Below are 212,899 nucleotides of genomic sequence, written 5' to 3' on the forward strand. Positions count from 1 at the left end.
CATGATTTCATATCACTATTTTCATATATGCCAATCTTTGCAGTATTTTATCATTATTCATTTCAATAATAAGATTCATTTTAAAAACAAGAATACCATAGCATAGCTGCTTAACAAGACTTCGACTTCAAAAAAACTGATCAACATTTTTATTAAAACTATCACTAAAAGGAATCCAATACAGTGAACTTACTTTTCTGACAGATGCTCTAGTTTTCATGTGACTGTTTCTGAAAGTCTGGAAGGTCGCCATAACTATACTGCTGTTGTAGGTAATCAGTGAAGAGTTAGTCCACAAAAGACCTAAAGAAAAAATATTAAAAGAAAATAACTATTTTATTGATCTTAGTGATTCAAGCAAGCATTTTGTGCTAAGATAACTTCTTTAAATTCAGTCATTTACAAAAAAAAAAACATAAGAATTCTGAGACGTAAAAATTTATTAAGCAATCCAACATGAATATTTGAAAAATACAAATATTGGCACCTTAACGAGATACCAAATTATTACAAAAATCTTTTTAGGTTCAAAATGATTATAAACTAGTTTATCCTTATGTAGTCAATCTCACTGCCCTTTTTTATTACAAATAAGAAAATATTTGAAAGCCTCGATAAGAAATATTTCAAAAGCCTTTTAAAAATCTAAAGCAGAGAACGTCACAAAAAGAATCTCAGCCTTCTTGCCTCCTAAAAGTCACTCTATCCCTACAGCAACTGTGAATGCTCTAAACATTCTTATTTCTCGGGCAGAAAGGTTTAATAATAAACAAATGAGAATACGAAATCTGTACATATCAAATAAAATCAGATAAAAGCAAAGCCCTTATATAGGAATCTCAACAGCATACCAATGACGAGAGTTCAAAAACATCCAAGTTAAATGATTAATACTGTAGTATTTAAAACACATGCACAGACATGTGTTTATACACACACACATACACATCCTCCTTGGGAGAAACTCTGAAACTAAGTCTCAGCTTTTTATCAATGCTTTAATGAAATATCTTTTAGAGCTTAAATCAACCTGGGCATTAACCACTCAATATCCACATTTGACCACAGTAACTTGTCCCTTCATTCAAAATCTACTTGCATTACATGCTATAGATACGGAGGAGAACAAGGCAAATATAGCCCATTTGGATCAGAGTCTTACAAGGAAAATGTTTTATTACAGTAAAGGGCAGGAGTGAGAACTGAATACTAAATCACTAAACACTAAAAAAATTGAATCAATAAAGATTTGAGAAATGGCTAATTAGTTTCAATCAAACTGGTCTTCTCAAGAATTACCTAGTTGAGGTTTTCAAGACATTTACTTAATATCAATTTATACTATGAAGACATTTATAGGCAAAACCACAACCTAGTCCCCTGCAGAACTGGGGAAAAAAAACCCTAAATTTTAGTGGAGTTCTAATTTTATATTCTTCCACAACAGAGATAAAACTAAGTGTGTGTGCAGACAGGCACACACATGCACCTCCCTTTAGAGATTTCTATATTCTGATTTTTCACAAAGAATTCTTTTTTAGACAAAAAATTCCTATTCTATTCTGAACTAAGAAAAATCCTAGTGGTCTCTTTAACAATAAAATTTGATTAATGACTGGAATTGCAGCAAAATTGTCAGAAAGGCAAGGGAGGTCCCGATAGCACAAGATAAAGAACCATACACCAGGATGCAGAAAAGTAGCATTTGTGTCCCTGTTGTACCTCTCATTAGCTTTGTTTCCTCTAGGTAAATTGCAATATCTCTGCATCTGTTTCCTCCATGTATATTACATAGGTGTGTATGATGTATATTACCTCGATGCATATTATCCTACTTACTGGACAAGTTTATTGTAAGAATCAAATGGAAAATTTAGGGGAGGCACTTGGGAAACCATAAAACATAGGTAAGAGAAAAATTAAATATTTACTTACGGACCAAAATGATCAAAAGGACCAAAATTCTCAAAACAAGGTGGAAATACACAGGTCTATGTAACCAAGGCAAGAAAATAATTCTTTTCTTTGTCCCAGGCCAAGTCACTCTCCTTTTTTTTCAGCTGCCAAAAACCCTCATGGGCAAGTGGACTTGCCTCAAACTTCACATAAAACATATAAAATATAGAGGCCAACACAAGGGTGCCAGCAAAGTGAAGTACTCAAATTCATCTCCGGAGTAGACCGGCACCACCTTTCTGGAGGGCAATTTTGTACTGCATGTCAGAACCCTGAAAATATTCCTATCCTATGACACAACCGTTCTATTTCTGGGAATTCATCAAAGGAACTGATGCTCCTGGAGCAGCGAGGGTTCTAAGGAGAGTTTATAATGCACCAATTGCTCTGCTAAGAGATTTCCTTGCACATCTCATTTAATCCTTAGGACTGGCAGAGCAGTACTCCAGTTCTACCATGAGAAAAACCGAGGCAAGAGGAAGGGGTTAACAATTCACCAGGCCCACACAGTAAGCAGTAGAGGGCTGAGATGCAAATCCAAATCTTCAAATTCTAGCACCCAGGCTCTTACCCTCTTCTCTACAGTGTATATAGGCTTGAAAAGCTGTTCACCACACTTCGTAATAGAGGGAAATAAAGAAGCACTCTAGATGCCAGAAACAGGAGAGAGACTGAATTACCTAGAGTGCATTCCCACAATGCCAGGAGGGCAGCCATTACACACAACTTGGAAGGACAGAGGACCAGCACACAGAGCATCTTTACTTTCTCAGACCCCTAACCTTGCAGAGAGGGCGGTGTTGGGAAAAGAGATGAGAGACAGCAATGACCTTTGCAGCTGCTGACTAAAGTCAACAAGAGCAAAGATTAAACTCGAACTCACTGGAGGCTTCACCAGGCAAGAAACTACTGACCCATTACCTCACCTGAAGGTGGAGGTGCAACAGGCCAAGCCCCTGAGGGAAGAAACAGTCACACGGAAGTAGGGGAAGATCAGGGGGCTCTGATACAACATCCCGGATCTGACACCTCAAGCTACCCCAGTTCATTACCTGCAATATTCCTCAACAGCCGACCTAAATAGAACACCCTTTTCAAAGCTGAGTACTAAAGAATCCAGTATGGACCTACGAAGAATCATTTAAAAACAAAACAAAACAAAAAACCACATAAGAGATATACTAAAGAAAGAAAAACACTCTGGACAAATATACTCATGCCACCCGAAACTCACATTATCTGTTTTTAGAATAGTACCTCAGAATTTATATTAATAAAAAAGAAACTAAATTTAATTCCACGTTTACACTCGCTTCACTCATTGAAGAAAAATACACTTACTGAATCCTACTCCATAGCTTTGTGTTCAACTTAAAACATAAGTAAAATATTAACCTCACAAAGAAAAAAAACCTATGAGAGAATATCTACGCAACAGTCCATAAAAGTGAATCCAGCATGAGATGACATGACTCATACTTCTGATAAAGCAAAGAAACAAAAATCATCTTTGAAAAGATACAAAGGCAGATGGGGGGAGAAAGTAACACAGTAGGGTTCCCTCACCATCTTTTATAATTAGAGAGAATGTAGTTTTAGACAGATTTCACAAATGGAGCAAAAATACAGTATTTTCCCTTGGAACACCTTTATGTTACAATAATAAACTTTTCACTTAATGCTTTTTTGTTTTGTGTCCCATTCTTGGTGAGTAAACAAGAGTCCTAAATAGGGAATAACTAAGGGTGTTTCCCTAGAGTCAAATAAATTAAAGTGAACCTGGATAATTTTTTAAAAAGCAGATCAGAGCCAAAGTACAGATGGGCAACGCAGACAACTGAAAAGTAAGCTGCTGGAGCTCAGGAAAGCCACAGGATATAAAAACACCACCATAAAATAAATGAAATCCTCTGAGAAGCAGCAAAAAAGCAGAATAGATATTACAACCAAGGAAGTTTTAAGAAATATCACAGAACGTAAAAGAAAACAAATGAAAGATAGAGAAACAATTATAAACAGTAAACAGGTATTGGACACTTTGAATATATTACACCTACCCCTTTGATCCTGCGATTTCACTTCTGAAAATTTATCCTACATGTGTACTTGCACAAAATTCACAAAGATATATGTGAAAGAATATTCACGAAAACAAAAAAGGATGAAAAGCTAAAGATAACCTAGAAGCCCATCAATTCAAATAAATTATAATACTTTCATATGACTATTACCCAGCTGTTGGAAAGAGAGCAACACATACTGATGTGACAGCATGTCCACAATATATTAAGGGAAAAAGCAAGTTACAGGACAATGTAAATAGTGTGCTCTCTACTTGAGATTTTTATTTTTAAAATTATATACACACACAACTGACACTCATGTGTGTGTTTGTACAGGCCTAGGAAATACTATGATAGATATAGACTAAACTCATGATAGTGGCCACTTGTGACAACTAGGATTTTTTTTAACATCATAAAATGTCAAATACCTATAATATGGAAAGATGATAGATTATTAAATAAAATAAGGCAGGTTCCAGCATGTTCACATTATCCCATTTTGTGTAAAACCTCTATGACTACATGTGTGCATTTATATAATACATGCAATATAAAAGAGAACATACACTAGATGGGTATAAACATTGGCTTTATCTGGGTAGATGCAATTATGTGTTTCTAGATGTGCATAAATTCTTTTATAATAAGAAAAATATTTCCAAAGTCTTTCCTCTCCTCTCCTCTGGCCTAAGTATTCAGGTCAGCATCATATATTTCTTGATCTTTTTTTTACCATGAGCTAACAGAGCCAAGGACTCTCTGAAATTCCTTCCTAGCCCTCTATCGACAATACTGTCCTATTTTGACCCTCCTCCTCCTGCACTAGTTCTCTGACTTCAGTACCTGTACGGATCAGCTTAAATCTACTACCTCCCTCCAACAAGATCTGAATTCAGGAAGTCTACATGGAACCCAGAAATCTGTATCTTTTACAAGTACCCTATGTTGTCTATCTATCTCTTTAGCCATTACATTAGTCTCCTTCCAAAATTATTTCATAACTCGTTACTCAATGACTAATAATTCTAACCTCCTCTTTGGTACTCATTTTATTTAGTCTTCCAAGGATATTTTATTTCTACCTCTGGTTTAACTATGCAAATAACTCCCCAACATATATCTCCAGTTCAGTTCTTGCACCTGAGTTTCAGTTCCTTATACCCAATTTTTATTAGATACTTCCAAGTAAATATCCCAGTTACTCCAAAATCAGCATGTTCAAAAACTGAATAAAACTTTCCTCTCTAAACAATCTCCTCCTGTTTTCTCTGTATCAGTAACACCCAGTAAACCAGTCAAGCCAGTAGGTCTTTCCCTCAGTCACTACTGACTATCACATCTAGTCAATAACCAAACCCTAACCCATCATCCTCCTAAACTTCCCTCAGATGTACCCTCTCCTCCATCAGCTGAACTGCTACTTACTCTTCACACATCAGTTCAAGGACCTCCCTTCTTGAGAACGCTTGGCTCATCTCCTGTATCCCTCCTTGCCGGAACAAGTAGCCACCTCCTTTATGTCCCCACAGTGGTTTGTCCTTTATTCCTTTGATGCCATTGTTTGCATGCTTCCCTCCTTTTGTGAGTTTTGAAGACAAGTGTTTTTTATTGTATTTGTATTCTAGCACAGTAAGCATTCAAACGTCCACTGAATAAATAAAAAGCAATTATTTTTAAAGAGCAAAGCTGACCTTTAAATGTTGGAATGGACACTTTTACATTTAATGAATTATTTGTGAAAATATATTAAAAGTTTCCAATAATTTCTACTTTTATAATATTTATAATAAATGCTCCAAGTACATATTTTGGCCAAATCCCAAATGTCCAAGTGTTAAAAATATTCTGTTGAATATAACTAAATAGGGCAAAATATATGAAACATTGCTTTTCAAACATCAGACGAGAGACAACGCAAGACTATGATCCCTGAGAGAAGAGAAACACTTCCAGGTCACAACACAAGGAGAGGAAAGCTAAGCAGTCTGCAGTCTCACCGAGCTGCAGAAACAGAGGTCGTAGTTTGGGAAGGCCAAGGTGGTTAGAACTTGCAGGGCAGATATACTGGAGGGAGAGCTCAGAAAGAGTGAGAGCTTTAGAGATCTGCAGGTGGGCTTCCCTAGGGTCCCTGACCGAATGCTGATCTGTGCTGAGTAGCTGAGGTTGGGGAAATAACGACTAGAGAGCAGTAGGCCAAACAACACCTGGAGCCAGACAGGGCTTGGGAACAGTCCGCATTCCCACCAACCAGAGTGGGAAAACTTTGTAATGTATCAGGTAATGGATGGACTCCTCAGAAGGGAATTGCTTTAGTTGAGGAACTAAGTCAGCACTACGCGGAAGGCTGTTCTGGACTCACCCTAACAAAGCTTAAAGGCGAGCCTCAAAACAACCCAACAGATTCCAAATGACCGACCTATTAACCCCAACTAAACCCAACACTCCTAAGGATTACAACAAAACTGAGCGAGCAACAGCATAAAATTCAGTGACTGGTACACAGTCGAAAATTATCAGGTATACAACAGAGGAGAAAAATATGACCCATAAGCAGGAGGAAATAAGTCACTAAGTGCAGCTCCACAAATGAAAGAGATGATGGAATGAACAGAAAAGATGTTAAAACTATATTATTGGAACAAATGTGTTCCATACACTTAAGAAGGGAGAGGAAAAGATGATCATGATAAGGAAAGAAACAGAAGAGGGAAGACACTCAAATTGAACTTCTAGAGATGAAAATAAAATACATACCAGATGCAATTAATAACAGATTCGATACTGCAAGAGAAAAGTTCAGTGAATTTAAAGACCTAGCAATAGAAACTATCCAAAATGCTGCACAGAGAAACTTAAAAACAAACAAGCAAAGCAGCATCGATGGCCCACTGTAAAAGGTGAATAACTGGAATCCTAAAAATTGTGTGTGGGGGGGGCAAGGGGGCAATATATGAAAACACAATGGCTCAGAACTTCCCAAAGTTGATGAAAACCAAAAACTGATAGATGCAAGGAAGATTAACAAACCCTAAGAAAAATAAACACGAGGAAGACCACACCCATATACATCATAACCAAGTTTCTGAAAACCAGTGATAAAGAGAAAAATCTTAAAAGCAACCAGACAGAAAAGTACACATTACATACAGAAGAACAAAGACAGACAACAAATTTCTTATCAGAAACTATGCCAAACCACAAAATAAGACAATGGAGCAACATCTAAAAAGAGTGTCAACCCAGATATCCATACCCAAACATCTTTCAAAAATTAAGGCAAAATAATGTGAACTAAAAGAAGCTGTGAGAATTCATCACCAGCCAACCATCACTAGAATCACTGTTTAAAACAAGAAGGAAAAAATTCCACAGGCAAAAGAAAAACAATACCTGATGGAAATTTGGGTCTAAACTAAGGGTAATACCTCAAAGGGTCAATATGAGGGTAATATAAAAAAATATTTTCTCCTTTTTTAATTCCTTAAAGAACAACTTTAAACTGACAATAACAGTGTAATATGGGGTTTAGAAGTAAAGTGTATGATAAAATAACACATAGCATGTGGTGTGCTGGAATTGAAAAAATACTGTCCCTACACTACACAAGAAGTGATATTGCTAAGTTACCTTGTAAACCCCAGAGCAACCATCACAAACAAACCAGAACAATACCTAATAGCAAACAGTGGTGTGAAGGGGATGCTATCCCTTTTTTGCAGATAAGGAAGCTGAGGCTCATCTTCAGCCATCACAGGATGGCTATGAGAATGCAATTAAATAATACATTTAAAAACAGTACCTCATATAGAAGGAACTGAAATGTTAGCTTCTTCCTTGGGTACAGACCTGCTGTTTAACTTATAAAATCTAAAAATACCACAGCTATCAGTTACTACTTTGTCTTTCAAAACAATAGTCAATCATGTAAAAAAGATGTGACTGTAACCTAATTGATTATCTATTAAGATATTTGCTTCTCTATAGTTTCCTGTATACCAACAATAAACACAACTTTAAAAAAAAACCCCTAAAATATTGAGGCTGTGCTTTCAATGTGAATATGCTTCCTAGAAGGTAGAGTAATAATGTTCTTAACCTTATGCATAACTCCCACCTACAAGATTATTTTTAACAAAAAATATGTTCAGAATTTTAACTCAGGAACACAGTTTTCCTTATCAGTAACATCTGTGATGCCACGACTCTTAAGAGTATATGGCTGAAAAAGCATTTAAGCACCTCTTGCAAATAGTAATAAGGCTCTATCCTAAGCTGCCAGCAGCAGGAATGAGTGAACGGATCTGCCTTGTAGATGGTCCAGTGCTTGGCACAGAGGAGACATTCTAAAAGCCTGTGCAGAACTTATTAACCGACAGAATACATGAGGCATAAAAACAGGAAGAGTGTGGAGGATAATTTCTAGGTTTCACGCTTGGGGAGCTAGAAGAAATAACTGGCAGACAGCATTATTTTATGTCAAGGTACTATCCAAAGGGCACCTAAAAAATACATTCAGTTGGCGCGGTGAGAGCTAGAGATGTTACTCTAGGAATCATCCGCATATCCAGAGCTTGAAAGCTGATCCTAGAGACAGGGAAAAAACAGAGGATCAAGAGAGAATCTAAGAGGACAAGCATGATTGATAAAGGGTTCCCGGCAGGTAAACGAAGAACCACAAATAAGTGGCAGTCAAAGCAGGTGAGGCAGAGATTCAGAATTTAGGTGTCACTGAAGTCAAGAAACAGTTTTAAGTATGGCGTGGTCAGCAGTAGACTTGTAAACTCCTGAGGGCAGGAATGATATCCTTCCTTCTCCAAACGCTGCAGGAGTCCGCGCCACAGTGCCCGCCACACAGCTTGCCCTCAGTCACAGTCACGCCATGTTTTTCACAACAGAAGGTGCTGTTATTGCACCCATTTTACACATAAGAAAACTGAGGCACAAAACATTTACATAATTTGCCCTCACACACCTAGGAGAATCTGTCCTGAAGGAGATCACTGCTGAGAGCAAATTTAGCACAGTACTAGGGAAAAACTCAAAACTGCAGGATGTTAGAAGTACACCAGAAGTACCCACCTTTTCTCCCCTTGTTCACACCCCCTGCACTAGAGAACTTGCAGTACCCAGTCTGAAAAAGTACAAACTGTGAGACACACCTACATCTCCTCCCCCACCCATTTTCCCATTTCCATCTTCCCCCACCCTCAGCCAACTGGACTACAAGTAGGTACCTGACCAACTGAAGTATCTCTCCAGAAATTTCAGAATTAAGATATGGAGATATTTGTTGAGAACCGTGCTACAAAATCAAAATATCTTGTGTTGTCACCACAGCAAACCAAAGTTTCATGCAAACCAAAGGTATGGGGAAGCAGAAACCAAGAGCTTTAAAGAGAGTCAATCTGAAAGAAACTGTAACAGACATTACAGAGTCATAGGGACACAAGACTATGTCATGTGTTTCCAGAGAAAAACTGGCAGAGTAACTGCCTCAAGATGTTCTGGTTTCCAGGACGCTGAGCTGGGCTTCAGAGGCAGTCCTGCAACTGCAGGACAAACGCCCTTTTTAAGTAAGTTAATTCAAATGGTTTCTGTTCCTTGCAGCCAAATAATCTCAAGACATCAGAAGAGGTCAAAGAAAAAACACTGGGTAAGCAGTCACTATGTGCTTCACAGTAACTTTGAGGGTTTTAGCTCTCCTATCAGGGATGAAGAAAAAGAGCTCCACTAACATCAATGAACAGATCTGCTGGACTCCCAAACACAAACTCTTTTACACGGTACCTCATTTTCATTCACATAACATCCAATCCATTCCAAGCCTCTATGCCATTTATCTTATTTTTTTCCCCATGAAACATTCTCAGATTAATCCAAAAATGTTAACTTTTCTTCTGTCCAGTCTCTAACCTATACATTTCAAATGGCTTCATGCTAGTATTTTATAATAAAATAAACTTGTGTATATATAAAGATGAGTGGCAGATCTGTTTGGTTTGTTCTTAAATTGATAAAGTGTTTTTGTCTCCTTGCTTTACCAGTTTATACACCCTTAACTCAAGCCCAGGCCAGCTTAGATCTTTTCCTGACCTGTCCCACCCCTCATTTCCTCCGAATGGCTGATTTTACTACTAAAATTCAGGCCACTTAACAGAAAAAGGATAATTCAGCTTACCTAAATATTTATCCTTCCCAAAGTGACTTCAATTACTTTTCAAAGGCACTAAGAAACAAGTATCTACATCCTAAGCTTGAAACCCTTGCCAAACGGTGATAAAGACCAGCAAAAAATTCCGGTTTTCTGTCCCTGAGAATCAGTTTGCCAAGATGAAATGGCAGAGAACTTCTTAACTCTATAACAGGTCTCTTTCGCCCATTCTCAAAAAGACACTGCTAAAGTTTTTCACATTTTCTCCAAGTATAGACAGCTCCACTGCCTATTTATAACTAGAAATTTTCCTAAGAATAACTTAAAATGTATCATCTGATTTGGTTTGATTTACTTTCCCAGACATTAAGTTCCTGGAATTTTTTTTAATTAAAAAAAGAAAGACAATTTAAACGTACTATCCTTTTACCAGCCTCAAAAGGCAAAGGAAGACTTCTTCAGCTTCTAGACTTATCCCAGGAGTTCAGGAGCCAGAGAATTTCTCACTGTGGTTCAGGGACTTCAGCAAGTCCCATATCCTCAACAGCTGGGAAATATCATTAGCCTGGAGGTAAACCACTAGGCCCTTATTAGTAGTGCAGCTATGTGGGTACAGACACTCGTCACTACCAGTCCAGCCTGGGAATCCATTTGTTCTGACTGCCTTACATTCTCTGATCACTTATAAACTGTTAGTCACAGCTACAACTAACAGTGAAATTCACTGTCAACCTTTGGGTCAGTTCTGCCAGAAGGACCATAAAAAAGTATGCATAACCAGCGTACTAACTGAAAAACGTGACTGTGTATATAAAATGATTCATTAAATGGCACTATTTTAATTAACACTGATTGTGCTAGGAACTGTGCTGCCATTTATCCTAAAATCATAAATAATAATAACACATTAAAATCTTCTTTGCATTGCTGAGTACCCTAAATTTTCTGAGTACTCTATATTTTCTATTTCCAGACATATCAACATCAGTATCAATCAATATAACATCCTTAACGAGGTGGAAATAAGGTAGGGAAAGCTTATGAGTTTTGCAAGGGGCTGAATAATTACAAAGCTGAAAAGAGAACCAGAATTTTTAACTACAATTTGCACTAAAGCCATTAGGTATGTACCTCAGCAGTATTTCTCACCCTGAAATTTCCTTAGCATCTTAAGCTAAACCACCTCCAGTTTAATAAGGTCTCCGAGGAGGGAAAGCAGAACTGCTACCACGTCATACCACTGTGGTTTAGGTTCTACTGCCATTGTCATTTTACCAACGTTTTTAATACTTTGGTCACATACACTTTTTTTAATAAAGCAGTTTAAGTGCCTGGAATAAAAGAGTAAGTACACCCAATCCATTCGGAACATTGATGGCCAGCATTTGAGCCATGTAACAGCGTTGAAGAAAATCTGACAGCAAATCCAAATCAAAACACTCCGAGGAACTGCTGGACGCTTTCCGTTTCTGTCACAAGATTTGGTTTGTGCCTGGTTCCAGGGCTCAAGGGTTCTGACAGTGAAGGATGCTGTTCGAGGACAAAGTGCAATGTCCTCCTCCTCCATATGCTCCTGTGCGCGCACCACGAACACAAACTAAGCATACGCAGCAGCACGCACGGAGGGGACCCGGCTCTGAAGACCACCCTGGGGATGGAAACTAAGCTTGTCATCCAAGGGGGACGCTGCTCCGCCGCCACACTCGGACCCCTGGAAGACCCATCTCCAGCCCGAGGACACCCCTCCCCCACGGCCCGGTGCCTCGAGCTTCCTACCTCCGCCCCGCTCCTCCCGCCCTCCTCCCACCGCCGTACGAAGGCGCAGCTCGGGGCAGCTCCGAAGTCGGGCAGGGACTGCGGGTAGACGAAGGGGCTGCAGCGCCCGAGCCAGGCCGCTATATCCACCGCGGCCCTACACCCCGCCTCCACCCCAGCCAACGGCGCTGCTCACGCCGCGGGCGGATCCGCGCCCGGCTCACCTGGGGGCCGCAGCCTCCGCAGCTCACAGGCATGTCACCGGCCCGCAACGACCAGCCGCACGAGCTGCAGAGCAGGCGGGCGCCCCCTCCCGCAGCGGCCCCCCAGCCCTCCCCCCTCCCCGCCCCGCGGCCCGCCCCCGGCCTGCCCACCCCCGGCTTCCGCCGCAGCAACTCCCGCCCGCAACACCTCCTAGTCCTCACGCCTCCCACTCACTCACGCGAGAGGGTGGCACGCCTCTCGCGAGAAGAACCCCGCGCCAAAGCCCGCGCAAAAGTGGGTGGGCTTTTTTAAAAAGGAAAAAAGGAACAGGAAAAACCTTCCCACGTGCTCCAGGGCAGCTAGCAGGACCGCCCCGCGCATCATGTGACCACGCCCAGCTGCCCCTCCATTGGCCAGAATCCGCTGGGCCAGGGGAGCTTTAAACTCGAGGCTGACCTTCGAACCTGCTGCAGAAGTCCTGCGCGCTTCCTGGTCCGTTACCTTGGAAACTGTTTAACCCTTTCCTCTGGCAAAATATCCAAGTCTTGGCTTTCTTTCTGCAGTTTTGGTTTAAGGCCCTGACACCTTTCCTTCGTCCCCTTGGTTTTACCGCCTGGGGTCAGCTGGGCTCCCTCTTCGCCCCAGGCTAGCTTTGCTTTCTTCTGATTCCCGGGGCCCTTCTCAAAGCGGCAGCCCCACCAGATCGGACGGCCCAAGAAAGGCTTATCCTTTGGGATAGCTCCGCCCCTTCTCCCCAGCATCTCTAGGGAGGATCACTCACAGCGCACCAGGCCAACTGCCCTATCCTAACCTCAACAATTAGCATCAAGGGATCTCCGGGCCCTAGTGCTCACCCTTCCGTCGTTACGCGATATCGGAATCGGGAAGTAAAAGCATTGGTCACGGAGAAACCAAGCTCTAGATGAAAAGCTAATATGTAGAAACAACGTAGAATCAGAAGGGCGAATCCAATGATGTTGCAGTCTCCCCGAAGACATCTATCCCTCAAGGGTGGAAATACCTGATAGATGAGAAAGACGTTGTTAAGTGTATCCTCATTATGAGTTTTGCCCTGGTTGGGAGAAAGGGGCAGGGAAGAAAGGGTATATTCGTATGTTCATTTCTTCATTTAACAAATTTTTGTTGAGCTCCTACATATGTTAGGCACTCCTCCAGGCTCTTGATTGAGCTGCCTCGAAGACAGATAAATCTAGGTTCTAGGGAGCTTATGGGAGGGAGGGGAGAAAAATGTCGTTAGTGTTAAGCTCTGTGCAGAGGAAATACAGTGAATGATGTGATGGTGATTGTGATGGGGTGACCCTTTTGAGGAGGAGACATTTAAGAAGTGGTTGGCTTAACAGGCATGCAAATATCAGAGGGAAGAGCATTCCAGGCAAAGGATACAGCTAATTCAAAGGCCCTAAATAGGGTTTGAGGGGGAAGGTATGAGAAAGTAAGAGGAAATAAGCTTGGAAATGTGCTTGGAGAAGTAAACAAGCATTGGTTACATCCTGTAGGGCTTTGTAAGCCAATAAAGGAATTAGGGAGTTTATTCTGAGTGCAGTGGAAAGCACTGGAGAGTTTTAAATAGGGGAGAGACACCTATGGTTTAATTTTTTTTAAGCTCTTCGCTGTGGAGAATGGATCTTAAGGAGACCACAGAGGAAGCAGGGAGATTAGGAGATTTGTAATCTATGTAAGAGAGACTCCTGAAAATTTTTAATTTCCAATGACCTTGACATTCCTACTCTAAAATCCATTAGGTCAGAGTCCTGGTTCTGTTTGCCACTTTTTGTTAAGAACATCTAGATATCCTTCAGTTACTGCTGTTTAATTACGGTTGGAGAAATAAATGGAAAATTTTGTTACTTGGGAAAATGAATGGCCCAAAAGGAAAGTCACCTTTGATTTGTTTTCCTCCATTTACAACACACAGATAACCACCTCTTCTGTCCAAAAGTCAGTTCTAAGAAAAACCAACATAAAATGATGTTCAATGCAGATATTTATTCCTAAGTATAAGATTTGAAAAGATAGAGGTTGAAGGCTAGAAAATGAAGATGTTTCACTAACAGAAACAGAAATCAGGAGACCTGAGTTCCAACTGGAAGAACTCATTAACTCAACCAAATCAAAGTACCTTATCATCCTTGAATCTCAGCTTCCTCATACATAAAACAAGGCAATGAACTAACCTACACGCAAAGTGGTTAAGCCTGAATTACGCTTTGGCATGCACACACCAGCAAGACGGAAGCTGAAAAGAGAAATGAAATGAATTTTTATAAAAACCTAACAGAGTCGTCAGCACATGCCAAATGAAATTGGAAGTGCGCGCGCGCGCACGCACGCACGCACACACACACACACACACACACACACACACACCAGCTGAGGAACTATGAAACTGATTAATACAGATACCAGGAATGTTTCCCTAAGAAACCTTGGCCTTCTCAGAGTGTGAAAACGGAAGCATTGCCACCTGCTCAACCTCATACTCCCTTTCTCTGTAGCTATTTTGAACCTATGTAGTATTTAGTGAATAATGATGCACCTTTTCCTAATCAAGATTTAAGAACTAGAAAAGAAATGTTTAAAAGATCTGGAGCAATATTTTAAACTTAACACCTTGGTTTTAATGAAAATAAGCGTTTTTTTGAAAGGAAAAGTGCTGAATGAGAAAAGGTATTATTTTAACACATTAAGATCATTCTTTTAAACTGCTGAAGGAACTGAGTACTCCTTTGAGTGCTGTTTGCAGTCCTTATAATGATTAACTGAAACAGCTGCTTGTTACTGCTAATTTAGATGAACAATGGGCTCAACTCTACCATTCTAACCTAAATTAATACAGCCATAAATCCTCTCAAGTCACACTAGCAGGACAGTCACTGTGGTGTCTCTTGCCAGCTACCATTATTTTGAATCCAACGAATATAAAGTGAGAAGAAATTAGGGTTGAAATCCATTTCTACAGGTGTCCCTAGTTCCTGGATTGTTTTTATTTTCTTTTTTAACAGCTTTATTGAGCTATAATCCACATACAATACAATTCACCCAGTTAAAATGTACAGTTCAGTGGTTTTGGTATAGTCCCAGAGTTGTGTAATCATCACCAAAATCTTATTTTAGAACAGTATTTTCCCCACAAAAGAACCCCCATACCTATTAGCAGTCAATCCTCCACCTTGTCCCCAGCCCTAAGCAATGACTAATCTATTTATGCGTTTATAAATTTGCCTATTCTGGAAATTTCATATTAACAAAATTATCCAATATGTGGTCTTTTGTGTCTCACTTCATTCACATAATGTTTTCAAAGGTCAACCCTGTTGTAGCATTTATCAGCACTTCATTTCTTTTTATTGCCCAATTGTGATTCCATTGTATAGATATAGCACATTTTATGTATCAACTTATCAGTTAATAGGCATTGGATTGTTTCCACTTTTTGCCTATCTGAATAATGCTGCTTTGAATATTTGTGTACAAGTTTTGTGTGGATGTTGCTTATTCTTTTTTAATACTTTAAAAAATAAAATATATCCAGTTTACAAAGTCCGTATTTTTTTTTTTTCCTAGCACAGCTACTTCTCTCCTAGTCTTTTTTGCCTGCTGTTTGAAATATGTACACTCTATCCCCAGAGGGTTGGCATTTCTACTTCGGTAATTCACATCTGACCATGTCACTCCCCTGTTTAAAACCATTCAGTGGCTTATTATGGTTCGGCCCATGATCTTCCTAACTTTCTCCTCTGCTCTGATATCATTCTCCTTCTTGGACAAGTCTTCCTTTCGGTTGCTTGACATAGGGCCAGACCCTCCCTGCTTCAGGGCCTTCCCACAGGCTGTTCCTTCGGTAGTAATGTGCTTTCTCTCTCCATCCCCCCTTAGCCTCTGAATGCCCATGAATCCTTCAGCATCCTGCTCTACTCTCATTTCCTCAAGAACTCTTGTCCTAACTCCCCAGACTAAGTAAGATCCTCCTTATCTAGGACTCTCTACTTTTTCTTCAAAGCATTCATCAACTTACAATGATTCCTATTGGAGTAATTATTTGGTTAATGTCTGTCTCTATCCTCTGCTAGATAGTAGGATCCCTGAGCAAGAACCACATCTGTTTTTAGTTATACATGCCTGGTACATAGCGGGTGTTAGTAGTTATTCAATAGCTATTCAAAGGAAGGAAGGAAGGAAGGAAGGAAGGGAGGGAGAGAGGGAGGAAGAAAGAGAGAGAGAAAAACGAGGAGGAGGGGGAGGGAGGAGGAGGGAGGGGAGAAGTAGGAGGAGAGAAGGAAGGAACAGGGAGGAGGAAGAGGAAAGGGAGAAAGGAAGGAAGGAAGAAAGGAAGGAAAGGAGTTCTGTTTTACCTCTTTTGCTAGAATTGAACTAAATTTTAGGCTCACGATGGAGGCTCTTGGGCCCACGGTGCCACCTCAGCAAACCAAACCTTAGAGAACTTTCATGTCCCTGTACATTGTCCACTAGACCAGAAACAGTATATCCAGTCAGCCAATCCCCAAATGCCAAGCCAACTCTGGACTTATTTCCTTGTTCCTTCTCTCCCCAAGCAAGATCAACTCTGTGGCCCCCCAATCAGATATTTTTTATTTATCTTTTCCGTGTTCTTTATTCTTTATTCTATAAAAAGCTTCCTGGCTTCCACTCCATTTGGCAGTTCTCCGAATGGAGACCGTCTGCTTCATGAAGAGGTAGTTTATTTGTATCACCTAAATTGTTTTCTTTAATCTTTTTTTTTAACACCAGGAATCTTCAGTAAAGTCTTGATAAATGTTGTAAGCTCAATCTGTGCGGTGGCAAAGGGTATTAGTAGAAAGCCTGTCCCATGCTTGAGATGGTGTAGCAGGGGACACACATGTCCCCTGCCCACGCTCCCTGGAGAAGGGGGTGTAGAGAGGGGAAGGCCAGTGGTGTACAGTGAAGCTGAGGCAGCAGAGTGACAAGTCAGAGAACACAGGCTGTGTCTAAGTGCACCTAACATTATGCCTAGGAAAGCCTCACACGTCCCCAGGACACATTCTAGTGGGCTAATTTCTAGCAATCAAGTTAGTAGCTGGTGGGGTCTCCTCCAAAGTAATTTTGCTATTTAATGGAACTGTTACTTTCATTTGTTTACATAGCCTGATGGAGCCAAGACGTTTGGTTTATCAGCGCATGAAAGAATTATGGCCCAGCACGGATGAATGATTTGTTCTTGATCACTGGGGGCACTAAATGTCATAGTTCTGACTAAAATTAGCTGGTTCAATCTGGTTCTACCTTTCCACAGAACTAGGCGTGCTGCACAAAGCTAGCTACTCATTGTAATCCTCCTAATGACCTTTTGACTACAAAGGATACAGGAAAAGATAATTGAGCAGACTACCTTTTCTGGTGCTTGCTTTACAAACATTATTTAGTAATAATAAACCAATGTAAAACATTTGGAAAGTGGGAAAATATGAAAATTATAATTTCATCAGCCATTTAAAAACAAAAATGCTTTTTAAATTTAAAAGGTGAAGTTTCTTATTCATGACTGTTTTACTAGCATGTATATTACACCACAGTCTGTTGTATCGTTTATAACTTATACTTACTTTACTCTTTTGTAGTGAGTCTCTTGAAGGATAAAACTCATCTTAACCATTCTTATAACATGATACGTAGTAATTTTTTTTATTGATTTACAATGCTGTGCCAATCTCTGCTGTACAGCAAAGTGACTCAGTTATACACATACATCCTTTTTAAAATATTCTTTTCCATTATGGTTTATCCCAGTAATGTTTTCATATATATATATATATTAGTGAATAATACAGGTTATAATTCAGAAGTGCCACTCCAAATTAGACATCTTGAATTAGCAAAATAAATTTGAGTACTATTATATATCCTACTCACATATAATAATTCTTCTGATTTAAAACATCATAGGTATAGCTAAATTACCAACTTAACTTCCAATATGTAAAACACAGATATACCATCTTTTAAGAAAACATAATGTGTATTGTTTGAAATTCAAAAACAAATAATCATGTCTAAATGTAATTACTTCATAAGACAGTTTTTAAAATATCAGTGCCTTTCTGATTTTAAATAGTTGGTATAGAGTTAATTATAAAATAGAAGAGCAAAGGTTCATAAAACACTTATGTTACAGACCTTTCTAATTCAGAGAAGCACAAATCTAATCAAGAATTTTTAAAGCATTTAGCATAATTAAATGGAAAAATAATTTACGAAAACATTTATGTACAACTTTTCAAAAATGTCGTTTGCAAAAGGTGACATAGACTTCCTCTTCATATGAGCCAACAGCATATATGTTTACTACATAAAAAAAGATATTAGATGACTTACCCTGGATTAGGTATCTAAAGGGCAAGGGAAGTCCTTTGAATATTGTCATAACCTTATGACAAGAGAAAACAGATCCTAGAACAAGTTGTTCCTGGGACTATCATTCCTTGTTGCTTGGCTGCTTTGCTTTTCAAATGAAACATTAACTTAACATGAGATAAGAGCATCCGTATTCATTAGTTAACTCACATGAAATTCAACAGAAATATCCTTATGTGATTAAATCTTTAAAAGTAGGTAATACTCATACATGCGAAATATGAATACTGCATGCCTACTTCTGGCCCCAGAAGCATTAAACACTGTAGTAAAAATCTAGGCTGAAAAATCACAGAACTTTTAAGATACCCTGAATGCTTCACAGGCTTTAAGAAATCCCTGTTCTTTGTGGGATTTTAAGCCATTAAATTGTGCTAGAGATGTCTAGTCTAGCCCCATACTAGTTTTTTGTTTGTTTGTTTGCGGTACGCGGGCCTCTCACTGTTGTGGCCTCTCCCGTTGCGGAGCACAGGCTCCGGACGCACAGGCTCAGCAACCATGGCTCACGGGCCCAGCCACTCCGCGGCATGTGGGATCTTCCCGGACCGGGGCACGAACCCGCGCCCCCTGCATCGGCAGGTGGACTCCCAACCACTGCGCCACCAGGGAAGCCCCCCCATACTAGTTTTGATCCCTATTTGTTTTGGATCCCCTGGGGTTGTCCTAGAACGGATTTGCTCTTCTTCCCAGCAATGAAACCTGTGAAATCAGCCAACCTTCCAGAGGATAACTAGGAGTCCTCATAGTCAGTTCTCATGAACTTCAAAGCAACCCACCATCTCTGCTTTACTGGCCTACATCACTTCATGGTCAGTACTATCCTCTTCCTCTGAAGGACGTGGCTACCGAAATATAAAAATGCAAACTTAGGCTACATGAATGCTAGTATGATGCTCAGAACAAAAGAGGTGGTGGCCCTACTCTACTCTAAGTTAGTCAGTCCACACCTGCATTAACCAGTGAGATATGACCAGAGGTGAGGGGGTAAGAAAATATGTCATAGGTAAAATTTCACCTGTGTATTTCACTTGGAAAAGGGAAGATTCACAGGGATATAATAAACTGAAGTCGAAATACTGTCATACAATAAATGTCTTAGACTTCTGTTCTTCCAGAGGGAAAGGAGTAGATCTGAGTTCAAATATAAAGCGGAAAATAATTAGCAGTGTCTTAGAATGCAATGGGTTATCTTTATAAACAGTGGATGTCAAATTTCTTGAGCTATGTGCAATTTTTTATTTTTATATCTTGTTTTTTTGTATTCTTTCTTTTCTTTTTTGGACTAAGTACTCACATTGAGCTTCACTTCCTCATGCTCATGCAATTTATTTTTAAGATACGCTTTTTAGAGCCCAAATTGGTAAGGGCCTAATCTCTGACTTTGTCATATTTTGCTCTTATTTCTAAATTGATTTAAAAGTTCTTCCTTTTTAAAGCCTGTCCTTATCTCACATTTGATTGTGCAGGTTGCTATCCTTATCAGTTGCTGTAATAAGATTCTTACAAAGATCTTGTCATCTCGAAACATCATGCCTAAAGGCAGGGCATAATGGGTGTAACAAGATTCCTACAGAGGTCCTGTTTTACACTCTAACCACCTGTAATTCTTGCTCTCTTTTTCAGATGGTCAGTAGCTATTCTGAAACTCCTGTATAAACTCTTGATGAAAATAAGATGTGCAATAAATAAAATATGATAGAATACCACACCACCTTTTGTGTATGGCTTGAGGAAATGTCATTCTTTTATGGGAAAGAGAAGTCAACATTTTACAAGGTACTACTTGGGCTTTAGTGTCAAACCCTGTGCCCTGCCAACTTCAATATTAGTCTGAATTTTTTATAACTGTTCTTAATTATCATGAACATTTCTTGCTCACTTTACGTGATTCTAAGAATTCAGCTAAGTTCCAAGAGGAAAAAATGTCCTCAGCTGATGTCTGCCAAAATATACATCATCCTATTCGATTCTGGACCATTATTACCTCTCCACACCAGCATCCTCTGAAGTGCTTGCATTTCTACCTGGTCTCTACCGAAAAAGTCAATGCAGCTTTCTGCTCCAGCATCCCTTCATTAAAACACGACCGGACAATGCCATTTTGCAAACAGAGAGCTCTTTCTGCAGACATAATTGATTCTCAGATACCATTCGGAATCTGTACACCAGTCCCTTCTGCCAGGACGCGGCAAATGCTTCCTCTCCTTGTTTTTAACAATCTGATTCACCACCTCCCCTGGGGACAGGGTTTTGTGACACCACAATGTTCCGTCCTCTGATCCAGCCTGTATTCCACCTCCTGTCCCTCCTCCTGAAATGGCAATAATATATGAAGAGACCAAGCAAATCCTCCACCTGCCCTCAAGGAGAAGTCTCTCTCAAATTACCTGCAAGCCATAGAAGATTGTCATGAATCCTGCCCTCTGTTCATTTGTTCACCACCTCGGCCAACTTGGGTTCTACTTTCCTTGACTCACGACTTCTAATACCTGCAGGTCAAAAAGTGAAAGTTACAGGATGTAATGATGTACAAGATATACATAAGAACAAACACCTGCTGGGAGAAGCCAAAGGCTTTCTGTGCCCCATGCCAAGCATTCAGTTTCCCTGGGCCACCTTCATGATGGATTTCCTCATTAAACACCCTGCCTCTCAGTGATATAACACCAACTTCATGGCTGTTCCAATAACAAGTGGCTCACTTCCACCTATGCCAGGAGCCACTGGGATACTCATATTGGTCATGTTTTACCTCTATAAAGGCATCAACAAAATTGCTCCAGTCTAAGGACCACTCCCTCCCCCCCAAGGCCCCAGTATTTATATGCAGGGTCACTTTACATCCTGTTTTTGCCTGATACAATCATACACAATCCTGGTATAATCACAGTTTTTGCTGTTATTAATGCCTCTTTTCTTTCTCAAAAAAATCTGTTCGTAAACTAAATTATAATGACATCCTATTTATATCCTGCCTTAGACAGACCCTTTTTTACCTGCCAGGTCAAAATGGACCTGTCTCGGATACCACCCCAGACCGCTAGCCAGACAGAAATAACCAGCCAGACCTAAAGCTATATCTGCAGCCTCACTCTTCCCACTACCAAGGTAACTAATTGGTCATTTCTCCTTCCCACCATCTAAATTGTTTATTTAAATGTCATCCACACTTACCTCAGAATATCAAATATACATGAACTACATTTTCTAACCAAGGTACTTCTTGGATTTATTCCTCTTTGTCAGTGTTTGTAGCTATAGAATATGTTGAGGAATTCTAAGCCACAAAGGGTAACTGACAAGCTTTCTCAGGGAAGCCAAAGTGACCTTCAAATGTTATGTCAGCAGTGGTACCCAGGGGCAACCCTATTGGCATGTTACTAATCTCAATAACATCCTGGTAATTTCACTCCTTACAACCTTTCACAAAGCTACATGGCACCCTTCTCATCTTCTCAGCATTAAGCCTATCATATTGGTGACCTACAACTACAGCTCCTAAATGCTCTCAAATTCTACAACTCTCAAATCAAACAGCCTCTCCCTTATCCTGCCAAATTCAAGTCCCACCCTTCACACTAATAAAAGATATTTAGGAATACATAGTTCATGTCATACCAGATTCTTGGATGCACTGGAAAAAACTCCAGTACTTCAATAAATGGTATACAAGCAGAAGACCAGAGCTGAGAGCCTACCATCTCATCTCTGCTTGTCATTTGGAGTCTTTGGTCACTGCCCTACACAGAAGATGCAGAATCCCATAATGCTGAGATGTCTACTGCCATCTGGTGTCTAGAAGACTAATTAGTCCACTTGGAGGAAGTGGCATCACCTCCTATCCCCAAAGGTCTGACTCCCCCTGAGAACTCCTGAAAAGACATTTGGCAGGAAGCCTCCATAGGATAAATTTTTCTCCACACTGACTCTGCCTAGCTCCTGTTTCACCCATTATCTTTGCCTCTATGCAACCTACTTGACAGCTGTGCTACTTGAAGGCAGACAGGGACTGTGTGTTGTTTATAATTGATGTTTCCTCTGTCACAGAATTAGGCAATAGGCATCGTTTGGGCAGCAGACTCATCTCTGCTGCCCCACTATATCTTTTAGCCCTCTCTTTTCATACGCTGGTCTGGAGGCTTGGTGCGAGGAATGGCAACAAAAAGTGGAGCTCTGGGATCAGAGTTAGTAGCCTTGACGATAGTGGAGCTCCAGGGTGCGGGTGATCCAGTTGCTAATGAGTCTAAATCAGGCATGAGCTGTAGTAGTCTCTAAAAGTGCAATAAACAGAGAGGTCTTAGAAGAAGAAACCTAGGTAGAGCCAAAGAGGAATCTTCAGAGAGCAGAAAGACCACACTGTTCAAATGCAGGGCTATTCAGGAGATCTAAGGCAAAGGGTTGCTGACATGTTGTATTTCACAAGGCAAGTAGCTTGGAAGCATGCCATCCTGGGTGTACGCTTAAAGGACTCATGATGCCCCAGTCATCTCTAAGACAGCATTATATTTCCAAGAAATATAGACATATTATAGACCTTTAGGTCTAAGGAGTGAGGGAAGGTTAAGAGAGACAGCTGTGTCCTAATAAGTGGTTTTTATTTTGAAGGCCTGGATCTCAAGAGCATTTAATTTGATCAGTCTGACACAGGTTAGGAAGGAAGTCTGAAAGCTTAGCAAGTACTGAGAGCTGTGAATTTTCATCACTCTTAGCTGGGCTATCTATTACACTCATCCACTAGATTGGGACAGGTTTTAGACAACAGAGCTGGGTGGAAATCCAATCTGGAACTCAGAGTTCCATATCCCCAAAATAGTTCATGAATGCAGCAGGTGTCAAAGGATCTAACAACGAGTATAAGAGGTTATCCAAAAAGTGGACAAATCCAAGCTCAGGGAACCTAGGCTCCGGAGACACTCAGAAATCCAGGCTGACAGCTGGCAGGAACTAAGAATGTGTATCAACAAATAAAATAATCTCTATCCATATGGGTGCAGAAGTAGGACATCAGTTGAGGAAGAGAAATGGCCCAAACAAGGGAAGCTTACGTTCCTGGATCAACTCCTCAGTTACCAAGGACCTCAGGTTCAATGAAAAGAGAGGAATCAATCGTATGAATCAGCAACCAAGTTATTAAATGGAGACATAAGATCAGAGTGAACAGAAGTTTTGAAGTTAGGATAAATCCTAGAACCTGGTTCAGGTTGTTTTGCCAGGAGAATATGGAGGTAGATGATGGGAACTATAGTTTTAAATTATGAAACATTTAAAATAATAAAATAAACTAAAGGTAATATAACAGATTTTTTTTAAAGTAAAATGTTCCAGGTACAGTTAAAGCTTTATTCTCACTGTGCTTTCTCCTTCCCTTCCATAGGAAACCACCATCCTGAAATTGATGCATATCATTACCACAAATGTTTTTATACTTTTACTATATGAATTCATAAACAATATATGCTATTTGAGTGTTTAAATTTTTACATAAACGGTATCACGTGGTGTGTACATATTTGGCAATCTGCTTATTCTTTCACTCAACACTAAAAAATCCAACATACTGATTGATGCATGTTTATGCGATTCATTGATTTGTGTTAATAGACACGTTTATTTATGCATTCTCCTTTTATTAAATGTCTCTATTTTTCATTAATACAATCTTGCATTCTCGTACATATCTTTGTGCCCATATGTACATACCTAGGAATGGAATCGTTTGCTCATAGACCAGAGGTATCTTCAACTATTAAGGTACTACCAAATAGGTCTCCAGGTGGTTGTACTGATTTACATTTCCATTTGCAGGGTGTACGAATTCCCATTTTCTTTTATCCTTGCCAAAACCTGTGTTATCACACAGTTTTACCAACCTGAGGGGTCTAAAATGATATCTCATTTCCCTGCATTTTTATGACTACAGTATTATTGAGCATATTTTTAGATGTCTGTTGATATTGCTTATTCTGAATTCCTTTGATGGAAGTTGCCTGCGAAGTCAAAGCATCATATGAAAAGATCATTAGTCATTAAATAAATGCAGAGTAAAGTCACAATGAGATAACCTCACCTACTAGAACTTACCTATTAGAACCGCCTTAAAAACTGACAATACCGGGACTTCCCTGGTGGTACAGTGGTTAGGACTCCAAGCTCCCAATGCAGGGGGCCCAGGTTCAATCCCTGGTCGGGGAACTAGATCCCACATGCATGCCAAAACTAAGAGTTCACATGCTGCAATTAAGGAGCCCGCCTGCTGCAACTAAGACCCGGCACAACCAAATAAATTAAAAAAAAAAAAAAAAAAAACCTGACAATACCAAGTATGATAAGGACAGGAGCAACAGGTACAAATACTCATTCATCAATGGTGGTATTGAAAATGGCACAGCAATTTGGAAAACCATTTGGTAGTTTATTATAAAGTAGATATAGAGGCATATATCTACCATATGCCTCAGCAATCCTATGGTGTTTACCTGAAGGAAAGGAAGATACATGTTCATATAAAACCTGTACACAATTTTTTATGGTGGTTGTATTCATAATCACCCCAATCTGGCAACATCCCAATTTCCTTCAACAGGTGAATGGATAAACAAACTGGTAAACCCATATAGTGGACTCCTACTCAACAATAAAAAGGAAAAACTACTGATATAAGCAATGAGATGGATGATCTCAAAATATTTTTATGCTAAATGAAGGAAGCCAGACTCTAAAAACTATATACATATGATTCCATTTAAATGACATTTTGGAAAGGGCAAAAATATACAGAGAAATATAGATCAATGATTGCCACAAGCTGTGGGAGGGGGGATGAGTTGACTGGAAACAGGCCTTACAGAACTTTTTTGCAGATCAAACAAATATTCTCTACTTTAATAATAGAGCTGATTGCACAACTCTATGCATTTGTCAAGATTCATAGGACTGTACGGAATAGGATGAGTTTTCCTGTTTGAAAATTATATCTCAATAAACCTGACTGCTTGACATATATACATTAATATGTTTTAAATGGATAACTAATAAGAACCCAGTGTATAACAAAATAAATAAAATTCAAAACCTCAATAAACCTGACTTAAAAATAAAATAAGTGATTTATAAGATATATGTATATATATTATATATACATGTCTGATATGTGCTTATATATCATATATACATTTGTGTATATATATAATAGATACTAATCCATGGTAGTTTTTATGTTGGAAAGTATTTTTTCCAGTCTGTGGTCTTTTAACTTTTGTATGTTGTTTACTATTGAACAGAAACTTAACATTTTTATTCAGTGAGATTTTGAATCCTTTTTAAAAAATGGGCTACGCTTTTTATACCTTACTTAAAATAATCCTTCCATAGCCCAACAACACAAAATATTCTCTTATAATTTCCATTTTTTTGGTAACATCTTTATTGGAGTATAATCACTTTACAATGTTGTGTTAGTTTCTGCCGTGTAACAAAGTGAATCAGCTATACATATACATATACCCCCATATCTCCTCCCTCTTGCTTCTCCCTCCCAACCTCCTTATCCCACCCCTCTAGGTGGTCGCAAAGCATTGGAGCTGATCTCCCTGTGCTATGCAGCTGCTTCCCGCTAGCTATCTCTTTTACATTTGGTAGTGTATATATGTCAGTGCCACTCTCTCACTTCATCCCAGCTTACCCTTCCCCCTCCCTGTGTCCTCAAGTCCATTCTCTAGTCTACAGTATTAGTATTACAATTTTTTATAGTAGTCTTGAGATGTTTAGTATTCTTATTGTCAGCTTAATGGGCATTGGCTTCTGTCCTTTAATTGGTTGTCACTTTTGCTGAATTTCTGCAGGGATATGTATTGAACAAATTATAAGAGGTAAGTTTTATGCTCTGTTGCATATTTCTTGTTATTAATTTCCAACTTAACTGCCCTGTGGTTGAGTCCCTAGTTTGTATGACCTGGGTTCTTTAAATTTGTTGACAATTGCTTGAAGCCCAGAAATCAGCCTTTCAAGCTCTAGTTTATTTTCTGTAAACTAGGGGCTGAGTGGAGAGGTTAGATCAGATCAGTGATTCCTAACCTTGGTCAAAGGTAAGAGTCATCCAGGGAGGGTGATCAAAATGGTGCCCTGACCCCTTCCCCAGAGATTCTACTTCCATAGGTCCTGGACACTTTTTAACATGCTTTTCAGATGATTCTTGGGAAGTCAGCTGAGCGTTGGAAACTGTTGAACCAAGGTTGCATTTTTAAAACTGTAGAACTATGGGCTGTGACCTGTTAGTGCAGTGGTTGGGCTGCCGTCTGTTTTTGTAAATAACATTCTATTAGAACACAGTCGTGCCCATTATTTACATGTTGTCTGTGGCTGTTTTCCTGCTGCAGTGGCAGCATTGAGTAGAACTGGAAAAGCCCACATGGCCCACAAAGCCCCAAGTATTTACTGCTTGGCTTTTTACAGAAAAAGTTTGCTGACCCTTTCATTTGCAGGTTATAAAATCACTTTAATAGGTTGCAATCGGTATTTAAAAAAACAAAATAGAAAATATTAAAACACATTGCATGTGCATAAGTGCTGCTTTGTTAAACTTAATATGTAAACATATATGTTTATACATATATATGCACACACACATATGTATATATTTGTATATACTGGGAAAAAACGTATCTCTCACTGTGAGTAGCAGTCAAAAAAGCTAAAAAAACCCTAAATGGTAAGATCTTTGGTCCCTTCCCTTTGCGGACCTTCTCCCAGTTGCTAGGGCGCTATGGCAGCGTGGATTGGGGTGGGAGGGAGGTCTAGGGGGGAGAGGAGACATGCAGAGAACGTGCTTTACTGACACCACGCTTCTAGGGGCTGCGTCCTACTTAGTAAGTCAGTGTCTCTCCTTTAAGGAAAGGTAGTGCTCAATGCCCATATTTATCCATAATGTCATTGCCAGAAGTAGGACCAACCTGAGTCGTGTGAGGGTGTGAGGACATTTCAAATGGGACTAATACTAAACTTACAGGGTTGTGATGAGGATTAAATGTACATAGAGTGTCTCAAACTAAGAAGTGCTATACAATGCCAGGACGCTACAATTTTTCATCTGTAGCCTCTCTTTCTTGTGGTTGGAATCCACACCCCAGCCATAGACAAGTTCCAGGATGTTACCAACCATAGCACTGATTGTCACATTTTGTGAATGTACCAGCGGTGGCACAAGGACTGAGGGAGACAAATATCAAGGCTAGAGCTAGGGAAGGAAAGATAGAGTCAGATTCTTGGACTACTGTGACAATTCTTATTTCTAAAATAATAATAATAATAATAATAATAATGCAGAGAAATCTACTGTATTTAGATTTCTCAGTGAAAATTTAATTTCCTAGCACTATTCCATGGTCTGAATGTTTGTTGAAATCCTAACCCCCCAAGGTGATGATATTAGGCAGTGGAGCCTTTTGGAGGTGACTAGGTCATGAGCGCTATGCTCTCATCAGTGGGATTAGTGCCTCCCTCATATAAAAGACTCCAGAGAGCTTCCTGGCCTCTTCCAACATATGAGGACAGAGGGAGAAGATGGTCCTCTGTGAACCAGAAAACGGGCTCTCACCAGACACAGAATTTCCCAGTACCTTGATCTTGGACGTCTCAACATCCAGAACTGTAAGAAATAAATTTGTGTTGTTTAAAATCCACCCAGTCTATGGTATTCTGTGACAGCAGCCCGAATGGACAAAGACAGACGATAAACTGTTAGCTGCCAGGATTAGGGAATTGACCTTCTGATTAATCAAGAATTATGGCTATATAAACAAATGACTAAAGAATTATTACAGAATAACATATAATTTGCCTTTTAAAGTATAAGTAATTTAATACGGTGACTCAGAAAGTCCTTCAGAATCAGGCAGTGTCTCAGGGTCACCATGGAGATGCATAAAAGTTTTGGTTACTAGTGACTTGTTTTTGAAAGGAAGCTGTATAACAAGCTTTTTTTGGAGTTCAAACTCTGATTCATTTGTTTCCTAATTTGGTTAGGATTCTGCATAGTTTTCCTTTATATATAGTCAACTGCAGAATTGAAGGGGACCCCAAGATGTTCTGGTCCTATGGTGAAAACATTTTCTTCCTTACACAGAGTTCACATTCTCTCAGCCTCTGTTTGAACCCTTCTCTCAAACGGGAACTCATTCAATGAGACAGTCCAGGGCATCTTTGGATATCATAGTTTTTCCTGTCAATTTCACTTGCTTGTCTCATTTAAAAGTATCCATCAATAGATGAATGGATAATAGTATGTGTGTGTATACACACACACACACACACACACACACACACACACACACAATGGAATACTACTCAGCCATAAGGGAGAATGAAATTTTGCCATTTGCAGAAACATGGATGGGACTTGAAGGTCATTATGCTAAGTGAAATAAGCCAGACAGAGAAAGACAAATACTCTTTGATATCACTTATATGTGAAATCTAAAAAATACAACAAACTAGTGAATATAACAAAAAAGAAGCAGACTCAACCTAGTGGTTACCAGTGGGGAGAAGGAAGGTGCAATACAGGGGTGGGGGGAGTGGGAGGTACAAACTACAAGGATGTATTGTAATAGGCTACAAGGATGTACTGTAAAACATGGGGATATAGCCAATATTTTGTAATAACTGTAAACGGAGCGGAACCTTTAAACGTTGTATAAAACTTGAAAAAAAATTTTTTTAATCTCAAAAATAAGGATGAGCAATCAACATACCTACATCTTACAGAACACACTAACAACCAATATTTTGTAATAGCTGTAAATGGAGCATAACCTTTAAAAATTGTATAAAAATATAAAAAATTTAAAAAGAACTTATGCAAGTCCAACTCCCTGCAACGGTCCCTCAAATACTTAAATCAATTCTACGTACAACCTCATCTCCTCCCACCTCTACCCTCTTTCCCCAACCCTAAAGTTTCTCTTTTTCAAGCTAAGAATCCTCCAGTCCCTCAACTAATCCTCCTGGGGCAGCGTCTTGCCTCACTTTCCACTGAATGTAATAAAGATTGCTGTTCTTAAAGAAGAGTGCCTTATTAGACTAAGTGGCCACTTAAGAAACTGTTAGCTCTCAGCTCCCAGTACACACTTTGATCGTCTGCTCTGCGATGCTGGGGTTAAGGCTCTTGCAATACAAATGGCATTGCTCCCTGCCAGCTGGTTTTCTACCCGCTCTGCCAATGGGCTACACAAGAGGGAAATTGGAAAGTGGGAGGGGAAAAGGCTTACTCTTCCTGTTTTGTTCACTGTTGCTGCCGGCGTCACCTGGGCGCCAGTTCTCACTCTGGAAGGGCAGTGGGTCCCATTCTCCAGCCTAGAACCAGCTTCATCACACCCATCTCCCAGAAGCACCATCTGGAAAGCAACCCCTCCTCCAAGGTATGAGTCCTAGATCTGTGGAGCCCCTTTTCTGAGTCCCTGGGGTCTTTCAGGACAACTTCATCTTTTTCTTTTTTTTTTTTTCTTGTGGCCTCTGCGCAGCTTGCAGGATCTTGGCAGTTCCCCGACCAGGGATCAAACCTCTGTTCCCTGAAGTGGAAGCACCGACTCCTAACCACTGTACCGCCAGGGAATTCCCATAACTTCATCTTCTCTAATGGCTTCAAGCCACCAGATGAGGCTCCCAGATCTGTATTTCTTTCCCATGCCTCTCTCCAACATTGTCATGTATCTTATGGACATCCTACAGTCGTCTTAAACCCATGGATGCCCGAATATGAATTTGACCAAGGTACTTTCCTTTTCAGTTGGTAGAAACCTGGAATTCTTCTTTCCTTTTTGTTCATCCACCGCCAGTCTCCAAGCGCAGGCCATTTCATCTCAGTGTTTCTCAGATCTGTTCCCTCCTTTCCAGTTCCACTAAAACTGCCCTAAAGAAGTCCCTCAGGGCTTCCCTGGTGGCGCAGTGGTTGAGAGTTCGCCTGCCGATGCAGGGGACACGGGTTCGTGCCCCGGTCCGGGAAGATCCCACGTGCCGCGGAGCGGCTGGGCCCGTGAGCCATGGCCGCTGAGCCTGCGCGTCCGGAGCCTGTGCTCCTCAACGGGAGAGGCCACAGCAGTGAGAGGCCCGCGTACCGCAAAAAAAAAAAAAAAAAGTCCCTCATTATCTGTTTCTTAGACCTCCAGCTGATCTTCCTGTCCTTAGTCCTCTGCAGGTCAATTCCACCCACGGAGGTCAAATCTGATTGCACTGTTCTGCCCTCACCTACGCAAGTTCCATCTCCGGTCTCTTGCTGTACTCCTTTCATGCTTCAGCAACACCGAGCTGTACCCACCATGCTGTTTCGCTGTCTTCTGCTGCACTGTCACCCCTGCATCACACACACTTACTTTGCCTGGCTAACTGCTTGAAGACTCAACTCAAGGTCACGTATCCAGGAAGGGGCCCCTAAACCTCCTCGAAATCCTCCCTTCCTCTCTGCTCCCCCCATACTTGGTTGCAGATTTTCATCACTGCACATAACACTCTGTGTTACAATAAGCTTTCTTTCTCACTAGACAGGACTATTCATAGATCACTTCCGCTGGAAACAACACCTGTCACATATTTGGTTCTTAACAAGTGTTTATTGGTGAACTTCAAGAACTCATTAAGGATAAATCGAATTATGTTTTTACCATGAATTCCCCCACCGGGCGGGATATTACTCAGTAATAAAAAGAAACAAACTATTGATACATGCAACAACCGGATGAATCTCAGGAAATTAGACTGAGTGAAATAAAGAAGTCACACCCTGTATGATTCCATTAATATAACATTCTTGAAATGACAAGATTATAAAATTGGAGATGGATTAATGGTTTCCCAGGGTTAAGGGTGGGAAGTGGAGGTGGGAGGGCAGTAGGTGTGGTCATAAAAGGGCAACACGAGGTATCTTTGTTATGGGTCCATGTGATGAGAAAATGTTTCAGCATCTTGACTGTGTCAGTGTCAATATCCTGGTTGCAATATTGTACTATATATAGGCTTGCAAGATGTCATCACCAGGGAGAAATGGGTAAAGGGTACACAGGATCTCTCTCTCTCTCTCTCTGTTATTTTTTTACAACTATATGTGAATCTACAATTATCTCAAAATAAAAGGTTTAATTTAAAAAAAAAGAGGGATTCCAACCAAAAAGAATGGAGACTTCACACATTGTCCAAATGCATTCTTTTTATTTGAGAAGGACGATCTCAAGGCAGTGCCCTTTGGAAAAGGCATCTCTCATCATCATGTACATCGAGATCAACCATTACTCTCGGCAAAGTACAAAAATACACGCATCAGTGACTTTCATACAATAAATACATAATCATGCATCCCACAATAAAAGGCACAGAAACCTGGTCACTTAGTAGTCATAAAAATTACTAGCTACATTAACAAAGCCACCCAAATTATCAGTATAAGGAACTGTAACAATATATTCCAAAGGTGAAAACACATAAAACATCTTTAAAATAGTATGCAATAAATATCTCAATTGTATATATTTTAAAAATTATGCCATTGTAAACAGCATGTAAACAAACAAAACTCACGTTTTCTTACCATTATTAAAAGTCATTAGAGCTAAAGTTATAACCTCTGCTCTGTCAGGTATATTTCACTGGCAAGTGTACTAAGCAGTTTAAAGTTTCACTCTTTTCTGCAGCAAACAGAGCCCACTGTGTAATAAATAGATAGGATCTCCATCTTTCAGATACAAGTTTCAAAACAGACTACCAAAATGTAGTAAATTCTTATCTATAAATAATATGGCAAAGGCTAGATCCCAACTATCTTCTGCAATGCAAGGGACAAAAGGAACAATATTGTTAGGTTTTCAACATGATGATAAATAGGAAGTAAATCACGACTGATTATCTTTTTAAAAAATATTTATGTGGTTGCGACGGGTGTTAGTTGCAGCACGTGGGCTCCTTAGTTGTGGCATGTGAACTCTTAGTTGCAGCATGCGTGTGGGATCTAGTTCTCTGACCAGGGATGGAACCTGGGCCCCTTGCATTGGGAGCTCAGAGTCTTAACCACTGTGCCACCAGGGAAGTCCCATGACTGATTATTGAAAGGTAGAATGAATGTGCTGAATATGACGGTCAAGTGTCCAGCCTTCTGAGCCTCTTTCTTTTGTGGTCCTTTTACAACATTGAACGAAGAGTAAAGCTCTATCAAACTAAGAATTTCCTTTTGCTAGAGAACATAGAAATGGTTGATACTTTATACTGATGGAAAACGGTGACTTCCAAATATGCCTATCAAAATGTAAATGTACATACAAGTAAGGTTTTTTCCATACTTATCGACAATAGTTTTTTCCTTCTCATAAAGGAACCCAATTGCCTAACCATCAATAAATATTCAGAGAAGTTAATTTTTTATAACTCACATATTTTTGTTTTGTTTCATCTATATATCAGTGCATTGTGGCACAAAAATACCAGTAGTAGATTTACTATATGCTTAGATAAGTATGCTACCTGTTAAGTAGTATTACTCCCTACCCCCCATTAAAAATAACAGGTGGAAACATCAACCCATAACTTCAAGTAGAGCCTTTGAAGTATACCAGAAAGCACTATTTACTTTTTCCCTCTACTGTGGGTTCCCAATGTATACTTCATATATTTTGGTGTGTGTGTCATTAATGAGGATATATGCCTTCCTAAAATGGACTTAAAATTGAACTTGTGTCCTACAAACTCATTCGTCACTTGGATCACACATAGCACCTATGGTTGTGGAAATGGGGTTCTATAGGATTGATGAAAGATGTACTTGACAAGTGATGGTCAAAAATTATTTGTGGTTGACCTGAAAATACAGAAACTGTGGACATAAGAATGGGATTACTTATTTATGACACAGAATTTAGTTTTTTGGGTGGAAGGTGACCACTTCCCTGAAAAAATCTGATGAATACTACTTGATTTAAAAACATGTCCTCCCAATTTCTTAAACAAACTGTAGAAGAATCATCATGAAAACGAACTTGAACTCTTTCAGACAAGAGCTATGTCTTATTTTCTTTGTATCCCCGGCATTAATCAAATGTCAAGTGTAGAGCAGGTAGAAAAATATCTATTAAGTGAGTGAAATAAGAGGCCATTTAATTACATGCAAATTTTGGATTTATTTAATTTTTAAAATTATTGACTTTAAAGGGCTGTTTCTTTTTTAGGGCGGGGCCATGCCAGGTGGCATGCAGGATCTTAGTTCCCTGACCAGGGATCAAACCCATGCCCCCTGCAGTGGAAGCGCAGAGTCCTAACCACTAGACTGCCAGGGAATTCCGATATAGGGCTTTTTATGTTAACCTTTATCATAATTTGGAGACATGGAATAACGCCTTTATAGAATCACAAAAGAGAAAACAAACCCTTAGGTAATAGTTTTTAGTCTTTATGTTCTATATGGGGTGATAGCAGTGGCAAACAAGCCTTCTTATATTTGCATAATAAAAAATGAAATAATCATTAACTATAGATGACCTGATATTGCACAAATTCAGTCTCTATCTCTGGTTGAAAATTATTTTTCAGAAAATTACACTTTCATTACCTTTTTAAAAATTCTTTCTCAAGTCTCATTATTTTGTGTAGGTAATTAGTGTATGTATTTATGTAGATTGTATACACTGAATACCTGCCAAAGAGAGAGATCATCTTTAGGGCATATTTATGGATTATGAATAAGAAGTAGTTGGCAGTTATGTGAAAATTTACTAAGCTTCAATTTTAGAAACAAGAATTCAGATTTGGTAAATATTTCTCATGAATAGCTAACAAATGATTATCCTTCACAAAGCAACTGCTCTTCCCTGCTGTTTCTCTTCTGTTGCTTCTCCCAGAGTCCATGCGGGCTTCTGAATACACATCCCCCTCATGTGGACTCTCAGGGAAGTCTAAGCGTTCATTTGTGAAAGTATAAAAACACAAAGAAGTTTGGGCGCTATATTACCTTCATTCACTCAACATTTATTAAAGTCCTATTACGTGCTAGCTAGACACTGAGACTACAAAGAGAAATCCAGTTGTGGGCAAGCAGATATATATATATTGAATTACTGAAATGTGATATATATATATTGAATTATTGAAATGCGATGTTATTTTAATAGAAGAAGTTTCAAGAGACTATGGAGCATGGATGAAATACTTAACCTGCCTGGGAAGTCAGGTAGAGTGTCATAGAAGGTAAAATTTGAACTGAGTCTTGAATGAGTTGATCTACAGCATGTGATTATGCCAAAGCACTGAACCATGAGAAGTTCCAAACTCCTGGGTTACAAAAGGTCTCTAGAGGAAATGGTGGGTGACAATGCTAAAAATGGTGGGAAGAGGCAAGGTCATGGAGACCCTTATCCATCACGCTACGGAGTTAGGTTGCCATGCTGTAAAGGAGGGAGAGTCTAGTTAAGAATTTTTAGCAGGGGCATGACAAAACAAATCTGTGTTTTAAAAAGACCAATCTGTCAACCATGTGGAAGATGGACTAGAGGCAGGGGAGAATGAAGGTAGGAAAACTGGTCGCTGAAAAACTTTGGCAAAAGCATAGGAGAGGGGCTTCCCTGGTGGTGCAATGGTTAAGAATCCGCCTGCCAATGCAGGGGACATGGGTTCGAGCCCTGGTCCCGAAAGATCCCACATGCGGTGGAGCAACTAAGCCCGTGCGCCACGACTACTGAGCCTGTGCTCTAGGGCCCGTGTGCCGCAACTACTGAGCCTGCATGCTGCAACTACTGAAGCCCGCACACCTAGAGTCCATGCCCCACAACAAGAGAAGCCACCGCAATGAGAGGCCCGTGCACCGCAACGAAGAGTAGCCCCTGCTCACCACAACTAGAGAAAACCCGCGCACAGCAAAGAAGACTCAATGCAGCCAAAAATAAATAAAGTAAATAAATTAAAAGAAAATTTAAAGCATAGGAGAGAAAAATGGTAAAGGTTTGTACTGATAAAAGTCTGAACCAAGGCATTAGCGCTTTGCTTTACTGCAACTAATTAGAAATACAACATAAAATGTCAATTCAATTTTTGAGATGGACAAAAAATAAAATATGCAACTGTATAAATACTAAAAAAACACTTTGATATAGAAAAGGCTTTGGCTTATACAATTCCAAAGCAAGATTAAGTTAAGCCTGTGTTTTGTTCCATATTTTAGCTTATGAGTGTCTTGGCAGAAAAACATAATCACATAATGTTGCTATGAGAACTGTGTCATCTCTCAAAAGCTTTCTGAAAGCTTTTCAAGTAAAAGGAGGCAAGGAAACAAAAGAACTGCTCAAGTTTGCAATTCTTTCATTCTCATCATTATGTATATTTAAAAATTGCTGCAAAATGGAAATCTGTAAACAGGGTAGGGTCTAATTAAAATGATAATTAATTTTAATTATACTAAGGTCAACTGTATATCAGGTCATTGCAGGAAGCAAGTTTCCAGAAAAAATAATTTTTTCCCATCACTGTACCCAATCATTCTGGAATCATCATTTAGAGATCTGTTATTATGAAAACTAAGTTGTGCCATTAAGACAGATCAAAATATATGCAAATGAGCTCTGAATCAGTCTCTTCCCTTATGTCGTGCAGCTTACACCCTCTTAAAATTCCAGCATTTTTAGGGGAGGGGGATGTAGCAGGCGCTCCAATGTCATAAATAAATACCAGATTTAGCAAGGAAATCTTTAAGTCAAGGATCAGACAGTGACTGAATTCATATCTCAGGGAAAAATAAAGTCAATATTCATTTACCCTTATCTATATTTAATAATTTTAACTAGGTTGTTCGAATTTTTTCCCCTTAATTGTACTTAGATTTCCATTATGGTAATAATTAAGACAATCTCTAGCTTAGTTTCTTTACAGGAAGTTTTGAAGGTACTTTGCATGAGAGAGTACCATTCCATGGCCAAAGAAGGTAGATAGTGATGCATGCTTCAGATCAAACAGCAAGGAAACCATTTAGAATTCACTTAGTATAGAAAGTAAGTGACGTCACAGAGTAAAACAAGGTAAGGGAGTCCGGTATTCTGTTTTTAAAAACGCTGATTTAAAGAGACATTTTCCTCTTTGGGGAGTTAATCTAAGAAAAGATGTTAATCTAAGAAAAGTTAGCTAAAAAATATATATATATATATATTTATAAAATTGTTGTCTGGGGTGAGTGTAAAAAAATTAAGTTACTCTAAATTTCTGAAGATTTTAGAAGTGAGTTTTTAGCCTATACTAAAATGAATAATATGAACCTGTAGTACACAGATGAACATACCCATAACCTTCTCTGGTGCTGATAGTACTAATGTAACTTCACTCATTTTAAAAATGAACAGAAAGGGATATTAATTTGGGCTTTTAATTTTCATGTGATGGGATAAAGTCTGGGAAGCTTTTCTACACATCTAAAACAACAGTGGGAAAGAAGTAGTAACTTTAAGTATGATTCACACTTAGCTAGTTCCTTTTGTAAAAGAAAAATTAACAAGTACTTATAATTGATCATATTGTGTGCCATTTCTAATCAGGGAAACCAAGGCACCAAAACATCTAGCTCGTAGTAAGGACACACTGAGCCAGCGCCAGTCAGTTGAGGAACCCAATAAACCTAAACCATATTCCCATCTCCAGAATCACAGAATTTAGCTATTTATAATATTATAAATTTGAATACTTTTTTATTGTTTCAAATGAAAGGAAAATCCATCCTTGCTAACAAATTTCAAGGCTCTAAGCCTTGAAAGGTTCATGAAAATCAATCTCTTTACTCTGTATGGTCTGGTCTGACCTACATGTACCAGAGTTCTTCTTTGGGAAGTTGCTAAGCCCTTCTGACTAGTTCTCTCTACATCACTTACTAAGTTGAGAAAATACAGACATCTGCCTCATGTAATAAACACAAATGATCAGGTTATCCAAACTACCTGCTTAATTGACTTCCAAATTTCAACAGTAGAATGGGCTCCCTAAACTCACTGGTTATTTTGAAAAGATACAGATACAATCCCAGACTTCACCAGTGTGACATTTTTTTTGCTTTTTGTGGTTTTGTGCTCACCATACATCTCACACGCTTTGCATTTTTATAATATAAACTGAAAGATACCTATGTTCAAACTCTCGATTTCCAAAACTTTCACAAATTACCAAGCTCCTTTTCCCTTTAATTTCCATATAATGTTTCTCATATATTTTCTTTTTTCCTGCCTTCAATAATTGCTTGTGCAACAATAAAATTAATATAATACTATGTCTTTTAAATTCTAGTAAATTAATTCTTAATCTTCTACTATAGTTCTTAAATAGCTTACATTTCATCTACTGCTTACACTGTAAACCAATAAAACAGTTGAATTTAGGGCTTATTAAAGTGATTTCTTTGGTATATGACACAGCCTCATGGTAAATCAGAACAGTTATTTTTCTTCCTTGAAAACGTGATTTTATTCTGTGTGGCATGTTGTGCTATTATGTTTAACATTTTTAGTTTTTTAAAAGTTGAATAGAGAATATTTTCAAACAGAAAGAATTCAAAACTCAATTAAAATCTCACTGACTTAATTGACAGAAACAGACAAACCATTATTCCTCATAAGTACTCTGACTAAAGCAGCCCAGAGTCAAATGCAAACCTGTTAAAAATATACACCCTGAAACCTAGAGCTGGAGGTATGTGAAATTTGGAGGGTTCCAGATTTTTAATGTTCATTCAAATGTCATATTGGCAGTATAATCAACTGAGATCTCTTTTACAACAAAAATTGAAAATTTACTACAGAAAAGCAGTCCTGACTTGAAGATAAAATATATATTGGCAAAATATAGCATGATGAATCCCTTGGTTACAGTAAATACTTAATATTGGTGATTTCATTTTTGGCTTTATGCCTTTTTCCATATTTATCTTAAACATGAAATTTTTTTTTTTAACAAACTCCCTATTACTTTTCAGTTATCTATGATGGTAAAGAATCAGATTTTTACACGGAAAAAAACTGGGCATCTGTTTGACAGAAATGAGTACTTCAAGTACGTAAGTAAATCGTTAACAGAGCTGTTACACTCTAAGCAACAGCAGTAACAAAGAAAAGATCTAGAATAAGCATTTTGTATAAAGATTACATTTCACGACATAATAAATAAATGCACTGATTTATACAACTTGTAAAAACCTTCTACTGATGATTATGAGTAATACTGTCTATTACTGACTTTGCTGATATCAGCACTGCCTCGCATAGAGTTTCAAAAGGTAAAATACTTGCCCCCAAAGCCACAAAATATACAAAGCTGGTTTGTTATTAAATACTTTGTCTGCCAGAAGTCCTACAAACTAAAATACATCTTGGCAGTTTGAATCACCAGCGTGACCAGTTTTTTGGTATAAAAAGATAAGAAAAATTTTAATATGAAAATTAATAAAACCAGTAAAAGGAGAAACCTGTTGTATAAATAGACATTTTAATGTAAAACTGAGACTTTCATTTCACTTAAGAGGAAGAAAAACTTCGATACAACTTACTTGAAGATTTGAATATAATTATATTTTCCCAGCTCTAGATAAATATATTACTCCAATTTATTAGTCATCTTCAATATACAATATATAACTCACAAAACTGGGAATGTTACAACGCCAAAACCTTTCACAGCACTAGTTACCAGTTACCAGAACTGTAAGAAATCTTTAGCTACATATCAGCTTAATACTTAGAATATAGAAACAGATATGGCTAAGCAGTGGCAAACAATAGTGCAAACAGTAAGGACAACAAAATATATTTGTTTTCCTTTTTAGCTTGAATATCTAACTGCATTATCCTACTTCAGTGGCATTATCAACTGAGTATGAAACTTACGTTAATCCATTGAGAAAGTAACCCTATGTTCCTTTAGGTTTGATTAACTTGCTCTTGAAATGCAGTTCTATGAAATATCCAGACTATTCATAAATTCCTATACAATGAATAACTTGTAGCTAAAATGAAATATTTTATGTGGAGTTTTTATAACGTTTAAGTAGTGGCTTGGTTTCTATTTTTCCAACTAAAACTTGGAAGTGCATACAAAATTAAGAGGGAGAGGATATAAATATATGTAAATAGAATCTTAATTACATAAAGGGAATTAACCTGTTCATCTATATTAGTAATATGGGGTTTTTCTTAAACATCGTTACTGAGTTTAAGGCAGCCTCAGTTACTCTGTTAAACTTCTTTTCCTGAAAATAACAGAAAGAAGTATACAAATAGGTACAGTCCAGCTGTCTTTTTATCTCTCCGTTCTCTGTCACGATAAATCTTTACAGTTTTTTATTCTAAAGGAGATGCCTCTCAACAAAACTTGGAGGAAATAAAGAGGAAACAATAATAACAATAAAAATGAATGCTTTGTGTATTAGAAAAATCAATAATCATTGCCTCTTTAAAGTTTTGCTTTAGCAGGCATTCTATTGCAAGGGCAACACATTCCCCAACTGACACAGAGATTGCTATACAAGAGTCACTGGGGAGATGCCATAGCAGAGAGAAACAAGCCCCAGGCCCCATGGCACTTGGCGTGGGGCAGTGAGGGCAGAGGCATGGCAGCCAAGCTCTGGAAACCACTTGGGAAGCTGTTCCATTGACCAATAATATTGAGGAATCTTCACTTCTTACTCTTTTCAGCTGATTTAAAGAACTGCCACTAATATCATCAATCTCTAAACCCATTGTTTCATCCAACCTGCATTTGAAAAATGCAAGATAAGTTCATTTTGGAAGGAGCGAGCAGGAGAGATCCTAGATGTCAAGGTTGAAAGATGTAATGTTTCTACAGCTTAATGAAAAGCGGTATCTTTAAGGAATTCACATCTATACAACAGAAAAGTCCACTATGTTGTCAACCCAGTGGGAGATAATAGGTAATTTACTTTAGAAATGATGTAGAGACGTTTCCACTCTAATTTTCTAAGTCATAGTTTTGCATGGGTATTTCCTTCCTCAATTCCTGTTATAAATAACTTCTATGGAGATTAAAGTAGTGGTCTCTTTATTCATTAAAATTAGCTAAAGAATCTCTAGGCAATAATGTTTTGGTCAATTATATAACTATGTAAAAATTAAGTAAAGGCTTACTGACCATATGTCACACTCGGACAGATCTTATTATAGAATTAAATAATTTGTATTTTGAGGGTCAAGAATATATTATTTTTCAGGCACTATTTTAAGGAATTATTAACTATCTGAAAATCAGGATAAGTTAGCATAATAAGAAAGCCAGACTTTAGTCTAGCAAAACATGCCTTCTTTTAGGGTCTTAATGACGCATTCACTTTACCTGTAATCATTTTGGGTCTCGCTCTTTTTTTTTTTTTTTGCATGCCTAATGATTCATTTAATGTGTGCATGTGTCCTCAAGCATGAACTATGTCAATAGGATAATCTACTGATAAACGAAAGTGAGAAGTACAAGTTGTTGGAGATCAACCCGGTCTTTACTTATCTCAGTACATATTCTTCTGAAATGTTCCCTGTGACTTAAGTTGTGAACAAATGAGAATGTCACATGAGCAAATGCAGATTGTTAGTGACTTAGACGTGGGGTGAGGGGCTGGAGAGAGGCCAGTTGTGTTGGCCAATCTCCTGTGTGCCACCTTATCTACCAAAATATAACCAAAATATATACTGGGTAGGTAGGGCTCATCTAGAACCTGGATTAGGAATAAGGATTGAGAAGAAAACTCAGCTGGGTGATGCATGAGTTTCAGCTCATTTCTGGGACTAGTTGGAGAAGGGATAGGAAACAGTGGGTTGGATAGCAAGCTATTTTGAGAAACTTCAAAGACCTCAGATCCCTCCTAGCTAGGAGAGAGAAAAACGCATCTAGGCCAGTGCTAATCACCCAACAAATCTTATTAAAAGGAAGATCTTGACTCAACAGGGCTGGAATGGACTGAGATTCTGCATTTCTATAAGCTCCCAGGTGATACGGATGCTGCTGGTGCATGGACCACATTTTGAGTAGCAATGATGCAGAGCAGTGCTATCCAGTAGAATTTTTGCAGTGATGGAACTATTCAACATCTGTATTGTCTACTATGGCTATTGAGTGATTGAAATGTTGCTAGTGCAACTGAGAAACTAAATTTCTAATTAAATTAACTTTAAACAGCCACATGGAGCTAGTGGCCACCAAGTAGGACAGCACAGATCTTACACATTCAGGGATCACCTCTTCTCAGCCACAGCAATATATGTGATGGTCCTCAAATGATCTAATCCATCAATTCATTTAGATTAGTAACTTTCCTTTTATAAAATGCAAACTGTAAAATCAGTTTCTTTACATTGTTTTCTTCCTAACACTTGGCTAGATGACCCACAGTGGGTGCTAAGGTGGGGCAAGATAAAAGGAGTCCGTTTGTAGTGGGACAGTTGATGAGGAAAGGGCAGTACGTGGCAGTGAGAATTTGAGCAACCATCTCTATTGGGCACGTGGAAAAATGGGAAGCCAGGAAGTAAGCAAGAAACTCAGAAAGTGAGGTGGAGGGACAGATGGAAGAGAAAAATTGAGTACTCTGAAATTTTATTTAGGCCTGACCCTGTCCCTTTCTTGACAAGTAAGTTGTTCCTCAGGAAAACGAGCAGTGAAGGAAAATGAAAGGAAGTGGATGTGAGCTGTGATTCCCCCTCCAGCCCTCCCAAATTATCTACATGAAGGAGAGTCTGGTGGGGAGGAAAGACGGCAATTACAGCTGGCAATCAGGCCCAGGCTTGAGCTTCTCACCTCAGCTTATGCATGGACCAAGGTGCAGAGGCCCCACCTGCACTCCCCAGAGCTGGGATCAGCCACGTGGAGAAGCTCTTCCTATCTTTGTTGTAACCCCATCTACCATGAGAAGCTGATTCCTCTGCGAGGCTGACACTGGCCTCTGGAGGCTCTGAGGGCACCATCCTGGCAAACAGGCGTGAGTGATGTCCTTTGGGTCCTACATAGCTATGCACAGACAATGCATACAGTGAAAAATGCTCCTATTCAAAACCCATTTGCTGGAAAATTCTAGCTAAGGATTCTGTTAACTGAGGTTCAACATATATAATGGATGTTACTCAAGAGTGAAAAAGCAACATCAAATACAAAATCTAATCATTTACATCTTACTCTTAAATTCTGAACATGTGATAACTAGATAATCTTTCCTATTGGCAAAGGAGAATTTGGGGAGAGTGAAAATCGGTAACGATGTTTGCATTAATTCATTCTTTTCTAGGATTTCTTGCCTCCTGGCCTCCACCTTTCCTTTTTTTTTTTTTTTTTTTTTTGTGGACAGGGATCCGCAATCTCAGCAGAGAGTTCTGAGAACACAGGGAAGTGCCTGAAAGAGCAGGATACTCTGCAGGGTGAGGGACTCTAAAAGGGACTGGAAAGGAAGACCTTTGATTTCATAAGTGTGGATAACATTAAAATTAACTGAGTAGCTCTTTGCTCTTTTAAGCTACCTGATACAATTCGCTTTGGAAAATTTCCATTTATTCACAACTTAGGTAAAATATATAGTCAGACACACTTGGTCAGGAACCTATCAAGTTTCATTTATTTTTCAGATGCCCAAATTTTGTGATTTTTACTAGTAAATACTCAAGTTATAAATAAGGATAAGCATCAAATATTTAAACCCTTTTGATATAATTAAATTATATGTCAGACAATAGCTCATTTTAAATGTTTTCCCATCGATATTTCTCTTTAAGCATCTGGAAAATAAATGTCTAGAAAATATCAATGAGAGTATAGTTCAGATTACATGTACACAAGTGTGAATGTATATGTGTATATATGTATATCTTTTGAGCACCTACCTAGAAGGCTACTTTATGAAAATTGTTAACCACTGGGTCAGTAGTACCCTGTCTACTTCTCTTATATAGAAGATTTTTAAACATTAGAATTAATTTTTTGGTATATAATGTCTAAAGAAAATTTATTTAAGGACATTTTTGTGACTTTTTGATATGTATGCCTTTGGCTTTCAAAGATTTTGATCATTGTAATGTTGACTCCTCATGCGCTAGACTGAAGTATAGTGGTTTACAAAAAGGAAAATAATATCTACCTGATAGGATGTAAGAATTAAGTGAGATAATAATAAATAATGGAAAGCCCTTAAGAAAAAATTTAAATCTCTTTTGTTGGGAAGTTTGTGTCAGGAGTCCCTTTAGCCAGTGGACGAGTCTGGGTGACCAATCAGTATACCAATCCCAGTTGAGCCGTTGGGGAAATTCCTGGATGTCAACAGTCTGCTATATTATAGATGCAAACAGAGTATTAAATAATTATTTAATTGAAATGAAAAATTTAAAACAGAATGTGGGAATTTTGGTACGGAGAGCTATAGTAAGTTTTGTTAGGCAACAGAACATATAATTTTATGAAAATATCCAGAGAATTTTCTTAATGTGCACACCTACTGTTTATGATAGGTTGGTATAAAATTGGCTTGCATAAGATATATATCATTTGTTGATTAGGGCACAGACACATGTTCACAAATTCTTAGATATAGAATATTTATGCAAAATTCCACATCAAAGAACAGAAAAGTGCCTTTAGCCAACCAAAAGGTACTTAGGTAGTAATAAATTAAATTCCATTAAAACTGACATTAAAGCTAAGTGTTACATATTAAATGTGACATGCAAGAAACAGAAAGACAATTCAGGCAGGAACATCGTGCATTAAGATTTGCATTCATTCATAGTATTTGAGGGGTTTTAACCATATTCTTTGACCACTGAGAGCTAGGAATCTGAGGTGATACCAATTCAAAACACCACTTAATTTACATCTTAGTCTTCTAGCCAGTGATTTTAAGTAAGAAGCCAATGCCTCCAATAATGAAACCCAAGAAATTTCAGCTACATATTGTTATGTGTTTGCACGGTAAGAACATTCCATCTGACCAGGTTAAAGGAAAGTAAACATTGTGCAATTCCACCTTTTGGACAATGCAATTGTCTCAGATTCCTCCCACCTTTTTACTAATATGAGCAAATTTGAATGTGTCAGGTTTGCACAATAAGAAAATGGCTTTGTGGAATGTATTTTTGTGGCACAAAATATTTTCTAATACCTCAAATCAAACTTTTCACCCATATCAAGCCATAGAGGTGCCTCAGTGGTGCTTATTTATCTAGGCAGAAAACTACAAGAAGAGCCAATGGCTCCCAAGGACTTTGTATTAAGTAGCAATTACTTTCCTTCCAAGGAACAGCACCAATATGATTACACCTCAGACTGGGGGTGTGCTCCTTCCAAGCTCTTTAATTCCCTGGAGAATTCGCTTCATATGACCCACTTTCGGTATCCCCAGGTCCTAAAAATAAAAAAAAAAAGGTAGAAAGAAAGAAAAAAGAAAGAGGAAGAAGTTTACTGACAAGAGAAAAACTGAGGATTAAATATTTAACTAGCTAATAACACAGTTAGCATTCAGCTCATTCATTTTAGTTTACATTCAATGATTTAGGAAGTAAAAGTTAGAAAAGTAAGTTTATAAAACCAAAAAAACCCTGACATTAAAAAATTGCCGACCAGTAAAAAAATCACATCTTACACAACTCTTAAATGTAACATTCTCATAAGTTATACACAAGGGCAATTCTTTAAGAGTCAAAATTACTTCCTCTTTTTTCTTTTTTTTTTGTTTTAAAAAGCACAGGTCCGGGCTTCCCTGGTGGCGCAGTGGTTGAAAGTCCGCCTTCCGATGCAGGGGACACGGGTTCGTGCCCTGGTCCGGGAGGATCCCACATGCCGCGGAGTGGCTGGGCCCGTGAGCCATGGCCGCTGAGCCTGCGCGTCCGGAGCCTGTGCTCCGCAATGGGAGGGGCCACAACAGCGAGAGGCCCGCGTACCGAAAAACAAGAAAACAAAAAAAACAAACAAAAAAAACCACAGGTCCTTTTGTGATCTCTGAAAGAAGTGACATGTGACACCAGGGTATCCACAATTAGTCTTAAAACAACTATACATTTCCTTGCTAAAATATTAAACTTACAAGTGAGGCCTGATCCTCAGGGAAGACTCCAGTGCCCATGACCTAAATGTGGAATCCAAATGCATTTGAACTTGCATTTAGAGCCTTTGATTTGAGTGAAATATTTAAATATTCCTTATACTTCGTAATGTATAAGTATAAACAATTACATAAACATTGGTATGTATCTGTGGGTTGATGCTTTTCCTCAAAACACTTTTGACCCTTTCCCTCAGAATTCTTGTTTCTTAAAGGACTATCTTCCTAAAAAAGAACCAAGGAACCAATATTTAGTTTTCAGAAATGAATGGTGATTGCAGAGTGGGCAGCACAGAGCAGGAGCCTGGCGAACAAATACTTGTTGCAGTGATAAATGAGACCCATCCAAGACAGCCATAGTATTCGCTGTCTGAAAAACTAAAAGAGATGGTGAAGGCCTCCCTATAGCTTCTTTAAGTGTAATGGGCATCATCAATTTGTGTGAAGTCAGACAACTTCTTCACAAAACAAAGAACGTGAAATATTTGAAAATTAGGAAAAAGATGACTTTCAAAGCAGCCTAGAAAATATAAGGTACCACAATTATTTGTCTGAGAAGATACACACACGCGCGCACGCGCTCTCTCTCTCCCATATACTTTATGATCTCCTTGAATTCTATAGCAGCAATGCTACTGATGATTCTGAATCCTTCTGGAAAATACTCCTTCCACAGCCAGTGCTCTTTTTGAGCTTGAGATAATTTCAGGGTATCATTTTTACAATATTTAACTGACCCTGAAAAATATTTGCTCATATGATACCAGGTCATCCACAATTAGTCTTAAGGCAACTACACATTTCCTGAGCGTGTGCTAAAACAGCAAACTTAAAAGCAAGGCCAAACCCTACAGGAAGATAGAAAGGCAGATGCATTTACAGAGGCATTTAGATTCTTTGATTTGAGTGGCATATTTTAATGTTCTTTATACTTTGTGATAACATAGTTATCTGATTAAGAAATACCTTTAATATTAAATATTTTATTTTAGGCCATGTGCCCACTGTATTCTCAAGAATAAAAACTTCTTTGAGAGATGCAGACTCTACCCAGAATTATTATTTTGGTGTCTCAAGATGAATGTTTTCCCTAGAGTTACACTAACTTCTTAGCTATATTTTCTTTAGTTTGAGTTCAATACATTCACATCTTCTAGGAGTTAGGCTGTGATAAAGTTATGCCATGATGTCTGTTATGTATTTATTTTTATCATATTCTTTAGTGTTGACTTTTTCTTTCTTTGGATGAATAGCTTTAACTTTGCAGAGGCATGCTTTGTAGATACTGTTACCCTTCTACGCACACATATACAACTTTCCAAATGGAGAAAACAAAAAACCAACCAAACAAAACCCCTGTGTCTTTACCATTTGCTTTGTTATCCCTCACTTTTTCCTACTGCCTTCTAGGAGGTAAAATAATGCAATCAGTTTATTTGTCTGTTAAAACACATTAGCAATATTTCCCCTTTCCCACCTTTAGACTGTCACATTGCTATCTCTAGTTGTTTTGATGATAAGGAAGTAACACCTGAGCCAAGATCTGAGGAGAGTTAGCCAGGTGATGGGGAGGGGGGGAAGCATACCATAGGAGGGTACACCCTTAAGGTGAGAGAGGTCAGTATTTTTAAGCAAATGAAATAGGGCCAGGGTGGAAGGGTATATAGCCCAGCAAGGGCCAGTATTCCATAGCAGGTTGACTATATAAGCAGACCTTGTAGGCCTCCCATAGACGCGAGTCTTTATTCTAACTGAAATGGGAAGCCACTAAAAGGTTTTAAGCAGAAAAGTGATACACCTGATGTTAAAATGTCACTGTGCAATGTGGATAATGGACGAGAGAGGGCACGAGTAGCAATGCGAGGGCCAGTTAGGAAGATACTGACCTTACACAGGCAAGAGGAAGGACTGTGGAAAGGAGAAAGAGAAATGTATGGAGATTAAAGTCAAACTATGTGATGGGTTTAATGAGTTAGGGGGGAAACGATAAGAAAGAGGAAGGTGCTAAATATGACCTTGGGTTTCTCTAGCTCACATCCCTGAGTTGCTAAGATGTAGAGCACTGGAGAAGGGGCAGAATGGGAGTAGGACAGGAGAGTAGAAGTTTGGTGTGGACACGTTAAGATTGACATCCTGTGTGATGGCCAAGTAGCAAGTAGAGTTGGTGATATAATCCTAAAGTTTACAAATGAGGTCACAACCTTGTGAACCCATGATATATTCAGACAGTATTCGAAGCAATGGGAATGGACAAGATTACCTAGGGAGTAGGTAACCCTTCACCAACATTAAGAGACTTTCCTCTGAAGGGTCTGCTCCCTCTTACAGCTATAACCACAGAGTACGAGGATAGCTCGTTCTCTAGCTCGGTTTTGTTCTACTGAAGGCTCTTTCTGTAAAATTACTTTCCCTTCCCATTGCCCCACACCCTGTTTTAGAACCAAAAGAGTTAAAATGGACTATGTCAATAAAACTTTTAAAAGAAAAGTTTTAAGGGAAAGAATGTAATTTGCATTAAAAATAAAAACAACAACAAAGTTTCATGAAAAACTAAATAGAAATTTTACTAACATAATTCTTAATCAGCAGCTCCTTTGTACTCTTATTTTTTTTCCAGCCAGGTCCTATCAGTCTAACTTTGACTTTTCTGTGTGAGCTTTGTTTTTTCACTCTGCAAATAACTGCTTCACTCACTGTGTGTGTATGTTTATATATGTTTGTATGTACATATATGTAACATATACATGTCTATTTATATACACACACAGCCTTTTCCTTGAACATACGATTATTCACGGCAAATGGAATGCAAGCTTCTAGAGGGCAGATGCCACCTAGAGAAGCTGGCATAATATATTAATCAGTAGCTATTCAATAAATATTGCTGCCTGCCAAGGATATCAGAAGCTACACAAATATGTTCCACGTAATGATCCTCTACATTTAGTTTTTGGTGTATTCAAGTGTTGAAGTAATTTTTACTTTATGAACTGTAACACTATGTATTTTGCTATGTTCCAGATTTGGGACTCTCAACTAAGATAATTAGTTAATCTATTATTTTATTATTATTCTGGCTAAAAATGTTTAGGTATAAGTGGTGTCTACTTTTGATGTGCTAAAACTTTATGACTCTGCTTTATAAAAATCTATACTTTAGGTTACCCATCATGGGGTCAAAGATCTCTGCTAACGTATTTGTAGATAAAGGCACAACCGTTCATGAATTTATTAGGAATTTACTGTCTCATAATTCTACGCATTTTAGAACCTGGTCTACAGGAAAGGAATCAATCCAACAAATGTTGAAGGCTTTGTCAGTTGCTTATGAATCAGTCTTGGAATTTTTAAATGGCAGCGTGGGGTAAGAAAATATAACATTACAAAATCCTACTTCTAACCCTGGGACAGAATATGCTTCTTTGGCCATTTCTATGGTTGCGTCTCCACCCAAAGAATAAAAGGGAATTGCTGCAGACCATGAATTAATACTTTTCGTTCCCTGTCATAAAAGACAAATAGACTTTGGGCTGCCTTCTAGCAAAAACAAGGCATAATTTTTACTTCATTTACTAAAGAAAATAATAAATTTATTTTTGAGAAGAATACAATTTTAATAATAAGTCATGGAAAGGAAATTTGAATTTATTTGTCTAGTTGTTCATGTGACCTCTGAAAGCTCAATTTTAAAACACAACCAAATCATAGGATTCCAAGTAGCCACTGCTGTAAGTCTCTCATCTAGTTCCATATATTAGAAAGGCTTTGTTATTGGCATTTTGAATTAATTTTTAGTTGTTAACCTTTAATTAGATATTTTCAGCAACAATATCACCTTTCACGTTGATCCAAAAAAATGAGCCGATGGAAATATGATCCATTTGGAAATATTAGCACAGGAACAGCCATACCAATGGATGCAGAGAAAACTTACTAAATTCATGCTAAGCTTTAGCTATAACAGTCAATGATTTTGACAGAAAAATATTGCTGACATTCTTGTTTCAAAATGCATACCAGGAACTCAGACCACAGGACAAGGCATATTAGATTACTGCACGTTTGCATAACATAAGCCAAGCTATAAGCACAGAACAGAACAGCACAGGAGAAAGGAGTCTGTTTTGCAAGAAAAACTTTAAGAGCAGAAGTAGCACAAAGGAAATACCTTAAGATCTCGCCTTTCCAGATGCAAGAGTTCAGCCCCTCTGATGTCATGACGGATGAAGATTTCTTTGTACTCTCCCAAATTGAGCAGATCCAGCCAAGCAGCAACTTCCTCTGTGCCCCATTTCTGAACTACCAAAGTTAAGAGCAAAACCCCCTTAATTTCTACATGCATTACAAAGCACAGGTTGGCCAAAGAAGATGCGAAACAGAGTACAGCGGCAGTGCTAGCAAAGGGAAAGGTTCAAGGTATTGTCTCAACAAAACTGCAATTCCACGTTTTCCCATGCAAGTTTCAGACTATCAGTCAACACAAGGATCTGACTCTACAAGGACATTCACTGCTGCGTACCTGTGCCTTTCTCTTTAGCTCAATTTCCTCCTTAAAGCCATGCAAACTGCACAGTATGTATAAAAAATGTATTTCTCATGATTAGGATCAGTAGTACAAGGTCTAAATAAGCTCTGATGATTTCCTTAAGGACCATATATGAAACTTATTATAGTTTAATTAGCTACAAATGCTAATTAAAATTTAAAATCTGACACAGGGTACAATTTTACACAGATTTCTGCTTCAGGTCTTGCTGACTTCAAGTACTGCCTTTATTGGTTTTGATGATTACCATTATTGATAATTATAGCAATAAATGTATTGTTAAATCAATTTAATGTCATCTAAAAACTGTCAACACCGCTTTCTAAGATTAGTTGGGTTGTTATTTTACAGTATGTACAATCACTCTTTTATACATTTTACCCAACATTGATTAGCTTAATAAAAGTCTCCTTGTTTGCCACATTTGGTTTTAAAATGCCCTTCAATAGCTGCTTTACGATTGTCAAAAATAAGGTTATGTATCACTTTTCAAAATGAGATGGCTAACTCAGAAGAGTTACAAAATGATTTGATTATGAAAGGCACCTACCATCATATACACAGAACTTGAAGGTCTTTAGCAGTAGTACAGCATTAAATTTAATCTCTAAGGAAAGGTGGAAAGGGAACTTGAAAGAATACCCAAGAGAGAGTTTAATCTTTGCTTGAGAATACAAGTGTCACAGTGGACTGTCATTACTGAGGGGCTGAAATGGCATCGTAAGTCCTTAAAAGAGAAGGAAGAGAATATATAACTTGAGGTGGAAAATATATCTAGCAAGTTAAAGGAGTAAACGAAAGTTTCTACGTTCCATTTATCAAAATGATATAGATTTTGCACATTGAAGAAGGAAAACGAGTTACAAGCCTTGAATTATTGTTAGCAAGACGAAGACCCATCTAACAGACATGCTGACATTCACTCAGCAAAGTAGAAGCAAATCGGCAACCGCCTTGTAGACTTGTTAACTGCATGACTACAGACTCCTACTCGTGTTTGGATTTATTTTAGGTGTGATATGACTTTTTTATTATGGTAAAGTGAACATAAAATGAAATTCACCATTTTATAGTGTACAGTTCAGTGGTATTTAGTACATTCATAACATGCTGCAGTAATCACCACTCTCTAGTCTCAGATCACTTTCATCCCCTCGGTGATGAGGTGATACCACCTCAATACGTTATTTTTTTCATAATGTTATCCCTTCCCTTCCCGTGTGGATCACCTACCAGCCTGTGAACTTGTCTTCTGCTTCTGAACCTTCTCCTTTTTGAATTTGGGCACAATACGAAATACTGTGCTTCTGCTGTTTCTCTTGGTGCAATCCATGGGGGGCTCCTGTTCGAGTCGAGCAAGAAGAGAATTTTCTCAGGATGTTAGGAGAAGAAAAACCCACTCTGATAGCACAGATAACATAGATGTAAGTTATCCACACAAAATATTGTTGAAGTGGTAACTTCTTCCCCAAAAGTTCACAATGTTACGTACTCCTGAAAAGGTACCGATTCCCATAAGATGCCTTTGTTCACATAAAAGCTTTTTCTCGTTGGTTCAAGAAAAGTGCATCTGAAAGTAGTCTCCCCTGACCTGTGGTTTCCCTTTCCGCGGTTTCTGTTGCCTGCGGTCAACCATGGTCTGAAAATACTACATGGAAAATTCCAGAAATAAACAATTCATAAATTTTAAGTTGTGCACCGTTCTGAGTAGTATGATGAAATCGTGAGCCATCCTGATCTATCCCGTCTGGGATGTGAATTATCCCTTTGTCCAGCGTATCCCATCTGTTGGTCACTTAGTAGCCATCTGAGTTATCAGATCAACTGTTGTGGTAGCACAGTGCTTGTGTTCCAGTCACACTTATTTTACTTAACAAGGGCCCCGAGGCACAAGAGTAGTGAAGCTGGCAATTCAGATATGCCAAAAAGGGGCTGTAAAATTGCTTCCTTTAATGAAAAGCTGAAAGTTCTCGACTTAATAAGGAAAGAGAAAAATCGTATGCTGAGCTTGCTAAGACCTACAGTAAGAACGAATCTTCTGTCTGTGAAATTGTGAAGAAGGAAAAAGAAATTCATGCTAGTTTTGCTGTTGCATCTCAAACTGCAAAGGTTATAGCCACAGTGCATGAGAAGTGCTTAGCTGATATGGAAAAGGCATTACATTTGTACAATAAGATATTCTGAGAGAGAGAGATACCACATTCACATAACTTTTATTACAGTATATTGTTATAATTGTTCTATTTTATTATTCGTTATTGTTGTTCATCTCTTACTGTGCCTAATTTATAAATTAAACTTTATCTTAGGTATGTATGTATAGGGAAAAACATAGTATATATAGGGTTCAGTACTCCTCTGAGGTCCACTGGGGGTCTTGGAACGTATACTTCCTGCAGAGAAGGGAGGACGACTATATTCAAAATGTATTTTCTCCTGAACATCTCTTTTTCAAAGGATGCATTCAAATTCTATTGTCACAAAGCGTACACATTTATAAAGAAACAGGACAAATTTTACATACCTCATCCTCATTTGGGTGTAAGATATAATAAAGCCAAGGGATCTCTGTTAATTTCTGTAGCTCCACCTCCACGGAATGCAAGGCATTGGATACCCGCTCTTCATGTGGAGATTCCAACTGCTATTTGACCAGCAGATTAAAAACAAAATAAAACAAGCCTCAGTGACCAACCTCAAACAGAATAAATTATTTTACTGACACTGAACATCCTCATCTCTTATCAGACGAGGCTAGATTGTTGTTGGTTTTAATACAAAAGAATATGGAAAAAAGAACAAATTATTTTATACTGAGTTCATTTAAGCAAATCTGAATAGATTTATTCCTTACTTCCCAAAGATGATATAAGTAGCTAGTGTGACTTTAATAATTTCACAGAGAAAAGTATTACTTATGGTGATGTTTTTTCTATGTAAATCCAACCCTCCTCCCTTCCTATCCATGCATCCATCCGCCCATTCTGCCGGCTTGCACTAGGGAGTAATCTCATCATTCTACTTCTTTGTGGCAAAAATCATTCTGATTTACATAGGTCGCTGTGTGAACAAATAATAATATTTTAAATTGGTCAAAATTATGTCATATAATAAGAACTGCCTGGCACAAAAATCCTCTGGATAATTAAAATAACAGGTTAAAAAAAGACCCATGGATCTCAGAAAAATTTGTGACAAAAAGTTGTTGTACAAATCAGGGCAAAGCAAAAAGCTAAATGGCTTGTAACCTGGAAGAGGGCTAGCAAACTTTAAAGAGAATTTAACTGGTCACCTATTATCCACCCATTTGAAGCAGTTATTAAAAGTCACTTACAAATTCAGTAAATGAATAAAGGTGAAACAAACACTGTTAGGTGCAGAATTGAAAGGGAGGCGACTGAATTCTAGTCCTGGCCTTTTTACTAACTATGCAACCAAGGGAAGATGAATTGATTTCAGGGGTCTTAAGTTTCCTTCTCAATAAATAGTAGAAAGTGACTACACACTTTCTAAGATCTCTTCCAGCTAATCAATACCTTTATAAACTACTTTAAAATTGTAGAGTACCTACATATAGGTTCACAGAATTTTAAGCTGAAGGTTCAGAGAGAATATTACTGTTATTTATTAGGGACATTATTTTTCTCCCTCTGTTATTCAAGGGATCTAGCATTTCTAGAAGTTAATAAAATTATGGAGATTTTCCACCAGGTCAAATAAAATTTACCACTTTCCTTTAAGTCTAAGAATATATGTCTTACAAAATTGATAAAATGGTTATTGCATATTCATTCTACAAGCAAAATGAAGCATATAACTTAGTTGCTCTCAAACACGACTGACTATTTTGATATCAATATTGCCAAATATTAAAAAAAAATTCACTGGTATACATTTCAAACCAAACATCCATATTTGACAATGACAGAAGAATTAAAAGTGGAGGGGAATCCTTATACGTTAACATAATATAATTGATTAATATTAACCAAGTAACATTTAATGGGTATTTTCAGTGTAGAGAGCTAAAATACAGCATAAGTTATGCTTTTAGTTCTCGTCAATCAGAAATTATCTTAAATGTATTTCAAATAACATGAAAAAAATACATGTCCTTCATCCAATAATTGGGACCAAGGTCACAGCTCACTGGTTTTCCTATAGGACTAATTTTAGAAGAGCAGCAAGAAGAATTCAGGTTAATAATAGAAGTGCCAAGAATAGCCAAGAAGATTTTCTCATTGGTTTTATCAGAAGAGAGATTCAATGTTTCTTCCTAAAAATTTCTCTTCACGACCATAGCAAAGGCAGCCACCTCTGGCCCCAAGGAAGTTATACTTGAGCTTCCCTCGGAGGTGGGTAAAAGCAATGGACTTCATGCAGCCTTGAAGCTTCTCTTCTAAGAGCAAAGGATGCTCCAAGGGTGATACATTTTACTCTGGACTCCAGTCAAGCAGATATTCCAACCAATCACTTACAGTTGGCTAGTCTATGGAACACACCTCTCGTTCTTCCACTGTACCAGATGCTATGACTTTTATTCTCGCTTTTATTTAGATGTATACATCTTCCCAAGAAAGAGATAAAATTACAGTAAAGAGAAATGTTTTAAGATCATCACCTATCAATTAATCCAAATTGTTACAAGGAAGAAAACAATAGCTAATGTACCTGGCCTTCTACAGTTACAACAGCATGTGTGAATAACCTACAATGGAACACTAGGTGGCGAAAAGACCCAACGTGCTAGAACATTTCAAGGGTGAGGGAAGAAAGGCTGATTAGTAAAGGACTGAGGTCCATGAACTTGTGGTCTGATTCAGACTTGGCTGCAACTTGATTTCCAACACCCATCTTGAGTTAACCTACGAATAGGTCTAGTTCTTGAAATTTAGTTCTTGAAACACGGAATCTAGAAAGCATCATCTAAGCAAATCTAGAAAATAACAATCATATTTCAAATGTTAATTCCAGGAACACAACTCATGATTTCCTCTACTTTTCTGCATTAATGGGTTAATGAGTCCCTAGGGAATGTCTACCACTCTCTGTAAAGTTCAAGATTCTCAAAGCCGACTGGGGGGAACATATGTATGCATATGGCTGATTCACTTTGGTGTACAACAGAAACTAACACAGTATTGTGAAGCAATTATACTCCAATAAGGATTTATTAAAAAACAAACAAAAAAAAACCACGATGAGGGGAAATCTCTACTCCTGTTAGCCTAAATTGTAACTCCCAGGTGTAGCCATAAATTTTCTTGAAGGCAAAAGCTAGGTAAAAAGGAAGCTCTAGGGATGGAGGCCGGAGGCTGCTTGTGCATTAGAATCTGATGAATGCGTGCTCCCTAATGAACACAAGAACCATACATTTATCATCATTCTGATGTTATCCACCATTTCTTTTCCTTACCAAAGGAACCCTGCCAACTAGTAAAGACTCTGTTTCATTATACAGGGCCTTCACATTGATGGCTATTTCAGTGGCAGTGTCTCTCGTAAGACTCTAGGAAAAAAACAAAACAAAACATCAAAGACAAGTAGTTCTGTATTAAATTGGGATTCAATCATCAGCGAGTACTTTACACTTTACTCTTCCGATTTAAATTCACATCGCAAATACTTTAAAAAGTCTACCAAAATTCTATGGTAATTGCAAAATTTCACACTCACATTCGTTAGCATGATTACCTCTTCTAATTCTGTGAGCACAGAGCCAGAAGAATGCACTGACTGTAGTGAATACACCCAGGACCACATCTCCTACACACGAACATGTATATGCTGGCGACAACAGACACATATTCCCACAAGAATTAAGTCAAAGAAAATTATGTCTTAAAAGGGACATTATCTGATCATAATTAATTCTATCCATTGAGTATCACTCTCCACAGTTCCAACCGGATTGATTTTTAGATTTTAATAATCTTGAGGACTCACACTTATTTGTATAATAACTTAGGTAAATCAACTGAATAATTGAAAGGGTAAAAATAATGTTACCAGTTTTCTCTATGCCCTACATCACATTTCATCACATTTCTATTCTATCCACTCTATTATTAACTTCTACATTAGAAAATTAACTAAATTTACTGATTTAGTAAAACAAAATGGAGAATAATTTCAGTGGACAACCTCAAAAATGCATGAACAGCTCTAGTTAAATGCATGATATCTAGGCTTGCCCTATATGAAGGTGCAGGGGAGAAGGTAAAAAAGAGGAATGGTAGTACTTAAAAAGAGAAGGAGCACAAGGAAGATGGGAAGGTGACAAGTGATGGAAAGTGAAATAGAAAAAAAGGAAGCAAATTAAAGAGCAGGAGTGGAAACACAGCAGAAAAGGAAAATAAAGAAAAACCTGGCCACAATCGAATGATAAGCTTCTGGCTGAGACGCGTATAGACTAGTATTATGTTCTTTCAAAGGATGTGGCACATTTTGTACCAAGCTATATGTGGAACACCAAAAAATCTGCGGAATGGGCATTTACCATTGGCTCCTCACCTCTGGGAAGCGTGGGTTGGCTTTGTTCAGTGCGTGGGAGCATGCGTTCACTGCGTGCGCCAGCTCTTGCTCCAAAAGACAGTGGATGGTGGCTGCATCACAAATCCTGAAAGCAAAAACGAGGCAAATGGGCTTCCCTGGTGGCGCAGTGGTTGAGAGTCCGCCTGCCGATGCAGCGGACGCGGGTTCGTGCCCCGGTCCGGGAAGATCCCACATGCCGCGGAGCGGCTGGGCCCGTGAGCCATGGCCGCTGAGCCTGCACGTCCGGAGCCTGTGCTCCGCTACGGGAGAGGCCACAACAGTGAGAGGCCCGCGTACCGCAAAAAAAAAAAAAAAAAAAGGTCATGAAAGGAAATTTATTTAATAACTGCTCGATTATGAATGGCATGGGGTAGATTTACAAAATTCAAACCCTGTTGCAACAAAAAATACTAACCCCAAATCTTCTATATAAAAAAAGTTAGATCTAGAATCAGAGATAAGCATATTGAGGTGTTATTTGGAAGAAGAGGGCATAGTAACATTTCATTTTGCTGTATCACTGGAAAGTTGAGAGGGGTCCCAAATGTAGAGCGTAGACACATCTTTTATTCGCTGAAACTTCAACCAGGCACAAATACAACAGATTAGGGGAAAAACATTGCCACATATATCTTCTATATGCTAAGTGCTTTATATTCATTATCTAATTTAATATTCACAACCTAAAAGGTAGCTGTGGTTGCCTTTCTCCACTTTATAGATGAAGACATTGAGGCTCAGAAAGATTTAGTATGTGATACTAAATCACATACTAATTCACATACAGTGATAGAGCCAGGATTTGAATCGACGTCTATCCAACGCCAAAGCCTGTAGTGCCACTGTCCTCTGGAATATAAACCTTCAAGAACAGTCCTAGAATGACACGATTCTGGAGGCAATGAGGCCAAGAAGAAAAAGGAGGAGAGGGACTTCCAGGTGGTCCAACGGTAAAGAATCCACCTCCCAATGCAGGGGACGCGGGTTCGATCCCTGGTTGGGGAACTAAGATCCCACATGCCATGGGGCAACTAAGCCCGCGTGCCACAACTACTGAGCTCGGGAGCCTCAACGAGAGAGCCCATCTGCTGCAAACTACAGAGCCCATGCGCCACAACTAGAGAGAGAAAAAAAAAACCCGCATGCCACAACTAGAGAGAAGCCTAAGTGCCACAATGAAGAGCCCGTGCGCTGCAACTAAGACCTGATGCAGCCAAAAAAATAAAAAGGAGGAGAAGTTCTACTGATTGCTAGAAAATGATGCAAGCTTTGCAGGTGACAAGAAGGTAAGACTATCCTAATCCTTTTGCTTCTAACATCTTCAAGGAAAATGATCTTCAATCTGGAAAGGGAAGAATAAAAGAAGAGACAGAAGCCCCACATGGCTGAATCAAGAGTTTAATTCTTAAGGATCCTACACTGATATCCAAGGCACAAAGGAACTTGCAAATGTCACCTAAGCATCCTTACCAATAACCTTGAGAAATCATGAAGAAGAGGTTATTAACAAGAAGAACAGAGATAGATAAACGTTATTCTAATTTTCAAGGAAAAAGAAAGTTGTAAATCAACTTCAAATTAACATTTTCAACTGCTAACTGAATCTCCTCCTAGGTATTTCTAATGTAACTGAAATTCTGTAAGTCCAACATGGAACCCATCATTTTCCCTCTCAAAATCTGTTCCTCTTCCTGAATAATATGGCTTCATCAAAGGCACCTTAGTCTAACCAGCCATTCACTAGGAAACTTAGGATCATCCTGAACGTGCCTGTGTACCAACTTTAGACCCTAACCTATCTTAAATCCTTCTTCTCCTTCCCATCTCTACTGCCTCAGTCCATTGTTTCCTAACAGGACCATTCTGACAGTGTTCACCCTTGCCCCAGCTTTGCTGTTCTGTGGACAGTGCTTCACATTGCTTCCAGAAACATCCTGATAAAGATCTGCCCACCCCCCCACCGCCGCTCAACTCTCTGTCCACATTTTCCACACTCTCAAATATACCACGTTAACATTTCAGTCACTCCAAACACCCTGAGATTTCCTAAAAGTACCATGCACTCACACTCCTCTGGGTTTTATTACCCAGGCTGGCTCCCATTCTTAGATTACTCCTTCTCTTATTCTTCTTTCAAGACTAGGCTGAGAAGTCACTTCCTCCAGGCAGGCCTCCCTCACTGCCTCTGGCCTCCTCTGGGCATCCACAGTGCCCACTGTGACAGATCTTTGGCCACACATCTCCCTCCTACTACTCTGCCAGCAAATTATGAAGAGGGACTGCAGTCATCGTGGCATCCCAGTGCCTAATATGATGGTTGGCACACAGAAGAGGCTCAAAATTATTTGTTGAATATTGAATGAATACATTGTGAAAATTAATGAGTGATCCTGATTTTCATCATTTGCAAAATTTATAAAGAGATATGGGGAATCAAACTAGGTAGACCAAAAGCAAATCTGGTCAACCTTCACTTTTCTTCTTTCTTAAATTTATTTATTTATTTATTTATTTATTTTTGGCTGCATTCGGTCTTCATTGCTGCATGTGGACTTTCTCTAGTTGTGGAGAGCAGGGGCTACTCTTCATTGAGGTGCATGGGCTTCTCATTGTGGTGGCTTCTCTTGTTGCAGAGCATGGGCTCTAGGTGTGACGGCTTCAGGAGGTGTGGCACGTGGGCTCAGTAGTTGTGGCATGTGGGCTCAGTAGTTGTGGCTCATGGACTTAGTTGCTCCGTGGCATGTGGGATCTTCCTGGACCAGAGCTCAAACCTGCGTCCCCTGCATCGGCAGGCGGGTTCTTAACCACTGCACCACCAGGGAAGCCCCTTTCCTTCTTTTCTATTTCAACATTTTGATCAGTGACCAGGTGAAGGTGTGGGAAAAATATGAGTGACCATGCTCAGAACACTGAGTACACCAGACATGCTGTGCTAATAAGCACTTCACATGGTGGGTCTCACTTAACCTTCACAGCGACCTGGTCAGGCAGCTTGTATCCCCATTTGGTGGATAAGATTTAGGTGAGGAGGAGATAAGAAACTTGCCCACCGTCCCTCCTCCCCCCTGAAGTCTGCCCCTGGTCATAGTGATTTTTAGCCGTTTTGCAGTCACAGAACTTATTATTTTTATCGTCTCTTTCTGTCTCCTAAAATTAATTTCTGTGGTCTCACAAACTCTGTGATACATCTGCCGGAAACTGATTCTTGGACTCTTCCCACGTTCACCCCCTGACTTTTTTGGGGGTTTTTTGCATGGTTAATGTTTGCATTTCCTTCTACCTCCCATAAACACTTAAAAATTATGAGGCACCATATAAGTGAGTAGTATAGTGTAAAGATTATGTGTAAACTGGGGAAATAATAATGGAAGGGTTTTATATATATATGTAAAACATGACAGGGTTCATTAGGCGAGTTCTCCATTGTGTTTCAGGAAGTCAGAGATCTGGCCTGTGGAGAACACAGGTCTGTGCACGCGTGTGTTGGAGGCGAGCTGATGGAAAAAAACAGTGAATACTGAGGCATAAATGAAGCAGCAAATGAAGAAGGAGGGTAAAGGCATCTCTTCTAGATACCCCAAACAACTGCAATGATGTATTAAAACTACAAAAACCAGGCTTTCCTGGTGGTGCAGTGGGTAAGAATCCACCTGCCAATGCAGGGGACACGGGTTTGAGCCCTGGTCCGGGAAGATCCCACATGCTGCGGAGCAACTAAGCCCGTGCGCCACGACTACTGAAGCCCGTGCACCTAGAGCCCGTGCTCTGCAACAAGAGAAGCCACCACAATGAGAAGCCCATGCACCGCAACGAAGAGTAGCCCTCGCTCACTGCAACTGGAGAAAGCCTGTGCGAGGTAACGAAGACCCAACGCAGCCAAAAATAAATAAACAAAATAAATGAATTTATTAAAAAAATAATACAAAAACCAAAATTGGCCAAGACCAGCATTCTCACAGCTCCCAAGGTTCACAGGACTTCGGTACCTGGTGATGAGTTCCTCTGCAGCCTGCGAGCACAGCTGCATCTGAGACACCTCTTCTGTCGCCAGGTCAACTGCATGCTGGATGTACAAATGCGTTCGAAGAACTGGTTTACCAGAATCACACTTCTGCTTATCTTCCCAAGATTTCAGAGTGCTTTCAAAGGCCTATTTAAAATCAATATTGCAATGAATTGTTAGTTTAGAGCTCCGAGGCCCAAATAAATGTGTATTTAGATAGTACATGAGTGACTCTGAAATGACTATTGTTTTCCCTAATCTAACACCTCATTAAATCTATCATAAGTACAAAAAAGATATTTTAAAGTTTTCTAGTGGACTGCAACTAATAAAAAGTAATGTAATTGATGATGATGATTATATGACTGAAAAGTTTTTAAAAAGACAGCTTCAATTTATGCTTCAATGTTTACTATTATATGCGTAACAGACAGGATGGATATTGCAGCCTTGTTTGTTATGGGTGTGACCTTAATTAAGAATACATATTCTGGGGACTTCCCTGCTGGTGCAGTGGTTAAGAATCCGCCTGCCAATGCAGGGGACAGGGGGTTGATCCCTGGTTCAGGAAGATCCCACGTGCTGTGGAGCAACTAAGCCCATGTGCTGCAACTACTGAGCCCACCCACTGCAACTACTGAAGCCTGTGTGCCTAGAGCGCCTAGAGCCCGTGCTCTGCAACAAGAGAAGCCACCGCAATGAGAAGCCTGCACACCACAACGAAGAGTAGTCCCCGCTCGCTGCAACTAGAGAAAGCCCGCGCGCAGCAACAAAGACCCAACGCAGCCAAAAATAAAATATAATTAAAAAAAAAAATACAGATTTTGGAAAAGGCAAAACTATAAAGACAGTAAAAAGATGGGGTTGCCAGGGTTGGGATAAGAGAGGATGGGTAGGTGGAGGACAAGTGATTGTACATTTGTCAAAACCTGTAGAATGTAGAACACGAAGAGTAATGTAAACTACTATTTTAGTTAATAATAATGTATCAATAGTGGCTCATCAGCCGTAATAAATGTACCACACTAAAGCAAGATGTTAAGGGGAACACACTAGGGGAATATGATAGGGGAATAGGGAGGTGAGGAGGGATTTGGGAATGGAATCAGAATTCTCTGTAGTTTCGGCTCAATTTTTCTCTAAACCTAAAAAAAATAAGCTAATTATTTTAAGAACTAAGTAAATATTTGTTCATATTTTAAAGCACAATCTAAATGTCAGACTTAAAAGACAATTTAAATCTTTTCCCTTGGTTTCTATTTTGCAAAACAATTTAAGATTCTTTTTAAAGGAAAATTTAGAAGAATGTTGTTTTGTTACATACCCTGTCCCTTGTGAGCATCTGAGCTCTGTTTTTGTGCACAATTTTGATAATCCCTGGAGGCTGAACCCATGCTTCGCCATCCACCTGCACTGGGACTCCCTCATCGCCAAATATAGTGATTTTTACTGTACGGCACTGAAATAAAACAAGTTATTTTAGAGTACAAATCATCCTGAGAAGCTGACACTCAGTCTTGTATTCACACTTGACTTTTAATCCCTTCTGTGGAATGTAATGTTATGCTTTTCCACTTAGGATAACACGGTAACAACTGACATGACAAGAAAGTCCATTATTTTACAGATGAATATACAGTGTAGGAGTCATTTGGAATAGCTTTCTCAGTGGCCCAAATAGTGAAGTCAGGTTTGAGTAGAGAAACCAACCTGGGCTATTCGATGGTGCTGCAGTTTAATGACCCTTGAAACTGCCATTTGCACGCTATCAAATATTGCAACGACTTCCAGGATCTTGTCATCAAATGATGGTGCAGCAAATATCTAAAAGAAAAACCGACATTACACTTCCATTGATACAGTTAAGGTTTAGGTGAAGTGGTACTTCAAGCAATGTAAACTCTGCAACAGACATATTTTTAAAAACTTATAAAAACCATTAGCAGAAAGGTAAGTAAATATTATTATGAAATGATAATCTAAGGACAAAAAAAAAATCACTGAACATAGCTTAAAATAAACAAACACAATAAAAATGTTTTAAAACCTACACAGATAAAATACTCCATGCCCCTCTTATAAAGCACTCGTAGGACCAATGAACTAATATGTTTCCAAATAATTCATCTTGATATAAGATGTATTAAATACCTGTTCATACTAACTCAGATATCTTGATACAATGATGCATGCAACTTTAGGAAACTTTAAAATTTCAAAAGGTGATGCAGATTTCATAAAGTTAAAGCTAATGAACATGCAAATTATGATCCAATTCACTTGATATGTTCTAAGGGAAATCTTTCAAGGTGTTACAAGCAATGTGCGTATGTGCTTTATACCTACAACAACTTTTCAGCACATTTGAGAACATGAAAAGAAATCTCAAAGGATGAAAACACGTGGGCTTACTTTGCTTTGATGTTAAATGCATTTTCACAAAATCAACTTAACCTACAAATTTTCAATTTCAGTTGTATTACTTTGTTCCTTTTATGTTCTCTTTTACTATAACATAAATAATCATGCCTCTGAAAAAATATTCAGTATAAAGTAGTATCATAATTAAAATTTTTACTGAAAATATCAGGACACAAATTTGGGAACTTTTCATTATCAGACTGCCTGGCTTTAAACCCTGTCTCTTCTACTTATGAACTGTGTGAACTTTGTGTCAGTTTCTTCACTGATAAAATTTAGATAAAAATTGAGGGTATTAAGTTATGAGTGTGAAGCTCTCAGAATCCTGTCTGCCTATCTTTATTTATCTTAATCTCACTGATTTCTTCTCCTTAAAATATTTAAGAGTGATGATGGGCTGACAAATAATTGGTTGCTAATTTAAATTTTTATACTCCAATAGGATTGGAATATATTCACATTATGAAAATTAAAAATACTTTCCAATTTATTTTATACTTTAATCCCTGCCTGCACATTTAAGAGCCCTGAGAAATTTGTTCAGTGGAACCACTACATCATGAGCTTCAAGTCAAAGGGCTTATCATTCATTGTATGTGACTCTTCAAAGATCATGGTAAACTTCTCATTTTTATTGTTATATATACTTTCATAATTGTGCCTTCTCTCATTATCTTTAGGACAAATGCATTTCTTTTTTTTTTTTTGGTGTGTGGGCTTCTCATCACGGTGGCTTCTCTTGTTGTGAAGCACAGGCTCTAGGCGTGCAGGCTTCAGTAGTCGCAGCATGCAGGCTCAGTAGTTGCAGTACGCAGGCCCTAGAGCACGCGGGCCTCAGTAATTGTGGCGCATGGGCTTAGTTGCTCTAAGACATGTGGGATCGTCCCAGACCAGGGCTTGAACCCGTGTCCCCTGCATTAGCAGGCGGATTCTTAACTACTGTGTCACCAGGGAAGTCCCTGGAACAAATGCATTTCTTAGGTTGTGTTTTCTTCTTTTTTAATACAGGAAAGCATAAAAACAAAAATAGCCCTAAACCTCAATGGCCAAATGAGCCCTTTGACATTTCTAAAAATTAAAATAATAATAATAATATAAATCTGGAAAATTAAAGGTATAGAAAGGTATTTTGTTAGGCAGAATAATATTCTCCTCCCTGCCGTCCAAAATGGCCATGTCCTAATCCCTGGAACCTGTGAATGTTACCTTACATGGCAAAAGAGACTCTGCAGATGTGATTAAATTAGGGACCTTGAGATGGGGAGATTATGCTGGATGATTTGGGTAGGCCCAGTGTAATCACAAAGATCCTTAGAAGTGGAAGAGGGAGGCAGAAGAAGAGATCAGAGTAAAGCAACGTGACAAGGACTCAACCACCTTTGTTGGCTTTGAAGATGGAGGAGGGGACCCTGAGCCAAGGAATGTGGGCAGCTTCTAGAAAGAGCAAGGAAATACTTACATCATCTTCTTTAGTTCCACCCCAAAAGTTAGTGCCTCCGGCGTAGCTGGGAATGTTCAACACTGCTATCCCTTGCAGACTGGGGAGAGGAATATACTGCCCATCACACTGTAAGGTCAAAAGCTTAGAGGTCAGATAAAAAGAGCAAAACCACAAGTTTGGAAGATACTAGAATACCAACGACAAAGGATGATGGAGGAAGGTTTGTGCATAATGTGTGCTTTCCTGTAAATATATTCCTCCACATTACCTTTATCTTATTGTTTTAATTTAAAAATTTTAAAAGGGTAAATAATTATAGCCGAAGTTGTTACAGAAAACCAAATTGAAAAAAATGTTTTACAAAACAACCGAAGTGTCCACTGACAGATGAATAGATTAAAAACGTGTGATATTATAAACTTGTGATATATATATAAATGGACTATTATTCAACGACGAAAAACAAGGAAATCTTGCCATTTGCAACAACATGGATTGGCTTGAGGGCATTATGCTTAGTGAAATAAGTTATAGAAAAAGACAAATACCGTATGATCTCACTTATATGTGGAATCTAAAAACAAAGCAAACAAACAAGTAAAATTAAGCTCATAGATACAGAGAACAGCTTGATGGTTGCCAGGGGCAAGGGGGTAAGGGGTGGGCAAAATGGGTGAAGGGAATCAAAAGGTACAAACTTCTAGTTATAAGATAAATAGGTCATTGAAATGTAAAGTACAGCATGGCGAACATAGTTAATACTCTATTGAGTATGTGACGGTTGCTAAGAAAATGGATCTTAAAAGTTCTCATCACAAGAAAAAAAATTCTGTAATTGTGTATGGTGATATTTATTAACTAGACTTATTGTGGTGATCATTTTGTAATACATATAAAATACTGAATCATTATCCTGTACAGCTGAAACTGATATAATGTTGTATGTCAATTATACATCAAAAAAAGAAAAAGAAAACAATGTTTTATCTCTTCTTTCCTCCAAAATCAGGCAGTACTTTTCATGAGTCTCTCCCAAGTCACTTAAGATATTCTTAATTGCATAATAGTCATCTTTGTTCTTACTTTAAACATTGAAAGCAGGCTCTTTGAGGGTAAACTCTGGCTCCTAACCATCTCACCTAGCACCTCTCACACTCTCTGGTAGTTTGCTTGTGCTCTGTAACTAACTGGTGACTAGCTAAACTCAAGACTGAGCTTTTTAAGGAAAAAACATGTATGTCAGAAAGCACTTTACACTCCATGCCTTCTAATTAATCACGTAAATGAAAATGAATTACCACTTAAATTAAAAGAAACATACAGTATCACATAGCTGGCAAAGTAATTACATATGACATATGAGTAAATTCTTACCGAATAGAAGGTTTAAGTCTTCGTTTTTAAGAGAGGAGTTTGCAGATGTCATACTTAAAACAGATGCTATATTTTCATTAAGTAATTCCCAAATTTAAAAATAATTAACATAATTTTAGAAAAATTGCATTTTAATGCCCAATGAAAATTATCTTCAACCTTTAGAACAAATGAGAATCCGGTCTGAACCCACTTTTCAAATATTTTAAATAACTGAGAATACTTCCTAACACTAACCCTTACAGGTGTTTTTACAACCTTTCTTTTCTTTTACATAAAAACACATTCAAAGGTCCACACTGTATCTAGGCACCTAGGGCCATTCCTGGCACATAACTGGTGATCAATGTGTATTTGTTAAATGAAAATATTTAGTGGAATAATAAACGTTTTTCTGAACCCAGAAATTGAACAAATATCATATGGCTAACAAAGGAAATGGAAAAAATGTTATCTCTGTAAATATAAAAGGCATATTTTAAAAAAAATTCAGAGACGTCCTTAAAGATTTTATAATGGATACACTATTTGCAAGCATAATATGGAAAAAGATGAAAGCTGTCAGAAGTTCCACATACTTTGCTGAGTTTAATGTATATACATTAGGCAAAACACCCATGGTTAAGAGCTTAATATCCATTTCACAGAGTCTCATAGGGAAAAAGGAGCAGTACAGATTCAATAAATTAAGGTCACCTGACTCAACTGTTTCTCTCATATTTGGGAGTAACTTCAGTAGTCTTACATTCTTTTGTAATCTTCTCTATCTCTCCACATTTCCACTTGTGGTTCATAATGTGGCAAAATGCTTTAAAACTGCAGCGACACTTTTTTTTTTTCTGATTAGTGTCTGCTTTTTCTGCTCCTTTCACTAGGCGATGTGGTGTAGTGGGAAGATAGTGGGCCCGTTTTGAATTCTGTCATTTATTTGGGCAAGAGCCTTAAACTTTCAGGGCCTCATTTTGCCATACCTTGTCCATATAGTGTGGCCAATAAGGTAAGGGACAGGAAAGGATCTAAAACACATAGTAAGGAGTCAGTCAATGTCTTTCTTCAGTCACAATTACGAATTAATGTTTTATGGGGAAAAAACATTGGAGTTGAAACTTCAGCTTCTCCAGTTATCAACTGTTTGATTTTAGTTAGGCAAGTGACTTCATGCTTCTGAAATAACTAATAATACCTGCCTCATAAAGAATGAAAATAACTACCTCATAAAGTGTAAGAATTAAAGGTGATTTGTATTGATAGGAAGCATTTAGGAAACTTCAATTATTATGACTTAAAATATAGCTATAATAATTATTATTGAATGAACTGAACAAAGATAGAAAGTACTATTATATAACAAGCCAAATTTAACAAATTATGGAGACATGTTATGAGATTATGGAAATATGTGAAATTACAAAAAACATGAAGTAAAAAACATGAATTAACTATTTGTTAATAATCTCTTTTCACTTAAGTAACTTGTTAGAGATAATTAAAACAAAAAATACATTTAAATTAAAAGGTTCTATTTACTATGATATTTTGAGGGATTTGTGAAACTTCAGGCATTGTAGAATTGCGTCAGAATTTGGAAACTTAAAATGGAAAAATCTGTTTAAAATGCTATCCTGGGGACTCCCCTGGCGGTCCAGTGGTTAAAACTTCGCCTTCCAATGCAGGGGGTGCAGGTTTGATCCCTGGTCAGGGAGCTAAGATCCCACATGCCTCTTGGCCAAAAAACCAAAACATAAAAAACAGAAGCAATTGGGCTTCCCTGGTGGCGCAGTGGTTGAGAGTCCACCTGCCGATGCAGAGGACATGGGTTTGGGAAGATCCCACATGCCGTGGAGCGGCTAAGCCTGTGAGCCATGGCCGCTAAGCCTGCGCGTCCAGAGCCTGTGCTCCGCAACGGGAGAGGCCACAACAGTGAGAGGCCCGCGTACCACAAAAAAAAAAAGAAGCAACATTGTAACAAATTCAATAAAGACTTTAAAAATGGTCCACATCAAAAAAGTCTTAAAAAAAATGCTACCCCATATATATGTACTCCCATGGCCCTACCATTTCACAGAGCACCTCAATTCCATAGGAACATCCAAATTTCAGGATCTAATGACAATGGTAATTGTGTCACGCATATCCAGTGTCTATACCTCCTTTGGTGTGAAGTTGATAACCACGTTTATTTTTTCCCCTCAAGTGTTTAAACACTATTCAAGAGAAACTGAGGCCAAATCAGCTCCACAAATAAATCTTTTTTTTGGAAAGTAAGATAATCTGAAATGTCTTTACTTCTAGATGAACTTACCTCAAGTTGAACTCTCTGTTCCAAATTCTTGTACGATCTCTGTAGTAACTCCCGGGTTCCGAGGACTCCATACCACATCAAGTTTTTAGTTCGGCTCCTGAAAATCAATGTTGGCAGAGAATTTCAGTATAACTATTATTTATTTACTCTTGAAAGGCAGAGAGAGCAAAAGAGGTAGTAAACGAAATTAACGTAAAATTGCCTTTGCATAATTACATTATTGCTATTACCAAAATTACCTGCATTTTTCAGGGTGCTCCTCTCTCTTATTATTAAATTCTAATGAAATTTTTGCATCTAATCCAATCCCAAAGTAATTGTTCATGACACATTTTTCAGAATATCCATCTCTATAATAAGGAAAAGTACATAAAAGTCAATTTCTGGTTCCTAAAAACAATTACAATCTGCACACAAAATAGCGCTTAACACCATTCAAGCCTCCATTTCTTATAGAAGAAAGGGAAGCTTAGCAGGAATCGTTTCCTATTCACATGCCATGCGCACGACCCCAGTACATGTCTGGGATTTTCACTACATATGATGTAAAGTGATGGTGGGCAGGGCAAAGCAGAGACAGAGTCATGGTAATGCTTTTCTATTAATTGTAACAAAATCTTCGTTCTACCTCCCACATAAGCCCCTCACTATGCACACAGATGGGAGGGCCTTGCAGTCAGATGTCAATTGTCCTCTTTTTTTAATTAGAAAGTCTCCTCCACACTTGTACTTTTATTGAACATTTATTGAGCAGAAAACAACTAGATCGAGTCCCTTCTTCTAGGTGCTCTGGAAAGTAAATACAAAGGAGTACAGTAGTGTCCTTCAAGAGTGTCATTAGAGAAATGAGACATAACAAAAGCACAATTAAATATGGAAGTAAAAAGAAGTACATACTGAACAGCTAATTTTTTTAAGGAGTTTTGAGAAGGGAAGGGACCAATGTGGGCTAGAAGCTTTCTGAAATAAGTAAACCTAGAGGCCGAATGTGGAAAGATGGCAGAATTGGCAAGACGGAGAAAAAATGAGGTGAAAGGAATAGGCAAAATGTGAGGAGGAAGGCAGTGATGAATAAAATATTCCAGGGAAAAGTGTGCAGAGCTGTGACTCACTTCGCCATTGGGTTGTTATCCAAGACCACGCACTGGAAGGGACCTACCTCAGATCATGAAAACCACTGTATTTCAAGTGGGTCAACGTACTCATCATTATCGACTTTTGAAATTTTCTGATGATCCTTTTTGGATGTGTAACTATATTTACTGCAATGCATTTAAAATGTTACCATTCGTATAAAACAGAAACAAGGAAAGCCAAAACAAAATATTTGCAGAAGTATTTTCTTACACTGAATCTGGATCTGGGTCGATAAATGGCATTGCACCGAAAGGATCAATATTTGCTAGTAACATTTTGTTGATAATAGAACTCCCAGCAATTGAGGCAGCTAGTCCTGCTCTTAAACCTGGACGGAAAAAAATACAGGATCACATGTTAAGAGAAAACCAGAAAGAGCCAGTCCATTGTTTTTAGACCTAATCAGAAACACCTTGCTCCCAAAGCATGGCTTTCAGTCTCTGTTCTTCTCATTAGTCATAACTAAGAACTATGACGTTGGTAAATACAAGGGTTTTTTTGAAACTTTTTATTTTATATTGGAGTCTAGCCGATTAACAATGTTGTGATAGTATCAGGTGCACAGCAAAACAACTCAGCCACACATGGTAAATACAAGGTTGTTGATGCTTCTTGGGATCTATATGTTGTCATAAAAAATGAAGCAGGTGAGGACCTAAATAGGAATCTCTTTGTGACAGTTTCTTATTTACCATCAATGATTCTGTAACTTCAACAAGTAAATATTACTTCCTTTTTATTAGCAAATAAGGTAGTAAGCCTGTAAGGAATTTACAATAAAGGCTGAATTATCCAGAATGTCATAGAGTTATCACTTCCATACTCTCAAAACATAGATAATGATACTCAAGTAAAAATGTTGACATGCTAAGGTGAAAATTCAGTTTTGGTGTCAAGAATAAGTAGCAAAATATTAAACATAGGTATTTATGAATTTTAGAAGAATACAGTATTGAACATAAAAATGAAGCATTTATATTACCTCTAAATATGCAAAACTTTAAATTCATTTCAACAACTAGTTAGCTTTCGACTAACTAGTTATGGTATTCAAAGCTAACGAAGTTTATGATCTACAAACCCAATATTAAGGCTAGAAGCACTGAAGTCTGGCGAGAAGACAAAGGAATAGGGACCCAAGGGAACAGATCAACAAAAAGGAAAGAATAGTTCAGAAAAATATGTCATGCAATTGAGAAACACGAGGAAAAAAAGTCCTTTCGTTAGCAAACATTCCTTTCCTCAACAATGTGCTCCTCTTAGAAGACGTTCATTATTTAACTACAAAGTTTAGCTGATTATCAAATAATCAAGATGAATTTTATTCTGTCATTTAATTTCATAGTTTTGAATATGCAATGGTATACTCTGCTATGACAGTTCCCTTTACGTCTAAATAAGTAAACAGATGAACAAAACAACCATGCTGGTGAGAGAAAAGAACAGTTTGAAGAGGTGAAGAGTCATATTTCAGATGCCCCATAGAAAAGTACAGTATTTTCTAAAATGTTTTAAGGTTAGCCATATTTACAGCTTCAGCCCAGAAAGGTTCATCCCAGGGCTCCAGGTTTGAAGAGAGATATGACCTCTAGACATGGAAGCCTTTCCAGAACCAAATGTGTTCTGGATTTATCTTTTTTATTTTAATATTTTCATTAAGATATAATTTACATACCATAAAATTCACTCCTTTAAAGTATATAATTCAGTTGTTTGTAGTATATACACAAAGTTGTGCGATGATCACTATTAATTGACAACTTTTTATTACTCCCCCAAAGAAACCCCTTACCCATTAGCAGTCATTTTCCATTCCTCCCATTGCCCCCTGTTCTCAGATCCTGGGAACCACTAAACTATCTTCTTTCTCTGTGGATTTGACTATTCTGGACATTTCATGTAAATGGAATCATATAATATGTGCCTTTTTGTGTTGAGCTTCTTTTGCTTGGCATAATGTTTTCAAGGGTAGTCATGTTGTAGCATATATCAGCGCTTCGTCCTTTTAATGGTTGACTGATATTCCATTGTATGGATATACCACATTTTGTTTCTCCATTCATCAACTGATGAATATTTGGGTTGTTTCCACTTTTTGGCTGTTATGAACGATGTTGCTAAAAACAGTCATGTACTAGTTTTTGTGCAGACATGTATTTTCAGTTCTTATGGGTATATATGTAGTAGCAGAGTTTCTGGATTATATGTTAACTCTGTGTTTAACCCTTTGAGGAACTGCCAAACTGTTTTCCAAAATGGCTGCACCATTTTACATTCTAACCAGCAGTGTATGAGAGTTCCAATTTCTCCATGTCCTTGCCAATATTTGTTATTATCTGTCTTTTTTTGATAGTCATCCCAATAGGGTAAAGTGGTATCTCATTGTGGATTTGACTTCATTTCCCTGTGAGTAATGATGTTGAGCATCTTTTCATGTGCTTATCAGACATTTGAATAACTTTTAGGGAAATGTCTACTCAGATCTTTTGCCCATTTTTAAATTGGGATATGTCTTTCTATTGTTGATTTTTTAAGATTTATCTATATATCTTGGATGCTAGTCCTTTATCAGATACATTATTTGCAACTATTTTCTCCCATCCTGTGGATTGGATCTCACTTTCTTGACAGTGCCCTTTGATTCACAAAAATCTTTAATTTTAGTGAAGTCCAATTTATCTTTTTTTCTTTTGTTGTTTGTGTTTTTGGAGTCATGGCTAAGAAACATTGCCTAATCCAAGGTTATGAACATTTATGTCTATGTTTTCATTTTATAGTTTCATATTTTTAGCTCTTACCTTTAAGTCTTTTATCCATAATGAGTTAATTTTTATATATGGTGTGAGGCAGGGGTCCGTCATAATTCTTTGCATGTGAATATCTAGTTGCCCTGGTACCACTGATTGAAAAGACTATTCTTTCCTCATTAAATAATTGTCTTAGCACATTTGTTGAAAATCAATTGACCATAAATGTAGGGGGTTATTTCTGGACTTTCAGTTCTATTCTATTGATCTATATGACCATTTTCATGGCAGCACTATGCAGTTTTGATTACTGTAGCTTTGGAGGAAATTTTGAAATCAGAAAGTGTTTTTCCTTCAACTTTGTTCTTCCTTTTCAAGACTTTTCAGCTATCCTGAGTTCTTCGTATTTCCATTAAGAATTTTAAGGTCAGCTTATCAATTTCTTCAAAAAGGCAATTGTGATTTTGATAAGGGTTGTGTGGAATCTTTGGCTCAATTTGAGGAGAGCTGCCATCTTAGTAATATCTAGTCCTCTGATCCATGAACATAGATGTCTTTCAATTTTGTTAGGTCTTTTAAAATTTCTTTCAACAATGTTTTGTAGTTTTCAGTGTTCAAATAGTTCAGCTTCTTGGTTAAATTTACTCAGTTTTTTGGGTTATTTTGGATGCTACTGGAAATTATTTTCTAAAGATCTTCAGATTGTTCATTACTAGTGTACAGAAACACAATTATTTTTAATATATTGCTCTTTTATCTTGAAACCTTGTTGTTTTTGTTTATTAACTCTAATTGTGCGTGTGTGTGTGTGTGTGTGTGTATATTCCTTAGGATTTTCTATATACAAGGTCAAAGCATGAAGAGATACAGTTTTGCTTTCTCCTTTCCAGTTTGAACGCCTTTAATTCTTTTTATTTTGCCTAATTACCCAAGCTAGAAGCTCCAACAAGGCTGAATAGAAGTGGCTAGTTTGGACATCCTTGTCTTGTTCCTAATATTAGGGAGAAAGATTTCAGCCTTTCACCATTAAATATGAGGTTGGCTATAGGTTTTTCATATATGCCCTTCTCAGGCTAAAGAAGTTTTTTTCTATTCCTAGTTTGTTGAGTGGTATTACCACTGGAAGGTGTCGAATTTTTTTTAAATGCCTTTTCTGTATTTATTGAGATGATTGTATAGTTTTTGCTCCTTATTCTATTAAGATGGTATATTACATTGATTAATTTTCATATGTTGCATCAATTCTGCATTAGTAGGATACTATTCACTTGATCATGGTGTATAATTCTTTTTATATGTTGTTGGATTCAGTTAGCTAGGATTTTGTTGAGGATTTTTGTGTTACTATTCATCAAGGATATTGGTCTATAGCTTTCTCATGATGTCTTTGACTGGTTTTGGTGTCAGGGTAATACTGGCCTCATAGAATGAGTTAGAAAGTGTTCTTTCAACAACAACAACAAAAAGACACAAATGATCTTATTTCCAAAGCGGAAAGAGACTAACAGACAAAGAAAACAAACTTACGGTTACCAAAGGGGAAAGGGACGTGGGGGGAGGGATAAATTAGGAGGCTGGGATTAACATACACACACTACTATGTATAAAATAGATAACCAACAAGGATCTATTGTATAGCACAGGGAACTATACTCAATATTATGTAATAACCTATAAAGGAAAGGAATCTGAAAAAGAATATATATGAGAAACTGAATTGCTGTGCTATACACCTGAAACTTACATGATAATGTAAATCAACTACACTTTAATAAAAGATAAATAAAATGTAAGTTAAGAAAAGTGTTCTTTCTTTTTCTAGTTTTTGGAAGAGTTTGTAAGGGACTGGTGTATTAATTCTTCTTTAAACATTTGGTAGAATTCATCAGTGAAGCAATTTGGGCCTGGGCTTTTCTTTGGAGAAAGTTTTTTGATTACTAATTCAATCTCTTTCCTTGTCATAGATCCAGCTAGATTTTCTATTTCTTCTTGAATCAGTTTCAGTAGTTTGCCTGTTTCTAGGAGTTTGTCCATTTCATCTAAGTTATCTAATTTGTTGGCATGCAATATTTTATAGTTTTTCCTTACAATCCTTTCTATTTCTGTAAGGTCCATAGCAATGTCTCCTCTTTCATTCCTGATTTAAGGAACTTGAATCTTCTCTCTTATTTTCTGGGTCAGTCTAGCTAAAGGCTTATCAATTTTGTTAAACTGTTCACAGAACCAACTTCTGGTTTTACTGATTTTCTGTAATGTTTTATATTCTCCTATTTCACTTATTTCCACTCAAAACTTTATTATTTCCTTCCTACTGCTTGTTATGGGTTTGTTTGCTCTTATTTTTCTAGTTTATTAAAGTGGAGAGTTAGGTTTTTGTAGTCATTCTACTCTTCAAATATAGACATTTAATACATTTCACTCTAGCACTACTTTAGCTGCATCAAATAAATTTTGGTATGGTGTATTTTTGTTTTCATTCATACCAAAGTATTTTTTAAAATTTCTCTGTGATCTGTTTTTCTTTGACCCACTTATTTCCACATATTTGTGCATTTCCCAAATTTCCTTCTGTTATTGATTTTTAATTTCATTCCATTGTGGTTGGAGATCATACTTTGAATGATTTCAATCCTTCTAAATTATTTAGAATTGTTTTATGGCCTAATATATGGTCTATCTTGGAGAATTTTCCATCTGCACTTGAGAAGAATGTGTATTTTGCTATCGTTAGGTGGAGTGTTCTGTAGACATATTAGCTATACTTGTCTTACGTGTTTTTCAAATTTTCTATTTCCTTCTTACTGTCTAGTTGTTTTATTCATTACTGAAAGTGGGATAATAAAGTCTCCAACTATTATTATTGAATTATGATTCACCTTTAAAAATAATTTGTAAGAGAAATTGATTTTCAGGGTGTAATTTGGGTTCCAACCTACTCTGGAACGAATCTGGAAAGTTTTCACTGAGTCAAACAAATGGTACTTAAGGAGACCTCTGAGACATCTACATCTACATCCCATCCTTTCCACACAAGTCCTTTGGTTTCTGCTAATATTATCCTAATCCCAAGTCTTTATCCAGGGAAGGCTATGGAGACACATAAAAGGTAGTAGAATATAAGATCAAATTTACCATGAGTACCTACATGCAGATTCCTGGGCTCCACTCTAGAACTACTCAATCAGAATTTCTCACGGCAGGGTTCAGAAACACTTGCTTTAATACTTCCTAGGCAACTCTTGTATACACCAAAGTCTAAGGATCTGGACTCTGACTGACAAGAGTACCAAGAACATTTTCTTAAAGGAATATTTACCTTTAAGAACACATTTCTAGGGACTTCCCTGGTGGTTCAGTGGTAAAGAATCTGCCTTACAATGCAGGGGACGCAGGTTTGATCCCTGGTCAGGGAACTAAGATCCCACATGCCGCTGGGCAGCTAAGCCCACATGCCGCAAACTACAAAGTCCACGTGCCCTGGAGCCTGCGCACCACAACTGGAGAAGAGAAAACCCGCACACCACAACTAGAGAAAAGCTTGCGCACCACAATGAAGAGCCCACACGCCTCAACGACAGGTCCTGCATGCCTCAACGAAGATCCCGGTGCCACAACTAAGACCCGGCACAGCCAAAAATAAACAAAAATAAATAAATAATAAATCTTAAAAAAAAAAAAGAGAACACAGTTCTATAGTTCAGGAAAATGAGTACTTATACGTTTTCATGGAAATACTTAAAAATACACCATGTTTCAGAATCTGTACTACCTGGGCAGATTATTCTGGTATTGAGCACTGGGAGGTTTTCTTTACTGGCTGCCACAGCAGGACCAGAGCCAGAGTCAGTTTGGGAACGACTTGCCCGGCCATCTGGAGACCGAGGTGCAGTTTTAACTGTTGGCAAAAAGTCCAGATTAAAAGGAGATAAAGTTATAAAAATAAGCAAGTCCTTACACACTCAGGACATGAAACAATTTCATACATGTTTAATCAGTAGAACCAAAAATAATTACATTGTGTTTATTCTTTTACCATTTTCTGTTCATTTTCTTGGGATTTACTATGTGGAAGGAGTCTGCCACAGTTAGAAGTCTTGATCTCCCATTTTGAACAGATGGCAATTAATAAAAAATAGATGCTTACCATAATTAAAGGTCAGTGATACTCATAATTTGAATGTGAGAAACCCATTATTAAAAAAAGAGGAAATTCTGAAGCCTGACAATTTTTGAAAACGGAACATGTGTTGCAGTGTATACTACCAATGCAATCCTTTTCTCAAAAATGTTGGATAAATGATAAAATTTAAGGAATGTAATTCCCAGAACTAACAGTGAAACATGAGTAGCATTTTCTTCTACACTTGGAAGGAAAAATATTATTTTTTCAAATGAAACCAATATACTTTTCCTGTACTTCCCAATTAATTATTTACTCAAGATAATGATTTGTCCAAAACAGTTCTATCATATTTTTATAAAAGCTCAATATGTTTAAAAAATTATTCCAAAACAGAATTACTCTCAAAGTAAACAACAAAAAGAGAGATTTAATTCTATCTAAACTGGGGCAATTTAATGGAGAGCAAATAGTACCTTTAACTAATTTAGGAGTGATTGGCAGGTGTTTAAAAAAACAGTAATCCTCAAACTCAATTTAAAAATACTCTAAAACTTAATTATCTTTACTCTCCCTAAGACTAATTACAAACTAACTATATTAATCTTACACACTCATCTCTCTGTTCAAAAACAGTCCAGGTGCACTAAAGAAAAGTAGCAGAACAGCCACTTTTTTTTTGACAGATGGGAGCCCTGGAACTAATTTCTAATAAAAATAACCTTTTGATATTCATCTCTGATAAAAAACAGAGTGTGTTCTAGTGACTAAGATTGATCTTCCATTGCAGGTAACTAAATTAATGTTTCATGGTTCTTCTTAAACATAACATCTCATTGATCATATTAATGTGTATTTTGTACATCTCAGATGTAAGAATTATTATATTAGTCAATAATACAATGAATGTGCTTCAAAAAATTAATGATTAATACAGAAACACTTCTACTGCTACTGATTCCCACTAAATTGGATTACTAGCCAAAAAATAAGATCAAATACTGCTCCATAAAGACTTGTATAATCTATGCCTATTTCAATAACGATATCTACACCACTATATCTGTATTTTTTTGGTTTCCTTTGCAGGCTATAATGGAAGTGTCAAATTCATGAGACTATAGTAAGGTGGGATGGTCGCTGGTTAGAAAACCATTACCAATGAGTGCTGAAAAACCAATCCTCCAAAGAGAGCCATTCATCATGTCCAGAATGAGTAGCGTACAGGTATTGGAGTATTCTTGCATTACAGAAATATCTGGAGAATATTGCTCAAAACGGAGCATCGTATTTTAATGGGGTATCATAGTGACCAAATGGGTGCAACCAGAAAAAAAAAAAGTATAAAATCATCAAATTAGATTGGTAAAACAATTTAGGAGAGAGAATCTGGAAAAGAAGATATAATGTGTGGGAAGAGACTATGATGCCATGAAAGCTGTTTTCAGTATCATTTCAGGGTTGCCGCACAGCAGAGTCATCTTCAATATCGTGAAATGATGTGTGTAAAATTGCTTTTAAACTAGCCATAAAGCCCTACACAAATGTCAGTAGTTGTTACTGTTAACATTATCATACATAAAAGTTTATTAATAATATCTGTAATCATGGGTAGAAATTTAAGGAAGGATATATAAAGCTCAATACATTAACAAAAAAAAAAACTTCCTAAGAATTAGAGCTAACCATAAGAGGGGGACGAAGTGAAAGTGAGTAGTCCGAAGGCTCGATGACCATCGGTCAAGGTTGTAAAATATGCCTGCATTGGATTATATTCTGCAATGGGGCCATTTAAGGTCTAAAAGATCTAAGGTTATAAAATTGGGTTGTGTGCTGGAATAGGTACACATAAGGTCTAAAAGGACTAAGGATGTAGAATATAAAAGCACTGGTTGTATGTCAGACATGTGAGGTCTATAATATGGTCTAATTTCAAAGTTTCTAAGAGTTTTAAATACAATTAAGGACTACTCTTTCAAAGTTAGTGTAGTTAGCAACAGTGGAAGTAGTAACAATAATCATAATAGTGATAATGACAGCAAACATTCCTTTACAGCACAATGTACCAGGTGCTATTTTAGGCACTTAATGTGTGTTAACTTATTTAAAGGTCACAACAAGTAGGTACATTATTATCATTTTATCATTTTATCACTATTATCATTATAGCATTTCACAAATGAGGAAACCACAGAGAACTTGAGTAATCTACCAAGTTTATATGTAATGAAAGTAAAAGTAAAAATTTAATGATGGCAAACAGTTGTGATATATCAATTGATTTTCATTAGTACTATGTAATTATTTTCATATTATCTTCTCATCTTCATTAATATTTCTGCTTGTTTTATTCTAGTAAATTAACACTTTTTCCTCATACAACATGAAAACTTAAAAGTATAAATTCATTTTCAATTAAAACCTAAAAGGTAGAGAAATAGTTAATATTATTCAAGCAATATTATTCAAGCAACTACACAATAATTTCCTGGCAAAAATAATTTCAGTAGAGATAGGGTTGTAACTAGATGTCCTATGATTTAAAAACTTAATTTAGCGATAAGGATTATCAACTATCTAGGCTGATCAATGGAACTCAAGGGACTGATAAATTATTTAAATGTCAAGTTTTATGCATGTGAGGCCTGCAGCTTCCATATTATTCTCAAAGGAATCTGAGGGTTAAAATAGGTTAAAATCTGCTGTTTTGGTGTTTACTCTTTCTTCAGGAAAATTAAGATATTTAGCCACATTTGGTCCCCAAATCCTTAGTTTATTATGATGATTTCTAGATCATGTGATAAAAAAGGGATGTGAGAGTACTTGACAACGGTCTAAATAATGTTACCTTCCTTATTTTAGCATTCATGAATATCTAAGCTTTAACTTCTGAAAAACCTTGTTAAAAATAAAAATACAAATAGTTTATTTCAAACTGATAGGCCTTTCAAAAACTAAAAGCAGAATTACATTTTATTTAATTCCAAAATAATTTTATCACAGTTTTCTTACCAGTTAATGACGCTTTTGCATCATCTTCTTTTGATTCATCTTTAGACTCATCTGTTTCTGTGCTATCGTAATCAAATGATTGATTAACTGGTTCAGAGGAGTGAACTGTCTGCTCATCCATCACTTTAAGTACCCAGAAGAGAAGTATGTTTGAACAAGCAAAAATAAGATCCATAAATATTAAAATATGCTTAAAAAAGGAAAATTGAAATAGAAACCCAAAGAGATTCCACATTCACAAATAAGCACTGATTGGCAATGAACTTTGGGGTCATGTGATGTCTGTTAAGTACTAGAGATTATAAAAGGAAATATTTTAAATTGTCAAAATTATATTTTTAGTGGAAGAGAAAAATAAAATAAGAACTTTAGAGAATGAAATACAAGTCCAATTACAAGTTACAATCTGTTTCTGAATATTAATTTTTATATTAAAGTTAACTTCTAATCTGCTACTAAAATTCTAAGAGAAGTATACATGTTACATTAATACAAAAAATTAAAATATAGGTGTAACTTTTATAAACTCTTAAAAAAGGAACATCAACATTTAGGAAATAAATGTTAAAATATTTTCAAAGTAGTTTATAGGTTTGATATTCTTTAAGAATTTAACAGATTCCAGTTTAAAAAAATTTTAATTTTAGAAATATGATTTAAAGGTAATTTTTAACTTTATTTTAATGTTTCCAGTGTACTTTATCTCTGAAACTTTTTAAAGTGTGTCCAGACTGACCAACAGGAAAATTCCCTTGTGCTTGCCACGGGAATGCTGCTCCCTTCTTCAGAAGTTACTTTTGTTAATGTGTACCTTTTCCGGCCTCTTCAATGACTTGCCTCACTGCTTTCTTTAAACTGTTTGCCCGCAGCATTATTTCCCTCGGTTTGACAGTTTTCTGGGAGGAAGGTTTTGTAGTGTCATCCAAGAGTTGTTCCTTGCTTTCACACAAGGATTCTTCGCTGGACGATTCCACAGGATCTTCTTCTACAATGAGAGGGCTGATGCCCGGGAGAACCGGACTAGCCTGGGAATCTGTGTGCAAAGCCTGGAGCAGTTGTTCAAGCTTCTCATTTAGAACTGAACACTAAGAAAACAAAAACGCGGTAATGCATCTTCATTTAGTGGAGATGGAAAGTGATAGTTTAAATGAATGGTTTTTGATTTTTAGAGGAAAGATGCCTACACTGATATTTATCATTAATTGGTTATCTATTATAAATTATACCTTAGACAGCTATGAACTTAATAATTTATAATTTTTTTAAAAAACAGCACAATTTTTCTGTAAATTTACTGATTTATACTTCCAGAACTATTCAAGCACCACTGCACACGTGAAAATCTTTACAATCTTCCAAAAGCTATTTTTCTTTAAAAGAAAACAACGAAAGCTTCACGATAAAGTGACACATTACATTAACAATTTACACATTATACAAAATTTGCTGTACATTATACAAAACATTGCATAAACTTTTTTTTTTTTAAGTAATCAACTTACGGCACTGCCAAGTCTGTCTGAGTCTTGTAAACACAAACTGCCAAGTCTGGCTGAGTCTTGTAAACTCACCTTCAAACCTTTGGCTTGCAAAGGAGTGACAGTACTTAAGGGATTATTGGCTCAAAGAAAGAGAAAAAGGAATATGCACAGGATAAGGAAGAACGATGCAGAACGATACAGAACGATACAGAAAGAAAACAAGTACTGGGCCCTTGTTTCTTTCTGCTTTTCTTGAATTTTTAAGAGTAAAGAAACATTTAGAACTGAAGCTATTGATGCTACTGTCTAATATACATTTTACCTCCACACAATTTCCAGTCCCTTCCGCCTCCCTTTGTTTTTGATGACATGCCGAAAGAGAGTTACAGCAGAGATAGTTATGAGAAAAAAGTGTGAGTACAGAGGGTTTCTGTTTTCTGAAGCTCTCCACAGAGCAGAAAAACAAGAGAAAGAGGCTGAAAACTTCAAATGTATATTTCTATTTTCTTTTCCTTCCACTCAATCAAACCACCATCTACAGCTGGGGAAGATCATTCCTTTGCAAAGCCCAAGAGAGCCAAGCCTTTTGTGAGAATGCCCTGTCGTGAACAAATGAAAGCAAAGATGATAGCTTTCAAGGTTCAGTAAACTATTCTTATTTTAGCCTCAGAAAGCTCACAACGGAAAAGAAGTATCTATAAAGAAAAAGGCAAAGCAAGAAACAGAACCCTGAAAGAGGCCCAGGATCATAACATCTGGGAAATCCAAGCAGTGATGCTGGGAGGGAACTTGAGTGGCCAAGGTTTGCCTGGAAGTGGAAAACCATTCCTCTTCCCACTGGAAAGCCAACTTCCCAGCATTTCCCCCCATGTGACCCAACTACTGTGCATTTCTCCTTCAAAATGTCAATCAGTGGGAAAAAGGAGTTGAGTTATCAAGTTCGGCGTGTTGGTCTTCAGCAATGCAGTTTTCCTACATATTAAAGGGACTAACCATAAAGCATGTATTAAACCCTCCTATCTGATTCAAAAGTAATTTTCCTCTTGGTTTAAGATATTTTGGCAAGAAAGCCACTTAATCAATTTAGCTGTAAAACACAGTTCAATATTAACACTGTCAGTAAAAAACCTTCATGTCCTGAACACTTCCCGCTTACTTTATTGGCCACGGCATCGGCTGCAACAGCTCTTTCCAACGTTTTTTCATGCGCCTTCTCTACTTTGGCAACGAAGTCCTTTACAGTTTCACAAAGTACCCTTTAAAGAAAAGAAATTGTGCAATTCAGGAAACTCGGTAGGCTGATTTGCTTTGATTTACAAACATATTTAAAAATAAGCACAATTAAGTAAACTGTTAAAATACCGGGATCATTTGTTTAGAAACCCATACTTGTATTTGCTGTGTAACATGTCCTATAGAAGTTCAAGACATTAGAAGTGATAAACGGATACATGAATAAACCTTGCTCTACATAATTTAAATAAGTCATCTTAAGGTTATAACAAGCCTTTCTCAAATATTTAAATTTTTAAAATTCTTGAGAAGAGTAGTTGTAGACCTTATTTAAAAAAGAAAGCATTATCTTCTGCCCCTTATGTATCCTTATAACAGGACTTTCAGTGTTGAGCAGACAAGAATAAATCTGTCACTAATGGTGTCACTGTTGCTCTCTTATTCATTATATAGGTAACTATATTCTTCCTGAAGAGGAAAGAGGTTGTGCGTTATGCTGGAAACCAACCTGCCTCTTGACTTGAGTTATAGTCTCTGTAAATCTATTCATTTTTTTTCCTTAAGATAACCAATGTAATACCATGCAGACTAACTGAATTTAGGTCTTGTTCGTGTCAGCAATATATGGTTTACTTGTTTGTTTCTTTTAATTACATTTGGTTTCTTTGCAATAGAAATAGACTAGAAGAAAAAAATCTGAAACATCAAAAAATTTGTCAAAAGTCTTTAGAACTGGTGTTGGATTAGAAACTACAACCAACAGAATGGTATATGTCCAGCTTTTTGTAGCAAGCACTTATAAAGTGATTTTTGAAAACAAAATCAGACTATTTTAAAATAATAATATTTCTCTTTAACATTGATAAAGGTTGAGGAATTTTAGGGAAAAAAACCCCCAGATTACAGCAATTATTTTTTTCTGTTATACTCACAATTTTCTCTGGTATGGGAGTGACATAAACTTTCCAGATACTTAAGTATTAGGAAATCGAGCCATTCAATAGATACAGTACACACACACACACACACACACACACACACACACACACACACACACACACACACACACACACAGTCTTCAAACCTTCACATCTATCACCTAAGAAATAAATGAATCACTCCTAACATTTTTTGTTTTGTTTGTTATTTTTGGCAACCATTTCTAGATTTCACTTGGACAAAAGGTAATACTTCCTAACCTTTAACCTTTTTGGTTGGGCTTTTAAACAGATTTCTACAGAGACTCTAGCTAACCATTTATTAGAGATTCATTCATGTGTTTCATGTCAAGTTTGGTCTTCTTTGTTCATGTATAATACTTTTATGGAATTTCTTGAAATATTCAGACAGGCTACTATGAAATTTCTTCTATGAATTTTACTGAAAGCTTTTCTAAGACGTCCCACGTTTAAGAAGAGGAAACAGTGACATTCCCTCCTCTTTACGGAACTCCAAAATAAAAGTTTTCCTTGTTATTATTACAACACTGTGTTGATAAATTTTCCTCTTGGATTTGTGAAATTGCATAATGCCGTAACATCATCATAGATACTTTTGCTGGCGTTTCACTAACTCCCAGGGACAGAGCCTGTCGGTCCATCAGTCTAGGAATGAAAGGGGCAGCAGAGGTGCTTCCTCACTTGTGCCATGCTGCTGAGGCAGACAGAGGCTCAGGGAGAGAGGAGGATACTGTGTTAGGGAACGCTTGCCACTTAGTTGGGGGAATCTTATGGTCCACTAAGTTCCATATTCCAGAAGACAGAGGATATTTATAATCTGGAGGAATTAATTCACTTTTTGTTATACCTAAATGGTAAATGCAGAGGTTTTTAAAATAGAAATAAAACGTATACTTAAAAGCAGTGTGATTTCAAAGTCACACCAACGAGGAACTTGCAAACTTGGGGAAAAACAGTTTTAAGATGTATTTACTATAGTAACACAAAAAAATCCTCCAACTGATATAGTTTCCCACTTTAATACATAAAGACTTCCAGAAAATATGTAAAAAAATCAAATGAATGAAACTGGATCTTCACATAGAGCTAAAAATATTCTAAATTCCTAATTCCACATTTAATTAACATTAGTTATCATTTTGATGAGGTATATCCAGCACTGTAGTTCTTTAGTTTTGTTCTCTCTCTTCCAAGCTGAACATGGTCAAATTATTCAGTTGAAGCTAACAACAGTCCACACAGCTAGCATGCTTTATGATTTCCACTATCATCTTAATTATGTTATATATGGGATCTATACTTATCACTGGTAACAGCATCTTCATTTATCAGTTTTCCACTTATTTTTAATAGGGGTAAATGACAATAAAACATGCAAATGCTACACTAAGAAAAATACGGCAATGGTGCCCAAACAGAACCACAAGTTGGTAGTCAGTACCTGAAAACTTCATTTTTAATCTGATATTTAAACGTTCCAATCAGAAATTAAAGGTAATTTACAAACATCAATGCATAATATATTAAAACTCCTAGCTATGTGCTCTGAGGAAAGATTCTAACTACATATCTTACCTCATCTATTCAGTGAGGGCGTTTGCCTAAATTATCTCTAAGATAGATCTTAAATCTAAAATTCTATGGTTCTATGACAATGGTTCCAATTTTATTATTTTTTCCTGCTAATGTTCCCATTTTCTGAGAGGTTTTTTTAAAAATGTTTATTTACTTATTATTTTTTTTTGGTGCATCAGGTCTTAGTTGCAGTGTGCAGGCTCTCTAGTTGTGGCACGCAGGCTCCAGAGCACTGTAGGCTCTGTAGTTGTGGCGTGCAGGCTCCCGAGCGCATGGGCTCTGCAGTTTGTGGCATGCGGGTTCTCTAGTTGAGGCACAAGGGCTCAGTAGTTGCAGTGCATGGGCTTAGTTGCCCCGCAGCATGTGGGATCTTAGTTTCCCGACCAGGGATCAAACCCGTGTCCCCTGTATTGGAAGGTGGATTCTTAACCACTGGACCACCAGTGAAGTCCCTGAGAATTTTTGTCTACAGAATAAATTGCATTTACTTAATAACTTGTTTTTTATTTTTATTAATAAATCACATCTATAATGACTAATTAGTCCTTCTGAATCTCAGAAGATAACTCATGTTACCATTACTGAACTGACAAAATTACAAAGTCAAGGAAATGTTGACTTTATGTTGATGAACTACATTAGTTAACCTACTTATTAGCTATGCTGATGAAATACAGCTTTTCCATCAGCATTTTCAACATTTTAACATGGTTAAAAATAGCTTAAGCTACTGGGAATTACTATTTTATGAAACAAATATAAACATACACAAGAGGTTTAGTTAAAACCTTCTGCCTTAAAGTATCATTCAACAAGTAAATGGCATTAACAAAAGAAGGGAATTCTTTATTTTATCTAGGTGGTAGTTAAAAGAATGTAGATGTAAATGTGTGTGTGTATTATCTTTTTCTAATCACTAATAAAGTTGTACCTTTATGATTTGAGTACTTTACTGTGTATATGTCGTGCCTCAAATAACACAGTTTTTTAAAAGTAGGGAGAACTATTATAGATTTTCTAAGTCTTAGAGACATAAAACCCAAATGCAATACATGCCCTGTTTGGATTTTGATTTGAACGAATCAATTGTCTAAAAAAACCTTCAAGAAAATTAGGGGAAATGGACTATAGGTTGAGTAATTATTATTAATTTTATTAGACTTTTAAAAAAGATTATTGGATATACATACTGAAGGTGGAATAAAATGATTTCTGGGATTTGCTTAGAGATACTCCAGCAAAAGAAAGTGGGGAGTAGATGACAAAATGTTGATAAATACTGAAGCTGAGTGATGGGTATGGTGGGAAATCATTATACTAGTGTCTCTACTTTTTTGCATATTTGAAAAAAATCCGTAACAAAAGTCAAAGTAAAAATATACTATATCACTGGTACAAAGTTATTACATATTGTCCTCTCTTTTCTCTCTTGAACCTCCTTATGGCAAATCCCCCAGAATTTTAATCTGCTGTTGTGCAGTTCACGCATCTGGGTGGGCCTGGGAGCTCAGACAAGTGACAAGAGGGGACCAAGGTTGTAACAGAATCTGCTTAAAGGCAAATGAGCTAGTCAGGGAGGAATCCAAAGCCAGGCTAAGAGTAGAGCCTAGACAAGGAGCCAGGCGAAGGTCAAGGAAAAACTGTGAAATGCAGTTGGGTAAAACATGAGGTGATGATACCATCATTTAATACAGCACTCTGTAGTTTATAAGCTCTCATTTTATTTCATTACTCAAGTGAATTCCCCTAACAGTTCCATGAGGCAGGAAGGACAGGCATTCTTTCCATTCTTACACTTGATAAAACAGGCATAGGTCACAAAGCCAGCAAATGGTTGAATCTCATCTAGGGCCTCAGACTGACACAGTACAGCACTGTGACTTATGTCAGTGGTTTTCAAGCTGTTTTTCAGAAATATTTCAAGGATTTCACGAAAGCTTGATTAAAATTTCATTTCGAATATAATGTTTTAACATTTTAAAATATAGAATATAAGATTTTAACATTTTAAAAGAACTGTCAGGTATACAAGAGCTTTTACTTTAGAATTCACTATTTTTTGTGCAAATCTCGTACTATATTTAATGCAGTTTCCAGTTATTTCTGTATTTCATGTTGGTTACATGGTCGTAAGGAAATTGTCTTCAATTAAATAAAAATGTCATCCTTACGACCATGTAACCAACATAAAATACAGAAATAACTGGAAACTGCATAGAGCATAAAACTGCCACCTATAACCTTATTGCTTATTTCTCTGTTAAATAACTAATAATTTAATCCTATCCAATGTATTAATGCCAACAAAATAAAATTTTAGTTTTTTAATACTGGGATTCTGCATAAAATTTTATTTGAAAAAAGACAGTTATAAGTCAATTATCATCTTAAAGAAATAAAAATAAAAAACACATAAAATGTAAAAGAGGCAGTAATCAAACACCCGAAAGCCAATATTAAAGCTTTGCTAACATCTGAACTAAGAAAGGTGGCCAAATAAAATATTTACTTAACTGTATTAAAGAATAATTCTATAACTTGTTATACCTTTAAAAAGTTTCCATTGCAACTTTCAATCTTTTCTAGACACGTCCTCTAAAATGTCCCATAAAGAGGCACTTGACTCATAGGGCAAGGGTGGCAAATGCAAATGTCTTCCTCATAGAAGTCACTTAAGAAATACCAGAGGAAGTAACTTTGGTATGTGAATTTGGCCCAAGAGGAGAAAGACGATAGGGAGTGCTAAGGCCTGGGAAAAAGTAGAGATTTGTACATTTCACCATAAAACAATCTAACTAATTAAAAAACACCCAATCGAGGCATCAACCAAAAAACCCATCAGCATCAAATAAAGCGCATCTGGAGCCAACTAATCTGGGCAACCAGTGTGCTTCCCTTGCCTTTTGCTGTTAACTCTTTTCCTATTGCTCAGTCCTATCTCCTGTTGCTGAAGGTTATGGCGCCAAAAGCAACTGTCACTACATCTGTGCTTTGGTCACAAGCAAATTTGTTTTTCATGATTTATTTTGTCTTTCCTTGACTTCTCTGCAAATTAAGTATGTAACATGTAAAGTCTGTGTATTTTTCCCTCCATCACTTCCCTACTCCCTTTCTTTCCCTTCCCTTTCTCTCCTCTTTCTGTATATCAGTAATATTTCCTTGCTAAGCCTGAATCCTAAAGCATGCTGTTACTTTTGCTCGTCAGTTGAAAATTTCAGTGGGTTTCACTCCTTCCTGTAGTTTGACTTTCCAGTTCTCATGACAGCAGTATAGGGTGCTTCAAGACTAAATCCTAAATGCCAGACAGGCAACATTCGGGATAATAAAATCAAGGAGCTTTGGCTCCATGTATGGAATCAACTTAACTAAAATCTGATAACTTTGAATTCAAATATAATTACATCATTTAAACATACTGAGAAATGTCATTTTGAAAAATCTCATTATTATTTTCCTTTTCCTGGTGTAAACAATCTCTGAATAGTAGTGTTTATGGAAATAATGAATTATAGTGAAATGTGTTTTCCACATCATAATTAATCATAAATGTTTCTTTACATAAGAACTTAGATTAATCAAATTCTAAACATTCACTGTACCTTTTTGACAAAAATGTTTCGAATTAAGCCTCAAAAAACTAGCCTCTAAATAAACTCCACTGCAAATAAGATGCTAAGGTGGCTTTTAAAAAAACAGTGCAAATTTAGTATATCTAGTTCTATAACCTACTTCACAGATATTTTGGGGGGCAGAAATCACGAAGAAATGTCATAAGTGGTAGGAAACAGCTTTCCTTTCATTTTCACCATATAACTATATCATGACTTGAACTCCACAACTCACTTGGCAGACGATATGACCACTGCATGTTCATCAGAATTGAGGATTTTTGTAAGATGAGCTGCAACTGAGTCTTCATAAATTGTCATCTGAAAAAATAAAAAACTCACACTGTATTATTGTTTCTGGCATTTATACAACTCAGTTATTACTGCTTCAAAAATGGGACCATTTTGACTCATCTGACACATGGTAATGGCTGTAATGAAATAAAAATGGATTTAATGAAATAAATAATATATATGAAAGAGTCATTATACAAAATAGATAAATATTTCCTTTCTCTGAAAGCCTCTTTGTTTCTGGAATTCTTTAATTCATATTCTTAGAAAAATCCATAAAATCCATTAAAAATTTCACTAATGTCAAATAGCTGAATATATAAAAAAAAAACTCTTACAAGTCAGTACAAAAAAAGCGAGACAATCTAATAAAAATTGGCAGAAGACTAGAAATTAAAGAGGAAGATAGGGCTTCCCTGTTGGCGCAGTGGTCAAGAATCCGCCTGCCAATGCAGGGGACATGGGTTCGAGCCCTGGTCTGGGAAGATCCCACATGCTATGGAGCAACTAAGCCTGTGTGCCGCAACTACTGAGCCCACATGCCACACCTACTGAAGCCCGCACGCCTAGAGCCCATGCCCTGCAACAGGAGAAGCCAGCGCAATGAGACGCCCGCGCACCACAATAAAGACCCAACACAGCCAAAAATAAATAAATAAAATTTTAAAAATGAAAAATAAAAAAATAAATAAAGAGGAAGATATACAAGTGGTCCATAAGCAGATGAAAAGGTGATCAATCTCATCAGCCATCAGGGAAATAGAAACTAAAACCACAATGCAACACCCCTGTGTATCTGCAGAATAGTTAAAAGGAAAACAACAGCAATGACTGGAAAATGCCATGTGCCGGCAAGGTTGTGGAGCAACAGAATTCTCGTACACTGCGGTGGAGGCACAAATTGATACAAACACTCTAGAAAACTGCTGGGTAGTATCTATTAAAGCTGAACGTATGCATAACACTGTAGGACTCAGCCATTCAACTTCTGTTTATACTCAAAAGAAAGGCAGGTGTGCTTTCCCAAAAGACATGTGCTAGAGTGTTCACAGCAGCATCCATTCAATAGTAGAATGGATAAAAAACTGTAGTATATTCGTGCAACAGAATACTACAGGGCAATGAGAATGCATGGTGTACCACTATGTCACAATATAGATGGATCTCACAGACATAATATTTAGGGAAAGAATTCAGAAGTGAAGGCGTGTACACATACAAAATGATTCTATTTTATAAAGTACAAAAACGGACAAGATTAACCTATGCTGTTAAAAGTTAAGATAGTGGTTACTGGGGTGGGAGGTGGGGTGATGAAAGGGGGACACGGGGCGGGGGGGGTTACCGGTAATGCTACCTTGTGTCTGGGTGTTGATTACATGCGTTCATTTAGTTTCTGGAAACTTACCAAGCTGTATGTTTATGATATGTGCACTTTTCTGTATGTGTAATTCAATAAAAAGTTTTTAAAATGCTGAATGCATGTCATTCAATCATGTAAATAAGTATTTCTCTCAACGAAATAATCAAAATGCTAAAGGAATCCCATATCCCCTGATCTATTTGACTCAAACTTTAACATTCTGTTGAAAGAACACATCTTCCTAATACGTAAAAATGTGCACAATATTTAAACAGCCTCATATTCAGAGCCACCAAATGTTTGCCTCTACTCTATTCCATGTCACACAGCTCAAAAATGTCCATTATAAACTATCTGCTCTATTCAAGGTGGCCTCCAATGCTCTTCTGACTCAGGTAACCTTTCATTGCTTTTTACCAATCAGCATCAGTTTATTCACACACAAATGAAGATTCAATTACCCGTCCCCCTATAAAGCCTTCCTGACTAGCTTCTTCCCAAAGCAATCTCAGTCCTGCTTTACACCCATTGCCACCAATGGCAACCAGTGTGCTACTGATTTAAATTTCTATCTTACTGCCTTCAAAGGCAGAGCACATATGGAAAAGAAATTTTACCTGAAAGAAAGGAGGAGAGGGGAGGAATCTCAAAGTCTCACACAATATTGTACTGACTGATAAATCTACTTACTGATCCCTGGTCTAAACATTAAAAACTACATCTTTACAGTTAAGATCAGAAAAATGAAAATGTATCTTCTTAAAAAAGCAAAGGAAGGAAATACTCTTCCAAAAAATTGATTTTATTTCTTTTCCCTACGGGGTAGACTGTCATAGCACATAAGAGGGTCGAGAAAAACTATCAATTCCATTTGAATTTACATTTAAAAAATCCAAGTTTTTGTCCATTAAAAGTAACCAAAGGCATAGAGTACAACCTTTTCCAGAGGAAAAGGAAATAACCTCTATATCCAAGGATAAAATTATTATTTTTAATAAATTTATTTATTTTTGGCTGTGCTGGGTCTTCGTTGCTGCACGCAGGCTTTCGCCAGTTGAGAGCACAAGCTCAGTAGTTGTGGCGCAGGGGCTTAGTTGCTCTGCGGCATGTGGGATCTTCCCAGACCAGGGCTCAAACCCATGTCCCCTGCATTGGCAGGAGGATTCTTAACCACTGCGCCACCAGGGAAGCTGGGATAAAATTATTGATGCCACTTATTAAGCTATTATGTAGTCACTTAGCAGCCTTAGGAAGGTAAAGTAATAACAGTTGACGTTTTTTATTGTGTACCAGGAACTGTGATTAAATACTTTGTATGTATTTATTCTATTCATTGTCCTGTTTTACAGCCAAGGCACCTAAGGCTCAGGTGAGTGATTTGCCCAAGAACCACAGCTAATGAAGGGCAGACAAGCTACACGTAGGGATTCTGGAGCTTATTCCATCACACCCCCCACACACACCCTGACCAAGCAAGTCTTGGTCTTTGCCTAATTGTATCTGTCAAATATAAATTTCATAATTGATCAGGTGTATTACTATAACAGCCTCCTGGTTGGGCTTCCTCTGTCTCTCCTGCCCCTTTTCAAACCATTCTCCACTTCATAACAGAGTGATTTTTTTTTCTAAAGCACAAATTTGATCATGCCACAACCCAGCTTAACATGTCTAAGTTTTCTAGAGAAAGTCAAAAGTCTTCAGCTAACATGTAAGACTCTCCATGATCTGAACCCTCCTTTCCTCTCCTCTGCCCTGTCTTTTGACGCCCTTCCCCTGCACCACACGCTCTAACTCTACAGAATTACTTGTACTGCCCCAGATGTACCAAGGTCCTTACTATCAAGCTCTGTGTAATGCTCTTTTTCAACTAGCTAATTCTTACTTCTCTTTTTTTGTGCTGAAAACCCAGTTTAGATACAACCTCCTCTGTAAAGACGTCACTGAACTTACCAGGCTAAGAACCCGCTCTTCTGTGCAATCATTATACCCTGAAAATAACTTAAACATTGCTGGTCATTTCCTTGTCTGGCCCTCCCACTAGACCAGAGATTCCCAAACTTTCTGGGCTCATGCATCCTTAGCGTCTTAGTAATTTCATCACAGTGCCCCTGGGCCAAAAGAAATACTTAGTAGTAGTTAAGTCCAAACAGCTTAATAAGTATTTATGTCCTGACAACTTAATAACTATTTGAAAAAATAATACACATAAATTAAAAGAAAAGAAATACCTCATTTCATTCTTAAATAACTAGTCGTGAGCCTGTGGGCACTGTATACATCTCAAACCTTAGAATCAGATTGGACCGTGATACCCTCATTTCCTATTCAACACTAATTTTTGTGTGGAGTTTGCTTTATATCACAGCAGCTACTGAAAATCCAGCTGCACAAAAACATAATGTCATCAAAAGGAATGTAGTGCAACCTAATATTTAAACTGTGTACTACCTCAAGCTAGTAGTTTCTGTGATGTCCAACAGATGTTGAGTATTACAATGTTTTCTTTGAAATTTAAAAGAATCTCATGGTAGCCCTCTGAGTTCACTGAGGTGCCTGGCACACAGCTTGGCAAACATAGCTCTAAGCTGATTGAAACTAGAGGGTAAGTCTTTTATTTCCAGTCCCAGGTACCAACAGGCACTTAATATTGTTGAATGAATGAAAGAAAACATAAAGTTACAACTTCATAGCATGCTATTACCAAGCAGCTAGAAAACAGACAGAATTGAGGGGAAAGAAGTTTTATTATTCAGTAAGAGTAAATTTAGAAATAAACTAATCTGAAGATTTTCATTTCCAGAAATTTGAGGCCATTCTCTCCTGTGTTTTCAGGGAGTTGACTGGGGTACAGCAGCTCACACCTTCTCTTTGATTACCTTGGCATTGATAACAAGCATCTGTAGACTTACTAGACTTGTATGATTGGGGAATGATACAGAAGAGACCAAAAACATGACCTCTGCATCAAAAAGCTTTTAATCCAAAAAGAAAGCAGTAGGAATCTGGCTTCCAAGGAATACATAAGGCCAGAGGGCTTTGATGTCAAGATGTCCATTGTTCTAATACAGTTTGGTATTTAGATTAAAAGAAATTTAACAATACGAATTTTTTTTTTTTTAAGCCGTGCTGCACAGCCTGTGGGATCTTATTTCCGTGACCAGGGATTGAACGCAGGCCACAGCAGTGAAAGTGCCAAGTCCTAACCACTGGACCTTCAGGGAATTCCCTAACAATACTAATTTTTAATTCACTGTCTACTTTGTGCTAGTCATCGTACCAGATGACAATATAATTAATGGTGAGTGAATAATATACATTGCCTGATCCTTACAGTGTGATAGCAGTAAGATGATGGAAGGTGAAGGGGGCTGTGGAACTACTGAAGAAAGACACAGACGTAGGACTTGGGAGATGAGGGATGACCACTTGGAGTGAGTGGTGGATACCTGGAATGAGTGATACCTAAGCTGAGACTTAAGGTGAGAACAGAGTGAACTAGTATGAGGCCAATGGAGAGATGCATATTCATTCGCCAAGGGGTAGAGGAGAGAAGAACCTGATGGCATGGGGATTTTACATTAAATGTAAACAATACATTTTCTGATAGTGAGCATTAAGCAATAGAATCATTGTTACTGAAGGAAATCATGGAATCACTATTCTTACAATGTTCAAAAAGTACAACAACAAATACAGTTACTTAATTATGGCCATAAGGAATTAATCAATAAAACTGTCATAATTCCTTAGGCTCTATAATTCTATGGCGCCGCAGAATGCTAACAGTTAATAAGAAGATCGACCACATTTTGTGGCCTTTTAGGGAAAATCGAAAAAAACAGTAATTTCACAATCATGCATAAGGGAATCCAAAATAAATAGTTTACTTAAAAAATATAAGCTGGAACATTAGATTGAGCCTACGAAGAAGGAATATTTAGCTCACTTTTATTTCAGTTTTCAAGGCAAAGAAGTCACACAGTGACTGGTCAGAGTGACAAAGAACACTCATTTAACCTGTAATCTTAAGGCACACTATCTCTTTGTTATGAAATACTTTAATAAAAAAGCAAAATACATGAAGTTTCATTCAAAACTCCTTTACACTAAAAAAGAGCTTTCTTCCATGTAGTTACGATTGTACCTCATATTTAGTGACTACGTATATGATAAAAGTAAACTGTCTGACTTTATCTTATATGCTAGGAAATGGACATCTTGAAGTAGGAAGAGCAAAATAATGCCCCTTTTGTCTCTTTGGAGAGAAAATTAATAACATTTAAAAAATACTATTAAGAAAAAAGATTGGTTCCTATGAAAACATGTTTATAGTTGAATAAAATAATAATATAAACAAAAATGCTGCTGGAAAGAAAGTAGTAAATATATTAATCTTTCATAGTAATTACCTCTGGGTGGCAGGACTGTAAATAAAATTTTTACCTTCTTTTTTATATATTTTTGTATTTTCCAAAATTTTTAGAAGCAGTTTTTGCTACTTTTATATCAGGGAAAAAATTTAAATACAGTTAGCTTCTTTAAGGAATAGCCCATGTTTCTAGTTATCATTCCTTTCCTTAGTTTTGACATGATCCTAATTTTCTTGATGACAAAACAAAGATTTCAACTGTAAAATAAACAGACGAATTTTCCTAGAGGGAAAAATAAGCTATCATAGATCAAATGGTCTTAGTGAGTCAGAGAATAATCCTTTGAAAATTAGGTTGTTTTAAATCTCCAGTGCTTTGAGGTTTAATCAGAACGCTGAATCTTTAAGAACGTCTAAAAACTGCAGTTATTAATGGTCTGTAGCAGGGATGGAATGAAGTGCACTGTCTTCCTTTGTTTTATCTCAATCCACAGACTTAACCTAGAGGCCTGTCCTGATGCATCCTCAACACAGCAGGGAAAGCAGGAAGAGAGAAATTCTAATACAATATTCTGGTGACGAGTAAGCACTGATGTGTGTCTGGAGCTGGGCGAACATCTAATATTCAAACAGGTGCTCATGGGTGAAGCAGAAGATGAGTGACAGCTAACAGGAGCCTGGCATCAGCTGGCTTCCCTGGAGCCCGGTTGGTACGAGTAAATAGGCAGGTGGAATTTTCAGGTAGAACTATTAGGGTGGGAGCAAGGGAACCTGCATGCCTGGTGCTTTCCACACACTCATCACCTCCTTTAATCCTCCCAACACTGTGGTCTCCTCAACAGCTGAGGTCCATGAAGATGTGACCCACAAAGGCGAGTGATGTGGCTGAAATCACACGCCCAGGGTGGTTGTCATGGAAGGACACTAACCTAGATGGTAAGGATTCTTTCCTCTGGAGGAGAAGACCAGAAGCAGTCAATGAGACCAAACCCCAAACAAGAAAAATTACCATTAAGTGAACATACTACCATATCTTATATGTTTTTTATTGTTCAAGACACTCACCCCCGTTTTCAAATGACAAATAGATAAAGAGTTAAAGTCTTACATAAAATTCTTCAGATGCTTCTGGAGGTTCTGGAAGTAGAGAAGCCTTTGCTGGCAATTTGAGTTCATAGGTCATTATACTCCACCTGAAGGGAGAAAAATCCTTGGTCTAAAATTCCTTTAAAATTTAATAAACTGACTTTGTTCTTACCTCACATACACACAGATGCACATATATTCGTGAACTATGGTTTGCTGTGTCTAAAATAACCAAATATGGGAAGAGATGGACTTTTGGTAATCTCATAAAATGCTGAATTCATAATTTATGATTTCCGTATCTTACCAATTCTCTGATTGGTGACTTCCAAACATCTGAAGGCTATGGCCCATAGTAAGAAATGCAGATATGTAACAAGACCTCTCCTCTTCACTAGGTGCAAAGCATTCTGACTTTTCTGTTACTTTCTGTTTCACTTTTTAAATAATGCTCACTGCAATTTCTAACTAGATTATATAAGTTGCTAATGGGTCACAGCCCCAAATTCTAAAACATGTCCTAGATTAAACAAACGCATAGTACCTACGAAAAATAAATCATTCTGCACGTAACAATCTGTCTTGCCAAGTCAGCTTATACAGACATGAAATGAAAATTATGAAAATTAGATAAATAGTCCTTCTTACATTAAGAAAGTAAGCATGGGATTGAGAGGAAAAAATTAATAGAAATAATACTTAATTGAGGCAACTTTATTTCAATTAGCTGTAAATATTAATTTCAAACCAAACATTGAATCATTTGGTGTTAGAGAAAAGCAATCAACTCCAGATAAATCCAGTCTTCTATCTAAAATAATTTCAAAATTTGGGAAGAACAATTGGGTAGGGACATTATTGTTGTCAGTAACAGGATGTGAAATAAAAGGTCTTTCAAAGACACAAAGCATAATAAGAGCTGTACTGTAACACATGGATTTTAAGAAAAGCATATCACAGTGGATGCCAGTGATAGAACCTAGAGGAAAATCCCAAGATTAGCATCAGTATGTAAAGAGAGCCTAGTGTATCATTCAGACTAACAAGTCTTTGCATAAAAGTTCAAATTCTGAGAGAATTCCCCAAAAGACACAGGTTATATGTTAGGATGTATAAATGAAATAGATGTGTATAGCTACTATTCAACTCTTGACATGAATATACTGTAAATACACATTTGAGCACAAAAAGTCATCCATTCCTTCATTCATCCACGCAACAGGTATGTACTGAACGTCTCAAAGTGACAGTATTCCAGGGTCAGTCTGGAAATACAAAATTGAATAAGACTTTTCTAATAAAGCTTGTATTCTAGTGCAGTAACAGATGTAATACAAGCAACAAATAAAATAATTAAACTTTGTAAACTTTCAAATAGGGAAAATCACAATTGGAAACATGAAAGTCCAGTTCCGTATATCTGGCAATACTTCTCTGGTCAAAGGATGGTTAAAGAATTGGGAAAGAAATCCACCCAAATGTCCTTGCACCTTCCATGCTATACCTCCTCCCTTTATAGGCAATGATTGGAGCTGATGAAATAGGAGAAAGTGGCAGCACAAGTCAGGAAGGGATGCTTATTGGTACCAGCTAAGCAGAGTTGAAAGCAGAAGTTACAGACCCATTTGGTGAGTATGTGCATTAAACAGAGAGTGCAGTGTTGAAAGCCCCTGGGAAGTAGAGTCTGGATTTCATTGCAGACAGCCAGTTCAACCACTTATTAGCTATGTGACACTGCTAATATAAAAACCTCCTGAGCCTTTTCACCTGTGAGATGGAACGATAATGATATTAGCCATTTCTAAATGTACAGTGAGGATTAAAGGAGATGATACTCTATCAAGTAAAGTAACTAGAAGTGCCAGGCAGACAAAAAATACTATTCATTGTTACTCCACTGTCTCCGCAAGACTCAATTTTCATCTTTGTATAACAGTCATAACAACGCTTTTCTTAGCCAGTGTTGTTTTGAGGGTCAAATAAATTAATATATATGAAAAAGCATATACGATGTGGAATATTATTAAACATCAATTTTTTCACCTGTTCTTTACAAATGGTATTCTTAAATTAGTAAGGAAAGCACTGGAACAAAATATTCTTATGTTTCTAAACAACAGTCCTAGCTTTTTAAATCCCCTTTGATTTGTTTTTTCTTGTGCTTTTTTGGGTTTTTTTGCAGGTCTGTATTAAGGAATTTTACCAAGGGGGTGTTGTTTCTCTGCTAACCACCTAGAGAAATTAATTTTTATAACTTACAAGGGAAAAGCACACACCCAGAGCAGAGGAAATGCCTCACAGCATTTCCTAGGTTGCGGGGAGAGCGGTATTTAAATTTTAAAATACCTTGTGGGGTTTGGTTAGCACTGAACTGGGCAGTCATCTGGGAAATCACCTCCAGGCTCTTTAAAGACTGGAGACTGAGTCCACTTTATGCTCCCAAACTACTGGGGGATCCCTCCCATGACTGGTTTGGGATAAACACAGACAAATGCTTGCCAGCCCAGCTTTCTTTCTAAATCTTCTGTCAGCAAAAGAATCAGCCATTACAACATTACCTTATGTCAGGCAAGGTTACAATTAATTAGGTTATAGCTTATTTTAGAGTAATTACATTTTAGATTGGTGGCTCCCTGATGGGATTTCGTTATTTTCGGGAAGAGTACCACAGATGGCTAATCCTATCAAAGTTGTTTTGATTCATGCTAGCTCCAATTTATAATGAGATTTTGACATTTGTGTCCCACTTATGATGGAGGTTACTGAGCCCTGGTTGCTCCCTATACCCCAATTCTAAGCACCTCCTGCATAATACTCAGGGCACACACACTGCGATTGCTTTTTTACATGTGGGGCGTTTAGAGAGAAAGCAGTTAAGAGAGGCAGTCGAGGATAACATAAAAACAGTGATAGCTCCTTCATGTGAATCTGTCTTCCTAACACTTCCCTGTCCCTGGGAAAAGATTGTTTTTTAGTATTTTGTTGGTTCAATTCCTTCTCAATGTGTATAATTAAGAAGAGATATTCTAAAAAATCTAAAGTTTATATGTCTTTCTTAGTTTTAATGAAACCAGAAGATGAAGGGACCATACCTATTATACTCATCAAAAGCCCCCCCACTAACTATTCAAGCTTTCTGAGCCAAAGAGCAGTTAAAAGTAATTAGTATCAACATAGCCTTCTACATTATCTTTAAAATAATGGATTCAGGGCTTCCCTGGCGGCACAGTGGTTGAGAGTCCATCTGCCGATGCAGGGGACACGGGTTTGTGCCCCGGTCCGGGAAGATCCCACATGCCGCAGAGTGGGTGGGCCCGTGAGCCATGGCTGCTGGGCCTGCGCGTCCGGAGCCTGTGCTCCGCAACGGGAGAGGCCACGACAGTGAGAGGCCCGTGTACCGCAAAAAAAAAAAAAAAAAAATAATAATAATGGATTCATTAAACTAGTTTCCTCATTTTTTTTTTTTTTTTTTACAATTCATTCATTCACTCAAAAAAACATATTTATTGAGTGTCTATTCTGTGCCAGGCTCTGTTCTAGACCTCAGGGGTGGACCCCCGTCAGGGGTTACCGTCAGTACAATTTTAGAAGAGAATTTGTTATTACCTGTCCAACATTTTGGTGCTGGCTCGTTCCAGCTTCTCAAGTATCTGAGGAAGTTGGGTGTCGTCATCGTATGAGCCTCCCCAGCCAAGAACCCGGGCAAGGTCATTTCCTGTACCCAGAGGCAGTACTCCCAGCTGACACTGAAAGACAGCCCCACAGGAGACCTCAGACAAGTTGACACATAGGGACTCTGACATTTCTGTACATCACTGGTCAGCAGGTTAGGATAACTAGCAGTGAAAGGAATGACCACTTGCCTGTTTATTCAAGTTGAGCTTATCAATTTCTGACAAAACCCAACCTACACTTCCATCTCCTCCACAAACAAGAATCCGGAAATTGTCAAACTTCTGGAATAATCTTAAACTGAAAGAAAAAAGTATTTTATTTTAGTGTAAGTAAATAAAAATCACGTTCCCCAATTCTTTGTCATTCTGTTAGTTATTGGTATTCATGTTCAGATTAAATATAGGAACTCTTACATATGAATTATAGTATAAAAATCAATTTGAGTGCAATGTGTAACTCAAGAAAATGTCTTAATCATAAAGCGGAAAGGAGATTATAAGTAGAAACGGAGATAAAATTAGGAAAAAAGGGGAGTGAGAAATGAGAAAACAAAAAAGAAGCAGAACCCAGGAAAGAGAATGAAAGGTAAGCGATAGGAGACGGTAAGAGTACTGACTTTTCTCTTTACTTCACAAGGATATGTTATTTCCATGAGTAGCATATTACAAACTAGGGAGAAGAATCTAGGGCACTGGTGCTCCTGAGTGGCACAGGGGCAGTTCCTCAAGAGACCCACCAAACCTTGCCCAATGTACCCCTGCCATACTCCCTGTAGCTGTTTTGCTTCCTCTTTTCCTATTCTCAGGTCAATCTTTCTACTTCTGTTTTCCTTCATCTCAAATTTTGACACATTTCACCCTGAGAATGTACCTTTGTACACCTCAAGTATTGTGGAAAATCGAAAAAAATATGGAGACAATCTCGAGAAGTTTCACAAAGGGAGTTGCTTAGAATTTTAGAGGATGGGTAGAAAAAATAAATGTCAAAAATATAAGATATTGGAACCATCGAGGATTATAAAACAGATATGCTAGAAAGGGGGACAAAGCTAACCAGCAATGGAGAGACAAAGGTGAGGAGAGAGGCTAGATGAGGAAGTGCCAGGACACATGCAGGAGAAAGGAAGGGAGGTACGAGCACATAAGGAAAGAGCTGGGTTCAAATGAAGAAGACCAACACTCATGGGACCAGAAGGGCTTGAGACAGCAAGAAAAAGGCAATGGAAACGAGAAGGAAGACCCTGAAAGGACACAGTGAAAAGAGGCACAAAGAGAGAATGAGGAGAGAAACAGAGAAGATAGGAGAGTGCTAAATCACAAAACACAAAGGCCTTCTCAGGAACTGGTATCTAAAATCTTCATTTCTACTTCTGTGTTTATGATTTAAGGTGACAGTGGAACCCAAGAGAAAAGCCGAGTTGGCGTAAGTAAATTATAAGGAGATCACAGGCTCTTGGGTCAGATGACACAATATCGCCTCTTCAACAAAAATCATATATATATACACTGTATATATATGATTCAAATTGAGGCACAAAATGTATTCAAAGTGCCTCAAGGCATATTTTCCCTCTTGAAAATATATTTAAGCTTTTCCCCCCAGATTTTAGGTTATACGACATTCCAGAAAGTTTGAAATGAACAATGAACAAAAGTACTTATTTGTCATGTATGGGAACTGAGTCTGAAATCCTTGAGGGCCTGTCCTTGAGGCCCACAACAGTATCTGTGCTTTGGTTAAATAATTGATTATTTGTATTATATACAACTCAGTACTACCCTCCCATGCAAATCATTTTCTCAAGTTATTTTTTGTATTTCTATATTTACACAAGTTGATCTACTTTGTAGAGCTAAGCAAACAGAATTGTTTGATGTAGGATATATTCTGAAACATTTTCTAAACAAACTTTAGAACTTTCAGCACCCAAGGAAGATATATAAATATCAAAAAGTTTATGTTAAAATTTATAATCAGAACTTTAAAAAAAGGGAGATGTCAGAAGATCAACACAGAGATGTCTAGATGAATCTGCAATTTTCATCAGCTGAAAAACCAAGTGTATTTCGTGCTCAGTGCTACATATCATTCAAACGAGATTTATCAATAATCAATTACCCTAAATGAGGACCGCCATTCATCAAATCAAACACCTGAGCTGGATTTAGTAACTGTTTAAATCGGCGAAGAAACTTTACTCCCTGATTATCTCCACTCTTAGAATTGACAAAAACCAATAGAGGACTAACACAGAATGAAAATGTTGCTCTACAGAAACCTGTTAAAAAAAAGAAACAAAACACAGCACAAGATCAATACGTACAGCTTTCTCTTTTTAAACTCTTAAAAAAACTTCAGAGGAAAAAAGATAAATTCATAAATAAAGAACCTTGTTTATTACTTTAACAATGTTATCATTTAGCACCCCCAAAAGGAGATAGGTTTATTATTTACACACTAAGACCATAGAACTTATCTTTTAAAATGTGCACTATAATGAAAAATCATACCAAAGATGGTAAAAGTATTAATCATACATAAATTGAGATCTACCACCTGCCTTAACAACACTTAATTATTAAGAGAAACCAATCATAGTCTATAAATTCACAATTGTTAAAGGATTCATGTTCATTTTCGGCATTACATTTAACTCCTCCTTGATAAGGCCTTAGAAAATATTTTTTAATTTTATAATAAATAACAGAACTTTGATATATCAGGGTTTGGTTGGGGGGCTGTTAATAACACAGGTTAACAAATCATATTTTCTGCAGCTTATAATATCTATGATATCCTCTGGCATCATTTACATAAAAAGTTTGAAAAGCATAAGGCACTTTATCGATGCAAAACATTGATAAGAGTTCATGGTAAAAGCCTTTTGTAATATGGTTTGCTTACAAGGAAGTTATTAGTATGCTATTCCAAAACCAGTGCTGTAAACAGGTTCTTCAGTACGTACAATTAAGTTGTAAAATTCCAGAAAAAGTGAATGAATTTATAGGAGTATAAATTCCTACAATGAAATGGTAAGAAAACACATTTCAATAAGAGCTATGCTAACGGGCAGCTTCAATTACGGAGGGGGAAAAATTGCTTATAAAAAATTAATCTTTTCATATTGCATTTTGTTACAGAATAACAATCTTATTTTATTTGCTGAAATGTAAATCTTATACACTGTAATTTCACCACTGTGTTAATAGTTATGTTTTTACACCTTAATTTTAAAACGTTCTTTTATAAATTAAATGTACTGTTCTGCAACTGAAATGGAAATATTATATAAAAACTAACCAGAATAACCAATTACAGTTCTATTTATTCTAGGAAAATAGATGTACATATCAACATTTGATATACCAGGAATATACATACTTACACTACTGCTACATACCATCAGAATCGGTGCTGTTCAGTGCAATTGGAGGTATGACAGATACTCTACATTGGCCAAGTGGACATATAGGATGATATAAATCTTTGCAGGCAGTGTGTACCTAACAACAATGAAATAAACCTTCAGGAATCATAAAAACACATCAATGTTTTATTATGGTATAAATTATATCTAAGGAACTGGTAAATGAAGATCAAGTGCATCCCCAAATGTTCAGTAATTCATAAATTACTTTAATGGCACAATATTTATACTTCTAAGGAATGGCCTAATCATTTTAGAGATGGGAATTTGATGTGGTCTGTACAGCCTGTTTTCATGATTGTCTCAGGCAAGTAGTATGTAGTCAATAAATGCCTGGTGAAGGGAAGGAGAGTGGAAGAGAAGAGGAAGAAGTGCAGAGGAAGGGAGGAAGGAAGGGAGGAGGAGGGAAGGAAGAAGGGAAGCGAACCAGTGAGTGTCAATATAATTGTCCATAGGAAATGATGAAGACATCTACCTTATAAAATTCTTACAGAATTTAATGAAGATTAATACAATCTGTAATGTGTCTGCTCTTTCTGCAGTGATCTATAACTTTCTATTCACACATCTTTTATAATATTGTCATGTTATTATACTTATAAGTACATCCGTGCCTATGTTCTCAGCTAGACTTCTGGCTCTGTAAGGAAAAGGAAAAGGTCCTATTATTGCCCCCTCATCTTGGAAAATGATACACATCACAGGCACTCAGCAAGTGTGTTAACTCTATAGAACAAAAAGTTTCAAGGTCACGCAAGCAGGGCAAACGTATCAAGCAGGACCCAGGCAATTTAGAATAATTTATGTACTCAGCTAGAGAGCCTTTAAATGTTTCATTAGTAAGAGCAGGCACTTCCTAAAGCACTTATTTAATAAGACTTTATTTCATTAGTCCTTTTAGACAACTGGCATATCAATTAAACATGTATTTATCAAAACTTTTGAGAAAATAATTGAAATTTAATAGCGATTCTTGTTCTGCTGATGACCTAATTTTGGACCATTTCCTGTTATGACTTATAATCATTAACAATCCAAATGGATTTTAGAAAAATGAGTAGGCACAGATAGTTTTAAAAGGAATTTAAAACGTATGAGAATCATAGGGTATTTTGCTCTATGATTACAACAATGTTAAATGAGAAAAGCAGAGATAAAATTGTATCTTCACTATTTTTACAGAAAAGGTAAAACTATGCCCAGAGATTGGACAACAGCTGGAAAAATTAAGAATTATTAGGATTGTGGAACTATGGTTTTGTTTTGTTTTGAACCAGGTGACTATGTTTAGACACTAGATGTTTTGCTCTTAGAAACTCATATTTTAAAGGCATCAAAGTATCATAATGGATAAATGATAGTGTATAGGAAGTACAAGATTAAGAGGCATGTAACAAAAGTGATGGCGGCCCAGAAACCTGCATGTCTAACTGACACATGGAATGATTTCATGCAAAGGTGATATTTAAGTTTGCCAGGAAAAAAGAGGAAAGACATTCCAGAATCATCCCTTCTACAGTCTATAATAATACTTCTGTCCCATTTGCGAAATTTTTAAAATGTGGCAGAGAGTAGAACAAGCAAGTAAAAAACCTAATTTAACTCCTACTGCTTTTCTAACTCCTACTGTTAAACTTAATAAAGTTTAAAAACTGCTGACTAATTTACCCCTCCCCCGCTTTCCCTTCTGGTTACCATAAGTTTGTTTGCTATGTCTGTGGAATAAATTAGGAGTGTGGGATTAACATATACACACTATGATATATCAAATAGACAACCAACAAGGACCTACTATATAGCACAGGGAACTATACTCAATATTTTGTAATAACCTATAAAGGAAAAGAATCTGAAAAAGAATACATAAACATATATATGTAGGTATAACTGAGTCACTGTGCTGTATACCTGAAACTCACACAACATTGTAAATCAACTACAATAGAAAAAGACAACTACTGACTAAACACAAGTAGAGACCTATATATTGCAGGTGAAGACAACTTACACAAAACCTTTCTAAAATAATTCATCACACAGATGACCTGCTTTCTTTTCAAAAAATTAGAAAAGAACAGCTGAAGTTCCAGAAGTAGAGAAATAGACTTCAGTAAATGCAGACTAATAAAAATAGTGGTAGATGCATACATCAGTGGTTGTCCCCCCAAAAAAGAAATCTTAGTTGGGATGGAATCTTGATTTAAAATCCTGTTTACGTGAGTACTCCTTTAAAATAAGGAACAGCAGAAGGGGGTTTTCAGGGTTAGGGTTGCACCAAAACTCCAAAGAGAGGTATCTAATATAGTCTGCATATTATATTAAATGGGATAAAAGAAATAAAAAGTAACATCTATGTCAATAAAAGAGGCAATCGATGAAGAATAACAAAAGCATGGGGATGAAGAAAATCATGTTTGATTCAAAAATGAAAAAGAGGGGACTACCTTGGCGGTCCAATGGTTAAGACTCCTCACGTCTACTGCAGGGGGCATGGGTTCCACCCCTGGTGGAGAACTAAGATCCCGCGTGCCGGGCAGCGCGGCCAAAAAAAATTAAAAACAAAAATGAAAAAGAAACACAAGATTGTCTATCAGGCCTGACTAAAAAATTATAGGACTTCTTTTTCTCTGTGGCCTATGGACTCAATCGCATTGATTATGAAATCAACATATCACACGCACATCTCTTGCATTTGCTCATCTTCACCGTGCTTCTTAAAAGCAATGGTTTTCTGTCTTTTTGTTGGGGGGAGAGGGGCTGACTTCTAAGACTCAAAACACGACCAAACAACTCTGCCCCAAAGCAAGGCAATCAGCATCGTAATCAGACAGCATCACCCGGCGCTCAGGTGAGCACTCACTGCCTCCTCGTCCTGCTGTCTTTTAGCCCCACATCACCCTCTGAGGGGCGTGAGGTCACCCTCTGAGTTCCTGCACCGACTGCCCTCCTGCAGGGTGGAGGCCCAGTCCTCACACAGTCTGGCAGAGATGGGACCCTTGCTTGCCGTTGGCTCCACGTTACGCTGTGTCTGCTTCTCACCACTTTCTTGCACATGCAAAGAAGTTTTAAAATATTTACTTATTTATATAACATGAATGTATATAACCTAAATTATATCAGTGCACAGCCTACTGAACTCGGCTTCTTTCTCTCGGAGAACACACACGGGATTGTAGAAAACTTACACTTGGCCTGTTAATCAAAATTTGGTGGCTTTCTGTGGGCAACAGGTAGTAAAACAGGCTGAAAACAGCAAACCACTTAAGGGTGGCTAAAGCTTGATGAAAAACAATAAAACTGTGGGAAAGAGGTCCTCACACAAAGGGACAAGAGTAGGTGTCACAAAAAGGGCATTTGTAAAAGTAACCAGAGTGGAAGGAACGCATCTTGAAAAAGATGAACCTTACAAACGGGTGCGTGTACTACCAGGCTCTGCTCTGCCATAAATTCTTAGCTTTGTCTCTAAATCACACAGATGGAAAAGGTACAGAAAGAAACATTTTAAATGGAAAATAATTATAAAACTCTCACCATCGTTTTACACCAAAGGCATCTCCAGTCTTGAAGACGGAGAACGCTGCCACACGTTTTTTCACAGACAGCACACTTGGCACTCACGGGCAAGTTACCCTCGAGCCACTGGTGGGGCATAGCCAGCTGTGCAGCAGGAAGAAAGGGCAGTCAAATTAAAGACCATGGAGGACGTCATTCTTAGCCAAGGGAAGAGATACAATGATTTCTTACTCTATGGAATCAGCACCATGTATCATTCGTGGCATACGTTCATTTCCCCCACATTTATTGAGCATCTATTATGCCCTGAGCACTGTAGAGATATAAAGATAAGTAAGACTAAACCCCTGCCCTGCAGGATTTGCAGTGTCGCTGAGGAGAAAGGCACATAGAGAGAATATCGTAAAGTGACCACGAAGTGTTATCAGCGATTCACATGCAAGGCAGTCAAGGTTTTGAAGGTGGGGGGCACCACTGAGAGGAGGCCCCAAAGTCTCAGGAGTGAACATCTGAGTAAACGGCTGAGCTGAGCCTTAAAGAACAACTTAGTTGGCCAGATTAGGGTCCAGAGCACCAGCCCAGCACAGCAACCACTCCTAAGCCCTTACCCAACATTCCCCTTGAAACTTAAGAGCTGAAGGAAGCTGCAAAGAACTGGATTGAAAATAAAAAGTCACAATCAACCAAAACCTTCCATCTAATCATAATAATAAACACTTCCCCTGAACCCTCTGTCGTAATTGAACTAATAGACGCTCCCACTTAATTTCCACAGGAGAGGAGAATAAAAGAGCAGAGGTGGAGGTGCCGGGGAGAGATGGGAGACAGTACTGAGCTTACCCCATCCTCGTTCTCTATGATGTCCTTCCCGATGGAGGCCAGGGTCGTCCACTTGCAGTTATTTGTTGCTCTCACTGCACACCTTTTATGAGCCTTGAACTTACACACTAAAAAAAAAAAAAAAAAAAAAAAGTGAACCATTGCTAAATGAATATGCACTTTTGGACCAACAATGAAAGGAAATCACAGCATGAAATTTTAAAGTGGTCGGAGGGCAGAAGAAAAACAATATTTGTAAAAGCTTCTATTACTCTTCAATGATATTCTAAAAAGCAAATATGGCTATGTGTTTATGAAACACTTTGATCAAGCTATAGATTGCTACTTAAAGAGATTCCACTTACTCTAAAAGAAGAAAAGAAAGGAAATAAATGCAAAAAAAATTATTGAGGAGGAGGGAGACAACATACACACAACAGAAGAAAATAAAATTCAGTAATACAGGAGGGCTGGTAACAGCCAATTTCTAAGTCTGGGTGCTGACTGCATGAATGCGTTTAATTTGTGAAAATGCAACAAGCTGTGCACACTTCTGATATTTGCTTTTTTCTGTACGTATAATATACTTAAATCAAAAGTTTGAAACTACCAGAGAGATAAAGACCAAGATAATTCAGGGCAATTTTAAAGTGCAAGTACGTCAAGAAAATATCCAGGCATCATGGGAAATAGGTTGACGAGGGTCACAAAGATGGCACTGTCTTGAAAGTATCCTGTTGGGATGACTACATGACAATGTAGAAGAAAGGAATGATGAAGTGACGTTCCTACTTCAGGCATCGCTAATTCTCTCAGGCCATATTATCAAAAAGGTGCCTGCAAAGGAGAAGTAAGAGGAAACAACCGAGACAGAAGCCGCACATACATGAAAAAACAAATAAACCACAGATGATTTGAAAAATTAACTCTTGCTTATGAAAATCAGAACTTGACTCCTACTAAGCTTATCCATCCCTCTAGGGACACACATTATCCAAGCGTTAATGGATACTGATGTTATTATAAAAGAGTTTCTGACTTTTCAGGCGGCTCCTTATCACATGGTTTTAGAATTTCTACCAGTAAATCGGGTTACGCACCATTCTCTTTAAATTGTCCTAGTTTGATGTAACATGAAAACGAAGGGGTCAAGTAAAATAACTAAGATGCCTATAGCCAAATGTTCAGAATGCTTCAAGTATCATGAATAGCCGATATATAAATGGCCACTTAAATTGAGCTGGTTTTTCCTTTAAAAATATTAGTCTATAGACACTGGCAATGTTTCATTTACCTGCTCTTTTGTGTACAATGACAAGTTCTTTCCTAGAAATCATACTATTTTTGTTATAAATGACTTTGTGACTAAGCACAGACTTCGTATAGGAAACAAGTTTTCAACTGAATTTTACTGCTGATAAACAACAGTATAAAGAAACAGCACCACAGGAAATTAGCTTAGTTTGAAAAAAAAATTTAGCATGACCGTTCCTTTTTGCTCCAAGTGACTTTTAAATTATTTAATATTTTAAACTATTTAAAAGTTGTCATCTGTTACTGTATTTCTCAAGAGCATGGTTCTAGTTTTAGTTCTAGTTTTAAACAGCAGGCTGCTTTTTAAGTACAAATAAGTACTTGATATTAACAGTCAGTATTTTTTCTAAGAGGTAAAGAAGGAAGTAAAAAGAGGGCAACAGTATAATTTCATGGCTTTTTGAAGATTTTGCCATTAAAAATCAAACAGCTCATTAAAAATAAAAATCACTTTTGTAATAATAAAGTTCTTCATGCAATGAGCCTTGAGAATTACAAAGTTGCTTAATACAACATATACAACATATAATGATAAAAAATAAAACAAACTGAGCTGTAACTATGGACACTAAGGAATGGACTTGATTACTAGGCACCTTAATTTGTGCCTAGTAATTAGCTGACAATTAATTTTCTCCAAACAAGTTATTCTGAAATAAGGCACTTTTTCCTGACCTGTAAATTCATTATTTTAAAACCATAAAACATAAAAAATATAGTGACATGAAACAAATTATGATTCTTTATTGCAATATTCAATCTTTACCACTTTGTAAGTGTTCATGGGTACTTAACATAAAAATAAGTACCCATGTGGAGATATTTATGCTGTTGATTTAAAAAAAAAAATCACCACTTAACTTTTTATTCTTAGAGTGCTGTATAAATAACTGTGAAGCACAATTATGCTCTGAAATTATAATTAACATTCTCAATTGACTTAGGGGATTATTTATGAAATGTATTTTCTGTTTTCTATTTTTCATTCATATATTTTGCATATGCAAGGCTTTAAAATCATAATTTTAGTTATTATTCAACACAAGACACAGACTCTTTACTGTGAAAACAAGGGCAGAAAGATTAAGTAAATTTAGTGGTGGCATTGCACACTGGAAGCGAGATTCCATTCTAATACAATGTTATTCATTGTCATTGTTGAATGAATTTTTCCTGTATTTGCATCTCTGTTATAACTTTTAAAGCGTCTTGTATTTTAAGCCTTTAGTTTTATCAAGCAACAGTTTATTCAGATTTCAAGGGGGTTTCTAAAGTTTAACTTTGCTTACAGTAAAAATATCCTAAATAACTACAGTCTCATAAAATAAAAAGGCAACTTTTTTGTATATTCATAAAACCCTCGGGATTTTTAAAACCTTCTGCTGCAGTTTTAAAAATACTCCATGGGCAAGACGCTGCAGATTTAAAATTTTTATTAGCAGAGAAAATGAATACTAACATATATTCCCCTAAAAATATAATTTAAAAATACTATAATTGAGAGTTTAAAAAAGTCAGGAACTTACTTAGTAATAGAATAATGTTAACACATGTATTTAAAGACTTTGAAGTTTTTTATTCTCACCAGCTAATATAGTTTTTATTTTTCTTTTAAAATGCTTAGAAAAATATTCAGTCATCCCACTATTAATTTCAATTCCTAAACAGTTAACTATATTTAATAACACATAACTCTCAAAACAGAAGGATACCACAGATCAGATCTAAGGCTATTTTAGATCTGATTTTTTTTTTTAGCATTTTGAGGATAAGACTATAAGGTAATAGTAAAAAGACCTTCAAAATAACCCCATATAATATTACAGCCCTAGTAGAGTTACAGGAACACTTTTAGATCACTAAAGTCATAAAGACCAACTATATCTTTGTTTGCAATCATTCTTTAAATCTAAAAAAAAGTTTAGTGCCTCCTCCAAATTCTCATTTTCATGAATTTTAATGCATCAAGCCATGATGCAATCTGTAATTCTTTACTTGGTGAACTTCTTATATAACGCAGTTACAAATGTCTACCATATATTTGACTAGAAAAGTAGTGTTATTGTATGTACTCTCTCATTTCATTTTCATAGTACTCTGTGAGGTATAAATGACTATTATCCCCATTGTACAGATGAGGAAGCAAAAGTCTAAAAGGGTTAAACTACTCCTGGTCATAGTTTGTGGTGGTAAAACTGGAATTGGAACCCACAGGGTTTAACTACAGAGCTCTATTCTTATCCACTAGGCTGTGTCATTGTCATATTAAATAGCTGAAATACTGACATATCTTGGATTTTGTAATTTAAAATGAATTAAAACTATGACTCCATTTCTATTTTATTATTTACTTATGATATAGTTTTATTACAAGATTACCTAAGAATTTTTTGTATTAGAGAGAAAAGCTAAATAATGGTATTATATGTAGTTCAAAAGTAGTACACAGTGATGGAATCACTGAGGTATTAGATTAAATAAATCTAAAGAACGTATGAGTTTTCTCTTGTTGACTATTAATGTATTTCTTTTAAGTGGTTGCTGTTCTTAAATTTAAAAATAACCCACAGATCCTGCGATGAGAACAGCAGCATAGACCTTATTTTTAGAAAACTTTAAAGAAATTTAAAAGGATAACATCCGTTTAAATTAAACATAAATGAAATAAAACATTTAAAACAATGCAACATAAGAAACAATCTAAATCCTGCCAAAAAGTATATACTGTCCTCACAGAAAGTTTTGTTCTCTGTAATTAAACAGAACAGAAAAAGAATACTAGAAAATTAGAAGGATACACAAAGTCTAAAGAATTTTCTTTAAGGGTAGTTGCTAGTTCCTCAAGAGGGAAATGCTACATTTTGATTTATACGTCCCTTCAAATGATTTTATGTTATCTTTTCCTGAGCCAAAATATTTTCCAAGTTGGTCCTATGTGTGCAGACCTTCACTTTAAGCCACAGTAAAATTAAAACACTCTGGTCCCACTGACACGCTCCCAGCTACTGCTTCCACCCAAGGGAAATGTCTTCCTATGATGACGTTTCTCTGTTCACAGATGTACCCGTGGCAGCGTGTTTACAGTAAGGTCAGTGTCAAGGGAGAACAAACCCTGGATGTTACTGTACCTTCGCAGGACAGGCCATGGGAGGTGACCCCAGAAAGACTCTCTCGGCAGACGTTACAGAAAGTGGGTCGGGCATGGGAGCAGGCGTACCAGTTATGCATCCCTGAGAAATGTTCCACATTAAACTGGGCCACCTAGAAATGAGACGTTAGCACAGATTTGCAAAACAAGAGAACAGGACTACGTTTGGAATGTATATAGTTATGATTACAATTTCAAATCCACAATTTTTTTTTTTTTTTCTGCGGTACGCGGGCCTCTCACTGTTGTGGCCTCTCCCGTTGCGGAACACAGGCTCCGGACGCGCAGGCCCAACGGCCATGGCTCACGGGCCCAGCCGCTCTGCGGCACGTGGGATCTTCCCGGACCGGGGCACGAACCCGTGTCCCCTGCATCAGCAGGCGGACTCTCAACCACTGCGCCACCAGGGAAGCCCTCAAATTCACAATTTTTAAAACTAAAACACTTTGCTTTAACTTAAAAAAAAATCAGTACCAGGTTTAAACAAGTTGCTGAATGAATCTACACATACTTTTTTTTTTTCGCAGAATATAACTTTAGCGCTACGGTTCACATTTATTCTCTAAGAACACGAGATGACAGGAGAGAGGCTACTTTACCTCGTAAGTTTCTCTGGTCTGTACAGACTTCAGCGAGCTGATCCAATCTTCCATCTCTTTCCTATTCTCAGCGCAAAGCATTAGTCTTCTGAATGGAGTGATTATCTGAAAGGGATAGTGCAACCTGATTGTTATTAACCAACAAAGAGAGATTATTGCAAGACCTAACAGCTTACAAGGTGGTACCATTTCTAATCTCTTGAGTCCTTACTTCCTTGATGAAGAAAGTAAGATTCTCTGTAAGGTAAATGGATTTAGTTCTCAGTGTGATACAAGGTGGTCCAGGAAAGAAAAAGTCTAAGTAGACTTTTCTTCTCTTTGCCTTCACTGCTATTTACTTATCAGGCTTTCTAGCCTTTTACCCAAGGCTATGAACTCATATAAACAGAATATTCTTGTTTCATATAATATATCTTGAAAATGGATTCTAAATAGAAATCAAAATAATTCATAGTAAGCTAGAATTAACCCATATTTTTCAATATGGAAATTTTGAAAAATCAAAGGAATGCAATATTAAATGATTTCATAATTGGTTTATAATAGTATCAAGACTATTCTACTTTAAATAATGTTGGGTTTACAGATCCTTTCCATGGCCTATTTTAATATGATTTATGTGACGGATTTTCTTCCCATTGTGTAGAACTCCACTGTACTACTTTTTAGCGAGAACAGGGAAGAAGAATTAGCATATAAGTCCTTTAGTTGGCTTTAAGGGATGAAAATAATTGTGACTTTCATCTTTTTATCATGTTACCAAAGAAGGCAAATTAATTATATCAAGAATCTTAAAGCAAGAGGAATAAAACTTCATGCTGTTATAGCACCAGAAACTTCCAAGTAAGATTCTGAAATGACTTGAAAGCAGGCCCTATTTATGTGTGAATACAATATTCTGGTTGCAATTGCTAAATCTTAAGCATTTACTTCAAAGAAGAGACCATTTACTTATTTGTGAAAGAAAAGCAATATGTTACATTCCCACCTAGAACCTATTTCCAAATAATAAATTATATATTTACTTGTAGAGAAAATTAGAAATTTTCCCAGGTTAAAAGCCATTTGATCAAGTGATAATCTACATATTGCGGTAGAGAGAGCAGATTTCCCAAGTTACGGAAAAGCAATAATTATCTCTAAAAAAAAAGGAACCCTTCCCAAAAGGAGTAAACTAGCAAGCCTCAATCACTAGCGTTCATCTTAGAAAATAAGTCCATTATTCAAAGCTATAGAGCTCAGCGCAGTTGTAGCTACTCACCAGTCACTGCTTCCTCTCATCTCTCATTAGTTTAGGCTACACAATCCTTCCATAGACTAAGGGGCCTTTAATACACTGGACAGGCACTCATGCTTAAATACAGCCGGCCAGACGTCACATGGATGTCGAGCATTAACCATTCAGCACTGGATATTTGTTAATTGCATATGAAATTGAACAGAACCTCACTTTTGCATTTTCTTCTGTTTTCCACTACGCTCCTTGGATAAAGCTTATTAGCAATTGGTCACTCCTCTTCCTCAATAAATAGTTAATGCAAAGAGCAATGCCTCCCTCATTACTTAGGAGCCAAATGGATGCTTTATTGCTTCAAAATGTTTTTCTAGGACAGCTCATGAAATGCCGCAGAGAGGGACCATTAAATCATAATACACCCCTGGCTCTGATGACTGACACAGCACTCCAGAAATCTCTGTGTGTCAATGGACTGACTGAATCAATCTGATATTTATCTGAATAAATATCACCTCTAGCATGTTTTATTTAAATTTTCTGCTATACTATATGATGTAACGCTAAGGATTCCCTCTCTCTCATTAAGATCTTAGAGTGAGTGAGACATGTATTACTTAGGTAAATAAACCAGGCTTTCTATTGTATTCTTCAATTTTGTTTTTTTGTTGAATTCTAAGTAAAGCAGGATGTCTGATGGTTTTAACTATCTTTAATGCCTTTCTATTCTTTAAAAGTCATTGTGAATTCAATAAAAAGAGGGGAAAGGATAGAGAAATAGCTTCTAATTTTTCTTGTAGCTTTTGGAACTACATAAATGCCTCAACTCTAAAGGATTCCGGCAACATAAATCATGCATGTACCTCATACGCTGACGAAGTAAAACGTTTACATTTGCCATTTCTCCTGTTTTTAAAAAAATGTGTTTTAAAATAGGCAGTAATAAGTAAAGATCATGACATATTCTTAAAATAAAAGCTAAGTTTTTAAGAGCCAAACAGAAATTATAAATAATTGTGATTTACAAGCCTGGTGATTAAGAAATCTATTAAAAAGTTACATTACAAGATGTTGACACAAGGAAAGAAAATCCTTCATAAATCGTGCGATGCAGAGATGTCTCGCTTTGTGGCTGCAGGGTGAAAAACACCTCAGGGAGCAGCCTCGGCCCAACTGAAGACAAGGCTGGTTTACCAAGCAAGCCTGTAACATCTCCCAGATTGTCCCTTTCCTCTCTGGGCTAATCACTCCTCAGGCCTCCAATGCTCTGAGTCCCCTCCCCAGCTTTTACTTAAATTCTTCCTCATCGCTGACCTTTGTAGAAAAGAATATGCCAACGGTCCCATCTGCTAACTGACAGGCTCTAGCTGTATCCTCACTGAACCTCATTACACTACAGTAGTTCCTCATCCAAATCTTTGTCAGGAAAATATCTGAGGAGCCGCAGACTCTGAAAATTATCTGAAATTTATCTGAAATTCTGAAAGCCTTTTTATTATGACAAGGGAGTAGGGTGGGGAGATGGAAGGATAGAGGTGGGGGCTATTCCCAGGGAAGACTCTCTGAGCCTGTTGGGGGCCAAAGCCAGGATGTTTCTAGAACTAGAGGACTCTTTAACTTTCTTGAAGGATCTGCAGTTTACCTATCCTAAAGTGTCCCCTAGCCCCTGGCCTCATCTTAACCCTTACTTTTACCCTCTCTTCCCACTACCGCAACATTCCCAAATGACTTTTCTCAGGCACATCTGAACTTACGTCAGTAATTAGTTTCTTCAAACTATAACCACCACTCCCATCTCAGGTCCTGGGAAATACACCTGTCATCCACCCCAGCATTTATTGAGTGTTTACTGCATGCCAGAGCCTGGGCATACAAACCAACCATATGGGCTTTGCCTTACCAATCTATAAGGGAGATGGGTAAGTAAACCAAGATTTGCCTGTCCGAAAAAGTGCTATATAAGATGGAGTACAAAGGAAAGACATCTAAATTCGTTTTCTAAGTGCTACTTCAAATAATATACAAACTCCACAGGAATAGAGATATTGTTCTACTTTGAGAGTTACTGGCCTCTAAGGGTTAATCCAACAACACTATTATGTTATATAAGGATCAAGAATTTCTCAGTCTGGGAAAGCATGTAAATACATAAAACAGATATAAAACAATCTGGCACTAAATATATAAAATTCCATTAAAGAGTACCATTATAGTTAAGACTTTAAATATATAAACATGCACAGGAAAAAAAACCCAAATACCGTACTGGTTATCTTTCAGTGAAAGAATTGCAGATGATTTAAATATGATTTTTTTTTGGTTGGTTTATGGTTTCTGAAGTAAATAGGTAGTGTTTCAGTAACAAAAACATTCTTTAATTTTTTTACTAACAGAAGAATGGGAATTTAGAATTTAAAACTTTGCACTGTTCCAAAGCCGGAGTTTTCCAACTTGGCTGCACTTTAAAATCACATGGGAGACTTTTAAAAACCCCAACGTCCAGGCTATGCTCCACACCAATGAACTCAGAACCTATGAAGGTGGGACTCACCTACCAGTTTTTGTTTTATTTTTTTTAACTCCCAGGTGAGTCTGAAGTGCAGCCAACTTTGGGAACCTGGGTTCTAAAGATATTTTATTGCAAATTCCCAACTGGAAACCACTCATGTAACAGCAGAGTGATTCACTGCCTAAACCCTGGAGTCAGACGGACTCAGGATGAATACCAACAGCATCCCTTCTTACGTGTGTGGCTATGAACGTTTCCTTGAGCCTCAGTTTCGTATCTGCAAGAGCTCTGCTGAGTGTGGCGTGGGTTAGAGAGACAACCCAAGCAAAGCCCTCAGCACAGTGTCTGTTACAAGCCAAGCCTCACTAAATATTAGCATCACAATTATTCTCAGCGCTGACAGGGATGACGTACATATTTACAGCTTTCTTCTATATGGTATATATTTCTTGTGTAAGTGCGGTACACAGACAAAAGTAACAGGAGCTTAGGACAAAAACGGAGGCATTTTGCCAACGGAATAGTCACTGACTAGCAAACCACCAAAATAGAAATAAAGATAATGACCTACGCCTTAGAAGACATTAGGAAAACATCAACAAACTCATTAAGAAGAAATGGTCTCCCCTCCCCTTCATTGCACTGCGTCTAACCTTACCCAAAGCAGGAATATAACGGCAAAAGGCTTACCAAAGAGCATGAGATCCCAGTACAGCAGTGGAAGAGTTCAGAATGCCGTCTCTAGTAGGTATCATGCCTAAACTGTTCAAGATAGAGGGTTCCTCCTTTTAACTCAGATTTCTGATTCTGCAATAAAGGAAATTCTGCAACCTTCTGAGTAACTTTAAGGGTCCAACAACTTCTTCTGTTCAAAAATTCTTATTTCTAATCTAAAGTTGTTTACAACATACTGATCACATCCGCACCCTGGCATACTTATTGTTGTATCTTTAGTGATTAATCCTAAATAGCCCTGACTGAAATAAGGATTCATTTGCAGTGAGAAGCCTTTCTCGGAGAGCAGGACAAACAAAAAGTTTAGTTGTGCTATAACAATGTTTGTTGTCTATACTTACTATAACTTAGGGGATATAATTTGACTTTTGTTAAAGCCCCATCAGGTATAAACACGTGTCTTTATAACACTAGGTTTGCTATACCTGAAATTGCCTAAAGCTCAGTCTTAATATTCCTCTTCCATCCTTCCTCATAAAGTCTATATCCGTCTCTTAAATTATATATGTTCCTTTTTTTTCCATTCTTCATTTTTGGAATGAAGTAATTCACTTTAACAGCTTAGATGTGCCAAACTGCAACGTAGTTGCAAAACACTCCACACATATGTAGTGTTCTACAAAATACATCTTATGTATTTTGAGAGCAGAGATACTTCAAAGAGTAAATAGGGATCACTACATCCAAGGGCATAGGTCTTTAATGATGTGTTTGTACCTGAATCAAGACAAGAGTTTTTTCAAAACATAGACAACCACGCTCCAAATTAGATTTGGTGAATCAAAATCTTATTTTGGGGGGAGACGTGGATAATTTCAGATGTAAATAACCGTACATTGGCAAAGCTATACAGGTAATTCTGGTGGACACCCGTTTATCAACCACGAAGGGTAGGTAACAGAAGCATCCAACTTTCCCATTAGTCAAAGCAGGATCAGGTCTAAAATAATGTAAAGAAAGTGCTCTTAATCTTTATGGGCCCCTATCTCCCTTTTCTGCACCCTTCTGCTCCCAAATTTCCAGTGTCTCATCTGCCCCTAGTAATATTTCTTTGTGTGGGACCCATCTGTAATAGCCTCCCACCTACAGCACCCCACGTGATATAAGAGTTTACGAAGTGGTGATCTCCGAGGTTTTTGTGGCCATTTCTGTTGAACCATGAAGTGCTGTGTTGTAAAACAACAAGTTAATATCCATCACATTAGAAAGGTTCTTTGCTCATCACAATACAAGCAGCTTAAATCTATTTTCTTCAGCTGGCCACTCCACACACGTAACGGTCCATGGAGGCATCTGAATTTGAAAATCCTATACAAACTCCCATGACTCTTTTGCCTTCTAGGGTCAGTGCTTCCCTATTTTATTACAGTCGCCTCAAGCCCCATCGGTTTTCTCAGGTGACAACTACTGATCTAAAGAGTAATTTTTTCTGAGGTGTTGATAGACGATAAAGGTTTATTTTCTCCTAAGGGTGCCTGAATTTTAACAGGAGACTAATAAAAGTACAGAAGGTCACGACGAATGTATTTCTGGCACCAAGACCAAAGAAAGTACCACAGGTATTTTCAACAGATAGTGTAATTTAAATCAGATAGTATAATTAAAATAAAAGAATTTTAGATTAGGAAGAGACTTTCTCATACTGACGCAATACCATAAACATTATTCATTTTATAGCTGTAATCGCTGTGGAGTCTGCATTAAGTGCTCACGATGAAAGACTAGGTTCCATGAAATCCTGGAACCCAAATTTCACAATATCTAAAATAATGTAAAATAACTTATAAAGATGTAAGGGACTAATGGTAAGACCGAGACCAACAGGTAATTCACATACATGGGAGAACCTATCAATCTACAGCTGGAATTTATAAAGAAATTTTGCTATGCAGGCAGCACACTATGTAAATATCAGTAGGATGCTAATTCACATTGCTTGGTAGTTGAACTAAGGTCTTCCCTACTCTCTTTCAGAATGATCTAAAAATCTTTTCATATGTCTGTTTAGGACCATGTTTAGATTTATAAACAAACACACACAGACCCTTTACGGAGAGTATGGAAAGAGTCAAAAAGCATATCTGAAAATCATTCTACGCTTTTGTTTTTGGCTGAGTGATCATCCTCCTAGCTGATGAGTCCTTTCAGCTGAATAACAACCTACTGATCTTAGTGGGCATTCCTGGAATGTAGAGTAGGACGTATCAAACGTCCCCATAGGCTCTCATAATAAAGGGGAAGGCATTAGTCATGGACTTGAGGAAACCTGTCTCAAAGCTGCTTATTATCCTATCCAAGAAGAAGGTATATATCATCTGGATATGATATTAATTTCAAAAATCAAACTACAACAATAACTACCTATACATTGATATAAATATTTGAGAATTCTGTAGCATAGATATGAAACGTTACTCCCTTGGGGCAAGATTCTACGAAAAAATGCAAGTATTGAAAAATTAAATTCTAATGGAAATTTGTTTGTAAGCACATAAAACATTTATTCTGAAAAATCTACTAATTATAGAAAGGGAAGGACTCCTGGATGAGAGCAGAACATCTTTGCTAGGAATACGTGTCTTCTTATCTACAAGAACACTTGACTACAGACTTATGGCAAAAAGACAGTAACACATTGATTCTTCAATCATCTCTGTAAATTAAGTCTGGTGTTAATTTTGTTACAACATATTGAAGAGAAAAAAAAATCTAGAAGCTCAATGAGTTTTCCACAATTACGTAACCCACTTCCTACATGAGGAGTTTAAAAAGTGTTACAGCAAATTTAAAAAAAAAAAAAAAAGATTATTCCTTCACTGTAAAATACTGAATTGAGTAACTATGGTCAACTCAGTAAATCTCTTTCACAGCTTCTCCATACCTAGGCTTTTGCTTGAGAAGAAAGACGGAAAAGAAGTAGAGCTAAAACTGGCAACCATATTTTAAGGGATGCCTACTGAAGAATGAGGGGCCAATACAATGATGTGAAAGACCTGCTTTAAAACACTTCAGATAAAATAGGGACGAGAGAATGGATGAAGCAAGTGTGGCAACAATCTAGGTAATAGTAAGAGCTGGGCAGTGGGCATGTGAGCGTTCATCACAGTTATCCTGAGTCTGTGTATATTTGAAATTTTTCACAATTAAAAAAAAAAAATGTACCAAATGTTTGGGAACCCCAAGCAAAACCCTTCAAGGAACTAAGAAGATGAGGGATGTGGGTGTCTTAAGTCTCAGCTTGCAGGCCATACCCACCAGGACCCAAGCCTCTGACCTCCTACCTCTTTCTCCCATAGCAAACTCAAATTAGATGAGTAACGTGGTTCCCTTTCTCAAGTGACCTAAGATGTCCACAGGAGCTAGTGAAGTAAGACTTCTGATCGCTGACTGAGATGGGGTGGAAACAAGCTGCAGAGAGCTGTGCGAATTTTACTTCCATCTAATTCTGGAGTTTCAGTGACTCTGCTTAAGATTAGTTCTGTAGATCATAAAAGTTGACTAAGGAATCATGGCTTCATAACAATGTCGTTTTCTGTGCTAATTTGATTTTCCTCAAATATAAATAAAACATAAATTCTGGTACCTGTTTCCATGAAAAAAGGAACCACAGATGTCAATACTATCAGTACCAATATTCTCAGTATTTCCACAGGATCTCACTTTCTAAAAAGCAAAGTTACCCTTTACTTGAATTTAAAAATATAAAATAAAATCAAAATTTTATTGAAAAGCATTTAATGAAATGTTAACACAATAAAACAGAGACGCGTAAGCTGGCAGAATCCAAATATTTTTCAAATGAGCAACTGAACTCAACATTATATAATTTATATAGTCTTAGAATCCTTACAAAAACTGTAAAAGAAACCAGCCTATTTAACATCTTTATGGGAATATCTTGTCTTTAAGGCTTTGTTTCATACTAATGGTCCTAACCGTCACTTCCCAGAAGCATCTGGTTCACTAGAGAGCCAAAGGTAGAAGGACATAGTGAAATCTTACAGGGTAGAGACGACAGTCCCTTTGAGGTTGTGCTCTTCTCCCTGCTCTCCCTGGAAAAAGAGACAAGGTGAAGGTTTCAGGGAGTCTACCAGGAAAGGCTATAAGTGTTACCTGCTGGAGTATGCTACTGTATCATTTACATAGATCAATTACTTGTACGATGACAAACCACTGTTTCTTTGAAGACTAATAAAGTTTGGATCCAAGTCAGTACTAAAAGTCTCTTAGAATTCAAATGAACTATAATTATTAATGTTAGTCAATCCCTATTGTATTAGTTTCCTATTGTTGCTATAACAAAGTATTCTCATACAGTTGTAGTAGTCAGAAGTTTAAAATCAAAGGTGTCAAAGGGCTGCATCCCTTCTGGAGATGGTAGGGGAGAATCTATGTCCTTGTTATTTCAGTTTCTAGAGGCTGCCTGCATTCCTTGGCTTGTGGTGCCTTCCTTGCATCATTCCAACCTTCTGCTTCCACAGTCTCATCTTCTCTGACTCTGATTCCTCTTGTCTCCCTCTTATAAGGACCCCTGTGATTACACTGGGCCCACTCCAGTAATCTAAGATAATCTCTTCCCAAGATCCGTAACATAATCACAACCACAGAGTCCCTTTTGCCATATAAAGGGGTGTTCACAGGTTACAGAAATTAGGATGTAAACACATTTAGGGTTTATTATTCAGCTTACCACACCCACAAAGTAAATATAATACACAGTGATAACTTTTGATATTGCAATAATGAACTGGTAAATCAATGACACCTCTACTATATTTTCTTATTATAGTCACAATTTTAATTAATATCCATGGTTGCAAACAACTTTTCTTCAAAGGAATTAATAATTAAGTTCCTTAAAAATAGGAGGCTCTCATGTTGATAAATAAACAGAAGTATTACTCCTGCAGCATCCTACATTTTCAGAGTGCCTTGCTGTCAATATGGTCACATACATTATCTCAGTTAATCATCCATATCTATAGCTGGCCTACGTGATAGCTAAAAAGAAATTTAGCCTGTTTAAAATCACAAACTCGTTAAATAGGAGAGCCAGAGTTTACAGTCAGAACTTCCAGCTTCATATCATAACCTCTTTCCTTGTTAAACCAGACAAGTAGAGCTTGTTTCTCAGCTGCCTTTATGTGCACCATACAATCCTGCTGAAAGTGAAATCTCTTGTGCTATAATTTGACCTGTCCAACTCTAGGAAACCAAGTGTCATCAAAACAATTATGTCGATTGAAAACAAAAGGGTTAGGATAAAGCAAGTTTCAGACTAGCAATAACAAAATAGTATTTCCCGTAAATAATTAAGCTACAACTTCATTTAACTATATAATAGTATTTATAACTAAAATATCACTGAAAATACACTTAGCTCACCAAAATTGGTTTAAAATAAGATCTAAAAATTACTGATCAGCATTCTAAGAGGAGATCAAAATCAAGTAATACTTACACTGCCAATATAAAGCAAGCCTATTTCACAACTACCAAAGGGAATTAAAAGAATTCAGAACTGAAAGTCAGGCCACACAAATCAGCTGTGTAATTCTATGTAGTTTGCTTAGTGTTTGCAAGTTTGCAAGCTCCCCATGAGTCCAACACCCAAGTGTTTGAAAATCAGAGCTGACTAATAACCTGATAACCTTATCTAAGCTCCCACTTTCACTCTCCACCACAAGGTGCTATTCTCCCCTTTATGGCACTTTTCTCCACTTAGATAATAACATCTGATTATTTTCGGACTCCATCCACTTCATGTCTGTTGCACAACTGTATTCTAAAAGTCAAACGCACACATACACACACACAAAACATAAATAAATAATAATAAATACAAGTCAAACATAAGTGTAGCACAGAGCATATTAATGTCTTAAGCAATGGGCAAAGATAATGGGTTAGATGAGCTATATAACATTACGAGAAAAGTGCTGAAGGTTACCTACGGTGATAGTTTAAAAACTTACACTCTCTATTTGAATCCGTCCATCAAACTACTCATTCAGTCACTAGAAAATATAAAGAGTGCCTATTATATGCCGAGCAATATTGCAGCCCTGGAAATACTCTGTCCTTTCACTCAAGGAGCTCATGGTACAATGGGGAACACAGATACGTAATTTCAATATAGTCAGTCCCTGTCATCTTCCAAACCACTTGTCCTGACTTAAAAGATCCTTCAAGATCTGGACCCTTATTTATGCTCTCAGCACCCAGGGTGCAACTAGAATACAGTGAAAGGGCAGCTAACCAAAACTGAAGGATCAGGGAAAGCTTTGTGGGAGATGACACTCAAGCATTTAAGGATGAATGTCAAGTAAGATTTCGGAGGGGATGGGGAGGAAGCCAGAGAAGGGGAAAGGAGGAAGGGATATTGCAAATGAAGGGACACACAAACACACAGATGAAGAAAGGTCAAGGTAAGGACTGGTATTTTAAGTAGTGTGATATGACAATCACAGGTTGCAGAACAAAGAGAAACCAGAGAGGTAGTTACGAAAAACCTTTTAATCACACTCAGGAGTCTGGATTTGATCTTCAAAGTGACACAGCACTACGAAAGGACTGTAAGCAGGAAAGAGACACAAAATACTTTATTTTAGGAAGGTAACTCTGGTAGCAATGGGGTGGGTCAGCTGGGCAGTCAAGAGACAGGGGAGAAGACTCTTACGAAACTGTGGGAAAGGCAAGACAGGACAAGAGTTCAGGGCGGCGATGGGGCTGCTGTGGAGAGAAGCCGTCTATGAAGACTGGAGCCAACAGCAGAGATGATTATGGGTTTAATAGCGTTTTCAGAGGCAGCATTAACGGGCCTTGGTGACTGGCTGTGAGAGATAATGAGGGAGCAGTTTAGATGATTCCAGTTTTCACATTTAGACTGAAAATCAGTTTAAAGCCCAAAATACTATTTATGGAGTAATTATAACAGGCCAGGACCTGTGTGTGCTAAAATATATCATATCACATATCATATATCATAGCATACCATATCACATCATATATCATATCGTACCATATCAAATTTCATCCACACAACTCAAAACGTAGCATCCATTTTACATTTGAGGAACCTAAGGCTCAGAGAGGTTTGTAACTTGTCCAAGGTCACAAAGCACACGTAGAATTTGAAACTAAATTGTGTCTGCTTTCCTAGCCATCTACTAGAGAATGAAAGAATAGCAAAGAATTTACTGGCATTATCCTAAAAGGACAGATAGAACAGGCTGTACAAGCTACTCACTTTTTCTCCCCTTAAAAGATAATCAGGGATACTACAGTTATATCTCAATCCTATATATACTTGTACATTCTTTAAAGATGAACAAGAAAAGGTACTGGTAAAATTATAATAATAAATTTAATTTACTAATAGAGACAGGTTTCTGCATACCAGACACCTTTGGAGAACCAAATTTTGACAAGATTAGATAATCATATGTAGCACTGTATTTGAAGTATTACACTGTCTATGGGAAACTGAAAGGTTTTTCTGTTTGTTCAGTATTAATTTTAGTAACAAGGAGCACAGTGATTTCAGAAATTCTTTATGGAGGCTGTAACACACACTTCCCCCGTAAACTAGCAGTGGCTGTGTGTTAATGGACACAGTAAAAGATTTACCACTCATCTAATATTTTTCGGCTGCACCAGCAGCTGGAATGACGCATTGGCCCCATTCCCTTGGCACCGCTCCTTTGGTTTGTAACCACACATTGCTCTGTACAGAACACATATGCGATGGGAACTGTCAAAACAAAATAATCATCTTGATTGTACTGCTCACGACAACACGAAAACATGTCTAAAATCTAAAATTTCCATTACACCATAATCATACTTAAGGAATAGGGAAGATGTTTGAATATGCTAGAAATGTAAAAAGAGCCAGGAAAACGATACTTAAAAAAGTACTTTAAATCGTTTTAATAGTCTTTAAAGCATCTCCATCAATCACCTCCTAGACATCACCAGGCTATCTTACCATCATTTTAAATTCTCAGTGTCCGATTCACAATGTCTTCTTTTCAGGCCCCACAGACCTGCTTGTATTCTTGTTTTCGACCCTTAATTAAAGGCATCATTTACATACCGACCCCCCCAAATTCAACAACCCTACGTTAGTTTGCTCCTCTCCCTTCTCCCTTCCCTATGGCCATAGTTCTCCTGACTTTCCCAAAACAACTCTCATCCATCTCTCCCTTCCCTCCTATTACAGGTGCTCTGATATGTACCCTTATCATGGTTTCCTTGACACTGCAGCAGTGTTCAACTTGGGCTTCCTACTAGATCCATCACTCTTGTCAAATGCATCTGCTAGGAAGCTGTCAGAAAGGGCTCCCATGTAGCATCTAAAATTTTTTTGAATAAGTAATTTGTGGTACAAAAAATATTTCAGGGCTTTCCTTCTGTACCACAAACGGGGATCAGAGCTAACCTAAATGAGTATGGAACTAAGGAGCCGTCAACTAAGAGACTTCAGCCACGTTAAGACCACAGTGAAGACCAAGTAAATCGCATAGCCCTTGTCCAAAAGGGGCATGGTGAAGCAGCCAGGCTGGCAGCATGAAGAGATCTCCTGTGGAAGTCTGCACAGCTTAGAAGCCTCTGTACAACTGGATGGCTGGTCAGCCTGGGGCTGCGCTTTTGAAACTTGAGCAACCCTTGCCCGTCATCACGCAGAATCTCTCAAAAGAGACAATGGATCTAGAAGTTTAAGTCCACGTAGCTACAGCTGCTGTCTCCAAGATCATGGTGCGAGTGATAGCATCAGCTCAGGACCATCTAGTTGGAACCTGGGAAAGGCCTAGTACGTGGAACGTATCAGTGAAATGCAGATTTACAACTAGCCAAAGAACAGGAGGCTGTGCAGCATGTAGCCATTCACTGGGAGCCTCAATACGGCACGGGCACTGTGGAGGTCAACCCTCCATGATACAGGCCTGACCTTTCATCTGAGTGGACGTCTTCCATTGGCCATCCCCAAGGTGCCTGGGGCTAAGGCTTCCCAGGGAACCAGCTTCATAAAACACTGGTGTTTAGGGTCAGGAATAAGCAGTTCCACATGGTTCACCATATTTTGGTGGCAGAAATACTGACACCGGGTATGTGTTTGCGGAGAAAAGCAGATGAAGCAGTCCAGAGGATTTTGTCTGTGGAATCCTGAATGGTCAAAGAGTTTGCGTAATCTCTTCTCTCTCCTATAACTTGGGCCCCTGTGATGACACAGTTTCTAGGCTTAGTTGGGAGGCAGTTCATTGCTTTTTGTATCCGAAGAATCCTATTCTAAGGCCACATACTCTAAAGACAGGGACCTACTCCTGGAGGCTTTTAAACTTTTTCAAAATACGGTACTCAGTGGCCAATTCCTTTCAGTCACCACTGTATATCCAGAACCTAGCACAGTGTCTGATATATACAGCAAGCTTTTGATAACTATTTGCTAATGAATGAACAAATGTCTAAGGGCAGTTCTGGAAGTGGAGGACCAGGTGGGGAGTGGGCTGCTGTGCAACAGCCTAGGGGGAGAGGAAAGGTATAGAGGCAGCAGGTGCAGGTTACTGACCAGGAGCGCCATTCTCTCCCTGAGTCATGGATCTTCTGCAAGGCCAGGACAGGGTAAGGGGCAAGTGGTAATGCCAAGCACGGCTACTTATCATGGTACCCTGTCTGGACCTCCAGGGACACAGTTCTCTCGACGATGAGCCCTCTTTCCCAACATTTTGATGGTGTCTATTCATACCATCATTCATCAGAGGGTCTGTCTGATGAAACTGATTTGGAGACCCATGGTCTGATCATGCAACCAAGCCCAGGTTCCCAGAGCTCCTGAGCTGCCAGAAAACTCAAGGACATGCTCACTGGTTCTTGCCTTACTTTAGAAAGTCCATTTGAAAGATGTATGGAAGGTTACTAGTGATGGTGGAGACCTCAGTTAATCTCTTTGAAGGTTCATGGAAGAGTACTAATGAAGGTGAAGACAAAGACACACTTCTCCCACCCACACCTTATTTCCACCCCAAGATTTTAGTCTAGCTACAAAAGGACCAACATTTTCTTACCTCCTAAGACTCTGGCCTAAGGAAGCTCACCATAATGCTAAGAAGTATTTCTCTGGGTTATACTCTTGGAAAAGATCTACATCACTCAATGAAAAGATGAACATGATACTCCCACAGAAACAATGCTAAGACATTTCATTTATAAAAGCCTGGTGTCAAAGTTATAGAAAACCAAATACAAATTTCAAACTTAACGTATAAATTATCAGATTCATAGTATAAAGTCTAACCTAAACTGTATATAAGTCAACTTTAAAAGGGAAAACAATAACCCCTCAAATTGCATGAATGTGGTATCACTTGAGTGCAATACAATATTTTAACCAACATAGACATTAAAAAATATGAGGTTTGCTACTACCTGGCATCTAATAATTATGTGGAAATACTGCAATGGTTAATCATAGGCAAGAATCATGTTTGTAAGACTTATTGTTGGTATAAAAATCATCTGAGTCATGATGTGTAGATTTCAAACAAGGATACACATGTTTATGGGTATATTATAATACTACACCACGGGGGAAAATTAGGAAACTGTGCTCTCTAGGCTAAAACTTGAAATAACACCTTTCTCTCAAAGAAAAATTAGAGTTTACAAATATCATTCATTCCTTCAACAAGACACATTCCTTCATTCATTTAACAAATATTTATTGTCTTTCCACTCTATGCCTGGCCCTGTGTTAGCCTTGGGGATTCAGTGGTGAAGAAGACAGTCTTTGTGCCTAAGGAAATTTCAGTCTCCTCCATCTCCCCTCCCACATACACACACCATGCAACAACAGCATTCTTGAAGGAAGGTCCCTTAGCTCCTGCTGTGTCCTATAATGAGACAGAGTGTGTAAAATGTCCAGCATGGAGTCGAGCAAGCTCTACATCCACTGCTCCTTGCCTACTCCCAACAAACGCCAAGAGCTGAGAGCCCCGAATTCTGTACTAGCTGCACATAGCTGTCAGTCATCCAACCTTGAGATAGTCATTTCAGCTCCTTGAACCTGAGTCTGCTCTGAGGACTCTCTTCTTGAAGGCCACTTTCTGATCACAGGGAATGAGATGACTAGAGATTTCTAATAATGGGCAGAGCCATTACCTCTCAAGAGGCCAGTTCTATCAGATGACACAGTTATAAAGTTCTCTTTTGTGTAGAGCTGAAACGGTCCCTCCGTGAATTCAACCACGGATCTTTGTCCTGTACGCCAAACCTGTGTACTGCTTCTTATCCATAATAATCCCTCAAATATTGAAAAGATGTCACATCTTCCCAAGTCTTTAAAATAAAAAGTGCCCTTTGGGCTTCCCTGGTGGCACAGTGGTTGGGAGTCCGCCTGCTGGTTGAGAGTCCGCCTGCCGATGCAGGGGACACGGGTTCGTGCCCCGGTCCGGGAAGATCCCACATGCCGAGGAGCAACTAAGCCTGTGCGCCACAACCACTGAGCCTGCACTCTAGAGCCCGTGAGCCACAACTACTGAGCCCACGTGCTACAACTACTGAAGGCCGCGCGCCTAGAGCCCGTGCTCCACAGCAAGAGAAGCCACCACAGTGAGAAGACTGTGCACCACAACGAAGAGTAGCCTCCACTAGCTGCAACTAGAGAAAGCCCACACACAGCAATGAAGACCCAATGCAGCCAAAAATAAATAAATAAAATTTAAAAAAAAAGACTCTGTGATTGACTTGGAAGAGAAAAGACAACTGAACGTGTAAAAAGCAACCACAGGAATACTATCTGAATCATACTCATTTACAACTCCACAATAAAGAGGCAGGATAGCAGAGCAGTCAAGAGTACAGACTGAGGCCATATAACCCAGATGGGTTCAGATTCTAGCTATTTATATGTATTGGATGTTAACCTCTCTGTTTCAGATTTCTCCCCTATAAAATGGGAAGCATAATAGAACCTACCTTATAAGACTGATATAAAAAAGTGAATGAGTGATCAGACATAAAGCAGTTATAAGAGGTACAGAGTAGACTAAATATTATCAAATAAAATAGGCAACTTATTTATCTAAGTGATTATATATTAACATGTTTATCTAAATGCCTGTTTTGCAATGTGCATTCACAAATGATATAAAAAGAAAATAACTTTTCATTATCTCCATGTATCTAAAGATTGAGTTATTAATGGATAAAAGTAAACTGACACTTCCTTAGGTTCAAAGGATGTGATATCTCTCTTAAGAGAGAAGATGAAGTGAATTATATTAACAGAGAGGAAGCTAAGAGGAAAACAGAATAAACAGAAAGTAAACATGAAAGAAACAAGTTCTTAACATTTTCCCCTTCCATGAAAACACAGTCCGCTCATTTCGACTACACTATGAATGCATAATTTTCAGTACTTTATGTGCAGTAAGAGTATTCTCTGTATTGGTTTGTTTTTATGTCTACTTTTAAAAACCTCATCAGAAGAGTCATCATCTAATGCTAATCAACTTTCGGTCATGTCTACCTTGGCAAGTGACCCCTGAACTAAAATGACTCTGTTTCAGTGCTCATTTAGTTCTAAAAATAAGTACTGCCACACGGCATCTGTTTCCCTACAACTAAGCCAGCATGGATATGAAGTAACCATGGGACTTCAAACACACTTGTAGATCACTCACTAACAATGCTAAGGGTGGTTAAATAAACAAAATAAATTACCTCTGTATTTCTTTCTAGTTCAAAAAAAAAAAAAAAAAGCTCTCTTTACAAACCTTCCTAAGAAGTTTTACCAATGTTGATACAATTTCTTTAAAAATGATGACTCACTTATTTAAGGTTTAGCCCAAACTTCATTAAAATTTAAAGAAAACAGTCATTTGAACAGTACACTTTGAAAGCCTAATGTATACCACATCATTGTGATGGCTTTCAAATCATTAAAAAGCTCTTCTTTAGCAAATAACATTTACCTAACAAGGAACAACTGTATTCCATTTGTTACAAAATGGTTGCTTTTCCCAACAATACTTATTAATATTAGATAAAAGTGGAAATAAATCTTCACTACACCTCTGAGAAATAGGCAGCATGGAATGTTTTCTCAAGATAAAGTTCATCCATATTCTCTTTCAAAATTCCCAAACTTTTAAAAGTTGGCAATACTGTCACTTGTGAAGGGAATCAAGAGGTAATAAGTTTGTGATAACAGTTGCCACCAACATGTATCAAACTGTACGTGCTCATCACGGTGCTAGGTATTTTGGTGCACTATCACATTTCATTTAATCCTCATAACCTATGAGGCAGATGCCATTATTACCCTCAATTAAAGTTAAGGACACTGAGATTTATAGCAGTTAACTAATTTGTCTAGGATCACCTAACTAGACACGGCCAAGCCATGACCCAAACCCCGGCTGTTTGACTTCAGTCTTAAGCTCTGCAATTGGAAAAAAAAAAAAAAAGCTGGGGATAGACATGCCATGATTAGTGAGAAAGAGACAAAGAGAGCTGTGGATGTGAGAAGAAAGAGAACAGAGGCAAAGACTCCAGACGGAAAGAATACTGTGCAATAGGAAAGAGCCCTGAGTTAAACAGGAGATCTGCAATCCCTTCCCTGGGGGGCATCAGTATGACCAAAGGGAAATCAATTCTCTCTAGTTTAATAAAAGAAGAGCACATTCACATACAGCACAGAGGTATGTTAAAGATAAAAAGGTTAAAGTGAAAATAAAACTCCAAAACACCATGCAAATATCAATAAAATAAAAAAGAAAATTAAAAATGGACAAAAAAAATGAATGTTTCACTGATTCCACAGTCATAGAAAATGTCATGGTAGAATTTTAATCTACAAATAAATTAATTGTGAACATTAACCTAAACGCTCATAAAATGCCAATAAGGCTGTCTGGAACTGTTCTTTTCTGTCCCCCGATCACATCACTGACACCTAACGTCACAGAAAATGCATTCAACATTAGTAGGTTTTGTTGTTGTTGCCTGATGCAGAAGACACTTGTAAAACCAGAAATGCAAACTTAGGTCAAAATTAGCCCAATGTAGGGTAATTAAAAAGTATATATGTATGTGCACGCGCATGTGTGTGTATTTAATTTATCATACCTATTTATTTTGACATTGTGAGACCTGGAGCAGAGGAATCCAGCTATTCTGTGAAACCAACAGACACTGTGAGATAATAAACAGGCATTGTTTTACGCCACTAATCTGTTACGAAACAACAGAAAACTAATACAATACCTGAGGCAATTTAGACAACCCAAAAAACAAGACAATTATTAACTCCAGGGATGGGAGCATAGGCCTGTTTAAAAGTAATCATCGTGTAGGTAGAACCATGTCTGTAGATCCTTTGACACCACCCTCAAGATGTCTGTGTCCCCTCCTCTGGAAGCTCAGGCAGTCTCAGTGCTTGCTCATAACCACAGAATGACTTCCCCAGCTAAGTCAGTTTCTGCCCTGCTCTCTAGAACACTCCCTGTAGAACCCATTTTAACAGAGTTTGACGCTGGGTTTTTGGGTAAAGCACAGCTCTTCCACTTTCCATTTACTAATTATAGATTTTCCATTTACTATTATCCCTTGTCAATACATCATCCTTAGGGACTTCAAGGCAAAGAGTAGTGGCTGTAATGAGGCAGAATTCAGCTGTCGCTGGATTCCCCAGCCATAACACCACCAAACTACACCATTAACCTCTGACACGAACTGGCCAAAATAACACCACGAGTAGCAGTCACTGGAACCCAGGAAGGTGGAACATTTAAATATTTAAAGATAGGAAGGATTGTCAATGACTGGTTGAAAACATAACTCTTATTCCATTTTATACCCTGGAAAGTTCTACCAAATTGATTTGCTATAAACCTCTAAGCAATCTGCCTAACAGTTTAGTCTTGCATTTCTCGTCCAACAAACTTCAGAAACGAAGTTTGGTTGAGTGAAACATTGGAAATTTCTTGAAAATATTTCAACGAAAGTCTCCTCATGCCCCAGATGAACTTTCATCTTATTAATTAAAATCAACAAATACTTACGGATAAGGTACTATGAGATAAAAATGTATAACAGTGTCCCTATCCTCAAGGAGGTTATAAGAAACATAAGTACTTAGCCAAACACAAGGCAGAATATAGTAAGTTCCGTGAGAAGGTACAAAAGGAGAGACTGCATGCAGTTGGAGGTCCAAGAAAGAGCTGTACGAAGGATTTGAATAACCTCTCCCAAATCTTAAATTTCGGAACCCTCACTCAGACTAAACTCTAGATCCTTGTCGGGGAGAATCCCTTATCCACAACCCCACCACGAGTCTCCACAGAGGGGAGAAAACTATTGCTCACTTCCCAGGGAAGACAAGTGGTTAATCTGATAGGTTAATCGCCTTACCTGACCTTCACCTGGGAGGAAGGAAGAATAAGCACCATTTTGCCCTCCGGCCTCCAACAACTTATCAGAAGCTCTGTATTTAGTGGTTATTGGACCCTGTTCAGCCATTAATAAAGTCATCCCGTATTCCTTATGCTCCATTCTCAAAAACCGAGAACTCAGAGGGGGAAGATGGATCAGTTACTGATCCTCAAACACCCAACAATCCCTTTTTATCTTTCTGTCCAGTATGCCCTATAAACCATCAATCCTGGGCCAATCTAGTTGTTTTCCTTTACTCCTATCTTTAAGAAAATGCTATAGGCCCAGGAATTAAGAACATTACTTATCTCCAATCTCTGGTGGACACTATCTACTACCTAGTAATCTTCTACTGGTCCCTGTTCAGTTTCGATTCTTATTTTCTATAGAAGCTCCTCCACACCCTCCTAAAGTCTTATTCATAGCATATGACCTAATCTGCAATTTCACTGAGAAAACAGTAGTGTTTGGGTTTGAAATATAGGAACTTCCTGCCCACACCTACTTCCATAAACCTTCTGTCTCCTATTCAAGGCTCATCTCTTAACCTGTGCTCCGGGTCCCACCCCCTGCAGTTTACTCAGCAATCACGCTCCAACAATTATTTCCTTTCTCTCCTGCAGCTTCAGTTTTTGATTCTAACAATTCTTTCCTCTCTTCATATAGACACACTCAAAATTCATTTTAAAAACAAAGCAAAAGATCCTCAACAACAACAACACCAGAACTGCCTCTTCAGACCTAAACATTCTTGTTGCTACATGTCTGCTCCTTTTTTTTTTTTTTCTGGTACGCGGGCCTCACTGTTGTGGCCTCTCCCGTTGCGGAGCACAGGCTCCGGATGTGCAGGCTCAGCGGCCATGGCTCACGGGCCCAGGTACTCCGCGGCATGTGGGATCTTCCCGGACCGGGGCATGAACCCGTGTCTCCTGTATCGGCAGGTGGACTCTCAACCACTGCGCCACCAGGGAAGCCCTGCTCCTTCTTTTAACCGCCAAACTTGTAGGACAAGGAGTCCGTGCTGGCTCTCTCTGCCTTTCCACTTAGCATTCGCCATGCAGCCTACTGCATGCCACCCTCCACTGCAACTACTCACATCAGTGTGACCAAATGACCTCCTGATTCACAGATTCAACAGACACTTTTCCTTTCTTCTTTGACTTGACCTCTCTACAGCATTTGATGTTTAACAACTTCCGTCTTGAAACTCCCTTCCACTGGCTTTTTATATATCACTGCCTCCTGATGCTCCTTCTATACTTCAGAATGCTCTCTCTCAGTCTTTACTGGTCAAACCTTACATTTTAACTTTTTCCCAGGATTCTATTCTTGGCTGTCCTCTCTCTTCTCAAACTCAACGGTCCCTGGGGAGGGGGTGGGGGAGGAATATTCACAGCATGAATTATCGCACATGCCCATAAATCAATAAGACTAAATCCGAACTCATTTGCTTCTTCTCCATCCCCTACCCTTACCAGTGCTTACCTCCATCATGGCACTGCTCTGTGTTTGTTTATCTGTCTGTCCTCCCTGCCCTGGCATGCCTAGGGGATGAACACAAAACACTGCTGTCCATAGTGGAAGCTCCCTAGGGCAGGGGCTAGGAGTGTGGAAGGGGTCAGCGACCTAGCAAGAACACTGAACCTGAGAGGACCTAAGGAAAATGTAGCTGTAAAAGTATCCCAGGGACCTCCCTAGTGGCACAGTGGATAAGACTCCACGCTCCCAAAGCAGGGGGCCTGGGTTCGATCCCTGGTCAGGGAACTAGATCCCACATGCATGCTGCAACTAAGGAGCCCACGGGCTGCAACTAAGGAGCTGGCGAGCCACAACTAAGGAGCCCGGGAGCTGCAACTAAGGAGCCCACCTGCTGCAACGAAGACCTGGTGCAACCAAATAAATAAATAAATATTTAAATATTTTTTTAAGAAAAAGAATCCCAGATGAACTTCACTGAACTACACCATGAATATCTTGAGGGAAGTGATATATATATATATATATATATATATATATATATGTATATTTTATTTCTCTGAATCCCTTGTGTTTATTAGCACGAGTGCCTAGCAATGGTGGATCCTCAATTCATATTTAATTCATATTTTTGTAATCAAAGAAGTAGAAAAAGTATGGGATATCTGAGATAAGCTTTGAAGAATTGGTAGAATTTCAACAGCTGTTGATGGAGGAGGGATCATTTAAGTCAGAGGGAATGGAAAAAGCATTAGGTTCAGACAGAACTGCTGGACTGGTGGGATGTATAAGGACAAATAATTATCAGTATGCTAGAATGCTGAGGAAGGAATTTACAGGACTTTACGGCGGAGTTACAGATGCAACCTGACAGGCGGTGGCGAGCCAGTGAGGTCTTTTAAGCAATGTGATCTGCAATTGGAAAAAAATTAACTGGAACAGAGGACACTTCTTTAAATAGCTGCCAGATGAATTACCTAAGTGAGAAGAAACGAAGGCCTGAACTACAGCAACTAGCGTAACTGTAGATTGAAAGGAGAAAATATTATTTTTAAGACTGAAGGTAAAAAACCAAACTTTTTGAATATTTAAGAACAGTGGAATTAGTTGAACATTAAAGGGAGATGAAAATTTTAAGGCACTAAAATTAGAAGGTCTAAAAAGAAAACTATATAAATACTTTTAAAAAATACATTTAATACATTGGTTTATTGACCCAAACAATCATGACACGTTGGGTGTTAGCGTCTACAACGTACTTATCAAGTTTACTGTTCTTGGTGAGAACTCCAACACGTGTGACACACAGCCGGCAATTAAAGAGGGCGTTCAGTACAAGCTCACGAAAGATCATTCTGTAACTTTTGAGGGGGGAGTTACCAGAGTATAACCATACCGTGAAGCTGTTGTTAGCATTTTTTGTGCTTGCTTCAGCTACACTGGCATCTGAGAGGTCAACTTCATCAAATATCAGAGACTGTTAATGAAAAAGAACACAAACATGTCAAGTGCAAACCTAACTGAATGCTCCTTAGTACTTTTTTGTTTTTTTTACCGTCACATCATGACCATGAAGCTATGTCAGGAATTAGAAAGAAAAACTGAAGAAAAACTGAAATTACTGATGCTTGGTGAGTAAAACCATAAAGTTCAACGAACACATAAATTCCAAACTGTAAAGGACTTTAAAGAACTCCCCTGGCATATTGTTTCATTGAAAAATGCTCTGTGCTCTCCAGAAGCATCGTTTATGGGAAACCTACTACTCAGTGTATGACATACACACATACTCACACACTCCCCACAATGAGAAGAACTAGTCCTGGCTCAGATCACGGACAGTTACTGAACTTTTTGAACGTGACCTTCCTCATCTGTAAATGTGTTCAAATGAGATGGTGCATGGGCTCTGCAAATATAAGATGACATTTCTTTTATACTCTTAAAAGTTTTATTTATTTAAATTTTTTTTTGCAGGCTCCAACATTTTTTTTTAAGCTTAGAAGTGATTTTAATCAAAAAAGTTTCAGTGGTAAAAACTCCATAGAACTAAAATCTTTAAAATGGACAATTGAAAAATTAGGAAATTCTAGTAAATAAATGTATCCTTCCCACTCTGAGGGAGTTGGTCCTTGTTCACAGTCATTCAATGTTCTTCCAGTGAGGCAGGTAAAACACCACTCCTCTAGGACTGCTAGAAAGAGGCTCCCTTAATCTAGTAACTTTTACCACCCCCCAAGATCTCCAGAGGGTTATGCAACTCTACTTCAACCCAACCAATCTGACCGTAAGACTTGTTCCCTGACTGCAAGGAATTTATCATCTAGCACAGGAGCTGAAATAGACACCACTTGTTTTAAGTAAGGGAGACTATTAAAAGTGGAAGAGCAGACACTACAAAATGCTATGGAAGGTCACAGCAGAAAACAAATGCTTTCTCTTGTGAATAATGGAATGAAGACAATTTGGGGGGGACCTTAAAGAAAATAGGGAATTTCTTTAAGTGGAGATAGAGGAAAAATCATCCTGGGGATCGAAAACATGGGGCAAGGCTGTAGACTATCAAGTGGTCAGTGCTGTCTGGAGATAAATGTGAGAGGTCAGAATGGAGCCAGATCAGGGATAACCATGAACATAATGACTTTTAAAATAAGATTATTCTATTTTGTTATTACTTCCACAGCTGCATAAACTAAGAATTAGGTTTGTTTGTTTATTTATTTATTTTTTACCTCCTGGTGTACAACTCTACTAATTATATCACAAACACGTGTTTTTTAACACAGAAATGATCGATTATCCTACTGACACAGTAACAATAAATCTTACTATTTTTAAATTGAAGTATAGTTGGACATACAATATTATGTTAGTTTCAAGCTTACGACATAGTAATTTGACAATCAAATACATCATCAAATGATCACCATGATAAGTCCAGTAACCATCTGTCATCATACAAAATTATTACAATATTATTAACTATATTCCGTATACTATATATTAAACCCCCATGACATTTAACCCTCCCCTCTGGCAACCACCCATGTGTTCTCTGTATCTGTAAGTCTCTTTCTGTCTTGGTTTGTTTGTTCATTTGTTTTGTTTTCTAGATTCCACACGTAAGTGAGATTGTACGCTATTTGTCTTTCTCTGACTTACTTCACTCACTCAGCATAATACCTTCTATGTTCATCCATGTTGTTGCAAATGGCAAGATTTCATTCTTTATGGCTAATATTTCATTATATTCATTACGAATAACTGGTCTGTTCAGATTTTCTGTTTCTTCCTGATTCAGTCCTGGAAGATTGTATGTTTTGAGAAATTTATCCAGTTCTCCCAGGTTGTCCGATTTGTTGGTATATAGTTTTCATAGTAACCTCTTGTGATCCTTTGTATTTCTGTGATGTCAGTTGTAACTTCTCTTTCATTTCCGATTTTATTTATTTGGCCCTCTCTCTTTTTTTCTTGATGACTTTGGATAAAGGTTTATCAATTTCATTTATCTTTTCAAAGAACCTGCTCTTAGGTTTTTGTGGGGTTTTTTAGTCTCTATTTCATTTAATTCCGCTCGTAACTTTACTATTTCCTTCCTTCTACTAACTCTGGACTTGTTTATTCTTCTTTTTCTTGTTCCTCTAGGTGTAAGGTTAGATTGTTTATTTGAGATTTTTCTTGTTTCCTGAGGTAGGCCTGTATTACTATCAAATTCCCCCTTAGAACTGCCTTTGCTGAGTCCCAAAGACTTTGGAACACTGTGTTTCCATTTTAATTTGTTTGGAGGTATTTCTTGATATCCTCTTTGATTTCTTCAGTGACCCATTGGTTGTTACTGAGTTTGTTGCTTAGACTCCATGTGTTTGAGTTTTATTCCAGTTTTTCTTGCGGTTGATTTCTAGTCTCATACTGTTGTGGTCAGAAAAGATGCTTGATGTGATTTCAGTATTTTAAAATTTATTGAGATTTGTAGCCTAATAAAAGATCTGTCCTGGAGTGTTCCATGTGCACTTGAAAAGAATGTATATTCTGCTGTTATGGGGTGGAATGTCCTGTATATATTATTAAGTCCCATTGAGTCTAATGTGTCATTTAAGGCCAGTGTTTCTTTATTGATTTTGTCTGAATGATCTAATGACTACATTACATTGATGTAATGGGGTGTTAAAGTCCCCTACTATTACTGTATTACTGTCAGTTTCTCCTTTATGTCTGTTAATATTTGGTTTACATATTCAGCTGCTCCTCTGCTGGGCATATATATATTTAGTAGTGTTATATCTTCTTATTGGATTGATCCCTTTATCATTAGGTAATGCTCTTCTTTGTCTCTTGTTACAGTCTTTGTTTTAACGTCTATTTTGTCTGATATAAGTATTGCTATCTCATATTTCTTTTCATTTCTATTTGCATGGAATACCTTTTTCATCTCTTCACTTTCAGTCTGTGTGTGTCTTTAGATCTGAAGTGAGTCTCTTGTAGGCACCATATATATGGGTCTTGTTTTTTGTATCTATTCAGCCACGCTGTGTCTTTTGATTGGTGCATTTAGTCCATTTAGATGTAAAGTAATTATTGATAAGTATGTACTTATTGCCATTTTTGTGAATTGTTTTCTGTTTATCTTTGTTGTTCTTCTCTGTTCCCTTCTTCTTCTCTTGCTCTCTCCCCTTGTGATTTTTTTTTTTTTTTTTTTGCAGTATGCGGGCCTCTCACTGCCGCGGCCTCTCCCGTTGCGGAGCACAGGCTCCGGACGCGCAGGCTCAGCAGCCATGGCTCACGGGCCCAGCTGCTCCGCGGCATGTGGGATCTTCCCGGACCGGGGCACGAACCCGTGTCCCCTGCATCGGCAGGCGGACGGACTCACAACCACTGCACCACCAGGGAAGCCCTCCCCTTGTGATTTGATGATTTTCCTTAGTATTATGTTTATATTCCTTTCTCTTTATTGTTTGTATATCTGTTATCAGTTTTTGGTTTGTGGTTACCATGAGGTCCTTACACAACAACCTCTGTATATAGCAGTCTATTTTATGTTGATAGTTGCTTAAGTTTGAGCATGTTCTAAAAGCACTACATTTTTACTCCATCCACCATTTTATGTTTTTGATGTTATCTTACTTTGTGTATCCCTTAACTAATTATTGTAGATATATATGGTTTTACTAGTTTTGTTTTTTAACCTTCATACTAGCTATATAGGTGGTTGATCCACTACCTTTACTATATTTTTGCCTTTACTGATGAGATATTATCTTTCATAATTTTCATATTTCTAGTTATAATTTTTTCTTTTCTGTTTAAATTTCTTTAACATTTCTTGTGAGACTGGTTTAGTGGTGACTAACTATAAAGTAGACAAGCTATTGCTTGTCTGGGAAACTCTCTCTCTCTCTCAATTCTGAATGATGGCCTTGCCGGATAGAATATTCTTGGTTATAAGTTTTCTCCTTTCAGTACTTTGAATATATTGTGCCACTCCCTTCTGTAAAGTTTTTGCTGAAAAGTCAGCTGACAGTCTTATGGGGACTCCCATGTATGTAACTAGTTGTTTTTCTCTTGTTGCTTTTAAGGTTTTCTCTTTAGCTTAACATTTTGGCATTTGAATTATAATGTGTCTTGGTGTGGGTCCCTTTGGGTTCACTTTGTTTGGGTCTCTCTGTACTTCCTGGGCCTGGATGTCTGTATCCTTCACCAAGTTAGAAAAGTTTTCAGCCATATTTCTTCAAATAGGTTTTCTGTCCTTTTCATTCTCTCTTCCCCTTCTGGGACCCTTATAATGTGAATGTTGGAATGTTGGTATACTTGATGTTGCCCAAGAGGTCCCTTAAACTATCCATTTTTTGGTTTCTTTTTCTTTTTACTGTTCTGATTGGGTGATTTCCACTACCTTATCTTCTAGACCACTGGTCCTCTCTTCTGCATCATCTAATCTGCTGTTGGTTTCCTCTGGTGTATTTTTCATTTCCATTATTACTTTCTATCTCTTTGTTGAAATTCTCACTCTTCTATACTTCTACTGAGTTCAGTGAGTATCTTTATGACCATTACTTTGAACACCTTATCTGGAAGTTTGCTTATCTCCATTTCATTCAATCTATTTCTGAGGGTTTGTCTAGTTCTTCCATTTGGAACATATTCCTTTGTTTCTTCATTTTGCCTAACTTTCTGTGTTTGTTTCTACATATTGCGTAGATCAGCTACGTCCCTCGGTCTTGAGAGAGTGGCTTTGTGTAGAAGGTATCCTGTGGGGCCCAGTAGCATGGTCTCCCTTGGTTACCAGGGCCAGATGCTCCAGGAGTGTCCCCTTTGTGGGCTGCATGTGTCCTCCTGTTGTGGCTCAGCTGCACTTGCTGAGGGGGTGCTTGTACGCAAGGATGGACCCCAGTGTGGCTGGCTGCAAGGCCCAGTTGCAACTGTTGTGGGTGCTCTGGTGTGTGGGGCTGACCCCTGGGGCAGGAGCCACTTTAGGGGGACACTAGTGTTGGCCAAAGGTGTCCACCAGGTCTAACAGGGCAGGGGGCTGTTTTGGTGGGGCTCTAGTGCCAGCTGAGGGTACCCATCTTAATGTTTATTTTTGAAGGAACAGTAAAATATCCATTTTAAATGGAAGCTCATCATTACAATTTTTTTCTTCCAAAGCTACATCATTCTTATTTCATTCAATTAGTATATAAAAATTATTTAAGCCTTGATTTTATTTCACTGTGATTTTTATTTCTAAATGCTAGCATAATTGAGTGATTGTCTTGTGCCAGGTATTATGTAAGCACTTCATGTATGTAATTTCATTTAAGCTTCCTCTCAACAACATGCTGTCCACAGCCACTCCACTGGAATGTGCTCGAATTGGGATACAAACTCTTGTCTGAAACCAGAGTATGAACTCTTAGCAACTACAGCAATTCTCTCTCTCATTTTCAGGAAAAGATTTATGGGGTAAAAAGTAGCAAGCAAGGGGGGAACCCAAATTTAGAGTTTATTATATATAATAAGGTTACACTTAACTGTTCATTTTACTTGGAAGGAAAAAAGAAAGAAAGAAAACTGCACTAGGACCATCCTATAAGATTGTCCTTAGGGGAAATGGCATGAAACTGACTCAAATAGACCCCCTTAGGATTTGGTCCAAGATGAATCACATTTATATGGAATTTTTTATATCAGAGCAGTAATGATAGTGAGCCCCAAGACAAAAACAGTTTATAGAACCAAAATTTCAATTCCATCTACAGCCTTCGAGGGCTTGCAACTAGTATTCTCTCGAATTACCTTTGAGTCCTTTGCATAATAAAGTGTACGACCTCGAAGTTTGAAATATCGCTTTTTCCATCTTTGGAAAGAGCTGGTTTGCTTCAACAGCTGTCCCTCTTTAATACTGGTCTAGGGAGAAGCAGAAACACAACAACATGATTAAAATGAAATTCAAAACCAAATAAATTTCAAAATTAATGACACACTATCATTAACATTTTGAATATTATTTCTCATGCTTTGCAAATTACATGAGAGAATATTTTATTCTCCCCATCCAACAAGCGAACACATGTGCAAAGTCCCAAAGAGCAAAGGTGAATTCAACATGGTGACTCAAAGCAGTCATAAACACTATGGAAGACACATGCACAAAACTAATACTTTTCAATACAGTGTGATGAGTACATGTACATATATAAGTACATATATACTTGTATATAGTAAAATGGTGGAAGGGTGGAGGTGCAGTATAATGTAATGGTTAAGAAGGCATGGGCTCTGGAGCCAGAAACCTGTGATCAACTCCTGGTGCCACCACTTAGTAGCTGGATGATCTTAGGCAAGTCAATAAACTTCATGGCTTTATTTATTCATCTATAAAATGGGGATGACAACAGGACATACCTTATAGGGTTGTTGTTGTGAGAAATTAATTTTAAAGACACGTAAAGGTATTTACTGCATGGCACATAGTAAGTGCTCATTAAATGTCAGTTACCATCAGCTATGTGTTATTGTAACAAACACATACTCAAAGCATGGTGCATGGCAACCCAAAGAAGGAAGCTCTGCCTCAGAGGGAGTCAGTGATGTTGTCCTCCCAGAGGAAAGCCTTAGGTGGGTCTTGAAGGAGTTTATCAGAATGATAAGGAGTGGGAGAAGGGTATTTTACATGTGTGCAGAAGTAGAAAGGTATAAAACAGCACAGATATTTAGGGAATCTTCACAGAGTTTCTGGTTATAAACACAGGGTAGAGCTTGTAACGGGGAGCAGCAAGAGCTGTGGCTGGAAGAGGTGGGCAGGGGCTCTGGGAATCTGGGCTAGACCCTGTGCTAAGTGCTTTATGTATACAAGTTCATTTTATTGCCGCCAACAACATCCTTGGAACCCCTCTGACTTCATCTAGTATCTCTCCTTCACTTGGTCACCTCCATTCACAATGATGCTTTGCTTTTAAGTGGTCGTGCATGCACGTCCCTTAGGACTGGACACTACCTATTCTCTCCTCCTGGACTGCTCTTCCCTCAAATATCCATCTGATTAACTCCTTCACCTCCTTCAAGTCTCTCACCTTCTTAATGAGACCCACCTCACTGACCTATTGCACATGCTCTCCATATTTTCCCCCATCCAGATCTTATTTACTTCCCCACACAAAGTACTTTCCATCTTCTAATGTATAATGTAATTTACTTATTTATTTATTGTGCTACCCCTATTAGAATATAAGTTCCCTGAGTTTATTATATCTAATAAAGTTAAATTTAATGTTTCATTTCAACTGGAAGGAAAAAAAAAAGGAAGAAGGAAGGACACTTTATTTATAGCAAACTAAACTTACAGCCTTCCTATGAGACTGTCCTTAGGAAATATGTCATGAGATTGACTCAAATAGATCCCCTTGGGATGGGGGTCCAAGATGGATCACATTTATCCTGAATTCACAGAAGAGCAGTAATGCTACAGTGAATCTCCAGGGCAAAAACAGCTTACAGAACCAACATTTTATATCCATCCCACTGGACTGCACACTGATGTGTCTCAAATACCTAGAATATTACCTGGCACATATGATATGGAGATCCATATGAATGAATAGAAGATGTTGAGATTAAACCCATGTCTGTTTGAACTCCAGAGTTTATTTCCAACTTTTACACTATACTGTCTTCTATTATCAGCAAGACATAAAATATTGAGAAAAGTTTGTTGTCTCTAATATGGTAGTTAGGTCACACTCATGTTTACTTTCAGTTTCATTAAAAGATTCCCTCTAGAGCCTGCTCTCAGATGGTCCTCCAGGAATTGTGAGAGCATTAAAATTTAATGATAACAAAATACCTTTGAAACTTCAGTACCAAAGAGCCCGACTTAGAATCAGACGGACGGACTTCAAGCCAGGCTCCGCTACACGCTGGCAGTATAAATCTGCGTAAGTTACTTCAGCTCTCTGTGCCCAGTTTCCTCCCCTAAAATATGGAAATAATAATGCCAACTTCACAAGCTTGTTGCATCTAATTTAATTATAAGATAATGCCTGGAGAGCACTTAGCACACTATCTGGGTTACAGAAGATATTTAATAAATGGCAGAAAGTGTTATTATGATATCGTTATGCTATTAAGTTCACGGAGTATTTGCCAGGCACCAAATTATAAGAGCTTCTTGGAAGAAGTGAATAAGTGTTTGCAGGCCTCTGTGAGAGCAAATAACAGCTGGAGCAGAAGGAGAGTGTCAAGAGATGAGGTTAAGGGAGACAACAGCCAGGCGATGCTGGCCACAGAGGGGAGCTTGCTTTTTATTCAAAGTGCAAAAAGCTAGTGAACTGTCTGAAGCGGGACAGTGAGAATGGGGAAATGGGTGAGATAGAGTGGAGGACCAATTAGGAGGCTGCTGCAGGAGTCCCAGGGAGAGACCAGGGAGGATAGAACTAAGGTTGTAGCATCACTGAGACTGACAGAAGTAGAGGAATTTGAGACGTTATTTTGAAGGCAGAATCTACGGGCCTTGCTGACAGACGTGAAGGGCAAGAGAGAGAAAAGAACCAAGGGAAAGTGTGAGCATTTGCCTTGGGCAACCAGATGCAAAAGATTGCGAGAGAAAAAGGTATTAATAAGGAAGAGTTAAGTGGTGAGCTGCCCTGCTGCAGCATCCGAAGTTACCCAGGGTAGAAAGTCTATATTCTTAAACTTGATCACAAAGTCTTGAAATGCTATAAAAATATAACTCATCCAGAGAACACATCTTTTGGCAATTCAAATTATAAAAGTGGGTGTTTTAAGATTTTTGTAAAGTTCTGTTGAAGGCAATGAGGAAGAAAAGTTAATGTTTAGTCTACTTATGTTCTATCAGGCTGTTTCTAAAAAGCATAAATAATCTAATATTTCTTCACATTGTTACTAGAGTAATTTTCTAAAATGAAAACCTGATTACATTATGCCACTGCTTAAATCCTTCCTTAGTTCTATCTTTTTTTTTTTTAATTGATGTATAGTTGATTTACAATGCTGTGCTAGTTTCAGGTATACAGCAAAGTGATTCAGTTATATGTACACACACACACACACACACATACACACACACACACACATATTCTTTTTCAGGTTCTTTTCCCTGAAAGGTTATTACAAAATATTGAGTATACTTCCCTGTGCTTGTCTGTTTTGTACACAGAAGTATGTACATTTTAATTCCACACTCCTAATTTATCCTATCTTCCTCTTTCCCCTTTGGTAACAAACATAAGTTTGTTTTCTAGGTCTGTGGTTCCTTTTCTGTTTTGTAAATGAATTCATTTGTATCTTTTTTTTTTTTTTTTTGCCTGCAGCATAAAGTCCAAACTTCTATATGTATCAGAGAAGACCCCTGCATGATGCTGTCCAACCTTCTCACTTGCCCCTCCTGCCAGAGGCTCCTCCCTCTGCCCTAAACGCCCCCTCCTCAATCGCCTGTCTTGAAAGCGCCCTATCATTTCAATTCTGATCTAGTGCCACCGCCTCTGGAAGACTTCCCCACCCCCTAGGAGGAAGTGAACACTCCCACCTTTGTCTCTCGAATGTGTCCTTCTCCTACCTGTATAACAGCGCCTATGACAACTGAATGGCATGTTTGTGTTCCCACCAGGCTGTGACCTTCATGGAGCGAAGACCATGTCCTACGTATTTTAATAATATCACCAAATAACACGTTAGCTGACACTTTAAGGCCTCCATAAATGTTAAACCAAACAACTTTTAAAGTGTAAAAGGGTATATAACTTTGTCTTTTAAAACGAAGATAGAATTAGGAAAGAAAACAGGAAAGAATGGCTATAAATGATTTTATGGTTTCCAGCATTCAGCAGGTCTGCTTCTTTTCACTGCATATAAAAACAGCAAATACAATGCAAAAAAGTATAAATGGACCCTGAGGTGCACTCCCCGGGTGAGGGTTTGGGGAGAGATAGTCAGAGGAACAGGAAAATGTCTATCTATCCTGGTATTATGGCCATTGATAATTTAAAGATGCTCCTTACATAGTCACTTTCAAGGCAAATAATTTATCTGTGTTTTACTATATAACTTTATGTCCTTTAAATCTTGCACAAGCATGGATTTATTTGCAGTGTGTGAGGCTGAGGAGAATACATGCATTTACAAACTTCTCTATGTTATAATATACAAACAGTCAATTTTAAATTCTTGAAGAAAGAAAAGAAAGAGAAAAACATCTGAAGCTAGCTTGCTTTCCTCTAGAGATGTGATTAAAAAGACTTAACTAGGAGGCAGTTTTTCACATGAAAGTTAATCCTTAAAATAAACGTCTGTTTATATATGGCAAGTTAAACAAACACTTCTCATAAAAGAAGGAGCATAGCGAAAATGATTAATCTGTAACAGCTCCTGCAAATATAACCATATAGGCAAAGCATGGTTCAGAGAAAAATGCTGTGGTTCGAAAAATCTCAAAATAATGAGCAAACTAAAGGAAGAAACAAGGAATCTTTCTTGAAAATCAAAATATTTATTATATTCAATATTAATGTTCAACTAGAATAACAAATTGAACTTAGTAACAGACAGAAGAATTAGCTATGATCCGTTATTATTAACAATCTATGAAAAATAAGCATTCGATTTTAATTTTATTTTGTTCACAATTTCTAGGATAAGGGATGAGCTCTCCCCTCCCTCAAAATAAGGCTTAGAAACACTTGCGTTTAATGGCCATTTCATCATATAATCTGGCAGAGATAGGTTTAGTACAATCTGACCTTCATGAAAAACCAGTGAAGTTGTATAGCCCCTAACCGTAATCCAATAACCCAGTTTCCAAAATATTAAACACAAAAAGTTAAATGAATGTGGCTTTGAAAAAAAAATCGTTTCAATAAAATAAGCTTTAAAAGTTTTAAGATCTCTCTTCTATCTGGCTTTCTGGGACTGTTTGCTGTCCAACGTCTTACAGCTGTGCAATCGCTCATTTCGTGCCCCTCGCTAAAAGCAAACAAAAGTAACTTCTCTTTTAAATTATACACACATGAGCGCTCTAGGATTTCACCTAACGTTTCAGAAACACCTCTGTGTCACAAGTTGAAGTTGTTTTGATGGCATACAGCTTCAGTGTCCTGAGAAGAGTGTAACTTTGCAAACAGCCCTTCAGTGAGCTAAAAATCTTTGAAAACATCAGTTACTGCCTGATTTATCCGATAAACGTACACTTTCCCATGTTGGCTTTTGGGGGGACATCAAATAGGTGTGGTGAAGAGCCTGATGTGGAGAACTGGAAATGTCAGTGATGACTCATCTTTCACAGATGCCTTCAAAAGTTCCAGAAGAATCTCGAGCTTCTCCTAGTCTTGCCCCAACACGACCCCTTAATTTCTCTTCTAGGGAATGGGAATGGAATTTGTTGTGATGGCAGATGTGGGCTGTTATGGACTAAATGTTTGGGGGGCAATCCTAACGCCCAATTTGACGGTACTAGGCGGTAGGGCCTTTGGGAGGAGATTGTGTCAGGAGGGTGGAGCCCACATGAATGGAATTAATGCCTTTATATGTGAGACCCCAGAGCACTCTCCTGCCCCTTCCACCATGTGAGAACACAGCTAGAAGATGGCTATCTCTCCCAGTACATTGATCTTAGACTTCCCAGACTCCAGAACTGTGAGAAATAAATATTTATTGTTTAAGCCACCCAGTCTTTGGCATTTTTGTTACAGCGGCCTGAACAGACTAGGACATGGGTCAAGAGAATTTTCACCACTCTATACTTTGTATGTAATCACTTCTTTCCTATCTCTTTTAACTCTCTATCTACTCCACCCTCCCAAACAGAGAATTAGTCTTTGTCTTATACCTTTCTTTGCTGTATCCATTTTGTTATATAAGCTCCAGGAAAGCTGTCTATGTACAGAACCTATAACATCATGAGTCTAGACTTCCTTGAATGGTAAGCATCTTTAGTTTTACAGACTTTAATTTCTAAAGTGGAAATATCCTTATATGCTGTACATCTTTACATGCTGCTGTGACATGTGAAACAATGGATTTGAAAGGATACATAATTTTTTAAAAAGCTGGTATGACAAGATACCATCATCATTAACATTCGTCCCCGTGCTAAGCATTATTTATTACAGAACAGATCTTATCTTTCAATCCATCCCTTTCCACTCCTCCTGCCTTTGCCTTAGTTCAAGCTCCTCTCACTTCCTTGAACTCAGCAGTACCCTACATGTCGTCCAGGCGATGAGTCTTTCCCACCACCAGTCCATTGTTCCCACCATGGACAGAATTATCCATAAGAAATATTTTTGATCCCGCCAAACTCTGCTTTAATATGTTCAGTGCTTTCCTATCACCCACAGTGTAATCCCAGACTTGTGAGCTGGGCACACACTCTTCCTTCCATAAATGACCCACTTTCTGTAACAGCTTCATCTTCAGCATTCCTCCTAAATTCCTCTAACAGGAGAGGAAAAGAGAAGTACCTGCGAATCCCCAAATCCTCCATGCTTCCCTACGTCCAAGCTTTTACACGAGGTCTTCCTTCTACTCATAATAGTTTCCTCTGCTTCTTCTTAGAAACCTCCCACGCCATCCTATCATCCTCCAAGGCTCAGGCGGCCACCATATCCTGGGTGCATCCACAGCGCTATGCCCACACATAACTTAGAGCATTAATCATGTAGAATAGGAATTTTAAAAAATTCATGGCTCTCTGTCTCCTGTATCTTATTGATTTTTCCATCCTACACATATAACCATGGACTTGATACTAAGACAATAATGACTATATGTTAATAAATTTATTCAATAATTAGGAAACAAAAAGTAAGAAATTAAGAGGACTAAAACATATTTTTCTGATGAGAACTTGAGGAATTAAGTGGAGAAAAATATTTCAATTTTTCTCTCTCCGGCAAGTCAATATACTGTCAGAAAGCATAAAGGAAATAGACCTGACTCCCCAAAAAAGGCCTGGATTGAGTTCCATTTCTGGCTCCATTTACTAGATTTGTGGCTGCAAACGAGCAATAACATTTATGAGCCTAAGTTTCCCTACGTGTAAGGTGAAGATCACTGTCACCTGCCTTGTATTCTTCAGAGTTGTTAGGACAAAACAAAATGAAGTGTAAATATCTTTCATAGACTCCCAAATGCTGTATAAAGTGTCATTAATAAGCAAGGTACTATTTTAACAGGTCATACTTGTGGGAAAAGGTGTTTTTAGTGGGACTGACACAGTTCAATAAAGACAGACCATTTCTGAACAAAAGCCCAATGCTTATATTTAGAGAAATTATCCCACAAAGATCAGCTTTAATCACATAAAGTATACAGTTCCAAAATGTATAGTTTTCTGAACATTTACATAAGAGAAATCAATCATGAAATTGTATTTAATAATGGAGCAGAGTTTAAAACTGCTAAATAGTGTTAGTATTTTACTTTTTTAGAACATCAGGCTTATTTACCAGTAAGAATTAGAAAATGATGACAACTGCTGTCGGATAACTCCACCTGGATGCCACTGACTCTTCAAAATTCAATTAGGCTCAAACTGATCTCCCCATTAGATTAGAGTAGGGCCAGGCCCACCTTATTCACCACCGTAGCCCCAGCACTTACCATAGTTCCTAGCAGAGAGAATAGCTCTTAATTGCACAAAAGAATAAATGAAGTGAAGACTGATATTTAAATAAAGCAGTTGAATGTCTTTTAGAGGAAACTTGAACTGTACAGTATCTTAAGAGCTTTTAAAGGAGAGCCTGGGCAGGAAATGGACAGCATTCTGAGAACTGCACCCAGAGGTGCTTATTTTGTGGCCATCTCTTTCTCATTTGAAAATGTCCCTGCAGCAAATTTAAGCAATTAGTTGTTGACTATTCTCTTGGGTTTTTCTTTTTTTCCCAAATTGAAAGCCATTCTGCTTTTATTCACTACCATTCCATCATTGCTAAGGAAGGCCATCTATCGCATCAGCATTAATATTGTATTTGGGTGGTATCCAGACTTACATCTATAAAATGTGTAAATCAATGATTATTTGTAATAAACTTTCTATCCTTCCCTATTCTATCCAACAGCTAAACTTACATTTGCTTGAAAGGTCAAATGCAAACCACACAGATCTGAATTCTACTCTACATCTCTAAACTAAGAGTCTATCTTCATCACCAGATTGCACTTCAATGTATGCATCTTCTATGACAATATCACTTTGTTCTTTTATTAGCTCCTCTATGTTTTGCCTGATTATAAAACAAGAACTATTTTTCTCCACACATATGCCAAACTTATATTGAATGACTACTGCCCATCACCTTTTTTTTAAATTAATTTATTTTATTTTATTTATTTTTGGCTGTGCTGGGTCTTCATTGCTGCGCGTGGGCTTTCTCTAGTTGCAGCGAGTGGGAGCTACTCTTCGTTGATGTGCGCGGGCTTATCATTGTGGTGGCCTAGAGCCCGTGCTCCGCAACAAGAGAAGCCAGCGCAGTGAGAAGCCCGTGCACCGCAACGAAGAGTAGCCCCCGCTCGCCACAAATAGAGAAAGCCCACGCGCAGCAACGAAGATCCAATGCAGCCAAAAATAAATAAATTTTAAAAAATCTCTGTTCGTCATTATGATGATCAGTCAGTTTTAATAAACTCTCATAAACATACTTAAGTCTAATAATTTGTATAAAACCTTGAAAAGATATAATTTAGCACTTTAATTGCTATTCAGTCTGATCATTTACTCTTATTTAGCTTTGAACATTTTACAGATTTGGTGTTAGAATCTTTCTAAAACATGGCTTTAGGAAGTACTGTGTCTCTATGTTCAAAATGTTTCTTTCCTCTGTATATGGAACCCCGTTAGTGTACCACTCCTGGCCTCTTTCCACCCCACTGGCTCTGCTCCAGCCAGTGGGGGGAGCCATTTGGGTTTAATAACTGAGCATGCTCACTCAAGCTCTTCCCTTAAACAGATTTGATTTGCAGAAGGAGGCTAGAATAAGACCTCTGGATGAGGAAACGAGGAGTTGGGATCTGCACTGGACACGACCACGTGGCGGGAAACGGGGGGCTGGAGGCGTGTGGACAGAAAAGAGCAGCCCTAGATGCTTCATCTTCCCCCTTCCTGAATAATGTCTCCAGCCTGCACCACCACCCAAACCCAGGCACCCGCCTGACCTCACTGAGAAAGTGAATACCGGCAGAGGAACTGCAGTGGCAATGATGAGGACATGTTTCCGTCAGGAGCCAGAGGATAATGCAGTGAGCCAGCCAGATCCCAGCTTACAGAAGAGTGGAGACAGCATGTGTTCCCGGAACCAGGATTTAAGGATAACGCAGTACGGTGATGCAGGTGCCTTGTTTACACCACAAAATAGTTCCCTTTCTATAAACTGCCACTTGAAGCAGTTGTCCTCAAGCAGTTTTGTGTTTCAGAATATATGACCGTGCACTGTTTTTTTATTTTATTTTTTTAAATTTATTTTAAGTATAGTTGATTTACAATGTTGTGTTAATTTCTGCTGTACAGCAAAGTGACTCAGTTATACATATATATTTTTTCATATTCTTTTCCATTATGGTTTATCACAGGATATCGAATATAGTTCCCTGTGCTATAGGGTAGGACCTTGCTGTTCATCCATGCTACATGTAATAGTTTAGAATGCACTATATTTATAAATTAATGCATTCTAACAGACATTATACCAACATATTCTAATTACCCTCTATGTCAACAGACCATCTAACGATTATGAAAGTAGTTTGTCCCCTACACTGGTTTGTAATTGTCTTGAGAAAAGCTATAGATAATGATTACCTTCCTGAGACTGTGGTTATTTTGTGAAGTTTTATTTGTTCATTCCTAAAATTAAGCTTTCTCTCCATTTTTAATATGTTCCTTCTTTAGGAGTTTCTAAATGTTATTTTTTGGATTAATATTAAAGTGATAAAAATATATGGTTTTATAAAGTGCTCTTATACTTTTATTCAAAGGAGAAGGAACAAAATGTCCATGCTGTGTACACATCAGATGTACTTTTTTTCATGAAACACCCTGAACTACAACACATTACCACAGGGTGGTAGTGGTGTTATGCCCGATGCCCAGCTTTTTCTTTCAGAGCCAGGAACATAGATGGACCTTTTGTCAGTTAGACGGATCCTTGCCTAGATCCCATGAGTGGCACATAATAACTCTGCTGTGAAGGAGTAAACAAATCTATCCTTCTAATACTGAATTCACTTCTTCCTTTATTAAAGGAAGGATTCACTCACTTCCAAGAATAATCCCTTTGCCTACACATGACATTTTGATGTAACTACTTTCCCACTCGGCCACAATGACACAACTATTTTGATGCAGGGGCATTTTGATGCGGCTAAAATAAACCACTGAACATTACTTTTTGTTTTTAACTAGTAAGTTTGCATAACAAACGACCTCACGTCATGCCCAAGTGTCGCAATATTGCTGCCCTGTGTTCCCAGTTCAGACGGCAGTTGCAGCCGAGGGGTCAGTGGTCAAAGGGTCCAGGCAGTCAGGGATGGGACGGGAAATGGGGTGATGCTCCATTTCCTCCTAGAGCCCTCTGGTTAGAGGACTCTAACAAGGAGTCCTATCTTTACCACATATATTTATCTCAGAAAGGGCTATTAACCAATCTGTGTAAAATATCTGTTTATTTTCTGGAATTTCAATTGTAATCTTCAATAATCTGCTCTTCAAGTTCACCGGTTCTTCCCCAGAGATTATCTGGGTCCCAAGTGCAAAAGAAAATCTGCTACATTTCTGCCAGTTCTCTGAATTCATTGATAGATGGGTAGGTAAGTAGATGGGTAGGTCAGCAGACAGGTAGGAAGGAAGGAAGGAAGGGAAAAGAGGAGGGAGGGACAGAGGAAGGAAGAAAGAAAAAAAGAAAGGAAGGAAGAAAAAAAGAAGGAAAGAAAGAAAGAGAGGGAAGGAATGAGGGAGGCAGGGAGGGATTATTTTTTAAATCATAAACTCCACTCTAATGATGGTTTCAATTGGCAGGACTGATACCCCTAAAAGGATAACTCGGTTCTAGTAGATTTTTTAAGACCATCTTAATTGTTCCCCCGAATGAATAAAATCAAATGTGACTGTCCTCTGTGATCAGAACAGGGCAGAGTAAAGGTGAGAGACGAAGTCTGGGCAAATCACTAAGTAAGACGATAACCACACACGAATACCAACACGGGTTCCATACTTCGGTCATAACAGTGTGCTCCTTTATCAGGATCCATTTCCTGTCCTCCATTTATTCCTCCTCTGAGATCTTCCCTGCCCTACTCTATCCCCTGCCAGAAAAACTTAACTCCTCCCTTCTTTGTGCTATGTTTGTGCATCGTTCTTACTTCTCTCTTTGCCTTTTAGTGTAGTCATCTGTTTGGCGTCATGCACAGGGGTGCAGAGCTGTACAGTCGGGGTGCAAATCTCAGCTCCACAGCTGACCAGTTGACCTGGAGCAAATTACTTAACCTTTCTGTGCCTGAGTTTCTTGTCCTTTGAGTTGTGGATAATAACAACGATAACTAACTTGTAGGGGTGTGGTAAGGACTAAATGAGTCAATGTATTCATGTAAAGTATTTACAACACTTCCTGGCACATAGGGCTCAGCAGATATCAGTTGGTCTTATGTTATTCTCGCTCCTGTCCCTTATGAGGCAGTAACTCCCCAAAGGCAGGACCGCGTTTACTCCATCTTTGTATCCCTGGTACCCAACACCATGCCCATCACCTCAGTGGTACTTATAATTTGTTTGTTAAACGGAACTGAACTCTTTCCTCTGTCTTCCATCTCTGATTGTTCCCTCTCCACCCGTTCTTTCCCCCAGCATGTCTGCTCTTAAAGAGTATAAACTTGTTTCACCTCTTGATTATGTCCCAGATTCCAATCTATGCTTGCCTCTCCTTTAAACTTCCTTTAAAGTTCTTTTTTTTTTTTTTTAAAGTAGAGTATTCTTATTGCCTCTTTCATCTTCTTCAGGCTTAATGCCTAGCTTTCACTCTTTCTTCAAGAAAACTGCCCCTTGGCTATTTCCAAATACATCCTACCTGCCAAATCTCTCTGGGTGAACTTATCCTCCAATTATGTCCTCTAAGTAGATACAGATCTCCTAAAACAAATTTCTCCATTTATTCTCAGTTTTTAAACTCTAGCTCCATGGAGATGCTATCACCAGCTGAAACTCAACAAGTATATTTTATTTCATGTAATATATGTTTTTGCGTAATTTTTAAAAACACATTTGTCTCGTCCAGGAAACCTAGATTCTAATTCTGAAACTTCTGGGAAATAACTACACAACACTGGGTAAAAGTCACCCAATCTGGAATTCAAAACGAACTCGGCACCTTCCCACGGCAGCTCTGCTCCTCTTCCTGTGACCCCATCTGTCAGCAGCCGCAGCAGCATTTTCCTAAGTACATAATCCCCAAACTTCTGAACTATCTTTAATTCTCTCTTGCCCCTAAATGCCTTAGTTTGCCATCAAAATGATTTTGAAACACGGTCTTCCTGTCTGTTCCTGCTGCCCGCGCCCCAATTCTGGTAGCTCCGTTATTTCTCACCTAGACACCTCCTATGATTTCTCCTATGGAGAAATGAAGAACAGCAGTGCAGGAAGAATCTCCTGCTGGAGACAGAGCTGGACCAGCAGCCAGCCTGCCACCAGTACCCATCCTTCATTTGGAAGTGACTGCTTCCCCTTAAAGTCTGGCCCGAGTGTGGAAAACAGCTCCACTCTTAATAGCCCATAATAAAATGGGGGCAAGACAGAACACCCAAACAAGTCTTTACCAAAGGCTGGCGATAACAAAAGGACGAAACACAGAGAAGACCTTGCCAGACAATATGAACAAAATATCTCTTGTCCTCCAGGCTTGTGAGCCCAGAGAGGGACCCAGGACCTCTGCGTCTTGGCTCTCCCAGCAGGTGCATACCAGATGTTCCCTGACCGCCAAGGAGCACAAGCTCAAGAGGCATCACATTCAAGGTCTCCAAACAAAACCCACGATGAGGAACCTTCCTCGCAGTTGTTCTTCATTCACAGGGATGCTGGCTTACTGCGAAGGCCTCAACTGAACAGCACAATCCAACAAACGTTCCCTATTGTTCATAAAAGGAAATCTAGTCCGCGCTAATTAATTCTCTAGACTCCTTTCCTCCAGAATTGTTTCCTTAAGATACAGCTCTCATCCTGTCGCTTCCCTGTTCAAAGTCGTGGTTGGTTGTTCATAAACCACAGAGTAAAACAAAAACCCTGCGTCTGAGGCCCTTGACTGTCTACATCTTTACTTGACTTCGTAGCCCCCTCTCTACATGCAGCATCCAGCCTCACTGGTCCTGCAGCTTATGCTCCCGGCTTACTGGTCTACCTGCCATTTGCTGAACAAAACACGGACCCTCCTATCTTGGGACCCACATTTACATGTCTTTCCAGAGGCCTGGAATGCTTTTCCCCAGGATCTTTCCTCCTCACTGACTCACCTCTAACTGCTGGGCTTAAACACCCTCCTTTCCAAATGCACCACCTATGTAGAGCTCACTCATTTGCAATTCCATGTGCTCAGTCCTCATGGAGCCCAATTTGCAAAAGGTAATGGATTCGCAGAGGAGAGCAATGTGCTCAGATTATGTTTACTCTAAAAAGCTTATCTCTCATTTTCAATATTATCAGTGGTACGTGAATTCTGAAAAATATATTAATTACAGTATGAGAAAAAAATAAATCATAAAACAGATCAACTTACCCACTCAGTCTGTAGACGATAGTTTAACCCTATCTCCCTAACCCCCAAAAGTCATTCTAGGATCCAAATTATTTTATTTCTTCCTCATCCTACTCAAACTCCAATCCACTTGAGAAAAGCTGTGTTGAGAAAAGTGAATGTTTTGTTTTTGGCCTGGAGTGGAACATTTCTTTTTCCCTCTCTTCAATTCACATATCCCTACATCTTGATGCCTATGTTAGGCCACATCACATATGTGTTACCTTTATTGTACACAGTTCTCCGTGTACACATAGAATTTGTCTGCTGAGGTTAAACAGAGCCAGGGAAGATTCTAAGGCTTGCTGTACTTTTCCCCTGGAAGGTGAGGCAACCAAAGACTACTTCGCTCCGATGCCTAATACAAATTCCTTAAGTTCAGAGGTGCCAATCAGGTTCTATGATTCACACATGAATTATATCGTATTTTACATATCTTTTCATTCTTTTAACACATATTGAATGCCTACTACATGTCAAGAACTATTCTAAGCCTTGGAGATAGAACAGTAAACAAAACAGATAAAAACGCCTGCCTTCCTGGAGCTAATAGTATATTGGAGATCACACTTAAGGTTCTAGAAAGGGTTTTCACAACATCTAATTTCATTTTAACCAGAAATGAAAGGTGTGTATAATCTACTCATTTACTTATAAACCTCACTAAACTAGTTTGTAAGTATGAACCCAAAAGTCTGAAAATAGCATGCAAAAGAATACATATAAAAGTTTAGGACAACATCCTATGACCACTCAAAGAATAATTTCCTACATGAGAAAGTAAGTTATCACCTCAGAGTAGCAGAACCTAAATCCAAATGGGCTACAGGAAGAAAATTTACCACTCACTTCCAAAAAGATGCCTGTTTACTTTTATCAAATGTATAACCTGAGGTTATAAAAGTTTAAAAACTATGCACACATACAAACACGCACACAACTATACACATTGTTTTAGAAGGCCAAGGTCATGTATATTTTTTTATGAAAAGCACCGTCAGAAAAATTTTTTTCATAATGACTCTACTAATACTGCTTTACTACTAATATCAGTTTTTCCTATGGTGGAAAGATGGCAAGTAACTAAAGTCGGAAACGTTATGATGGGAGACTATAGGTCTTAGGCATTATATAAAAATTTGTTAATAAGTAAGCAGTCTCAGGATAGAAAGATTCTATGTAGATCAGAGAGAAACCTTTTTATGAGAGAAACAGCTAGTGGTCTACCACAGTCCATTCTTCCTTTCCCCGGTACTTGGCCTTCTAGCTACAAACTCCATTTCCTGGCCTCCCTTATATGCAGCCATGTGACTAAGTTTAGGCCAGTGGGAAGTGAGTAGAAGAGATGGGGGCAACTCAAGTGTCATCCCCTTAGAGACACTCGGCCTAGATTTGGACTATATTTTCCCCAGTTTCTGCTGGCTGGCAATGGTGATGACTTGGGCAACCTTGAAATGTGCCCACTGATGCTGCATTTCCCAGGTGCTGAATGTTTGTGTCCCCCCGAAGTTCATACGTTGAAGCCAAACCCCAATGTGATGGTATTAGGAAGTGAGGCCTTTGGGATGTGAATAGGTCTCTAACCCAGGAACGGGTTAAGTGCTCTTATAAGAGAGACCCCAGAGAGCTCCCTTGTCCCTTCTGTCATGTGAGGACACAGCTAGAAGATGGCCATCTACGAACAGGGAGGCAGGCTCCCACCAGACACTGAATCTGCCGGCACCTTGACCTTGGACTTCCTACCTCCAGAACTGTGAGAATAATTGTTTTTTGTTTCTAAGCCACCCAGCCTACGGTATTTTGTTATAGCACCCCAAACAGAGTACAACGCAGACTCTTCACAGTTGGATGAACGCTGTGGCTAAGCTCTTGCACATGGGATTTGAGCAGAGGTAATGAGTGCCCTCTGGCCTAGGCCTTGATACATGGGCCTCCCTCCTCCAAGTTTTCTTCCTCTGCTTTCTGGTTGGAACCTGGAACATAAGGGACACCCCCAGGTAAGGACAATCCCTTGGGGAGATGGCCAGGAAACAACACAGAAGGAACCAGGGTCCCTGAGTGGCCTCATGTAGCAGAAATACTCACTCACCTCAGAAACCTTCCTTGGACTGTGATGTAAGAGAGAAACTTCTTTGTTCTCTCAGTCTCTGAATTTGGGGGGTTTCTTTGTTATTACAACTTGGCAACTCTATTATTCGAGCTATGTTAGAGTCATCCCACCAGCTCTGGACCACATGCCTCTGAACTGTTACTGATGAGAGAGGAATACATTTCTATATTATTTAACCCACTATATTTTGGGGTTTTGGTGACAGCAAGTTAGTCAACATATACTATGTTCCTACCATCTAATCTGTAATAAGTCAGTATATATAATTCTAGGAACAGGTACAAGACTCTACCCAGCATCCAATAGCTTTTTCTCCTTCCTCACAGAACCCTGATTAGATACCCACTCTTTCTCTGCAAGTCATATGCTTAGGGGATGCTGAATCTATTGCTAGCTCTAGCAGGTACATATTAATTAGTTTAATAAGTTGCTATGAGGATTCCTTTCCCCGTGCCATCTGTAATTAGTTCAGAAGTGGGATGAGACCTAATTCCAGCCAATGAGATGTGAGTGGAGGTCTGCGGGTGGGGAGGGACTGCTTTTGGTATACCGGAAAAGAGAGCCTGTTTTCTGTCTGCTGTCTGGATGTAACACCTAACTGATAAAGTATAACGAGAGTCCCCATAGAACAAACATAATAAATAAACCAATCCTAAGAACAAAATAGAAATAATATACTACCCCAGCCTAACCATGCGCTGAAAGAAACATATTTAATTACTAGCCCCCTAATAGCCTTAAAAGGCACTGGAACCACCACAAACAGAAAAGAACTCAGCTGTTGTTAAACAGCGTCTTCCATTTGCTTTACTCTTACTTCAAAATGGCAATCCACAAAACTGTGAGGTTTGAAGATTCCAAAACTAGAAACCTCAAATAAATCTATAACAGTCTCCTGCTTATCCCAGACTACAGAGTACTCACGGAAAGAGCAGCAAAAATCCCACTTGCCTGATCCATTAATCCCTGTTGTTTCTCTTCAACGGAGCACATTGCAGGTTATTATCCTTTCGCTTACTTCTGATTAATTCTCAACACAGTCTCTTAAAAGCTTTTCTGAACATTCTGTACTCTCATCAAACTCCTAAATCAGTATAGCCATTACCCCAAATAAATAAGGCTCCCTGGAGTGCAAGCAGCAAAAACTGTGTCCTTTATCCACTGCACCTTTAATCCAGTCAGAAGCCTATTCCTTCCCCGTCATGGATGAAATCCATTCCAAAGCTTTGCCAGTCATTCACAAAAATTCAAAGTTCTCTGGTCACCTGTAGTCACAAAAACCATTATATTTCAGTAAGTAAAATGTCCAGCCCAAACTCGAAACTTTATTCAAAGTTCAAGATTCTCCCCTCCCCAGTCCAGGCTGTTCCGGAAAGGCTTCTTCTCCTGAATATGTCAGCTCCTTCCTTCAATTTACTACCCACAGTGCCTGTCTCCTCAAAGGGGCCTCTTCATGGGTTCTGCAAAGATTTTCCTTCTGGAAACGTCCTTGTGCAGCTCCCCCTAGTTTGGGCTCAAGCAAAGCCTCTTCAGGTGATCACTCAGAATGCCTGCCCACCCTCCAGCCTCTGCGTCTGATGGGCACACCTCTAGCCTGGACTGCAAAGGTCACACTGTCCCTGGTAGGAAAGACTCTTGAGTAGGGCCACTCTTAATTGAAAAGATCACCCACCAGGCCTTCTCCTGGTCCGTGGAAAACAAACCCTGCTGCCTTGTTTTTTGTTTTGTTTTGTTTGTTTTTTATTGAAGTATAGTTGACTTACAATGTTGTGTTAGTTTCAGGTGTACAGCAAAGTGATTCAGTTATACATACATATATACCTATTTTTTTATTCTTTTCCCTTACAGGTTATTGCGGGATATTGAGTACAGCTCCCTGTGCTATACAGTAGGTTCTTGTTGTTCATCTATTATATATATATATAGTACTGTGTGTCTGTTAAGCCCAGACTCCTAATTAATCCCTCCTCGCCCCCTCCCTTACCACTTCCCCCTTTGGTAACCGTAGTTTGTTTTCTATGTCTGTGAGTCTATTTCTGTTTTGTATGTAAGTTCATTTGCATCATTTTTTAGACTCCACATATCAGCGATATCATACAATATTTGTGTTTCTCTTTCTGACTTACTTCACTCAGTATGATAATCTCTAGGTCCATCCATGTTGCTGCAAGTGGCATCATTTCATTCTTTTTTACAATATTCCATTGTATACATATACCACATACCCTTTATCCATTCATCTGTTGATGGACATGCTGCCTTGTTATTAGCGAAAGCACAGCTGGCTCCAGAGCAGCTGAGCCTCTTTGCTCTGAAGCCAGGCAGGCAGGTAGAGCTCCCGCATTTGACCTCTAAACTCGTCTAGTCCAGAGCCAGTGTCCACACAGATCATGTCAAGAAAGCCAAGTGCGGCTTCTCTGGTGGCGCAGTGGTTGAGAGTCCGCCTGCCGATGCAGGGGACATGGGTTCGTGCCCCTGTCTGGGAAGATCCCACATGCCAAGGAGCGGCTGGGCCCGTGAGCCATGGCCGCTGAGCCTGCGCGTCCGGAGCCTGTGCTCTGCAACGGGAGAGGCCACAGCAGTGAGAGGCCCGCGTACCGCAAAAAAAAAAAAAGAGAGCCAAGTGGTCTCCTTCCAACACCCTCACTCAGGTGAAAATGGAAGCATCCCATTTCCTCCCGCCCTCTCAGCCCCTGTCTTGGTCTCTTCAAGCTTGACCACACCTTCAAGGTGGTGAACTAAGAGGTGCAAACCTTACTTGGGAATGTGGATATCACTGCCACGTATGGTTTGCAATCTTCTGGGGCATCACCCAAAACTGAAACAAGAGTGAAACCCATGCCAACGTCCTGTTTCTCTTGTTTATCCCAACATCCAGTATGTCTACCTCTTCGTACTTACTCTTCCTCCAATGTCTAGAACAGATCCAGTCCTTCTCTTCTCACAACTTTTTTTCCACACACCTCTTTCTACTTGGCCATTACTTGTTCCCCTACGTCTCTCGCTCTTGCCACTGTCAAATCTCTAGGACCAACTGTCTAAACTCATCTCTTCTGTTTTTTCGTCAGGCATTTCCTCTGACCATCTGTAGATATATTTTTTTCCTCCAGAAGTCTCTGAAACACAACTCAAAAGTCACTTGTGACCTCTTAGACCAGGGCTGTCCCATAGAACATCCTGCAACGATGGAAACGTTCTATCTGCACCGTCCCAGAAGCACTCGCGACACGTGGCTATTGAGCACCTGAAATGTACTAGTGAGACTGAAAAACTGAGCTTTTAATTGTTAATTTTAATTGATTTTAATTGAAATAGCCACACATGGCTGGTGGCTATTGTGCTGGACAGCACAGTCTAGACAAATCAAGTGGCTTGTTCCCAGTTTGCAATCTACCTTAATGCTACATCATTTGGTACTGCCAACATTCCTCCAAGAACTTTTCTTTAACCATTAGTTCTAGGAGACTTTTTTTTGTTTTTCTTTTGCGGTACGCGGGCCTCTCACTGTTGTGGCCTCTCCCGTTGCGGAGCACAGGCTCCGGACGCGCAGGCTCAGCGGCCATGGCTCACGGGCCCAGCCGCTCCGTGGCATGTAGGATCTTCCCGGACCGGGGCACGGAACCCGTGTCCCCTGCATCGGCAGGCGGACTCTCAACCACTGCGCCACCAGGGAAGCCCCGAGGAGACTATTTTTAAAGAGTGTGCATAATTTAAATCAATGGCCTAAAGTAAGAGGCCAGAATGGGCTGGGGAAACAACATAAACATATGCAAAGAGTAATTAATCAGCAAGTGGTGTGTGCTTTGGGGAAGGGAGGAGACAGGAGCGAAGAGGATGAGCAGATTAGGGCACATTCTAAGGGCAGGGATTATTGGGGGCGGGGCGGGGGCACTGGGTGGGTAAGCTAGACATGGACCGTAAGGACCACTGACACAGCTTGGGGAAAAAATCATGGAAATAAAAATTTAGAGCAGAGAAGATACCTACAGATGAGAAAACAAAGATGCGCTTAAGGTCTTGCTTTCCCCCACAATAGGGTTTGAGTTTCAAGCATTTAATTATAAGCTTCAGCGCTTTAAGAAAATTAACTCGGGCTTCCCTGGTGGCGCAGTGGTTAAGAATCCGCCTGCCAATGCAGGGCACATGGGTTCGAGCCCTGGTCCGGAAAGATACCACAGGCCGCAGAGCAGCTAAGCCCGTGCGCCACAACTACTTAGCCTGGGCTCTAGAGCCTGCGAGCCACAGCTGCCGAGCCCACACGCCGCAACTACTGAAGCCCGCGTGCCTAGAGCCCGTGCTCTGCAACAAGAGAAGCTACCGCAATGAGAAGCCCACGCACCGCAATGAAGAGCAGCCCCTGCTCGCCGCAACTAGAGGAAGCCCGCGCGCAGCAATGAAGACCCAGTGCAGCCAAAAATTAAAAAAAAAATTTTAAAGAAATTTTTTAAAAAAAGAAAATTAACTCTAGCAGTGGGATGCAAGAGAGATTAGAAAGGAGAAAGTCTGAAGGTAGCTCTGATAAGCCAAGAGGAAGGCAAACTGGATTCTACAAGGTGGTTTTCAAATAATTTTAGTAGTGGATTCTCAGTGTATATGTGAGATGTTTTAGTAAAGTAAATTCATCTTTCGGTTTAAGTGGTTAGAATTGTATATTACGATATGAATAAAAATTGTATATTACAACACGACCAAACTGTTTCAAAATCCAGGCCTTTTTCCAAACATGACTATTGCATTGGCACCAGTCAACACTTTGGTGGTATCTAATGTGTAAAACTTCATACATACTTTGTTTGCCCATGCTGTTTCTCATTACTGTTTTTGAAATGTTTTCAAACATATTAAAAAAATGAAATCCAGAACAAATGCTTATTGATCCCGTGAAGCACCTCTGCAGCCTCCAGCATTCTGGGGAATACAGTGTGAAAATCATTCAGCCACAGGTTAGGGCCCAAGATGTCCAGCTCCATCACTCTGCTTTATGGCTTTCCATCGCAATTATCACCTTCGAACATGATGCACAATCTATTTATTTATTATACTTATGCTTTTCATATGATGATACATGATGTATATTTATATATGATTTTTATATGTCTTGTTCACTGCTGCATCCAATTGTGAAACAGTTGCCTGGCACACAGTTGATGCTCAATAAATATCTGTTGAATGAATGAATTCAATATCTTCTGAGCCTCCGCCCTCGCTTACTAGTGCTGCTTCGCCTGCAGTGAAAACAGCCTCAGACCCACCACCTTCTATTCCAGCAAACACTAAACTACACCCATTACATCCTCTGTTGTGTCAGACCTTCTCCCCCAGTGGGTAAACACCAACCTCCCATGCTGCCGACAGGACCCTATGCGAAGCACTTTCCTAACACATCCCACATTTTTCCTGAAATTTTCAAGGTCCATATCTCTGTACCCTGAAGGGGTACAGGCTCCTTGATGGCCTTTCTTCAGCCCCAATACTTTGCACACTCCCTGGCACATATCAGTTACTTAAACAAATAGGTTGAGATGCTAGAATTGAATGGGCAAACTGGAGACACATTACAAAGGAAGAATCAGCAAGAACTGATAACACGGGATACAGAGAGTAAAGAAGAGAGAGAGGAGGACGGCAAAATTGGTACTACCATTACAGAAAGCAGAGACACTAGAGGGTGGCCCAAGTGCTGTGATGCAGGACAAGCTCTTAGTGGGGAGGTTGTGGGTTGGAATGGGCCAGGAAAGAGCTGGTGAACTGGGTACCTTTACAGTTACTCACAAACCTTCTACACTCTGTCAATCAGGGTGGATGAGAAGATGAAGAGCTCAATTTTAAACATGCATTTGTGACAGAAGGCTATCCGAGCCGAGATGAAGCATCCTTTCGTTATCTTGGCCCAGAAGAATTTCTCTCTACTGTGACGTTCTATAGCACTAATATAAAATTTAGCATTTCATCATGTTCCCTGTGAATTTGTAATTGTTCCAACGAGAAAAGTTTTTGCTAAACCCTTACACACTTCAGTGTACTCCTGGGATGTGCCCTTAAATATATACAACTTAACTTTTCTCAATTAACAGTAGCTCTGAAGCACAGCCTTTAGCTTAAGAATAGCTCACATAGCACTAGCACATATATGCACTCAAATATTTATTTAATTATTGGATTTTTAATATAACTCATTTTAGAAACACATACTACTTTTATTTATTTATTTTTGGCTGTGTCGGGCCTTCATTGTTGGGTCTTTGTTGCTGCGCTGGGGCTTTCTCTAGTTGTGGCGAGTGGGGGCTACTCTTCATTGCAGTGCGCGGGCTTCTCATTGCAGTGGCTTCTCTTGTTTTGGAGCTCGGGCTCTAGGTGTGTGGGCTTCAGTACTTGTGGCACATGGGCTCAGTAGTTGTGGCTTGCCGGCTCTAGAGCACAGGCTCAGTAGTTGTGGCACGGGCTTAGTTGCTTCACAGCATGTGGGATCTTCCCGGACCAGGGATCGAACCCGTGTCCCCTGTGTTGGCAGGCGGATTCTTAACCACTGAGCCACCAGGGAAGTCCCAGAAACACATACTACTTTAAAAAAAGTTAGGAGTAAATTATTTATACTACTGAAGTATTCATCGCATATTTAGATCACAAAGAGAGTAGCATTACACTACGAATTTAAAGAACGTGAACACATGAGGAATCATATACTTAAGAATCTTCTGATCTATTTTGGGGTTGTCATCAAAAAGAGTGGCTCTTAAAATATGGTCCAACGGCCACTACACACTAGCAAACTTTTAAGTATTAATTTTTAAATTAAGACATTGATTCCTTGAGATACTGCCAGTTACAGCAACACTCGATGGACCTAGAGAAGTGAAGTAAGTCAGACAGAGAAAGACAAATATCATATGATATCACTCACATGTGGAATCTAAAAAATGATACAAATGAACCTATTTACAAAGCAGAAACAGACTCACACATATAGGAAACAAATTTATGGTTACCAAAGGGGAAAAGGGGTGGTGGGGAGAGCTAAATTAGGAGTTTGGTATTAGCAGATCAAACTACTATATATAAAATAGATAAACAACAAGGTCCTACTGTATAGCACAGGGAACTATATTCCATATCTTATAATAAACTATAATGGCAAAGAACCTGAAAAAGAATATATATGTATCACTTTGCTGTACACCAGAAACTAAGGCAACATTGTAAATAAACTATACTTTAATAAAAAGAAAGATATTCATTCTTTTACCACCTCTATGAAGTTTTAACTTCCCAAATTCCCAATTTAAAATGGCTGATTGAACACATGCTTTTAGCTCTACTCATTCTCAATACTTCAAAATCCCAGAAAGGGATTTCTAAAAAGGCATAAAACCACAAAGATAAACAAAATGAGAGAAGACAACAACTGCAACATTCTGTAAATGTAAAGCAGATGGATGAGTGTGGATCTCCTTAGCACAATGTAAGACAGCAATGAGGAAAAGGTGAAAATCAACCCCCTTGAACAAACAATCCCCAAATGGCTTAAGAACTGACAGCACCTGGTGCCTCTGGATGCCAGATAAAGGTGAAGCTAAAAGGAAGTGGTTGAAAACTCTTGTTTAAAATCACTCAGCACCCCCTTTCATCCCTGCATCCCCCAACACCTCCACCCTCGATCTCTTCAACTTCAGCCTAGCAACTGCCCTCCCCAAACCTGGACCAAGACAGGAGGTTTATTCTGGAGAGGATCACACAGAGGATGCCTAGAATTGAAGCCCAGGCATAACTGAAGGCAGGGATGTAATATTAAAAACAGGAGAACTACACAAAAGACTCTTTCCTCAATGGATGCTGGCAGCCAGGACTACAACTTTCCAGTGGAAGAGTCTTCTTGGGGGGATCTGACAAAGTGAAGAGAAGACTTAAAGATAATGGTATCAGAGGCCACCAACAAAATGGCCAACCTGATTATACCATGACAAGCCTCTACCCGCCTGCACACACACACACACACACACACACACACACACACACACACAGAATCCACTCAGCTTCAAGGTTCGTTCCCTCTCTCCCTCTCTCTCTCTCTCTCTCAAGCTCCTCCCCAAGCCCCCACCTCCACATACAAATACACACACACGTACATACATATATACGTGGATATGCGTCTAGCTAGCTAAAGACAGGAAAATGTAATAAAAGAGCTGGAAAATAAAGTTGAGAACATCTTCGAGAAAACAGAACAAAAAAAACGAGAAGATGGAAAAGGGGGGAGGGGAGGGGAATAGGAAAATGAGATGATGAGTGGAGAAGGTCCAACATTCACATAATAACGATTCCGAAAAGAAAGAACAGAGAAAACACAACGGAAGAGATCATTCAAGCCAGTTTCCCAGAACTGAAGACTGAAAGGGTGTAAAGAAAAGCCCACACGGTGGATGAAAATAAACCCACATGAATATTGCTATGAAGTTTCAGATTCCCTTGGAAAACAGAAGATCCTTCAAGCTTCCAAAGTGAATGGGGAAAAAGCTATATACAAAGCACCGAAAGTCCAGATTGTAAAAGAATTTCTCTGTTCTGGAAACTAGAGGATAGTGGAGCAATGCCTTCAATGTTCTGAGGGAAAAAATAATTTCCAAACCAGAATTCTAAACCCAGTCAAGCCATCAACCTAGTGTGACTGAAAAACAGAATCACCTTCGGACATGGAAACCCACCTGCCCGGGACCCTCTCCTTCCACATGCTCAGATGCATCATCTGTCTCTGTATAATCTCTACACAACTCTCCTTTCTCCTGTGGTTTTCCCCACTCCACCTCAAATGATACCTCCTCCTCGAGAGTGCTCAGTCAGGCAACCAGAACATTCTCTCCCAGTGGTTTGGCAACTTTAATCATCTTGCAAATCCCAGTAAGCATAGGAGAATGTGCAATGTATTACATTATTAAATTAGAGTTACTGAAATTCACTGGTGGGATAGAGTAAGCAAGTCTGGAGTGATTGTGGAAAACTTACCACATAAATGGGATCTGAACTGAATTTGAAGTTTCTCAAAAATGACTTGTCATGACCTTAAACTACTGAATTTGCATAAGTCAAAATAAAATTATTCATAAAATAAAAAGTTTCAACTCTTAAGAAAATAACAAACAACAGGGCTTCCCTGGTGGTGCAGTGATTGAGAGTCCGCCTGCCGATGCAGGGGACGCGGGTTCGTGCCCCGGTCCGGGAAGATCCCACATGCCACGGAGTGGCTGGGCCCGTGAGCCATGGCCGCTGAGCCTGCGCATCTGGAGCCTGGGCTCCGCAATGGGAGAGGCCACAACAGTGAGAGGTCTGCGTACCGCAAAATATATATATATATTTAAATCATAAAATTTCTAAATAAATCTAATTGAATCTTTTTTTAGATTTATTTTTTTTATAAAGACGTTTCTTTTTTTTAATTGAAGTAGAGTTGATTTACAGTGCTGTGCCAATCTCTGCTATATAGCAAAGTGACTCAGTTATGCACATGCAGACATTCTTTTTTTGATATTCTTTTCCATTATGGTTTATCACAGGATATTGAATATAGTTCCCTGGGCTGTACAGTAGGACCTTGTTGTTTGAATCTCCTTTTTGAATAAGATTCTTAAATGGCACACTGTTGCACACTTGTCTCTTAACTCTACCCGACGGATAACAGTCATTTCATTACACAAATCTATGTCAGTGAGAAACAGGAAAAATATAAACGCTTTATGAAGCATGAAAATTCAAACAAAGCATTACTACAGAGATACCAGGACAAATCTCTGTGAACTCTGTGGTGCTTTTCACAGACCCACACTAAATTCTGCTTTCTAATTCATGACTGAAAAAATGTATCTTTAAAGATGAATGTCGTATTACAAATCTGAGTCACAGTTTGCTTCTTAAAGCTTCTTAAAATCTAGAAGTGTAACCAAATCCGATCAATTGTTGCTGAGCGCTATTTTAACAATCACCTTTATATAGTTTCTGCAAGCTTTTCTAAATTGTCGTAAAATACACATAACACAAAACTGACCATCTTAACCATCTTTAAGTGTACAGTTCAGTAATGTCTGCTACACTCACATTACTGTGCAACCAATCTCCAGAACTCTTTACATCCTGCAAAACATAAACTCTATATCCGTTAAACAACTCTCCATTCTCCCATACCCTCAGTCCCTGGCAACCACCACTCTACTTTCTGTCTCTATGAATTTAAGAACTGTAGGTAGCTCATATAAGTGGAATCATACAGAATTTTTCCTCTTTGTGACTGGCTTAGTTCATCTGGCATAATGTCCTCAAGGTTTACGCACGTCATAACATGTATCAGGATTTCCTTCCTTATTACGGCTGAATAATTTTCCATTTTATATATATATAATATTTAACACATTTTGTTTATACATTCATCCCTTAGCCTTTGGAATGTTTCCATCTTTTGGCTATTGTGAATAACACTGCTGTGAACATGGGTGTACATATCTTTTTGAGACACTGCTTTCGATTCTTTTGGATGTTTACAGAAATGCCTGAAAGATCTCTATTCTTACTGCTCTTAGAAGAAAATTAAAGTCTAATAATAAGTGAGCTAAAAATACAGACATCACACAAACACATCACTATGTAGTAAATATCTTTGGAAAGGTACTTCTTAAGTGCTACAGAAATTCACAGAGGAAAGAGCGAACTCAGATTATGAACTTTAAATATACCTGGATCTTCCAAGAGTTGAAATAATTTTTAAAAACTCATATTTCAATTTAAAAACTCTGCCTACACTAGCCTCAAAAAAAAAAAAAAAAGCATAGGACTATGTTTCAGAGCCTTAAATCCTAGCATTGTTTTTTTCGTTCTACTTTACGTTTTTTCCCAAAACAATCCATTCCATCCACATAAAAGACAAGCTCTGCTGCAAAACTACCACCTTTTAACATTTCAAGAAGTACGTCTGCTACATCATAGCAGCCTCATTGCATCTATTTTGAGAACTATCAGAGCTTTCAAACCACCTACTGCCACAAACTCCAAATCACAATCACTGTACCTTTCCCCTTACATCGATGTATCTTAAAGTGTATTCCATGGAGCCATGACCATCCCGGGCAGTTTATGAAGGCAGGATTGCCATTATTTTGTGGGAGTTGGAGGGAGGGAGGGGAGGGGAATCTTTGAAACTATTTTATTTACAGACATTTTACAAATATGAAATGAAATATTATGATTTACAGTTATTATATTCTCAAAGGTTCCCTATGTCCTATCAACACAGTGTTGGTCAGTGCACCAAAGCTATTATTTAGTTGATGATCCAGCATGCCTCAGCTAACATTTTTATACTTTTACATTAATATAACTTAAATTTGCATTTTTTCTTATGTTGCATCATATTCTCAATTCATTAAGTGGATCAGTAGCTCAAAATGGATGACTGCTAGTTATTTCAAAGCAGGGATAAAAATAGCAACATAAAGTACCATGAGCAAGAAGAATAGTCAACAGAAATCCAGGGTGCATACACAATATCCATTTATGGGATTAAAGCTTATTTTATACTAACAGAGAACAGGCATTATGAAAATTTTCACTGGCTTAATATAGCAGGATTAATTTGACCACTACCACCTGTTTTACCAAATTCACTATACTTCTCTGTTACATTCAGAACCTAGGCAGTTATAAAGTCCTTGTAATTTTGTCAGGACACTGACAACCCAAATTATTATAAGTATATTGCAGAAAACTAAAATCTAGCATGTTTAAGCTACTAATCCGGAAAAAACAAAAATCGAATCCTTAGCTACCCCTCTACAGCCTACAAGGATAACTATATAAAATTGCATTCTAAGCCTGTATTGGTTGCATCAAATATAACCACAGAGGTTATTTTAATATTAGTTCAGGGTGAAAAGAACATAGGCAGCGCTCTACTGAGCTAAAGCTTAAATATTACATTAAGGTAACCCACACTTTACTATGTTTATGTAAAGTTACCATTACTATCAATTTTTTGAAATAGTAAAGCTCTTTAAGATGAATGAGGCTATTGTGAATAACTTCCTGAAAAAAAATCCTGGTAGTTTTAAATATTTACACCTAAACTAAAAACACACAAGCACTCTTATATACAACACTGAATAGCAGATGGGATCATTTCCTACAATGTAGTAGCGAAGAAAAAAAGAACAGATTGTACTATTTCTGTTTGGAAAGCAATAAGATGAACAGCAAAGAACTTCCAAGAGATACCTGTGAATAAACAATTCAAAAAATTTTTGTCTTAGGTCACTTTATGGTGCAAATATTCATAAACACATAAAGTACACATATGTATAAATGTCTATGTTCTTTCTATTAAATATTTAATATATTTACATAAACATCAATGACTAGGAGCTCTTGTATCACTATGTAAAGATTGTTATTTAAGTCTGGTCACCAGTTTCTATTATTCCACTATTCACCTTAACCTGCTCTCATATTTGATCCTATGCTGTGGTCACCACTTCTACTTGGAATCCCCAGCTGCCCCTCTCCATGTACCTCCTGCACTTAAAACTGGGTATAACACCAAGCTCACTTTTATTTCTTATTTTGTATAATTCTTGAGAAAATATGTTGGCTTCTGGGGTATTTTTTTCTTTTTCAATTTTTTATTTGTTCATTTATTTGGGGGAAGGGGGCTTGTTTCATTTTCAGTATTTCTTTTACGCTTTTAAAGACAGAGAAAGCCATCTGTCCTAGCTCGGGGGCCCGAGAAAACTGAGTCCCAGGCATTAAGAGGAGATAAAGGATAACACGAGGAAAGCAAAAGGGGTCACCAAAGAGAAGCGGGTGGATAGGTGGGACAGCCATGAATTCGCAACCAGTGCGTCCGGGAAGCAACAGACACCACAGAGCATCCCGTAAGGGAGAGGGCTGGGCCCTATCCCTACCCCTGTTGGGTTGGGTTAACCACCTTTCCCAACCTCTGGCAAGTGTCTGGGGCGGGCAGGGCGCCCCCTGCCGGGCTGGCAGCTGCAGCGCCAGGTGAGGTGGCAGCTGTGAATCCCAGGAGCACCGGGTACAGTCAGCCCACTGTATCTGCGATGCCAATCCTGTGTATACCGAGAGCCAACTGTACTCTGCCAGTTTATATAAGGGACTTGAGTATCCATGAATTTTGGCATGAGGGGGCTGGAACCAATTCCCTGGATACCTAGGGATGACTGTACTCCCTGCATTCTGAATGGTAAAATAACACAGCCTTGCATTCTGTAACTCTTTATGGTTTTTAACGTGTCTCCATTTGAATCTCACAGCTGAATAAAACAGAAAGAGAGGACGGCACGTCACTGTTTTACAAATGGAAAAAAGAATTTCAGTGACCTCACAAGTGTCACATCACTACGTACTGGTTTCACTGCCCCCTTCAAGTCTCAAGTTCCTTGAAGCAAAAAGCAAATCTTTTTAATCTTTTTTTTTTTGCTTCTCAAACATTTTAAGATGCTGACAACTGGCAGCATGCTTACTAAGATCCTAATTTAAATTCATTAACTTTAAAAAAATTCCCATGATCTTATCTAGTACTAGTCTAGCTAATGCAGACATTTCTAGGCTTTTTTCCTAGACCAAAAATAGGAAGAGTCTGGGCAGCCAGAGCCTCTGGCATAAATCCTCTCAACTCTCCATTATCCCAAAGATCTAGAACTGATGGCTCATTTTCACACTCTTCAATTCATTTCAAAAGACTTGCAACAAGTCCTATGCTGGGCCCCAGAGATACTTAAACCAAACAAGCAAAGGCTGGGGATTCTAGTGGGAAAACAAATATAAATTGATAATACAATTTGTAGAGTAAAGAGGAATATGGAATATTATTGATGCCTATGGGGGGGGGACACTACCTCCTCCAACAACTTGGATATCTCTTAAAAAATTAAACAAACAGCATTCTAGAACCTGGTAAAAATGATGCTTTGAAAATACTAATGTGACTACTTGGAACAAGCCAGAATTATTTTACACACATTAATTCTACTACAGGACAAGCAATAAGATCGAATGATGCATGACATCCAACAAAAACACTACTATAAACTAAAATATTAAACTTGAGCCTTTGCCTCTGAAAGGTATTAACATTGAGGAAAAACCCTATAATAATAAAATGGAAATTGATGGGTAAACATCATTTCAGATAATAAGGCAAACAACACAGGAAAAAAATATTAAGGGATATGAAAATCCTAAGAACATAAAGGTCACTAAAAATATAGTTGGAAGGTCTAGAAAAACATTTCAAAAGACAGCTTTACTTTTTACTATTATTTCTACCAATAAAAAAATGTTTTCCTTTCCTTCTTTACTAATTCAGTTCAAAAGCCCAGCAGGTGGGGCAGAGCAAGGCGGGCAAGTAGGAGCTATTGGAGGTCAAGCAGGGTGATGAAGGTCTGTCTCTATACAGCCCTGTGGGGAGCATCAATGGCTTATAACCCACTGAGCAAAACAGAAAGTCGTAAGTCCATACTGATGTGTGCAAAAATAAATTGAAAAATAAATGGAGAGAAGAGAAACCATTTCCTCAGTAAAATAGCAACTAATAAATATAGAAAATGATGAAATTAGAAAATCCAGTTGGCAAATACCAAATAACTGTCCCCCAAAATGCTACAGCATTTTAAAATATGTATATAAGATGATAAATGTGGAATGAAGAATGATCCGAGTTTTTGTTTTCCCAGCACTGCGTGAGTGAAGCAGCATAAAAATTAGGAGTCCGGCTCTGTGACTTATTGCCAGGACTTAATTCTTAGTTACTTCTCTGATTCTTGGTTTTCTCACCTGTAAAGATATATGAACTAGATTCATGGTTCTAAATTGTTAAATTCGAGAAATCTTTTTTTTCTCTCCCTGAAGCAAAATTTTATATGGAAGCTACAGTCTATAAAATTTAGATAAGCATCTTGGGGATAAAATTTTCTGAGGGGAATTTAAATAATAACTAAAATGGGTATACTTAATGAAAAATGCTCAGAAATCTGGAGTTTTCAGATGTCAAGAAAAATATGTAGGTCAAGAAAAAAAAATAGACATGAAGGGGCTTCCCCGGTGGCACAGTGGTTGAGAGTCCACCTGCCGATGCAGGGGACACAGGTTCGTGCCCCGGTCCGGGAAGATCCCACATGCCATGGAGTGGCTGGGCCCGTGAGCCATGGACACTGAGCCTGCGTGTCCGGAGCCTGTGCTCCGCAATGAGAGAGTCCACAACAGTGAGAGGCCCGCATACCACAAAAAAAAAAAAGACATGAAGGATTCTGTTATCACTTAATACTGCAGACCTGACATTTACAGTAGTCAAGTTCAGTGGCCTTCCTAGAATCTAAAACTCTTAGAGAAAGATTTCTAAAAGGTGAGTTGGTTCAGAAGCTAGTTTTCAAAAGATTATCAAGAACTGGAACTAGTTCATTCATTTTCATTACAACAAGCATAATTAGCAAAGGATTTCACCAGAATATTGCCTAGTTACAGGCTGATACTGGAAGTCACAAAATACTAATTGAGGAATATCAGAGCTGGAAGGGTCACTAGTCGCCTAGTCCGACCTTCTATCCCAGAGGACAGAAACCCAACCCATTCAACAAGTACTCACATACCTGCATGGCAGAAAACTCAGCATCTCACAAAGTACAGACATAAGGTACAGACTAGATCTAGAACTGGAAAGTTAAATGCCTTCCCTAATACTCTTCCATTTGGTCTGAAAAACATGAGCTATTCTGTGGAATGCATCATGTCAAAAAGCGTAAAGGAGGCTTCCCTGGTGACGCAGTGGTTGAGAGTCCGCCTGCCGATGCAGGAGACGCGGGGCGGCTGGGCCCGTGGGCCGTGGTCGCTGGGCCTGCGCATCTGGAGCCTGTGCTCCGCGGCGGGAGAGGCCGCAGCGGTGAGAGGCAGGCCCGCGTACCGAGAAAAAAAAAAAAAAAGCGTAAAGGAAAAGGACACCAATAGGTGAGGATAAAGAAATCTAAATAACAGTGTTTAAACAGAAACATAATTTTTCTATTTGGGTATAGGGAAAACTAAGACATTACATAATTTAACTTCAAGGATAAAGAAAGAATTATTCAGACATCCAGATAGAAAAAGCAATGTGAGGAAATCAGGCTGCTCTCAGATTTTTTCCACAATACAGAAGTCGAAGACAATGGAACAAAATTTGAAGGGAAGGAAAATGGGACTTATATTCTGCCAAGTGATTCATGTAAAAAGACGACAGGCAGACATTCCCAAACCTAAAAAGAAGTTAAAAAAAAAAAACCCGTGCGCCATTCTCGAAAGGACTCGTAGGTATAAGACAGCTGCGGCAGTGGCAGAGGTGCTTCTAGTAATAACAGCAGCCTCCGGACCCCTGATGGCACCGAAACACTTACAGTCCAGTGGTCGCCTCTATTTTTTACTCATCCAGCCTCTCGTGTATTTTTGTAAGGACCCAACTCCCTGAATTAAATCCCTTTCTGTTTAAAATACCTAGAATGTTTTGTTTCCTGCACTGAAACCTCACTGGTACAGTACTTTACTGTATTTATTTTTATTCTTTACAATCACATGTATCATATTTCTTTTTGTAAAAACAAGACAGTGATTTTGTTTAAGCAAATTAAAAAAGTGGAAGCAAATATGACAAGATACTCATGCTGTTTAGTTCTGAACAGTGGAAATATGAAAGGCTAATATCTTCTTTTAACTTTTTCTATACCTTTTTCCAAAAATATTTCTCTTTGAAAGAAATAAACAGATCATTTCACCTGCAGAGAGAGGATTAGAGGAGAAGGAAGGCTGTAATTGGGAAAACCACTGAGAATGCTGATGCAATCATCTTAAACTGCCCTTGCAGGAACACGTATAGCTAGATATTTTCATCCTAATTCTATCCGGTGGAAATAGAAGTAGGTAACATTTAAATCTTGATGGTCAACAGTCTCTTCTACTTTCTTTAGCCGGAAAAGCAGATGACTGCCTTGAACCAAAAGTCAAACAAGTTTGAGATGTTTCTAAACAGGCTGACCTTATTCACCCTAACATTTCCATTAAACAGATAAAAGTTCAAGGACAGGGCCAAAGGTGATAAAAATTACTTTCCAATTTCTGTTCTTATTCAGATGAACAATATTCAGAAATTTGTATTTGTCATTCCTTATTAATCCTTTTAAAATTTCCTGGGTAGATGACTTTATTATTTCTTAGTATTGCAACACTAAGCCCAGTGCCATCAGTAATAATCAACAGTAAAGTTTCATACAAGCTTTCAAAAGCTCTAGACAGAATTTCACCAATTATGTATTTCTATTCTGAAGTTTGCAACATCATCCTTTTAAGTATTAATAAAGTGATGATCTAAACCATATCAGAAAAAAAGTGTTGGAAATTCATAATATGGGCAGATTAATTAAGACTAGAAGCATCTTCTAGTCTTTTGATATACTATAGTTTCTCAAGGGGTATGTGAAAGATTTTATGAAATGGTCAAGTGGAGGGATTATTACAAATATAAGCAACTTAAAAGCGCCAACAAGGACGTCCGAACTGCACTGCGAAAAGTGTGAACAAACATTACGGAGAAAGAGAAAGTGGGGCATACTTCTATATTCTGTCCTTGGCGACTTTCATGTTAACAGGATACAAGTCTTAGTTACAAACCACCAAAAGAAAAACACACGCATACACACATTTAAAAACACATAAAACATTCTAATAACTTCTTTCTCAATGCTATAGAAACTGGAGTTATATCAAATTATTTTAACTAGCAGGCCTTAGGTGCTTCCCTTGGATGAATTGTATTGGCACATCTGAATGGCATATTTTTTAAAACAATATTCTGTTCCTTATGTATTCTTGGAAAATAGCCATAAATTACTTATAATCAAATTCACAACACTATATGTGAAAACTCCACAGTCACAAAAAATAGAAACAAAGTTAGACTAGTCAACTGTAGGGAATACATGGTCAATCTAAATGTGAACAGCAGTAAGATTTCGAGAAAATGGGCAATAAAAAAGATTATAATGTTTTCTTGCAAAACACTCTACTGATATAAACATTTTGTCTTTCGCCTTCCAGCTCTATGTTGGAGGTTGATTTTTCTCTTCTTTCTTCAGCTGGTCATTGTCCAAAAATCCAGTGCAGAAAGTTTTCCATTACAGGTAATAGAAAATAAATTACTATGTTAGCACAAATTATACATCCAAATATACCACACATTGAATTCTTTTTGTTATATAATAATTCTCTTAGTCCATATGGGCTGTTATAACAAAATGCCATAGACTAAGTGGCTTATAAACAACATAAAGTTATTTCTCACAGTTGCAGAGGCTGGGAAGTCTAAAATAATGGGAAGTCCAGGGAGCCAGCAGATTCAGTGTCTGGGGAGGGCCAGTTTCCTGGTTCATGGACAGCTGTCTTTTCACTGTGTCCTTACATGGCAGAGGGGGTAAGGGAGCTCTCTGGGGTCCCATCAGTAAAGGCACTAATTCCATTCATAAGGGCTGCATCCTCACAACCTAATCACCTCCCAAAGTCCCACCTCCAAATACCATCCACTGAGGATTAGGTTTCAACATAGGAATTTTATAGAGATACAAACATTCAGTCTATAGCAATAATACTTGTATTCTGTAGCCCAATAAAGAATTGAGCTGTTTCCTTTCCAACACAGCTGTCTGTTACACAAGCTATAAACAACATGAATAACAATTTTTACTAGCCAAGTAATTTTTTAAGCTTATTTTAAGGAGGCTAGAGTCTTGGTTTTGTCAAATCATAGACTGGATTTTGAGAAATTTATTTATAAAAACCATTTGTACAATATTTACAATTTCCATCTGCAATTTCCAAAAAAAAGGCTATAAGAGGATTATATACAGTGATCCAAAATGGAAAGTGGAATCACATTGAAAGTGGGCTCATATTAAAAGGAAAAAGCTATTATTTTTTAAAACATCTTTATTGGCGTATAATTGCTTCACAATACTGTGTTAGTTTCTGTTGTACAACGAAGTGAGTCAGCCATTTGCATACATATATCCCCATATCTCCTCCCTCTTGCATCTCCCTCCCACCCTCCCGATTCCATCCCTCTAGGTCATCACAAAGCACCGAGCTGATCTCCCTGTGCTATGCTGCTGCTTCCCACTAGCTATCTGTTTTACATTTGGTAGTTTTTGAACATCACAAGATTTAAAAACAGAAATCAGTTACTTCCTTTTATGGGGCTATATTAACAATTAGTTAAAATTGAAAATGATACATGTAATAAATTATATAAGAAGTGGTTTTCCTTGGTCCTGACTGACGGATGCTTACAAAAAAGCTGGTTGAGTTAGAGGCAAACACTGCCCTACACAATCATGAGGAGGAATTCTGAGTACACCTTGGTTGTTGGTGGCGTTTGTTTTCTCACTGGATCCATCTCCATGCTTCCTTGCACCCCACAGACTATTTTATCAGGCTGCAGTCTGTGTGTTTTGAAAGTCATAAAACTTTGTACTTGAATCTGCTCTGAGTTTAGCCCACGCTTTACTAATACTAACTCCACTTTTATTCATTTTTGGTGAACACCTTTTCACATTTTCAAGGATAACTGTTCCAAAAAAATTTTCATTACTCCACAAAATTCTCACTACAACTTTTTCTTCCTTTAATGAGGAGACTGCGAAGATTATTTGGAATCCCTGTGAACTTTGCTGTCTCACCCCATCTGTTACCTCCTGAAAAGTTGCTCTGTGCATCTGCTCTCTGCCTTCCCTTTTGTGTCAGAACTTGTATCCTTTCTCTTTTTTTAAGGCCAGTTCCTCCACATGTGCTCATCTTTCCCGTGGCCTCTTCCTGTTTCATTTACCTTTCCTGAATCTTTCCTTCTCCCCATGTCTACAAACATTGAAAGTCTGTTCTTCCTTAAACTATTCTGGAAAAAGCTATTATTGAGTGAGATTTCAAGCTTAGTACATTACACATTGTTTAAAATGGTTCAGGAGATTTAGAGCCTTCAAAAATAAAAACAGGGGACTTCCCTGGTGGTGCAGTGGTTAAGAATCCGCCTGCCAACGCGTGAGACACGGGTTCAAGCCCTGGTCCGGGAAGATCCCACATGCCGCGGAACAGCAAACCCCGTGAGCCACAACTACTGAGCCTGCACTCTAGAGCCCACGAGCCACAACTACTGAGCCCACACGCCGCAACTACTGAAGCCCGCGTACCTACAGCCCGTGCTCCACAACAAGAGAAGCCACCTCAATGAGAAGCCCGCGCACCACAGCGAAGAGTAGCCCCCCCTTGCTGCAACAAGAGAAAGCCCGCGCGCAACAATGAAGACCCAGCGCAGGCAAATAAATAAATAAATAAATAAATAAAAACAGGAAGGTTCAATTAGGAGCATAGAAATCAAGGATGGAAATAGTTAACAGGGATGGAACTGAAGTGCCAATGAGTTTGTAGAATGTAGATAGCAGCCTGAAAACAGGAAAGAGGAGTAGGAAGAAGCTGCTGAAACAGGTACCAGCAAGTGCTGATGCGGAAACTATGATAATGGATGAACAGCCATCGGTGCCTCATGCCGTTACTAAGAGAGTCCCCACCTTCATCCTCCTTAAATTTCAGTTGGTGGCTCCGGCAACCCATAGACACTAGTAAGTAACATTTAAGTAGAGTCTAAACAAACGGGCAGAAGCTATGAGGACTAGCTGACAAATCTATTGAGGGCTACATTTCAAAGGGGCTTCTGAAAGAGTTGCAAGTTAAGGGAAGAGAATGACAGCATTTTACGTACAGACTAACGACGGTACAAAAATAATGATGGCAAAAGTCAAGCCGAGTACGTATCGCACTTTTACACTTAGATGTCTTATTCATTGATGTCCTTAGTCCCAGGAGACACACTTTTATGATCAAGTAAATATTTTAAAGTTCCTTCACTTTACACAGTGAGACACAACATAGCAGCATAACCACCATAAACCTGCCAGCCTGAAAATTAATATCCTAAATGTACTGCCAAATTGGAAGGATTATTGCACTTTCAAACAACACTAGTACATTTTTTTTAACATCTTTCTTGGAGTATAACTGCTTTACAATGGTGTGTTGGTTTCTGCTTTATAACAAAGTGAATCAGCTATACATATACATATATCCCCATATCTCCTCCCTCGTGCGTCTCCCTCCCACCCTCCCTAACCCACCCCTCTAGGTGGTCACAAAGCACCGAGCTGATCTCCCTGTGCTACGCGGCTGCTTCCCACTAGCTATCTATTTTACATCTGGTAGTGTATATATGTCCTTGCCAGTCTTTCACTTCGTCCCAGCTTACCCAACACTAGTAAATTTAAACGTGAACTTATTTAACATGTTGCAGAAATATGACCTAAAGCAGGAAACTGTACAAAAGACACAGGCAGCAAACTGAAGCTCACTTTTCCAAATCTCATCTCATTTAATCCTCATAACAACCCCAAAAGTTGAACTGAATTATCTCAATTTTAAAGTTAGGAAACTGAGGCTAAAAGATGTTAACTATCTACTATCATACAACTAGGAAGTATAAGAGGCAGACGGGCCTTTGTATGTCCTTAAAAACTCAACACTATCCATTACCATGCATTGCCTCTCGAATGCTGGTTGTGAAACAAAGCACCAGGTACTATTCATTTCAAGAATGACATATACCTTCATATATTCAATTCCATTTTTCCAAAATTTGTTTTGTTAAGATCAAACTATGGATTTATTAGAAGCAGGTTCTGAGGTATTTTTCAACATTAAAAAGTCACATCAGATAGTGAACAGCTAAAATGTAGGAGCTGTGTTTTATTAATCTTTGTAATTCCAGAACATAAATAGTTTCTATGTCCAAGTTGTTTGGGGATGAGTGGATGGATGGATACTGGACGGTAGCCTGTTTTGAAACATTATCTGAGTCAGGAGATACACAGATACGTTATAGCGTGTAAGCCAAGGTAGGGTAAGGATGCCTTTTTTTCCCTTCCATATGCAGATTGTTTCAAGTGTCTTCTTAATTGTTATCTTAACATGCCACTGATAAATAAAAAGTTTCCAAATATTTCTTTTGTTTATAATTTATTCCAAGGAGAAAGGGAAGATGAAATTTAGTGCTTTTCACAACTGATTTTGAGTGAGATACCTGAACTTTCATCATCCTCAGGATATAGATTTTGGTAAATGTGGTGACCTTACAGAAGATATTAAACTGTAAGAATAATAGGGTTTAAATGGCAAAAATCATGTTTTGAAGAATTACTTAATATGCCTAAGTTACTGTTTCAGAAACACACATAACTTCTGTAATAATTCTCTGTGTCCAAAACACAAAAATGCAAATAAACCAGCATCCTTCAACTGTTAGGGATTTTCTACTGTGTATCTTAAAACCATAATGGCTCAATGAAAAGAAAAATCTTTAATTCAAATAGATCATAATGAGTATAAACAGAACGTAGTAAATTTTCTAATTACTCTTTCCTGTTACATACAGTCTAACAAAAGCACCATGGTTCTGTGTGAACCCTTGAAAAAGGTTCCATGAGTTCAGTGGACACTAAAACATAGCGTCTTAAGGGAAGGGTAACAAAGTAATTATAGCAGAGTACTAGAAGAAAAAGCCAGTATGCAGTTCAGTCTTGTCAGAATGCCATTCTTCCCTGGTGCCTGACTTCTAGTACTCACTGTTCAAGATTCACTTCAATGTGACCTCCCCTGGAAGCCTTCCACCCAAGAGTGCCCTCTACGTTTGCCTCTTATAGCATGCATCAGTCCCCATATATATATATATATATATATATATATATATATATATATATTACATTTTTACTCATGGCTGCCTCCTCTGATGAAAGAAGGGAACATGTTCTACTAACTTTATATCACCAGCACAGAATGAACCCTTAATAAATGGCAAAGAAAAAAAAGGGATTAATAGGCTTCATACCCTACTATAAAACATTGAGAGTGTCTATCAGGCAGATCCTGGTCTAAAATTGAGTTACTCTTACAGATATCAAAGGGGAGGATGAATATTACCACAACAACTAAAATATGTGAAAGAATTTCTCAAAACTATACCTATTTCCTTATTCATTCAACAAACACTTTTTAGGCAACTGCTATGTGACAGGCAGTGCTCTAGGCACCGGAGACAGAGCAGGAAACAAAATAGACAAATATCTCTGCCTCCATGGAGTTTACATTCTGGAGTTAGAAGATGAACAATAGAGAAAATAAATAAATGTACAATGTAGGTATCAGACAGTAATCTGTGCTAAGGGAAACAAGAGAGGGAAAGGAAATGGGAGCATGCCAGACTGGGTGGGGTTTGCAACTTTGCATGGCTTTGCCAGAGCAGGTCTCACTGAGAAGGAGACATCTGAGGGGAGAAGAGAATCTTAGATATTTTTTCCTTTGTTTAAAAACTCAATGGTAAAAAACATTATGTCCTATAAGAGGTTGATTATAAACAAAACTACAATAGACAATGCCTTGTCTAGGCTTTCATAATGAGATTTCACAATGTAGTAAATTTAGAAACTCTTTAAAACAGAACTAATGGGATGCCACTGTCTGATGACAATGGGCAGATCTATGTTTCTTTGCAAAGTAAACATTCTTTTTTCTTGATCATCACACAGTAAAGTTTGTTTTGGATGCTGATTTTATTTTAAACATCAAACTTGCTATGGTACATTATCTATATTCCTTTAATATTAATATAATAACTGACCACTATTAAGTACCAATTATGTTCTGGCCACTGTTCTAAATACTCCTATTATCTTATTTAAATGCTCACAACAACTCCATGAGGTAGGTACTATTATTTTCCCAATTGTAATGATGAGATTGCTTGAGAGAGATTAAGTCACTCTCCCAAAGTCACTCAGATAGTAAGTTGGACAACTGGGATTCAAGACCAGGCCGTTCTCAAAAAACAAAGTGTCCTTAATCACCACACTCTACTGCCTTAAAGGAGCAGTTATGTTATATAGCATTTCAGTATACCTGCTTATTAACTGTCCAAATATAAATGTAATAGGGAAAGAGACCTCATAATAAAATTTTTCTTGTAATTCAGATATTAAGTAATATGAACTTGCAGAAGCAAAATAATAGCCCCTACTTTTAAAGACCGCTTCAGGAATCTATTACATAAACACAGTGAGTAGTGATCCCAGAAGTGTCATTATGATATGGAAAAGGAAATAAAATGTAACTGATAAAAACAAAAGTAAACTGTATCCTTCTGTCTCTAAGAATATATCTAGTCTCAGAGTAGTTCCTTTTAAATTAAACCAACATAGGAGTGAGAAATGTATAATTGATTGCTAGATCAACTGTAGCAATAATTAATAATTAAACCCAAAGATTAAGAACTAATATAAAGTGTTGAGGTCAACACACACAATGATATCTATTTGTTATTTCAAGCCTTTATGATCTTTCTGGGACAAAAGCCATTTTTCTATGACATGAATAGATTATCTCAAAGTCAAATATGTGTTTGGTGTAGAGAAAAATGGGTCCTCTTAATGAAATGAGTAATTCTGTGTTCTACCTTCAAAATTCCTCTTTTGAGTGTGTTGAAAATTAAAACGCAAACTAGTTTCTCTTCTGACAGAACAAACTTTTTCAGTACACTATTCTGATTTGATGGGTTCTGAAGTGATGGGTTTCAACTCAAATACTGGCTTTGCTTTCATGGATAATAAAAAGTACTTTTAAAATCTCTGATAATTCTTTTCTCCTGAAGAACAAAAAATAAGGAGCTCAACAAAATTAAGTATTTGAATAAATGCTTTCTTGCAGAATCATTTTCTAAACTGGACTCCATAGCGCATTTCAGTTTTCCTTGAAAAACATAGACATTAGTGATATTTTTCCTTTCAAGTGGTTTAATATACAGTTGATTCTCTTTATTTGCAGTAATGTCCTATATAGTTGCCATGGAAACAACAAAAGACCCCAAATAGCCAAAGCAATCTTGAGAAAGAAGAACAAAACTGGAGGCATCATGCGCCCTGATTTCAAACTATATTACAAAGCTACAGTAATCAAAAGAGTATTTTATTGGCATAAAAACAGACACATAGATCAATGAAACAGAATAGAGAGCCCAGAAATAAACCCATGCATAAATGGTTAATTAATTTACAACAAAGTAGCCAAGAATATACAATGGGGAAAGGATAGTCTCTTCAATAAATGGTGTTGGGAAAACTGGACAGCCACATGCAAAAAAATAAAACTGGACCACTCTCTTACACCATACACAAAAATCAACTCAAAATGATTTAAGACTTGAATGTAAGACCTGAAACATAAAACTCCTAGAAGGAAACATAGGTGAAAGCTCCTTGACATCTATCTTGACAACGATCTCTTGGATCTGACACCAAAAGCAAAGACAACAGAAGCAAAAATAAACAAGTGAGACTACATCAAACTAAAAACCTTCTTTACAGTAAAAGAAACAATCAACAAAATGAAAAGACAACCTGCAGAATGAGAGAAAATATTTACAAATCATATGTCTAATAAGGAGTTAATATTCAAAATATATAAAGAATTCACACAATTCAATAGCAAAAAATAAAAATATGATTAAAAAATGGGCAGAAGATCTGAATAGACATTTTTCCAAAGAAGACATACAGATGACCAACGGGTACATGAAAATGCACTCAACATCATTAATCATTAGGAAAATGCAAATGAAAACCACAATAAGGTATCAGCTCACCTGTTAGAATGGCTATTATCAAAAAGACATGAAATAACAAGTGTTGGTGAGAAAGTGGAAAAAAGAGAACCCTTGTGCAATATTGGTGGGTATGTAAATTGGTGCATCCCCTACAGCAAATAGCATGGAGTTTCCTCAAAAAATTAAAAATAGAACTACCATATGATTCAGCAACTCCACTTCTGGGTATTTATCCAAAGAAAACAAAAACACTAACTCAAAAAGATATATGCACCCCCACGTCCATTGCAGCATTGCTTACAATAGCCAAGATTTGGAAACAACTTAAGTGCCCATCGATGCATGAATGGACAAAGAAGGTGTGATCACATCTTCTTTGTCCATTCATGCATCGATGGGCATACTGTTCAGCCATAAAAAAGAATGAAATCTTGCCATTTGTGACAACATACATGAACCTTGAGGGTATTATGCTAAGTAAAATAAGTCACACAAAGACAAATACTGTATGATCTGACTTATATGTGGAATCTAAACAACACAAGAACCAAAAACCAAAAAAAAAACCTCACAGATACAGAAGACAGATTGGTGGTTACCGAGGGCAGGGCAGGGGGCCAAATGGGTAAAGGGAGTCAAAAGGCACAAAAACTTTCAATTCTAAATAAATAAGTCATGAACATGATGTGATGTACAGCATGGTGACTATAGTTAATAATACTGTGTTTCATATTTGAAAGTTGCTAAGAGAGTCAATTTTAAAAGTCCTTATCATAACGAAAAAATATTTGTAATTCTGTAATTGTGACAGATGTTAACTACACTTATAGTGGTGACCATTTTGCATTCAAACAGTGACCATACATTCAAACAGTGAATCATGTGACACTTGAAACTAATATAATGTCAATTATAACTCAGTAAAAAATTGTTTTAAAAATATAAAACTGAATAGAACAGAAACAAAAGAAAGAAGAAAGAAAACACCTCAAAACTCAAAAAAAAAAGTTGCTGTGAACACTGAATTAGCAAATACTGAACCATAGCTCCAAGGGGAAATGCAGGATTAAGTTCCTATGAGACATTCCATCAACTGATCAATACATAACCTTGTTTTATGTGTTTCTTTTAAAACATATTGTTGGTCCATTAACACTGAACTTATGGCCAATAGCACTGTAACTCAAGCGTGAAGGAAGCTTAGCCAACTCACACATTTTTTTCCATCAAGTACACTGCAGCCTTCTTGCTTTTATAAACTAGAGACAGCATTTCAGCACTGTTTGGGGGCCATTTCAAACAGCGAGATCATCAAGAGACAACACAAAAATGTGAAAAATATCTCACTAAATAGATCACACAAAGGACACATGTTGACTGTACGGGAAGGCAGGTTTTCACCTGGTTCAGTCTCAACTGGGGCCACGCACGTGTAGCAACTCAAATTTTCCGCCACTCTATGCATGTCCGGGAACGACCAACAAAGCACCGCAAGTACCGACTTTGGAGTTACAAATAAATTTTAGCAAGTAGGTGAGTTAGCAAATACAGAACCCATGTGAATAATGAGGATCCATTATATAAAATGTTAAGTAAATGCATGTAGTATTGTTCATTATGTGAAAAATTATACTAAATGCTGTGCTGTGTTACACAATGATGTCAGCAAGTTGCACTGAAGGTTGCCGGATACCTGAAGGTATGACTTCTGACCTCACAGTGACGCGAAGGCAGCAATTCACTAATATTTGTCATTTGACATATGTTATCACTGACTTGGGCCATGTATTTTGTCTTATAATGTCAAATTGTTGATAAATTTTAATGGTTTCTGCATATGAAGCATTTCTAATTGACATGCTTATACTCTGTGTCAGGGGCTGAAAGAAGGGAATTTTTCACAAAAGGAGTACATTTTGTCAGACAAGTTCCTATTAGTGTTCTTTCAATACATTATAATTTGCTAAGTATTTTTTGTTCAAATAAGTTTTAGAAATGTTGCCAATAGCCAAGGCTTTCTATTATCAAAAATTTGAAGAGTTAATATTAAGTTTATTAAAAGAAACAAATTAAAAGCCTAGGTCAGTCTTAAGGTATGTTCAGCTTACAAGCCATATTTACAAATCTGGCAAATTTTAACCACCCTTTTTAAGGGCTATTGATTTTATTAGGTTATGCAGACTTCCAGATTCTAACATCTCAATAACATCTTTATAGTAATCTTATTTATAAGTATGGATCACACCTGTAGGGGTTTTTTGTTTGACTTTGCTTTTACAGAAATGATAAATTGCTGAATTATTATTCAATTATTCCTTTATACAGAAGAAGAAAAATTAATGCATGCTGCTAGGTGAATAATACCGTCCACCTGTGATTATTCCTACAGAAATGTTTAATTCACCTCTAGAAATATGAAGAATCATGCCACTTATTTATCAGACACATTTTATTAATGCACACTGAGTGGTATCTGAATTCCTTTGGTGTATGAGAATTCAAAAATTGTTTTGCATTTTTCTGTAATAAGATATATCCAAATTTAAAAACTAAAGTTATTTCTTATTACAAATGCAAACACATAACCTGTAAAAAGAATTTAAAAATAGAAATAAAGAGAAAAGAGTAAATATCCATAAATCTGTAATACAATGAGAAACCACTGTATCTCTGTTCTCTCCTTCCACGGGGCTACACATGGCTACACATGGTATTATAATCTCCTTTTTCTGTCCATTATATTGTGGGTATCTTCCATGTCAACATGATGTGAATTAATTTGTCTATCTGTTCATTTATGTACCTCCTGAACAATTTCTTTCTGCCAGGCACTGTGCACCTGAAGGAACAGTGATTTTTTGATATGGATATAGCATAACCATTTAAACAATGCTTTATTATTGGACATTTGTGTCATAAACATGAGAATCTTTTTTAAATTTTTATTGGAGTATAGTTGATTTACAATGTTGTATTAGTTCAAGTGTACAGCAAAGTGAATCAGTTATACGTATACATATATCCACTCTTTTTTAGATTCTTTTCCCATATAGGTCATTACAGAGTACTGAGTACAGTTCCCTGTGCTATACAGTAGTTCCTTACTAGTTATCTATTTTATATATAATACTGTGTATATGTCAATCCCAATCTCCCAATTTATCCTCTCCCACTTACCCCGGTAACCATAAGTTTGTTTTCTACATCTGTAACTCTATTTCTGTTTTGTAGATAAGTTCATTTGTACCCTTTTTTTAAGATTCCACATATAAGCGATATCATACGATATTTGTCTTTCTCTGTCTTAATTCACTTAGTATGATAATCTCTAGGTCCATCCATGTTGCTGCAAATGGCATTATTTCATTCTTTTTTTATGGCTGAGTAATATTCCATTGTATATATGTACCACCTCTTCTTTACCCATTCCTCTGTCAATGGACATTTAGGTTGCTTCTATGTCCTGGCTATTATAAACAGTGCTGCAGTGAACAATGGGGTGCACGTATCTTTTCGAATTATGGTTTCCTCCAGATATGTGCTCAGGAGTGGGATTGCTGGATCATATGGTAGCTCTATTTTTAGTTTTTTAAGGAAGCTCCATACTGTTTTCCATAGAGGCTGTACCAATTTACATTCCCACCAACAGGGTAGGAGGGTTCCCTTTTCAGAATGAGAATTTTTCTAGCTAAACACAGGAGTAATTTGGGAAATCATCTGCCTTGCAACTTGGTTCATGGTGAGTTTCAATATGTCAGGATTCAACAAGCTTTTACTTTCTGTTTTCTTCCTTAGTATCACATTTTAAAATTGTCTCCAACCCTGAGACTATGCAATTACTTACCTTTATGTATTCTAGTACTTTTATGATTTAATTATTATAAATTTGATCTTTAACCCATCTGGAAACTATGTAGTCCATAGCGTGAGGTAAGGATTGGGCTTCCAGTTTTTTTAATTGAATGGTGAGCTAGTTGCCACAAGAGGAATTACTGAGTAATCCATCTTTTACACCACTGACTTGAAATATTATCTGTATAGTAAAATATATTCTTATATATTTACGGGCAAGTTTCTGGACTTTTTATTCTGTTCCACTGATCTCCCACTTTATTCCCATATCAAACCACATTAATTTTTTTGTAGCTTTGTGCTAAGTTTAATTAATCTGATTGGTTAAGGCCCACTTCATTACTCTTCCTTTTCAATATGTAACTAGATATTATTGTATGACCTTTCAGATCATTTCAGCAAGCCAAAATCCCAATAGCAAATGTATTTGTAATTGTGTAAAATTTACAGATAAATTAGGTGAAACTTAGACCATTCATTTGAATTCTTTTTGTCCCTCAGCAAAGTTTCATAGTTTTCCTGATGTTTTCATAATTGTCTTGATGTTCTGCACATTTCTTGAGTGTTTCACTAAAAACTTCTTGTAATATTAGTATTTTAGTTTATAGTGGGCTGTTCCTGTGAAGGCTGCCTTATAATTTGTTTTAATTGTGGTAAAATACACATAATGTAACATTTACCATCTTAACCATGTTTAAGTGTACAGTTCAGTTGTGTTAAGTACATGCACATTGTTGTGCGACCATCACCACCATCCATCCACAGAACGATTTCATCTTGCAAAACTGAACCCCTGTACCCATTAAACACTAACTCCCCATTCCCCACTCCTTCCAGCCCCTGGAACCGACCATTCTATTTTTTGTTTCTCTGAGTTTGACTACTCTAGGGACTTCATGTAAGTAGAATTATACAGTATCTGTCCTTTTGTGGCTGGCTTATGTCACTTAGCATAATGTCTTCAAGGTTTATGCATGTTGTAGCAGTGTCAGAATTTCTCTCCTTTGTTAGGCTAATGTCCTATTGTATGTATAGACCACATTTTGTTTACCCATTCATCCATCTGTTTTTTTGGCTTCTATGAATAATGCTGCCATGAACATGGGTGTACACTGCTTTATAATTTAACTATTTTATATATAACATGCTCATAGTATACTATCGATGGTGAATTAAAGTGTACGTCAAGTCCCCAGGCTTTATCAGCCTGTAGATATACACGGAGTCACAATGATGACAGTGACCCATATTTTACTGGCTATTTCTCTTACTTGCTCACATAGGACCCCAGTCCTCTTCCTTTGCCCACATATTTCCCAAGGAATGTCTCACACATGCTCACACTTTGCTTTAAGAATAAAGCCAAGCACATGTGACTTGCTGTTCATTCCAGCCTCTCAGTTATACCACATATAATAAGACCCTTAAGGTACTGCTGCCGTATAGGGAATTTCTTCCTGTCGGCTCATCCTATCTACTCTCCTGCTCCATAACCAAGGAGAACGAAGAAGCTGATCCAACAAGCTAGAGTGCTTCTTCTTTAAGAGGAGGAGGGGAGGGCTACCGTGGTGGCGCAGCGGTTGAAAGTCCGCCTGCAGATGCAGGGGACACAGGTTCCTGCCCCGGTCCGGGAGGATCCCACATGCCGCGGAGCGGTTGGGCCCGTGAGCCATGGCCGCTGAGTCTGCGCTCCGCAACGGGAGAGGCCACAACAGTGAAAGGCCGGCGTACCGCCAAAAATAAAGAGGAGGAGGGGAAAGACCATGAATACTCAAATGGGAATAATTTAGAACTGTTATGACAGGTATGGGTGATGATAAGGCAGAAGTGGTACCAGGGGAAAGTTGAATCTCCTCCTTCAACATTCCTCCCTTTGCTGTGGAATCTTAACTAGATTATGATAAAATCTCTGTAAACTTCCCAACTTAACAAAAAGGTTTACAATCAAACAGCGCTGAGCTCTGGCATGCCAAAGGCAGAATAAGCCTGACATTTTTTTCACTATGACTGAAGATTTCACTAGCACCTCACTCACTTATATACTTGTAAGTACAGAGGCACCTTCTTGAAAAAGGGCCATTCACCTCAAGATGCTTGAATAACATAGCTAACATTTACTAGCATCTACTGTGTGCCAGGCATTGAGCTAAGGACTTGATCCTCACAAGAGCTTTAATACAAGGAAACCAAGGCTTAGAGAGGTCCTGTAAGTTAACCAATAAGAGCTGGAACTGGGACTCATGGGTTACTTCATGCATGTTAGGGTTTCATTTGCATGATTTAAAAAAATTCCAAACCAGATCTATTTGTTTCTTTGAGGAACTGTTTGTTGCATGTTCTACATAAAATATTCTCTGTACTTTACTGATGGAGGGACACAAGCTGTGAGTACATGATCTCACGATTTCCCCAGGAAAACCTATTAGTAATGCATCTGTAAAACATATTTAAAATAATTAAAACTGGACAGCTTCTTTTGGTAGTCTTTCTTTTATCTTCTTTCTTCTTCTTTTTTAATTTGAATGACTAAAGTTTAACTCTGCAGTGATTTTCCCTTCCACCCTTCCTTAGCTGCTGGGTCCCACCCTTACTTCCTAGGACCTGCTTCAAGCACTCGTTGGATACCTAACACAAATGCCAGGGCTTGTCATGATAATCTCTCCTCCAGTATCCACCCTCAATTTCCCCATCCCCTCTTGCTTTGCCATATTTACAGAGACAAACCTTAACCCTGGTTTAATCCAATTCTCCACTTATTCCGTGCTTATACCCTTGCAGCCAAACATGGTCCCATAACAGGCTGGCAGTGCTTACCTTAAACTCACGGCCCCTCACTTCAGGTGTGCCCTAAATGCCACGTGATTCTCACACCATATTTCTCTACTCCATTCACTTTCCCACTCTCCCCATTCAAGTATTTCATACCTTTTCCTCTCTCTTCAGATCGCTAATATCTTCTCAGCTGAGGACCCAGCTTCTTATTCCACTAAGAAAACTGAAGGAATCAGAAAAGAACTTCCAGAAACGCTTACCACTGCATCTACCCAATACTATGGATAAACTGCCCTGCTCCCAGCAAAGGAGCTCCCAGCTACTCACAAGATCCCATCTTGCCACATGTATTTAAGAACATTGCTCCAGGAATTTTCCTCTCTTTCCTGCATCATCTAATCTTCCCTCTCAACTGGATTATTCTCCTCAGACCACCAATATTCCCTTCTTTCTCCTAAAAAAAAGAATCATTTCACTATTTTAAAGAAGCCCTCACTTGAGCCCTAGGTCTCTCTCTACCTGTGGCTCCATGTCTCTCCTACTTCTAAAGAGTTTGTTTTAGAGGCTGCTTTTATTTTAAAGATCAAACTTGCAACTGTATTCCTTTAATAGTACTATAATAACTAGCACCTATTAAATGTTAATTATGTACCAGCCACCAGGCTAAATATGTATATTGTCTCATGAAAATCATCACAACATGTCTGTCGTCCCCCTGACCTCTCTTGGGGTCTTCCCTGCTACTTACTCCCCCCGCCGTCACTTCGCTCCAAGCCACCCTCAGCCTCCTAACATTTTTGGACTGTCTCAGGTATGTTTCCACCTCAGGGCCTTCGCATTTGCTTTTCCCTCTGCTTGTTCTGCTCTTCCTCCAGATATCCTCCTGGCTCGCTCTCTCAAAAAAAAAAAAAAAATCAGTCCAGATACATTGTGCAAACATAACAATTGTCAAAGTGTCCCCAAGACCTTTCCAGGGGTCCATGAGGTCAACACTCTTCTCATAATTTTCCTAAAACGTATACATGTTTTTAATATTCTGCACTGCACTCATAAAACACTGCAAATATAGTTTTTAAAAACCACTCAATCCCCTCTTGTCAATAGCACCTGAATAAATAAATAACAACTTCAGATAACCTGAGATGCTACAATAATTTGAAAGTATTTCCAAGGAGTATTGTCTGAAGTACATGCCATTTATTCAATCTTCAAAAATATTTTGAACAGGAGTATTGTCTGAAGTACATGCCATTTATTCAATCTTCAAAAATATTTTGGATTTTATGGCTGGATTTAGCCATAACTAAAACTGCCTTACTTAAATCCCCTCCAGAACTGCTGCCATGAAGTTGCCGTTTAGATCGTGTCCGGACCTTACAAGGGGAGACACTGTAAGGACACCTCTAGCATTTGTGTTATGACGTAGGGGAGTGTCTACCTCACCCCTTAGTAACCCACCCCGTGAAGACTGGCAGAACACAACACATTCTTTGGGATCTAGAAAAACGGTTTTTCCTGCTAAAATCTAGAGGGCTTTTTCACCACTGACAATAACATTTTGTAAGTGATCCTGTCGCTCTGGCTGCCATGAAGCTTGGGGCCAAATTTACAGCTTATCTTTATTCTATTTATAAAATGCAATTATATATATATCATATTATATATAAATATACAACATATCTTTATATATTATATATAATATAATATATATAGTATATATATATAATATAATATAATATAATATATTATATATTATAGTGTTATAAAATTATATGTTGTGTTGTACATATTATGTATTGTGTATAATATATAAAACATTACTATATTATACATTGTATATTATTATATTATATTTTATAAAGAGAAAGAGAGAGCAGAGTCTCTGCTCTATAGACTAACCCACTAAGCTTCCTTCTGGTCCTACACTCCTAGCTACCTTTTACCTAAGCTTGATACACAGAATTGAATGTAAACCACTTCAGATATTTTCAGAGATGTAGGGAAATGATGGTATAAAATAAATTAGGCAGAGAAACAGGAAAGAGGAGGCATTCCAGGTAGATGGAATAACTCATGCAAAGACTTGGAGGTGTGACAGCACCTGCCTGACTCTGGGAACAGAGAGGGGTTTGGCGTGACTGCCCACAGGACAACAGTGGCCAGGACTGGAGACTACAGTAGTGACTCTGCCTGGTATGCTCTGACACCAGATATCTGCATGGCTCATGTCACTTCATTCAGATCCCTGTTCAAATATTACCTCATCGATCAGCTCGGTGCTTTGTGACCACCTAGAGGGGTGGGGTAGGGAGGGTGGGAGGGAGGGAGACGCAAGAGGGAAGAGATATGGGAACATATGTATATGTATACCTGATTCACTTTGTTATAAAGCAGAAACTAACACACCATTGTAAAGCAATTATACTCCAATAAAGATGTTAAAAATATATATATATATATTACCTCATCAAAGACAGTCTTTCCTGGACCAATTCACTCAAAATACTTTACACACACTCATCTGTACACACACCGCTCCATCACTCCCTCTCCCTTTATCCTGTTTTATTTTCCTTAATTATGCTTATGAACATCTGATATATATTTCCTTACATGTTTATTAATTTCTCCCTCAATAGACTACAAGCTCTAGTAAGCAGGCTTTTTTATGTGATTTTGCCATTCCAGCAACTACAACAGTACTCAATAAATAATGATTAAATGAATAGAAAGGTAGTTTAGCATTAAACTGAGAAAGAACTAGGAAGCAATGTTAAGAAATTTAGACTTTATCCCACCAGTAATGGGTAATGACTAAGAGTTGATACAAAATGTATTACGATCATACTTCTCTTTTATAAAGATAGCTCTGGCAGAGGAGTAGCAGAGAAGGGACCAGAGAGGAAATCCATGACCAAAATCCAAATGCTAAATTATAAAGGTTAAGTGAAGGTTGGGGAAACAGCAATAGAAATGGGAAGGAAGGAATGAACTCACCACAGATACAAGCAGTAGAGAAAGGGACGGTACTATATATCATAATAGTTAAATCAGGCATCCAGCAGGTCGCCTGATGGCTGGGTGACCTTGGGCAAGTGATTTCTCTAAACCTTGGTTTCCTTGTTTCTAAAATGGGGATAATATTTGTACCTACCTACTTAGTTTTATTATGAGGATTAAAGGAGATAATCTATGAAAATACACAATTGACCAAACTTGGTGACTGCTAACTGAGCTCCACGAGGCAAGGGACTGTATCTGCTTTATACACCACTGTTTCCCCAGGCCCTGGCACTCGGTCTAGCCATCGTAGGCATTGAATGCATATTTGCTAAAAGCAAATGAATTAATGAATATTATCAGCAAGACAAAAAATCAGAGTTAACTACAAGGCAAATCCTTCCTAGAAAAATAATGGAGCAAAATGTGGCCAGGGAGGCGGGGAGCTTGTGTATTTAAATCTGTTTGTGAAAATATTGAGGCTGAGACGGTTACAGGACCCACCATAGGAAATGTCTAGTAGGCAAAGGGTCCAGATCTCAGGAGAGAGCACAGGCTGGAGAAAGATGGGTGCAGCTGGTAGTCAAAGCCTAACCTAATGGATCAGATCAACCAAGGAAAAGCAAGGAGAGTGAGAATCCTAGGAAACACACACATTCAGCATTAGCAAAAGGAATCAAGGACAGAGGCTGAGAGGGAATAAAAGCTAATGAGAAAGATAAGAGGGATTAAACCTTGAAAGCAAAAGGGGGAAGGCGTGGGCTTCCCTGGTGGCGCAGTGGTTGAGAGTCCGCCTGCCGATGCAGGGGACACGGGTTCGTGCCCCGGTCCGGGAGGATCCCACATGCCGCGGAGCGGCTGGGCCCGTGAGCCGTGGCCGTTGAGCACGCGCGTCCGGAGCCTGTGCTCCGCAACGGGAGAAGCCACAACAGTGAGAGGCCCGCGTAGCGCAAAAAAAAAAAAAAAAAAAAAGAGGGGAAGGCGTGAGAAAAAAAAAAAGGTCAACAGTGTCAAAACTGCAAGGAACACAGCTGAGTGAAAACTAAAATGAGACCACTGGATGTTAGCAATTAGATCATTAGTGACCTTTGCAAAAGAGGTTTTCATGAAGTGTCTGGGGCAAAAGCCAGATTGTGGGGGCTGAGGAAGGGGAGAAAGGGAAGGTGTAAAGATCAGTCCAGGATAAAAGCAGACGTGGCCATGGATGCACCTAAAAGCCTACCTGGCCAATTATCTCCACTACCACCTCCAAGTGGTCGTTTGTTCTTAATGAAGTATTTTTTCCTAAGACATTTGTAGCATATCTTACTCTAGAAACAAGGTTGGACCTCATGAAAGTCATCGAGGGAGCACATCTTCACTGCTCTGGCAGTATGGGTTTTCGTATGTCCAAAGGGCCCTGCACGGTAGCAAAGACAGTTTTCCAAATTACAAAATAACGGTCTGTAAAAATATATAGTTTTGGGCTTCCCTGGTGGCGCAGTGGTTGAGAATCTGCCTGCTAAGGCAGGGGACACGGGTTCGAGCCCTGGTCTGGGAGGATCCCACATGCCACGGAGCGACTAAGCCCGTGCGCCACAACTACTGAGCCTGCACATCTGGAGCCCGTGCTCCGCAACAAGAGAGGTCGCGATAGTGAGAGGCCCGCGCACCGCACCGCGATGAAGAGTGGCCCCCGCTTGCCACAACTAGAGAAAGCCCTCGCACAGAAACGAAGACGCGACACAGCAAAAATTAATAAATTAATTATATATATAGTTTTATCAAGTCCATTAAATAGTCAACAAAGGACAGCGGTCTGTGTAGCCTACTGATTACAGTATTTAGAAGGCACGTGTATCAGGAACAACTGCATTATCAGGATTTTATACCAGTTTTGGAAAAGAATTATAATCATCAGGGATACAAAAGCATACTGTGTATTTCCTTAATCCTCATCCCTACCCTTTGAGGTCAGAATCACTATCCCTATTTTGCAAATGAGCAATCTGAAGTTCAGAGAAATGAAGTGTCTTGGTTAAGAGTATGCTAACTGTTGTAGCAAACAATACCCAAATCTCTGGGGCTTAACACAGTAAAGGTCCATTTCCCTTTTGTGTCACGATCCAATTTGGCCAATGAGGCTTGGGGGCAGGATCACAGAGGCTCTGCTCTATGAGTCAGGGATCCAAGCTCCTTCCACTGGATAATCGACATCCGTCTGGCACGTGAGAGAAGGGACAAAGCATGGAGAGTCCCACAAATGGCTTCAGAAGCCAAGTGACAAACATCCTGCCCACGCATATTCCAGCGGCCCAAACTCAGTTTACACAGCCCCACCTATCTGCACGCGAGAACTGAAGTCTAAAAGCGGGCCAGGAAGGACAGGGGGAACCCAGATATTGAGGGGCACAGCATTCTCTGCCACGTTAAGTAACATGGTGAAGGTCACCTAATTGCACATGGAATAGCTGAGAAGCAAACCCGACACTACCTAACTGCCCCAAGGGACCCTGCTGTCCAATGGAGTTTCTCCTTGCATTGCACTGAACCCACTCCTAATTTTAGCATTTCTCCAAAGGACAACAACAACAGATGGTTATAGTTCGTGTTTGTATTTTTTTAATCTGTCTTTTATTGCCTGTCCTGCAATTCCCCTCTACAAATCAGTGGTTTTAGTCTTCTGAGGGGCATACACGTGGACACAAAATTTGGGGAGCCCTCTGAAGCCCATCCAGACTATGGAATGCATGAACCCCAAGCAAGGAACTCTACACGACCTTACTGTTAACCTACTTCTAGCTTTCCACCTGCTTCCCCTCCACTCCCATCCCCCCACCCCACTTCAGCCCCACGGACCGCCTCCTTGTTGTAGCTTGTTTCTTGATCTTTGCAGCCTCTGTTCCTTCTGCCTGACTTCTTTCCCCCCCCACCCCTGCCAGAGGTCTGCGTAGCTCATTTCCTCAAGGTCATTCCTCAGATGTCACCTTCTCAGGAAGACCTTCCCCTTCCTACCCCATCCCCGCTCCCATTCATGCTTTTTTTCTCTATAGCACTTCTCACCTTCTAATATACTATGCACTTTACATATTTATAAGTTATAAATTCTCCCTGCATTAAAATGTGAGCCCCATGAGGGCAGGGGTTTTCATCTATTTTGGTTTTGTTTACTGCTCTATCCCCGGCACCTATGACAGTACATGGACACCATAAATACCTTTTTGAATGAATTGAGGGGCAACAAAGGAGTAGAAAAGACAAGGGGCACACAGGTAGATGCGTGATGTTGAAAATGTTCTCGTTCCAAAGCTGGTTCACAGGTGTTCATTTTACCACTATGCTTCACAAACCACGGAGATAGTATATATTCATATATACATATAATATTATAACATAATTTTAAAGCACTATATGAGTTTGTACAAATAATCCCACTCAAAACAGTGTGCCTGCTCAGGTATACACCCTGGAACCCTTTCTTAATCTAAATAAAAGAGTCAGGGCTTCCCTGGTGGCGCAGTGGTTGAGAGTCCGCCTGCCGATGCAGGGGACGCGGGTTCGTGCCCCAGTCCGGGAAGATCCCACATGCCGCGGAGCGGCTGGGCCCGTGAGCCATGGCCTCTGAGCCTGCGCGTCCGGAGCCTGTGCTCCGCAACGGGAGAGGTCACAACAGTGAGAGACCCGCGTACCGCAAAAAAAAAAAAAAAAAAGAGTCAGATGGAGAAAATCGGGCCCTCAAAATGTCATTTTCATTCCTTAGCCTTTTATTTAAAAATAAATTTTACTCATATTTTTTCCTCAACTATGCCTTAATAGGCCAATGGAAAAGTACTTTATATAATTCTTTTTAGCGCTATACCATGACCTTTTAAAAATAGCATCTTACCTTATAAAAGTGAAAATAACAGTTTTCTTTGAAAATCTATTTGAAGTGTTAGATACCTATAAGCATTTCTTCTAAATTAGTCCTTCTAAAGACATTTTCAAAGCGATTCCATGATTTGCCCAACAGTAATTAAAATTAATATAAATTTCAGCTGAAATTTTTTATTCCACAATTCACTTTTCAAACATACCCTCTTTAACATCTCACTAAAAACAGAGGTTTCGATTGCAAAAAGGCATTAGGATACCTAAAACATTGGTCACAGATACGTTCACAGATTAAACAAACGAATAAAGGGCTGGGCAGGAAGGAGGAGGGAAGGGAAGGGGGAGGAGAGGGGAATTTAGGGGAGAGGAGAAGAGACAGGAGAGGTAAGGAGACACCCGCATACATCCATACTTGTACACTGTAGATGTCAAGTTTCAAAACCCAAGAAGCTTACAGGACTTAAAAGAAGACGTTTGGAAGCCATCCACTGTTTCGAAGTCCTGCTTTTGAGTTCCAACCCTGCCATTTACTCGGCAGATGTTCAAACTTGGTCTCAGTTTTATCAGTTGTAAAATTCATATGGTTTTAAGCAACTGTTCAATGAGATCATGTATATAAAACTGCTCTGTAAACAATAAAATGCTAAGGAGAAAGGTATCTTCAAATTTCTGACATAAATGCCCCAAGCTTTATTAAAAAAAGCTTTATTATATTAAATTATAATCTGATGGTTTGAGAAAGTCCTGGTATTCAAACCGCACAGTGAGAAGGTTAGAGATTCCAGCTCCACACATGATAAAGTTAATCATATTTCCTTGGTGTAAAACAAAAGGCTTAGATAACTAATAATGACCTACTGCATAGCACAGGGAACTGTACTCAGTACTCTGTAATGACCTATATGGGAAAAGAATCTAAAAAAGAGTGGATATATGTAAACGTATAACTGATTTACTTTGCTGTACAGCAGAAACTAACACAACATTGTAAATCAACTATACTCCAATAAAAATTAAAAACGAAAACAAGAGGCTAACAAGTCTTCCCAATATCCTTCTAACAAAAAGCGGGGGGAGAGGGGGAGGCAGGGAGGGGAATTATTGCCATATATATTCATTTGAAAAAAATAAGTGACAATCTAAAGTAGAAACAATGTACATTGAATCTTAAATTAAGGCCATTATCAACAATGGTTATTGACCATCTTAAGCCACTTAACCAAATCAAAAATACAAATGTGTTTCAAATAATTAAATATTCACAGAAAAAAATACTCCATACCCAACAAAATCAAACTAATTTGCCAAGGGAAAATGTAATGGGCATGGACATATAACGAACATGTTATGGTCTTTTTCAAAGGTCTATTTTTAGACATGAAACAAACTCTCTTTAATTAAAACCTTTGCTGTATACGTATTTCCTGAGCAAGTAAAACCTAACAAATCCAATATGAGTGAAACACTGTACCCTGGAAACAGTACGGAGCCCCGAGTCATTTACAACAGTAGTTTCATATAACCTTCCATCACTCTCACCACAATAGCAAACATGCAACCTTAAACTAACTGGAAGCTTTCTAAATTTAGATACCTTCAAATAATGCATCTTAAGTTATATGTAAAGGTTTAGTAAATTAGCTATTACTTCTCTTATCTTTAATAATGGGATATCATGTTTAACTTGTAATCAAAATGGAAAGAAAGCTGTTATACCATATATTAGTGTACCAAGACTCAGAGTTTCCAGTCTATATTTAGTTCACATTAAAATGGAAGCAAAGACGCAAACCAAGCTAAAAATAAAATGTTCTACAAAGATGAGGGTTTTAAATGGATTGAAATCTAGCTATTTTTGGTCCCCTAAACGCTGATTGCATTTCACAGCACCTTAACTTTGTAGTGCTTTGCAAACCGTTTTCCATCACCTAGGATAGGGATCAAAAAACTACAGCCCACAAGACAAATCCATGGGCCATATATACTTCTGGCGCCTGATAGTATACAGCCCACAAGTTAAGAAGGTTTTTACATGTGTCAATGGCTTTTTTAAAAACAGAATATTTTTTAACACATAAAAATATTATGAACTCAAATGTTAACATCCTTTAACAAAGTTTTACTGGAACAAATGTAGTCACATTTTACCACAGATAGACATATACCACACATTTACCACATTTCAGCTTCCTATAGGTATTTAAGTATTATCTATAGCTGCTTTTATACTACAACAGTAGAGCTGAGTAATTCCAACACAGACTGCGGCCCACAAAGCTTAAAATATTTACTACCTGGCCCTTTATAGAAAAAGTTAGCTGATTTTTGCCTAGATGAATGTTAATTATTCTAATTCAAGGTATCTTCCTGCTCATCACCTATCAAAATGTAAAAACTCTTACTTGCCTTTCACATCATGTTGAGTTTCTGAACAATAAACCTGTTAATATTACTTTATTTCTTAACAATCTTCTGGCCTTGTTTCTGTTTCCCGTCCTATTTGGATCATTACCCAATCCAATGTTTCCACGCAGAACTGTGGCTAAAAGTCTTAAATAGTATTTTTGAATCTATTCTGTTTCTGTTTTAAATACTGGATATGAATCAGCATGACCCACTAATGGGCTGCCACCTACAACCTGAAAAACACTGAGCAAGTCTTCCCTAATCTACTCTATCGAAGGTTTATGGTGAAAAATAATGTTTTAATCGCACAAATTGTATCTCATAAAGCAGTGAAAAATACAAATCAATATTTCCATATTGATTATACCTTACCATAAAGATATAAGAGTTTATTTATACATCCTTTGTGTTAAAGTAAAACCAAGGTACCAACTGAAGAATGTGGTGGTTATCCTTTTAATGGGCTGAAAGAGAGGTCCTAATCCAGATACAATGTTGCAAAGTTATGAATATCTTTCCAGTGTTTAGGTATGTTTTACCTAAATTTAGAGACCCATTTATGGACATTAAAATTAACTGTAAGAAGACATAAATGTCAAAAAAATAAATGCGTGCATAATAAACCAAATTAGGAAATATTTTTTGACACATGAAGCTTCAAGACCTTAACCAAGATGAGTCAGTGTGAAAAAAGTCATTGAGATGGCCCCCACTTGTTTATACTGTTTGGCTTATGACGGTTGAACAATCCTCGTCTATAAGCCTGACCAATGTTCCTCCAGCCACTTGCTGCAAAATGAAAGACTACAGTATTCATGGGCCAACAAAAAGCAAACCGACTGTCCTTCACACTCATGTTCAAAACCAAGCTGGTCTGAGGTTGTATCGGTGCTGTTTCAGAACGTCTCACTCCCAGCAGCACCTGTGAAATTCTCTACAATAGTAAATCTGAATGCAAAATCAAGCTTCTCCTTGAAACAAGACTAAGAATTTAGGGATAACAGCCAAGGGTAAAGAGAGAGGAAGAGATTTGATGAGTTACAGCTCCCTTTGGCTTCCCCACATCAGCACTATTTAAACTTTTGTATAGAAGTGATTTTTTTTTCCTTTGGGGAAATCGAAGCACCCATAAAATTATCTAGCATTTAGCACCTGGGTAGCTAGATGAGACTACCTGAAATTCCATTTAGCTAATACAGAGAAAGGAAAAAAGTGAAAAACAGAGAAAGAGAAAAATAGTAGAGATGACAGCAATGCAAAGAAACAGGAGGAAAAAATGGGAAATGAAAACGGGAACAAATAGCATACAATATGAGGATGTGACAAGGGTACTAAAATGTACATGAGCATTTTATTAAACCACACTAATTTAAAAGGCATGCCAGTCTTATTTATTCTTATTTAAAAAGTACATCGTGGGCTTCCCTGGTGGCGCAGCGGTTGAGAGTCCGCCTGCCGATGCAGGGGACACGGGTTCGTGCTCCTGTCCGGGAAGATCCCACATGCCGCGGAGCGGCTGGGCCCGTGAGCCATGGCCGCTGAGCCTGCGCGTCCGGAGCCTGCGCTCCGGCAGCGGGAGAGGCCACAACGGTGAGAGGCCTGCGTACCGCAAAAAAAAAAAAAAAAAGTACATCGTATCCACTGCAAAAAAGCTGAGATTAGTGTTGTCTTAAAATAGCCCATATTTCCTTTCATAGAGAGCTGGTTAATTAAATGATGACATAACATGCAGGTTAAACCGTATGACATTTCCCATGTTGGACCATTTTTAACAGCTTTATGGAGGTATAACAGACAAGTAAGATTGTATATACTTAAAGTACACAATGTGATGATTTGATAGACATATACATTGTGGAATGATTACCACAATTATGTTAATATATCTATCACCTCACAGCTAAGAGTGTGTGTGTGTGTGTGTGTGTGTGTGTGGTGGGAATACTTTGCTATTCTCTCAGCAAATCTCAAGTACACAATACACAAGTTAGTATTATTAACTACAGTCACTATGCTGTACATTAAATCCCCAGAACATATTCATCTTATAATTGAAAGTGTGTACTTCTCCCCATTTTCCCCACCTCCCGGCCCTACTCTCTCTACCATTTTGACCTACTGACAGAGCAACTTCACTTAGCTCAACCTAATATAATGGAATACTTTGCCATCATTACAAAGAATGAGGTAGTCATAGTCAAGCATTAGAGAAATGATCTCCATGTTTCAAACAAACGAGATGCAGAATGTGTAGAGAATGTTCTCATTAGTATTTTTTAAATACTACACATTTATACACACACACACACATATATGTATCCTGGTATGTGCATAGAGATTTTCTGGAAACACACCAAGAAAATGTCAACAATTGCCTCTGAGACAGAGACTATGTGGTCTAACGTGGGAGGAAGATTACTTTTCACTGGATACTCTACCATCACCAATATCCTCTCACACTGTCTGAACGTCTTACTGTATGTACTCGTTACTTTTTCAATTAAGAAAAGTCTGGATACCTTCCAAATGCCACAATTAACTTAAAGTTCTTCACTAACACTCAAATTATTTAAAACATTAACCAGCATTCACAAAAAGGAACACTTCACTTCACTTCACTTCACTTCAAATAAGGTAATTACTTAAGTTAGTGGCTGTTTTTCACTCCAGACCTAAACTAGACACCAAACAGTTTTATGATCCTAAGGATCTTAAAGGACACTAAAATAAGTACTGCATTTTAACAATAATACCCATATATATGAAGCATTATATGTATGTATGTAATATATACACACAGTCATTCATTTAAGAAATACTTACGACCTCTATGCACAACTCACTCTGCTGTAGGCCCTTTGTATGTCTGTATATAAGTGCTTTCCAAAGAGAGAGCATATATGTGCAGACATATGTAAGCACATGGATATGTACGTGTAAATACGTGTGCGTGTGCCACAAACACCACCCCAGGCTGCTACATAACCAGGGCAGAAGATACCATTAGTAATCACAACTTGTGACACCTAGTGGTCCCTTGGTTTATCTTCGGGATATACAAGCTTCTGCTGTCTTAAATATGACTAAGCCTTGGGCTAATCTCAGGGCCTCCTTCTCCTCCAGTCTCCTCCATCTTACACACCTGTGGAAGGGATCAAGAGTGTCTGTCCTTTTCTAAAGATCTTTTCCCTTAACTCTCATCTGGATCATAACTGAAGACTGGAAACCAACAGTTAAATTTAGCAGTTCTATGAATTCTGTCCACTGTCCTGCCCTCAACCCTGAGAATCAGTACCTGTGGTTAAGAGATGTAACTGATGAAATCTGTAGCAGAGATGAACAGTCTGGATTGGGGGGTTGGGACAGGCAGGGAGGACAAGGCCCACCAGTTTCAGCCAGTTTAGGCCCTGATTTCATGTGTCCATATATGATAATGTTGATGAACTTGTATGCACTTGTATAAGCTAGTATAAAAGACAAAACTTCTGAAATTCAATAAATACATCTTAGAAATTTAAGGAACGTTTCATTTAATGATCACTAATTATCCCTAATCATGGCAAAACATTATGTGCTAAATATTTTTGTGAGAAAGTTAAATGGAAAACCAAGAATAAACGTGCTTTCTGAATTTACTCTTAGTCTCGATATAGATGCTTTACCCCAAACCATAGATAATATCAAATTTAAAGAGTATAGTCGTAGCTATCATCATGAGTTCAAGAACCCTTCAAATTTTAGTGGTACTCCCAACAAATTTGTTGTTTGACTTTACTCAATTCAAATTAGAGTTATCTCTAAATTTTCTTCCAAACAGTATAAATTTACTGGTCAATCTTGATGTAAGTATACATGGAATTTTTACCATTTCAGTTGAATGTATAAAAATACCATTTTTTTAAAACCTGCATTTTGCCCATTATTAACACAGTTTTGGGAACTTTTTTTTTTTTACTAAGATTTCAAATGTTAAAGGTACTCTCTGTTAGGAAAGTCCCTATTTTGTTTAGCCTTAATCTTCTAAAAATACATTAAACTCCATATCCTTAATTTATCAAAATTATATTAAATTAAAAATGTCACCGTTAAAAGGAGGTTACAAGATGTGCACTTAAAAATGAAGCATCTTTGGGATTCCCTGGTGGCGCAGTGGTTGAGAATCTGCCTGCCTATGCAGGAGACACGGGTTCGTGCCCCGGTCTGGGAAGATCCCACATGCCGCAGAGCGGCTAGGCCCGCGAGCCATGGCCGCTGAGCCTGTGCGTCCGGAGCCTGCGCTCCGCAGTGGGAGAGGCCACAACAGCGAGAGGCCCGTGTACCAAAAAAAAAAAAGAAGCATCTTTGACTCTTCCCTAAGTGCAGCTTGTTAGCAGTTGTGTGTGTGCTTACACATATTTATTTTAGAAAATAAGGAGGCAGGTGCAAACATGAATCCACAGACATATAATAAAAGTTCTATTTTCATATATGGGTCCATTAACCTTAGAAAACAAATTCTCATAAAAATAGGTATAGAATGAATTAACTTCTGCAAATTTATTCTTAAAGAGCACACATATCCAATGATTTTATTGGTTCCCTTTTCAAATTCCTCGTTAAAGTCCCCCCGTGATAACTGACTCTCCGCGTGATGATTTCTACAGTATGATGAAAATTAGAGTGTATAAATAATCCTTCAGTCAGTCGTAAGCATTTGCTATATATACATATAAAATCAAATTAAAACTCTCAACTTTGAGCCCTCACAGGTCAACAGTACCTGCTACATAAAGAGTAGCACAGCATGCTAATCTCCACGTGACACAAAGCAGTTACTTTTCATTATTAAAATTAACCATGGGTGTGTCGATAAGATAAGAACACTGCACTTAGCGGGAACCTAACTCGAGGTCTGTTGTTTGTGCCGCGTTAGGGTGCGGTTAACCGCGAGCATCATTTACCAAAGGGCAGCAAAGGGGCACAGGGACTGGCAGGTGTCACCTCCCCATCCACCCTCTCAGAGTGGGCCAGGGAGAGGCAGGCTGCTGCCCACGGGAAGGGAAGGTGGCGAAGTTCACTGCAGCTCTGGCTGGTCAGCCTGCACTTCGCTCCCTGCGCAACGCACTCTACCGAACCACTCACTGCACGGCAGGTAGTACCAAAAATGAAACACTCCTTTTTAGATCCCTGAGTGGGAACTCTAAACAGCGCTTCCGCTTTTTCCCACGCTCCCTGGTTCCTTTCTCCTCCGCCCCTGCCCACCCATCTCCCCCGGAACCCACCCTGGAGGCCCCAGCGCGCCGGCCGGGAATTCCTTTCTGCGGCGCGCCGTCCGGCTCCCCCAGGCCCCGCCTCCGGGCCCAGGCCCCGCCCTCACCTCGGCTCCACACTTTCCCGGGATCGCCCTGCGCCCCAGGCGCCCACTCTCCTCTTCCCCGCCCAGCCGCCTCCCGCCTTCCACGCTCCCCTTGGGCCCGCCTCACCTTGGTCCGGATCTGCCCCGAAGTGGACACTTTGCGGATCAGTTTCTGGGGTCCCTCTTGCTCCGCTTCGCTGTCGGACGAATCCTCTCCGGGCCCGGCCGAGGCAGTGGCGGGGGCTACCGCAGCGCCGGCCGCGGCGGCCGCTCCTCCCGCGGCGCCCGAAGGGTGGTGCTGGCCGCCGGCCCCCGCCATCCTCTCCGACTCCTGCGGGGACACAGCACCGCCCTGCGGGGGCGGCGGCGGTGGTCAGTAGGTGTGCTCTGCTCGAGCCGGGCCCGGAGCCCCGCGCCGAGGCGCCGCCGCCATCTTCCCCTCCCCCAGCCGGCCCCGCGGGGGAAGGGTCGCCGGGGACCAGACGCCTCCCGCGGCCGGGGCCCTCCAGGATCCCGCGCTCCGCTCCCGCCTGAGTGGCGACCGCGGTGGGGCGCAGGGGACACGGACCCAGGCCCAATGGGACGGCAGCGCACCCAGCCTCGGGATGTTACAGGGTTCCTGACCCGGAATACAACCGGCGCGGGTAGAGAGGATGGGAGCGACAGAGGGATTGGGACAACCTCCCACTTCCCCTAGGGTCTGGGGTCCCCAGGATGGACGGGAGGGCGGGGGAGACGCGAAGCCTCCGCAGCCCATCCCCGCAGGCCCGGCAGTAGCGAGGCTCCCTCCCTCCCTCCCTCCCGGAGGTTCCCGGGCAGCAGCGGCAAGAACGGCCCCGGGAGTAGAAAGGGAACCTAGCTTCCTCCCGGCTCCCCTGGGTGCTCCCGCCACCTCCTGGACCCAGAATCTCTCCAGAGACACTTGGGCCTCGCCGCACAGTTCCCACAAGTAAAAGTCCCCTCCGGCCCCGAGGTGGATGGGCGCTGCCCCCTTTGTCTCCGGACCCCGGAGCCCTTCTCGGCTGACCCGTACCTCTCCCGCCTCCGCCTAGGGGTTCGGGTCCTTTCAGCTCTCCCGACCGTGGCCTTTAGTTTCTGGCCCACCCCCACTCCCATCCGGCGCACACGGAAGAGAAGAGCATTTTCCGGGAGGTTCCACTCGGCTCTGAGAACTTTTGGATCAGAAAGAGCGATCCCTTTGGCTAACAGGAAACTGGCCAGGGCGTGGAGAGACAAGCAAGTACCCGCAGCCCGAGACGACAGAATGCAAAATAAATATCTAAGCTGAAGCGCTAACCGAGACTGCCTGGAAGAAAACAATGCACTGGAGCTGTGTGAACACCAGTGCCCGAGCACGAAAACATTGGAAGTCCTGGGAGAGCCACTCCCTAACCCGGAATAGAGCAGGAGGAAATGGGATCAACAGGCGGCAGGCACCGCTCACAGCTCGTCCCCCGCGAGCGGGCTGAGCGGACACTTGGGAATAGCAGCCTCGCGGTGCGTTGTGCACGCCCCGTGCCAAAGAACCCTTGTAGGTGTGGGAGGGCTTCCGAGAGAAGAGACTAAAATGACAGATTCCTCTTGTCGTCCACAGGGAATTCCAAACTGGTGTTAGCTATGTTTTTAAGTAGGGCAAAAAGTCCCTGCCAGATTATGCAGTCTCTTCACACTTAAGGAAAGCATTCAGTCTCTTTAGCGTGTTCGTGCCCTTCAGGGTTCATTCGAATTTTTTCAACTGACATGACCTTTGAGGGTCCTCCAGACTAAGGGAGGGATGTTTTAGTTTGGGATTTTTGTTGTTGTTGTTTGTTTTTAGTTTCAGTCTTACTCTCAATAATTTGCTGTGACAGAACTAACAGTTCTAAGAGATTTTAAGAAGCAATATGCAATCCTAATACCACTGTCTATCCACACGGTAGATTAAATTGACTGAAATGTAAAATGTGCTGATTAGTTTGAATGTGCAAAGACAGGAGATTGCTGCCAGGTAATACTAATTGATAAAGGCTACTTCTCCAGCCTCAGTTGTCTTCTTTAGGAAGGGAAGGAGGTGGGAAAATAAACTTTAAGAGCCCTTATGGCTCTGTAAAAATGCAATTCTATATCTACAAAGAACGTACTGCTGAGAAGGGAATTCTTTCAGAGAAAAAAAAATCAAAATAATGGCCTTTATCCCAACCCAACTGTTTGGTCACTGACAAGTCCAATGGTCTGACAATGTAAATAAGAGCGCCTAGTAAAGGGCCTTTTGAAAGACTAAACCTAGTTCAGACCTCTCTTTTAATGTAAAGAACCTGAGGCCCAAAGTCACAAGCGGGACCAAAGTCAAAATCATGTGTCTTATTCTAATGTTCTATTCACCTTACCACATCATACAACAAAAGTTAGTCAATTATAATATGTTTCTGTTCACACTTTAGGCTTTAAAATTTTATATAAGTAACATTTTCCAGAAGCCAGGCAAAGAGTGATTAAAGGAAAAGGCATTGTTTAATGTCCATGCCTATTCTGTGATCTTAAAAAGAAGACTGAATACACTTCTCACTCTGATTCAAACACTGATCGCTTAAAAATATTAAAATAGCTTCCCGTGCAAAAGCTCAGCAATTAATGCTTCAAAGTAAAGGTATTCGTTACTTCATAAAAAATTAACCTCAGTTATCCCTGCTCTTCAAAGACTCCTGTAACAAGTTCTAAAATTTGGTTGTGACTTTGAAAGCACAGCCAGTCTTAGCCTGCTCATGCTAAATAAATGATCCCTGCTCTACAATTTCCCTAGCACATACTCAGAGTGAAATACTGTGTAAGCAAGTGAAGGAATGTTGCATCATTTCCCACAAAAGGCAGCTCGTGAAAATCCCTCTTTTCTTCAATCATCTCTTCTGAGGAACTGTTTCAAATAATCCCAGATTTAAAGTAGCTGACCCACTAGCAACTTTGCAGGTTTTATCTGCAAAATTTCCAGAATCAATATTTAAGCTGTATATTGTATACTTGCAATGCACTTCGCTTCCCTTAAAAATACAATAGCAATGTCAAGAGCTCAATATTTGCAACCATTTTAATGTACCTCAAAATAGCAACTAAAACAAATTTCAAATATGTGGCATATTACATTATTTCTTTAATTTACAAGATTTCCTTGAATTTTTCCTTACTTGGTGTTCTCAGATTTTCAAATAATTTCTTAGATGTGTCTTACATATTTATTATTACTTTGAAATCTTTGTTTGGAACACAACATATCACAAACACACTATTACAAACTTGGACATAAGCCACATAGACACTACATTCAAAAAGAAATGGAAATAGAAGCTACCACTAAATTAGGTTTAGGTTTCTACTTAATAGGGCTTTCTGTCCCATTTAAAAAAAAAAAAAGAACTATTATATTGAAGATGTATAAGTTAGAGCCAATTCTCATTCTGATACCAACTTTATGAATATTAACATTAATATCTATAGAGATTTTTTGAATTACATTCTTATTGATCACTACTCATAACAAGAGGTTTAATATCCATTTGCAACTTTTAAATCTCATGTTCTATGGTTTTACATTAAATATTATATCAAACATAAATAAGTCTACATTTATATTCTGAAGAACCCAAGTACATAGGCACTTTAAAAAGAGTTAGGTTCTAGGACTCAAGTTTCTAATCAATGGGAACCATGCAAAGAACACTGCAGGTTGAACAGGTACAGACCTGCTTTCATTCAAACTTTAAAACTACTTCCGTAATACACTATTCCACATTTAGAATTTAACATTCAAAACTTCATTAAAATTTCCTTAGTTGTTACCTCAACGAAAAAGATTTCAAAATTAATTGTGATATCAATTCCATGTACATATGCTCATCACTGTACCTAAGGCAAAAAACCTTTGGCCGTCTAGACTTAATACATAAATATACTTGTAAACTCTGTTATGTTTTGGCCCTTTTTCCTTTGAAACTCTTCCCTTCCTAATTTTTCAGTAGTTCTGAATAGTTTCACCAGAGCCAACTAGATAAAAATCATTTGGAAATAAAAATAAATTTTAACAAGTAAAATGTACTCTAGTATCCCTGCACTGTTTAAGAACTACTTTGTAAATACTCCCACACTCTTCTAAATTCTGGCTAGAATTCTAACTATCCATTTTCCCCCAGGATATTATCTACAAGTAAGGGCTGCTTGGCTAAATATCTTCCTACCCACCTATTTCCAAAGTATTTTTTAATTAATTAGAAATTTAGGTAATGTCTCTGTTTCCACTGATTTCATTACATTCCAGACCTAGCATTAAAGAAAATACACAGACACCTGAATGCTAACATCTATCTTCTTGTAGGCCCAGTGCCCTAGGTGGAGTAGTAATAAGGCTAACAGTTTATTTAAATGCCCTCACTTAACTAAATAACTTCATTTCATCTCCATGTACAAAAAAGTCACGATGGCCAGCAGCTGCTTCTCAGCTCCAGACATGGGTGCATTTCAAGTTAGACTTGCCGTTCTCTTTATTATTACTCAGCATCGATTCCTGATAACTATGTTTACTCTTCTGTCAGAATAGTTCTATGTAGAATCACATCATTTTGGGGTCCGGCAAAAAAGGATAAGGAAAGTAAATCCTTACATGTATGCTGGCATATACAGTAAGGGATAATGCAACAGGATCTGTGTGCTGTGAATACTGCCTGTTCAACATTGAATACTCCTTTTCATAAACGTAAATGAGTATACTTTTAAAGTATTAAAATTGCCTATATTTGAATTTAAAGAACAGATTTTAAATGACAGCAAAATGGAGTCCAGATCAAAGCAGATGTTCTTAACCCAAGGTCTTTGAGGGTCCACAGATTTGGTTTTGGGAATTCTGTGATTCCCTTGAAATGTTATTAAATTTTTATATGTATGTTGCATGCATACATTTTGGGGAGAAAGAGAGTTCATACTTTTGATTAGATTCTTAAAGGGATCACTGATCCAAGAAAAGTTCAAGAATCCCTGATTTTGATGAAATTTGTTTTGAAAGGAAAACTGTCCTTCAACATACTTAGATTAAGTTGGTATTTCCCCACTTAGCTCCACACGTCTGAAACAATTAACATTTAAATACTCTATTTCCCCTAATTTACCCCTTCTTTTTTCTTGTATACGCCACTTTTCAGTAATTTGGATAACTTTTCTAAGAAATTAAGTGAGAATCCCCTTTATTAGTTCTTAGACTTTGTGTCAGACATAGCTGGCCACAGGGTTTCAAATAAAATCACTTTGTCAAAAGTATCATTTTATACCACACATGAGATCTCTGAAGATTTTTTTTTTGGACTCTCTGAATGTAAACTATTAATATGTATGAAACAAGACATTCTGTCTACTCAGAATGAACACTGTGAGGATATAAGGATTTGTGCCTGTGCTGTCAGCTCCAACAGTCCTGGAACATAGTAGGTGCTGTACAAAATACCTGTTGAGTAAATAAAAAGGCTTTCAGTGTTTAAAGAAAATAAACCTAATTTTTTTAGGAGAATTCTGCAGCTGGACAAAGTGTCACAATTCATTCACGTATTTCTGTTCGGGCTCTAGCTTCAAAGGCTAATAAATGAACATTTTCATTTTCGTCACTATAAGTAAAGCAAAAATGAAAGTCTTCCTCTGTTTTTCTAGGCACAAAGTAGTTGAGGCATCAGCATCCTAAAGTGTTTTTCATTGTGATTGGTGTTGGCTTAAAGTATGCAAGTTCAAAAAAGACTTCACATAGGAGAGTTTAAAAGTAAAAAAGTTACAAAACCAGGTCACTGAATTTAGTTCTCAGTGATCTTTGATTTAAACTCCAAAACTGAATTGTTTTTAGTTTCAAGAATAATTTAATCCCCAGGCATAACCACAATAGAAGAAATACGAGTAGATTGGCAACCTAACAACATGTTCAGTTTACAAAAGCAAAGACAGCTGCAGATACAGATGGATCAGAGTTGAAGGAGCTGGGAGTGTACATATTAGAAAAAAAAAAAAAAAGGATAACCAAGCCTAGCACCTGACCTAGAAGCTCTCAACAGGCAGGGGGCCAGCCTGAGCAGATAACGCAGAGTCCCTGGGAAAAGAGCATCCGAACATGTTGAACAAAATACTGATGAGGCCAGAAATTTCGGACGAGGCTTTTCAAATAGGTTCAAGAATTTCAACCAAGGCGGAGTAGCAAACATCGAGGCAGGACATAGAGAGCCAAAATTCGATGCCAGGGAAAAGGCAGCCCACACAGAATTACAGAGCTCTGAGCGAGACGGGGGTTTCGGGGTAGAATCACTGGAGAGATGCGAGGTGATTCTGACTGAGTTGGAAGAAAGAAGTTGGAGTTTGAGGGACCAAATCCGAAGCCCCCCGGGCTCCTGATTCTTATCCTCGCACACACAATGCACACGCACACGTTACTCTGGCCCCTAAAATTACCCGACCTCTGCGTTGTATGGGCAGGGAAAATCCTCATCGAAATCGAGGTCAGCTTCCCGCTTCATCCCTGGCAAACCCCTTGACCCCTAGAAAAGCCCGGGGCTTTAGCGGCGAACACGAGGCGGAGGCGTGGTTCTGGGCTTCAAGCCGCGATCCGCCTAGCCAGCGCGTATCTCTAGAAACCTGCGCGCCCAGGTGACGGCCCAGGGCGCGGTCTCGGGAGGGAAAACCGGTTTCCTCCGAGCCATGAACGCGGACCCACAGAGTGGGTTTCTCCTTTCCCCCTCCTTACCCACCCTCCTCGCTCTAAAATCAAGTAAAAAGTTGAGAAGTCGATGAAGCACGGAAACAGTCCTCCGAGGGCCGTGGTCAGAGGATCGCCGGCGGCCCCTCGAGGAGAGTCTCGGCTGGCCGGACAAAGGCGCTCCGGGAGGCGCGCGAGGAGGAGCCCGGGCGGCGGAGGAAGCGCTGTCCCGGCTGGGAAGCAGCTGGGGACCTCATCCCGGGCCATTTCCTGAACGGAACCCGGCCCGGGCGGAGGCGGGGGTGGGGAACAGAGGAGAAGTGGGAGGGGGTGGGCGCGGGCGCTGTACCCACCGGTTCCTCCCAGGCCGGGCTGCGGGCGCCGGGCGCGGGGCGCACGTGCTGCGGCTCCATCGCGCCGGCCCGCGCCCGCCGGCCGCCCGAGCGCGCAGACCCGGGCCCCCGCCGCCGCCGCCGGGGCCGCTGGATGCGCTTCCCTCGCCGCGGTCCTCACGGCCGCTGCCGCCGCCGCCCCGGCTCCCGCCCGGGGCCAGCCACCGGCCCTCCCGCCGTCTCCGGCTTCCGCCGCGCTGCGCTCTCCCGCCCCCGCGCCGGTCCCTTCCTCCACCTCCACCTCTTCCTCCTCCTCCTCGGTCCAGCTCCGAGCGGTCCGCTCCCCGCCGCCGCCGCCGCCGCCGCCGCCGCCGCCGCCGCAGCCACCACCACCGCCTCCCACGGCCGCAGAATCCGCCCCTCGCTCCTTCCTCCGCCCCCGGCTCCCTCCCCTTTTCCTCTCCGCTTCCCGCCCCTCCTCCCCGCCGCCCCCTCCTCCCGGCGGGCGGCCCGGGACGCACGTGACCCCCCTGTCAGGCCTTATAAGGCGCGGAACCGAAAGCGGCCGCCGGGTGGTCAGGGGCACCGGGCGGCAGTGGGGACAGGAGAGGCCTCCCCCGGGGACCGACGCCGAGCCGCAGCCGGGCGCGCGGGGAGCGGCGGGGAAAGCCCGGGCTGGGCCGGCCGATGCGCTGGCGACGGGAACGGCGGTGGCTGCGAGTCCCGGGAGACGCCTCCAGCGCCCCTCTCCCCGAGTCTCCCTCTCCCGGTGTCTGCAGCCAGTGCCCGCCTCCCTCCAGACGCCGGCGGCCCGCGCGGCAGGCACCTCCCCTCCTCTGGGCGCTGAGGCTTGAACGAAATCACTCTGGACAGTAACCGACTTCGACAGAGCGAGGGAGATAACTGCATTCCACAGCCGCTGTTGAACCAGTTGCGCTAGGGATGGTTTATTCTTTGTGACGTTAAAAGCACTGCAGATGGGTTAGCATCTGCAAGAGGGGTTAAGCTTGAGGGAGTACTTCTTTTATTCACTTTTAATGATTAACGGTTTCATGGGGAAAAAACCCTGCTAAGGAGTCGATCTGTCTTCCTATTCGAGGACTACCTTCAAGTTAGAGGGGAAGGGACTGGCAGTGACTGCTCAATAAATGGCAAGTCACCTCGTCCCGCCCTTTGAAAACAACGTTTCACACAGCGTTTCCGATCATCTTTTTGGCATCGAAGACGGTTTCCGTCTATTTCCAATCCAAGAATGGCTTTTCACAGGTTATTCCGTCTCCTGGACCTTCAGGCTCCTTCTGTCAGCATCTTCCCAAGGCCCCTAATCATGTCAAATATATTCACACATTTTTAAAACAAAATGAAATTTTCAAAACACTTAATTGATCCAGTCTGTCTCCAGTCCCCACCTCCTCACAGCCAAGCTCTTCGGGAGATAAACGCCTTTTCTCAATATTCTCACATCCATTTCTTCATCTACCACTCATTCTTCCCTGCAAACCCACTTCTGTGCTCACTCTTCTTCCGAGTCGACCCTGACAAAGGTCACCTATGGTTTTCAAAATTGCCCCCTCCACCTCCAATTCCTTTCTTATTTAAAATATCTGCAGCATTTGTCACTGGGGACCAGAACTTTTATCCTTGAAACTATCTCTTCCATTGGCCACTGTGACACTTCAGTTTCCAGTTCTCTAACCATCTTGCTCAGCCCCTTTGCCATCTCTGACATGTTGGAGTGCTTAACTAGTCTGCCCTTGGTCTGTTTCTAATGCTGCCTGGTCTATCCAGACCCACCCATGACTTCAACTACCAACCATGTGCTAGTAACTTGTAAAGTGTCCATCCCTATCCCAGATCTCCAGTCTGTAAAGCCAATTTCTTATCAGAAATTTCTACCCAGACGTCCCACTGACCTTAAACTCAGCTTGACTAAAACAGGAGTTAACTTTCCTGCCAGTTGCCTGTTCTCTCTAGTCTCGTTCTAGTAAATGTCTCCACAATCCGCCTAGTCAACCAAAGGAGAAATCTGAAAATTGTCCCAGGCTCCCCTTCTCTCCCCCATTGCACCTCCGTGGACCAGACATTCCTGCCCATCACCTTCTCTCCATTTCACTGCTCTTGCCTGGTTTCAGGTCCTTTCTTTCAAGCCCCTGAAACACTGCATTCCTTTCCTCATTAGTTTCACAGCCCCTCAGCTGGTTACACCTCCACCTCTGCCATCTCTCACCTCATGGCTAAAATAAGCTTTCTAAAATGCAAAATCAAGCAAGTCATTCCCTGGATAAGCACTTCAAATGGCTTCATCTTGTAGGATGAAGTCCTAATACCTTAGCCAGAATCTATTTCTCCAGTCTCATCAAACACTCTGAGTTCCTCGAATGCAGTTCCCTATCAGGCCACTTATTTTTATACAGTACCTTCTCATGGAATACCCCTC

The 212,899-nt window shown here is 38.7% G+C and overlaps 1 protein-coding gene across 2 annotated transcripts; it reads right to left on the reverse strand.

Annotated features, from left to right (window-relative positions):
- Positions 1-43,867: 43,867 nt before the first annotated feature.
- On the reverse strand, positions 43,868-210,892 carry DGKH (diacylglycerol kinase eta). 2 transcript variants are annotated; one of them, XM_060128750.1, is made up of 31 exons: positions 210,758-210,892; positions 203,570-203,794; positions 140,375-140,485; positions 134,499-134,579; positions 111,714-111,818; positions 111,095-111,227; positions 106,674-106,780; positions 105,852-105,977; positions 102,294-102,396; positions 101,012-101,171; positions 99,082-99,190; positions 98,825-98,964; positions 95,241-95,325; positions 88,342-88,427; positions 81,888-81,987; positions 80,062-80,335; positions 79,251-79,373; positions 75,888-76,013; positions 69,582-69,699; positions 68,474-68,584; positions 68,235-68,331; positions 64,577-64,684; positions 62,407-62,520; positions 62,021-62,155; positions 60,680-60,843; positions 56,673-56,778; positions 55,576-55,668; positions 52,684-52,803; positions 51,393-51,501; positions 49,782-49,912; positions 43,868-44,917 (listed from the first exon to the last, which is right to left on the reverse strand). In XM_060128750.1, exons 2-31 carry the CDS (start codon positions 203,759-203,761, stop codon positions 44,834-44,836), a joined length of 3,651 nt encoding a protein of 1,216 aa, XP_059984733.1. In that variant the 5' UTR covers positions 203,762-203,794; positions 210,758-210,892; the 3' UTR covers positions 43,868-44,833. The 2 variants fall into 2 exon arrangements, with proteins under 2 accessions (XP_059984733.1, XP_059984734.1); XM_060128751.1 differs by lacking the exons at positions 49,782-49,912; positions 105,852-105,977; positions 106,674-106,780; ... (3 more) ...; positions 203,570-203,794; positions 210,758-210,892 and having other exon boundaries at positions 111,095-111,214.
- Positions 210,893-212,899: the final 2,007 nt, after the last annotated feature.

This window comes from Lagenorhynchus albirostris, chromosome 18, assembly GCF_949774975.1.
Source record: "Lagenorhynchus albirostris chromosome 18, mLagAlb1.1, whole genome shotgun sequence".
Taxonomy (NCBI): domain Eukaryota; kingdom Metazoa; phylum Chordata; class Mammalia; order Artiodactyla; family Delphinidae; genus Lagenorhynchus; species Lagenorhynchus albirostris.

Bases quoted from the DNA above. Each gene is read 5' to 3' on its own strand.
- DGKH (XM_060128750.1), bottom strand. From the start codon at position 203,761: ATGGCGGGGGCCGGCGGCCAGCACCACCCTTCGGGCGCCGCGGGAGGA. The intron at 111,228-111,713 runs GTAAAGTAGCCT...TCTCATTTCTAG, and splicing joins AGACCAGAGAAACTTACGAG to GTGGCCCAGTTTAATGTGGA. The intron at 76,014-79,250 runs GTAAGAAAACTG...TTTTGCCAACAG, and splicing joins TGCAAAAGCGTCATTAACTG to TTAAAACTGCACCTCGGTCT.